This window comes from Lepidochelys kempii, chromosome 3, assembly GCF_965140285.1.
Source record: "Lepidochelys kempii isolate rLepKem1 chromosome 3, rLepKem1.hap1, whole genome shotgun sequence".
Lineage (NCBI taxonomy): Eukaryota > Metazoa > Chordata > Testudines > Cheloniidae > Lepidochelys > Lepidochelys kempii.
The window spans coordinates 120,252,240-120,465,477 of record NC_136382.1 but is presented as its reverse complement, the minus strand read 5'-3'; the positions used below and the strand labels follow the sequence as shown (position 1 = coordinate 120,465,477).

Below are 213,238 nucleotides of genomic sequence, written 5' to 3'. Positions count from 1 at the left end.
TTCCTGATAAACATGTTACCAGTTAGAGCTGAGGAATTAAACACCTTGGGACTGTCATTATAGATCTGCTCAGAGGAAAAAAATGATACCCTCAAAACAGTCCCCAAACAAGCGTAACTATATTTCATGCCTTCTATAAGGCATTGTTCATCTTCTCGCAGGGCAGAGAGCGTCCCTCAGGAAGAAGAATTCTGAAGCCTCAGTTTGACATACATGTATTTTTAGTTTTCATGTCAACACACATTAGCTCTTGCATGCATGGTCTTTCTTCCAGTCCCAACTAAACCCTCCCTATATGTGAATATTTTTACTGAAACATTTTAGAAACCAACGACAGCATTTGCAAACATAGCATATATCATTCATACAGGTTACTGCAAATAAAGATCCTAGTATTCTAGTAAGGGGACATTACGGTATGGCTAGAGGAGGGGACAGGAAATCAGGCTTCTGATTAAGATATGAGTAAGATATTTAGCTCTATGCCATGATTTTTCTATCTGTAAAAGTGGTTATAATAATCTCTGTCTCAGAGCATTGGCATGATATTTAATGTATGTAAAACATATTGTGCTTTTCAACCAAAGTAAAACATAAGGACAAATTAATAGTATAACAAAATATGAATGGCGGGAATCTTCAAAAGAGGCTAGGGGAGTGAGATGCCCAAATACTTTTGAAAATCCCAGCCAATGTTATTAGTGAGACCATAAATCCACACAGATGTTTGTCCTGTCAATAGTGTCATTATAATAAAAGTGATGCCTTAGAAATCCAAGTGTCCCACACCGTCCTGTGTTTGAGTATCAAGGTGTAAAAGACTAGCTGACCTTTCTTCTGTCCTAAGCACCAACACAGCTTTATCAATTCTGTATGGACAGCAGTTAAAGTGTCTTCCAATATATGCTAGAAATATGTCCTTCTAGCTGCAAAAAATAAAAACAAAAAGCTTTAGATGAGGCCAAGAGAACAAGGTGGGTTGAATGTTTTACAGCAGTGTTTTCAAGGGGATGTAGCATCTTATCTTCTGGTGACAAGATGGGGGTTAGAGCTTGGAACTTATTCTGATGAAATTAAAATTGGTTCTTCAAATTAATTGAGACTTCCCTTTTAAGCTCACAGAGCATGCTTGTCCAAACTTTTTGAAGTTACGGGGGCATTACAGATCCAGCACTTGGCCATCTGCTCTGTTTGTGGTTTTGACCACAGAAGGCCTACTTTTAAATGCTAAGCTTTGTATTTAAAGAAATGTGTTCAGTCCTATCTGTTCTTGACATCAAAAATAGTTACTGAAGAAATAAAACCAAAATGCAAAACACTTTCCTACAATGAGATAAAATATAAAGCCAACTGAAGGGATGAGTGTAGTTAAGAACAGGAAGTGGCCAACTAAATCACTGTGCTATCCCTTCTGAATCCCATCTGTCTGTTTTTCACCAAACTCTCTTCCAGCTCCGGAAACAGCTACCTGTAGGGGTCTTGTCATAGAGAGCTTGCTGCATTGTGCCCTTCTTTTGTAAGTTAGTCCAGTATCTTTACAGACATAAGTTATAGCTGTTATGGAAGAAATAGCCCCAGTGGAATAAAGTAGTTAGAAGTTAAAATACTCTCTCCTTTGTAGAAGTCAGACTTGAAAGACACATGTAGCCCATGGAAGAATTTTAACACTACAGCCAGCAGCCACCCTAACTCCTGGAATGTTTGTAAATTTGTTTCACACATTTTCTTTGTTTTTGTTTTCCAGCATAAGCAAAGAGCATCCAGCCTTTTCCATGGCTCAGGAAGATGTTATTTTGGAGCTAAGGTGAATTCTGAGCTTTCCTGGAGCAGTTTGTGCCCTTCCCACTCTAGCTTATTTCTTACTTCTCTGAATTGCCTTCTGCTACTACTGGTTTCAAAAGTCATGTTTACAATGCATGCATAGGAACGCTGCGTCAAGGTAAACTCTCCTAGCATGTGACAGAACTTTTTTCTTCACTTGAAATCTCAACATTTTCATTATGGCATTTTTGGGGATTTCATCTAAAGGAATCTGTGCGCTTTTTCAATATGCAGTCTGTGTAAGACATTCTCTCCCTCCCCCCTCACATTATTTCCATTATTGGGTTTGTTACAAATCCAGTCATTACTTCGCATGCAACTTCCTCTGCAACACCTATTGTTCTTAATTTGGAGCATCATGCTCTGTTTTCCAGAACTTCAATTTCCTTGTAAATATATTATAATCTTTCCTGAATAACTCAGTTGACAGTGGCCTTAAAAATGTCTTACAGATAATGCTCTTTCAGCCATTCTTTCAATACATTTTCTGCTTTGGAGTCTAGAATTTTAACAGGTTGCAGTAACTCTTGTCTAGTCTATTATTTTATTAGTTTGTATCATGGTAGCACCTACAGACCCCAATCTGAGATCAGGGTCTCAGTATGGTAGCCACACACAGTAAGCATTTTGGCCTACCTCTCTGATGTGCAGTGGCACTTTGTCTGTTTCCCTCTCACTGTCTGGATCTTTCTTGGGCTTCTTCCTACACTTGAAGTCTCCTCATAGGCCTTCTCCATGGCATATCCTAGGCTACCCTCTACCAAATGCTGTCCTGCCTCCTTTCCCCAGCTCCCTCCCCACAGGAAGTCCCCATTTGTTCTTTCCCCAGACTATGGCTGCTTAGTAGCTTCCTTCTGGCTCTCTCCCATACTGCTCACAGACTGTTCCTTCTATCTCCTAACAGGGCTACCTCTTAGTCCCATGCTCTTTGGCCTCTTGGTCCTATGTCCTGGAAGATAACCAGGCACACGTAGAACTAAGAGCCTCTAAAAGGTACACACACCTATAATGAAAAGATGTTTCCTGCCCTAAACAATCTAATGCAACCATAACTCATGCTAACAATGGCATGTATACCATGTATGTATGTTCATGAATGTACTATTGCCTTTAAACAAATAGGTTTGGTCCTTTAGCTAAAGCAGTGCTAGAAACTCATGCTTTAGATCCAGGGATCCCAGTCTGAATCCCTGTAGATGATTTGGTGCATAAAAACACAAGAACAGTCATACTAGATCAGACTAATGGTCTACCTAGCCCAGTATCCTGTCTTCCAACAGTGGCCAGTGCCAGATGCTTCAGAGGGAATGAACAGAACACGGCAGTTGTAGAGTGATCCCCTCTGTTGACAGTCCCAGCTTCTGGAAGTCAGAGGTTTAGGGACACCCTGAGAATGGACTTACATCCCTGGCCATCTTGGCTAATAGCCATTTATGGACCTATCCTCCTTGAACTTATCTAATTTCATTCTGAACCCACTTATACTTTTGGCCTTTACAGCATCCTCTGGCAACAAGTTCCACTGGTTGACTGTGCACTGTGTGTGGAAGTACTTCCATTTGTTTGTTTTAAACTTGCTGCCTTTTGATTTAATTGGGTAGTGACCCTTGTGTGATGCTGTATGGAATCTGGGGGACACTTGAGGATATTATATCAATATTGTAAAATTGTAATGAGTTATGCCAGATAGGCCATGTTAGGTATCTGCAAAAATGTTATAATTTTCTAGATATGATAATCTCATTTATGTATTTATATCACCTTTGTATTATGAGTTATAGATATGTATGTATGTCTGTATTTCAAACTTGAGCTATGCTTCTGGGGGACACCCCCAGACAGTTTGGGCGTCAGCTCTGCCTAGCCTGCTTCATGGCCAATTAAGGACCATCAGCTATACAATTGACCCATTGCGAGAAGGCAGATACATCTTATGACTCAGTAAGACAGTCAGGGGCATGCCTATGGACTGAACTTTAAGGCCTCCAAGCCGTGTGCTGCGCAGCTTTTTGTTTGAAACAAAGGAAGCTCCTCTCAACAGCAAAGGTGGGGATAGAATCTATCCAGTTTGTAACATTGCTGTTGAGAGGAGCTAGCTCTTCAGGATGATACAGTTCCTTTATTCTTTTGAGTTGGAGCTTAAGTCTGTCCATTTCTGCCTTAGCTTCTATTCCTGCAATCACATATATGCCAGTCTTTGTTCATGTTCAAAACACAAACGTTCTCTTTCAGCAGCTTCAAGTTTGATTGCTTCTGCTGATGCCTTCTGGTTCGTGGTCACTGATCTTTAACCTTTAAAACTCTCAGTATCAAATTTCAAATGTTAATAGCGTGGGGTTCTGATCCAAAGCTTAATTGACCTGGTTCTGTGGATCCTAGGCCAACTACACCACGGTGACGGTGATCCCAGTGGGGAGCCAGCTACGGTCACTCTAAGCATATGGTCTAACTCTAACCAGTTAACTACGTGTAATCAAATTTATCCCCAAACTGCCATCTTTTAAGTAAATTCTTTTACTGTGAGCTCAGGTGAGGGTAACCCCATAACTTGTGCAGAGAATGTAAAAGTCAATGGTAAAAGCTATTTAGGGTAAATTACAGCTTCCAATATCACTCTTGTTAAAGCAGATCTGGTCACAGAGGAAGATTATTTACGAGATAAGAGTGTGTGAATACTGTAATCCTCTATGAGTTTACTGTAAGTGTGCTTTTAGCCAGAATCCATCTTGAACGGAATGGTGTTAAACATGAAGTTATATGAAGTTAACATGTCTGTTAAAGGGGAATGTTTCTCCAGCTCTTTTCTGTCTGTAAAACAGACAGAAGTAGTCTGTCAGCCTATGACAGTTGAAAATTTATCAGTTGACCCAGAGTTGATTCCGGATACAACTAAAGTCCAGGAAGGAAGTGGTCCTAAATTTGTGTCTGCTAGGGATGATGACATTGTAACTAGGCTGCATCCAGTTAATGTCATAAATAGCTCCCAGAGACCAAGTGATTCTGGTGCTGCTATTTTGCCTGTTGCTAGTGTGTTGCTGGGTAAAGATATGACTACCTTGATTGATCCAGTGGGAGCCAGGGCAAAAGGAAAACAGGAAGGTGATGTTACCCACTGAAACTGTAGCAAGGAAGAGAATACTTCTAATTTTGTGACTATGAAGTCTAGCAATTTACCTGAAAGGAGGTTTTGTGAAAATCCTCCTGATGGGCCAGAGGTGATTCTGGATGTATGTGAAACTCAGAAGGAGTTTGGTGATTTGACTGTTGTGCCAAAGTCAGTTCTGGACATAAATAAAGTTCAGAAAGAACCTAGTGCAGTGCATGATATTGCAGAAGGAAAGGAATTTCTTGGTGAAGTCTTTGAAGTCTGTGAAAAGGAATCGTTTCCATTGACCCTTAATGGGCCATTGTTGATAGTAAACAGACTCTCTTCTGAGGGCATGGCTACACTTGTGAGTTAGAGTGCATTAAAGCAGGCCCGTGAACTCTAACTCACGACACGTCCACACTGGCAAGGCACATAGAGCGCTCTGACTCCGCGGCTAGAGAGCTCCTGGTAATCCACGTCGGCGCGTGGAATAACGTTTAATGCACCCCCACTGGAGTGCCGCAGCGCCAGTGTGGACGCCCTGATCTGTTAATGTGCTCTGATCGGCCTCCAGAAGTGTCCCACAGTGCCTGTTCCAGCCACGCTGGTCATCACTTTGAACTCTACTGCCCTGCCCTCCTGACCAACCATCAGACGCGCCCTTTAAATTTTCTGGGAATTTTGAAAATTCCCTTCCTGTTTGCTCAGCCAGGCATGGAGTGCTCTCAGTGAATCTTTCCAGGTCACCATGCCTCCGCACACCAGGCGATCCCCAGTATGGAGCAATGGCGAGGTGCTGGACCTCATCAGTGTTTCGGGGGAGGAAGCTGTCCAGTCCCAGCTGCACTCCAGCCATAGGAATTACAATACCTTTGGGCAGATATCAAGGGACATGGTGGAAAGGGGCCATGACTGAGATGCACTGTAGTGCAGGGTTAAAGTGAAGGAGCTGCGGAATGCCTACCACAAAGCCCGTCAGGCAAACAGCTGCTCTGGTGCTGCCCCTGCGACCTGTCGTTTTTACAAAGAGCTGGACGAGATACTTGGGGGCAACCCCACCTCCATGCCGAGTACCACCATGGACACCTCAGAGGCCAGTTCAACAAGGCAGGAGGAGGAGGAGGAGGAGGAAAGTGGGAGCGAGGGTGCTGAGGAGGAGTAAGATACCCCGGAATCCCTAGATGCATGTGGCCAGGAGCTGTTCTCAAGCCTGGAGAAAGGGAGCCAGTCGCAGGGGGCGGTGCTTCGGGAAGGACAAACACCAGAGGAGGTTCCCGGTAAGCGACTTTTATTTTGGGAAGGAAGTTATTCGGTGCGGGCTCTTGGGGCGAGGAGGGTTAGGGCCTTGATACGGAATAGGGCATTGACGTGCTCTCTCACATCGTGGTAATTGGCCTCAGTGATCTCCTCAAAGGTCTTATCCAGAACTTGGACAATGCACTTGTGCAGGTTTCTTGGGAGAGCCACTGTGGTCCTTGTCCCAGTCAGGCTAACATGTCCATGCCCCTGTGCCATGAGGGCAGGGGGGACCATTGCTGCACACAGGCAAGCTGCATATAGGCCAGGGCAGAAGCCGCATTGCAGTAGAAGACCCTCCCTTGATTCCCAGGTCACCCTCAGCAGCGAGATCTTTCAGGACGAACTCCTGTGGAAAATGTGGGGATAGCGTTCAGCGTAGGAGCCCCCTGCAGCTGTTGGCTCTCCCCAAGGCACAGAAACCCAGAGGACAGTACAGCCGTAAACAATCAGTCACGCTTGACCCTGTGCTTACTCACCATTTTGGGGCTCCTGTGGGTGATGTGTGCTTGCTTTGGGATGGGAAAATGATGCTATTGTGTAGACTGTGTTTTCCCTTAAGTACGGGGGAAATCATTGCTCTGCCTGGTGTGAACAATGCTGCCTCCATTAAGTGTTGCATTTTGCCTTTACAGATGCAACCTTGAGATCTCAGCCATCCATGTTATCACCGGCCGAAAGACTCCAAAATATTAGAAAGAGGCCACGTAGAAGCAAAGAAGACATGCTGCATGAAGGAATGCAGCAGTCCCTTGATGAGAATCTAAAAGCGCAGCAGTAGAGGGAGAGTGAAAGGAGGATCTGCCAGCAGAATGAGGAGCACTGGCAGAAAAGCACAGAGCTCCGGCAGCAAAGCACAGAGAGGCTGATAAGAATCATGGAGCACCAAGCGGACTCGATCCAGGTGCCCGTAGCCATGCAGGCAGAGCACTACCATGCCCACCCCCTCCCCTGCAGCCCTTGTCCCAAACTCTTTCCCTTGTGCCACCATGTCACCTCCAATCCACTTTCCCCAGCATCCAGATTCTTATTGTCACCAGCTACCTCCAACACCTGTAGCTTCACCACCGAGCCCGGAAAACTACGACCCTTACCCACTGCACTCAACCCCCATCACCATGCATTATAGCCATCCTGAAGTGCAGCACTCATTGCACAGCACTCCAGACAGGAAGGCTGAGTATGATAACAGGACATACGCAAATCTGTGATTGTACCATTCCCCACCCCACCCTACCCCAACCCCTTGCCCTTTCTGGTTTCCCAAGCAGTTGTGTTTCTTTTCAATAAATGGATTTTTTGGCTTTGAAAACATTCTTTATTATTCCATAAAGTAAAAGATACCTTAGCCCAGGAAAGAAACAGGCACTGCAAGTCAGCGTAGCAAACACAGATTCATACTAACATTGGAACCACGGCACTTCACTCCCATGCAGGGCACCAAACATTACTGATGGCTTTCAGCCTCAGATTGCTCCCTCAAGGCATCCCTAATCTGTGCAGCCCTAATAGTCTTGCTCTAATAGTCTTGCTCTCTGGCTGTTCAAATTCAGCCTCCAGGTGTTGAACGTCAGAGTTCCATGCCTGAGTGAATCTTTCACCCTTTCCTTCACAAATGTTGTGGTGGGTTCAGCACCAGATAGAACTGCGGGGATGCCATCAATGGCCAGGTCTAGCTTCCCATACGGAGTGCACCAGCGGCCCTTTAACCGGCCAAAAGCACACTCCACAGTCATTCTGCATCGGCTCAGCCAATTGTTGAACTGCTCCTTGCTGCTGTCAAGGCTCCCTGTTTAGGGTTTCATGAGCCACAGCATTAAAGGGTAAGCGGGGTCTCCAAGGATCAGAATGGGCATTTTGACTTCCCCTACGGTGAAATTCTGGTCCGGTAAAAAAAGTCCTGGCTTGCAGCTTCCTGAACAGGCCAGTGTTCTGAAAGATGTGTACGTCATACACCTTTCCGGGCCAGCCTGCATTAATGTCAATGAAACACCCATGGTGATCCACAAGCGCCTGGAGAACCATAGAAAAATACCCCTTCCGATTAACGTACTCTGAGGCTAGGTGCCAGAATTGGAATATGTGTCCCATCTATCACCCCTCTGCAGTTAGGGAAACCCATTTGTGCAAAGCCAGCCACTATGTCATGCACGTTACCCAGAGTCACGGTTCTTCTGAGCAGGATGTGATTAATGGCCCTGCAAAGTTGCATCAACACGATTCCAATGGTCAACTTTCCCACTCCAAACTGGTTAGTGACTGATCGGTAGCTATATGGAGTTGCTAGTTTCCAGATTACAATAGCCACCCACTTCTCCACCGTCAGGGCAGCTCTCAATCTCGTGTCCTTGCGCCACAGGGTGGGGGCGAGCTCCTCACACAGTCCCATGAAAGTGGCTTTTCTCATCCCAAAGTTCTGCAGCCGCTGCTCATCATCCCAGACTTGCATGACGATGTGATCCCACCACTCAGTGTGGACAGACTGCAGCACTTTCCCTACGGCGCTCTCCGAAGGCTGGTTTAACTCAAAGCACTCTATATCTGCAAGTGTAGCCATGCCCAGAGGAAAGCATTGGTGCCTAGTGGCCAAAATCTTTCAAATGTGTATGGATTCACTGACCTTCCTTTAGAAAGGCCTAGTGTGGATAGCTTTGAAAAGATTTCAGATGAAATAAAATGCGTTGGAGTTTAAACAGCCTTATACGCTTAACCAGCTTGTTGGGGAGAAACTGTTGTTGGAACACGAATGTCTTCATGTTAATTCTTTAAGTAAGCAGTCTGTGACTCAGGTACTGAGGAAAGATTGGGTTACTGGTTTTTTAGAGCAGAACAGCCTTTTAACTGAACCCACAAGGATGCAGGGGCGAGCAGGCAAACTGTCATCTCTAGATATTTTGTATATGACTTGTAGTCTCTTAGTGGACTTGACATCTGGTTCCATGTGGAAGCAGAGGTTGGTAATGGAAGGACAAAAGAACCTTGAGTCTAACATGCTAGTGAAAAGGGATGGTATCTCTTTAAGACAGAGTCCAGCCTTGGAGTTGGTAAAGTTTGAGGATCTGAAAACTAGTAAACAAGCTAGTGTCTGTGCTAATGCAAATTACCTGACTGACTGAGGGGGGAGGAAGACTTGCCTATAGCCATTAGCAAAGAGGAGGGACCCAGCCAGCCAATGGATTCTGTAACACAAAAGAGTTCAGATTTTGACCCTACTGGACAGGGAGGAAGGGAAGGATTAAACCTCGCAAATAAAAGCGACAGGTTAACCCTAAAATACCAAAAACCCAAGGAAGTGGTTAAACTGAAAGCCTATGTTAAGGAAGACCCTGAGGTCAAGAAAAAGCTACAAAGATTCAAAAGGGATATTGAACAAGCTGACCCAAAGAATGGTTTGTCTAAACTAAAGGCTTGGCATGACAAAAATAATTGTAAATGTACATGTGTGATAAAACTGATATTATTGCTAATGATTGTAACTATCTTGTTTCGGATACCAAGAACTGTAAAAATGTACAAAATGTGCAAGCTCTTTTGGAAAAGCCCTTGAACATGTTAAAAGTGGTACATAATAAAAACCCTTATGATTATGCTGTTTGGTTCAACAAGAACACACTGTGTATTAAAAAGCCTAATAATTTTGAGGTTTCACAGCTAATGCATAGACACATTTCTAAAACTTTCCACAGCAGAAAAACTACTACAAGCTTGAACTGCTGTGCACAAAGGGAAACTGCGGTACAACACCTCACAGCCTTCATGGCTGAATACCAGAGTAAGTGCTCTCTAATGAACATCAATGGGTATGTTAAGTCAACACATAGACCAAACCCTGGAATCACTCAAGTGTTTCACAAAGTATGGACTAAGTTTTTGGCTGGGGCCAAAGCATGCATCAATAATTTGGCCTTACAAAGAATTCCATGTAAACACAGCTCATATCAATGTTGGAAGGTCCTGAAGGTGTATCCAGGAGCTCTAATTTCGCCCTTCTACACCAGTCTCATGTTGGGGGTCTGATGCATGGCTAGAAAGGGTTAAACATCCTGTAAAATAAATAACCCTCAAAAGACATGTGGGGAGATAATGTTTGTGTGTTTGTGTATATACATATGTAGGAGTAGGGTTGACAATGTAATCAACAGACCCTGTCTATTGTGTATTCTGATATCATTTAAATGAATTCTAAACACGGGATATCTCGGTATTCATCTCTCTTTGAAATGTACTGTGAATGGTGGAGTAAAAAGCAAATGACCTTATGTTAATTCATATAACTAAGTACCAGTGATGGACCTCCTTCAAACTCGTCCTAATTACCTTTTGTTCCCCGAGGAAATCCCAATTTGTCAAAGAGGACATGAAATTGTATAAAAGATCCTTGGGTCCCAATTCTGTCATCTCAGATCTGCTTAGGCTTCATCAGGGGACGTTTGAGTCGCAAGACTGAGGTCCCAGTTATGAGATTTGGACATTGAACTAGAACCTATAAACCAGGGCTGTCGATTAATCGCAGTTAACTCATGCGATTAACTCAAAAAAAATTAACTGCGATTAAGAAAATTAATCATGATTAATCACAGTTAATAGAATTTATTGAAATTTATTAACTATTTTTGGATGTTTTTCAAATATTTTTTTATTACAAAACAGAATACAAAGTGTACAGTGCTCACTTTATATTAGTATTTATTACAAATATTTGCACTGTAAAAATGATAAATAAAAATAGTATTTTTCAGTTCACCTCATACAAGTACTGTAGTGTGATTTCTTTATTGTGAAAGTGTAACTTACAAATATAGATATTTTGTAACATACTGCACTCAAAAACAAAACAATGTAAAACTTTAGAGCCTACAAGTCAACTCAGTCCTACTTCTTGTTCAGCCAATTGCTAAGACACACAAATCTGTTTAGATTTATGGGAGATAATGCTGACTGCTTCTTATTTACAATGTCACCTGAAAGCAAGAATAGGCATTGCCTGGCACTTTTGTAGCTGGTGTTGCAAGGTAATTTACATGCCAGATATGCTAAACATTCATATGCCCCCTCATGCTTCGGCCACCATTCCAGAAGACATGCTTCCATTTTTGTGACTGAACTCCTTGGGGGAGAATTGTATGTCTCCTGTTCTGTTTTACCTACATTCTGCCATATATTTCATGTTACAGCAGTCTTGGATGATGACGCAGGACAAGTTCGTAACACTTTCACAGCAGATTTAACAAAACTCAAAGAAGGTACCAATGTGAGATTTCTAAGGATCGATACAGCACTCGACTCAAGGTTTAGGAATCTGAAGTGCCTTCCAGAATCTGAGAGGGATGAGGTGTGCAGCATGCTTTCAGATGTCTTAAAAGAGCAATACTTCAATGTGGAAACTACAGAACCCGAACCACCAAAAAAGAAAATCAACCTTCTGCTGGTGGCATCTGACTCAGATGATGAAAATGAACATGCATCAGTCTGCACTGCTTTGGATCGTTATCAAGTAGAACCCATCATCAGCATGGATGCATGTCCTCTGGAATGGTGGTTGAAGCATGAAGGGACATATGAATCTTTAGCGCATCTGGCACGTAAATATCTTGCAATGCCAGCTACAACAGTGCCATGCAAATGCCTGTTCTCACTTTCAGGTGACATAAACAAGACATGGACAGCATTATCTCCTGAAAATTGTAACCAAACTTGTTTGTCTGAGCGACTGGCTGAAATAGGACTGAGTGGACTTGTAGGTTCTAAAGTTTTACATTATTTTATTTTTGAATGCAGGTTTTTTTGTACATAATTCCATATTTGTAAGTTCAACTTTCATTATAAAAAGATTGCATTATAGTACCTATATTAGGTGAACTGAAATATACTATTTCTGTTTTTTCTATACTGTTTTTTACAGTGCAAATATTTGTAATAAAAAATAAATATCAAGTGAACACTGTAAACTTTGTATTCTGTGTTGTAATTGAAATCAATATATTTGACAATTTAGAAAACATCCAAAAATACTTAAATAAATGGTATTCTATTATTGTTTAACAGTGCGATTAATCGCAATTAATTTGTTTAATTGCTTGACAACCTGAGTTTTAATTAATTCTGACCCTCACTCTGCTTGTAGAAACAAAGGTTTTAGAAAGTCATTTATCTTCATTTTTGAAGAAAGTTTCAAACTGCTGAAATTAAACTCTGATAAAAGTACAATGATATCTCTGCCATTTAAACTTGGTTTTTGTAAGAAAACTTCTGTGCTTTTAGAGTTTTTTTTGCATAAGTTTCGGAGGAGTTTTTTTTTTTTTAAATATTCTCTTCTTTTACTGATTCGTAACTGAAACATTTGTCATTTGTGAAAAATAATTCTAAATTTCAGTTTTCAAAAATTGTTCCTTTGCTATAAGCAAATGAAGGTGCAATGTTAAAGAAGACATAAATGAGATAAATACACAAGGAACAATGAAGGGATACAAATATCTAAGTCTTAAATGATTATTTTCCTGTGGTTCCTGTAGTAACAACAACAACAACAACAACATTTATGAAAATGAGATGGAAGAAGAACAGTCTTCTTCAAGAAACAAGCAGGTCACACAAATTTCAGGGAAAGGAAAATGAGCTATAGCGTATTGAGGAAGAAAAAACTATCAAATCTCTAATACAACACAAGTTTCACCCTTGGGCTGTATTAAGTAAAGCACTGGCACTCCTATGAACATTTCCTTTCATATTTCACACAAATCAGGGAAGGTGTGTGGGGATTGGAAGAAAGCCATTGTTATGGCAAAATGAAACAAAAGGGGAAAAAAAAAAAAAAAAAGAGATGAAGCAGTTAATTATAGACTAAATATCTTTAGTTCCAGGAACAGTTTGGAACCTTTCATAGCTGCTTGGGAGAGACTAGGAAGTGAGATAATTCTCAACATGAATTTACAAAGAGTAGGTCTGAACAGATAAAGAACATGTGTCCACTCTAGGAACATGTCCTGTTTAAAAACATTTTAGCAAGGGGATAGCCTAACGTTGACCCTGATGTTTTGAACATGTTAAACCCTGTTTTCATTAGTGTTTAAAAATGTGTTAGTGAAAACACATTAGTTAACATGACCTGTTTTCCTAAGCTAGAGGGGGCCAAAATGGAAAGAGCTCTTTGAAAGAGACTCAGAATACTGATAAGGTAAAACAGTGGATGTGATCTAACTGGGTTATAATCAGGTATTTGATAACCTATTACACAGAGGACTAATCAAAGAGGTCAAAGGACGGGTACTACGACTCAGCTAGAGTCCTGGTTCAGAAGCTGAATAGAGGGAACTATCCTGAGGGAGGCATAACAAACAATAATAAACATATTAAAAATAATAATAAATAGTATGCTACGTGGTACTTCACCATCAGAGATGCACACTACGGTCCTGACCCAAAGCCCTTTGGAGTCAATGGAACGACTCTCCCACTGACTTCAGTGGGCTTTGGATCAGAGAGAGAATTACCACTAGGCATTGGGACTAACACCTGCAGTGAGAGTGGCAGGTCTAAATACAATGGGCTGGCAATCCACCACAACTTTATAGCACCTTCTATATGCAATTCTCAAACACATTACAAACAGTAATATCACAGTACCTCGTGAGGAAGTTGAGTAATATCGTTCCTAATTTACAAACAGGTTAACTCAAGTACAGAGAAATTATGGGCTAGATTGCATAACCCTTACTCACACTGGTGAACACTTACACAGGCTGTCCCATATACATCAATGGGACTTCTCATGTGAGTAAGTGTTCACCAGTATTAGTAAGGATCATGTTCTCTAGCCCATAACTTCACTGTTCCTGAATTAACCTGTCTGTAAATTGGGGAAAATATTACTCAGCTTCCTCTAGCTCTAAGTGACTTGCCACAAGTCCCACAGGAAGTCAATGGCAGAGCCAGCAACTGAACACAAGTCTCCCAGACCTGTGCCTTGCTCACAAGGCCACGAGACCTAGTGCTGAGACCAAATGAAACTGTAGATTGTAGCAAGAGAAGCACAACACAAGACCAGAAAAACGACATCACCTCACAGTTACACAAAAACCATAGACACACAATTGTGGTTCAAGACAATTAGTAGAGGCATAGGCAGGTAGGTGAGCCCAGGACCACAACCCCCAGACAGATCTGGTTTATTCATAAGAAGAATAAAATATCAACATGTGAAACTCCTGAGGCAGGCCAGACTTCGAGGTACACCTTAGCACACACTAAAAGAATGGACGACAAAAGAAATAGCAAAACAAGCCAGCTGCTGAGGTAATACCCAAAGGAAGGGGGAAATGGGGGAGGGGGGGAAAGAGAAATACTAAAGAGTAATTATTCCTAAGAGCTGTGGTAAGGACTTAGGCTGTGATTTAGGAAATTTGGATTCAGTTCCTGGCTCTGCCACAGACTTCCTGGGGCAAGTCAATTAGAGGTAAAGGAAATTGAGTAATATTGTGTGTGACCTTATCAAGTGATTTAATCTCACTGTATCTGTAAAAACGGGTATACTACTACTTCCCTACTTCACAGGAGTTTCATGAGGATAAATTCATTAAATGAGGGCCATATAAATAGATCAGAACAATACGGGATCATATAGTGGATGTAATTCTTCACCCTGGAGCATCCTCATTTCATAACATGGAAAAAAGAGAAAACCTACCCTAAAGCTGCTCATCTACCAATTAAGTGTCCATATATTAACTCCTGAGCATCATCATGACTGAATGAGGAGATCCAAGGCCAAAAGGTCTATGATATAGAGTTCGCTTTGAAAGAAAGGTGCTAATGTTATGCAAGTTTATTTTCTCCTATAGTTCAGAAAACTTTATTGGCTAGTCAACAAGGAAAGTGTGCTGCCCACACTTCTCATGTGCCATGTTCCCCTTGGAATTCAGTGTAAATAATGATAGTCCAAGCTGCATAAACCACTGCATGCTACATGAACTCCATTAGAAGACTCACATGAGTACAGGTAGGTGCAAGTGGCAACGGGGCAGCTGCTGAGGAATACTGACGCCATTGATGGGGATGGCCTTAGATGCTGATGTCCAGACAGATGCAAACTTAGCTACCACAATGATGGCTGCAGTATAAAAACCAACCTGAGAGAAAACCATGGAGCCTCACCTTCCAATGATACCACATCTTGCCAGATCTGCACAGCTAGAGGCCCTGCCTCCCAGAGGGTATAGTCTGGTGGAACTGAAGATCATAGAATCATAGAATATCAGGGTTGGAAGGGACCCCAGAAGGTCATCTAGTCCAACCCCCTGCTCAAAGCAGGACCAATTCCCAGTTAAATCATCCCAGCCAGGACTTTGTCAAGCCTGACCTTAAAAACCTCTAAGGAAGGAGATTCTACCACCTCCCTAGGTAACGCATTCCAGTGTTTCACCACCCTCTTAGTGAAAAAGTTTTTCCTAATATCCGATCTAAACCTCCCCCACTGCAACTTGAGACCATTACTCCTCGTTCTGTCATCTGCTACCATTGAGAACAGTCTAGAGCCATCCTCTTTGGAACCCCCTTTCAGGTAGTTGAAAGCAGCTATCAAATCCCCCCTCATTCTTCTCTTCTGCAGGCTAAACAATCCCAGCTCCCTCAGCCTCTCCTCATAAGTCATGTGTTCCAGTCCCCTAATCATTTTTGTTGCCCTTCGCTGGACCTTCTTGAAGTGTGGGGCCCAAAACTGGACACAGTACTCCAGATGAGGCCTCACCAATGTCGAATACAGGGGAACGATCACGTCCCTCGATCTGCTTGCTATGCCCCTACTTATACATCCCAAAATGCCATTGGCCTTCTTGGCAACAAGGGCACACTGCTGACTCATATCCAGCTTCTCGTCCACTGTCACCCCTAGGTCCTTTTCCGCAGAACTGCTGCCTAGCCATTCGGTCCCTAGTCTGTAGCTGTGCATTGGGTTCTTCCGTCCTAAGTGCAGGACCCTGCACTTATCCTTATTGAACCTCATCAGATTCCTTTTGGCCCAATCCTCCAATTTGTCTAGGTCTTTCTGTATCCTATCCCTCCCCTCCAGCGTATCTACCACTCCTCCCAGTTTAGTATCATCCGCAAATTTGCTGAGAGTGCAATCCACACCATCCTCCAGATCATTTATGAAGATATTGAACAAAACTGGCCCCAGGACCGACCCTTGGGGTACTCCACTTGATACCGGCTGCCAACTAGATATGGAGCCATTGATCACTACCCGTTGAGCCCGACAATCTAGCCAGCTTTCTACCCACCTTGTAGTGCATTCATCCAGCCCATACTTCCTTAACTTGCTGACAAGAATACTGTGGGAGACCGTGTCAAAAGCTTTGCTAAAGTCAAGAAACAATACATCCACTGCTTTCCCTTCATCCACAGAACCAGTAATCTCATCATAAAAGGCGATTAGATTAGTCAGGCATGACCTTCCCTTGGTGAATCCATGCTGGCTGTTCCTGATCACTTTCCTCTCATGCAAGTGCTTCAGGATTGATTCTTTGAGGACCTGCTCCATGATTTTTCCAGGGACTGAAGTGAGGCTGACTGGCCTGTAGTTCCCAGGATCCTCCTTCTTCCCTTTTTTAAAGATTGGCACTACATTAGCCTTTTTCCAGTCATCCGGGACTTCCCCGGTTCGCCACGAGTTTTCAAAGATAATGGCCAATGGCTCTGCAATCACAGCCGCCAATTCCTTCAGCACTCTCGGATGCAACTCGTCCAGCCCCATGGACTTGTGCACGTCCAGCTTTTCTAAATAGTCCCTAACCACTTCTATCTCCACAGAGGGCTGGCCATCTCTTCCCCATTTTGTGATGCCCAGCGCAGCAGTCTGGGAGCTGACCTTGTTAGTGAAAACAGAGACAAAAAAAGCATTGAGTACATTAGCTTTTTCCACATCCTCTGTCACTAGGTTGCCTCCCTTATTCAGTAAGGGGCCCACACATTCCTTGGCTTTCTTCTTGTTGCCAACATACCTGAAGAAACCCTTCTTGTTACTCTTAACATCTCTGGCTAGCTGCAACTCCAGGTGCGATTTGGCCCTCCTGATAACATTCCTACATGCCCGAGCAATATTTTTATACTCTTCCCTGGTCATATGTCCAACCTTCCACTTCTTGTAAGCTTCTTTTTTATGTTTAAGATCCGCTAGGATTTCACCATTAAGCCAAGCTGGTCGCCTGCCATATTTACTATTCTTTCGACTCATCGGGATGGTTTGTCCCTGTAACCTCAACAGGGATTCCTTGAAATACAGCCAGCTCTCCTGGACTCCTTTCCCCTTCAAGTTAGTCCCCCAGGGGATCCTGGCCATCCGTTCCCTGAGGGAGTCGAAGTCTGCTTTCCTGAAGTCCAGGGTCCGTATCCTGCTGCTTACCTTTCTTCCCTGCGTCAGGATCCTGAACTCAACCAACTCATGGTCACTGCCTCCCAGATTCCCATCCACTTTTGCTTCCCCCACTAATTCTACCTGGTTTGTGAGCAGCAGGTCAAGAAAAGCGCCCCCCCTAGTTGGCTCCTCTAGCACTTGCGCCAGGAAATTGTCCCCTACGCTTTCCAAAAACTTCCTGGATTGTCTATGCACCGCTGTATTGCTCTCCCAGCAGATATCAGGAAAATTAAAGTCACCCATGAGAATCAGGGCATGCGATCTAGTAGCTTCCGTGAGCTGCCGGAAGAAAGCCTCATCTACCTCATCCCCCTGGCCCGGTGGTCTATAGCAGACTCCCACCACTACATCACTCTTGTTGCACACACTTCTAAACTTAATCCAGAGACACTCAGGTTTTTCTGCAGTTTCGTACCGGAGCTCTGAGCAGTCATACTGCTCCCTTACATACAGTGCTACTCCCCCACCTTTTCTGCCCTGCCTGTCCTTCCTGAACAGTTTATAACCATCCATGACAGTACTCCAGTCATGTGAGTTATCCCACCAAGTCTCTGTTATTCCGATCACGTCATAGTTCCTTGACATCACCAGGACCTCCAGTTCTCCCTGCTTGTTTCCAAGGCTTTGTGCATTTGCAAGATCTGTTGGCGATTGTCATCTAATGAGATGATTCCTCCCCTTCTTCAAAAGGGAAAGATACAGTCTACAGTAAGAGAGGAGTTAATACCTGTAGTATTGATGAAGGTTATAAATTACAATCCCTAGATTAATTGTAAAGGAGGTAAATAAAATTCAAAATGTAAATTCATCCACTCGGGTAGAATTTAACAGCAACAGAAAACACCTGAACTACAGAGAGCAGTAACAGTGGGAAAAGGAGACCATGGCGCAATAGTAACACCTTAAGCAGCGGACTCTGAATGGATAGGGGACCCAGTTTGAACTGAGAGACTAGGGGCTTTGTCCAGGGGCCCTGCTTTGCTTTGGACTTCCCAGCAGAGATTCTGAATCCTGTGCAGAGCAAACACTACAGGTCTAGACTGGGCTGTAGTGAAGGCAGAGCAACTGCCACCCTTGCAACACTGGACTGGCAATGGAGGAGAAGCTGATTTTTCAGAGCTAACTTTTCCAAAGCCAGACCAGGCAGCAGCCATGCTGATGGAGCTAACCTCATGAAACCAGACCAGCTAGATACAGAGCAGATGTAGGCCTGGTGATACAGACTTCACTGGACTGGAGAAGGAGAGCCACCCAGTGGTGCCCCTTTGACCACTACTGAGTTTATTTGGATTCGTGAGAGTTTATGTGGGTGGGGGATTGTCTGATGGATAAGAGTTCTGGGCTTTAACAATCCAGGTAATTAACAACTGGTCTGTGGGATCAGCCATACCCTGGTACACTTTGGATTTTGTATGTTTCCTGAGTGCTTGTGGTGGAGGAGAAATGCTGCAGTGATGACCAGGCTGTTTAGATTTTTAAGTTCCTACAGGCTGGGAATAGATACTTTTGTTTAGATGGGGGCTTGTACCACATGTTTTATTTAATCTACCAAGGTTCACCTAGATGTATTATTGAACCCAGTCCTGGTCATGACTATTGATTCCTGGCAGAAAAGTTACATTTTGGGGGGTCCCATCTGGGGGACTCAGATGTGCAGGACAAGCTCCCTCTGTCCAGAGGAAGAACATAACCACAAGGATGTGATTTTGTCACCATCCCTGGCTCGAGAGCCTGATTCTGTAGCTGATGCTATAGAGACTTTGCTTTCAGCTGAGAAGATCCCTAGTTCAGTCCCTGCGGTGTCACCCAAGATGGGGGCCATCACATAAGTGCTGATCATGGGGCAGGTATACCCTGTCACTCTTTGGGGTGGAGGAAGGGGTGTTATAGGCCCATGGCGGAGTCCAAAGAACTGTCCTTAGCAGTGTTGTCCAGTGGACTGAGTCAATAGGGCAGCCCTCCTATGCAGGGCTGGGTGCATAGGTGTAGTTTGACTGCTATATTGCGGGGGGGCAAAGCACATGCAAACACACATATGCTCACTGACTCTCTTCTCCCCCTGCCTGGAGTGGAACCTGGGCTGCTGGTGTTTGCGGGGAGGGGTGGGCCAGCTTAACAGGGGAGCCCCAGCTGTGACTGGTGCCTGGCTGCCACTCCCCCCCCCTGCTGGGGCTGCCCAGGGGATGTCCCCTCTGCCCTATCCCACCCCTGCTTCCCTACTGTCTCGTCCCCCAACATCACACCACCTCTTGCCCTCCCTTCCCCCCAACCTCCCCAGGCGCTCACCCTTGCACAGGAAACAGGCAGGCACTAGATCCCAGGAGGTGGCATCCAGCTGCCAAGGCAGAGACCAGGAGAACAGCTTCTCCATTCCACCCCCAAAATGTGCTGGAGTCGGGGGAGGAGCAGCATGGCAAGGACAGAGCCCCCCTTGTCCCCAGACTGGCCAAGCAGAGCAAGCCCTGCAGGGCAGCTTGGCGCTCGCAGAAATCGGGGTTGGGGGAGTGGCACATGTCCCCATGTAACCCCCCCCCACACACACACACACTACCTCACCTCTGTTTTGGTGGGAAATCCCCCCGCCCCGCACCCACCAAACTGTGGCTGGGCGGCCCGAGTCAATATGGCAGCTCTGCTATTCTAGGCTATGTGACCTAGTGGCCACAGTCAATATGACTGCCCTCCTATGCAGGCCTGTGTGGCCTAGTGGTCAGCCACCCACCTGGGCCCTCCATACTCCACGGGTGCCATCCCAGGGTCCTGTCAGCAGCGACTGTATTCACTACTAGGTCAGTGGGGATCCATCCGAAACATGCTGACTTCACTCCAGTTCTACAATCAGAGCAATGTTTACTTCCTACCCTGGTTTCCCGTGCTGTCGTCCACTGGTCTGCTGGACCTCTGGGTAGACCAGTGAAGCTCCTGATGACTCTGTCCCCTCTTGGGCTATCACAGGCAGCCAGGTATCCACTTGGGTCTCAACGTGCCGAGCCTCCTTGGTCTAGTGCTCCAGCAGCTCCTGGGAAGGAACGTGCATCCTCTCTCCTCAGCGGTCAGCCCCAACAGAGCTGGGCTGCTTCCTTTTATATTGAGGCTCCAGTTGCAGCATGTCCAGCAGTGGCGAGGAGGCATGGCTTCCTCATCCCACAATATGGGGCTAACCCCTTCTCGTCCAATGCAGGGCAGGTATACTCCATCACAGTGTTACATATTTTATTTATTTTAAAAAGGGTCCCATAGATATATTATTGAGCCCACCATGGCTACTGTCCTTGACACCTAGGTGAAGGGCAACACCAAAATTTATTATAAAAGGCCAAATTCTGTGACCTGCTTCAGTCCCCTTATGCCACTCACAGTGCAATGGAGTGAAGCAGGGAGTGGCTCCATCTCCATAGCTGGTGAAAGCTTCATCAAGTGGGAGTCACCAGGGGGCGGGGGGGACAGCCTGCAGAGTGCCAGCTTCCATTTTGCCTGCTCTAAAACACAAGGGATGTTTTCAAGCATATATCAATGATTTCTTGACTCGGCTTTTAACATTCCAATTCTGTTCTGTTCTTTATGAGGCTCAAACAAAGCAAGATTATTTGTCAAATAAACACTAATCATTCATTAAGAGAATTTTCTGCCAAGCTGCCTACTCATTCGGCCTTGGCTGTGCTGATGGAACATGGGAGCTTTGATTTATAAAAAGCAGATGATCTTTGGCTAAAAAGAAATTTCCTTCTGTGTTTAAATAGCAAATTCAAGACACAATTAAACTCCACTCATATCCTCTTGAGCCTCAGAAAACAGTGAATTGCCCCTTTGTTTTCTTTTTTATTTCTCAACATTTTATAATTGCTCCTCCCACTTGAAATTAAAAAACTTTAAGCATTTCTCTAGTTATACCTTTGATCCTTCCAAGCCAGGGAGGTGCTGGTTTAAATCCGTTCACCAGCAAACTGCCATTGACACTGCACAAACATTTTTAAACCACACTTTGCCTCAGCATTCTGTGCTCCACATACCGATTCCAGAGACTTAAGCATTAATGCTGTCCTTTCTGCAGCCAAATAACCAGGACCTACCACCATTTCACACATCATACTAGAAACCTTCACAGGGTCTCAGTCTCAGAGAGGCCTTCTTTACATGCAGGGAGTATACTGTGCTGTGCTACTCTACAAACAGGAACAGACAAATGCAAACAAAGGGCCATTTATTTCCTCAGGTACAGCATACAGGAGAAACAATTAACAAAATATTTTTTGCAGTGGTGACGGAAAACAATGTGCTGCATATTACTTCATCATGCGAAATAAACACTATGGTCCAGATCCAAAGTCCTTTGCAATTAATGGAAAGACGCCCATTGACTTCAATGGGCTTTAGATCTGGCCCTATGCCAGGCCATTAGGACAAAACTACCCTGGGCATCTGGATTAACCCCTCCACTGAGAGTGGCAGCTCTAAATACAATGGGCAGGCAGTCACTTGCAGAGGGCTGCAAAATACTGCTATTAGTCTCTACTGCTCCTGCCTCTTGCTCCCTTGCTGTGTGGGGAATGCTAGGGCCTGTACTGAATTCTTGAGTTGTTTTAACATATGTCATTCCACACAACTCAGCAGAGTGCAGCAATTAAACAATATTTGGTTGTATTTTTCCATTGCTCTTTCTCTTTGTTCCCACCTTTCTGTTGAGAGAGATTGTGCCAAATTAACACCACCAATTTCTGCTAGTCTAAAACTCAGGGGAGGTCCTTGATGGCAAAAGCTTCCCTAAGAGATTAGGCTTCACTGACTCAAAACAGCTGCTACCTCACTTCCACCAGTGCAGCCCGTAAGGGTGTGATCAGCACTAAAATTTTATGGTACTCCTTGGAAAGGAGATGTGAATAGGGAATCTGCTGGTTCAATAGCTCTCTCAACACTCTCCCACAGAGTCCTGGTGAGAAATAAGGGCTAGAAGACCCACAGATTTCAGAGCAGCAGCCGTGTTAGTCTGTATCCGCAAAAAGAAAAGGAGGACTTGTGGCTCCTTAGAGACTAACAAATTTATTTGATCATAAGCTTTTGTAAGCTCATGAAAGCTTATGCTCAAATAAATTTGTTAGTCTCTAAGGTGCCACAAGTCCTCCTTTTCTTTTTGAAGACCCACAGCGTGGCAGTAGAAGAACCATTGCCTGCTCTCTATAGAAATAAATCTCCTCTAGGACGTCAGGAGCATGGTTTCTGCAGGGACATAAAATTTGCACCTTCCTTTGCTAGCTTTGCCAGATTGCCTCTGTGTTTTTATTTTTCAATAACTTTTTTTAATGTATTGCGAGATTACAATGTAATTACATTATAAGACATAATAAAGGTCTAAGACACACACACACAAACTACAATGCTAACAAGTCACATGCGCTATTAAACCCTCTTTTCCTATGCATTTCAAGTAACCAACAGTTTATTCAGAAATGAAATTCTTAGGAAGAATCATAAATTATTCTGTGATCAAGAAACAATGGTTCAAATTAATTCCTGATGTAACTTCACAGATTCCCCTCTTACAATGGGGATGAATTTAGCCAAATGTCTTTAAGACTAAACTTCGGGTGTTTTGAAATCAATATTTTAGAGCTTTGGCATCCTATGTTAAATAAAATAATAATGTTTTCTATTCAGTCAGTGTTGCTTTAAAAAGTGTGTTTAGTTTTTGTTTGAATTCTTTTTCTGTTTAAGACATGTATGTAATTATGGATTGTTTTTGCCAAATACTGACTGACAGCATGGGTCTAGACTTACACCTATTATAGGATTGCACCACCAGTTTTTGACAAAAGGGTATTTAATCCTATACTTACAGCAACAATTAAGCCATAGCTAGCCTCTATATTTTCTGTGTGCAACTCCTTCAGCTCACTGACTTCTCAGCTTCAAAATCATTTATGCTCAATGCCAGCTGACTTATTTTCAGAAGCATTCCACTCCAGCTGACATCATCTTTGCCTTGTGAAGGGTCACACCCATATCAACAAATGGTGATTCATTACTGCAGCTTAGAGAAGTTAAATTAGCTACTTAGGAATTCCATGATAATTGGTCTGATATATTATCATGAGTTATTGTGAAATCACTGTTGTCATAGGCAATTTCCTTCCGTATTCTCAAACTATTACCTGACAGCAGTCATTTAATTGGATTTCCTGCTACTCATTGCCAAGATTGGTTTCCTAGATATTTGGTTCTGAGAACATTTATGGGGTTTATGTTGGCTAAATTGCCCAGCATCCATTGAATTATCCTATTCCGCCAAATTTTTCCTCCGTTGTTATAAGTAAATATGATCTGTTCATTCCACTCAGATGTAATACCCATATATAAAAACTACATTAGCAGACCAGTAGGGATGTGACAAACCAAAAGAAAGGTGAAAAATCACAATGAAGGATCACACCTGCCAAAAGGCAATAGACACCAGGGAAATATAAAGGTGATGGCCCATTGTTCTGGGATTTAAAGCACTGATCCTGACCTGTAAAGTTTTACTTATAATATCCAGATTTGTGGCTCTCTTCTGTACCTTCTCCAGTTTTTCAGCATCCTTTTTCAAATGTGAATACCAGAACTCAACAGAGGATTCTAGTATCAGTCTCACCAATGTGATATACAGAGGTAATGTCACCTTCCTTTGCCTACTCACTACTCCCCTACTTAGACAGCTAAGGATCGCATTAGCCCTTTTTGTCACAACATTGCACTGGGAACTTACGTTGAATTCTTTGTCCACTATAGCCCCTAAATCCTTTTCAGAATCGCTGCTTTCCAGGATACAGTCCCCCATTCTGTAAGTCTGGCCTGCATTCTTTATTCCTACAAGTACAATCTTGCACTTGGCTGTATTAAAACACATTTTGTTTGAATGGCCCCAGCTTTTCAAGTGATCCAGATCACTCTGTATGACTGATCCATCTTCATCATTATTTACCACCCCACCGATCTTTGTGTCATCTGCAAATTTTATCAGCAGTGATTTTATATTTACTTCCAGATCACAGATGAAAATGTTATAATGTCACTCATAGAACTGATCCCCATGCAACCCCACTCAATGATTCCTCATTAACAACTGTTTGAGATCTGCTAGCCAGTTCTTAATCTATTAAATGTGTGCTTTATTGATATTGTAAAGTGCTAATCTTTTCATCAGAATGTCATACAGTACTCAGTCAAAAGCCTTACAAAAGTCTAATTGTATTACATTTATGTAATAATCTCTATCAACCAAATGTATTAATAATCCCATCAAAGAATTAAATCAGGCTTGTTAAACTTGTCTGCAATAAAACCATGTTGATCACCTAGAGTAGGAATAAAATTGCTGCCAGTTAAGACTTGTGTTTTACATCTCTTCTGAAAGATGACACGTTGAATAGCAAAATGTTCCTGAATGTGTTAGTACACTGGTTCTCAACCAGGGGTACATGTACCCCTGGGGGTACACAGAGGTCTTCCTGGAGGTACATCAACTCATCTAGATATTTGCCTAGTTTTACAATAGGCTACATAAAAAGCACTAGCAAAGTCAATACAAACTAAAATTTTGTACAATGATTTGTTTAATATGTTCTATATGCTATACACTGAGATGTAAGTACAATATTAATATTCCAATTTATTTTATAAGTAGATGGTAAAAATGAGCAAATAAGCTATTTTCATATTTTCACACAAGCTGATTTCATAAGCAAGTAGTTTTTAAGTGAGATGAAACTTGGGGGTACACAAGACAAATCAGACTCCTGAAAGGGGTGCAGTAGTCTGGAAAGATTGAGAACCACTGTGCTAGTACATTGGGCTCACTACTGACACAACTGCATCACCAGCACCACCTCCTGCAGGAGCTGGGGGGCAGGGGGAGGAAGAGGGGCTGGGGCTTGCTTTCTGAAATATCCTATCTCCAAGCTTGCCCATCTCACAGTCAGCTCTATATTTTGGTTGAGTCAAGACTAACTTTCCTCATGTTATGGAAATGCACAAGTCCCTCCTCTCAATCTTGTTCCTACCAAATTTTGTATTTTAAAATTCAGTTATTTTTTGTATTGAAGAGTAAACCAAAAGCACATGAAAGAAACCAGCTACCTACCTGTCAAAACGGTTGTTCTTTGAGATGTGTTGCTCACGTGCATTCCAATAGGAGTGTGCCTCCTCCACTTGCACATCGTTGGAAGGTTTTTCCCCTAGTGGTGCCTGTCAGGTCAGCTGTGGAGACCCCTGGAGTGGCGCCTTCATGGTGGTGTATATAGGTCCCTGCCGCCCCGCCCCTTGCTCAGTTCCTTTTTGCTGGAATACTCCGATAGAGGGGAGGTGGGTGGGATTTGCAATGGACATGAGCAACACATCTCAAAGAACAACAGTTACGAGAGGTAAGTAACCATTTTTTCTTCTTTGAGTGATTGCTCATGTGCATTCCAATAGGTGACTTCCAAGCAATTTCCCTGGGGGAGGGGTCAGAGCTCACCTGGTTGCTGAATGCAGCACTGCGCTGCCAAAGGCTGCATCGTCCCTTGCCTGTTGGGTGATGGCATAGTGTGACGTGAAGGTGTGGATGGAAGACCATGTTGCTGCCTTGCATATGTCCTGGATAGGGACCGGCACAAGGAATGCTGTGGATGAAGCTTGCGTTCTTGTGGAGTGCGCCATCAGCGGAGGGGCTGGAATTTTAGCCAGGTCATAGCACGTCCTGATACAGGACATGATCCACGATGAAATGCACTGGGACAAGATCGGAAGCCCCTTCGTTCTCTCTGTGATTGCAATAAAGAGCTGTGGTGACTTATGAAATGGCTTTGTGCGCTCAGTGTAGAATACTAGGGCATGCCTGATGTCCAGGGAATGGAACATTTGCTCTCAGTTACTGGCATGTGGCGTAGGGAAAAACACAGGTAAAAATATGTTCTAGTTCACATGAAACTGAGAGACTACCTTTGGTAGAAACGCAGGGTGAGGGTGTAGCTGCACCTTGTCTTTATAAAAGACTGTATAGGGAGGCTCTGAAGTCAACACTCTAAGCTCGGAGACCCTTCCAGCTGAGGTTATGGCCACCAGAAAGGCTACCTTCCAGGAAAGGAAGGACAGAGGGCAGGTTGCCATGGACTCAAAAGGGGGCCTCATGAGCACAGACAGGACCAAGTTGAGGTCCCATGGGGAATAGGCCAATGCACCTGGGGATAAAATCTGTCCAAGCCCTTGAGAAACTGGCCCACCATGGGATTCCGAAGACTGACCTCCCAGCTTTCCCCAGGTGGAAGGCCGAAATGGCAGTCAGGTGTACCCTGAGAGATGATATTGCCAACCCCCACTGCTTGAGGTATAGTAGGTAGTCTAACACAAGCAAAATTGGTGCTTGCTGTGGAGTGCTGCCCCTCTGCAGAGACCAGATGGAAAACTGCTTCCACTTTGCCGGGTACATGGCACAAGTGGAGGGTTTCCTACTTCCCAGCAGACCCTCCCTAACTGAGTCTGAACACTGAAGCTCAAGAGGGTTCAACCAGGGAGTTTCCATGCTGTGAGGTGGAGGGACTCCAGGTTGGGGTGTTGCAGACGGCTGTGGTCCTGTGTGATTAGGGTCAGCCATATAGGAAGCGCCACTGCTCTGTCCAATGAGAGGTTCAACAGCATGGTGAACCAGTGCTGGCAGGGCCACACTGGCACTATGAGGATCAAGGAAGCCCTGTCCCAGTGAGTCTTGAGGAGGACTTTGTGTATGAGAGGGAAGAGCGGGAATGTTTACAGCAGGTGACCCATCCATGAAAGGTGAAAGGCATTCATGATGGAGCCTGGGCTGTGGTTTAGGAAAGAGCAGAACTGCTGGCACTTCCTGTTGCTCCACTTCATGAACAGGTCTATGTGAGGAGAGCCCCACCTCTGGAAAATCAAGAGCATGTTGTCCGACCTGAGGGACCATTTGTGACGGTGAAACGAGTGGCTGAGGCAATCAGCTAGCTCGCTTTGCGCTCCCGGAAGGTGCGATGCCTCTAGGTACATTGAGTGGGCAATGCAAAAGTCCCACAGCTTGAGGGATTCCTAGCACATGGGAGAGGAGCGAGCACCATCCTGTTTGTTTATATAAAACATCGCTGCAGTGTTGTCCGTCAGCACAGACAGACAAGCACCCTGAAGGCGGGCCTGGAATGCTTGGCATGCCAGACAAACCGCCCTCAGCTCCCTTACATTGATGTGCAGTGATAGATCTGTGTGGGACCATAGGCCTTGGGATCTGATATTGCCCACGTGCACTGCCCAACTGAGCGCTGAGGCGTCCTTGTCCAGAGATAGTGTAGGTTGGGGTTTGGCAAAGGGTATTCCCTCACAGACCACTTGTGGCTGCAGCCACCAGTGGAGAGACTCGAGGATGCGAGAGGGGAGGGTAACTATCCTGTTCAGTGGGTCCCTGCTGGGCCTGTGCACCCATGACAACCACACCGGGAGAGGCCGAAGGTGCAACCTGGTGTGCTGGACTATATATGTGCAGGCCGCCATATGTCCCAACAGTTTCATGCAATTTCTGGCCATAGTTGTGGGGAATCGGTGAAGGTTTTCGATAATGTCCCTGAATGTTTGAAAGTGCAGCTCGGACAGGAACACCCTGGCCCGTATGGAGTCCAAGAGTGCGCCTATGAATTCTATTCTCTGCTTCGGGACTAGTGCGGATTTGGGCATGTTCAATATGAGGCCCAGCCTGAGGAAGGTGACCCGGGCCAGAGAGACATGCTCCATAGCCTGAGCTTACGACTTGACCTTCATGAGCCAGTCATCCAGGTATGGGAAAACTTGCACCTGACATTTGCGGAGGAAGGCTGCCATGACCGCCATACACTTCGTGAATACTTGGGGAGCTGCCAAGAGCCCAAACAGGAGCACCCCGAACTGGTAGTGCTGGCCGCTTACCACAAAGCAAAGAAATCATCTGTGGGCCAGGATAATGGAGATATGAAAGTACGTATCTTTCAGGTCGAGGGCGGCGTACCTCTCTGTCCTCCACGAAACTTCACTTTCCTTATGAACGTGTTGAGGTCTCACAGATCCAGGATAGGCTGGAGCCCACCCTTGGCCTTGGGGGATGAGAAAATAGCGGGAGTAGAACCCCTTGCCCCTCAACTACTGAGGAACTTCCTCTATTGCCCCTAGAGCAAGGAGCGATTGCACCTCCTGCAGAGGGAATTGTTCGTGAGAAGGATCCCTGAAAAGGGATGGGGAAGGGAGGTGGGAGAGAACAGAATTGGATAGAATATCCCACATCCACCGTGTTCAGGACCCAGCGATCTGACGTGATCTGGGACCAAGCACAGTAGAAGTGGGACAGTCAATTCACAAAGAGGGGGTAAAGATCTGAGCTCGGTACTGGTGCTCTGTCCTAGGGCACATCTTCAAAAGTTTGGCTTTGGGCCCACAGGCTGTTTGGAAGAACCCAGGCCTTGGCCTGAGGAGGACTGTGACTGGCACCTCCTATTATTCCTGCCCCGTCTCCTGGATGAGTCTTGCCTGGGAGGCCCAGAGTAGAGACGGGACGGGGGCTGAGGCTAAAATGGCTTTCTTTGGAGTGCAGGGGTGTGGATCCCCAAAGAACGTAGAATCACCTGCGAGTCCTGAAGACTGTGCAAGTGAGAGTCCATATTTTGGGTGAACAAGCCAGCACTGTCAAAGGGCAGGTCCTGGACCGTGTTCTGGACCTCAGGTTGTATCCCCGACAGCTGCAGCCAAGCACTGCATCTCATTGTAATGGCAGTGGCCATAGTCCTAGCCGCCAAGTCTGCCGCATCTAACGTGGCCTGGATGGAGGTTCTTGAGACCACCCTGCCCTCTTCGAGAAGTGCATTAAACTCCTTGCACGAGTCAGCCGGAGCAACTCCTGGAATTTTGCTAACATGCTCTAGGAATTGAAAGCATAGCGGCTGAGTACTGCTTGCTGGTTGGCAACTTGAAGCTGGAGGCTCCAGTTTGAGTAGATGTTTCAGCCAAAAAGGTCCAGCTTCTTAGTGTCCCATGACTTTGGGGCGGGACCTGGCTACCCCTTATGGTTTGCCGCATCAACCACAAATCCGGCGTGGAGGGGAGGTCAAACTCTTCCTCCAAATCCTCCCGAGTTGGGGAGTCCACCTGCATCGGACTCAATGGACCTCCGGTCGGAGCCAGAGTTAACGGTGCCGGGTCTTGAGGTCCAGACTGTGGGTGTCCCGCATTGGGACGCACCCCGCTGGAATCCCCTCATGGTTTCTTAAGGGGGGAACGACCGCGGTCCACCTTCTTTTTCTCATGCGGCACTGTGGACTGTGAGCAGTGCCACCTGCTAGAAGTGGCCTTACGAGCCAGGGGATGGTGCCGATGCTCCTTGGAGGAGTCCTTCCTTGGTGCCGGGGCATCCCGCACCAAGGCCAGGGTGCTGCGCACCGATGATGCCGGTGCTGTTTCTGGTGCCAGCTGAGGGCGGAGGGCCGACTCCATCAGGAGGAGCTTTAAATGATAGTCCCACTCTCAGTCCTGGGTCTAAAGCTCCTGAAAATTAGACACTTGTCTGTCTGATGGCCGCCTCCTAGGCACTTGAGACAAGCAGCATGCGGATCACCTCTGGGCATAGGTTTTGCACACCTCTCTCATGCCTTAAACCCCTGCGACCGAGGCATGCCCCGGTGCCTGGGGAAACTAGGGTTGGGGGGAAAGCCCCTCAAAGTAAGCTTAACTAACTAGGAACTACTATACAACTATCGATTAACTATTTACAAATAAGAAAAGGGAACCACTAGGTAGGCACTTGCGAATGCAAGAGACTGAGCTGCTCCAATGACCATCACTGCGGGTAAGAAGGAACTGAGCAGGTGGCAGGTCGCCAGGGACTTACATACACTGCCATGAAAGCTTCACTCCAGGGGTCTCCACAGCTGACCCGATGGGTACCACTAGGGGAAAAAAACCTTCCGATGATCGTGCACACGGCGCGTGCACATGCCTATTGAAATGCACATGAGCAATCACTCGAAGATGAGCAGAAAGTTCTCAATTCTATTCTCAGCGGCATGAATTGCACCTGTGATCAAAGAACAGAATTTGGCTTGAAATGTTGTCTTTTTTTCCCAGGCTCCACCACCTCATCCTAAAATGCAAAAAGTACCTTTGCTGATTATTCATTAAAAGTTTGAAAAAACCCAAACCCTTCCTCTGTTTGCATTTCAGCTCCTAAGTAAGGGTATTAAAAATATGTATAAATCTCTATGTATTTTATCTCACATTGAAACGAATTTTGGTCTGAAATTGCAATCTATTTGTCTGTGTTATCTCAGAAAAAAGGAAGTTCTAAGGGGATGGGCACAATCATTCAGCCTTTAGTCATGGAAGGAGACTTTCTGAAAAACATGAGCTGTCACACATGAATAAAAGTCGTCACATCTGAACCCATGTCACTTGTCTGAAACAAGTCTGACTAATATTCTACTTCAGCACTGATGCATAAACTTTCCATGTTCACCTATGGCTCGATTTTCCATGAGCACAGCTCCTGTTTAAGCACCAAAATAGAATCATAGAATACCAGGGTTGGAAGGGACCTCAGGAGGTCATCTAGTCCAACCCTCTGCTCAAAGCAGGGCCAATCCCCAATTTTTGCCCCCAGATCCCAAATGGCCCCCTCAAGGATTAAACTCACAACCCTGGGTTTAGCAGGCCAATGCTCAGACCACTGAGAAAATAAATGACCAGATTTTCAGAAGAGCTTTACATCCAACATATTGAGCTCTGTTGACAATCTGCCCCAAACAGTGAGTGCTGAGCACTTGAAAATCTGGCCCATTGTGGCTTTTTGTGCCCTATGCAAATATACTGTAGAAGGAGGAAGAGGGAGTCACCATTATATATAGTAGTAATTAACATTATTAGAATATTATTAGTATTAGGCTTAGATTGTGAGCCAGAGATGGGCAAACTACGGCCCCCGGGCCACATCCGGCCGGTGGGACCCTCCTGCCCGGCCCCGAGCTCCTGGCCTGGGAGGCTAGCCCCTGGTCCCTCCCCTGCTGTTCCCCCTCCCCCACAGCCTCAGCTAACTGCACCGGCAGCACAATGCTCTGGGCGTCGGGGCTGCGAGCTCTTGCCGGGCAGCACAGCTGCAGAGCCGCAGCCTGACCCGGCGCTCTGTGCTGCGCGGTGGCGTGGCTGGCTCCAGCCGGGCGGCGCGGCTGCCTGTCCTGGTGCTCTGGGTGGCGCAGCTATAGTGCCACCAGCCACAGGTGCTCCAGGCAGCACGGTAAGGGGGCAAAGGGGGTTGGATAGGGGGCAGGGCGGTCACAGGCTGGGGAACAGGGGGGTTGAATGGGGGCAGGGGGGAAGTCAGGAAGGAGAGGGGAGGTTGGATGGGGCGGCGGGGGGCAGTCAGGGGCAGGGCTGCCGGGGGCGGTCAGAGGACAGGGAGGGGTGGATGAGGCAAGGGTCCTGGGGTGGGGGGCCATCAGGGAACAAGGAACAGGGGGGTTGGACGGGACAGGAGTCCCGGGGCGGCTGTCAGGGCACGAGAAGCGGGGGGGGGGGAATAGGAGGCGGGGGCCAGGCCATACCTTGCTGTTTGTGGAGGCACAACCCTCCACACAATTTCGGAAACCCGATGTGGCCCTCAGGACAAAAAGTTTGCCTGCCCCTATTGTAAGCTCTTTGGGGGCAGGGATTGTCTTTTTGTTCTGTGTTTGTACAGCACTTAGCACAATCGGGTCCTGGTCCATGACTGAGCCTCCTAGGTGCTATGGTAATACAAATAATACAATAAAGAATCTGATGGCCCAACCCTGCTTTCACCGAAGTACATGGGAGTTTTGCCAGTGCAAGAAGACTCAGGTCCACAGACCACAAAAGAATGCAAGATTAGTATCACTTTTTATGTTTCATACAGAGTATTCTTTCCTGACACTCACAAACTATGGGAGAGGACTGTTACAAGGGAAGCTCTCTGTTCTGTGAGGTTTAGAATACTGCTACTTAGCACTTGTATCATCTTGACTTGTTCAAAGCACTTTATAACCACTAAACACTTAATACAGCTACAGGCTCTAACAGCTCTAGCAGCTCTAGCCAAAGCCCAGTCAAGTCAGAAGGAATCTTTCCACTGACTTCAACAAGCTTTGAATCAGACCCTAATGTCTGATGCACCTTTCATCAGCTTCAGTACAGGTGCTGCTGCGTTATAGCTGGTCCTGACAGATTTTACAGAATGTTTTGTCCAAGTTACAGATTGATTTTCAAAAAGCATGTCACTGTTATAATCTTTGCATGTTGAGTGTTATAAAATGCCCCCATCAGAGCATTTAATTATTAGATCAAAATAACAGCAGAATGTAGGAAGTCTGATAGAATGATTCTCTTTCACAGGCCAATGAAAGAAATTTAGTGTCACACGCAAACTGATAAGATGGATGTTATCCTGCATTTGAGAGTCCGTTATCCCACAAAGAAGTCATTTCCTTTTCCGGTGCTGGATACTCAGCCAGGCCTCTGTCACTTACCTGAGAAGCACTTTAAAAAGGGTTGGGCTATTTATTGATTAATAGCAACATCATACTAAAGTTAGGCTAACCTGGTTTCCTGCTTCAGTGCACTAAGCTAATTGCCACAGAGGTCAAAAAGCATTTGTTATCACCATAGCATTGCAGAGTTGGTCATTATGGAGAGGTCAAGTGCATATGGAATTGGACGAGTGCATTATATTTTTGACGCCCTCTGAAATATCAGAGGCCTGATTTGCCACTGCCCTGCATTTTGCGTTGTGGATCCTCCTTTCCTTCCCCCCCACAGATAGGCAGGTGAGGGTAAAGCTTGTGAAGACTACTCCAATGAGTGGGTAACTGTAGTTTCTGTGGAACAACTGTGAAACTGCTTTGAGCTGGATTAGGGTCAGAGGGAGATACAGATTTTTCTGTCCTGGTCCCCGGATGCATCTGTCCAACACCAACACCAACCAGGAATGAGACTTTGTATTTATGTACCACCAGCTTCTCTGTGTATAACACAGCTTTTTCTGTGCCTTTAGTCTGGGCCTGGAGTTAATATCCTCCTCTATTCATTGGAGACTCCAGCGTAAGTAAAGGAGGACCTCAGAACAAATGCTCAGAAGTGCAGGAAATTTGATACACAACTCATTTTGGAAAGTAAAACAATTGGAAAACAATGGTCTTAAGTAAGTCCTCCTTTACTTATCCTGGATTATTTAGGCAGAGGATCCTCTATACAAATATTGCATAAAACATAAAGAAATTGCTAGACCCTATTCTTTGATTTTGAACTCAACCATGCAACTGGATGTCTTTACTAAACAAAAGAAGAAAACAGTCCAAAACCAAAGTACCTTGGCAGAAAAAAGGAGACAGACATAAGCTATTACTCACTTCCTATAATGATGGCCAATGATACAAGGAGCTGTGGCTTGTTTAAGCCATAAACCTTATTGCTGTCTCCTAAAGTTCCACTAGATTTAAATATTAATTTTTGTCATCTGCAAGAGATGCAAAGTTAGAGAAGATTTTTTGCACATCTATGTGGAATTGTAAGGAAAAGATTTATAGCATAGCCATTCACAGCACCTTAAGGTCTACTTGTCTTTCGGGTTGCCAAGTCTCCAGGATTGTCCTGGAGTTTCCAGGAATTAAAGATTAATCTTTAATTAAAGATTATGTCACGTGCTGAAACCTCCATTAATACGTCCAACCAAAACTGGCAACCCTATGTTGTCTTTCCACAGTATACTCCCATATTCAAGAGGATTTATTTGAGCTGTAAAAGTTTGAGTCTAGGTTGAAATTTGGCACCAAATTTTGGGATTCATAACCTACTGGATTCATACGCTAATTTAAAAAATGGACAAGCGTCTATTTGTGGGGCAAAGTAGTGATTCCAAGAAAGGTGTTTTCATCTATCTAGTGACTTAATATTGCAAGGCATTTTTCTTTTTATTGGCTTTCTACCTGCAGTGACCATGACCCTTAGCTGGGGGCCAACAAGTGCACAGCACAGCCCAAAAGGATGGGGGGTAGGGGAGAGAGGGCTTTAATTCTCCTCTCCCCCCATTGACTCGTTGTGTGGCCTTTGCTCTGTCACTTTACCTCCCGGCCTCTGTTTCCCCCTTTGAAAATGAACACAAAGTTGAATGTGACTAGATCAGACAGTTCTCCTTTCAGAAAACTGACACACAGGCAGGTTTGGAAAAAAGAAGGTCTCTCCAGGGCAGCTTGCCATGAACAGAGAGAGAACAAAGTGCAAGGGCCAGACATAGACTTTGACATGTAAAGTGACTGCTACCAGCCTTTAATCTTTGAAAACTATTTTCCTGAGCTGCAGTAGCACAGCTCCTTGTTGCTAACATGAGTAAGAGTGAAAGCTTTTCTTGTTCTCTCCCCTCTCTTTATAAATAAACAAACATTGCTTACTGCAGCTAAACCTGGAATAGGCCTTTTGAAGCGGAGGTGACCTCTGCTTCCAGCATTCACCTTGGGAATGAAGGAGACTCGCCTCGTGACAGAAGAAGAGCAAACAGGTGGAGTCCACTAAGCTAGCACTGCCAAAGTCATGAAGGGAGGTTTAAAGAGGGAAGTGTTCACTCTCCTAAGAGGTGGCACTGTCCTAAGGCTCTTGCTGGGAAGTTTAGATTGGTCCATGCTGTTCCACGCATCAACAAAACCACAGCCGTGAACAGCAACAAGTCAGGAGAAATGGCTAGCGCTTACTTTGTGCCAGGGCTTGCCAGGCTGAGCCTCGGCACCTCTAGGCTTGGCAGTTCATAGCCCCAGCACCCATGGGCTTGCTGCATCAGTTATGAATGTAAAAAAATTGCTTGAGCCCCAACACCTCTTTCATACAAATAAGCACTGGAAATAGTTCTGCCAGGAGAAACCCAAAAAGCAAAACAAAGCAAACACAAAGGCTGGGCCAACATGCTCCAGTGGGAAGAATTTCATCGTAACACCCTAACGTGGTAAAAGCTACACTCTGTGAGCATCAGCAGGGATTGTTCAGAGTGATCGAAACCACCAGAGTACATAGCTCTGAGAGGGGGATGCCAACCAGGCCAGGCATTTCATAACCCAACAAGCAGTATTGCCCATCCCCAAGCCTTCAAAAAACATGTCAGACCCCAAAATCATGAGATTGGCTTAAAAAGCAGATTTTAAAAAAATAATAAAAGCTGGGTTCTTTTTTCTTGCCTTCTGGTTCATGAGCCTTTAGAGTGGTCTCAGGTCATGTTTTCACGCTTTTCTCCACAACCACAAGGGCTAAATATTTTCATTTAAAAAGGAACCAATCAACAAAAAGAACTGAGATTATGTAGTCACTTGACTCCAGGAGCTGAGGCTTTAAAAAGACACCCAAGATCTCAAGACCTACGATAAAATCATGAGAGTTGGCACAACAGCAATATGGCACAGCCAGTGCCCAGATCAAGAGAGGTAGGAATACTGCTGATGGGCACTAATGAAGGATCTGAAATGCACTGTGACTGATATCTTCTAACCCCTATTGATCCTGGATGGATGAGGGCAGGAGATAACAGGCCAATCAGAGTGCTGGCAGATATAGATACACTCAGCTATATTTGGATGCTTGCCATTAGCCAGGGTGCTGCCTAGCAGAAGAGCAACAGGAAATTTGCACTTTGTAGGGACCCATCAATGCGGCACCCTGCAGAAGCAGGAATCAAGCAATCTTACACATTTATTTTAAACCGCACTGGGCCTCAGATTGTTCACATGTGGAGGGGACCGTCTTTGTGCAGGTTTCACCTCTCTTGCACAGAAGGGCACAGCCCGAGTTGCCTGTACAGCACAGTCCTGTCCTCCTCCAGACCAGGGTCCACACTGTGGAGGGAGTGGAGCCTGGGGAGACTGGCCCAGAGGGGAGACACATTTCTTCCTTCACTGTCCCAAAGAGGGTAAGCAGGAAAGACATTACAGCTCAGGGTCCAAGGGCAGCAACCACCATAGAGCTGGATGAGGAGAACATCAGTGCAGAGGCTGAGGGCCTCCATGCAGATGGCTTTTGGTCTGCTAGTTTCTGATTTCATCTGCAGGGAGATGAACTCTGTCTGTTCATCTCCTGTGCAATTAGATAATGTGACATGGGAAGCGGTATCTCTGCAAAATAATCTTTGTAGAGATTTCCTCCCCCAGAATCTCTTCCAAGGCCTTTTTCCCTGGGAGAGAATGATCTGACCTAAGATACCGTTTCAGAGCTTTCTCAGCTTGGGAGAGGGAAAGAGCCTGCTGATATTGTAAGTGGTTACAGTGACTAACGCACCATGTGGAGACCGAAGCCACATAAATAATAGAGACACCTCAAACATGCTTCACTGAACCTCAGGAAAAAGCAAAGAAAAGGTCACAGGATTCCAACTGGGGAAAGAATAAAACTAATTCAGAGCACACTCCTTTAGTGCTTCTCTAGAACTACAATGTCAATCGGGAGAGAAAGCCTTTGACTTGTGTTAAGATCATTCTCCACAGCTGATGTCAAATTCTGCTCTCAGTCAGACACATGAAAATTCAAAGCAATTCCACTCACTCTGGGTGTACACCAGAGTCACTCCAGATTTACATCTATGTAACAGAGAACAGAATTTGACCCCTTTAATTAACCCCCCTTCCCTCAGATAATAACAGAAAAATGACTGACTTTATGCATGACAGCCATGGAACTATCAGCATTCAGTCATTCTGTTTTTGCTTCCCCAGGATTGTTGCTAAGCACAAACAATGCAAGTGATGGCTTGTGGGGGGACCTGCTGTCCTGTGCAGATCTTCTCACTATACCAGTCTAGATCTCCTCTTCAGGCAGCAGGAACTTGTGGTAAGACCCTCCCATCCAGCCATTTGGGGCTCTGTTGTTGCTTAAAGCCCTGCAAACTGTAAGGTGAAAAGATGATGTTCTTAATTTCTATGGCAGAAAGTGATGGACAATTGGCCTGGAAGGAACCCCTAGGCAGCAGTCTCATAGCTCTATTATAAACCCATTTTGGCTATCAACCCTACTTGCCATCTGGGCCCAAGGAAACATGTAAGGATTATTTTAAAGAGGGGCAGAATTCAATAGGGGTAGGAAATCCGTGGGATAATCAGTACCCTCTCTGGTCTTGGTTGGAATCGGCATGGATTCACAGAAACCCAGCCTGACAGCAACAAAATTAGATGATGGTATTAGAGTTAAACAAAGGGCTTGCGTGACAACTGCTGGATTTTTCTATAATTACACACATACCAGAGAGTCTGAACTCAAATGGCAGATCACCGAGACCTGGTAATACATCAGAACTGTAAAGGACTATCCTCAGAGTCTCTCTGGCATCCAAGCATGAGGGTGTTTGATGATTTTGTCAGCAATATCAAGCAGGGAAGAGAGGGTCTCAGTAAATATGAGGGAATATGAGAAATCTTGTCAACTCTGGAGCCTGTCAGACATCTAAGACACATAATCTGCAGATCCAGAGAGACCTGCAGATGTCAGGAGAAGCTGCAGTGGCCTTGTATTATTTCCCTTGTGGGAATTACTGCAGAAGTGTGGAATGTCAAGAAGCAGTAAATGCAGAATGATAACACACACATTTCAAAATGTCCACAACAATCTATTTTTTACTATACATATCTCCTCTCACCCTAATTGGTGGAAGGCAGTGCAGGGGAAGATAATTTAATTCCAAGAAACTCCCTGTCCGCCCTTTGCACCTATCTAGCAACCCTTTATTTCACTCAGCTTTTACATGGACACTGTATCCCTAATACCAGTAAACATCAACACAGAACGATGTCAAACCAAATACATGTTCAGTATGTAGAGATTGCTATTGCTGGTTTACATATTATATATACAAGTGCAGGAAGGAAAAAATGTCATGAGGCAAAAGTCAGATCTGTTACCTCAGTGTCCAAAAGAAAGTAACAAACCAAAACCCAATTTTCTTGAGCCCCATTTATATTTTAAAAAATATGTAAAACCTAAATTTAAAAAATGGCCTATTCATTTATTATGTGGTTTGATGATGTGGGAGGAGATCCCTAACTATTGGAATCTGGGGGCATGGCTACACTTGCAGATGTAGAGCACTGTGAGTTAAACCCGCCTTTGTAGAGCTCAGTAGGGAAAGCGCTGCAGTCTGTCCACACTGACAGCTGCAAGTGCACTGGTGTGGCCATATTTGTGGCACTTGCAGCGGCATTGGGAGCGGTGCATTGTGGGCAGCTATCCCAAAGAGCATCTCTTCCCATTCTCGCACTGTGGCTTGTGGGAAGGGGATGGGGGGCATTCTGGGTCCTGTCCCAACACCCCGTGATGCATTGGTTCGCATTCCAGCAATCCTTGTGCTTCCGTCGACTGCTGGAATCGTGTTGATACAAGTTTGCAGGGCCATTAATCGCATCCTACTCAGAAGAACTGTGACTCTGGGTAACGTGCATGACATTGTGGCTGGCTTTGCACAAATGGGTTTCCCTAACTGCAGAGGGGCAATAGATGGAACACACATTCCATTTCTGGCACCAGCCACCTTGCCTCTGAGTAGGTTAATTGGAAGAGGTATTTCTCTATGGTTCTCCAGGTGCTTGTGGATCACCATGGGTGTTTCATTGACATTAACACAGGCTGGTCCAGAAAGGTGCATCACGCACGCATCTTTCAGAACACTGGCCTGTTCAGGAAGCTGCAAGTCGGGACCTTTTCCCCCAGACCAGAAGATCACTGTAGGGGAAGTCAAAATGCCCATTGTGATCCTTGGAGACCCCGCTTACCCTTTGATGCCGTGGTGTATGAAACCCTACGCAGAGGGGCTTGACAGCAGCAAAGAGCAGTTCAACAACAGGCTGAGCCGGTGCAGAATGACTGTGGAGTGCGCTTTTGGCCGGTTAAAGGGCCACTGCTGCTCTCTGTATGGGAAGCTGGACCTAGTCAATGACAGCATCCCTGAGGCTATATCTGTGTGCTGTACCTACCATAACATTTGTGAAGGGAAGGGAGAATGATTCACTCAGCCATAGAATTCAGAGGTTCAACACCTGGAGGCTGAATTTGAAAAGCCAGAGAGCAGGGCTATTAGAGGGGTCCAGTGTGGGGCTGCAAAGATTAGGGATGCCTTAAGGGAGTAATCTGAGGCTGAAAGCCAACAGTAATGTCTGGTGTGGTGCCCTGCACAGGAGTGAAGTGCGGTAGGAATCTGTGTTTGCTATGTATGATACACTGACTTGCAGTGCCTGTTGCTTTCCTGGGATAAGGTTTATTTTACATGATGCAATAATAAAGAATGTTTTCAAAGCCAAAAAATCAATTTATTGAAAAGAAACACAACACAATTGCTTGGGAAACACAAAGGGGTGGGTAGGGGAATGGTACAATCACAGATTTGCATATGTCCTGTCTGGAGTGCTGTACTTCAGGATGGCTATACTGCATGGTGATGGGGGTTGAGTGCAGTGGGTAAGGGTCAGTTTTCAGGGCTTGGTGGTGAAACCACAGGTGTTGGAGGCAGCTGGTGGCGATAAGAACCCAGATGTTGGGGAAAGTGGGTTGGAGGTGACATGGTGGCACAAGGGAAAGTTTTGGGACAAGGGCTGCAGAGGTGGGTGGGCATGGTAGTCCTCCGCCTGCAAGCGCCTGGCTTGAGTCCACTTGGCGCTCCATGATGCTTATCAGCCGCTCTGTGCTTTGGTGCTGGTGATCCGCATTCTGCTGGTGGACCCTCCTTTCACTCTCCCGCCACTCCTGCACTTTTTTATTTTCATTAATTGAATGCCACATGACTTCATACAGCATGTCCTCTTTGCTTCTACACGGCCTCTTCCTGATTCTTTGCAGCCTCTCAGCCGTTGATAACACGGATGGCTGAGATCTCAAGGTTGCATCTGTAAAGGCAAAATGCAACACTTAACAGAGGCAGCATTGTTCACACCAGATGGAGCAATGATTCCCCCGTAATCAAGGGCAAGCACAGACGTGAGCTGTAGCTCACGAAAGCTTATGCTCAAATAAATGTGTTAGTCTCTAAGGTGCCACAAGTACTCCTTTTCTTTTTGCAAATACAGACTAACATGGCTGCTACTCTGAAACCTGACAATAGCATAGTTTGCCTGTCCCAAAGCGAGCGCACATAACCCATGGGAGCCCCAAAATGATGAATAAGCACAGGGTCAAGCATGACTGATTGATTGTTTCATGGCTGTACTGTCCTCTGGGTTTCTGTGCCTTGGGGAGAGCCAACAGCGGCAGGGGGCCCCTTTACTGAACACTGTCCCCACATTTTCCACAGGAGTTTGTCCTGGATGATATCTCGCTGCTGAGGGTGACCAGGGAAGCAAGAGAGGGTCTTCTACTGCAATGCAGCTTCTGCCCTGGCCTATATGCAGCTTGCCTGTGTGCAGCAATGGTCCCCCTGTGCCTCATGGCACAGTGGCGCGGACGAGTTAGTCTTACTGGGACGAGGACAACAGTGGCTCTCCCAAAAAACCTGCGCAAGTAATTGCCCAACTTCTGGATGAGATCTCTGAAGAGATCACTGAGGCTGATTACAGTGATGTGAGAGAGCACATCAATGCCCTATTCTGCATCTAGGCCCTAACCCTCCTCACCCCAAGAGCCTGCACCGAATAACTTACTTCCCAAAATAAAAGCCACTTACCTGGAACCTCCTCTGGTGTTTGTCCTTCCCCAAGCACCAGCCACCACGACTGGCTACCTTCCTCTTGGCTTGAGAGCAGCTCCTGGTTGCATGCATCTAGGGATTCTGGGGTGTCTTCCTCTGCCGGAGCACCCTAGCTCCCGCTTCGCTGCTCCTCCTCCTCCTCCTCCCGCCTTGTTGAACTGGCCTCTGAGGTGTCCATGGTGGTACTTGGCATGGAGGTGGGGTCACCCCCAAGTATCGCGTCCAGCTCTTTGTAGAAACGGCAGGTTGCAGGGACAGCACCGGAGCGGCTGTTTGCCTCTCAGGCTTTGTGGTAGGCATTCCACAGCTCCTTCACTTTAACCCTGCACTGCAGTGCGTCCCGCTCATGGCCCCTCTCCATCATATCCCTTGATATCTGCCCAAAGACATCATAATTACTAGTGCTGGAGTGCAGCTGGGACTGGACAGCTTCCTCCCCCCCAAACACTGATGAGGTCCAGTGCCTCGTCATTGCTCCATATTGGGCATCACCTGGCGTGTGGAGGCATGGTCACCTGGAAAGATTCGCTGAGAGCACTCCACGCCTGGCTGAGCAAACAGGAAGAGGATTTTCAAAATTCCCAGAGAATTTAAAGGGCAGGTCTGACAGTTGGTCACCTGAGGGCAGGGCAGTAGAGTTCAAAGGGATGACCAGCGTGGCTAGCAAAGGCATTGTGGGACACTTCTGGAGGCTGATCACGGCACAGTAACAGACCAGGGCGTCCACACTGGCACCGCGGCGCTCCAGCAGAGGGCACAGCAAACGTTATTCCACTCGCCGAGGTGGAGTGCCTGCAGCGCTGTAGCCGTGGAGACAGAGCGTTCCTTGCCAGCGTGGATGGGTAGTGAGCTAGGGCGCCCGGGGCTCCTTTATTGCGCTGTAACTCGCAAGCGTAGCCAAATCCTGGGTGTTGCTGACAGTACTCCCACATGTACCTTCTTGTGAGGGAACAGTATAAACAATAATACTGACAAGCTCAAAGGAGACCATGGCTCCAAGAACATACATAGACCAACTCTTCACAAACAAAGCTCTTGCGGTCATACAAATGTGCTTGGTAATAAAAATTATGGAAAAGAAAATGTTCTCTAAAGAGAACCAGTTGCAAACTTTCCCAGAAGATATTCAGTGCCTCTTCAAAACTTGCAGATACTGACTATAACGGATCAGAATATTTTAACTGCAAATTCAAAATTTTAAAGTTTCACAAAGGTTTCAAATGGACATGTTTCATTTTTTAAAAATTGTGCAAAATTTTCACAGAAATAAAAAAGTAAACAGTCATCAAAACTATTGGCACACTGCTGGCTCAGGACTGGGGAAGCACCAGGTGAATCATATGCCACCTTTGCACCAGCTCCAGGAGCTGTGTTCTCCGCCCTGCGTTTCAGGGGGGATCTAGCCTTGTACTTTCACCCTGCTTTCATGTTTCAGTTCTCATATGTGAATTCGGTGTGCAAATATGCACCTATGTAAACTCAATGCAGGCACATTCAGGCCTCCTATTTATAATGTGAGCATGCAAAACAAATCCTGACCTACATGGAGAAGTTCTCTGCCAAGGCCAAATAATAAACTTTCCCATTAAATCAAGCTTTTGGCATCAAAACTGATCTGAATGAAGTACTTTAGAGTAGAATGTGATTACTCAACTAAAACACAGACAACCGGTCTCTAGAAAGACTGAGTATAATTTTATCTTGTTTCTTCTTCCATTTGAAATAAGCAATTATGGGGAACTCATTGGTCCTTGAAAGGTGCTTGACTTACAGCCCTGGAGAATTAAGTCCAATTTTTTCACAGGACAGGTAGAGCACAGGAAGGGTCAATGTAAACTGCCTCATATTGCCCTGTCAAGTATACGATCAAAAAAGTTTGGAAGATTTTATTTCTAGAGATGAAAGGATAGCTCAGGTCTTATGCTCATTCCATCCTTGGCCTCTCTACTTAGATGACAAAGTGGTTTTCAATTAGTAGCAATTGTGGTGGTGGATTTATTATTTTAGTGCCTGGATCTCTCACTCAGGAATGCAGACTTCTTGTGCTGGGTACAAAACACATACAGTAACTCCTCACTTAATGTTGTAGTTATGTTCCTGAAAAATGCGACTTTAAGCGAAACGATGTGAAGCGAATCCAATTTCCCCATAAGAATTAATGTAAATAGGGGGAGTTTGGTTTCAGGGAAATTTTTTTTGCCAGACAAAAGACATTATATTATATAAACTTATAGTTCATCATTTAACAGTGAGGCATTCCCTGGGAAATATCCCACCCTCTTCCACCCCGACTCCACCACCTCAACCAAGCTTTACAATCATCATTGCTGTGTACAGTATTAGTTTGTTTAAAACTTATATATTGTGTGTGTATGCTGACTCCACTCTAAGTACACTGCCCTTTTAAGTAGATCAGCAAGTTGAGACAGCAGCTACTGCCAGCAAGTTCCCTTTGTCCTGAGCCCTGTTGTGTGTCCCCATACTCTATGGAGATGGGGTAAGTGGGGGTAGGGGGACACCCTCACATTAGCAACTCTCCCTCCCCCCGCGCAGCAAGCAGGAGGCTCCCGGGAGCAGTTCCAAGGCAGAGGGCAGGAGCAGCACACAGCAGTGGGGGCAGGGACAGTTGAATGGCTTGGCAATTGATAGCCTTCTGGGGGGCTGCTGCACAGGGAACTTAGGGGAGTGGGGAGCTGATAAGGGCAGGGCCATCCTTACCCATACGCAGAGTATGCAGCTGCATAGGATACCAGGAAATTTGCACCAAATTTCCTGGTGCCCTGTGCAGCTGTGTGCTGCTCCAGCCCCTGCTCCGGCTCTTCCCCAGGGTCCCAGACCCTGCCTCTTCCCTTCCCTGCTCTACCCCAGCCCTGCCCCCACTCTCCTGAGCTCTGCAACAGGACTGGGCCTGCAGTCACTGGCAGCAGGAAGTGCAGCGACCCAGACCCAGCCGCATTGCTGGCGAGTTCTGGGGGGTGGTTCCCTCCTGCCCCCCAAGCCAGCCCTGCCCCATCCCCAGAGGCCTGGGGCCTGCTCCCCTCCCACAGAGGGGCTGCATAGGGCCCCAGAATAGCTAGAGAGGGTCCTGGATAAGGGGGCTGCTGGCTCACCCTGGTTGCAAGCCCCCACCACTATCTCCAACAGGCTGCTCTCTCTGCAAGCAGTGGACAAAGCAGGCAGCTGCCAAACCTTATAAAGGAGCTCTTTTAAAGTTGTGTAATGCATGTTCCCTAATTGATCAGCAAAGTAACACCAAAACAGCGTTATCCAGGACAACTTTAAGTGAGGAGTTACTGTATTAAGAGATAATCTGGCCCCTGTTATATTGAAAGGTGCCCACAGGGGGTCTTGATGAACAACCAACCAGACCCCGTAAGGAGATTTAAACACCCTGGTTCATCTGGCCATTAAAGCTCTGAGGTTCCTTTGTACTGCAGAGCAGCTAGACTAAAGGAGGCGTCATACCCATGTTCATCTTTGAAGGTCACTTGGTGCCAGAGGAGTTCTGATGCGTTTTCCAATATGTAATACTCAGGGATTGAAAAGGAAGATCAAACTATTTTGCTCAGCAACTGATTTTGATGCGAGTTCCAGACAGAGAACTCAAGCAGCTGCTTCTGGGCAAAGGGCAGTGGTGCCTGACTTGAGGTTTCTGCAAGGGGAAGTTGCCTGTATGCAATCTGTTAGCACCTCTGTTTTAATGAACAGGACTTAGCGTAATTTGCTTATTTACAAAACACACACTAGAAAATGCCCAACTCTGCATCACTACCTGTTATGTACTAGCTCAGGGATTCTCACAGTAAATTTTTTGGTGGCCTCAGAGTGCAGCCATCAACTCTTGCTGGTGGCTACACTGACAATTTTTCCTAAAATATTTAATTGACTTTAGGAAAAATCAATAAATTACAATGATTTGGACATGTGTGCATATTTATTTATTTAGGGTTTTTTCAGATTCAGTAATAAAAATAATTTACAGTTGTCTATTCTTTACTGGACATAAACAGAATAGAAACACAAAAGGTGCTTCACATGTTCTTGTCTTTTTTGTTATTTCTTTTGTTTTTTTGGTTGCGCTTTTTTTGCTTCTTCTAAGACTTGCTAGCTGGTAAGTCTTCTGCTGTGAAAAGAGATATTTGCCAATATCACTTTTCACAGCAGACTTACTCAGCCGCCGCAAGCCCTGGGACAGATTAAGCCCTGGATGGGGAGATGGGCAGGGAGGCAGCAGGGCCCAGGGCCAATAGGTGGTGGGTGGGTAGGGGATGGTGAGCCTGGGGCCAGAACCTGAACCAGAACCTGCCACTGCACAGATGGAGCCCGAAGCCCCATAGCTGAAGCCTGCCTCCCCTACTCCCAGGAAAGTGGGGAATTCACTAGCTGCCTGCACCTCCAGTGTGTGTGTCTCCAGAGTGGGGCAGAGCCCAACTGCTGCTGGCAGCCCTGGGAGAAGGGCCACTGCTTTGTGTCCCCCACCCCCTTCACAGCCGAGGAGGCTGTGGCCGCAAGAAAAGGCCCTGGTGGTCGCATGCAGCCACAGTGACCGCATTTGAGAAACACTCTAGCAGACTGTCAAGGGGCCTACCTGCCCTATAGAGCACCTTGCCTAAACATCCCCTTCAGAGGTTCTCAAGAATAATTCAGAGGCTCACAGCCAATAACAAACCAGTTTCCATTAAAGGGGTTTATCAACATAAAATAAACCCAAAGTAAAGCCAAAAACCCATGCCCATTCTCTTCCATCCCCACCTCTGATTGGTCCCTCTTCCCTGAGGTCTGTCTGGCTCAAAGTTTCCCCACTAGGCACAATTTCCATTCCTCCAAGGCTCTGCTCGGTCTCTCCTCACAGCCAGGGGTGAAAGTAACTTAAAAGGACCTGCTGGTACTCCGGAGTCCTGAGGAGGGGGCAGGGCCTCTAATGGAAGAGGCGGGGCCTTTAAATCCCCAGGCCCTTTAAATCAGGATTTAAAGGCCCAGGGCTAGGGCTGCAGTAGCAGCAGCTGGGAGCCCCAGGCCCTTTAAATCACCCCCTGAGCTCCCAGCTGCAGAGGCGGCTGGGAGCCCTGGGGCAATTTAAAGGGCCCAGGGCTGCTGCTACCACAGTGGAGCCCCAGGTCCTTTAAATTGCTGACGGAGCCCCGGGGGTCCAGCAGCAAGGCCTGAGGCTCCGGCTGCCACTACCCTCCAGGGCCCTTTAAATTGTCCCTGGAGCAGCGGCGGCTGGGCTCTGCTGGCTATTTAGAGGGCCTGGGGTGGTAGAGGCAGTGGGAGCCCCAGACCCTTTAAATAGCTGCCAGAGCCCCTCCACCACTATCCCAGGACTTTGGCAGGCTCTGAGGGCTATTTAAAGGGTCTGGGGCTTCTGCTGCCTCTACTGCCCCAGGCCCTTTAAATCGTCCCCGGAGCCCTGGGGTAGCGGCAGCGGGGCTACAGCGGCAATTTAAAGGGCCCAGGGTGGTAGCGGTGGCAGAAGCCTGGGCCCTTTATATCACCACCCGAGCCCCGCCGCCGCTACCCCGGGGCTCTGGCAATTTAAAGGGCCCAGGGCTCCAGCTGCTGCTGGGAACCCCAGGCCCTTTAAATTGCCACCTGGGGAAGCCCCGATACTGAGCACTGGCTCTTGCACGCAGGGGTGGCAAGTTTGTGGAAATTTTGGTGGTGCCCAGAACCTGCCCCTGCCCAAACTCCGCCCCCCCCCAAACTCCACCCCTAACCCTCTCCCCGCTGGCAGCAGCAAGCTCTGGGTAGGGGCCTCCCCCCCCCAGCAGCACACTCATCCACACCACTGACACTGCACGTGCTCCTAGGGCTCCTCTCAAGTCCAGGAATCTCCCTTGCCTCCCCTGTGGTGGGTGCCATGGGGGGGGGGCTGCCCCTCACTGTAGCCTCACTGGGAGTGGGGGAGAGGGGACTGCCCCTTGCCCAGTGTGGGGCAGGAGCAGTGACTGCGGGCAACAGGGGTGGCTGTACTGGTGGAGGGTCCCGCTGGAAAATGAAAGGGTCTGAGGGGGAAGGGCAGGGTGAGGGCAGCCTGCCCTGACAGTAGTGTTGGGGGGGCACTAGGACCATACGGCAGCAGTTTTTGTAGGGAGGCAGCCTGGAGCTGCAGGGGAGAGACAGGGATGCTGTGCTCTGGGACACAGGGAGGCCCACGGGGGCAGCAAGGCAGGGGGGTCCAGGGGACACTCGAGTGGGGGGGCAGCAGGTGGGACCAGGGGGGAGACTCAGCCCCGAACATTGGTGGAGCTGGGCCCCAGGGCCCTCAATATTGCTGGAGCCACGAGCCCATATAACTCACCTCTGCTGCTTGACGGTTTGTCATACCAGGGTGTACAGGCTTACTTTCAGCTCTGCTCCCAGCTCCTCTTTGGCACATCCATTATCAGGCCAGTAGTCTCCCCCTTTGCAGTCAGAGGATTGCAAAGGTCTCTTGTCTAGGCCAGGGCTTCTAGCTCACTCACAGCTCTCCCCCTACAGCTTTACCATCTGCTGTCTCTCCCTTTAGAAGGTCCAGGTGCCTTCCTTAAAACCCAGTTGGGGAGCCAGGCAATTACCCACAGGTGAACTGGATCTTGCTCCCTCTTAAAAAGGCCAGTCACCCTATGATACTGATCCTTTTAATTATGGACTCAGACACATCCAATTTGCCCCCAGGCAGTTCAGTTCTGCAGGGTCAGATGATCCACAGCTGAAATATCTAACTCTACTGATAGCAGCAGACCATGTTAAGCAATAAACTATTTACTGTGCTAAGCCAGTCAATCAAAACTAACACTGTACTGTGGGTACACCAAATCAAGATTGCAATTTATCAGATAAAATATTATACTCCAGATGTCCCCACAGGCGCATATGACAGGATAGAAACCTCACTGTAGTTTCTAATCTCTGTTGACTCAAGTAAAGGCTCACTCCTAATCACCCCCAACTTTTAGGAAGTTTAGGTGCTCAATCTCTACTCAATGGATTGGAGGCCACTTACAGATGTGAAATTAAACCATATAGAAACCTGGGGTATATTTTGTATCTGTTTCCCCCATCTCTCAAAACAGAAACAAGGAGCCTTTTGAGAAAGCTAAAGGACAATAAATTTAAAACTGACAAAAGGATTTTTTTTAATGCAAAGTATAATTAGGCAGTGGAACTTACTGCCACAAGGTATCATTGAAGCCAAGAGTTCTTGCAGGATTCGAAACCAGACTGGACATTTATAGGGATAAACAAGAATGTCCAGAGTTTTAACAGCAGGGAGCGGGGAGACAGGGGAATCACCACACTACCACACCCAGAACCCAAGAACTTTGGAAAGGGATATAAATCTTCATATTTCAAGGCTTATGCCAATCTCTAACTACTGGAGTTAAGAGGAAACTTTCCCTGAGGCAGGTATTCCATAACTGCCTGTTACAGGGTTTCTTGCACCTTTCTCTGAATGATCTGGTGCTAGACCCTGTCACGGACAGGATACTAGAGTAGATTCTGATCCAGTCTGGCATGTCCTAGGTTGCATTTGTAATGAAACCTAAAAGCAGGCACATTTTATATGTCTGGCATTTGCAGAAGTTTCCTGCAGCTCTATTTTCAAGCTGTCTGCACTGATTTTATGTTTTATGAAATGCACTGAGAGATTTCAAATGAAACACTAATTAAAAGTCTCCTGATTACTTTAATCAGAAACTAAAGAAATTAAACTGTCTCCAGAAACCTCTCTATGCAATCTCCAGTGTGCCTGGAGCTAGACCTGATTAAATGAGCCTGCATGATTTATTTGGGCAGTATGAATGCCACCTCCTGGCTCTGAGGGAATTGAATTAGAAGAAATAAATCTTTATACCTGGTTCCCTATGAAAGAGTTGAAGCCATTAGTTGATTACTAGTGGAAGCAAACTTCCAGCCTCACTCAAGTTTCTCTGCATAACCGCAACTTTTCTAGTTTTGTACTGGTAACAGAGAAGGATGTAGAAGGGTAAAGGCTAATTCTTCCTGAAGTGCCATCCTAGATTAATCGAGAAAAGGGCATTAGTTTTTCTTATCTTTTGATAGGAGAATGTGATCAAAATTCATCTTATTCATAAAGCTGATTTCTACAGAGCCGGTGCTTCAGAACCCACTAGAGGTAATAGTTATGGGGACTTAGAAGATTACTCTCAAGAGAGGTTTCAGAGTAGCAGCTGTGTTAGTCTGTATCCACAAAAAGAAAAGGAGTACAACCAAAACACTAACCCAGGAACCTATCCTTGCAACAAAGCCTGTTGCCAACTGTGTCCATATAGCTATTCAGGGGACACCATCATAGGGCCTAATCACATCAGCCAGACTATCAGAGGCTCATTCACCTGCACATCTACCAATGTGATATATGCCATCATGTGCCAGCAATGCCCCTCTGCCATGTACATTGGCCAAACTGGGCAGTCTCTATGTAAAAGAATAAATGGACACAAATCAGATGTCAAGAATTATAACATTCATAAACCAGTCGGAGAACACTTCAGTCTCTTTGGTCACTCGATTACAGATCTAAAAGTGACAATTCTTCAACAAAAAAACTTGAAAAACAGACTCCAACGAGAGACTGCTGAATTGGAATTAATTTGCAAACTGGATACAATTAACTTAGGCTTGAATAAAGACTGGGAGTGGATGGATCATTACACAAAGTAAAACTATTTCCCCATGTTTATTTCCCCGCCCCCCCCGTTCCTCAGACATTCTTGTCAACTGCTGGAAATGGCCCACCTTGATTATCACTACAAAAGGGTTCCCCTCTTCCCCCACCCCCTCCTGCTGGTAATATCTCACCTTTCCTGATCACTCTCGTTACAGTGTGAATGGTAACACCCATTGTTTCATGTTCTCTGTGTATATAAATCTCCTCACTGTATTTTCCACTGAAAGCATCCGATGAAGTGAGCTGTAGCTCACGAAAGCTTATGCTCAAATAAATTTGTTAGTCTTTAAGGTGCCACAAGTACTCCTTTTCTTTTTACTCTCAAGAGAGATTCCATAGTCCATACTGGAGAAGTTTGGGTCTAGACCTCAAGGACAAAGTGTCTCCTCATTACTTCCCTTCTCATTATATATTTGGTAAGGAAAATCTTGGGACTTCAGTAGCACTTTATTACTGCTGGGCAATTGTAGGACTCTTTCAACACTCACTCCTGCCAGCCAACAGTGAATGTAATTGAAAATATCGCTGCCTTAAGCTAATGTTGAGATTTATTTGACCTTTGGCTTGACTCGAAGTAAACGGTTCCTGCGTTTTGGTCTTGTGTTCCAGCCCGACACACGGAAAAAGGTTGGCCCAGATTCTGGGCTGTGCTGAGGCTGCTTTGATCGTAACTAAGCCGCGTGCAGTTGGCTGTTGGAGGATCTCTACACTGAAGAGTGATTCTCCAGTGGCATAATGATGCTGAAGGGTCTCCATTCCCCTTTCTGTGGCTTATTTGCCCCCAGACAATCCTCAGTTGCTGTATCAGACTCTTGAAGACACTGGCAGATAGCATGGTTTAGAACAGCCTAAATGCCTACAGCCCTTATATGTACAAAGGAGCACAGTACACAGCCATCTCAGGCTTGGGGAGTGCAAAGAGGGTTTAAAAGCACTTTTGCACACCCTCCTTCCAGAGTTTTACTGGGTGCTTCTGGGTTGCAGCCAAGGTTCTGGCACTTCAGCTCATTGGTACAAGCAGAAAGGACTAAATTCAAATCTTTCTGAGAATGAGAGTTTCAAGTCCTCATAGCTGATGGCAATTTGCCTCAGGGAACTCCTCAACTGCCATTGAGGAGTAGTTATGAAGAGATTCTCAGCATATTTGAGCTCCTTGTGCACCTCTCAGGACTCTGAAATATATGCGTACAGTGTAGCTGATACAATTTTAGACTTTGCAAGTAGATCTTCTGGGACTAAGAACACAATATCTGTCTGTCCCCATGGATGCTGAAAGAGGAGAGAATGGGACTCAGTTAAATTTTAAAATGATCTGACTTAGCAGCTTCACTTCTTGCATCAGACTCAAAGATACTGATATATTATGGAAAAAGAGTACTTGTGGCACCTTAGAGACTAACCAATTTATTTGAGCATGAGCTTTCGAGAGCTACAGCTCACTTCATCGGATGCATACCGTGGAAACTGCAGCAGACATTATATACACACAGAGATCATACACAGTGGGGTGGGAGGAGGTATTGTTTCATGATCTCTGTGTGTATATAATGTCTGCTGCAGTTTCCACGGTATGCATCCGATGAAGTGAGCTGTAGCTCACGAAAGCTCATGCTCAAATAAACTGGTTAGTCTCTAAGGTGCCACAAGTACTCCTTTTCTTTTTGCAAATACAGACTAACACGGCTGTTACTCTGAAACCTGATATATTATGAAGCCACATTTTATGGAACTGTTGTTGATGCAATTCAGGGGCACTCAAACCTTTTCATAGTGCAGGCCATATCTTAATAGACAGATTGTGTTGGAGACTGCCTCCCCTTCCATTGGGTATTGAATGTGGCAATTAATACCACTGCTTACTTAGAAAAGGAGTAACAGCAAAGCATTTATATATTTATTTATTTAAGTGCGGTGTAGCAGTTGAAAACAAGAAAAAGAGTCAACCACCATGCAAGAAACCAGCTGTCTATGGACAACCAGCATATGGTCTAAGAACGACTGGTGGTCTACAGACTACAGTTTGGAAGCCACTGGAATTCACTCTCCTGACGTTTTAGATATCAGGTGACTGTATCGAATTTAAAGAGTCATGTCCCAGTTAACCACACACTGTAATTCACCAATGAACTGAGGGAATACCTTCCATTTGTGTAGAGTAATGTCACTTCAGGTTAGTGAAGTGAACATTGATTTAATGTAACATTATCAAGTTTTGCTTCTAACAGGATTGTGTAGAACAGAAAAACTTAATTGGGACAGTTTAACTATAACCTCAGATATTAAGGGCAGTGATTTTCCTCTCTTTTGGGACTGTAAACCATTAATAATGATTATTATTTTTATACAAATATACTATATTTGCATATATATGTAACTGTGTAGTATAGTTACAGTGTTTGTGTTGTGTGTAGAGACAAAAAAAAAAAAATCTTTCTTAAACATGGGAGACCAGAACTGCACACAGTATTTCAGATGAGGACACTCAACTAATTGACAGGTTTCCCCCAAATCTGTGAGAAATCTCCATAGATCAGAACATGAATGGAGGACCAGGACATTAACACAGAGGTTCTTTGCTGCAAAGTCCCACTCCTTCCAGTTGCTGCAGAACTCCCCATATTGCCAAGGTGTATACTGCGTGGAGGACAGCAGCATGGAGGATAATGCATACAGCATCAGCCTTATCTTCCATGGGGCAAACCCTGGAAGGCGAGGGGAGAGGAAATGACACAGCAGATACCGTCCACTAAGTATCATGTCCCCCAGAGCTACAGAGCACAAAGGCCTGTGGACTTGGGGAGGGGTTAGGGCTTCTGCAGGACTGGGGGAGGCTGATACTATTTCCCCTCCTGCATGCCCACCTACTCTGGTTTCTTCCAGGTTTGGCTTGCCTTCACATCCATTAGCAGATTGTAAAAGATCAGGCAGTATCAATACAAATCAATTGGCACAGGCCAAGTAATTTTTCAGAGGCAGGTTTATATTTGGACTGGAGAGCGTCCTAAACTCTCCATTATTCACTATTCACCAAAGGAGGAGAATTGTCAGGGCATCTAGAACTTGTATAGAGGTGAGTGTTTTTTAAAAAGTTGTATCTAGATTAACATTAAATAATATAAACAACAAGCACTGTCTGGAAATGACATCCCAGGACCTGTTAACGCTGTCACATTGTCAGAGCAATGTCATTACCATTACTATTCTCTTGAGTCAATAGGTCAGGGATTTACACTAAAATGTGGTAGTCCTTACTGGTTTGGAGCAACAATAGATAGTTGTAGATTCCTCTGCAATATTTGTCAACATGCATTGCCTCTATTATTATTATGATTGTATATAACTAACAATATAAGGCATTCTATAGACCAATAAGAGGAAAAGCTCCCAACCCAAAGAGTTTTCAATTTAATTAGACAGTGTAAAAACAAAGGTAAAGAGAATAAGAAGTAATGCAAAACCAGAGAAAATGAGTCAAGGTAACTGTGCATCTTGCTGGATGAGCAATTTAAAAAAAACCTGAGTTTAATAATTATGATTTTCTGTTGTTCAGGAGGGAGGAGACTGGGAGGTAAAGACAGAGAGGGTGGAGAAAAGTGCTGGGGGTTATAGACCCCTTGGAAGTGATGTACTTTAAGGAAGGACTAAGAGAAGAAGCAAACACAATAGACTGGACCACAGAATGATTTGTCCAGACAAATAGGTGAGAACATGGTGGTGTAAGGTCTCACAAGTGAGGAAAAGGGGCCTGGATTTACTCCTCCATCTTCTAGCTTTGACCTAAAATTGGTTTCTAGTACTGTGTGCAAGTCTTAGAAGACAAAGATGAAGACACTTTGACTGTAGCAGTGGAGGTGACTGACCTTTAAATGCAGGAAACAAATGTGACTGGGGTCAGAAAAGTGACTGTCAAAAAAGAATCTCTGAATACAACAGATCTCCTCTGACTGTGAATTCAGTCATTTTACTTTAGTGACAAAAATAAGATTTTATTACTCTTTACTCCTCTTAGCCCCACAAAGCCAACCCAGCTAAGGGAGAGCTACCTGCATTCTGTTTTTGCTCATGCATCACTAACACAATTACTGATTAAATTAAATTCCACTTACAGAACCTTAGGCCTGATCTACACTAGAAAATTAGGTCGGCATAACTATGTCACTCAGGGTGTGAAAAATCCACACCTCTGAGTGGCATAGTTAAGCCAACCTAAGTCCCTGAGTAGACAGCGCTAGGTCAACAGAAGAATTCTTCTTCTTCTTTAAACCTAGCAACCACCAACTGGGGAGTTGGATTAACTACACTGAAGCATTACAGCAACACAGCTGCAGCTGCGCCACTGTAGCATTTTAAATGTAAACAAGCTCTTAATCTGGGAATGTATATCTCAACAGCACCCCTTAGGCCAGAGATACTAATGTCGACATACACAAGCCAAAAAGGACACAAGAAAAACATTCAGATCACACAGAGATGTTGCAGGATGATAGTTATTAGAAAATTAAAAATAACCTACATCTTTTCATGATCAATATTATTCAGGCATGGTACAACTTGCCATTATAAAACTTGTCCTGATAAAAAATACTGAATACTTTTTTAACAAACTCCTTCAGTTAATGAGATTTGCCTATGTTTGGTCAAGGTTTGTTCATGTCCTCTGACCCACATGGAATTTCTGCCAGGAAAATATCTTGGCAAAAATTCTTTAGAGTCCTGAGACAAACACAAAGCTTTGGTTTCATACAAAGTTAAAGTACATGCACTTAGATTTTTAAAATTCATTGCAAGTTATAAGAGTCATCTTAAAAAGGAAAGATTATTTCATTTTATAGTGCACGTTCTTTACCATTGCTTGCTATAAATATATTAAAATACTTACAGGGCCTATTTGGAGATTCATTTCAAGAGGCTATTTGCCTCAGCATTTTTTTTGCTTGTAGCTACAAAACAGCCAAGTATTATTTTGTAAGAATATGGTAATGCTCATACAGGGTAAGATGAAATCCAGAACAGTGACTAATATTTCCTGTTTTCCTTAACACAGATTCAGCTGATCACTCAGTTTCCCTACAGTCACTGAGAACAGAATTTTTTCCCCCAAAAGACATTTTATATCTATGCTCTGATTACTGACCAGTCCTAGACTCTTCAGTTAGAGCTTGCAGAAAACAAATCTTAGGATACACTTGCTGCATACTTCTGCTGCCATTGAAGTAAATGGAAAAACTCAGGACATTGGAAGAGGAAATACACTAATTGCCTCAAGTTTCTAGGTTTGAATAAACCATTCCTCAGTTAGGTCCCAATACTGCAACTTGTTACACACAGGCTTGGGATCAGAGCCTCCCAATGGTACCCTAAAAAAACCCCAAATGGTTTCCTACCTTTTGTAACTGTTGTTTTTTGAGGTTAACCCACCCTAACCGTTAGACCCCACCCCCGAGCAGCATTTAGTATTTTACATCCCTAATTTGTACTGCTAATTTTGAAGGGGCTCTGTTTTCTGAAAGATAATAAATTTTAGATTAAAAAGATAATAAATTACAAACGTTCTGTGCAGATAGGTGAGAATGACTGCTAGGCATGTTGCTACTTTTTCACCAGGGGGATTATTATAGCAGAGTGCCAGCTCTGATTAACTACAGGCAAGACAAAAGATAACGTAATTGTCTTTCCTGAACAATGGAACCAAGTGTCATTGGATGAAGGTGGTCAACAGGTTCCTGATACTCAGCCCCCTACCATGAAGTGCTCACAAGAGTTTTAGATTCTTATAAGGTTTTTGGTGCCAAACTAGGGCATATGGGGGGATTGAAGCAGGGAGGGGGGAATCTAAGGGGTGTTGAAGCAGTGCTGGGGCGTGGGGACTGGAAGAATGCGGGGAGAGGGGTTTAGGGCTGCGGATTAGGGTGGGCAGATATATAGAGATGCGTGTTAGGATCTGTGCCAGATCTGTCTGTATGCCAGGATCTGGGGTGTCTGAGCCACTCTCCCCGTCCCCACATATATGCTGAGATCTGGGGTGAGGGTGTGAGCCCCTCTCCCTGACCTTCCATGTGTGTACTGGAATCTAAGAGGGCTAGCCAGTATTAGGGAAAAGACCCTGCTGGAGATCGTGGCCATTGTGGGAGCGAAGGGCCCAGATGGGTGTACATCTCTGCCTACATCAGCAAGGAAACACATGACCTGCTATTAAGCTTCTGTCTGTAATATGCATACAGCAGCAGAGTGTGACAGAGAGCAAGGAACTACTTTTAAACTGCTAATCGCTTTCTAAGTGCTAATGCCTTCATAGGACCAGAAGGGGAGGTTTAGCTCACAGTTCAACATTGTGAAATGGACCATGACTATCTTTTCGCACTTGGCCCTGTCAGCAACTCCGCCTTTCAAAAATCTCAAAGCACAACCATAATCGTCACTGCAGGGGGGATGACCAGTTAAGAATCACGTAGCATCCTTTATAATTACCTATTCACAGTTGCACCTCAACTTCAAACCCAGGTGATAACTACAGCTGCCTCAGTTAACATTGTCTTCTACAAATACCATTACTCTTTCTGCTCAAAAACTAGGACATTAATCCATAAAAAACTATGCAATGTAGAGTCAAGATTGCACAGGGGTATCTCGTGTCCTTCCAGAACATCAAGTTCAGCTACATTCAAACCTCTGAAAATGAAATACAGTGATGCCCCCAAACATTTATAACACACATGCTGCCTTTTAGTGCAGTACATTCAGGAAATAGGCATATGACCCCTGTAGGACACAGTCTAACATGAGCTCTTTGCTAAGGCAAAACTTGTGTTAGGTGAGGTGTATGAACAGGAGCTACCTACACCTGGCCTAATCCTCAAACACTTAGCCTAGCCCAGAGACACCACCACATTTGCTAAATTGTACCACCCTTTACAGCACCTGCAACTTTACACAGAGGATGGCATTTAACAACACTTTCCACTTACCTATCATTAAACCCACAGACCACTCTCATATCCCACCTCATGGCTGACAAACCCCATAGAAAGACCCGAGTGCACCATTTGACAAAACCTGCAGAACTTAGCACCAAAATGAGACATACTGGATCTCTCAAGGTACACCTGAACTTATTTCTTTTGCTCACACACACGAGGGGGAGGTAGGAAAGTCAGAGCAAGATAATTGGCTCAGACTCCCCTACTCCACATGGGCAGGGTTCCCTCAGAACTTTTCATACCACAGTGAAAACTCTGCCAAGCTGCTTCAACTAATGCACTCTCCATTCCACAAAGCTAGATCTAACTCAGTGAATGCAAATGGAGGGCATGAAGATAATCCCTAGTGGCTATTGCCAGCTTCAAGGGGTCAGAGGTAAGGTTGTATTGGCATATACCTTAACTGTATTTCCTGGTTTTCAGAGGAGAGGCTTGAGTGAAGCTGAACTCAACCTTTTGGAATGGCAAAAGTTACCACTGGGAAACCTTACCTGTGGGTTAACTAAGTACATTGTGAATTTTACTTCTGTTTCTACAGCAAAGTGAACAGAGTGACCCATATTCTATTCTGGTTTGTGCACCATCAATAGAACAGTTAAGTAAATCCCATCTGTAGACTCTTTACTCATGATTATGCACAAGCCAGAGGAACTAAGCTTGAATTTCAGGTCCTAGGTTAAGTTTGTAAGAATGGTACTTAAGAAAACCTTTTTCCTTACCAAGGGAGCAAATCGCATCTAGAAGAAATTGAGAAGCAAACACAGAACCCCATTATGCCAATGTAACAGCCATTAATGATATGAAATATAAAACATCAGACCTATAGCTACTGTCTTAAAATCATGGGATGAAATCCTGGCTGTATTAAAGTCAATGGCAAACCTCTCTGACTTCAACGGGGCTAGGATTTTACCTGTTCTCCTTTACATATTCCTTTACATACTCCTTTATTCTCATTTATTTCTCAATTAATATGCAGATCAGGGTTGTCCTAATGGGAGTATTTTGGTACTCCTTTCTCTCTCCTCTCATGTGTCCTCTGCTCCAAGTCTGACCTTATTTCTTCCTCTTCTTTTTTCTCTATTTATAGTTGTTTCCACATTATTGATTCACTTTAGTATTGCAATACCTTCGTACTCACCGTCTCCTGAAGCTTCATATTCTGTTTTCTAGGCTTTGCCTCCTTTTACTCTTCTTCGCTTTCTTCCCTGTTCATTCCATCTTTCTGTCTCCAGCCTTCATTTCACTCTTCTCTTCTCCCTCCTTCCTACCCTTGCTTTCTCCTTCCTTTTGCCATTCATTCAGTCTTCTCTCTGCTACATTCACTCTTTTCTCAATCATCCCCTTGGTCCATTGTTTTCCCTCCCTGCTTCACCCCAGAAATAGGCTCCATCTCATCCCTTCATGCCCTTCTGCAAGCTTCTGTTCCTATCCGATGTAGGACAGGAGGGAGAAATGCAACCAAATCAGAGGAAGGCTTTCCACTTGCAACACAGAGTCAGAATTAATCAGATTCCATATTGATTTTGTTTTGTGCGGGCTCAAGATATTGTCGGGTGGGTTCACTGGCAACATGTGACTGGTCTGGTGGTAGTCCTTGAGGTGCACATGTACTCAGTGATCCTGCTGTCAATTGCAAAATCTTAGCTGGCCGAATTCTCCTTCAGGCAGCCAAAGGAGCAACCAAAAGCTGAGACAGAACACAAGATGGACCTTGAAAACTGGGATATTCCGCCTATAGATGGTTTATACCTGCATATGTAGAACCTAAATGTACTTAGGTTCATTCATATTTAAGGCCCAACTATATCTGAAGTTGGAGGAAAGACAGAAATATGTTCTTTCCACTTTTTAAAAAAAATCAGTTGTTCAATAACTGATGTTAAAAACTGACACTCAGTGTGGGTCTTATGGATAAACATATTTCTGTTCAGGATCTAGATCTTGTAGAGGTTGCTCCGTGCCCCCCCCCCCCCATTACTATCACCGTAGTAGTTCCCTCCCACACTAAAAACTAGAAGAATGAGGAACACACTTTCCTACATGCAACATTGAAGTTGTGTTAATTTTAGAGCCTAAATACATTGACAGATCAGAAGTGCAGCTTTCAGTAGCTCCTTGTTACTGGTTACTACTATGCTGCTCCTGCAGTTACTAATGTGGTGTCAAGAACAATTAAGACAATTATTCATTTAAAGCCTCAAATATTGTATAATGCATCTATTGTAAATGCCAAGATTTATGTAGGGAAAAATCTTTGTAGCATCACAAGTTGGTCATCTGCCTTACAAATCATGCTGCATGTAATTCCTGAAGTTTATGAGATCTGAAAATAATTGCAATTTGCCTGACCCATTAATCTACTAAGACCAGCTGCAAAGAATCTAATCTTCTCTCTACACAATTTTTAATGGCTTAATTAACATAGTAATCACTTGGATTTGAAAATATATCTTGCCTGTATTATTAGTAACATGTACAATGCGCAAGTTGATCAAGGATTCACTGATTTACAAAATGCAATCATCTCTGACATTTATTACAATGAGAACAACATTACTGTTTAATCATTAGTAATATAAAATTACTTTAAAAATAGAGAGGTCTTTGAGAAAACAAGAAAAAGGAGCCTTTTAAAAACAGATCTTATTTATGAAGAATTGCATTTCATCGTACACAGTCTTGTACTGTATACCCACCTAGAGGGGAAAAACTATTAAAAAAACAAGGAAAGGGGAAAAAATTTCTGCCAGATTAACCAGCATAGTGAACTTCTACACATTTATAGGTACTTTTAGTAAAAACATACATTTACTTTTCTGTAAACATCAACTTCCATTTAGATTCTGCATTTATACAAATCAGAAGGTACCAGTATGAAGAACATTCAAACTTTTTATAAGATTAATTCAACATAATGTACTAACTGTTTAAGGAAAAGAACAACAAAGGAGAAAGCAAAATATTCAAAGAGAAACAAATACAGCAATGTGACCCTGGATTATCAGGTACCTTGTGCTCTGGTACCTTGTGCTCTGCAATGCAAACAAAATACAATCAAAGCTAAGAATCCTGCAGAACAAGGGATGGTTAGTTATTTTGCTGAACGGTGCCATATGTGTATGTGAATTCCATCTGAGGGAGCTCACATGATGGAAAGCAGTTGCTGCTGGGGAAAAGAAAGACGGAAGAGTTGCCCTACACAGGAATTTCAGTCATTCTGACGATGGAGACACTGATTTTAATCTGTTAATCAAGAACTGTAACTATAGAAACAATTAATTCAGTTCCGGTATTTTCCAGCAGATGTCCTCACAAGTCAATAGTGTCAACCAGAGATACCACCATAACAAAAACTCTGGGGTGGGGAAGGAAAGGAGAATAGATTCAAATTAAGGTGATATGAAAACCTGTAAATAAAAACAAGGTAATGGTAACAATACACTATTTTATTTATCATTCTTAAATACAATCTTGAAAGATTATAAACAAAGGGCAAAAAAAATATGGCATATCACCGGAATCTGAATGAATAAATGGCTCTAAAATGGGTATTCACAGTACTTCAGTTCTGTTGTCAGACTTTCTATTTCCCTCTCCAGCACTGAAAAAGCAAAAGGTTCTAAAAGTGATGGTCTATCATTTTAAACATTGAAATGTGAAGAGCGATCAGTGTGTTTCAGTTGGGGAACAACATAAAACCCTGTACAATATCCCTTTCTCTTACGTAAGAATGTCACTATAAACCATATCACAGACACACAGTTGATGTGTTTCTGCCTCCACTACTTGCTACTGGCAAGGACATACAAATGTTGCCACCAAATGGAGTTTTCTGTAAGCATGGGATGCCTTGGGTATTCCTGTGAAATTGCAAGCAGATGAATTTATAAATAAAGGTGATCCTCAGAGTTAGCTCAATAGCTGTGAAGTTTAAAGACCACAGTAAAATATTTATCTTACTTGTTCTTTCACATAGTGGATAATCAATCCTTGGTACACTGATATCTGTAGAATTAATAAAATATTAAGACCCACTTAGCTACAGATTCACTTATCCAATCAAGTATTGTTTCTGTAAGGTTATACAGTAATTTCCCCTAGTGGCAACTGAATTCAAACAACTTTCCCTTCTACTAACAAAAACAGAAATATTTCACTTACTGTTCAGTACTATGAGCAAAGGATAATTTTTTCCCCCTTTTTTTCACGAGCAAAATTTTAGTGCTTATGTCAGGGAAGGCTGATAACACTAACCAAAGCAAATAAAATGTGACAAGGTGCTATGATTGCTTCATCCCAAACTTGCTCATCCAAAATAGTCTTGAGATGAAACATCCGTTTTTGTTCTCAGCTCTAAAAGAATACAAACAGTGCAGTGGTTTTGTAATAAGCATTCATCATAGGCTAGGTTAAGAACACAAACTTCGGTGTTTCTGAGAGGTGAGAGTACACTGTGTTGGATTATTATAATTATTTGGGTGCCCTCAAATCACTCTGACATTCAATGTGCTTTGAGCACTTAATTCCCTTAGGCTCCTTTGAAAATCCCAGCCATAAGTAATACACTCTCCTTCCCACTACCAGAGCTAGTGCTGTTAGGCTGGTGGAAACTCATGGATATGCACCTCGCTAAGTTTTCTGTCAGCCCCATCTCCATAGTACCTGACTGTCTAGCTGTGGATTGGAATCCAGCACAAAGGGAGTTCTTCTTTGGAAAGGACATACCCAAAAAGAGAGAGAACATCTGAAAAAGAATTTCTGAGCAACCTTGCGAGACTGAATAGGAAAAGAAACTGAGAAGCTATATCCCCTTATGTGAAAGCTTGCAAACATTTTAATGACTCACCATCACTATTAATGATGGAGCATGCATAGACTCATTGCAATTTAGGGCAGGAAGGGACTTCAAAAGGTCATCTAGTCCATCCATAACCAACTGTGAAATGGAACCCAAGAAATCAGTTGATGTTATCAAAGTTTTCCTTCTATATTTTCTATACCTACAACTAGGTGAAAGGTGATATCACCATTTAGAGAAATAAAATTGGTTACAAAACCTCAAAGTCTGAGGGCTCTTGTCAGCATGTCATCTGACATTTCAATAGCATAAATGGCTGTATTCCAAGAGGCTTATTGTGCTCTTTTTTAAAAATATGGCATTTTTTTTTCACTTGACATCCGTGAATGACCATGTTTCAATGCTGCAGGAATGTCATGCTTCTTGATCGATCAAGGAAACATTTTACATAATAGCAATTTGCAGTTAAAATAATATCTTGAGCTTGATGGAAAGACTCTCTGCATTTAATTTATCCTGAGAAGAGATTATTGAGGGTTCTAGAATCTGAAAAATAATTCAGATACAGTAAATTACAACGTTTGAGTTCTCTCAGCTTATGCACAGGGTCCTCTTCAATTGTCCCTGAGTGGAGATATTTTCCACAAACCATAACTCTTATTTTCCTGAATCACAAACTGAAGCATAGAATAACTTTGTAATATAAATATTTCCATTTTAAATAATGGATGAAAATATACAGATGAAAACTTATGACTGGACAGCAGCTACAGTGTATCGCTTGTTTGTTCAGGTTCACTCCATTGACTTTTCTCTTCCTTCTGAAGCCTAACATCCAGGAGTTTAGGTCCTAAGCAGATATTAAGTATCTGTACTTAATACACAGGTTTGCTGTAGAAACACGGTATTACCAAAACAGACAGCCTATACAAAGCTATACATAATACTAAAGCAAAACAATTCATGTTTAGATTTTCCCTGTGGCGGCTGGGCTCATTATGCAAATACATCAAAGTCAAAAACATAACCCCCTGATAGACTAAGTCATCCAAATGGGACTTTTCTTTTCCAGTAAACTGTATAAGGATAACTGTACGCATATTCAAAGAAACAGGATGTAATTTTATTGGATGTCCGCAGGTAATCTTATCACACAAGGGAATGGAAGAATCTGTGGTATGGCACAACACAATACCTTATTCTAAACAATTAAATAGAAGGTTAAATGATATGTAGCATGATAAAAATCAGTAGCCTCCATATTTTAGGCACTACTGATTAATTTAAAATAAAATTTAATAAATTGAAAAAAATAACGTTGTCCATTGGTTAATCTATTGCACCATCTTTAAATGAAACAGCACTTTGAAACTCACAAATAAAAAAGCAGCACTCTCTTTTAATACCAACACCACTGTAACACATACCTTAGCGTGGCATGCAAATCCACATCTGCAGTCATTTTTTGTATTAACAAATGGAATGGTTATTTTCTATTTCAAATATTAGTAGCATAACATGTAAGTGCAGATCATTCTGGCCACAAGTGTGGTAAGCCTTAACAAGTGTGTATTACAAGAGCATAAAATGCATAATGTAACACTTACATCCAAAAACTTATCTTTTTTATATTGTAACATAGGCCATCCTACAGGTAGAATTACAAGTTGCTGGACCCACATCTTCAGTTAACAGGATTACTGACCTTTCCTGGTTTTATTTAAAAAATAGAAGCAGTCACCATCAAAGCAGAACCATTAACAATCCAGTCAAAAGAATGCCATAGTTCCTTTGAAAAAATAATTCGTCCATTTAGCAAACTCCATTACATGGGAAAGTTTTCATTATATAGGCATGTTGGAGTCTTACGGTGGTACTGTAAAGTCTTTCCTGTTGGGTATACATTTGTACAACCACTATGATATGGTACAATATCATCAATAAAAATTGGTCAAACTGAGCTAAGCTTCACAAGACCACGCACTGAGTCTTCATGCAATGAATCTTGGCTAGCTAGGCTCAGGATGTGCATGGTATGGCTGTGTGTTATAGGGCTCCCTGCTGGCAGCATACCAGGAGGTGATGGAGCTTCCTCAGGAGTGAGAAACTGATGACCTTCATGTTCCTCTTTTAACGGTATCATGTCTGTCAAACCGGTTTCTGATGTGAGATTTGGCATGGAGGATGGTGGTGTCGGCTGCCCTAGAGTTAGCGTGGCACAAGGAGGGCCGATAGTGGTCTTTCCTGGTAAAGGTAGCTCTTCACTAGTTATGCTGGGTTCACTCTGTAGTAGTGGTGTGGCAGCAGCCTGTAAAACGAATTTAGTGCTCTGAATGCACTGATCTTGATCACACTGAAGGAGGTCAAAACCCATACAGGGCAAACAAAACAGAAATGGGAGGATGTGGACAGAAGAGGTATGGAAAAAAATGGAATGTGAGAAGAAAGAAGAGAGTCATTAGTATCATTCCAGGGTTAGACTGCTGACAATAGAAGAGCATGCATAACTAAACCAGCTGCATTCTGGGACGAAAGTCAGAGTAGACTATGATAAACATTACAGTGTATGAGAGTCAGGGACTTCAGCTGACTCTAAAGAAGTACTTTCTAAACAACTTTAACTTAGTTGGTTATTACTTATTCTTACTTGAAAATCTTGGAAATGCCTAATGATCAGGTTTTGCTTGGTTCGCTGCATATTTGGACAAAAGTGGCAGCTCAAATGTCACTGACTCCAAAAAGCATTTCAGCAGGCAGCTGGACAATTTTAACACAGCAACTTTTACTCTAGGATGGCTAGGAATTCAGAAAAAATCTTAAGCCATATCGCAAATATCTTTTTGAGTTTTAGAGCACTAGGTTTGTCTCCTTTCTATTTATTTTATCAGGCTTCACGTAACCTGAGAATTACTGGGCTACAGAAGAGCTTTTTCAGGGCAAACATCCCTTTGAATGCAGCCAGTTTTGTAAAAATTCATCTAGTAATACAGTCTCATTGCCCAAGATTTTGCTTCCCAGATTGTTTAAGCTGTTAATATTCTTCAGCCAGGAGATATGTACAAAACAATTATCAACCTGCAGCTTGATCACATGGACTTGATAGAAAAGTTCACTTCCATGGTTTTTTATGCTGCTTATTCATTTGTTTAATCTTGACAGTATGGAGGATCAAAACATAGCTGATTAAACATTTGTTTTCTGGCAAGCATCCAAGATTTTTTAAACATAATCGATCAAATTCACACAGCTGTAACTCCATTTAAGCCAGTAGAATTTCACCAGGAATTAATTTGACCTAAAATCATATTTACAAGGACAGTATTTGCAAAAATTAGTGAGTCAATCCCCAAGGTGGCCGAGTTGTTAACCGCAATACTGTAATATGTCCAACTAACTAAAAATTGAAACATGTTCATGGGCAAACCATTGATTGGCAAAGATATCATCACTTCTTCAAAAAAATCTATACCAAGGCATCAGTTTTGAGGTAACTGCTCTTTAAGGGAGAAGGCTGGAGTCTACAGCCTAGGGGTAACCAAGGAGGCCCTGCCCACCCTAGGATTGAGCTATCTAAACATGAAGAGGCAGCTGAGAGAGACACAGGGGAGCAGAAGCCAGGTATGCTGTAGTTGGTGGTGATTTCTCTGTCTCCAGGACACTGGTCTAATCAGACTCAGATACGTGGTATTATGTCTGAGAGCTCTGAACCAGGGTCCTGAGGTGAGAGTCTTATGAACCATTTGTTGTAATTGCTCCTACCCTTATGCCTTATTAAAGAGAACATGCTATTTTATTAGTGTGTATTGGCTTCTCCTCTGTCTTCCCCTGCTGCTCCCAGGCTGTTAAAGTGAACCTACTATTGCCCCAATCAGGGGAAATTAAGGTGCAGCCCAGCACCCTACTCACACCCTTGAGTGACATAAGTTTTGCCAACATAGGCTGTAGTGTAGGCATATTCTTAATCAATTGCTTGCCACTGCCGTGGTCTTGGGCATTGGTGCACCACTCAGATCCCCCACCAGGCGAAATGGCTCCACAGAAGCTACAATAAAATATAGTGCATAATGACCATAAAATCCCAATACATAGGGCACAAATGATAAGATACTCTAAATGGTTTAGGAGCCTAACTCCCATTTCCTTTTAGTGGGACTTGGGCACTTCTGAAACTTTCACCCACAATGTAGTTTGTACACTCCTTATGCAGTTTCATCTTCCAGAATGATGTATACATTGAGTTTCAAATACATTCTTTTCTTTCATACAATTCTCTTATTCAAGGCTTGGTGGTGAGCATTCAGGCCTGGATCTAGCAAAGCACCGAAGCATGTAAGTCAGGGGTCTCAAACATGCGGCCTGTGGAGTTATTTCCCACGGCCCGCCATAGCTCCCCTGCCCCCCGCTTCCTCCCCTCTGCCTCTGCCCCCTCGAGCGCGCCACGTCCACACTCCTGCGCTTCCCACCACTAAACAGCTGTTTGGCGGTGCTTAGGACTTTCCATGGGGGGAGGAGCAGGAACGTGGCGTGCTCAGGAGAGGAGATGGAGGACAAGCGGGGCTGGGGCAGGGATTTGGGGAAGGGGTTGGAATAGGGCTGGGAGGGAGGGGAGTTGGGGTGCAGACTTTGGGGAAGGGATTGGGATGGGGAAAGGGTGGGAAGAGGCGGGGCAGGGGCAGGGCCTCATGGAAGGGGAGGAGTGGGGGCGGGGCCGGGGGCGCTTTTGTATCTTTGTATGAAAAGGTGTCAGTGATGCGGCCCTTGGGCCAATGTACTAGTCCTCATGTGGCCCTTGTGGTGATTTGAGTTTGAGATCCCTGATGTAAGTAGTCCCATATGACTTTAAAAGCTTAAAGCTGAGCACATACTTCAGTGCTTTGCTGGGAAGGGGCAGGGTGTTCAGCACCTTGCAGGATCAAGTCCTTGATTGGCTATTCATTGTGAAGACCCATTCTTGACTAATAAATGGCTATTTCACTCCATCCCAAGTAATTAACTAAACTATAGCCCCTGCATCAACCTTATTAGGAATGCCCTACAAAAATGGGGTCAGCATTCTAATCCTTCCAAGGAGACGACAAATTCCATCTTCTCTGAGAAGTACTAGTCAAACGCTATAGTCTTACACAACAAAGGCTATAACCACCAGAGCATACTCATAAGAAATAATTTTAGCAGCTGATTTATTGCCTTAGTGATGTTTCAGCATTTATCTTCAAAAGCAGATCATTGCCCAATGTGTTCCAGCACCATAAGTACACAATTTAAATAGCATGAAGGCAATTTACTTAGAGTTATGTAATGGTCTGTATTAAATAATTTTAATTGAATTCTAATTCATTGAATTCTAATTCATTGTAACTGAACCAACATCTCAAAGATACTGAGAAAGAAGCTTGATAAAGCTCCATTAAAAAGGAAACCATACATTTATCAGAGTTTAATGTGTATAAAAGAGCATTCCTCTTTTTCTCCACTTCTATGAGTCCTCCCCTTTTCCACATCTCATTTCCTGACCACTACTCTCTACCTGATACATCCCCAGCACTCCATCCCTTCTCCAAAATAATTTTCAGTAGTTTGGTAAATTCGTGAGCTAAATCCTTAATACTCTAAGAAGCATATCATCTGGACCAACTGACTCATAGTTGTTCATATTTCCCTAGTAATTCCTCCCCTGCCTTTTATCAATTGCTATTACAAGTCCTCTTTTAAAAACACTCCTTCCAACAAGTCTACACACCACCGTCTTCCCTTCGGAGGAGCATTCACAAAAATTATTGGGTGGGAGGGGGGGGAATGAATCTAACAAGATACATGCTGTACTTCACTATTCATTCACACGGTGTTTTGTTGCCTCCTGGAGTTTGCATACTGTCTACTACCCTAGATTTCAAACTCTTCATGGCAGGCACTATGCCTTTTTACATGGTTTGTAAGTCACCTTGCTCATTGTTGGTGCTATATATAAAAGATTATTAAAGAACAACATATTTCTCACTTCTTACTCTGTTAAGATGATTTCCTACCAAATGTGTAGTTATGCCAGTTCATATATACAGTACAATAATTATTAATGATTTATACAGTGTTAACTTGTGATAGCAACACATTACTTGTGTGGTTCAACTAAAGAAAAGAGAACAGCTGGAACAGATCAGTGACAATCTCTAGTGCTTTTTTGTTGTTCAGATGCACCATTTCCTTACACAGCTTCTTTTTAGGTTTACAATATTCTGCATTTCATGAACTGTGATCAAATATGCAACTTTTTATGTAAAATATAACAATAAACAGCTTTCCACAATCTTAAACAGGCAAATCTTGGGACATACTAGGTTTTAAATTTGTTTTGAGAATGGATTATAGCGGGATTTATATTATAAGAGGCATATTCATGAAATGAATCTCTCAAATCTATGGCATTTTTATGCAAGTATAACACTCTTCAATTTGTGATATACACAAGCTATCAAAAAGAGATTTGTCTACGAAGATAATCTGAAGGTGTTCCCTGATTACATGATATGTTTCCTGGGTGACACAAAATACAGGGGGGGAAATGTTAGTAGGAAGTGCCCTCAAAGATATTCCACTGAAGTTTTCAATATTAAAATTTTAGATTAAAAACCCCCCTAAAAAGCCAACAATGGGGTATCAAACTATTTATAGCTCAATTGTTCAAAAAGATTGGAGTTAAGCCCCTTGGCTCCTTTTTCCTCTAGATTCTATCATCTGATTTTGTTTGCTGTACACAGCTTCCCCCTTTTTACTGGAGCAGCTGACTGAGCCTAAAAAATACGGGATCAAGTGCTTGTAAGTACAGAAGTTCGATTGTGTATATTATATAAATATATCTATATGGAAATTTGTCATTTTGATATTTATTTTCACACCAACAGCCACGTACAAACTAGACAATGTGAAAAAGCTAATTCTTTACTTTATTTTACAAATAATTCATACAAAGAAGTGTATGCACACAGGTTTTCTGAAGAAAATTTGATTTTACCCCACACAATATATATTATTAGAGCTCTTGTTCATATTAATATAGCTCTCACACTAATACCACCAGCAGCAATTCTATTAGTTTTAAATGCAAAATTAACTTCATAGCTAAAATTCTCTAATAGCAATATCTTTAAAAATGTTACAATTCTTGAAGTACTTAGGAAAAGGCTGCACAACGGAGTTCTCTAACGAGCTACAAATAAAACACAAATAATAATAAATGGTTAAGAGGAGGATTGGTTGAGCTGAATGATGGAGTTATGACTTAGTGGGCATACCTGAAACCTAGTGAGATGAAACACGTAACTGGCATGTCAGTTTAGATGGGCACAATCTATATGTGAAAGATGGAGGGATGGAAGGTGAAACTGTATATCAATGTACACAATGCCAGCAAGCTATCTTTTGACAGTGAAGGATAGGATGATGATATACTTGGTGAGAATGGAAGGAATTGTGTTTGTGCAGTGTCCAGTGCAGTGGGGCACCAATCCCAACTGGGGCCTTTAGGTGCTATCCTAATAGAAATATTTACTAATACTAATAACTGCAATGATGGAAGGAATGAAAAGCAAAGGAGAAAGTACATTGCTACAGATCACATGGAGAATGAGAATTAAAATTTCATGGATCAAACCTCGAAGTGCTAAAAAACATAAGATAGTCCTTTTATGAATATCCTTACCCAGAGGATAACCTGTTTGTTACTCTTCAGATGTATATGTATGAAAACGATTCCTAGGATTTGTGGAGGGCAGCGTTATGACTCCAGCCAGAGGCTCTACATCTTGCAGAAAGGGAAGAAATGGAGGACTGAGAATAATCGGGAACTTGGCACCAATGACTGTAAACTACCAAGGTACTAAGGAACAGATGCCTACGATGCGATAGCACAAATGTTAGATTTAAAAAAAGGAAGTTAAGGAAATTAAGAAATGGACCAAGCATGATGTAAAGGGTGGAAATATTAAGATTTACCAGTTGGTAACAAGGTGGAGAATCCTAAGAGATACCATTCTTAACAACAAACTACAATTCCTCTGGGAGGTGGCGGGGTGTGTGTGTGTGTGTGTGTGTGTGCGCTCACAGAATGAAAAGTATTAAATGTTGCTTTATAATGGACTGCCAAAAGAACTGAGGGTAAAAATATCCTGTATTAGAAATCAAATCAGAATACAAAGAATCAATTCAGGCTTGTAAGGAAAAGATAAATACAAGAGAAATGCAGATTGACTTAATGGTAGGCACAAGGAGTAAGGGGAATAAGAGCTTTCACAGACCGATAAGAGGAAAAAAGAACTAAATAGAAAGTAGGAATAAATGAGGAGAGGGTCATAGACGATTCCATAATGGCTGAGATACTGCAGTCCTTGCTTAAAAAAAAAAAAGGAAAAAAAAACGATACCAAAAAAACCCAACTCTTTAAACAAGAGAGAGGGTATTTGGACAATTGTGAAGTAATGAAGACCTTGTAAAAATAGGGTATTAAGGAGTTAGCTCATGAATTTACCAAACTACTGAAAATTATTTTGGAAAAGGGATGGGGTGCTAGGGATGTATGAGGCAGAGGGTCGTGATTGGGAAATCAAATGTGGTACCAATCTTCAGAAAAGGATAGTGTGATCCTGGTAATTACCATCTGGTAAATCTAATTTCAGACCCTAGTCAAATAATGGAAATATTGAGAGAAAAAACTTTGTAAACATCTAGAAAATAACCCTCCAGTTTGTGAAGAACAAATTACACCAAACAATCTCTGTCTCAGTGCTTTGAGAGGACTGCAAAATCAGTGAATGAAGAGAATGCAGATGTAATTATCAAGATTGAAGTAAATCATTCAATGGACAGCTACACAAAATCTCAATGGCAAAATTATTGCAAATGCCCTTAAATATAAAAACAGATTGTAAATAGGATGATGGATCACAAATAAGGATAGTTATAAAAGGTACTGTATTGCATTGGAAGGAGGAGTGTAGTGGATTGCCATTGAGATTGGTCTTTGAGTTAAACTTAAAATCTTCAGTGATAAGACCTTGAAGAGGGCAAACACCACATTAAATTCACAAATGATACTGAACAAGAAAATGCTGTGAAAAATGAAGATATAAAACAAAGCATCCTAGAAATATTAAAAGATGGGAGCTGGAATTAAAATGAGATTCTGCCTGGAAAGATGCAAGCCAGTGGGGAAAATATTCTGAAACAGTCAATTTTAATTCAACCTGGAAAGAAATAATGAGGGAGACACAGAAGTCATAGTGTAGAGAATATTAGATGAGTCACCACTGAATCATGGCAGAAACAGGCCAATGAGATTGTGTTCCATAGATAGAATCATTAAATTATAGTATAGCACAGCACAGAAAAGTGATAACTGTTCTCTGTATGGTTTGGTGGGACTGCCCCTGGAATTTTGCATCCACTTAGAATTATAGAATATTAGGGGTGGAAGGGAACTCAGGAGGTCATCTAGTTCAACCCCCTGCTCAAAGCAGGGCCAATCCCCAATTAAATCATCCCAGCCAGGGCTTTGTCAAGCCTGACCTTAAGAACCTCAAAGGAAGGAGATTCAACCACCTCCCTAGGTAACACATTCCAGTGCTTCACCACCCTTTTAGTGAAAAAGTTTTTCCTACTATCTAACCTAAACCTCCCCCACTGCAACTTGAGAACATTACTCCTTGTTTTGTCATCTGCTACCACTGAGAACAGTTTAGATCCATCCTCTTTAGAACCCCCTTTCAGGTAGTTGAAAGCAGCTATCAAATCCCCCCTCATTCTTCTCTTCCGCAGACTAAACAATCCCAATCAGCCTCTCCTCATAACTCATGTGTTCCAGTCCCCTGATCAATTTTGTTGCCCTCTGCTGGACGCTTTCCAATTTTTCCACATCCTTCTTGTAGTGTGGGGCCCAAAACTGGACACAGTACTCCAGATGAGGCCTCACCAATGTCGAATAGAGGGGAATGATCACATCCCTCGATCTGCTAGCAATGCCCCTACTTATGCAGCCCAAAATGCCATGAGCCTTCTTGGCAACAAGGGCACACTGTTGACTCATATCCAGTTCTAGTCCACTGTAACCCCTACATCCTTTTCTGCAGAACTGCTGCCGAGCCATTCAGTCCCTAGTCTGTAGCGGTGCATAGGATTCTTCCATCCTAAGTGCAGGACTCTGCACTTGTCCTTGTTGAACCTCATCAGATTTCTTTTGGCCCAATCCTCTAATTTGTCTAGGTCCTTCTGTATCTTATCCCTACCCTCCAGTGTATCTACCACTCCTCCCAGTTTAGTGTCATCTGCAAATTTGCTGAGGGTGCAGTACACGTAATCCTCCAGATCATTAATGAAGATACTGAACAAAACCGGCCCCAGGATGGACCCTTGGGGCACTCTGCTTGATACAGGCTGCCAACTAGACATTGAGCCATTGATCACTACCCATTGAGCCAGACAATCTAGCCAACTTGCTATCTACCTTATAGTCCATTCATCCAGACCATACTTCTTTAACTTGCTGGCAAGAATACTGTGGGAGACCGTATCAAAAGTTTTGCTAAAGTGAAGGAATAACACATCCACTGCTTTCCTCTTTCTCGTCATGGAAAGCAATTAGATTAGTCAGGCATGACTTGCCCTTGGTGAATCCATGCTGATTGTTCCTGATCACTTTCCTCTCCTCTAAGTGCTTCAGAATTGATTCCTTGAGGACCTGCTCCATGATTTTTCCAGGGACTGAGGTGAGGCTGACTGGCCTGTAGTTCCCTGGATCCTCCTCCTTCCCTTTTTTAAAGATGGGCACTACTTTAGACTTTTTTCCAGTTGTCCGGGACCTCCCCCGGTCACCATGAGTTTTCAAAGATAATGGCCAATGGCTCTGCAATCACATCCGCCAACTCCTTTAGATTCATAGATACTAAGGTCAGAAAGGACCATTATGATCATCTAGTCCAACCTCCTGCACAACGCAGGCCACAGAATCTCACCCACTCCTGAGAAAAACCTCTCACCTATATCTGAGCCACTGAAGTCCTCAAATCATGGTTTAAAGACTTCAAGGAGCAGAGAATCCTCCAGCAAGTGACCTGTGCCCCATGCTACCGAGGAAGGCGAAAAACCTCCAGGGCCTCTTCCAATCTGCCCCGGAGGAAAATTCCTTCCTGACCCCAAATATGGCCATCAGCTAAACCCTGAGCATATGGGCAAGATTCACCAGCAGGAAAGAATTCTCTGTAGTAACTCAGATCCCACCCCATCTAACATCCCATCACAGGCCATTGGCGCATCCGGCCCCATGGACTTGTGCTCGTCTAGCTTTTCTAAATAGTCCCGAACCACTTCTTTCTCCACAGAGGGCTGGTCACCTCCTCCCCATGCTGTGCTGCCCAGTGCAGTAGTCTGGGACCTGACCTTGTTCGTGAAGACAGAGGCAAAAAAAAGCATTGAGTACATTAGCTTTTTCCACATCCTCTGTCACTAGATTGCCTCCCTCTTTCAGTAAGGGGCCCACACTTTCCTTGACTTTCTTCTTGTTGCTAACATACCTGAAGAAACCCTTCTTGTTACTCTTAACATCTCTTGCTAGCTGCAACTCCAGGTGTAGTTTGGCCTTCCTGATTTCACTCCTGCATGCCTGAGCAATATTTTTATACTCCTCCCTGGTAATCTGTCCAATCTTCCACTTCTTGTAAGCTTCTTTTTTGTGTTTAAGATCACTTCTGAGAACATGACCAACAACAAGAAGGTGAGACAGACCAGTGGAAAAAATGGCAAGTGGATAGGAGGGCTTGACTTATGTGGAAAGATTTATGGCCTGATTCTACAAAGACTAACTCAACTGCTTAACTTTATATGCTATGATTGGTCCTACTGAGTTCAGTGGTACTCAGGGTACATAAAGTTAAGCCCACAGGAAGTCTTTGAAGGATTGGGGCATAAGAGAGCAAAATGTGCAGCTAAATGCGACTAAAGAGGATCATAAAGAAAACCTGCCCATAAATGTTCAAGAACAGAGAAGAATATTTTGGGTCAATGGGTTAATTAGAATTAATGCCCTGAAATTAAGACAAATTTAGAGTGATATTGGGACAATGAGCTATACTAGATCCAGGTTTCCACCAAATAGTCTCTTAAAAATGGCACTGGTAATTACTGTAGAATAGCACAATGATCTAGGGCTGCATGTAAATGGGCTGAGCCCTTACCATGTCCTCACTTGAGCTCACAGATGCAGGGCTAGTCCCCAAACATGACCTCCAGTCCTAGGATAGGGCTTTTTTCAAAAAAATAAACTAACAACTCCACCACAAGCATATGGCTTAGCCTAAGCTTCTTCTCTCAGCTTGGTTGTCCCTCCAGGACCATCTGGCCGTAGCTCTGTGGAGAGCAGCTCTCTCATATTTAAGATATAGCCATGTCTTTGGTGGTCTCTCCAAAGGGTCTTTCTCTAGATAGTCTCTCTGCTGCATAGCCTTTGCCAGTAAGGACAGTTGGTGCCAAAAATCCGGTGCAATGAAATCTGTACCCTCCCAGGCAGACTTTCCATGTATTTCTCCAATGTTATCAAATTTGCTAATTCTATTAATATCTGTGTCTTGAGCAGGGCTGGATTAACGCAGGGGCTTTAGGGGCTACAGCACAGGGCCTTGGGCTAAGGGACCCCTGCAAAAATAAATCCATAATTATATACAATTCAGTGGTCACCAACCCGTCGATCGCGGCACCTCTGTCAGTCAATTGCGATCTCCGGGCTGCTAAAAGTCCATCAGCGCAGCAGGGAAGTGGCTGTCTGCTGGCTCCCAGAAGTGGTTGGCTGCTGGCATGTCTCTGTAGCCCCTGACGGGGTGTGTGTGTGTGTGGCTGCCCCCTCCCCAGCACCACCCCCACAGAAACCGGCCAATGGGAGCAGTGGGGGCGGCACTTGCTGTGCTATGCTGCAGATGGCATAGGCCTTCACCACCCCCAAAAAAATCTCCTCTAGCTGTCATTAGTGGTAACTATAGTATTAGCAAAAAGAAAAGGAGTATTTGTGGCACCTTAGAGACTAACAAATTTATTTGAGCACAAGCTTTTGTGAGCTACAGCTCACCATTAGCAGTTATCCTACAACAAAAATGAGAACTAGAGGGAAGGTCAGTTACAGATGGAGAAGGTCTCGTTCTATGTGCTGTTCAGCAGTACTTACACAACAGTAAAAACATCACAGAAATTCACGATAAATTGATGCTTCCATAGTGAGGTTGAGGTCATGCCCTATCTACTTAGCAACTGCTGCTAGGTAAGCAAGCTGTCACTGCCTTGTAGCAAAAGCAGCCTGTAAGACAACTGCAAAAATATACTCTAGGAATTATTTTGGGGAAGTCCTACAGCTTGTATTATACAGGAGGTCAGACTAGCTGATCACAGTGTTCCCTTTTGGCCTTGGAATCTATGAAAAAACCAAAGAGTGGATATTTGAGGGTTCTGGGGGGGCTTGTATCTAGGAGAAAGATAGGACTTGGCAGATAGCTGAAGACAGGCTGCTGGAATCCTAACTGGAAATGGAAAAGCTGGTAAGGACTCAGAGCTAGCAGCAAGGCTAACTGAATGTGACAGGAAGGGAAGAGACTTGTAGCATGGCAGAGTCCAAAGTCCAGGATATGAATGAGGACGATTTTTTAATGGAGGTTAAAGATGGAACGGGACTATCACAGAATCGTAGAAATGTAGGACTAGAAGGGACAATGACAGGTTATCTAGTTCAGTCCCTTGCACTGTCAAGTAAGCCAGATTCACCTGAGGAGGAGCCTGAGGTCGCAAGTAGGGTCCATTGGAAGGTAGGAAAGCATGCAACTGAGAGCAAGGAATGTGAGGGAAGATTGGAAAAGGAGTTGTGAGCAGCAACAAAGATATGCTCTGTCACTAGACTATCAGACTGGCTACAGAAAGGAAGTTAAGAACCCTCTTCTGAACTATGTTAAGTATAAAAAATGAACAATTTTGGATAGGTAAGAGATATGACCTTGTGCTAAAGACCAACAAAAATCAGGGGAGATTTTTGAAGGTTCAAACGTTGCTTAGGCACTTAACTCCCACTGGAAGCCAATTGAGGGCTGGCACCTTTCTCCCATTTGTGTATTTGAAAATCTGCCCATAACTTATATACAATGTGTGGAGGTGTGCGTCTTTGGCCTATAAGTTCTAGGACTGGCAGGTACAGCATCTTGAGAGACAAGATGTCAGAGACTCTTACAAATATTTCTATATGTGAACACATGTCCTATTCAATCTTCCAAGTGTCCCCTGTGAAGTCATTTTCAGGCATGAAGGCTGGACAGTTGTCATAAAGGGTTCAAAGTGACTATGCTCTCTTCTGTGGCTGATCTTCATCCAAGGGTTTTCCCACCTCAGGTCCACTGAAATTCATTCCATCACAAGGCAAGTCTTAGAGCATTTGATGATCTAATTCCAGTACCTAAAGCTATAATACTGTGTGCCTATATACATCACTCTTTATCCAGCAGCATGCACTGGTCTGACTCAATTCCCCCTTTACATTTGATCATCTCAGTACATTTCATGATCAATGTTGCAAGAGCTTTCCACTTTTCCAGAGATACGAAAACTGCAGAGTCAGTCTGTTGACAGGCTATTTGATCATGAATATCTGGTAGGTGATGAGTATTCTGTTCTTATAAAGCCTGTGTGTCACAGTGACTTCACCAGCTTCAGAGGTCCCAGATGCACAAATATGACTGTATTAGTGAATTTAATTAGGTACATGCTTTGAAGCATATAAACTATAGTATGGGCATATCTATGTTGTAGAACAGGGGTTCTCAAACTTCATTGCACCATGACCCCCTTCTAACAACAAAAATTACTACATGACCCCAGAATGGGAGACTGAAGCCTGAGCCCAAAGGCTTCAGCTCCAGGCAGTGAGTGGGCTTTGGCTTCAGCCTGGGCAGTGGGACTCGGGCTTCAGCCTTGGGCAGTGGGTCTTGGACTTCAGCTTCGGCCCTGGGTCTCAGAAAGTCTAAGCCAGCCCTAGCGACCCCATTAAAATGGGGTCCCAACCCACAGATTGAGAACTGCTGTTGTAGAGAGTTGTAACAGAACTTGATGCTGAAAGCAAAGGCTAAATGTATATGGACTGGGATGATCAAAGAGATCTGCTGGAAGAGACTCCATGTTATGTCTGTATACTTGTTCCAAAGTGACAGAACAACATGACAAAGACCTACTGTGACTAATTTGTCTCTGTATATAAGAATCCTGACAGAGTCCAAGGAAGTTTAGCTGAGGGTGTCCTGAAATATTTCAATATATTTCCAGAATTTGAGTTTGAGGTAAGATTCTTGAGTAGAACTTGCACTGAGACCTAGCATGGCCTGCCTTGTAGGTATCTGACAAAAAGCTTAAGATAAATGCCATGATTGTACTTGAAGTCACTTAGGTACTTCTTGTTAAAAATTATAAAAAAATATTAAAATTTATTTTAAAAAATTAACATTATAAAGAAAACTGACAACCATTCCACTAAATCCTTGCAGCAATAAATGGAAACAATTCTAAAATCTTATAGCAGAATCTTTATAAAACTTTAAGTGATTGTAAAGCTCACAAAGTCATGAGAAGTGTATTCTTTCTTCAGTCAAAAATCAAGACTGAAATTATGCTAGAAGACTGTGGTGCGAATTGATCTCCCTCTCTCCCTCCCTCCCTCCAAGGAAATAAAAAGTGCATTGAGTCATACGTTTAATGAATCTTTGACATATCTTCACAATCTACATAGTGGAAGAACAAGAGATCAGAAGTGGGCATCTTTGCTACTTATTCTCTTCTTCTTGGCACTGGAAGTCATGCTTTTCTGATGTGAGGTCCTTTGCCATCAAGGGGCACAACAGGAACCATTGGCACATTTTTGGAAGATATTTAAAGTTTTGAATATGGTACTGAGGTTGCCTGTTGTTCATTAGAAGTTCAAAGTCCCACTCCTTTTTCTCAAAATGCACCCCCCATCTTAAACATATCCTCTTGTTAACCTGTCCTGTATAAATATGTATCAATCTAGACAAATCTGCACTGAACAGGCAAAGGAAGAGAGTATGTGAGAAGAATACAATACCAAATGATACTCTGTTCTGCAAAACTGATGAATCCACGACAACTGAACAGTCCAGTTCAAAACAAGGCAGGTATCAACAGGATATGTTAAAGTGACACTGTATATTCAATCGCCAATAGATTTCAAGTGTAGGGGAAAAAAAGCCACTTATTTTTCTATTGTCCATGAGTAAAAACTATCATTATTGTATAGATATAGATAAAAACCTTGATTTCTTACTGCATAAACCTACTGCAGTATAGTTAATAATGAATAATTCCACCTATCAGAGTGGCAGCTGTATCCAGTTAGTTTATTACTTGATTAGTTCACATGAAAGCGGAGAAGGGAAACATTCACAGGGATCTTGATGAACAACACTATGGGATGGTTCCTACCATGTTGCTTTGAGACTGCGTTGCCCCATACATTGTAATGCCATTTGATGGTGCTGCTGGCTGTGGTGTATCTGGCTGTATAAATCCTCTTCTGTCAATTAGACTACAGAATAATAATAAAAAAAACCCACACAAGATTGTTAGAAAGATTATGATTAATAATTCTCCACCCCCAATAAAAATAGATTTCAATATTACATTATTTGTGCAAAATTTTAACACACAAACGTAAAAACAGAGGGAACAGTGTGAGAGAAACACAAAATGAACAGTCTGGTGAAGAACTTGAACAAAGAGCTGTTTGCTGGAATTCTGAAAGTAGTGTGATCACGCTGTGTATTACAGGCTGACTTTGGTTTTGCCAGCTAATATCTATGTACAAGACTATGTACACTTCTAAATAAACTAGACTTACAGCTCGTCTACACTGCCCCACAGTTTGGACTACAGGAGCGTGAACAGCAGGGCGCACCAAAGTGCTGTGCTGCAACTCCTCTGTGTGGATGGTGTGGGTGCAAACTAAAAGGAATACAATGTACAAGCAAAGGAGTAATTACATTATTCTGTTTTCTGAAAACAATTAACTGCTTGGAGTTCCTCACTTCCAACAGCTAGAAATACTGCAATGAAAGATCAAAGAACCACTAAACAAGTTTATTTATGTTACAGGTGTATGAACCTGTACTTAAACTGTTTTACTAGATCTAATTGCTGACTCAGCCATAAAACAGAGTCAGCAACTTACTTGCATCCGTGATCTAAAAAGATCAGTTTCACTAAATAGTACAATGAAGATCTGTTTCAGTTGAGCAAACTGAAGTAAGATAACAAAAGTCAAACTTTCAGTAAGTCTGTGGTCTCATCCTATACAAAAACATTACTTTTAGTAACCCTTACCTTGGAGAGATGGGCCCGCACAGCGCTGCACAACAATTAGTAAAGATGTTGCCATAACTGTATGGATTGTAATTCTCTTTACCTCTTTTATTTGACCAAGATCCTTTAATCTGAAGAGACATGAATATAAAATATCAGATACTATGTCACATACAATTGCTGGGGCAAATTAGGGGTAATCACAGTAACAACAAATATAATAATCATTATTTATGATTTGGGGAAGAAAAGAGGAAAAGAATGTTTAAAAGCATGTCTGTACTAACCCCACAGTCCTGAAAGGGCTTTGGGAGAATCTCCATGACGCAACCACATAGAGGCTACATCCACTGTTTCAATTTCAGAATATGTAGGTTGGAGTAATGGCTACTAAGCAAACCTATAGCCCACACATGGGTGAGAGAATGAATTCCATGTCCCCTGTTGTCTATGTAGTTCCCTGAATACGGACTGAATAATTCAGGCTTTTCATGGGAAGGAGGTGAGTTAGTAAATTCCTTAGTAAGTCTGAGGAAGAGTCCTTGCTTTTCTGCCTTGAAAAATAAAGAATAGGCATGCTGCACTGTCATAATTCCCTGTTATCTGAGGGTTTTCCATGGAAAGCGTTTTATTTAACAACATGGAAGACAATTAGCTCTGTCTATATAGCCAAAGTTGACCCCAGTTCAAAAACAGATCAGGACTGGTATTTCATCTCACCTGTTTTATTTCACAAGTATGATGCACATTCTTCAATTTATTACTGAAAAATGCTCTGCCCTGCATCTTTACGCTTTGTATTTTGTAAAATACACAATTATAACTTAGCCCTTAGCCAATGACCAAAATATATTTGACACACACAAAAATACTAGGTTTGGGGTTATCACACAATTATGAAAAAAGCTACAAAAATAGATAAAAATAAAAAGTAAATTTGGAGTAATTCCTTCAAAAAGCTTACGTCAGTATATTTGGATTAAATGGCAAAACTGAACAATGCTCTCTTATACCATCTGTTAGTTAGCTTTAGTCTTCCCTTTAGTCTCAATAATTCTTAATAATCTGGTTAGGAGAGACATGAAGTATCTGTCTTCACAGTTAGTTAAATGAACTGTTGTGACACTGGAACTGATGGACCCATCCTCCATGTAGAACAGAGACTGTAAAAGTGGATGACCTCTGAACTAATGATTTCTTCTCTGTTGGGAGAACCTGCCCTCAATTGCCAGAGCACTCAAACAAAATTTAGTTTAAATGGCAGAAAGTCAAAGACAGACAAGACACATGATGGAACTTGTTTTCAAAACCAGACTGGTTGATATTTTCTGAAACTTTTTTCAAGTCTAAATTGTTTTTGAATTACAGATCATGTAGGATTCTAGTGGAAAACATTGGGAAAAGGGTGCTATAGACAGCTGGATACTTCCCCACTGCACTGAAATGTATAAAATACAGAGACTTTTTGAAGGACTGGCTTTCACTTGCATTTTGTTCTTTTTGTTTGTTTGTTTCTTCTTCTGTGTTTCTCATTTTCTGTTCCCAGAAACTGGTCTAATGGGTCTTATTGAACCTTGGTTATAACTAGGGCTGTCAAGCGATTAAAAAAATTAATTGTGATTAATCGCACTGTGAAACAACAATAGAATACCATTTATTTTAAATATTTTTGGATGTTTATTACATTTTCAAATATATTAATTTCAATTACAACACAGAATACAAAGTGTACCGTGCTCTCTTGGTATTTATTTTTTATTACAAATATTTGCACGGTAAAAAAACAAAATGTATTTTTCAGTTCATCTCATACAAGTACTGTAGTGTAATCTCTTTATCATGAAAGTTGAACTTAAAAATGTAGAATTATGTACAAAAAAACTGCATTCAAAAATAAAACAGTGTTAAACTTTAGAGCCTACAAGTCCACTCAGTCCTACTTCTTGGTCAGCCAATCACTCAGACAAACAAGGTTGGTTACAATTTGCAGGAGATAATGCTGCCTGGTTCTTGTTTACAATGTCACCTGAAAGTGAGAACAGGCATTCGCATGGCACTGTTGTAGCTGGCGTTGCAAGATATTTATGCGCAAAAGATTCATATGTCCCTTCATGCTTCAACCACCATTCCAGAGCACATGCTTCCATGCTGATGATGGGTTCTGCTTGATAACGATCCAAAGCAGTGTGGGCTGACACATGTTCATTTTCATCATCTGAGTCAGATGCCACCAGCAGAAGGTTGATTTTGTTTTTTGGTGGTTCGGGTTCTGTAGTTTCTGCATCAGTGTGTTGCTCTTTTAAGACTTCTAAAAGCATGCTCCACACCTTGTCCCTCTCAGATTTTGGACGGCACTTCAGATTCTTAAACCTTGGGTTGAGCAGTGTAGCTGTTTTTAGAAATCTCACACAGGTACCTTCTTTGCGTTTTGTCAAATTTGCAGTGAAAGTGTTCTTAAAATGAACATGTGCTGGGTCATCATCCGAGACTGCTACAACATGAAATATATGCAGAATGCAGGTAAAACAGAGCAGGAGACATACAATTCTCCCCCCAAGGAGTACAGCCACAAATTTAATTAAAAAGAACAGGAGTACTTGTGGCACCTTAGAGACTAACGAATTTATCAGAGCATAAGCTTTCGTGGGCTACAGCCCACTTCATCGGATGCATAGAATGGAATATATAGAAAGAAGATATATGTATACATACAGAGAAGTTGGATATATATTTTCTTACTATATGTTCCATTCTATGCATCCGATAAAGTGGGCTGTAGCCCACGAAAGCTTATGCTCTAATAAATTTGTTAGTGTCTAAGGTGCCATAAGTCCTCCTGTTCTTTTTGTGGATACAGACTAACACGGCTGCTACTCTAAACCTAACAAATTTAATTGACGCATTATTTTTTTAATGAACATCATCAGCATGGAAGCATGTCCTCTGGAATGGTGGCTGAAGCATGAAGGGGCATATGAATGTTTGGCATATCTGGAATGTAAATACCTTGCAACGCGGGCTACAAAAGTGCCATGCGAACGCCTGTTCTCACTTTCAGGTGACATTGTAAATAAGAAGCAGGCAGTATCTCCCGTCAATGTAAACAAACTTGTTTGTCTTAGCGATTGGAAGAATAAGAAGGGCTGAATGGACTTGTAGGCTCTAAAGTTTTACATTGTTTTGTTTTTGAATGCAGTTATGTTACAAAAAAAATCTATATTTGTAAGTTACACTTTCATGATAAAGAGATTGCATTACAGTACTTGTATGAGGTGAATTGAAAAATACTGATTTGTTATTTTTACAGTGCAAATATTTGTAATAAAAATAATAATATAAAGTGATCACTGAGCACTTTGTATTCTGTGTTGTAATTGAAATCAACATTGAAAATATAGAAAAACATCCAAAAGTATTTATTAAATTTCAACTGGTATTCTATTGTTATTAAGTGCGATGAATCGCAATTAATTTTTTAATCACGATTAATGTTTTTGAGTTAATTGCGTGAGTTAACTGCGATCAACAATTCTAGTTATAACCCAATCAATATTTTCCCATCTAATGTCAAAAAGGATTAAAACTACCCTGCAAGTTTAAGGAGGATGTTTATCATCACATATAGTTATTAAGAAGCAAAGCTTCATACTACGAGAAAGAATTCTGAAGTTTTTAGAACTAGGGGTAGAATGCACTAAACACCTAATGAATCTCTAAAACCGTGGTCACTGCATCACTGTTACCAGGTCATGGTGCCCTATCACCTCCTTCCTCACCAAGACACGCATACCAATATGCAGATAGTTTTTTTGGGGGGGGAAGGGAGGCGGGGAAACTCAGTAAGATCTACAGAAAGGAAACTGAAAATACAGACAATGAAAGTTAACAATCTTTTAATATTTACTAAATGAAAACAGGTATGCAATTACACCATGAAGTCAAGAACTTACATCTTCATTTGTTGTTTGATTGGAGCTGATCAAATATGTATGAAAACCTGAGAGACCAACAATAGACCAAACGGAAAAAAAACACACGACAGCTTCCAGCACAGTGATTAAAAGTCAAGGAAGTACAAATTTGTATGAAATCTAATAATAATTAATAATAGCACTCACATAGTGATTTGTGTCTTTAAAGTACTGAACTTTGAATTCTGTACAAACATATGCTGAGTAATCTTCACAACACGCGTATTAGGAAAGTATGTAAGTAAATGGAAGTACAGTTTCACTTAGACAGACAGACAGACAGAGAGCTTCATTCCATGACTTTACTCAAAACCACACAATGAGTCAGTGACAAAGATGAGATTAGAACTGTGTTTACATAGCACCTAGCACAAGGGGTGGTGGCCCATGATTAGGGCTTCTAGGAGCTACAATAATTCAAATAAATAAGAACAGTTTAGAAGTTTCAGGCTTCCAGTCACACATAAAATCTATTAGACCAGTGAGACTCAGAATGAGACTTGCAAGCAGCTCTTTAATGTGCCTCCTGAGGCTCTTTGCAGCACACGATATTAAAACACTGTGATTTAATTATTAACCAATCAGAATACTTTTACTATGTTATTAACCAAGTGTAGTTGATAAAATAATATTTGGTCAGTCATTTCTTGTGGGAATAATATATATAAACTAAATATTTCCTCATCATACTGTTTCAATATGAATATATAGTATTATAGTAAATGAAACAATTAATTCACACTTGTGTAGCTTTTTTGGGTAATGTGGATTGCTAATTTGGCTCCTGAACCACTGAGGTCTGAGTATCACTGTAGTAGACCATGCTGTCTGTCCTCTGTAACTGAAGCAGAGATACTGATTATACATGTCCTACAAAATCATAATGACAATGTATTAGCCCAGGTATGCTACAAATTCCACTTGCTCTCCATTACCATCATGATTACATTCACTGCTCTGTTACAAACACACACACACACTTGCCATAAGCAAGTGACTGTGGAATTTGCAAGGCCTGTTTACAATTTTTACCTTTGTGAATTTTCCTACTGGAAACAATGCACTGAAAAGCACCAAAAACCTTTTATTCATTACTACAGAATGAACATAAGCAAGATATTTCACCATTCAGTCAACTGTGCCTCAATATTATTTTTAAGTTTTGATCTTATCAATTTTTCCTCTTTTTCTTTCCAACCTACCTTCCCTCTCTTCCTTCTGCAGAGGCCTTTTTACCTTAACTACAACCCCCAAAAATCAGTAACTAGCCTTTTTTAGGGCCAACATCTATGTTACTATTAAATTGGTCAACATTGGGTGCTGTGCAGTGCAGCTTACAATATCCTTTAACTCTGACTAAAAGACATAATCTCAATGTCAAGGTATCATACTTTGCTCCTAAACCTTGTTTATCTCAGTAAGACAGCAAGCTACTACAACCAAAAGACCACGTCTATCCTTTCAATTGCTATTTATTTCAGTTTATGTACAATAGCTAGGAACTTGGAACTCTCATCCTACTCTATATTAATATATTTATGTTTGATAGTCTATATATACCAAAGAACAAAAAAAGCATTGTCTCCTACCAAAATATATAATAAATTAATAAGGAATATGGCAATTGGAAAAGAACATGATGACAATCTATATAAGTCATTTTCCAAAACAACTGTTTCTCAAAATATTTCACAAACAGGCCACAAAATGCACCACTCACATCCTCATCAATACCTGTCTACACAAGAGAAAGAGAAATATGCATGACCCCTTAGTACTATGAAAATAAAGAAGCCAGAAAAAGCAATACCAGGAATGCCCTGGTCTTTTACCGTTTAAAAATTACAGCAAACATATTCAGGGTATTATTTAACAGTCAAGCACCATAACATTGCTGTGATCCAATAAACATGGGAACTATACATTACACAACTGCATAAAAACCTCTTAAAATATTGCTAAATTTGCAAAGTCATTATAATGCCCATTAGCCACTGGTAACAACTTTGCTCTAACACAACTTAGTTTAAATGGCAGAAACTGTCAAAGCCAAGCAGAAATGGAAATGAGCCAACAATTCATTAGTTTTGCTTAGGGTATAAAACATTTATATGTCACTCTTTAGAACTATCTCTTGCAGAAACAGGATGGATAGAAGAACCATGATGAATTTCTGAGCAGCAGGTTTGCTACTTTTCTTCCTCTCCCTCAGGGGTGATTTGAAAGGTCACAGATGAGCAGGAAAGGAGCTTGCACTGGGGACCAAGCCGTAGACATAGCAGCAGGCAGCCTATGAACTAGGACAAGAAGGCTTAGGCACAGAGAGCCTGGCAGGAGTTTGGCAGCAGCAGGATACAGACAGAAGAACCTGCAAACAGGAGGCAGAAGTCAACCCCCTAAAGTTGACTGCTGCAGGACAGCGTGGTAGAGCTCTTAAGTGAAACTGCTGATGACACAAATGAACATTGTCCAGTGGGATCTACTGATCAATATTTAAACTGTCCTCTGAGACAGGCTGGACTAGAAAAGACACCCCAGATATCAGGTCTGAGGAAGACCAGTTACCCTCCTACCCTTATAGTTGACTGCCCCCTTAGGACAGAGGTAAGAAAAAAGGTTTATCTTTTATTTCAACTAAGAACTAAGCCATTGTACCTAAGATATCAGAGGGATAGCCATGTTAGTCTGTATCCACAAAAACACAACCTATCCTGGAAAACAATCCCTCACTCTCACAGAACTTGGAAGGCAGGCCAGTCCTCGCTTACAGACAGCCCCCAACCTGAAGCAAATACTCACCAGCAACTACACACCACACCACAGAAACACTAGGAACCAATCCCTGTAACAAACTCTGTTGCCTACTCTGTCCCCATATCTACATATCTACTCTAGCAATACCATCAGAGGACCCAACTGCATCAGCCACACCATCAGGGGCTCATTCATCTGCACATCTACTAATGTGACATATGCCATCATGGGAGATGGGGCATTGCTGGCACATGTACACTGGCCAAACCGGACAGTCTCTAAGTAAAAGCATAAATGGACACAAATCAGACATCAGGAATGGTAACATACAAAAGCCAGTAGGAGAACACTTCAATCTCCCTGGACATTCAATAACAGATTTAAAAGTAGCCATCCTTCAACAAAAGAATTTCAAAAACAGACTTCAAAAAGAAACTGCTAAGCTACAATTCATTTGCAAATTTAATACCAATAATTTGGGCTTGATTAGGGACTGGGAGTGGCTGCCTCACTACAAAAGCAATTTTTCCTCTCTTGTTATTGACACCTCCCCATCAATTTTTGGGATTGGACCACATCCACCCTGACTGAATTGGGCTTGTCAACACTGGTTTTTCACTTGAAAGGTAACTCCCTTCTCTTCATGTGCCAATATATTTATGCCTGTATCTGTAATTTTCACTCCATGCATCTGAAGAAGTAGGTTTTTACCCATGAAATCTTATGCCTAAATAAATCTGTTAGTTTTTAAGGTACCACCGGACTCCTTAATGTTTTTGTACCTAAGATATTTTCAACCAATATTTTCTTTCTGCCAGCCCTCGTGAATAATCCTTTCCTGTTAACCATGTATGCGAGCACTTTTCAGGAAGCAACCAGGTGCTAGAGTCTATAGGGTCAGTGGCTAAATGCACATAAGCACTCCCTTCCAAGACCATTTTATACCTGGTGATTTATCAAGTGTATGGAAAATTTTGGAGCACTGCATCCCGCAGAGCAACCTATTGGGATGGGACTAATTATAGATCATTCCCCTATTAACAGGGCACTGTTAGTGATACTTAATTAAGCAAACTGCTTTACAGGATCTCATATTGTGGATATTCTTGTAGAAGCTTTTCTAAGGTTATCACCATGCAGTTTGAGAAACTTAAATACATGGATGAATTTATGCTCACAGCACCTGAGCGAGGCAGGGAAGCATTAGGTCATTCTGATAGGCTACACTATCTGCACCTGTGAGGGCTCCCGAGGGAGGGAAAGAGACCTACTGTTCTGGGCATACTCCGTTAGCTCCTCACTTCATGCTTTTTAAGCAGGAGTGAACTGCTGAGCCTTGGGCTGGAGGACTCACTGAGTGTGAGCTTCCATAATAGGTTTTTTGATTCAAGGTAAGTGTTTTGGAATTTGTCCCTTTACATTTATAGTAAAAGGAATAAAGTTAATTCACTTAAGTCAGAGGTGCTTAGATAAAAATGTAGGAATTGTGAGGAAAACAAAGGCATAGTACAAAAGATGTACCCTCAGTTTAGTATGTAGGGAGCTATGTATTTAACTCCCTGTTCATCAAGATGTGCAAATAAAATTGAAGCTCATTAGTTATTAAAAAGATAATTGATTTATACATAGTTGTTGAATACACAGCAACAAGGCTCAGCTATGGAGTACAGTAATATGGTCTACTACAACTAGAGACCCGTAAAACTCGGTTTGTCACATAGCATTGTTAGTGAGGCATCGGCTGAAAAGCAAGGCTCTCTCTTCACAAATTGTCTTGCTGCAAAACAAAATTCCCAGTACTGTTGATGCAATTTCATTTTGTATTGTGAGGAATTGCAACCAACCCAATAAACTGTCCAACATGTCACATTCTAAAGGAGCTGCTTCTACAAAATGCTCTATTGAGCCTCTCAAACTGGCATGACTTTGAATGCAAATTATGAATAAAAAGCCTATTGTTCCTGTACAAGGATCCACAAGTGTGGGATCAATTACCTTTTGATTTAAGAACAATTGAAAGCTTTTTCCATTTTGAGAGAACTGAAAGACTAATCCACTATTAGAAGTGATTTGTCATTCTTTTATGTGGAAGTTATTGTTGTGCTATTCAGGATAGATTGCTTGTTTGTGCTTCCTAAAAACTGTGGCCTTGCTTAAAAAGGAGGTTATGGCTCAATGATTCTACATCACAAACACACAAATCAATGAACACATCAGAAGTTATGTCTACAGAATTTAGCAAACTTGACGTTTTAGAAATATACAGGTGACAACACTCAGGGGTGAAATCTTGTTACTTCTGCCCTTTACATATTTCTTTAGCAAAAATTGTAATTTTGCCAATTAATAAGCGGACGTTTTTCCACAAAACCATCCCAGGTGGTGCGTGTGGTGTGTTGGTTTTTTGTTTTTAATAGGCAAAACCGCCATTTTTGTGTACTTCTGGGCAAAAATCTAGTTTTGTGCATAAGAGCAAGTGTTCTAAGGCAAAACAGTAAAAGGGTTTTGCTTTTGCAGAGCCCGTGTAAGGAATGATTTTTGCACTGGCTTTGTGAGTGATGCAAATAGTTTCACATATCTATATATCAGCCATCCACACATATTAGTGGGGAGTTGGAAGAGCTATAGTCCCACAGGAATTTAAGTAGGAAGTCAAGTAGAAGTTATGGCAGCTCCCCAGCCTTTTCCGTCTGTTAGCTCAGAGTGGTTTTCAAACTTTTTGTATTAGTGACCCTTTTCATACAGCAAACCTCTGAGCGTGAGCCCCCCTTATAAATTAACAATGCTGGGGGTAATTTAATTCAATGGGGGCTCGGGGCTGCCAGCACCACAGAACTGACAGCTCGTGACCCCCACGTAATCACCTTGTGATCCCCTGAGGGTCACAACCCCCAGTTTGAGAAGCCCTGTGTTAGCTGTTCTCAACTGGGAGCAGAAGTCATAGAATCATGGAAGATTAGGGTTGGAAGAGACCTTAGGAGGTTATCTAGTGAGTCCAACCCCTGCTCAAAGCAGGACCAACACCAACTAAATCATCCCAGTCAGGGCTTTGTCAAGCCTGGCCTTAAAAACCTCTAAGGATGGAGATTCCACCACCTTCCTAGGTAACCCATTCCAGTGCTTCACCACCCTCGCAGTGAAATAGCGTTTCCTAATATCCAACCTACACCTCCCCCACTGCAACTTGAGACCACTGCTCCTTGTTCTGTCATCTGCCACCACTGAGAACAGCTGAGCTCCATCCTCTTTGGAACCCCCGCTCAGGTAGTTGAAGGCTGCTATCACGTTCCCCCTCACTCTTCTCTTCTGCAGACTAAACAAGCCCAGTTCCCTCAGCCTCTCCTCGTAAGTCACATGCCCCAGCCCCCTGACCATTTTCATTGCTGTCCGCTAGACTCTCTCCAATTTGTCCACATCCTTTCTGTAGTGGGAGGTCCAAAACTGGACACAAAACTGCAGATGTGGCCTCACCAGTGCCGAATAGAGGGGAATAATCACTTCCCTCAATCTGCTGGCAATGCTCCTACTAATGCGGCCCAATAAGCCGTTAGCCTCCTTGGCAACAAGGGCACACTGTTTACACATATCAGCTTCTTATCCACTGTAATCCCCAGGTCCTTTTCTGTAGAACTGCTACTTAGCCAGTCAGTCCCCAGCCTGTAGCAGTGCATGGGATTCCTGACCTTGCGGAACTTGATCAGACTTCTTTTGGCCCAATCCTCCAATTTGTCTAGGTCACTCTGGACCCTATCCCTACCCTCCAGTGTATCTACCTCTCCCCCAAGCTTAGTGTCATCTGAGAACTTGCTGAGGGTGCAATCCATCCCATCATCCAGATAGTTAATAAAGATGTTCAACAAAACCGGCCCCAGGACCGACCCCTGGGGCACTCCGCTTGATACCGGCTGCCAAATAGACATTGAGCCGTTGATCACTACCCATTAAGCCAGATATCTAGCCAGATTTCTATCCACCTTATAGTCCATTCATCCAATCCATACTTTTTTAACTTGCTGGCAAGAATACTGTGCAAGACCATATCAAAAGCTTTGCTAAAGTCAAGATATATCACGTCCACTGCTTTCCCCATATCCACAGAGCCAGTTATCTCATCATAGAAGGCAATTAGATTAGTCAGGCATGACTTGCCCTTGGTGAATCCCTGTTGACTGTTCCTGATCACCTTCCTCTCCTCCAAGTGCTTCAAAATGGTTTCCTTGAGGACCTGCTCCATGATTTTTCCAGGGACTGAGGTGAGGCTGTAGTTCCCTGGGTTCTCCTTCTTCCCTTTTTTAAAGATGGGCACTATATTTGCCTTTTTCCAATCATCCAGGACCTCCCCCAATTGCCACGAGTTTTCAAAGATAATGCCAATGGCTCTGCAATCACATCAGCCAATTTGCCTCAGCACCCTCGAATGCATTAGATCTGGACCCATGGAGTTGTGCATGTCCAGCTTTTCTAAATAGTCCTTAACCTGTTCTTTCACCACTGAGGGCTGCTCACCTCCTCCCCATACTGTGTTGCCCAGGACAGCAGTCTGGGAGCTGACCTTGTCTGTGAAGACAGAGGCAAAAAAAGCATTGAGTACTTCAGCTTTTTCCACATCATCTGTTCACTAGGTTGCGTCCCCCATTCATTAAGGGTCCTACACTTTCCCTGACCTTTTTCTTGTTGCTAACATACCTGTAGAAACCCTTCTTGTTACCCTTCACATCCCTTACTAGCTGCAACTCCAGTTGTGTTTTGGCCTTCCTGATTACACCCCTGCATGCTCGAGAAATATTTTTATACTCCTCCCTAGCCATCTGTCCACGTTTCCACTTCTTGGAAGCTTCCTTTTTGTGTTTAAGCTCACCGAAGATTTCACTGTTAAGCCAAACTGGTCACCTGCCATATTTGTTATTCTTCCTGTGCCCTCAATAAGGCTTCTTTAAAATACAGCCAGCTTTCCTGGACTCCTTTCCCCCTCATATTAGCCTTCCATGGGATCCTGTCCATCAGAAAAGCAGACTTTGACACCCTGAGGGAACTGAAGTCCAGGGTCTGTATTTTGCTACTTTCCTTTCTTCCTTTTGTGAGGATCCTGAACCCAACCATCTCATGGTCACTGCTGCCCAGGTTGCCACACACTTCTACTTCCCCTTCCAATTCTTCCCTGTTTGTAAGCAGCACATCAAGAGGAGAACAGCCCCTGGTTGGTTCTTCCAGTAATTGCACCAGGAAGTTGTCCCCAACACTCCACAAAAACTTCCTGGGTTGTCTGTGCACTGCTGTATTGTCCTCCCAGCAGATGTCAGGGTGAATGAAGTCCCGCAATAGAACCAGGGCCTGTGTTCTGTAAACTTCAGTTAATTGTCGGAAGAAAGCCTCGTCTACCTCATCCTCCTGGTCTATAGCACATGTCCACCACAACATCACCCTTGTTGCTCTCGCTTCTAAACTTAACCCAAAGACTCTCACCAGGCTTTTCTTCAGTTTCATGCTGGAGTCCTATTCCACTCACAGCTGAGAACTTATGAAAAAGGCAAGAAGCTGTTGGAACATATTAAAATAGCACAGTGACACTGAGGGCATGTCTACACGGACCTTGCAGTTCAGACAAAAGGAGTGGGAACAGCAGTCCACACAAGTGCTGTGCTGCAACTCCCCTGTGGGATGCTGCACGTTCAAACTTCAAGGTCCTGAGTTTGCACTAATGCAGTCCTCTTTAAAGAGGACTGCATTAGTGCAAACTCAGGACCTTTAAATTCATGTACGCAGTGTCCACAAAGGGGAATTACAGCACAGCACTTCAGTGCACATTGCTATTTGCACCCTCATAGTCCAAACTGCAGGGCTGTGTAGACATGCCTTGAGCTACAGTTAGTGGGGGATAGTGGGAGCAGGTGAGGGAATCTAACAAACAACTAGCTACTTGAATTAATGATACCTAGGACAGATTTTACTGTGTCCTAAAGGACTGACAAAGTTATCAGCATAAGTATACTTTGGAAATACTGGATTGTTTGGTGCCACTTAATATTTTTGCTTTTGTATTTTATAATTGACTTTTTCTATCCCACCAAAGTCAACAAATTCCAAATAAATATTTTCCTCTCATGAGAGTGGATGTATTACCCAGCAAATGCGTACAATTATCTCTTGAAATGTGTGTGTGACTTCAATAAATGTTAAATGGACATTACATACATTTACCTAGAATAGACTATACCCCCAAAAGATGCAAAATAATAAAAAAAAAAAGACCTCTTCTCTTCTCTACGTGCAACACTAAATGAGAAATGATGTAGCAATACTAGAGCAACTGGTGAAACCTTTCTTGAGAAAGTCTCAATTCCATGCATCCAACAACAGCAAAAATACCCCAAAAAACAACCCGGATACATTTATCATATAATTTCTTCCTTAATATTTATGTAACAAAATCTACAGCACATTTTAATGAAAGGATATCTTGCTGGACTGTCCTTGAGGGCATTTAAGAATCCTGTTTGCTGTGATCCTGTGGAAACAAAAACCAAATTTTACAAATGAGTTAGAATTTTCAGTATAGGCTGCTTTCATCATAGATCACATCCACAGATCAAAAACAATAGGCACCTGAAGATCAGTTGCATAATTGTATTTTGAAAGTAGTATCAACAAAAAAGTGGCAGAGTTATAATCAGATCTAACATCTAACATCTGCATCGGTATTTCTCAGTAATACCAGACTGATGTCTGCACCGTTTTGCATTAATAAGATTTCTAATTATCCCTCAGTTCTTTTCTATCCTAATATGGAAAAGAAAAGATTGTTAGCTACTTTTTGACTTGGAAATCCTATAAGATATACACCTGCTATGGCCCAGATTTTCCGCTGCCCCTAGCTTACTCTGGGTGCAGCCAGGCAAGTATGTGCAAATGAGCCAAATACAGATCTCTGATCCTTGGGCCAGTTCTACACCACCTCCTGACCCCTCTCTAAATTAGGGCATCTTGAGAGCTACTCCAATTTATGCTGGCTGGCTATGGCCACCAGGGCAACATCCACTAGCTGGGAAGAGCCAGAGAACAGCATGCTCCAGGCAGACTCCTTACACCAGGGTTCCAGGAAGGATGGTGTAGGAGATTGCTATGCCAGCTCCATGCTCACTGGGGATTCCCCACATTGGGAAGATATGTCCACTTTCCAGTCCCTATGCACTGAACTGATGCCCAGGGGCTGAAGAGGGCTGAACAGACTGGCCCTTACTGCTGCACATATTATAAATAACTTTGCATTCTACTGTATCATTTAACCATTATTCATTTAATACATTTTAAATATTTTCCCTTTGAAGAAAATTCTCCCTCCTTAGCCAAAGAGGATCTGATGGGGGGAAAAAATCTTGATGATGACTATCTTTTTTTAGGAGACACCATTTCCATGGGCCAGACTAGTGGTTTACAGTGGTCGCTATCAAAAAAAAGGAAAAATGACTTGCCTTATATTTTCCATTCTTGACTTTTTCCCCCAGTATTCTCACACTTGGGTCTTAGTTTCACAGCACAACTTCTCCCAGGTTTCAGGCCCTTAAGGACACCAGTAGCAGGTAGGTGTGTGAACAACACTCTCTGTTGGTGGTCATACACCTCTAGTCACTTCCTGACTTACCACAAAGTGAAGGCTCCTCAAACCAAATAAGTCAATCACAAAAACAAAATGGCTGAAAGATTAATGCCTAAAAAAAAAAAGTTGAATGAATACGAAGATAAAGTCTATATTGAAAAGGTTTTCCTCTCTGAAACTGAGTGGATATATGTGGTTGAGCAAGAATCCTGCAAGATGATGACTTCAGAGAAGCAGAATTACTAAGTAAGTAATTTTCTCTTCTCCAAAGATACTATCTGTATAGAATTCTCACTCCTGGAAAGAAAACAGCGCAAGTGGATGTCAGAAAGAAAAAGAGCATCATTAAATAATTACAGCAGGCAGAAAGAACAAAGCCAAAGATGCTAATGTATGTTTTCTTTTTAAAAGTATACTTAAGGGTAAGACAGCGTCCCTCCAAAAGAGGGTGCAAAAATGACAGCCTGTAGGATGAATAAAAAAGACAAAACAAGCTTCACAAATTTGGCCAACTCAAGGGACATGCCCCCAAAGTTACAAAACTGCTAGAAAGTTGGACTGCACGGGAGGTTCTGCTGGATTGAGAGACTGAGGCAAGACTGCTTCTGTGCTTTGTAAATGTATGGAATAAGGACCATTTGACTACTTTGCATATGCCCATAATGAAATCTTTCATGAGGTAGGCAGGGAAGGCTGGGGAAAATATTGTCAAGATAAGTTAGCTCATTAAGGTGGAACTCCATAACTACCTTGCAAAAGCATCTCAGATGAGTCCACAGCTCTTTATTCTTTTAAGATTTTGGTAAAGAGTGATCAGTCACAAGAACTTGAAGTTAGCTCACTGTGAGATAGTCACTAACACTAGGAAAATAACCTTCCACATCAGAAACTTGAACTCACAGGTACTGAGTGGCTCAAAAAGAGCTTTCCAGGAGCACATTAATATTTCATAACACCAACAGCTTTTTAAATAAAGGTTTCAAAAGAATCAGTCCACCAAGAACCATACAACAAATGGCTGAAGAGACACCTTTGACTAGCTCATGATGGGTTGCTAATAAACGAACTCAAATGGAGTTAATCTTTAAGTTAGATTCATACAGGAGAAGAAGGTAATCAAGCAGTTTTTGAAAACCTATATAACTTTCAATATTAAGTCCTTCTCTTAGACAGGTTCCACAAGGGTAAGAGAACTCAAATCATTGGCTCGAAAACTCTAATCCTACTGTGCTCTTGCCAGCAATCAAGCCGTCACACACAGAGCTCATGTGTAAAGTGTCATGATTCTGAGAGATCAGTCACGGCTAGGACTCTGATCCTGGTGGAACCTGCTTTGGCCATCTGCAAAAGATCTGAGAACCTGACTGTGATAGTATGAAGCTACTAGGATCAAGTATTTATCTCATCTGGATTTGGCCAGAATTGTGGAGAGGCACACAGGAACCTCCTTCCTCAGTGGATGGAAAAATAAGTATCTTTTGTTAATGTAATGCCTTCTCAGTGTCCCGAGTAAAAGATGAGTGGTTTCTCATTGGGGTGAATGATGAAGAGAACAACATCTAGTGTAACACTGTCACGAAAGATCTGATTCAGTACTTCCTGATCCAGGAGACCACTTATGAGGCTCTAAAATATCTACTAAGGAATTTCTTACAGAGCCCTCTCTCTCATTGGAAGGGCTTCCAGAGAGACAACCTTATGCTTGCTTGTTTATATAAAACATAATAGCCTGATTTGCCATTTGAATCAGAATCATCATGAAAGATATCAAGTCTCTAAAGATCTTCATCAAATTCAGAACCCCCCCTTGCTGGTCGAACACTGATGTGCAGTTGTTGCTCTTGGAGAGTTTAAGTTCCTGCATACGGTCCCCATCCCTGGGGAAAAACATCAGAGGTCACTGCTATTTGGATCAGATGATTTTGGATTCTGGAGTATCAGGTAGGCCTGGAGGTCTCTGGATCTAATGTAAAATGGTGATGCTTGGATTCACTGGACTCTCAGAGTACACTAGAGATAGTTTTTTGTGCAGATATACCATAGATTTTACAGCTACAGTTGTGGCCATGAAACTCAACAATTGTAGCATGGCCAAACTGTCACCTGTTATTCCTTGCATATCCTTTCTGGAAAACTGGCATTGTCTTGGATATTGTCCTTGGATAGGAAGGTTTTTTTCTGAGCTGTTGAGTGGTCTGCCTTGCTGCCAAAGGGATGAGGTAGTGGAGAAACAGCCTGAAAGGGAAACAGAGGGAAGTATCTTTGAAGCTGAATCAATTCCAAATCACTGCACAAAGACCAAAGTCTCAAGGAAATGAACTGAAGATTTGAAAACACCAAAGCACAGAGGCACTTAAGCGAAGCACTCAATGCCAAATACAAAGACAGGGATTAGGGAACTGAGATTCCTGGAGACTTCTCCTCTATGAGCACTTATTGGCAAGCAGCAGCTAAACAATTGCAGGATTACCCCCCCATCCCACCAAAAAAAAAAAAAAAAAAAAGAAGACACAAAGAATACCTGAAGCAGGATAGGCACCAAGGGAGCTCAAGAGTTGCGGCTGCAGTTAGATACAACTTTTGCAGAGAGCTCTTTCGAAGACTGCAGTCAAGAAATGACTAGATACACCCAAAAGCTGAGGTTAAAGAACCTGGGTAGCAATCAATCAGCAGCGTGGAGGTTACCTGGGGACCAAACAAGCTTTCGGGAGGTTTTGCTGTCTCATGCTAGGGTAATGAGACCCCACAGCAAGAATCCTGCACAGATGGTATCTTTACAGAAGTCAGCATTTAATGTTTACAGCCCAATATTTGCAACATCTATAGTGTGTTATGTGCTGTTCAAGCATATAGTGTGAAACCCTCTGCCCCCAATTTTAATGTAATTACCACCACTGTAGTAAATATTGATTTTTTTTTCAATAGCGACCACTGTAAAGTGATGGTCAATTGGTAAATTCAACTGCCATGTTGGAGATCAAATACTTGAGTGATTTCAGTGTGCAAAAAAAGAACCCCATCTGCAGGAAGGAAAGGGGAATCAACTCGTAACTGCAGAGGATTTATACTCTCAGATAAGTCAGATTTTAAAATATATTAAATATATTAAAAATGGCAAACCAGAATAAGAGCATGGATAAAAATATTCCTCGTAGACATACTTTTCCTAAATATGTGTGCGCACACATGCGTAATAAAAGCCTCACAGGTTTAAATAGTAACAGTAAAAATAGTTCCAATAATTCATTTTTCCTTCTTTTGGAGTATGAATGCTATTCTTCTAATGACAATATTCCAAGTAAAATTAATTTAGAGCGGACGGAGCTGGTGGAAAGGACATTACTATGGCCACAGGGTTCCCCACATTTCAAACTGCTGCTGGTTCTAGTTTGTTGCACATTTGAAGGGATCTTAAATATTGTACATTTTTAGGAATCTTGTGAAAATGCTTCCGTTCTTCCTTTAAAAAGCACATGCTACGGCTTTTGTTTTTTGTTTTTAGAAAGGAAAACAGCTTCATTTTTGTAGGGGTCAAATAATTTAAAAAAATCATACATTGGCAGATTTTTCTGTAGAACCATTTCTGTGCGCACTGTGATTAACAAACTAGCTGCATAATGTGTTAGACCAAAAGCTGGAATTAACTATTATAAAGAAAACTAACAAGAAAAAGGCCCAATTTTGAAAATGGCCTCAAAAAAGCAGCTGTTCAAGGGTGGCTATTCTTATCTACCACAGTTGAGAAATACCAACAGTTTTTAAAATTCCTAATAAAAATGTACTGGAGTTTGAAAGACTTTTTCAATCATGAGAAGTTGAGATATATATTGGGATTAGTAGGATTTATCAACTGTGAAAAAAACCCACAGAATTACTTCCAAACACAATCCAGCATACAAATATAAAAACCAGTATCAAACCCATGATTATATATTTTACACTATCTTATCACATACACCCTATAATACACAGGGATGTTTCAACAATGGCTATGCATTCAAGATTGTCTATGTCTAAGAAAACTATCTGTTAAAAATGCAGGATAGAGGGAGATGTACTTTATCCTGGGCACAAAGCATATGAGCTATTCCTCAAAGGAACTGCCCACTAGATGACAGAAAGAATATTAAAAATTGCATTAAGGCTAGGCTCTACTATAGGAAGCCTGGCATAGGAATTCAGATTGCCATAACACAGCGTATCACTGGTGGCTCTCAAGCTTCAGAGAAAGGGTAGAAAAACAAACCCAAAACCCTAGATGATCAAAAGATTAAATTAAAAATAAAAACTCAAGCAAATGGCTACATACATAATCTGATTTCACCAGCATACTTACGAAGGATGATGTGGGTGATAACGAATGCAAATATAAAGACTGTCAGAAAGGACAGAGATAAAATAAACATATAAAAAAATCGGTAGTTTCTTTTCCCCACACAGTTGCCTACCCAGGGACAATGGTGATCAAACCGTTCTGAAATGAGAGGTAGAAAAAAATGGAATATAATTAATAAAGTGCTACTTTACTTCAGAAAAGCCCTCTAAATAGTGTAGAACAAATCATGATTTAATTGGTATTTGCAAACGGGTCAGAGAACTTCTTAGGACCCCCCCACCCCCCAGTATTTTAATGCAATGTTACAATTAAGAAATTAATGCACAACAGAGGTGGTGGTCTGTTAAATTACATAAATTTATGCTTTAGTACAACTGGAGAAATAAGCATACACATTTCCACTATCACATATAGAGTACCAGTTTAATTATCTGGATTTGGTCTCCAATATATTCATTTTTACTCAGAACTATAGTCCTCTATCACTATAATTTTGTGCCACATGTCCAGATTATACATTTGAGATTTCCCTGTGTCCATTACCACCCCACACCCATCAATTACGGAGCAGAAAATATTTTCCCTTCTTTTGTTATTCAGTTCATATCTTCCATCTCAGATCTGCTATTTTTCAGTTAGAACCAAAACTTCTACACCAAACAACTTCCATGGCAAAACAATTGAAATACAGTGTGGTGGAAAAGGGTTATTCTTAAGGGTTCACTTTTCTCAATTTTTTTCTTAGCTTTTTTAGCTATTGTGTTTTAAATCCTTTATTTTATTTTTTGAGAAATAATCCAGGGACACCAGGCGCGCTACAGCTGACGAGAGAAAGAGCTCTCCTGTTGGCTTAATAACTCCACCTCCATAAGAGGTGGTAACTACATTGGACGGGGAAGCTCTCCCACGGACATAGTGCTGTCTAAGGTCAGTATAACTACATTGCTCAGGAGTGTGGATTTTTCACATCCCCTTAGCATTGTAGTTATGGTGGAGTAAGTATGTAGTATAGACCAAGCCTAGACTGTTTAGAATAAGTAGTTAACACACATTTAATGGACCATTTGAGATGAAGTGGCCCATTAACACCCCTCCAGTCAAAGGGGGGAAAGCAGTGTGTGTATGGGTAGGGGGCAAAAGGCAGCTATGGGAATTATAGATTGTAGTAATAAGCCACCCATCCAATGTCTTTATTTAGTCCATGATTTTTAGTGTCTAGCAAAGTTATGAATTTAAGCTCCCAGGCTCATCTTTTGAAAGTGTTGTGCAGGTTCCTTTGAGGATGAGGACTGATAAGTCAGATACAATGTGATCGCTTTGTGTTATCATAACACAGGTGATACAGTGTTTTTGTCTTTTATCATTTTCCTGTGAGAGTTCATTCCAGTGATTGTCTGGTTTCACCCACATAGTTGTTATTGGGGGATTTAGCACACTGGACATGGGGAGGCTGGGCCTCCTCAAACAGCCAGGCATGGCCCTGCCCACACCCTGCCCCGAGGGCCCTGCTTCAACGGATCCGGTGGGCTCCAGGGGCTGGGGCCGTGCTGCCCGCATTCCTGGGGCTGGGGAGGCTATAGCAGCACCACCACATGCTCTCCCTCTAGGCCCTCCGGGGCTGGGGGAGTGGGGGAGACTGCAGCGTCGCCACCGTGCGCTCTCCCTCCCCATGCTCTGGGGAGGGGCGCTTTGGGCACTAGCCAGCCTGTGGCAGGGGCTGGTGGCCACGGTGGGGGGGGGAGGGGCGGGAAGGTCTGGATTCCAGGGCATACGGAAGGGGCGGGGCTGGGGGCTAGCCTCCCCCAGCTAGAGGTTCACGAGCCGCCCTGGGCACTGGATGAGGTACACCACATGTTGTGATAGCCATGTGTAGGACCCATGGATCTTAAAAGGTTTGTTGTGAGGGGTGCTGATCATTGTAGCAGTAGAGATATGTCTGCAGGTTTTGCATCGGTTGTTCTGGCAGAGGCTGGTGCCGCTTTGAGTTAGTGTGTCCAAGTCTGTGAGGAACCTTCTTCTGATTATGAGCTTGGAGAGACTGGGGGTTTGTTTGAAGATGAGAATTGGGGGGTTCAGGAAAGATTTCTTTCAGAGTGGGGTCCCCATCAAGTATAGGTTGTAGTGGTTTGAGGATACCCTGTATGGGTTCTGTGTGGGGTGGTAGGTGACAACTAAGGGTATGCATTAGAAGGGGATTTATTTCTGCATTGAAGCAGGGTCTCTTGTTGTATTAAGGTGGCTTGTTCCATGATATGATCTACTTCTCTGGTGGAGTGTCCTAGTTTAGTGAAGGTGGTTTTGAATGTGTTAATGTATAATCCTGTAATTTCTCCTTGGAGCATATACGGTGATATCTGAGTGCTTGGCTACGGATAACAGATTTCTTGTTGTGTTTGGGGTGATTACTGGATTTATGAAGGTAGGTGTAGTTACCTGTGGGTTTCTTGGACACAGTTGTCTGTAGGGTTCCATTGCTGAAGCTAACTGGTGTGTCTAGGAATTTGATGCTAGTGTGGGAGTGTTCCAGAGACAGTTTAATGGACAGGTGTGGTTGCTGTGGTGGAAATCTACCAGGGTAGGCTTCCCTGCCTCTCCTCTTCTTTTCCCAAATGGGCCACTTCACTTGAATGGTACCTTGAATATGCGTTAATTACTTACTCTAAACAGAAAAGGAGTACTTGTGGCACCTTAGAGACTAACCAATTTATTTGAGCATGAGCTTTGATTTATTTATTTATTGATGCATCCGATGAAGTGAGCTGTAGCTCACGAAAGCTCATGCTCAAATAAATTGGTTAGTCTCTAAGGTGCCACAAGTACTCCTTTTCTTTTTGCGAATACAGACTAACACAGCTGTGAAACCTGTCATTACGCTAAACAACATTCCACTTTCTATTTAGCTGTGACATTCTGAGTATGTTTCCCAGACCTGAAGAAGAGCTCTGTGTAAGCTTGTCTCTCTCTATAACAGAAGTTGGTCTAATGAAAGATATTACCTCACCCACCTTGTCTTTCTAAAATTTTAAATTGTAACAGAGTCCAAGATCAGAAAATAACACAGATGCTTTTATGCCTCCTCCCATTCTCAGTCTAAGTCCTATTCAAAGCCTGTTTTGTTTTTCCTAACTTTTAGGTCTCCATTGATGTATGCTAACTATTTGTAGTCAGACAGGAAAGGCATGCAATAAATCTGAAAGTCCTCAAATTCTATGCAAAAAAAAAAAAAAAAAAAGCACATCTGTCCAAACACACCAGTTTGTTTTTATTGCGTCTTTATGGTTAAGACCTACATGAGAGGATTTTCTTAAAGAATGTATTTAGGATTATCTTGATTTAAAAATTTAAACAGCATGCACTACAGACTTCTGAGTTTACTATATTTATTAGCTTTTTCAAGGTTTTGCGTGACAGTTGTTTGGGCCACATAGTTCTGCTAGATATCTATTTCAAATTCCTGTATGGCTATTTAAGGTAAAGTTACTGACCCTTCTTGGGAATGAGAAAAATTCAGAATTAGCATCTTCAGTCTTATCAAGCTACTAATAAATATTTCAGGAGCTTAAAACATTGGGTGCTATTAACTTCTCTGCTGTAGTGGAACACACAGTGGTTCCCTGAAGTGATTAGAAATTCCATTAGAATACTGGTGCTTCAAAGTGATGGGCACTGTGCATGGGTAAGCACTTTATAGTGCACTTTGCCTCACATAACTGGTACATAATGCAGTACTTGGGCAGTTAACACCACAGAGAAAAATATTATTGTAAAATACGGCATGGAAATTATCACAATTCAGGGTGCAATCCAGACCAGTGAGGTGTTGTCACCATCTGTCCTGCAACCTTGGGTGCCTCACAATCCTTTGCTGCTGTAGCTCCCAAACTCAGCTGCTCTGGCTTTGCTGGTGCTCATATTTACGCCTTGCTACTTCTATTTCCCTTACCTGAAATGAAATAAACTGAAAATAACAAATGGTAACCTTTCTTTTGACTATTCCTGGCCACCATACTTGAGACTCACTTAAAATTGTTACACCAGTGCTTAGATTGTAAACAGCATGCTATGTATAAATCCTGTTTTGACTATGCCACTATCACCTTCTATGGTGCAATCCAGACCAGTGAGGGGTTGTATCACTAACTGCCCTTCAATCTTGAGTGCCTCACAATGTTTTGCTGCTGTAGCTCACAACCTGGGCCGCTAACAAACAGATAAACAGCATGCAGGTCACACTCTGAGTATCTGTGTATAGCTGCAGCCTGCCAGCAACACTCCAGTCAACACTTTGGCTTTCACCAGCCTTGATTACCACTTGCAGGGTGACCCTGACACACTCCCAGTCCTGGATTTTCCCCAAAAACATGTATTCTGAACTGTTCAGCCCTCTCCTAGACAGTTCAGATATTAAGTCTGTTGCCCCTCTAAGGGATCAATATTCAACAGTTTGCTACTTTAGAGTTACCAAACAATTCAGCTTAAACACAACACTGGATTAGGTTTGATTAAAGAATAAGACACAATTAACTAGAGGGAGATAGATTTGAAGTGAGAAGAAGACATTAAGTCAGAAATGGTTACCAGAGAAATAAAGATAATATGCTGTCTGGTACTAAAACTTAAACTAGATTTGGTTCAAGGTAAAATCCTTACCACATGTTCCCACCAACACAGCTAACCAAATTCTCAAGTCGGCATCTGCCCTCAAATTCCAAAGGGCTGGTTTCTTTGTCCATCTTAGGTAAAAAAGCAAGCGAGCAAGATAGAAAGAGCAAGATCCTGGGGTGTTTTTACCTCTCACTTTTATAGTCCATTTCCTCTTTGAAGTGATTCTTCTGAGCATTGCTCCTTAAAGTTTATTCAAACAGTAAAGGTGGCGCCGTGGAGTCTGGGGATGAAGGTGCCCTCATGCTCTTTCTTCTCCCCTGTGTATGCTGAAATGCAGATTTGCCTTGTCTCCCTCTTGCTGTCTGAAAACCTTGTTTACTACTTATATATAAAATGGGGTAAGCACACATTCCTTTGTTTAAGACAGAGCTGCTTACCCACTCCTGCTTAACGTGGGCTACATGGGTTTGAACATGTGCTATCAATATCATATGGGGGAATTCATAATTTTATGTATAATGTAGCTACATACACTTCACTGATATTACTGACCAGCGAGTTATTAGTTTTCAAATTATCCCTCACAAGGGATATTTTGTATTAAGGATTATTAAAATAGTGTGTAGGGTGTGAATACAGGGGTGCATTTGGTCACAGATACACAAAACATTTTAGGGGCACGATCCTAAGCAAAAGGTTACAAAAAGTGGCTTTCTGTTAAAAAAAGGAAATTCCATGCAGCATCTCTGGAGAATGCCTTTTTTAAATACCCTCATTCTCTTGTATATTGATATGCTGTGGAATCAACTCCTCTTAATGGTATAAAGTTCCAGTTTCTAGCCTTGAAGTCATAAAATATCAAATCTTAAACCTCTCATTGGTTCAGGCAGAACACTACATTTTGTACCTCAGATCTGTATCATGTAATAGGCAGATGTTAAAATGTGCAAATGAGAGCTAGTTTATATATTGGTAAATTATAAGAAGTGAATAAATTGGGTCCCATCCCTTCTCATAGGAAGTAGTTAGAGACATAATGATATGTGACATCACAACAGGCTATATAGGCTAGAAATCTGAGGGACTGTTCCACACATCTTTCAGTTAAGTATGTGTATTTGTTTATCTGTAGGGTTACCCTTATCCCCCAGTGATATAACAGAGGATTCAATTGTCCTGGCACTTGAGCAAACACCATATAGTTACAAATAATTGAAACAGCAACATCTTATTGAACAGTGGTAACGTGTTTTCCTCTTGAGATTTGTCTCCTTCCATCCCCCATCTTTGTTGTATTTTACATACTTCTTAGCTTTTTGATTTCACTCTCCTCTCCATCACAGCTTTCTAGGCTTCAACAGAGTGCTGGCTGAAGGGTCTATTTAGCTGAATGTTCACTAATTTGTATGGCCCAATTTAATCTCCTTTCAGCCAGTGATCAAAAACATAGCCAGCTAAGTGCTAGCTGAAAATTTTGTCTCAGTGTCCTATTCATCTTTTCCATATAGGGTGGCAGGTAAAGGAGTAGGACGGGTTCTCAAACTGTGGGTCAGGAGGCGACCCTGTTTTAATGGAGTCACCAGGGCTGGCATTAGACTTGCTGGGCCCCAGGGCTGAAGCAGAAGCCGAAGAACTTCAGCCCTGAGTGGTGGGGCTCAGGCTTCAGCTTCAGCCCTGGGTGGCGGGGCTCAGTTTACAGGCCACCCCTCCAGGGGCTGAAGCTCTTGGGTTTCAGCTTTGCACACACCCCTCCCCTGTACCCCCGCCTGTGGCTGACGCCCTTGGTCTTTGGCCCCCCTGCCTGGGACATTGGGGCTGGCACAGGCGTCGGTCCCCCCCTTCTGGGGTCATGTAGTAATTTTTTTTTTTTGTCAGAAGAGGGTTGCGGTGCTATGAAGTTTGAAAACCACTGGAGTAGTAGATACCATCGAAGTTTATAGTTAGCAGTATTTATGATACATGGTCTAGACAGCAGGAGTCAAATAACTGTTGGTGGTTTTTACTGGTAATAGTAGTGGGGTCTCAGCCCTGCAACAGAAGGGAGAGGTAGACAAGCTGCCTTCCACAGAACCTACCCATCACTTAGAAATGCCAGGAGTTCTCATCTCTTTGTTTGATACTGACTGGTATTACTGCAGAATGTGCATTAGGGGCCCCTTGCTTTGAACTTCAGGACATTTATGGTATTAATGAATAAAAAGAGGGAACAGCAATACTTGCAACACGAACAGACAACCCAAACTTCTTGCACCATTAAGAACCTTCGAGTTTAGACTTGCTTCATCTATAATGTAATAAGCTGTGGCTTAATAAACTCTAATGAACAAATGAGTTCATATAATTTGAATTGTCCCCTCAACATTTTAGTAGGCTGGAATTGAATGATGCCATATTTGGAAGAGTAAACTCTGCCTGACATTTTTGCCTGGGTTAGAAAACTGGCAACGAAATGAAGTTCTTTTTCTCCTCAGTAAAATGTGCAAAGTAATAAGATACCATTTCAATTTTTATAATGCCTTTCCTTCCCACATAAGCTTTCTCTACAACTAGGTCAGACTGTCACAAAAAAAAGAATTTGTGGTTATCCATGGAAGGTCAAAAAGATGCAATTTCCCAAGGTTGAGAGATCTCAATTCATGCTGAGAAATAGTTCTTGCCTTGAAAGAAAATGTGTCCTTTATTGGTTTCCTTTTTAGCCTTGCTCCCTGTGACAAAGTGGGAATATTTTGTAATACTTTTATGAGGCCTGTTTGTGCCTCAGTTTCACCTATCAACAGCATTGTTACCCAGTGGGTGGAAGGGGATTGTTTGCTCTCAGGGCAAGCTGAGACACATAGATGGCTGGGCCTTAATCTCCATATCAATGGAGCATCTGAGAAGACCATGGCAAATCCAAGAGCCAAGAGACGGACACCTAGCAACCCATGACCCAGAGGGATATGGACTTCTCTGACTCTCCTTAGGGAAGCTGAAGATGCATTAATCCCTGAAGAGTGTAATATCTCTATCAGGAGACTGTCTCATTTGGATTTACTGAACGAACCTCATGGTGTGAAAAATGACTGCTGAAGGCCCAGAGGTCCAGTCTAAGGAGGTGGTGAAGCCATGCAGCTGACCCTGGAGGAAAAGCGTGATGCCTAGTGGGTCTGGCACGTAGGGGTTCCTCCTAGAGACTGTTCCAAAGCTAGGTCCATAGCACTCATCCTGTGGATTCATGACATTCCTTGCATGCCCTTTACACAAAGAAATTTGCTCTTGTTTAGCGGGATCAGCAAGCTGTCAAAATTGTGAATTAAAAAGATACTTACTTTATAAATTGCAGGATTTCTGCTCCCTCCCTCCCAACACCAAAAGTTAGTCAATACTGCACTAATAACTATAGCTCCTTGGGTAAAGCGACTATATCATAACAGTACAACACTCATGACCAAGAGTCTCAAAATATTGTTTGGTATAACAACGTATATGCAATGTACAGGTAATTTTATGATCACTTTCCAAATAAAACAAGTTTTTTGTAACTCCTTAACTACTTTTTCTTAATCACAGTGAATACCAAGAGAAGTAGCTTTGCTCATGTGTAGCAATTGCTCAGCGTCTGAAAAAATAGTGACATTTCAGAAGGTGGGAATAAGAACTTTAGTGACTATGTTGGTATTTTGTAATGGAAAATGCCACAATACTTAAAGGACCGAATTCAGAGAGAATGCATAATACACATTAAATGATGCATCTCTAAGTGGCTTTTCACTGATGTACATGAGTCTATGCTGATGCATCTTGAATGCTGGGGAATCAGAAGATGTAAAGCTAAAAGCAGGAATTGCCATTTTAAACTTTGCTATTTCTTACACCTTTGCGTTAGGTGCTTTCCTGCTACACTTCTCTCTTTTGGCTCCTTAGAATGTAAGTTACAGCAACTTGGTTTTCCTCATACATAGTGGGTGAATTCAGAGGTGACGTGCAAGATAAATATGTATTTAGTACATGTATTAGGAGAGCAAATATTTGGGAGAATGAGTCTAAGTAATGCACACTCTGAATTCTTTTCCAGGTTTCTTCTAGACTTGCCTCTGTATTTAGCCCAACATCTCTTTCCAGGCCCTAGGACAGTTACTTTTGAACAGTCACTTTCAAGAACAATTATTATTTTATTTGAGAATTCTAGCAGTTACTGTAGGGTAAAAAGGATAATGTTTCCTATTTTAATATGAAACTTTAAAGGCATGTTATATTTAGTGCCTAAACAGGCTGACTGTGCCCTTTTTCAAGTAATTATTTAAAAATATATCATACAGCTCAGAAACAAAGAGCTTCTCTATTTAAAAGATCACCATATAGTATAGACTCTTTAAACCCGAAATATTAAGCTTCCATTTCTAAGCACTATATCCCGACAGGCATGTAAGGCAATCCTAGACCCCCTTGAAGCCGTAAAGTATTTTCCTCTGTCAAAATGTTTGATGAGAAACATATCTAATATATAAAAAAAAATTTTTTGACATTTTCTGACATGAATCATTTGAAGGCAAGGTTGGTCTTTTAGTTGATAGAATTCCTCTCTGGATTTGTTGTAAGACTTGAGAAGCATTCACTAGTATTTAAAAGTTGCCTTCTTTCCCCTTCCTTGAAGGACTAGCTAGATGCAAATATCACTTTGTATAAAGGTTAACTTGAAGGGATGGGCAAGAAAGTAACAAAAAGATTCTGTAGGATACAATATGTAGCTATCTTGTCCGCGTCACTTTCTAAGTGCTTTCTAATGAACACAAAATTCACTTTCTACTTTTTTCCTTCTAAAATTTCAAATGGAAAAGATACAAAACTAATCCACTAACTGAATATTTAATATGACCTATTCATCCCTTAACAGCATACAGGCAAGTGCACTAAAAATTGCTCTTGGGATTCTGCAGAATTAACAACTCCCTTTTCAGCTTCATTAGCTAAAACTATGGCTAGGATTACACTGCTCTGCAGTTCATATTGGGGTGTGTTTGTGAGAATGGCAGTGCACAACAAAATGCTGCACTGTAACTTCCCTGTGTGGATGCTGTGGGCATGAACTAAAAGGTTCCTACTTTGCATTAATGTGGTTCTCATCACACATCCACAAGGTGGATAAAAAATTAATGTTTTTTGGGGGGGGAGAAAGGAATTGTTTTAAATTTAAATCAGATTTTATTTTATTTAAATTATAAGAAGTTTCTTTTTAAAAATAAACCTGTTCATTTCATTAAAATGAAATCTGAATTTAATACAAAATATGTTAAGGCCTAAACTTATCACTTAAAACACTTACATAAAAAAAATATGCTACACCTATGAGCCTCTATAAAAAAGTTGAGTTAAAAACTGCTTTTCTATATAAAGAAAGAATCGGGGGAAAACATCTAACTTTTGATGTAGGTCAGGTACTGTATTACGGACTTGATCCTATAGGAGACCCAAGATCTCTGCTAGAGACTGGCAAAGTCATCATGTACACTGGGACCCAGTTTCTGACTCTAGGAGACACCATGATGTGTCTCATCATGATCATCCACTGAGCCCACCTAGATGGTCTCATACTCCTATTTTTACAGCTTCATCCTACCTGAGCTCTGATTGGCTTGGTTCTCAAATTACGAATATTTATGACTCTACCCACCATGGAAATTTACTCTCCACCTAATAGAAAAACCACTGAGCTGCCCAGTAACTATCACTCCTTGCTTCTGGATGGTTCTGAGCACTTTAATAAATGGCCTTGTTCTATCTCCTTGCAGGCGTACACAGAGGTACAAACAGAAATCCATTAACTTGTCAGCTGCCTCCCTCTAAACAAATGAAATACTGCAGTGCAAAAGTGGGTTACACAAGTAGTAGTCTTGGATGGTTAGTTCTTTTGTCTGTCTGGGGGGAGTAGTGGAGGAGGGTTGGCACCGGGGAGTTATGGAGCAGAGTGTGCAACCAGAAAGGAGCAATGCTGGTGTCACAGCAGGACACTGGGAACAAGGGACAACATTCTTCAGAGTGCAGCCTCTAGTGTCGATGTCAACACCGTGGAACTGGAGGAGGGGGGAAAAGGCCATATCTGCAGGTCATAAAAGAGACCCATTGGGGAATATTTTCAAGAAATTCCTGTACCTATGGGTAAAAAAAGGAACACCTGCCAAATGTAAAACAGTGCAACAAAGAGATGGAAGGCCTGGTTGTCAGAATTAAACAACACTATGAAAAAATGCTCCTCAGACGGCAATGACTTTGAAGATGATGATGTGGACATGTCTGAACAATCTAGATCAGCTGGTTAGTAAACTTGTTTTTGCACCATTCTTATGGACCACCTACCATGTCTTACTATGCTAGTGAATGATAACTCAGATTGTCATAAATTTGTGTTTTTGGTGGATTAAGTTACTTATTAATTTCAAGATGGTTGTGGGAGTATTTATCAATTTATTTTTACTGTTACTGCTGGACTTCTGAAATGATTTTTTTATTGCTCAGTATAATCAAAAATCCTAGTTGAAGATTTCCTGTTTAAAAGAAAAAAATTAGACATTTATGAATTTTAAACATTTTTTCCCCCAAAACTATTTGATAGGTTGCTAGAGATAAATAGATGTAAATAATCCTTATAATTTATTATTTTTCCTATAAAACTGGGTTTAGAATAAATTCTCATTTAAACAGTGAAACAAATAGCTTCAGTAGGATAAATCTTTCGTTTACAATTGGATTTTTTTAAAAAGCAGTGCACTAAGTAATATTCAGTGAGAGCGACTATTTTCACCATTTTGTTTAAAGGCCTGGCTTAGATGTAAGGGGTTATGAACGTCCATCCTCTGCAATGACTACAGCTTCAGAGTTATCTGCTGGTAGCACCAGCAGTGCTGCAACTAAACATATGTCAGACAGTAATTACCCATATACCCCCTTCCTCCCCAAAATAAATAAATAAAAACCAAGAAAACCCACAAGTCTTTCTTCATCCTGTAAAACCATGGATGAGATTGTAATCAGGACCAGCAAATTCCAGCAAGACTCCATAGATGAAAAGAACACATCTCTTTTGTCTTGTTCAGAACAAACATTTCATTGACATGGTTCACCATCATCATGACCACACCACACTTCACCCTGCAGAGCAGACATTGCTGGAAGGTTGCTAGATACAGTATATAAGAAGGAAACTGAACAGTATGCAAAATACATTGACAGGAAATTCATCAATCTGAGTCTGAATGGGTATATAATTATTCAGTAATATATGCTTATGACACAACAGAAGATGGGGTTGTCTATCTTACAGAAACAACTGATTCATCAGGAAATGCCCATACAGCAGAATACTTAAAAGCAGCAGCAGTAAAAGCTACAACAAATTTTGAACAAAAATTCAAGTCAGAAATTTTGTCACAGACAATGCTGCAAATATGTGAAGAAATATAGAAGATCATAATGAAGGGATTCTGAAACTTACAACATCTGGGTGCAGTGCTCATTTGATGCATCTTTTAGCCAAAGACTTCAGTAAAACTCCAGGAATAAAGGAAAATGTGGAAATTACAAAATACTTCTGTAACAATTGCTTCAGCATCACTGAAAAGAGGAGGAAGACCCAAACTAATTCTCCCCCAAGATGTATAATGGAATTCAGTGGCTGACTGTTTTGAACTACTTATTAAGAACTAGCTTATTTTGAGGATATGTGAAGAAAATCATGACAAAGAAGATGGAACTATCACAGCCATAGTAGTCAACATGGGACTAAAGAGAAATACAGAAGATAAGTTCAGGATATTTCCATAGCCTTGGACAAACTGCGGAAAGATTGTTGCTGTATTGCTGATGCTGTTGAAATCTGCACAGAACTTCAAGAGACATTGAAGAAAGACTTACTCCACAACAAAGTTAAATTGCAGGCAGTAAAGAAACATCTAATAATCACCCATCAATCTTGCCAGACATAATAAATTTCAGGGCTGGCAGAAAAGCACTCAAGCACTACATGTTTGCTGACGATATTTTAAAGAAAGTCACACCACTGAACCAGAGTTTATTTAAGTCCCTAAAACAGCTTTTTGAGAGCAATGGTCTTTTCCGCAGGCACAGAAAGAATATTTTCTTCATTTGGACTATCTAATTCAAAATTGAGAAACTGATTGGGAGTTGAAAAGGCAGGAAAACTTCTCTCTTCCAGTTTATAAATAAAAAGGAGGAGGGAGGGGACCATTATCTCATTTTTAAGAGACTTAGGCAAGTAGGAACTTTAGTTTCAGTCACTTTCACTTAGGCATATTTGAAAATTTTCCCAGGATGACCTGAAATAATTAATTTAATTCACTGACTACAGTTAATCCCTCTGTTCCTTTAACAACTCATTTAGTTGTAAATGTGAAACATGTTTTGAGAAGAGAAATTTACATATCCAAAACATTTGAGGTTGTTTTGTTTAATAAAAAGACATTTTATATGCTGTTTTGTGTGTTTAAATTTCAGTTCCCATTCTAATGCAGCTTGACACAAAAGCAGAAAGTTAATTATCTAGTAAATAAGCAATATATCATTCACCATTTTCTAACATACTAAAAATGTACACTTACCAAGAATCTGAAAATATTAAGCTTTATATTTTCTTAAATAAATGTATCGTGTACCCTTCTAGGTAGCCAAAAGATGTACCAAATCTAGTGTAAAGGCTCCATTTAGCTGTAAATCAACATGTTTTAATGGTTATATCAACAAGTGAGAATGCACCTTTCTTTAGAAAATAACGGAAGTACAAATGGAAAAGTTGATTTAAATTGATTATTTAAATTGAGGCTTTCGTCTCAGTGATTTAAATCAATCCACTTTAGAACTAGGAACTTTTTAGTTCACACTCACAGCATCCATACAGGGTCACTATACTGCACCACTTTGGTGAGCGCGGATATTCATATCCCTGTAGTCTGAACTGCAGGGCAGTGTAGACAAGCACTTAGTTATAACCAACAGCTCAGCTTGCATTGATCAAAGTTACTATGGATAGTTGCAGTATGACAGAGGAAACAAGATCCATTGTCTTGGATGTCAAACTGGCTAATTATTTTGAGATCTAAGACATCTGCACACACTTTGTAATATTTACAACTATGGCTCTTTGTAGGATTATGATGTCAATGTATGACTACATCTATTCAGGATTACAGACTTTGTACTTTGCATGGAAATTTGTACTTGTCGCTTTTGTTTCCTCTTGAAACATCAATAAAAGTAGTAAAATAAAAAAAACCCTAAATAAATACTCTTTGTAAGTGCTTCTTAAATACAGAATTTGTCTATTTTCTCCAGGATCCTAATGAGATTGATGTACACAAAGGAAAATAAACACAATAGTGCTGGATTAAATCCTGTCTAATAATGTTACAAGTCTTTATAATTTAGACTATTTTAACCACAATCTTTGTATCCGATCCTTCATACCTTACTCCTGTGAGCTATTCTTATCTCATGTCATTTGTCCCATTGACTTCAGAGTGACTATGCACATGAAGAATATTTACTCACATGAGTAAGACTGACTAGACTAGATCCTTAACTGGTAACATTCACCTAAGAAATACTGAACCTTATACAACTTAAGTACATAATGTACACTAGTATGAAATTCATTGTCTTTACAAAAGAATAATAAAGATTTTGTCATGAAATCAGTGTGAAAACCAATAACAAAAAGTGACTGCTAATTAAATTGCTCTGGATGTGGACACAGATTTGCAACATCTGTGGGGGACAACAGATAATGGATCTTTAAAGCCACCGAGTTTAGGCATCTCAGTATGTTTACTACGGTTGAAAAGAAAATAATTCAGCCTTTTGGCCTCTAGAGTAGATTCAGTGAATAAATAAAGTAATAATTTCATTTATAAACCACCCCCTGCAAAAGCGTTCAGGGTGCTGAACATTCATTAAATTTTTTTTTTGTAGGTGCCAAAGATAAGTATCTGTGATACCCTCTGCATGACTAAACAAGTCTATGCAAAGCCTTAAAAAGTGATGTGACCTAAACCAGCAAAGTAATTGTGAAAAATGGAATTCTATTAATGAGAATATATTTGGGTGTTTTGCATGACTACAAGAAGAAGTAATTCAGAAAGAGCAACAACGGGGATGCTCGGTAGATATTTTAAAACTAGGAGCAACTTAGATGCCAGTCGATGTGCCATCCCACAGATATAAGCCACATACACAAGTAATGTAATAAGATCACTTGTGGAGTAAACGGTCCACAAAGTAAACAGTCCATCTTTAATAGATAATGGCAGAAAGTTACCTTATAGAATAATGCTTTTTTGCACAAATGATATTTTAAAAATCAAATCTAGATGAAGATGTTTAATTTTATCAATAAAAATATTTATCAATTTATTGGGGAAACATCCAGCCATTGCTCTGGGTAGTTTCATAGTCATGAAATGTCAGCATATATAAAATACAATATAATAATTACATTGCACACTTCCCACACTACTGCTTCTAACAAATATCTGCAATTAATAACCAAAATCCCTTTATCTGCCAGTACATTAAGGGTAAAATTTTCAAAGGCACAAATGGCAATTAGGAGCCCAGCCCACATTGGCAGTCAGCAGGAGTTCAAAAGCTGCTAGGTGCCTAAGGCCTGTGCCTTTGAAAATCTCCCCATTATACATACCATTGCAAGTCCAAATATGCGTTTGTGCATTACCTAATACAACTTCCAACTACAACATGCACCATAGCCAAAATTCAAATGACGAGGTGGAGAAGCAGGGGCTGGGAGGGAGAAAATGGAAGTCTAGAGAAACGGGGTATTACTGCAACACACCTTGCAGCCATTTCTAACAATGAAGGGTTTATTCCCCTTCATTCCTTACAAAATGCAATTTCTAAAGTCCTTGTGTATGGGGAGATTTTGGCAAACCAGTAAAGTGCCTGAATCCACTATTGCTTATTGCTAAAAGCAGCCAAGTCAGCAGACCGTAAAGTGGCCATGCAGCAGCCTCAGCTTGACCCAGGGAGGAGGGAAGGGGGTTTGGGGTGCCACAGAAAAGGCAGCTTGACCCCACATTCTTCAAAGAATTGTGTTGAAGCTGCTGATCCATGCATTTTAGAAGAGCAGGATGTGCCCTCAGGAATGTGTTTAACAGGGTCTCAAGGCTGCAAACTCTGGGAAAAAACCTCACCTGGTTAACCAATAATCAGAAGAAAACCTCTTGCTTGACCATTGAAACTGCTTGCTTAACAAGTTTCCTTTAGGGGACATGTCATTGAGTTACTAATGTATAAAATAAGGGGGAAAAGTTTGAGGTTGTGGGACTCTTCGGGACTGGACTTTCCCACTGGATGCATCTTGTGTTCCCCACCAGCAGACAGGCTGCTGCTGTGCCACTTGAGAGCCACACTCAGCTTCGGTAATTATCAAGGGTTGGGGGTGTTTTACTAACCTGTGGCGGATGTGTGTAAGTGCTTGAGACGAAGTAAAATTTAACTTTAAGTGAAAGCACTCTTGTGTTGTCTTGTTTGTGCCAGCCATCTATCAGTCGGACGGTTGTGTCTCCCCTGATTTATTTCCTGACACTACCTCGCACAGAGTAAACGTTACCAGGAGCTTTGGGTTGAAAGAACCCCGGGTAACACTTGTTGCCTATCGATATGATCACCTCACTTCTTTTAATCCCTCCACTGTCTCCCCAACAGCAACGTATCAAATGTAAGCATTTGATCACCAACCCCAAAGCTCAATAAAATACTTATCCCTTCCTAATTATTTTCTCATCAAGTTTTCTGTTACCTTCCACACACACCCTTCACTCCACCAACTTTCTTAACCATGTCCACGTATTTGTGAGCCTCTCCCACAATCACCCTTGTACTTTCTTCTACATGGTCTCCTCTGTACATAGTATCGCCTCCCTGAGTTAATCTATAAGAACATTATACTTTTAAACCCCTCTTAAAGACAATCTTCTGATGCTGCTTACAGTGAATCTTACTAATTTGTATAAAAATCCCTTTTTGTTGCTCCTCTTCCCTAACCAACTCCTTGTTTTTGTCAGTCTTTCCCTAGATTGCAAGTTCTTTGACCACCCTCTCTACATGTCTAGAAAGTGTTTAGCTACAGTGGATACCACCATAAACAAAATCATTAATAAAAGGTAGTCAGCCAGACTCATCTGTGCATCTGGTAGCTTGCATTTTCTTTTTGGGGGTTTCAAAATACCCCAAAAGACAATATACCTTAGTTGGTATACAAAAGGAAGGCAGCTGATGTCCAGGTGAAGCCCAGAATGAACAGCTGGCCATTTCATTTTCTGCCAAAAAGAGCAGAGCTGGGTCGACTGAACAGCAAACCCTTAAGAAAACCGAAAACGTGCTTAAGAGTACTCAGTGACTTGGCCCTCAAAACTAAGTGCAAAACTTACTTTCTTCAACTTGGCACTAGCACAGCTGTAACTACAATGAGCAAAGATAAAGAGAGAAAAAGGAAGATTAGGAAAAAGAGCTGAAGAGGAGCTAGAGAAGGAAATTAAACAAAACACATACATAGCCCCAACTGTCTTAGGGAAGTAATTGAGGAAAATTATACCACTAACCTATTGAGATTTTGATTTTCACTTGGGAGGCACTCAGACACTAGAGTAGAGGGCCTGTGATGAGGTGAATCAGATGGGTTAAGGGGCTGCTTTGGCTTGGAGAAGCCCTGCCCCACAGCACCTGCAAGTCATGTCAGCAATGGAGGAGGAAGCTCCACTCAGTGGGCAGCCCTAGGAATGGAGCAGGCTCTCGAGCTTCCCAGCTCCCATAAAAATAGCTGGTAGCTAGCGGAGCCTCTGTCCTCACAGTAAGGGAACACAGACCCTGCCCGAAAAAAGGGGAAAGGGACCAAATCCCATAACTCGTGCTGGACACCCAGTGAAATCTGGAGTGGACTCTGGCCCATCCTGGGCTGGGCCCCTCTGAAAAGGGGCTGAACTGAAACTGACTACAGGTTGCCCCTTTCATCCTTTTGTTTTATCTGTTTTGCTGATCTTGGATTGATCAATTGTTTCACTTGGAACTCCAAAAAGGGCAGAAATCACCAGAAAGCCTTGGCTGGAGGGCTGAAAGCTAGCCATTGCTAGACTGACACAGAGCGCCCCTGTTGAAAGGACTGGACTTGTGTGTGTGTGTGTCTTTCCATGCAGCAGCTGATGGGGACAGATCCCTGAAAGACCCATTATAAGGATGTTGCTAGTCATATCCTAAATTTTTTGGCTCCTGAAAAGGAGAGTTCTCAATTATGATCTAGTGTTAACTAGCCAAAGTCTCCCCTTTAAAAAAAAAACCCACCTTTTCTGCATAGTCCAACTACAGTCGAAAAGCGGGACCATTGATTTATAGCTGACTATAGCACTGCAGAAGGACCTACTTTTATTTTTATTTGTACGCCCCATTTGTCTTTCCCGTTAATGATGTAAACAAACATTTTTCAACTAATGGTCCATTAAAGGTGATGTTAGAGTATTAATGCATAGTGAAACAGAATCAAGTAACGTACACAAGTGTCAGCTATACTGGACCGTAAAGCTTTATACAAATTATTCTAACTCCCAAACAGCCACAGCATACGAACATTTTAAAAGCTTTATACTACTACTACTGATCAACCTGTTCTAAATAACTCGTACTTTCAGTGCAGGAAGCTGATGCCATCTGGCAAACTTGACACACCCACTACAAGAAGAACCTGTGAGAGGTTTCTACAGAAAATATTTCTGATACCCATCCCTTATTTTTTAATCAATCAGTTATGTGCTGTGACTATTTTAACAAGTCACTCCCAGTTTTCTTTTCTTGCGCCTGGAACAGTGGTGTATAACCAGGGAAACTATTTAAACAAAAACATTTCACGTGAACCCCACCATTTGGCCAATTGTTGGAAATGTTTATACATTGTATTTTTAAAAGAATGATTTGTTGAAATAAGGTCCAATCCAGAAAGAACTCATCTATTGAAGTAATTTTATAATTGCCTGGGATAAGTTTTCTATGGCAGGAATGATTTAAGCAGAAAGGGAGAGTCTATTGAGGAGAGGCTGAGGGAACTAAGATTATTTAGTCTGCAGAAGAGAAGAGTGAGGGGGGATTTGATAGCAGCCTTCAACTATCTGAAGGGGGGTTCCAAAGAGGATGGAGCTAGGCTGTTCTCGGGGATGGCAGATGACAGAACAAGGAGCAATGGTCTCAAGTTTCAGTGGGGGAGGTCTAGGTTGGATATTAAGAAAAACTATTTCACTACGAGGGTGGTGAAGCACTGGAATGGGCTACCTAGGGAGGTGGTGGAATCTCCATCCTGAGAGGTTTTTGAGGCCCGGCTTAACAAAGCCCTGACTGGGATGATTTAGTTGGGGTTGGTCCTGCTTTGAGAAGGGGGTTGGACTAGATGACCTCCTGAGGTCTGTTCCAAACCCTAATCTTCTATGATTCTATTAGCAGGAAAAATCACTCAGAACTTTCCCTCTAACACACTCCTGTTTTTGACTGTAATCAATTCTAATTTGAAAATCAGAGAAACATTCCTATTTGTCCTACGGTCAATAAAAGCTGGCTTTTATAAAAAGAGATTTTAGCTTAAAATTGACCTCTGTTTATTTAAGAATTCCAATTTTAATATAGAAGAAAAACTTTTCCTGATTAGTAGATAGAATTTTTACCATAACATCTAACAGATTGATTTATTTACCAAAGAAACTGCCTGTAGGTATCCATTCATTATATGAAGACCAAAGGCTACCTTTCCACACTCAGCTTATAATTCACTATATGGATATTCTCTAAATGTGAATGTATAATTCTTCCAGTGATTGATATATACTGAAAAGGATCACTGCTACATGCTGCAATTGCATTTCTGAGCTGGAGACATCTGCATTATTTTCTTGACTGCACAAGGTTCAGGATCACCAGTGTGTTAATCAGCCACATTAAACCCCAAATGTATTCTAATTACACTGCAAAACTACACCGGTTTGAATAGTGGTTAAAAATCAAAAGTAGTCAACCACACTTACTTACCCTTCAAGAAACTATGTACAGAAGAGCATCAAAACATTATTTCAAAAAAAGAAAAGGAGTACTTGTGGCACCTTAGAGACTAACCAATTTATTTGAGCATAAGCTTTCGTGAGCTACAGCTCACTTCATCGATGAAGTGAGCTGTAGCTCACGAAAGCTTATGCTCAAATAAATTGGTTAGTCTCTAAGGTGCCACAAGTACTCCTTTTCTTTTTGCGAATACAGACTAACATGGCTGCTACTCTAAAACCTAATGTTATTTCAGTTTACTATTTTAAAATATAATCAGGGCCTGACATTGCCATTGGCAAGCGAATGCTAAGTAGGAAATTTTCTCTGAGTGAAGACTTAACCATCAAATTTCTGTGGATACTAAAGCAAAATTAAGTTTCTAGCCATTACCTTAGAGGAGACAAATTTCCAAACGTAAACTGAGTGTGAATGATATTGTGTTGTCATCTTGAGTCTGCAGATAGGCTGGAACTGTGAAGATGTGAACTGTCTACAGATCATATCCTGGCTGCAGAGCATAGCACAAGCCAATTACTTTGGAATTGCAACAGGAAAAGAAACTCCTCACCCTCATTACAGTTTAGCCAAGACAGCAGAGCTGCCCTGTGGCAACTACTCCAGACTCAAGGCTGAACACACTGTGATGCTTGTACCTGTGACATAAGCAGACTAACTGTAGCAGATGACCACCCTATTCCATCCCTACACACTCCTGTTGTGTTGGATGCAGGGAGTTCCCTGAAGATCTTGGCTCTCTAGCACAAAGGAAGGGCAAATACTCTACATGGGCTCCCCAAAAATTGCTGCATCCCCTGTGCTGTGGAACGCAAGTGGTTCTCTCTCAATGAGTGGCAAAGAAAGGACCAGGATTTGCCTTCAAAGGAGGTGTGGGTCACCAACCCTCATTTTCATGGGGGGTTAACGCCAAGGTACTGTTTTTTTCCCCTCCCACCAGTGATGCAAATCCCTAGTGTAGTTGCACTGCCCAGTGTAAGAAGTGACCTGCATCACTCTAGTTTACCCCAGGTTCAAAACTAGAGCAGGGGTTCCAAAACTTGGTCTGTGTCTTGTTCAGGGTAAGCCCCTGATGGGCCGTGAGACGCTTTGTTTACCTGAGCGTCCGCAGGTATGGCTCCTCGCAGCTCCCAGTGTCCACGGTTCACCATTCCCGGCCAATGGGAGCTGTAGGAAGTGGTGGCCCGTGGTACTTGCGGACGCTCAGGTAAACAAAGTGTCTCACGGCCTGCCAGGGGCTTACCCTGAACAAGCTGTGAACCAAGTTTGGGAACCCCTGAACTAGAGTGAGAAGCACTCGATGCAAGTAATTTTTACATTCTTCTAGTGCATTTGAACTAGGGGCATGCACTGGTGCAGCAACACCAGTGTAACTATACCAGTGTGAAATGTAATCTCACTTATGCCTCATCTACACTTAAAATGTATATCAACACAGCTATGGTGCTCAGAGGTCCAAAACCCCCATTGTCGACACAGCTACACTGACGGAAGAATGCTTCAGTTGATCTAGCTACTGCTACTCAGGGAGGTGGATGCTATAGTGACAGGAAAAAACCCTTCCATCGCTGAGGTGTCTACACTACAGCACTATAGTGGCATAGCTACAGAAATGTGGCTATGCTGCAGTGCAGAAAAGCCCTTAGTCTGTCTGCAATGGGATTTTAGCCTCCAGTTTAGCTCTACCAGAGCAAACCTCAAGTGTAGATGTAATTTACACTAGTACAATGTGAATTGCACTGGTATAGTTTACCTCAGATGAGACCATGTCTTTAAACTAGAGGTTTGCACTGGTGCAACTACAATGGTAGCTAAATAGCAGTGTAGATGAGCCCTAATTCCCCCCCCACAAAACTGCTACATGGTTGAAACTTCCAGGAGGCTATATCTACCCTCCTCCAAAATCCTCACATTAGCTGGTAGGAAGCAGGATAATTGTGTTAGCTAGTGACCTTCTGGATGATTTTATAACCATGTGAGGCTGGTCTCTTTAAGCAAACCACCATATGTATTCATAGGAAGACTATCCTGCCCTCTAAAAGCACTTTAATGAAAAAATGACAAAAACTGAACATGTATGTTTTCTTTATACTCACCTACGCAGTTATCACAAAGGCTGCAATGTGAGGCACGAGGTGGGCGGAAAATCTTGCAAGTGAAACAGTATTTCAGTTTCACTGTCTGTCCATTGATGATTACTTCTTTTGTTCTGGGAGGTGGACGGTATCCTCCTGAACTGGAGCCATTTGCAATATCTAACAGGGAAATGATTAAACATTAGAACAATAATTTATATTCTCTTGCCAGATATGCGATAGGCACATTACTGTCATTTTAAATCCAGTTTCTTTAACATTTACATATATTTTTGTAGATTTAGAAAGCTTAAAAACAGTTTTTCTCTCTCCCAGACTCTGAATATCGAGGCTAATAACTCAAAATACAATGCATCACAAAAAATGGAAAAAAAACCCCACACAGCTAATTGTTAAAAAAAAAAAAAAAATCTAGCCACCACAGCTTCTGTACCACAAAAACCAAAATCCCACACTCTTCAGCCTAGCCAGCACCTTTAATATTTACTTCATGTACAATATCTAAGACTGAGTAACACAAAAATCTGTTCAAGCACAGACTCCATTTCGCTGGCTCCTCAAAAATAGGCTTGCTCTTCGTGGAGTTTCTTGTGATGTGTACATTTGTTCACTAAGAACTGGACTAACCACTAACTCATTTAACAGAGGTGACTAAAGTCATTTTCAACTGGGGAAAGAGCTCAAGGATTTTTTAGTTCACATCTATAAATGAAAAATGGCCCTCTTGCAAAATGCTGTAATCACTTTAAAAGGGAGGTTTTGCTTTTAGAAACGTTTTAAAGTCTTTAATTATTAAGACAAAGAAATGCAGCATTCAGGCTGAATTTAATGCCCAAACTAGACATTTATACAATACACACCAACATTCTACCTATCATTAGAGCACTTGGCATATATGGCAAACAAGATCACTCATTGTTCTGAGACCCTTAAATACCATGGTAAAATGGAGTACATTCAGGAGAGTATTTCACTCATCTTGCTTTTTGAGAGTTTAAAATCAAACACGTAGTGATATTTTAATACAGCTGTTGTAGCTTAAAATCTGTTTACAAAGAAGTCTCTGCTTGCCATCTGGCAAAGTGATAGTTGAGTTTATTTAGGACAAGAACATTTATTACTCCAGAAGCTAGAGCACTGGCTAGGTTAATAATTTTTAAGGATCGATTTTGTATTTTAAATGCTTCTGAAGTGCAGATATATGCTGAGAAGCGCATGTGGTTAAGATGGTGCCTTCTTACTCAAAGAACTGCCCTCATTGATTAAAATCTGATTACTTTAGTGACAAAATGTAAGTTTTACTGTCAGCCAAGCAGAACCAAAAGAGCTATGGTAGAGTGAAACAGATTATTTTCTGACTCTTGCATCATAAACAGAATTGTTTTAATTAAATTTCAGTGTCAGGGCCACATGTGCAGCTATGTTTTCTTCAAATGATGCCTGCAGTTACAACTTGGATGAGCATAGAAAGGTCTAGGACTACCCTGAAGTATGAAACAGTAATACTATTACAGTTGCAAACATGCTATTCATCTAATAAATACAGTTACAAATATTTATAATATAAACAGGGTCCTGACAAACTTATGTTTCAGCACCCACTTCTGAAAGAACACAGAAATTGTATGTTAAGATAGTTACTATATATATCTGCATCTTTAGGTAAAAGGTTTATGAATATACTGAGCAAGTATCTTTAATTTTCAGATTTAAAAACTATTTTTTTCAGTGTAATTCATAATCTCCTGCCTTAATTTTTTAAAAAACTATTACAACAGTAAAAGCCTGTTAGAATCTTATGAATATATATATTTACAACCTTCACACAACCTTGAAGTTTTTTGTTTGAAAACTGATAGCTCTCATTGAGCTGAATTTGTCATAGTTCAAGCGTAAGAGACTATTCACAAAACAGATAAAGCCTCTTTAACAGCTCCTGATAATTACTAGATTTAATATTATAGCAACATGCTCCTGAGATACTAGGAGTATGTCTACAGTGCAACATAAACCCAGGGTTTGAATTCAGGCTTAAGTCTACCTCCACTTTCTTTCTGTCTAAACACAAATCATGCTAACCCAAGACTCAGACCCAGAGTCCTCAGGCTATATGGGTTTACATAACGTATATATGATATGATTAGCATGATCGATGAGGAAGGAAACAATCTTTGGATTCCTTTTTATTTAGAACAGGGGTCTCAAACTCAATTTACCTGAGGCCAGTGCCAGTCCTCAAATCCTCCCAGCTGGCCAATAATGTCACTGAAGATGGTGTTGAGAAAAGAAAACTTTTATATTGTATTTTTTATTTTGAATTTCTTAGAAATAATAAAACTGTCATACAACTTTATACAATTCTTTGCATGCCAGAGAGTTTTCAGTGTTTGCCAGATACCTGGCAATGCTTCAGTTCTGTCAGTTCATTGATGTTTGACCTCAGCAGCTGAGCAGTTGAAACCTTCAGGATTGCAGCAAGGTGGCATCAGATAGTTGTGTTCAGTATTTTGACTTGTTTATATACATTGTGGAAAAAAGTGACGCTGCCTCCATGGCTGACTTTGCCCAGCAACTAGTGATGGTATCTCCATCCCTTTCCTCCAGCCAATGGGAGCTGCGGTGGGCTGCGCATGCAGCAGACATTGCTGGCAGCATGGCTGCATGTGTCTCTCCTCCGTGGGCCGCAGATGGCCCACGGGCCAGGACTTTGAGACCCCTGATTTAGAACTAAGCTAAGCTAACATTGTGGCAGGCAGCAAGAAAACATTCATACATACAGCATTATATTTAGCGCTTTACAGGTACCATGAGTGATTCCAGCCCCAAATTTAAAATGAAAAAAGGTGAGGGTTGAGGGGTTTTTTGGTCTTTGTTAGGTATGAACTTTTTAAAAATTAAAAAGGGAATATTTTACACATTTGCTATACAAAGACATCATTTATCATACGCTGCAGCATCAATAACCATGAAAAGCTTTACCACACAGCAATAAAAGTAATATGCTTAAGACCAAAAGAGATTATTTACAGGATATTTATTTATATATCTCCATTATAGACACACACACGTAATATGTTTTGTTATAAAAAGATACTGTATCATTTATTTTTATTGCTAAAATTGAGACAGTTAAGCACACTTACCATACTTTGAATGACGTTACCACAAATATGCTAGCACTAGCCTTTAATCATAAAAAAAAAAAAAAAAATCAAATTCATCCTTAGTGGAACTCCACTGACCTTAATGTAGTTATAATCAGGGATGAGTTTGACCTTAGGTGTCAATGACAGACTAAGACTGTGGTCAAAAACGTCTGTATTTGTCAGCCCTAATTAGGCTCCAATTCAGCAAGATATTTAAGCAAGTACCTAAATTCAAGCATGTTAATAGTCCTATTGACTTTAACTAGATAACTCGCATGCTCAAAATTAGGCACGTAATTAAGTCCATCACTTAAGAGGGGCTTTAATACATAGGCCTTTCTAGAATACCTTATTAATTTATTCTACCGATTAATTTTGGAGGATTGCATTTCCAAACATGGTTTTAGTCATACCTGGCTGACAATGCTGAATGTGATTTTCTGCAATGACTGCTAAGTAATGGTCAGCAAAACATGATGTTTTTTTTTAAAAAAAAAAAAGATTTGCTTACAGCTATACCAAACAGCCACCATATTAAACAGTTAAGCACAGGTCTAGTAAAACCATACTTGATATCAGTTTTGATCATGTTTTTTCTACCACAGTTCAAGCCATAGTATGGATAGAACCTTCAGTAAGTAGATCAGCTTACACCCAGAAGCAGGAGTTGATCATCCCCATTACTTTCATTTACACAGCTTTGAATATTATCAGCTCTGTAAAATTATCCAGACCCTTTTTCTTTCTTTCCTATATACATTCATAGTATGGGTCTTCATGTGCCCAGGTATATGGCCACATCCTACTTACCTCCATATACATAAAACATAAGCACTAAACATGTAATATCTAGAAAATATATGGCTTGTGTTCGTATTATTTTACCAAGCTGGATACAATATAGATGTGAAATTTCCTTCCCTTTCTTTTCAGAGGCTTTTAATCTTTTCCAAAATGAAACTTATATTTGGGGAAAATGTACATTAAGAGTCAAATCCTGATCCCAGTGAGGGCCAAGTCACAGGAGTTTTGCCATTACGTTTCAAAGGGACAACAATTTGGCCCTAAAACAATACATTGATAAAGCAATAATTTGTTTTTTTTTCCAGCTGCAGTAAAGGCCTAGTGTCAGCAAAATTCTTCATGAATGAACTCTGACATCTGTAAGAGCACAAAAATAAATATTAAAAAGATCTTACCACAACAAGGAAGGTCCTCTTTTTGTGTAACCATCTAAGTCCATGCTGCACACTTAATTATAAACACTGGGCTACATGGAGGAAAAGTCAGTATCTAGACAACCAGGAACTTAAAACTTGAGAATGCCATTCTCAAGGGAGAACAGCAGAACTTCTCACTCTACAAAAACACTGGGAATGTGATTTAAAAAAAACCCCCGTAAAGTAGTGCTGTTCACTGCAATCCACTTGTAACTCTTGATCTGTTATTGACAGGGCTGGATTAACCTTTTGTAGGCCTCGCACCTAACATATTTGTGGGCTCCCATAGAGGCAATGGAGCATGATGCAGGGACGTCAGTCCCCATAGCGACGGGCCAGCCCAGTGTGAGGGCACTATTTACAAACTGGCAGTTGCCAGACGCACAGTGCCCCACCCGGCCCTGTGCTGCCAGCATGCCCCTTCCCCTCAGAGGGGGGCGGGGGGCGCCATGCCACAGCACACCACCCAGCCCCCCCACCCAATACTGAACCCCCCCCGATTCCCTATGGCCAGAGCCCCCCTGTGGCCCCTGCCCAAAAATGCACACCACCATCCCTGCCCACCGCCCCACCACAACTGCCTGGCACTGCCCACTGAACCCCCACTCCCTAGTGTCCCAACACACAGATCTTCCCCACCACCTCACAGCCCAGCACACCCCAGAGACCCACTCCCCACCCCCTGCCTCCTGGCAGCACTCACCAGCTCTGCTGGGAGGTAACTGTATCTGCCGGGCTGAGCCAGCAGCACACCCAGAGCTGGTCCCGGGGCCAGGAATCACTGCGGCCCCTTGGGTGGTGGTGCGATCAGCAGGCCAGTGCTGGCTGGGCTCTCTCAAGACGCACTTGCCTGGAGGGGCCAAGGCAAACCCCCCACCCTCACCCCCACCCCAATTGGTAAGACTGGCCAGGCTTCTGCACCAGTCCCAGGCAGCTCAGCTCTGGGGAGACAGGTGGGGGAAGCAGAGATGGAGGTACACTGTGGTCCAGCCAGGGAGCAGAGAGGAGCAGGGCAGTGGGGCCACGGGGTGGAGAGGATCCTTCAGCCTGAGGCACAAGTGATGGGCGGTGAGGAGCTAGTGTGCTGGCGGAGTCTCAGGATGCAGTGCAAGCGGAGCAGGCCGGGGCCCCTTCTAAGCATGGGCCCAGCTCCATGGAGCTGCTGGCGCCATTGTAAACCCAGCACTGATTTTTGAGCTAAAGACTACACTGACTTTCAGAAGAGGACTTACTGTCCCAATTTAGAAAAAAAGATTACAAGAGTAACTTTCCATAATCCTTTTTGAACTCTAGAACTCTGTTAAACATGAAGCTGCTATTTTCTCTTTCTGTCATGAGATTCTGGTTTACTGAGAGGAGAAAAGGAAAGACTGGAGGTGAGAGTGCTCTGGAAGATCTGCCTGGCAAGGAACAGTGTCCTATTTATCTCAAAATTTTCATAAAATTAGCCATACTGTATCAGACAACTAGCCTATTAAGTTGGTACCCTACTTCTGGAACGGAAGCAGAACACAACCAAGTTGTACTCTCAAAACAATATTTGCTTGGCCAATTGTACAGTACTCTAAAAGGTTGTTGGCGGGGGGGGGGGGGATTTCCTTAAAAACACTGGAGTAATTCAGATTATATTCTTTAAGTGTGTGTAAGAAATGGGGGTGGGGGGAGGGGAGTGAAGAAACCCGAATTGGTACAGTAGTACTTATACATCAATGAGACTTAGTGACGGATTACAGCTGCGGCTTAACATTGAGTTCTTAGGGCTTTTGGACATGCTTGAAAGCAGCAGCAAAATAGAACAGGTTTGAAGCAACCTGGCCTAAGAGATGAATTTGGGAGGATGTGTGTAAGATTTGAAGAGATCCATGTAAGAAATCAGTGTGAAGATAAGAAATACAAAGCATTTCCCTTTCTTTTCTTCACTGTAGATATGCCCTTTATAGTTGGAGAAGAAAAATGCAATAACCATCTCTTTAGAAATTTATTTGCAGCACCAGTGCTATGCAGAGAGATTAACATTCATGAGGAACAGTTAATCTCTCCTACACATATTGGACAAACCCAGACTCGGGGGATCTCCTCTTGATAAATTCATTCCTCTTACCTCAGTTATCTTTTCCTATGCGGCTTTAATTAAAAAAAAAAGTGCAGTTGCACTATATTTTTTTCTAATTGCCAAAAATAGGCTGAAGAGTATTCCAAATGAAATTTAATGCAAGACTGATAAAGTAGTATCAAGGTTTACATTTTAATTGCACAGAAGATAGGAAATTCCAAGTTATAATTCTCACAGCAGCAGTTGCCTCTTTGCATGTACCAGGGAATGTGGAGTTAAGATAGGTCTGGGGAGCGGGAAGGAGAGGGAGATATGAGGAGAGTGGGACAGAGATTTTGGGGTGGGAAGATGGGGGCAGAAGGGTTTCTAACTACTAAAGCACATTCTCCTCCGGAAGCTGGAAAGGAATCCTGGATTCCTGAGTCTCTGCATTCTTTGCTAGTGGTTTTTCATAATTATTTGCTGATAGCAAAGTGTGCGTCTAATCCCCCCTTAAGTGCCTGATTCATATAGAGGACAACCACCTACTACTGCTACTAGTTATTCCATTAGCTCAAGTGTCAGACATCTGTGATGTCTATCTAAAGGTCCAAAGCCTGCTCATGACCCATGCTGGGAGTTAATATGGTTCCACATGATGGAATTTCTGTTGGATTTGTTTGCTTTTACTTAAAAACTTAGCAAATTACATAAAGAACATTAAGGTTGCAGAGTCAAGCACCCAAAAGTTAGGAAATGCCAAATCTAAGGTTGCCTATGTAACCTTAATTTGACCCTTATGATTCAGTAGTAGAGATGTTGTTTTAACTCTGTACTTGGTGCTGGTACGACTGCTTCTAGAATACTGTGTCCAGTTCTTGATGTCCACAATTCAAGAAGGATGTTGATAAAATTAGAAAGTGTTCACAGAAGAGCCACAAGAATGATTAAAGGATTAGACAGCATGCCTCATAGCGATAGACTCAGAGAGCTCAATCTCTTTAGTTTAACAAGGAAAAGGGATGATTTGATTACAGTAAGTACCTAGATAGTGAACAATTTTTTTCATATTGGACTCTTCAATCTAGCGGAGAAAGATATAACATGATCCAAGAGCTAGAAGTTAAAGCTAGACAAATTCAGACTTGAAATAAGGCATAAATTTGTTTAACCGTGAGGATGATAAATCATTGGACCAATTAACCCAGGTTTTTGGTGGATTCTCCATCACTGGCCATTTTTAAACCAAGAATGGGGGGGAGAGATAGCTCAGTGGTTTGAGCATTGGCTTGCTAAACCCAGGGTTGAGAGTTCAATCCTTGAGGGGGCCATTAAGGGATCTGGGGCAATAAGAAGGAATGGTATTTGGTCGTACTGTGAAGGCAGGGGACTGGACTCGATGACCTTTCAAGGTCCCTTCCAGTTCTATGAGATAGGTATATCTCCATATTAAATGGATGTTTTTCTAAAAGTTATGCTATAGGAATTTTTTTCAGGAAAGTGCTATGGCCTGTTCTATACAAGTGGTCATATTAGATTATCACAACAGGCCCTACTGGTCTTGAAATATATTAATCTACATGATCAACTACTATTTTTTCAGCCTGACACAAATGCCTGACATGCATTTTCAACCAGAACAGAATTTGGGAAAGTTTTAAGCAACTGAAAACAGGGTCTCAATGGATAATTTCAGGCAACCTTAATAATAGGCAGCACTAGTAGTGCTGCCTATAATGCTGTCTGCCTTCCACCCCCACAGCTTTTAGGATTTTTTTTTTTTTTAGTCATTCAGTACAGATTTATTCCTTGTATTCTTTCTGAATTTACATCTTGTTTCCAGAGAATGGAAATGAAAATGAGAAAGCTAAGATACTCTCTTCACCAATTAGCCAGGATTTTAAAGTAAACACTGCATCCTTCGGTAGGGGCCAATAGCTCCTTCCATTGACATCCAAAGGCTGTTTATGCTCCTGCCACTTTCTGTGTAGACAATCGCATTACATAAACATCTCTTAAAAATCGACTATTATCACAGTCATCTGAAAACCATGGGTACACTTAAAAGTTCCACATATGAGTGCTGGGTGCCAAAACTGGAGAGCTAATTTGTTGTTCTGAAATTAGTGTACTAACTTCAGATAGCTATCAGTGCACCTGTTCATCTATCTTGCCAAACAGCAAGATTCTAGTGATTTGGGGGTCAGGGGGGAATCATCACAGCAAGATAGTTCCTCTAATTGCCATCATGATTCACATTTGTAATATTTCAGATAATCAACAGTATTATCTTTATGTATAGTTGCTAAAAAGTTATTTCTTTTTTACTTTAAAAAATAACTAAAAACAAAACTTTAACGTAAAAGAGTAATAGATTATACAGGTTTCTGGTTTGGAATAAAGTCCTCCAAAAATTCATGGTTATTATTACTGGTGTATAACTAACGATCTAGTAAATTTCATTAGCACTTTTATTAACAGAATTATAATTTTATTTTTGCCAAAAGGCAAAATCAGAATCAGACACAAGAGACTGAAGAGACCTTTGGTAAGGAGGGTGGACTGTAGAATCTTTTAGGATTATTCTCAATTATTTTATCTTCTTTCATTTTATTCTCTCTTGCATTTGTTTTCAAATAGAGATCGGAGAGTCTCCTCATTGCTGGGGGAGGATTTATTTTCTGGGTGCACTGAATTTTCAAAAACTGTCCCAGGAATCACTATATCATTATAGGAATCACTTAGCTTTTTAGATTATCTCTTTTCAGAAATCAATATTTACAGTTGTTACCAATTTGCCTCAACCAATTTAACTAACTGATGCACATTTTCAGTTTCCAAAAATAATTTAAACTGTATCAAATACAAATAAAGGAGTCATTCACCAAACTCCCTCCCACTGACAGTAGTAAAAATCCAATCAATCCACTTGTTGAAATTTCAATGTGATATATGCCATCATGGCAGAGAGGCATTGCTGGCACATGTACATTGGTCAAACTGGACAGTCTCTACGTAAAAGAATCAATGGACACAAATCAGATGTCAAGAATAATAACATTCATAAACCAGTCGGAGAACACTTCAAACTCTCTGGTCACTTGATTACAGACCTAAAGGTAGCAATATTACAACAAAAAGACTTCAAAAACAGACTCCAACGAGAGACTGCTGAATTGGAATTAATTTGCAAACTAGATACAATTAACTTAGGCCTGAATAGAGACTGGGAGTGGATGGGTCATTACACAAAGTAAAACTATTTCCCCATGTTTATTTCCCCCCCTCCCCACTGTTCCTCAGACGTTCTTGTTAACTGCTGTCAATGGCCCACCTTGATTATCACTACAAAAGGTCCGTCCCCCCCCCCCGGCTCACCTGCTGGTATTAGCTCATCTTAAGTGATCACTCTCCTTACAGTGTGTATGATAACACCCATTGTTTCATGTTCTCTGTATATATAGATCTCCCCACTGTATTTTCCACTGAATGCATCCGATGAAGTGAGCTGTAGCTCACGAAAGCTCATGCTCAAATAAATTTGTTAGTCTCTAAGGTGCCACAAGTATTCCTTTTCTTTTTACTTGTTGGACCGTATCCCAAAGGAGACTTTCTCTGGGATAACCTGTAACTTACTTTCAATATGTTTGTGCAAATACAGGGCTAAGGAAAGAAGGTAGATTAACATTTCTGGAGACAGTATATCTACAGAGCAAGTACAGAACAAGCTGCAGCGATGCAGCAGTCCACACACTGACCTACTAACACGCTTCGGCCTTTACCTGAAGAGACCTCCTCCTTGACAGACACATCAGTGTCTATATCCGTTCAAAGTCTCTTTGCTAAAGTGGTCAACAACGGGACCAATTAGCATCAAATATGATGGTGATTCTTCTGATATGGATTCTTGTCTAGAGGGAACTGGATTGAGACCAAACTCATTTCACGAAAAACAAACCTACAATTGCCAGGTGGTAACTTTTTTATTGAAATATTCATGCTTTCCCAGTAATTTTCATATAGGAATCCTAATGGTTAAACAGCCTTAACATTCTTAAATCTCTTTACTCTTTAATAAAGTCATACAGATATGTTGCACACTTTCAGAAATAAGTATAATAGTCTAATTACACCATTTGGGAAGTATTTGGAACTGTGTATTTTTCATAGGAGAAGATGATAAAAAGAAGGCTTGGCAACGGAGGATTTGCTGTGTTTGATGGTTGTAGGGGTGGTGGGAAGGGAAGTGGGAGTTATGGAAGCCACTGGAAGAGTTAAATAGTTGGTGATAGGAGGTTAGATTCAGACAAACACTCCATTGCGGAGAATATACATTTCTGTGTCATATATTCATCCAAAGTACCTTATCACTTCTTGGATTAAAAGTACTCATCCTCAGTACTCTAAGGATTCAATAAATATATTTTCGTTTAAATTATATTATAATTAAAATATTTCTCCTACTACCTTCAGCTCCAGCACTAAAATAGGCAAAGAAAGTTCACCTTTTCCCAAATATCGTAATAAAATTGAAGCAATACTACTTTACAAAACCCTTAGACTCAATTGAACTCAACATAACATTGAATAGTCATGTCAATCCTTTACTTCTGTAACTAGCACTACCTCAAGAGGGCTTTTTGTGGAATACCAGAATATTTTTATTGTTCGTTTACACAATAATTACGACAACTTCACAGGAGAAGAACATAAGAATGGCCATACTGGGTCAGACCAAAGGTCCATCTAGCCCAGTATCCTGTCTTCTGACAGTGGCCAGTGCCAGGTGCCCCAGAGGGAATGAACAGAACAGGTAATCATCAAGTGATCCATCCCCTGTTGCTCATTCGCAGCTTCTGGCAAACAGAGGCTAGGGACACCATCCCTGCCCAGCCTGACTAATAGCCTTTGATGGACCTATCCTCCATGCATCTATCTAGGTTTTTTTTTTTTAACTCTGTTATAGTCTTGACCTTCACAACATCCTCTAGCAAAGAGTTCCACAGATTGACTGTGTGTTGTATGAAGAAATACTTCCTTTTGTTTGTTTTAAACCTGCTGCCTATTAATTTCATTTGGTGACCCCTAGTTCTTGTGTTATGAAAAGCTGTAAACACTTCCTTATTTACTTTCTCCACACCAGTCATGATTTTGTAGATCTCATATCTCCCCTTAGTCATCTCTTTTCCAAGCTGAAAAGTCCCAGTCATATTAATCTCCTCATATGGCAGCCATTCTATACCCCAAATAATTTTTGTTGCCCTTTTCTGAACCTTTTCCAATTCCAATATAAAAGGGGCAGTCCCTTATTTTTCAGCTATACTGTATAGTAATCAATTTACCTGTCTGAATTCCATCTTCTCATAAGTTTCCACAGTCCACTCCAAATAATTTTGTTTTAAAGAAAGCGTCATAGCTTTTTCCTGAGCTTTTCATAAACACATCTCAGACTATTTTTCTACTATTAAAAAACAAAACAACTGTCCCAGCAACTGTCTTAAATTTCAGCACATTATGTACTCAGTTTTTGATTTTGAAAAAATGTCTTCAGTTATATCACTGGCAAAAAACTGAAAAACAAACTCTTAAACAGCCTGCTCAAAAGTCTTCTGGTATTTTCCCCAACAACATAAATTTAAACTCTGGCATCTGTTTTCTAGATCTTTGTATTTTATGAAAATTAGAAACTCCTTCATTTATAACTCCCAGTCCTTGTTTATACAATGCACTATTCTCTTCAGTTACACTAATTTCTCAGCATGAATAAGTTTCATATTAATTTCTTAAGACATTCTGACTGAAGTGAGGATTCAGCCTGCCTCTAATTCATATAGATTTTGCTTCTCTTCAGCCTGTGCTTACATTCTGCGCTAGGCCTTTCTTCTTTTAGGTTACCCAAAATGCCACAGCCAACAGAAAGTTAATAAAAAATATTTTGGGAGTGACATGCTTGGGTCACCTGGCATTTTCCTGCCTTTTCTCCTATTTACTCTCCGCCCACTTTGGTTCTAGCTTGCAGCAATGCTCCTGTCAGCCAAGGTTGGCTGGATAGAACTCCCCTTCTGCCACATCAGTGAATGCTCACTGATGCTCAGAGCAGCAGTGAAAGGGAGGGATACAGCATAAAAGCATCATGAGGAGCTGAGACCTGAATTCTGGTATATCAACACAACATGGTGTTATTACACTGCTCAGCCAGAACTAGAAAATGTAATACAGCTATATACTTCAGAGTTCCAAGAATGCCTAAGGGAAATAATTCTCCCCACAACCAGAGCTGCTGTATGACCATGCATCCCACACTGCCCCTGCACCCGTCCCAAATGGGGAGTACAATGCTGGAGGAAGAAGGGCTTGTGGATCCAGCAAGTTGCAAACCCACTGATTTGATGTTAATACTCTGATGCCACTGTGTGGCGAGGTACACAGAAATCCCCTGTGGAGTACAGCTCTCTGGCATGTAGGGAAGGCAGAGCACCACATAGCCCCCCTGCATCCCATCCCCCAATGCCGCACAGTGAAACCACACTAGTTCTGCTGTGGACCCTCTATATCTGCTGAAGGGGGACAGGAGTTTACCAATAACACAACAGTGACCAGTAAATTGATTACTATATTTCTATAGTAATACAGAAATACAATTTTATCTGTAGAATAAACACAAGCCAATGACAAACTTGTGTCTCCTTCTATAAAACACAGTTTTCTTCCAACTGCAACTGTTCTGAAACTGAGCCCTTCAATCAAAACTTGTGTTAGGATTTCATCATACTGCAACCTCAAGATTCAAATGCTGCAAAAAAGGCAACCATTACAATTTAAAGGGCTATTCTATGGTTCTATATGATATTAAAAATGAACTGGTGATCTTAAATCTCTGCCAAAGCCTTTGAAAAGGCATTCTAAAGTAATGTATGTAAAAGGTGATAAAAATATCATTTTCTGACCCACAAAATCCACCATGTGGGAAAACTTGTAGGTTTCATCATTTATTTTTGTACTTTCATAACTGTCACTGGAGAAAGAAAAGTCAACTATGGCATCAAAAGAGGAACAGAGGAAGAGGTCATAATTTGTATCAGATAGAAGACTCCTATATTCACAGCCTCACAGTTTTACTGCCGCTTAACATACTTAATTGTAATTGTTTGTGTCTTTTCTGTTCTTACAAGAGTGTAGCTTTCGCTGAAAACTGACTATTGAAGTTGCATTGCGGGGTTTCATGTATGTTTCCCAAGGAATTCTGTTTCAAATTAACAGTATTGGGAGGTTGTTTTTTTGTTGTTCTTTTTTTGCTTTCGTAAAAAGATTTTTGATTCAGCAACTCTGCAAGGGCTTTGACAGCCAAGTACCATATCTTTTGGTTATGACATTTGCAATTATAAAAACTCTGCAATTAGGACTTAGTAAATAATTGTCTTGATGTAGGAGCCATATCAGAATCTAGCTCACTCTTCCATAGTTGTGTTGGCTCTGCATGAATAAAAAATAATAAAAGTTTAACTGTTGTCATAGATGTGCAACCTTCCATGGACTCTGTCTTTCTATGTGCTTGTATGCTGCCTAACACAAATCAGTACAGCCCTGTGCGGATACAAAATTTGTATCCGCATCCAAACTGCGATCCACAAACATGGTCCATGAATATAAAACAACTATCTGCAGATTTGCGGGGCTCTACAAATCAGTCCCTGTTCCTAGTTGGGGTCCTTCGGCAGACAATATAAACAAACATATCAATGTCATACTTAGATGTGACCCAACATAAGGTATGTTGCCTAAGAAGGTGCAGAATTTAAGAGTTTAAGAAGTATTGCATGCCTGTGTCACTTTTCTTCCCATAAACACTTTTAGAAGTATATACCAGTAAGTATTTTTTTATGCACTAGGGAACCTTCCATCATATATAGAGAAAAGGCCAGTAACAAATCAAAGCAGTAAGCTATCATTCTTCATGCTCACCACTGTGGTCAGCAACTTCTGACTGAAGAATTCCTCAGACTCTTTTCTAGGAGAGTCAATACTATTTGTGGGAGTTAAAATATTATTTCAGAGTGATTACTGCTGAGATGGGGGTTTGTCCTCCACAAGCTGAGCAGCATTCTGCCTCCGCACAGTACATACACACTTGGAAGAAAAGCGAAGGGACAATGACAGACCTTCTGTGTTACCTATTTGTCTTTCCAGGTCTGCTGCTTCATCTGGTGTTGCACGTGGGAGGACTCCAGGATCACTGAAACTAGTACGCAGCAAGGTCCCCATCACGAAAAAGAACAGAATCCCACCTATTGCAGGAATAGCAGGTGTAATCTTCTCTGACAAATATGGACAACTACAAGGGAGAGAGGAAAAAGAAATAATTGTTATACTACTAATGTCAAATAGTGCAATACATGTTCTCAGAAACTATTAAGTCACTTGCCATTAAAGATCTATCCAGGTTAAGAATTTATATTCTATTAAGTCTATATTGCTTTGTAGTGGAATGCTACCCATACTTTTAATAAAGCTGAAAGATGGCTTTAAAAAGCCACACCTATCACTGTTACCTAGTACTAGTTTAATATAATAAAGATTCAAAAAGCATAACAACCACCGCATTGTTAAGTAATATTCCCTCTAGTATAAGAAAAACACAGGTTTTGTTGCAGACTATTATTAGTTCTTATACTGTATCTTAGCATAAACTTTGTTTTACAGTTTGATGACAATCAGCTGCGAGGACAAAACTGAGAAAATTTTACACGTAAAACAATGGGAAATTTTTTAAAAGTGAGGAGGTAACACATGGTAAGAAATTCAATGAATTCTATAACATGAATTAAACTCCACTGTTAGAGGAAATGCACAAGGACGTACATAAATGGCACATGCTTCCTTTATCCCCCTGGGGAGGTATCAGTGTTATGAAAATAGAATGTGGTGCCTCAAACTTTTGTTTCTCTCTCATTCCATTCTTTGTAATTTATTCTGTAAGCTTGTTTATTTGCTTTAAAAATAAAAGGAGTGCAATAATAGTGCAACACATATGGAAATGAACAACCAAGGTGGTCCACGGCAATGACAGCCCTTTTTCAGAACAGTAGAGTGTTTATTGTTACCAGATTTAAAAAATGATTACTGGGCTGCAAGGCTATAAAGCACACAGAATTTTTTTTTTTAAATTATTCCACTCAGAAAAATCATCATAGATGGAAGCACTGGAACCTAATTTAACTCACAATCATGGCTGTAACTGAAAAGAGAGAAACTATTATCAGTTGTACTTAGATACTGTACAGTATAAAACTCTGGCTAATCTCAGAATAACACTAGGTATTGCTGGATCATTCCGGTATATGCATGGATTTATATAATCCAAGAAGTCTGTGTTATAGAACAGGGAAAGTCAAAATCCCAGCCCATTTGATGTATTTATATTCACAATCTAAGCTTTAGTTTAAACCAACAATAAACTGAAAAGTATATTTCTAGCCCAGGTCCTGGTTGACAATATAACCTTCCAGATCTGAACCAAGTCTAACCAACATTGCCTTCCCTAGTCTACAGATGATCGGAAACAATGACTAAGGGTAGGTCTGCAATGCAATCGGGAAATGCAGTGTAAGCATACCAGAACTAGCTCTGATTGAGCTAGCTTGCTAAAAATAGCAGAGCAGCCACAGTGTCATGGGCTTTCCAGCTAGCTTGATCAAAGTTAACTTGGATATGCCTACATGTGCTGCAACCAACCCCCAGCACCCAATTAACCTCACTGGGATACTAACTGCCAGGCTAAACAATGACAACATTAAATATTTCCATGGCTGATCATTTTAGCAGAGGGAATGGGGAAACAGTAGAAATAATAATTAAAAGTTCAGTTACTGTATAAAGACCATATTTTACCCTGTGAAAAGCTCCTATTGACACTGGTGAGAGTTCAGCTGTGGATGGACAACAATATATAGTCCTACATTTTTACTCTAGCCCATGGCACATAATTCTATTAACAATGGAATATGGCCCCTTGAAACACAAGAATTGGACACTGCTGTTATAGTAGCATGTTGGGGAAGGAAAGTTAAAGTACAGACAAAAAAATGGACTTATATCAGAAAAGCCAGTCAAAACCAAAAACCTACAAGAATCTTTTATACAAATCTGAAACTATTATAGTGGTCAATGTATGTCTTGTATGTGCAGAACTATTAAAAATCAACCCACTGCATTGGACTCTGAAGCAACATTGCAAGTCAGCTCTAAGGATACATTTTGAAGTGAATTATTGGGAACATAAGACCTTACTAATACAATAATAATCAATATTAAATAAAGCACATACATTATTTTTGGTTGCATTATTCATAGTAGACCCCAAAGAAATGGGAACTATAAGTCTGTGGATCACATAAGTGCTGGAAGGTAACTTGAGATATACCTGTGAAATTGTAATAAGCTATAAAAATTTAGGGCAAATGCCAAAGCAGCACTGCTGACAATGTTTAGATACATTCTTCATCTAGAATCACCATTCATTGTAGGAAGGATACTGTAAGCATCCATTTTTAATGGTCACCATAACCATAAAATATATAATCATTTGCTATGTGCTAACATTAGCATTCCATGATATTGATGAAAAAAATCCAACTTTCCACATCAAAAGATTAAAAGACCAAGGAGGCAATACACTGTACGACAAATGAGAAAGTTAACAAAAATATTAAAATCTCTTCATAAATATCTAGCTGAAACACAATCGAACTCCGAAGAAAATCAGACCCATCAAAATTTGAAGATATTGTTTCACTCCTTACAAGAGAATGGGCTTGTCTAAACTTAAAACTAGGTCTGTCGAACGATTAAAAAAAATAATCGCAATTAATCACGTGATTAAAAACAGGCATAATTAATCACAATTTTAATTAATACAATATTGGTTAAACAACAGAATACCAATTTAAATTTTAAATATTTGATGCTTTTCTACATTTTCAAATATACTGATTTCAATTACAACATAGAATACAAAGTATACAGTGCTCATTTTATTTATTACAAATATTTGCACTGTAAAAAAAGTTAAAAGAAATAGTATTTTTCAATTCACCTCATACAAGTACTGTAATGCAATCTCTTTATCGTGAAAGTACATCTTGCAAAAGTAGAATTTTTTTTTTTTTTTTTACTTGAGAGAAATTAATTTGTTAATACTTGTAAGACATTCTGAAGATTCAAAGCACTACAAAAATGCTACTTAGTAACAACATGGAACCAACTGCTCTGATGTTCTATGAAAGGAACACCATCAATTTAAAAAATCATTTCCACCTGAGAATTTGATCCCTATTAGCTCAATTAACATGATCTCCTGTATAAAACAAGTCATAGAATTTTACCCATTTACCCGCATACTAAGCCCAATAACATGTCTGACTACAGCATACCTTCCAGGAAGCCCAAGTAATTCCTCAAAATTACTGTAAATGAATTTTCATGTTTTTCCCCACTGTGTTTACTGCCTGCACTTGACAGAACTTGGTGGAGTCAGTTTCACTTCCTGTCTCATTTTGTAGCTGTGCCAGATAGGGCAACTTCCTCCAATATGTCTGGGAGACCATATCATATTAAGGGCATGAATGGTTTATACATCACTGCAGGCCAGGGATTATGTGCACTCCACAGGGTTAACACAGCAGCTCCAGGAAGTGAAAATAGTAAGGGATTATTAAGGCAAATTATTCAGGTTATAACACCTCCACAGAGGACCAACTCCTAGGAAAGCTCACATATTCTGGTTCAAACTGGATTCTCCAGAGACCAGAAAAACAGCCCAAGCTTAAACTTACTTAAGGATTTTGTTCTGATTCCTGAAGACTAAAAACTGATATCAACTTGTAACCACAAGGAAAACACAATCGTGGGTTTGAAGGACTGACACCGTCACGTGAGGGTGACAACTGGTAAGCTTTTTAGCATGCACGTAGGTTCTTTTATTATTTTTATATGCTTTCTCTGAAATGTTCTCACCTTCAGAATAAATGTGTTTGCTTAGAAAGAGCTGTCTGGTAACTTGTAACTGCTAGCAATGCACTGTCCATAGCCCTTGAAAAGCCAAGCATAGGCAGTACTTTTTAGGCAGACTGGCTTGCTGGGGACAGTCTGCACTGGGTGGATCAATCAGCTGTGCAGCCTCAAAACCCCCAGTCATAAAGGAGTGAGACACTGATCTCCACCCAAGAGAGGTGACAGGTGGAAGCCAGAAACATTTAAGTGGGTGTCTTTGTAGGATCACAGAGGGGAAAAATACAGAGGCATTTACCTTGTAATTGTGACACTAGCATGATGATAATCACAGATCGCACACTGCTTTAGAGGAAGAACTCTTATGCATACTCTGCCCTCGGTTTTGTAAGAGGGTGTTGTTCTTCCCTAACAGAAGTGGCAAAGCTGACACTGAAGAAGAAGCAGGCAGACACATGCACAGAGAGGAAGAAAATAAAAGACCTACGTTTGTCTAGTATGATTATTTGCAGCCTGCCCAGGTGACAGTTTTAAACAGCAAAAGGATCAGGAAAAAAATCCCCACACAAACAAAAACTTTGTGCTTTTTTTTTTTTTTTTTTTTTTAAATAAGGGAATTTTTAAAAGCCATTCTAGGACATACAATTTCAATGAGGTTTCGTAAAAAAATTATATATTTGAAATTAATCAATTTTTAAAAATTCAAAACTGATAATGACCCTTTAAATGCATTTGTTCTGCTATGCAAAGCTCAACGTATATTAAAAACAGTTTAGTTGTTTTTAGAACTGGTCAAATATTACCAAACATTTCCACAGTCGTTCAAATTTTTGAATCCACTTTGCTTTAGCTTCACTTGCATTCCATGGTGTGTTCACTTTCCTCAGACATTTTAGCTAGAGCTGTACTAGTAAGTGATTTTTTATATTTTTGGTAGTTGTGAAAAAATTGGTTTCCAGTCAACCTGAAACCAAGATTTTTTGGAATGTTCAGTGAATTAAAAAGTCAGAAAAGTCTCATTTTGGGTCAAACTCGTTTAATTCAACCTAGAATTCACAATTTTGGGCATTTTAACCAATTTTTAAATAAAAGCAAAGGGAATTTGCAAATGAGGGGCTTGATCACAAAACAGAAAAGAAAGGAGATGTTGGCAGTATGCACTCCCCGCTCCCACACTCAACAGCCCAGTGATTAGGGCATTCACCTGGGACATGAAAGGGAGACCAAGGTTTGAATCCTCCACTCTTGACTTGACCCCAGGTGAGTGCCCTAACCACTGGGCAATTGGATTATGGGCACAATCACCATTACCATTTTGTGAATGATGCTTAAGTCCCCTTATCAATGTAGCCCGAAAAATTACTATGTTTAGTTTGAAAATGTCAAAATGGCTCATTTCAACATTTCCAAAAAATTTTTTTTGACCAAAACAATTCGACTAAATCAACATGAATTCACTAAATGTTTCAGACAACCCAAATCCGCATTTTTGGTGAAAGTTTCGGCCAAAAAATTTCACCCAGCTCCAATTCTGGCAAATGTGTTTCTTTGCAAGTATAAGTTTGTGTTCACAGGCACATATTTTTAAAGTAAATTTTGGAGAATATTCCCTGAAAGCAAATTTTGAGCTTTTAAAACAAAATATTCCCAACAGAATGGCAGTGGCAGTTCTTCCTAAAAAAAAATAAAATAAAAAAAGTCATCTATGTCATGACACTGACAGCATGGGAACCCAATGAAAGACAAATCTCTATCCTACAGCACTAGTATAGGAAGCATTAAACAAAAATTTAAATTCATTTCCCTATAACACCTATTCGATGGCCTATGGGAAGCGAGCTGGAGGCCTCAGCCGATCTCCAGAAATCACAAAACAACTGTCACTAATTGGCAGCTTGGTGACAGAGAAGAAAGATTAATGGACCATACTTGGAAGTATCATTGATAGACTCCTTTCAACACTCTTACAGTTACATTAGCGGTCTTCAGTTTCAGAGATTGCACCATAGCTGAATCTGTATCTCCTCAAACAAAAGAATCCAAAGAGTAAGGGCAGAGTGAAATTTTACAGCTATATTTTTCTATAAAATAGTCTGCTTTTCTCACATTTTTAGAAGCTGTGTTTGAAGGTTAACATGAGTGTGGGAGGACTGGTCTGTCATTGCTGGATAAAAATAGAACATACTGGTGTTGGACAGAGAATTATCAAGCACTGTCCCCTGAACTAAGTATGCCTAAGGAACGATAAAATGTCTCTTCTTAACACCCAATAACACTTTTAATTGCATAACCATGCTTGGACAAGGGTGCTGAGTTTTGGAGAAAAGTAAGGACATGTAAGAAGAGCAGTGAAGAAAGCACAGCAAGAACCCTACAGCCTTTGAGCTCTTTACTAGAAAAGGGATGAAGAAAGAAGCAGATTGCAAACCTTCACCAGAAAGATCAAGGCATTTCTGAACAGACCTCACTGACAGTTGTTGTTATGGTCTGGTAGGGAGATGCAGCAAATGACAAATCCAATATTTACTCTGCAGCCTTAGCTGTGCAGCTATAAAACACAATAGACAAATACAGCCACTTCCTAAAGACCAAACAACAAAGTAAGGCTTTCGTACCTCTGAGGGACTGGAGGAATCCAATCTTGATCTCCATCAGCTAATTGGAGGGTGGGGAATTTAAAAAAAAAAACCCTACAACTGAAGAATCTGGATTTTATGTAAGATGTATGACAGAGAAATCAGAGGTGTAGCCTCACATCGAATCTTTTTTTTAAAAACCCATAAAAAAAATACTGTGACCTACATACGTGGTGCATCTGAAGTAGAATACTTTCTTACTTGCTTTTCATTCTTAAATTTCTGTTACGAGAGGAAAAAAAGATATATTTTACAAAAGACAGTAATAGTTTAATAAATAGGGAGGAATTTAAACAGTGATAAAAATTATGAATTGTTCTCTTTGATCTACATTACCATCAGACTTATCTTTAGTTCCATAGATACATGTTAAATATCTGCAACAACTATAGGGGCAAAGTGCCGTGTAATGGTAAGAGAAGGAGACACACTCCTGTGTTCTACTTCTAGCTGTCACTGCTTCACTGTCTGAACGAGATCTGTTGCTTAATCCAGTGGTTCTCAAACTTCTTAACTCCTTAACTTGCTCCCACTTTTGTCACACACCTACCCTCCCCCCCCCCTCCATTCTCTAAAGCCTGTTGTTTCCCAGGGCTAGATTGGCAGACAGAGTCCATATCAGTTACTGCTTTGACATATTATTTCCTCTTCAAATAAATGTTTTTCACAGCATGAATTTTCATTCAGCTATGTTCTCCACCAAGCATTTATTTTAATTGATGGTGAATCTGATTTACCAAAAAAAAAAAAAAAAAAAAAAGGGAAAAACTGAGATGCAAAGAAAGAACATCCAAAGTTAGACCATGATTCTGCAACCAAATCCACTTGATTTCAGTGGAGCTTGACAACAATGGATAAAAGGTCTGCACTACCAGAGCCGACTTGCAGGATCAGGGCCTAATATGGTAAGTGAACAAGACAGTTATTTTCACTAATTTTATTTGAAAAAAAATATATATTTATATTATGGTAGCATACCAAGCCCCCAATCAGACGTGGGACCCAATTGGTGCAGGGTTCTGTACAAACACAGAAACAAGATTGGATGTGGACATAACATCCAAGCAAGTTAATATGGGAAAGTACTGGCACAACTTTATTACACGTACTGCAGGGTTTTTTTGGTTTGTAATTGGGGTTAGAAATAGGGAGGCTAGAACTAAGAAAAGGGAAGAAGGGGAAGAGGAACAGGCAGAGGTTGTCTTCTGTCTAGCCATCAGCAAGCTATATTTTGTAGGCATCATGGCATTGGGGGAGTCTTAAGGAGGGATTTGAAAGAGTATACATTAGCAGTAGTTGAGATTTTGTCAGGGAATCTCCCCCCTCCCCCTGCATGCATAAAGAGAAGCACAGGAGCGTTTACAGGAGAAGCCGACTGGCAAAGTAAAGTACACTAATACAAAAAAATTTCACTTACACCAAAAATCACACCATATTCAGATTGCTTCCAGTCCCAAGAGACCACCCCAGATCTTACACCATAGACAACACATGTAGCCAATCCTGTAATAAACTATCTAAAGGTTTATTAATTAGGAAAAAGGAATAAGTAATTTACAGGATAAAGCAAGCAAACATACACACAAATGAGTTACCATCTAGATCCTAGAAGTGACAGAGTTGTAGTGATCTGTCAATTCAAAGCGTCTTTCAGGGTGAACCCAGGAGGTAACCCCTGGGGATCTCTGGCTTCTGTTGTTTCTCTGGCTCTAAGAGAGTTCAAGCAGCAAAGAGATAAAATAGTTGATGTAAAGATTTTCCATTACCCAGCACTCAAAGCGATGGGATGAGGCCTTCTCCACGTACTTTTCCATGGGTGGAAGGGACAATTAACACAGTTTTTGTCTTTTAATGACTCACTTAAATATTGACAGTCCTCCTGGATGAATTGGGGGGACGATTCCCTGCCTGGGTTCACAAGCTCAGAGCAAATGTTTTCAAAGTTATAAAGCAAAATTTACATATTTTCTTATAGCATGGACTAGACATTATATCTGAAATTACAAGCATTTCAGAGTCTTAACGCTAAATACCTTCTTAGAAGACTAATACCTATTCTGAGCAAAACTAACAGAGCTGAATTAGTCTGGTCTCCAGCGATAAGTTTGTCAGTTCTTAGCTAATGCCTGCAGACTTGGCAAGAGCTGGCATTTGGTCTGTCAGGATCACAGGCACAATGCAATATTTGTATGTGTACAACTAGCACTACAAAATTCCCAACAGCCCCCCAAAAGTTCATGGTCAAAGCATAGTTGAGCACAGCACATTAATGTGGCTGGCATTAGAGTGCTCTTTCAAGGCCTCTGTCAACTGTACAGCATCACATTGACCTCTTGTAATGGCTCTTGAAGGTCCATAGACAGCTACTACACCTCTGCCCTGGCAGCATCTTTGCCTCACAAATACCATGCAGGACACGGGATATTTTTCTCACTGAGATCCAATCTAGTAAGTAAACACCACCAGAGTCCCTTCAAGCAATGAAAGCACATTCAATTGTCATTCTGCAGCTGCTGAGTCAATAGTTGAATCTTTCCTTGGTGTGTCAAGATGGCCAGCATACAGCTTTATAAACCAGAAGAGCAAGGAGTAGACTGGGGCCCGCAGAATCACTGTTGGTATTTCAATATCGCCAATGGTAATCAGCTGGTCAGGAAACAATGTCCCCAATTGCAGCTTTCTGAACAGTCCTGTGTTCTTAAAGATGCAAATGTCATGCACCTTCCCTGAGCAGCCCATACTGATGTCCGTGAAGTGACGTGGGTGATCCACTAATGCTTGCATAACATAGAAAAGTAGCAGTTTTCTATTTGTGTACTCTGTGGCAAGGTAGCCCAGTGCCAAAATAGGGATGTGTGTGCCGTCTACTGCTCCACCGCAGTTCAGAAACCCCACTGCTGCAGACCTATCCACTTCATCCTTCACATTGCCGAGAGTCACAGTTCTGCATAGCAGGAGATTATTAATGGCCTTACAGATCTGTATGACAACAGCCCCTACTGCGGATTTTCCAACTACAAAATGATTTCCCACTGAACAGCACCAATTCAGCATTGCACGTTTCCACTATGACTGCCACTCAATTCTCCACTATCAATGCAGCTCTTATTCTGGTGCCCCTGTTCTGGTGCAAAGTTCAACACACAGATCCAGGAACGTGGCCTGTCGCATCCGAAAGTTTAGCAAGCCATTGCTTATTGTCCCAAACCTGCACTACAATGCAATCAAACCAGTCAATGCTCATTTCTCAGGCCAGAAGCAGGGCTCCACTGTCTACAGCTGCTCATTGAACAGCACCAACAACCTTGCATTAGTTTTCATTATGATCCTCAACAAACTCTCCTTGACGATATCTTCATGTCCCCCATGTTATGTATGGTTCTTCCTTATGGTCTTCGAATGCCAGAGGATTGAGAGTCCTTTATTTGCAGAGCTCTGTAGGCGCCATGTTTCTGTCAGCACAGTGAAAAGTTCCACACAGATTTGTGGTATTTTAAAAAGCAGGAAAAAAATTTGGGGATTTGTTTCATATCAAGAGATGGAGAAAGTTCTATGATGGGAACTTGACCACTTGCCCCTAGTCATCCCTACATGACTCACTTCTATCCCAAAATACATTGTGAAAGTTTCCCAAAAGGCATTGTGCCATGCAGTGGCACATAGCACACCGGAATACCTACCCCTGGTGCATCTCACTTACATTGACATGCACTCCTGGTGAGTATACACACCACCAGCGCAAACAGCCACATATGCACGCACATGAGTGATATACTAACTCTGGCAGCTGTAAACCAACGTAACTTGTGTTAACCAAAGTTTGTAGTGTAGAAGATCAGCTAGACACCCAATCAGCCTCTCCTCTACACACTCGCGCCAGCCTCCCCACCCCTTCCAGGAGTGATGTGTACCTTAACTATTCATTTTCTGGATTTCAGAAGTTCAAATCTGTGTTACTTTCAGTTCCCTCACTCCAGATCCCAGCTCTCATGAGAGGGGCTCAGACACTCCAGGAGGAGCAGGGTCCCCTAAACCCCAGTGCGCACACAGCAGGAAAGGAGAGGGGTTCAGAATCCTGCAAAAGGACAGGGCTCCCCCAGATGCCAGCACACATACAGAAAGGGAGAATTCAGGGCTGAGAACCCCTCCCCCTCAAATTCCCAACTTCCTCTGCTACCGCCTATCTTCTCCCCTCCCACTCCGCCTTTTACCTCCCCATAATACCGCTATGCCTCGCTGCAGACCCAAGCCCCTTTTCCCGTTACTACCTACTCTTGCATTGCTAAATAAACCCTAGTCTCCCAGCGAGCATTTGCTTGTGCAGTTTATTTATTTATTTATTTTCAAAATATAAATAGTTGCAGGGCCTTCTGAATATTCTGCTGTACTCAGATTACATTTCTCCACAATGGAGAGAAAGTAAAAAGACAAAACAAAACAAAAACACAACACAACACACAAAACTTCTGACAGAGACAGGTTTTTCCTAAATGTTCACAGTTCATTCTCAGATTTCTGCCCAGGGTAGGTTTCAAAACACCAAAGCTGCTAGAATCTGTGAATGTAATGAATTTTTTCCTCCCTGGAGACTCTCTCAGGAACCCCTTGCTCAAATGAGCCCACATTTGGATCATTAATCCTACCCTATACATCCATGAGGTACAGCAAATTTCAAGACAATTTGTGTAAGCGCACAAATACTAGAGCACTAAGAAGAGTCATCCTTTTAACAGGAAGGACTTCTCAACCTTACCTAGAGGACAGACACCGCTTCATTGTAATACTGTAAAAAAAAAACGTAAGGGAAAATGGAGAGGAGGGGGACTACATATTCCTCATCAGCATAGCAGGCTCAGAGTGATGTAAAGTGGCTCACTCAATTCAGCGAGATGTTCTCGACTGAAAAACAACACTCAGTGGAGATGAATACAGCAGCCTGAAACAGTAGCTCCAAGACATGCGAACAATCCCACCATTCATTGTCAGTGGATGTTAGAAGGATAACAAATCCTTTTACCTCCTCCATTTGTGCATGCTCAGTGTAATCTATTAGGTGTGAGAATAGGTATGTAAGCCTTAAGCTGTTTGGCATATGCCTAATTGGAGAAGCAAACTCTTCTTTAATAAATTAATTTGATTCCCCCAAAGGGCTGGTGGGTACCATGCACTCTGTTGGGGGTAACTCAAGATTTGGTACCCTGATTTGATCTTTATTGGGGCTGTTGATTAATTGCAGTTAACTCACACGATTAACTCAAAAAAATTAATCGCGATTAATCGCAGTTTTAATTGTACTTTAAATAGAATACCAATTGTAATTTATTAAATATTTTGGATGTTTTTTACATTTTCATATATATTGTATTCTGTGTTGTAACTGAAATCAAAATGCATATTACTTTTTATTACAAATATTTGCACTGTAAAAATGATAAACAAAAGAAACAGTATTTTTCAATTCACCTCATTCAAGTACTGTAGTGCAATCTCTTTGCCGTGAAAGTGCAACTTACAAATGTAGATTTTTTTGTTACATAACTGCACTCAGAAACAAAGTTCACTCAGTCCTACTTTTTATTCAGCCAATTGCTAAGACAAACAAGTTTGTTTATATTTACAGAAGATAATTCTGCCCTCTTCTTATTTATGTCACTTAAAAGTGAGAACAAGCATTTGCATGGCACTTTTGTAGCTAGCATTGCAAGGATTTACGTGCCAGATATGCTAAACATTCGTATGCCCCTTCATGCTTCGGCCACCATTCCAGAGGACATGCTTCCATACTGATGATGCTCGTTAAAAAAAATGCATTAATTAAATTTGTGACTGAACTCCTTGGGGAAGAATTGTGTGTTCCCTGCTCTGTTTTACCCACATTCTGCCATATATTTCATGTTACAGCAGTCTTAGATGATGACCCACCACATGCTGTTCATTTTAAGAACACTTTCACTGCAGATTTCATGAAACACAAAGAAGGTACCAATGTGAGATTTCTAAAGATAGCTACAGCACTCGACCCAAGGTTTAAGAATCCCAAGTGCCTTCCAAAATCTGAGAGGGACGAGGTGTGGAGCATGCTTTTAGAAGCCTTAAAAGAGCAAGACTCCGATGCTGAAACTACAGAACCCAAACCACCAAAAAAGAAAATCAACCTTCTTCTGGTGGCATCTGACTCAAATAATCATAGAACTGGAAGTGACCCCATAGGTCATCTAGTCCAGTTCCCTGCACTCATGGCAGGACTGCGTATTATCTACGCCATCCCTGACAGGTGTTTGTCCAACCTGCTCTTAAAAATCCCCAATGATGGAGATTCCACAACCTCCCTAAGCAATTCATTCCAGTGCTTAACCACTCTGACAGTTAGGAAGTTTTTTCCTAATGTCCAACCTAAACCGCCCTTGCTGCAATTTAAGCCCATTGCTTCTTGTCCTATCCTCAGAGGTTAAGAACAACAATTTTTCTCCCTCCTCCTTGTAACAAACAACCTTTTTTGTACTTGAAAACTGTTATGTCCCCTCTCAGTCTTCTCCTCTCCAGACTAAACAAACCCAATTTTTTCAATCTTCCCTCATAGATCATGTTTTTTAGACCTTTAATCATTTTTGTTGCTCTTCTCTGGACTTTCTCCAATTTGTCCACATCTTTCCTGAAATGTGGTGCCCAGAACTGGACACAATACTCCAATTGAGGCCTAATCTCCTTTTTTGTTTACAATACTCCTGCTAATACATCCCAGAATGATGTTTGCTTTTTTGCAACAGTGTTACACTGTTGACTCATAATGAAAATGAACATATGTCGGTTCACACTGCTTTGGATTATTATCGAGGAGAACCAGTCATCAGCTTGGATGCATGTCCCCTTGAATTGTGGTTGAAGTTGAAGCATGAAGGGACATATGAATCTTTAGAGCATCTGGCACATACATATCTTGCAACGCCAGCTACAACAGTGTCATGAGAACGCCTGTTCTCACTTTCAGGTGGCACTGTAAATAAGAAGAGGGCAGCATTATTTCCTGCAAATGTAAACAAACTTGTTTGTCTGACTGATTGGCTGAACAAGAAGTAGGGCTAAGTGGACTTGCCGGCTCTAAAATTTTACATTGTTTTATTTTTGAATGAAGTTTTTTTTTGTACATAATTCTACATTTGTAAGTTCAACTTCCATGACAGAGATTTCACTACAATACTTGAATTAGGTGAACTGAAAAATACTATTTCTTTTGTTTTTTTACTGTGCAAATACTTGTAACCAAAAATATAAAGTGAGCATTGTACACATTGTATTCTGTGTTGTAACTGAAATCAATATATTTGAAAATGTAGAAATATTTAAATAAATGGTATTCTATTATTGTTTAACAGTGCGATAAATAACGATTTATTTTTTAATTATGCGATTAATCACTATTCATTTTTTTTAAAAATCGCTCGACAGGCCTAATCTTTATCTGTGAGGGGAAAAATAGCTGCTAGAATGTGTCAACTTTAGGAAGAGTTCCTCCCGCCCTTCTCCCTGCAGGATGTACCTCGGGAACCCCTGCATCAAACAGCCCTAAATCTGGAGCACTGACCATCCATTGTGCCCCCATGACACACCACAAATTTCAAGGCAATCTGATCAACCATATGGACTTCAGAGTGCTTAGAACTGTTGAGCTCTAGATAGAAAGCTGGTGTTAATCCTAACTATAGTGTAACTTTTACTGTGCTAAAATTATAATTGTAGCATTATTGCATGGTCACACTACAGGGCACAATTGAGATTTTTGTGATGCCTTAACAATGCATACCATTCCCTAACATGTTAGGATTTCTTTTAAGTTTAACCTTAACTCTGAATTTTCAGAGTTTGTAAAGTTTGATTTTGGGAAATACTCAACCTTAACCCCAGTTTAATATAATTTTTATCTGGGAACGGACATATACTATTCTGTACAAGAATGTCCTACCACTATTCAATACCTTTTAAAAGTCATTACACAAAGGAACATAGGGGACTGCTAAATGAACCCTTGGACCGTATACATTAGAAGGAAAAAATTATTCCTTAAATGCAAAAATTTAAGGAAGCAGATTTCTTAAATCCAGTAGTGTAGGTCATTAACTAAACATCATTTTGAGGAGCAAGGTTCAAATCTATTTAAATAGCTTGATGACTAGCTTTCAAGAATGTGTGAAAACTTGGCAGAGACTGAGACAAACAGCAATTACCAAAAAGCAAGAGAGGCTGCAGGGCCTCTCCCTATCAGACCACCCAGCATACAACAAACCCCATAATAAGAATGGCTAAATTCAGCTGTTATGAAAATCCACTGGAGTTACAGAAGAGATGGATTTGGACCTAGGAATTTAAAAGAATGTTAGGCAGCAATGTTGAACATAACAGCAAGATAACCCCAAACTCCTCCATAATAATTCAACTATGATCATGCACATTCTCTGAGGTTCACTGCAAAGATGTGCTACAATCAAGAAACAGCGTGGTATGACTCTCCTCTTCTATTGCTACATGAATTAACTCTAACGATCAAATGACAAAGCTGAAAGTAGTGGATAGATATGGTAAATAATGCAAATCTCTCTGAAAAATAGCTGCTGTTATTACAGCTCCAAAACTAGCAAGCACATTTTATAATATTTTTAAATCAAAGGAGAATTTTTAAAACATCAATATATAAAATCACCTATTTTAGAAGATAAATGGGAAATTTTTCATTAATTTTATATCAGGAACCTCGGTCCTACCAAATCATCAGCTTCTTTAAAAAATCCAAACAGATATGGCATATCTTTGACAAACAAAAGGCTTTCAAAATTACTCCCTCACAAACAGCAAGACAATCATAAAGGCTTTTCAAGTTCAAGTCCTGTTTACGGACTAATTTCTGCGCATTTTGAAATTATAAATACTTTTATTCTTTTTCTTTCCATATTGTACAAATAAAGCTGTTCTCACACTATTAGCTGATTAACAAATTTCTGTCTCTCTCTCTCACACACACAGACCCAATTTGTACTGTTTCAAATAGTTCACACAGAAGGTTAAGATGAAGTTCTAACTGTAGACACACAACAGCACTACTTAGGTAATCCTAAGTAGTTATAAACACAATAAAACTGAGAAGACAAAAAATCCCACAATTTGGGGAAATACTGAATACCCCTAGCTCTATCCCCTGATGAGTTTTTATTTTTATAAATAAGAATTTCCAAGTCGAATTCTCCATTGCTTGCACCTTATGAAGTTTTACACCTAAGCAAAGTAAGTGCACAGTCTTGTGCAGAAAGTCTTCCTTCTGATTTGGTAGTGTTTTGTACCCACGCTACAGACACATCAGTAACTTCACAGGATACAAGTGCAGAATCAGGCCCTGCAACAGGCCCTCTTGGTGGTAAGGGAGAGGCTCACAAGAGGATCATCTTCTAACAAAGCGCCCTGTGGAATGAATGAATGGTGAACCAGAGGGATTACTACAGAGTGAAGAGTTCTACAAGAGGGGCTCAGTAACCCTACTCCCAATTATTTCTAGGTCACTAATTCCCATGACATTTTGTTTTCTGGAATTTTGCACATCAAAAGTCTATTACCTAAAACTTTCAAAACAACCTTTACTCAAAAATCCTGGGAAAACATCACTAACAGGGCCCATTACAATATAAAGGTATGTGCGTGAAGCCCCACTGAAATAAATGATATTTTGCACTCAATCTGTCCTGGGTATACTGCTACACACATGAGAAGCAATAAACATATTAAACTTGTCTTTTGAAGAGATAAGCTTTGAATCTAAATCACTTCCTGCAGCTGCTTCAATTAAAAAAAGAACTGAAGGATCTCATCCACATTGTACATTAGTAACTTTTTATTGTTAAAAATTAAGCACTAAGGGCTGTTTACTCTTTCCCAACTGCGATGTATCGAGCGGAGCAAAGAATAAAATGGGGCTTTACTCCCTTCCTCCTAAAAGGAGCAGAGTAAAAACAGTGACAACTCAGTCACATGCTCCCCTTTCCCCAGAGACTTAGAAAGCGTTTGCTGCAACTTCATACGGTTAGGCTCCACAGGTGTTGAGAAAGTTATGCCAGCCGCACTCAAGCCATGTTTTAATTGCCTCCTAGACAGACTACTGCAACTTCTCTACGTAGGGCCTAGCATAATCACCACAAGTAGAAGGTGCCGCTGGTGAAGTATGTTGCAGGCTGCCTCATTAATAACTAAGGCTGACATGAATGAATCATGTTACAGTACTGCCAGCCCTAACTATTAAAATAATCATGAGACCGGCTTAAACGTGAAATTAAAAAAAAAAATTGGGTCTTTAGTCGTCTTCTAGGTTTTGAGCCTTGTCTACATTTAAAAGCTTAACAGGTGTAACTATGGTGGTGAGTGGTGTATTTTAGGTGAATTTATGTTTCGGTTTTTAAAAACCAAAGTAGCACTAACTATGGTGGTGAGTGGTGTATTTTAGGTGAATTTATGTTTCGGTTTTTAAAAACCAAAGTAGCACTAGCACCTTTTTCTTTTAAATGGCAGCTTAGGTTCGGCTGTCAGCCACAAGACTCCAGGAGCGGAGGTTTTTAAGCAAACACCAAATACTGCAAGATGCACAACCCTAGAAGAGTTGACAACAGTGCAAAAATGAACTCCATGGCTTCTTGTTTATTTCAGGACTAGTTTCAGTGTCTTGATCCTAATTTACAAAGTTCTTATTAGTGTGGGACCTAGATAGCTCAGGACTCTCTTGGTTGGCATAGAGCCTGAAGATGACAAATTAACTTAACCACAAAATGGAATCTAACCTCGGGGAGTTGTGTTGTTGCCTAGGTTCCCCCCAAGCTACATCACCACCAGCTAACAATTCCAAAGGTATTACACTGCTTCTTAAGTATTAGGAGTGCTTTTAAATTCCAGGCTAGAGAGCAGAGCATCCTCAGAAGGATCCCCTCTACCCCCCAGAAAAGGAATTCCTTGCCATAGGAGGGCCAGATCATGTCCAAGCCTAACTTGGCTCATATAAAAAACATTAAACAAAAAACCCAACTCAACTTTTGATAAAGTCTTTCCCCATCTCACCTTCTTCAACCTCTAGTTCCTGGCAGCACGTTCTCCATGAGGTTCTCTTGACTTCAAAATTCACTCCCCACGTTGGTCTATAATTGGCCAAGTGTGTTGACTTATGGGCATGCTGCAAAGTTCACTTCCTTCAGGTTTGGGGAGGGCCAAAATGGCTGGAGAGATTTTAACAGTACATTTGAATTTTAATATTTTTGCTGACTGAACAGTGGTATGAATGTGTCCGGACAAAGAGGGAAAGAAAGGAAGAAAGTGCTCCTATTTTAGTTTTGCAATAATTTTTAGCTGTATTTTTTAATTAACACAAGGCCACTGAAAGCTCAGGATAGGAGTTCTCTGTATGCACATTTAAATCCAAATAAGCAAATATTTTTCAAGTTGTGTTAGCAGAAGGAAGTGACATTTCAGTTATTGGCTTTATCAAGATGTCTAATATTCTGATAATACAGCATGAACAGGAATGATCATCTTGAAAAAGGCTGCTGACTGAAATTATAATTGCCCCTACTAACAGACACTTGCTTATTCCAGTAATAATTGTTTGCACTATATACTATCTAAATTGCCCTATTCAAATAGAGGTCATACTCGCAAGCATTGTCTTGTGGACAAAACTATTCTGAGATATATCTATTACAGAAATTCAGTATTTCTTTATAATGGAAGAAAAAAGTTAAATCTTGAATGGAAAGTCTCCTTATTAATGGTTAAAAGTTTAGAATATCAAAAAAGAAGAAAACAATATGGCATCTATATAACTGTTTAATTTTCGCTCATGAACAGCATGTTCTGCAAACTGATGTAATTTAAGTAACTTCCCAGAGATTTACATAAGAGTGGTCAGTTTAAGTGATCTGTGCAGATCAGTTAAATATTTTGCCTGATATTTTACATACAGGACCTGAAGGGAAGGAAGGAACAAACAAGAAAAAGCAAATAAGAAATGCTTATTCAACCAACTCTTTACACAAACATTGTTTCAGCAAGAAAGGAATTTACATTAAAAACCGAGTGAGTTCAGTAAAATACTTTAAAAGCTGTTTCATATACAATTTTGGCTTCTAATATTTCATTATAATTCCCAGCCCTTACACAGTGGAGTTATTACTATAATTTTGTTCAGCAATTACCATAATACACAAAATATGGTGTAAACTGAATAATATTTTATGTAGTGATGAATAATGGAATATTACAGCTCTCTTTCCTAGAAAGTGTAATTTACTTCTTCAATTTAACAGTTCTCTAGTTTTGTCAACTAGAAAGTGTCACAAGAAGGTGAAACAAAGCAAGTAAAGCCGTTATCCTATTTATCTTTATTGTAACTTTAAACACTTTTAAAAAAACATTTTGAATTATGTAATCTGTTACTGTATGTATAGTTCCATTAAAAAAAAAATCGCACTAAAGAGACACTTTTCCTGTCACTATTTATATGGACATTTGCCAGCTGATTTTGCAAGAGGTATAATGTGATCTCTTCTACCCCTCAGGCAATCCTGTCATGGAAACCAAAGCAAAACTCTGTTACTGCACTGTTCCCAGAATATTTTCTCTGGAATTACAGCAAGAGATTCTTGGTATGTGACTTTTCAATATCACTCAGGTTCTGGTGTCCTCTTAATATAAGATGGGGAAATAACTCTCCTAATATGCTCTCAGACCCATAAATACACTTCAATTCTTGCCTGAAATTCAGAAGTTTCTTAAAACAGGAAACTGATAACATATGCACAAAACTATAAAGGGAAGTCTCATGTACACATACTCCCACACACTGCTACCACCACCATGGAAGCCAACGTAAACCTGGACCACAAGAACATACCAACCACAAACTAGAAAGATCACTATCTGACAGATTTGTACCAAAAGAAGAAAAGGATAGCATTACAGAACGTAAATCATATCATATCCTATTGCCAGCGACTCCCAAACTTCATGCGATGGAGCATCCCTTAAAATGGATTAGAGGATGTGTATCCTACCCAATCACATTCCCTTATGTGATACCCCAGCACAACTGCTGCCATTTTTTGGTACATTCTTTTTCCCCTGTTCTTACCTGCCTGTAGCATCTACTCCCTGGAAATGGAAAGCAGGCTTTTTCCAAGGACCCACTTGCTGCGTTCTCCAGAGCAACAGGAACACATCTGAACAGGGGAGAAATTTTCCGAACTATGAAACTTCCTGCAATCTCCACTTTTCTCTTCTGCTTGTGCTCTGGTTGGCCAACTCTGTCCTGCCACACACCCTTTTCTTGAAAAGCCTGCCTCCTTCAGGTTTGGGAAACAATATACTATCTTCACAGACACAAGCTACACCATACAAAGATTACAAACGTAGCATTTTTACTTGAAATGTATCCCAACGTGAAGCCCAAGACCGTCAAAGATTCAGCTCTCCACTATTAACAGCTTTTCTATACATAAAAATGTCACTACTTGAGAGTCTGATATCCTAGAGCCTTGCAGGGTTAGAAGTGTGAGGTTTATCCCACTGGCAAGGCGAAGGCCCAAGCATCTCAGCAGGAGCCAGCTCCTGCTCCTAACATTAGAAGGTTTCAAGATAAAAAAAATTTAGCCAAAATTTGAGAGATAAAACAATTGTTCATCTTTGGAAGTGATTCACATTTCTCTCCTTCTGAGGCATATACAGTTGACCTCATGGTAATTATGTACCTGGGCTTTGCAGGCGGAAAACCATAAGTTACCTAAATAAAACATTTAACTCTCTAAAACATCTCAAAATAATTTTTATGTAATATATATTCTGTACTTGTCACATGGTAGTGTGGCATTATGGTTTTATTAATACTGGTCCAGGTGGATCTGCATAAAATGCACTTGTGGCTTCATCACTCATGGCAAAAGTAAAAAGGCCATCCTAAACTTTTACCAAACTACACCATGTATTCCACGGTTTACACATACACATTTATATGTATGCATTTTTTGAGCCACAGGGAGAGGGGAGGGAAGTGTATGAGAGGGGGATGTATGAAAATGGATACATTAACCCAGTCCGGGAGAATAAAGGACTATAGCCACAAAATGGGGTTCAGTATATGTAGCAGCAGCACAGCTTCCCATTGCACTACACCACTATGCCTTAACCCTTACCTAGAGGGAAAGGATTTGAAATACGTAAAAACTTGACTCTGAAATTCAGATGTATTTTTTTCAGTACTCTGCCTTCTCTGATAAAACAGAGCAGAGGGTAAGAATGGATGGATTAAATCATGAAAGAACCCCAACAAACAAAACAGCTGCACGTCGAATTTTTGGACTACCACACTTGACATTGTGAACTTAAAGATTATGTACACCATTCCCTACAAGAGTAATTCTGTTGCCCTCTGACATATTACAACAAAGATTCATTTTGTGTATCCATTACATAATGCTGTATGACAGTTTCTGACTAGCACTTAGAAGATCAAAACATTGAAGGGTTCACTGGCACTGAAAGCCCACCAATTGATTCAGAATTTAATTCCGAATAGTTTGCTAATCAAAATCCAAAAGCAGTACCAAATATGTACTTGAACTTCTTTTTTGATAAAGTGAATAGTGAGAAGTTACACTTGGTGTTCTGATGAAGTTATCTTTAAGGTAGTGAACTAAATTATCGTCATTCTGTTGCTGTGATTGTTTCCATTTTCCGCATGTTAGACTTTGTTTTGTGACAGTCACTTCCATACTATCTTGATGGTCGATGCTATTTTGTAACCACCAGGCAGAAGGTTCTAACAAGATTTGGCTGGCAGGACCAAAAAAAAAAAAAAAAAAAAAAATTGAAGACATCAAAATGTACACACAGAAGGCATGGCATGGCCCTCAACTGTATTCTACAATCTTGATACAGATTCAACATTTCACATTTTGTATATTAAATAGCTCTTAATCCTTTATCCCTGAAGTCCAAAAATTGCCTAAACATTGCATTTTATTGTGTGTTGTAAATAAAGTTCCACCCCACCCCCATGAGCTAAACAGTTTACTATCAACTTGTTTAATATTGAAGAATCTGTGGGGGAAAAAAATTAACAGTGGCCAGGGTTGTAAAAGGGGCAGCTGGCAAGTTTATGTATTTAGAAAACAAAAAACCCCACAGAAATAACAAGGTAGATGGCAACCATTACAGTACAAAGTTGTCAGGGTATTGTTGCATTCCTTTCCCCAATCCTTCAACTGTTTGTCTGACCTCCCCATTCAACTTCCTGTGCGTGCACGAAAGGTTGCTGGAATGCATAGACATCAGGCCTTTTGTTAGTGTCTAAAACCTGAGATGTGGGTTCTCAGCAACTGTTGGAATCAGGCCCCTTAGACTAACGAGGGTGAGAAAACCTGGATTTGTGCTGGAAATGGCCCAACTTGATTATCATACACATTGTAAGGAGAGTGATCACTTTAGATAAGCTATTACCAGCAGGAGAGTGGGATGGGAGGAGGTAGTGTTTCATGGTCTCTGTGTATATAATGTCTTCTGCAGTTTCCACAGTATGCATCCGATGAAGTGAGCTGTAGCTCACGAAAGCTTATGCTCAAATAAATTGGTTAGTCTCTAAGGTGCCACAAGTACTCCTTTTCTTTCTGCGAATACAGACTAACACGGCTGTTACTCTGAAACCTTTTAAATTATACTGTCACTTGGCAGCCATTATATTTATGCAGCACCTAGTGCAATAGGGTTCTGGTCCATGATGAGAATCCCTAAATGCTATAATAATATTGAAACATTTATATTGGGTCCAGAGTTTTTAATCCACAACCTCATAATGTAAACAACTGTTCAGCAAGAACATGCACAAAAATCTATTCAGGGTTAAAAAAAAATCAAAGATTTTACAAGTTCATCTTCCCTCCAAATACCAACCAACCACCCACTACTACAACCACTCCAGTAGTTTAATCCCACAACGTGACCTCTCAAAATGTCTATAACCTAGCTGGAATATTACAGAAACACACGACAGTGGTCACTATTACATGGCACCTGTAACTGAAAAAATTGTGCTCCCTCTACTGGCTCTGAAGCAAGTTTGCTAATGAACACCACTCTCTAACCTGTGCTGTCATCCCCAATGTTGGCACACAAAGGAGGAAATGAACAGAAAAGCTATCTTAATTGAAGCTCTATAAAAACAGAAAAAGACGGTCAGTGTTTAAACAGAGGCAAAAAAGAAAGTTGTTCTCAGGAGAGTGTAAGAGTGACCCATGAACAATGGCAAGTAAAATAAATACTTTAAGATGCAACTTGATACTGTTTTTATAAGTAAAATTCAGATAAAAACTTAAGGGCTCAGTTCTTTTCTCTACCAGTCTGCCTACACTGTCGTTTATCTTAGAAAATCAGGCACTTCACTTGCTGACTTGACAAGAACCCCCTAGGTACCCATCAGGTACTGCAGAGCAAGACTAAAGCCTGAAGTCTATAAAAACACAAAACTGATAAAGCTGGACTTACTACCTAGAGCAAAACTGTAGATAGAAGGATGAGAAGTACCACCCTTACTGGAGAAAGCACAACATAAATAAAACGCAAATATAGCGCCAAGCAATAGAGAAACATCCATCTTTATGGGGGGGGGGGGGGAGAAATGAGAGAAAGAACGTCTCCACCAGTTGGTAGGAAAATAGTTATCAGAATATGACTGGTATGGGAATTTGTTTTAACAGGAAAAAAAATATAGAAAAATATTCCTTAAAAAGTAATGGCTAATGTACTGTCCTGTGCAATCTGCATTAGTGGTCACTTACATTTTGTACTTGACCATTTGGTTAACTACTACTACATCATTTTCCAAATCTAGAGATAGTCAACCTTCTCTAGTCTGCACTTATGCCTTGTATCTCAGCCAACTCTCCCTAGTGGCTCCGAAGTTGTGCCAACATGCCCACTTCCTCAGCCTTCCTATGGTTAGGAAAGAATCCCTTGCGATCTTTGAAGAGGGTTATTGCACAAACCTCTGACTTCTAAACTGTTTCTATAACACACAATATTTAATTCCGCTTTTTGACTGCTTTGATGAACAGCGAACTTTAGTTTTGACTCAAGTCCTTCCATTGTATATGTGAAATAGTTTATTTCATAGCTTCATGTGAGTAAATTCCAGAAAGGCATACTGGGAGGATCCCTTCAGAAAGATTTTAAAAAAATAGATTCCAAGGTCAGAAGGGATCACTATGATCTAGTCTGAACTTCTGTATAACACAGGCCACACAAATCCCCCAAAATAATTCCATTTGAAATAGAGCCTATCTTTTAAAAATACATCAAAAGCTGATTTTCAAATGGTCAGCAGATGGCAAACACACCCATGATCTTTGGTAAACTGTTCTAATAGTTAATTACCTTCACTGTTAAAAATTTATACCTTTTTTCCCAGTCTGAGTTTGTCTAGCTTCAACTTCCAACCACTGGATCTTTTTACACCTCTGTCTGATAGAATGAAGAGCCCACTATCAAGTATTTGTTCCCCATGTAGGTAGTTTATCAATCAAGCTTGTTATCTCAATAACAACAACAAAAAAGATATCAAGGTAGTTTGACCAGACCTGTTTTCCATCAACCCATGTTGATTGGCATGATATTATCTTCCTTCGATTCTTTATTAATGGAGTCCCATATCAACTGCTCCATTATTTTGCCCATAAACAGCGTCAGACTGACAGAACTATAATTACCTGGATCATCCTCTTTACACTTTTCAAATATTGTGTTATAGTAACAGGTTAGAGGTCAGAGTACTGTGTGTAATAATCCTCTCTACAGATTGCAAGGGATTCTTTCCTAACCATAGAAAGGCTGAGGAAGGGGGCTTGTCGCTGGTAAGGACTGGCTGAGCTACAAGGAGTTAACACAGACTAGAGAGGGTTGACTGTCTTTTTAAAAATATTGGTGGAACATTAGCTTTCTTCCAGTCTTCTGGAACTTTCACAGGGTTCCAAAATTCATTGAAAATCAACAGTAACAGTCCAGCAGGCAACTCAGCCAGTTTTTTTAAAACTCTTGGATGCAAGTTAGCTGGATCTGATTATTTTAAAATGTGATTTTTTTCTTTAGGAAGGATTTAAATTTGGAGGTGCAGGCTTAAAATAAAAAGGGCAGAGTGGCCCAGTAGATTGGACTGTGACTCAGGAGATGTGGGGTTCTATCCCTCACTCTACCAGTGATTTGTGTGTGACCCTGGTGAAACCACTTCACCCCTATGTGTCTGTTTGCACCCCCTACCCTTTGTCTGTTAGATATTTAGAGTACAAACTCTTCTAGGCAGCAAATAGAACTGTTAGCATGCATAGTACGGTTTTTGGCACAATCAATCAACCCCCAATTATGATCATTTGTATTACCATAGTGCCAAGGAGCCCTACTCATAAACCAGGACCCACTGTGCTGTACAAACACAGAATGAATCAGTTGGGATCTTTAGATACTGCTGTAACAAATTATAAGTAACTAGATACATAGCAGTAGAGGAAAGCTCCAAGTCAAGGCTTTCACAATATAATAGAAAAAATAAAAGCCTCGAGGACTTAAAATAACATTGTATTTCACTCCGGTAATCATCAGACTTCACATACAAATAAATATGGTTACAAAAAATAAAAGTGTAAGAAAGAATACATGAAACTAGAAATCACTAGGCATCTCTTTTTAGGCATTTCTCCCCCAACCCTTAAAAGTCTCAGTCAGGTTTTCTGAAATGGTATTGAGTCAGGTTTGCACAAGCACTTAGATAGCTTTCAATAGCCATTAATGGAAACCTTATGCTGAGAAACATTTTGAGCAACAGTTTGATTTCCATGTGTACACAGGGCTTATCAAACATTTTAGCCAACATCTGAGGAAATTAACTTTCAAATTCAGATAAAATAGCCTTTTACGAGAGTTATTAAAAATGGGAATGAAAATGAAAGACACTCTGAAGTGTTCAAGTTCTGTAATAAACAGGTTTCAGAGTAGCAGCTGTGTTAGTCTGTATTCGCAAAAAGAAAAGGAGTACTTGTGGCACCTTAGAGACTAACACATTTATTTGAGCATAAGCTTTCGTGAGCTACAGCCCACTCCATCGGATGCATTCCACAAAGCTTGTGCTCAAATAAATGTGTTAGTCTCTAAGGTGCCACAAGTACTCCTTTTCTTTTTGTAATAAACAAGTCATTTCAATGGCAGTTTCATGAAGACTAACTAGTTTTATCAGTGAGCAACTATAGGATCCATGGCTCAAAGAAATCATAGTAGTCAAGCATAACATTTGTCTATACAGAAAGATTTACTGAGTATTTGCACAAAGAAAAGTAGCAGTGTTCTAAAGAGAGAGAGGTGCAATTAAAGAAAAAGTAGTAACAGGATTTATATTTTTTTTTCATGTATCAATATTGTTTGTATTTCAGTGCATCTTGCTGTCACCAAAAGAAAACAAAACACACACAAATCTGCTGCCCATACTAAATATTTAAGCATTCTTTTCCACACAATATGTTAGCAGCACTGTGCCAGCCTAACTGTAATCTTTTGTAAATCTATGCATAAAAAACAATCAGGTTTGGTCTCCTGAGATTTAGGAAGACAGAAGGTGGAATTCACCCCCACCCCCTTCATGTCAGATCATGACAATCCACTGGGCCAATTCAGGAGTGGCCTTGATGGATCCTGAGGAAGTACTATCCTACTGGAGCACAAGGCTGGTGACAGAAGCAACATCTCAAGGATTTTGGGTGTGAATCAAAGTGGAGAGATAATCAAGCCGCCAATAGTAACATGCAGGATTTTCCATCATACAAGGCAATCCTCAGAAATCTTTATTATGAGCAATTCCACAGTTAAAGTTGCTAGACACTCTCCAATATAATGGAATTTTGGCCATCCTCTAACTTTCTGAAAGGCTCATTTACAACTGGAATTTCTTAAATAGGTGTGGTCTCTTGTCTGCAATATGTTTTTAATTTGATGCTAAGTGAGCAAAGCATTTTGAGGTTATGAAGGCTTGTGAAAAACACAAACCTAGATCTTTTGGGAGGAGTTTGTTTTCCTTTTTTGTTTGAGGGGAAGACGGGGGATTCCTTCTTTTTAAAGTCTCAACTTTTTAATAACATCCTTAACAACTGGTTGATTATTATCCTTTGGCAATATCTGCAACCACCCTCAATTAAAGATTTGACGAAGGAACTACAAGCCATGCCTGAGATGGGAAAACCCACCTATAGGTTTAGAGGAAAGAGCAAAGGTGTTCATTTAATCTGGGGCTTGTTACTGAATTAACTAAGGCTTTGACTGTGCAACAGAATCCATCCAGAAAATCTTATGTCACACAGAATAAAGAAATAATCACTTGGAGAATTCTAACCTAATATTGAACCTGCAAATGCAAAATTATCTAATCAGAAAAGATTTTAAAAAGGCAGAAGTTACCAAATCACAAGCATATAAATTATATAGCAATATTAGTGTGCATTACGCTTCAGACAACTCAGATAAAGGGGTAAAAATACTTTAAAAGCACCTACATGACTTAGGAGCCTAGGTCCCAAGTCACTTAGGTTCTTTTGAAAATTCTACTTGTAGTCTCCACCTAGAATTTCACAGCCTAAAAGAAATTTCTATAAGTTGTAATTTTCCTTCTTCTCTTCCGGCCCAGTACGTTAATATTACAAAAGCAGTTCAGCCAGCTTCTATAAACACACCTACGTCTCCAACTGGCCAGAGTTCTTTCTGAAGACTAACTTATAGTGAAAAAGGGAGATATTCAGAATTAGAGTAGCTCAAAAGCCAAGCAGTCAAAACTGAAATCCTTATGTCCAGTTCATCTTTTAAAAACATGGATTATTGAATGTTGACCTGGGTCACCAACAGATATCTGAACTAGATTTTCAAACCCAATTCTCTTTACTTTTCTGTTCTTTATACTGTTATTGATCTTATGTAACAGTAGTCTCTGACTCCAAGATAATGAAAAAGCACATCCGTGCTACAAAGGAATCTTGCATTTTTCTCCTACATCAAACAACATCCACTGCTAGAAGTTTTTGTTCATTAGAAGTTGAAAAATTCTTGGATAGTATAACGCTTTAGCTAGTGCTCCCAGTCATTAGAAACTATTTCCCACCCACTGTATAACAAGCCCTGACTATTAATTAGGGTTGCCAGGCATCCAGATTTCAACCAGAAAGCCCAGTTGAAAAGGGACCCTGGCGACTGACCCCAGCATCGCTGACCAAACCATTAAAAGACTGGTTGGCCACCACAGTGGGGCGGGCAGGGTGCCTGCCCGACTCCACGTGGCTCCTGGCGTGTCCCTCTGGTTCCTAGGAACAGGGCGGTCATGGGGGCTCCACGTGTTGACCTCTACTCCGAGCACCAGCACCGCAACTCCCATTGGCCGGGATCCGCAGCCAACAGGAGCTGTGGGGTAGTGTCAGCAGGCAGCGGCAGCGCACAGAGCCCCCTGGCCGTGTGCCTCCACCTAGGAGCTGGGGAACCGTATCAGCCACTTTCCGGGAAATGCCTGAGGTAAGCACTGCCCAACCCCCCCCCCACCGCACCTGATCCCCCTGGCTCAGCTTTGAGTCCCCTCCTGCACCCCAACTCCCTCCCGCTCCTCAACCCCCTGCTCCAGCTTGGAACCTCTTCCAGCACTCCAACCCCTGCCCCAGTCCTGAGCCTCCCTCCTGCACACCAAACCATTCATCCCTGGCTCTACTCCAGAGCCTGCACCTCTAGCCAGAGCCCTCATCCCCTCCTGCACCCCAACCCCTTGACCCAGCCCGGTGAAAATGAGCAAGTGAGCGAGCGTTGGGGACAGCGAGTGACAGAGGGAAGGGGGATGGAGTGAGCAGGGACAGGGCCTCGGAGAAGGAGCAGGGAAGGAGTGGGGCAAGAGTGTTCTGTTATCTGCAAATAGAAAGTCGGCAACCCTTCTCTTAATACATATCATACTTTCTGTATATGATAGCTAGCATCACTTCTACCTGAAGTAAATTATGGACTTAGACTCCATGACCTAAAACTTTAATGCAAAGCCAAACTATTTTGAACTTCTTTTAAACCCTGAACATTGGCATTAAATGGTTTTCTTCAAGATAGAAGCAAGTCACCATATGTAAACTAACCACCCAGAAAGCTTCTTCAATCTAGTCAGGTTGATATCCATAATTAGAATTACCTAAATTACTGCACAAACGCCTTTCAGATTTTTTTAAAAATTAGTCACTGAAGGAATTACAAGATTTTGGAATTCTAATTTTACTTTGACATTTTGGACTTGGATCTCTATTCTGTAGTAGAAAAAATTTAACATAACCAATCTAGAATCTTGAACAACAAATATCCGTGCAAGCAAGGTATTTTATTGATCTTATCAGTGTGTTGATGATTTCTTATCTGAATGTTCAATTCAAAAATTAGGGATAAATGAGGCTGCATAGGTAAAGTTTTGGGAAGTCTGTAGACAAGTTATTTTTTATGTTGTGATAGTGCCCATTCAGGTCTTACTGTGCCCTTTCTTGCCACAGTACTAGAAAATAAGTTTAACAGCAGCATGGGCTAGCTATGAAGTTCCTGAAAGGGTACAATAGAAACTCAGGAGGACATGGAATTAATCATAGGTCTCAGCCTGCAAGTTGAACCTTCATCAGTGCAACCTCTAAGGTGCCACAGAGCTGCCATTCCACCTTCTGCACAGGAAGAGGTTAACTGTGCAATAGCAGTGAGGAATGGGCGATGAAGCTTGCATCTCAACATGCTGTGGAGTTTACTGGCTATCCAAATTGAGAAACCTCTGTAGAAACTGATTGTTGGGTGGTGCTCTCCACTTTATAGTCTTCTCCACAGTTCAGTTTTAACGGTCCAAGTCCTAAGTAGGAACTCAATCACCAACGTCTAAGTGCCTTGGATGTTACTTTTTGCTTCTGAGGGTGTCAGACATGGAATTGGGTTTGACTGTGACTGGTAGCCACTAAGATTGTTGCCCACTGTATGTGAGTACAGGACCCCTAGGAATGGTGATGCCTCTGGTGCAAGCTCTAGCTATAAAACTACAAACAGGAGGACCCTGACTATATCAACCTGAAACAAATCTAACTTCCTCCTCTTTCCTTCTGGCTAGTTTACAGTTGTCTTAGCTTGCATTTGAGAAACTATTGGATTCTTCTAGAAGGGCAGCCTCCAGCCAGCAAGGGAGCTGATCCATCTGCTGGAGAGAGAAACAACTAAGGAGGCTGAGTGAGTGAGGCCCCTTAGATATAGACGGATGTCATAATTCAAGAGTTCAAGTGATCTGTCTCTGGCAGGGAATGGAAAGTAGTAGAATTTTTTTTTTAAAGAAAGCATTGGGAATGCAGTGTTGAATGTTTCACTTTCTTTCCTTTGAGCATCTTCAATAAAAGCAAATCTTGAGTGACAGAAAAATACATTTCCCTATCTTCCCTTCAGCTCCTTTTGACTAGGCAATCATTGCTAAAGTCCTGAACGGGGAAAAGATACAAAAGCAGTATTGTGAATTATGAATATCCTACAAAACTGTATGTCCTTGCCTAGCCTCAAGCTGCAAATAATAAAAAAAAAAAAGTTCCATGAACAAATGCAAACACTGAAGTCATAGAATGGCCTTTGTTGCTGAGCTTCTATTTTTTCCCTAGCAATCCTGTTAATTTTCTGCATTCCACCATTGGAATTTTATTAAATGACGTGGTATTCAGTAAACTCGGTCACCAATAAAAAAGTGGCCAACAGTGAATGTCTTGCCTGTAGTGACAAAGTGTGTAAAAACATACTTCATAAAAACAAATTTAAATATTCCACATAATGCCTCAGTTTACTAAAACAAAGCATTTACAAAATCTCATTTATTTTTCTTTTTTGCATCCCTGTATGGACAATGGAATTGTACTGGTCAATTACGACTTTAGACTAAAAACCAAGTTGCACAAGTTTAACTAAAGGTCTGATTTTAAACCCAATTAAATGATCCAAACCCCCATGTGGATAATATTAATCAGATTTAAATCTGTTTTCAACACTAAGTTGATATTTTAGTGACTTGGGTAAAATTTCCAGAAGCAGAGAACTGAGACTTAGGCTCCTAAGGGTATGTCCACACTGAAAACACCACCACGAGTCTCAGAGCATGAGTCAGCTGACAAGCTCAGGCTTTGGGGCTAAAAATAGCAATGTAGATATTCCTGCTGGAATATCCTGTTCAGATTCTGAGACCCATGCCCCCCGGCCAGGTTTAGAATCAAAGCTCCAACAGGAATGTCTACACTGCTATTTTAAGCCCTGTAGTGCAAGCCTGAGTCAGCTGATTGGGTCTGAGACTTGCTGATGCAGGGTTTGTTTTTCACACTGTAGACGTACCTTAAGTGCCCAAGTGACTTTTGAAAATGGGAGTCAGGTTCCTAAATCTCTTTGGCACTTTTGAAAATTTTACCCCAGAGCTAAATTGTTAGAAACCAAGTTCCAGTTTTACATCTAATTAAGACTGCCCACACCAGGCTTTGCACTGGCTTAACTAAATTGCTTTTTAAGATACTTTAAAGTTAAACTGGTACAGCTTTGAATATAAACACCTGTGTTTCCAGAATTTCACTTTCCACTTCCTGTGCACTAGCACATTACTATAGTGTTTGTGTTGCAAATGTAGCAGAGTAATATGTGTTTCTTTTAAACAGTTTGTACCAATTTTTAAAAACTACAGAAACATTTATAGGATTCTGAATTTACAGGCAAGGGGCTGACCCTCATGTTAAGTATGATCAGCTTCACAGAAATAAGATATTCCAGAGAAAGGATGGAAAGGATGAACAGAGACAACACTTGGTGAAGTCCAATTTTTTGTTCAACTGCAGAAGACCAGAGGATAAAAAGGTGGTGGTACTCTTTCATTAAGACAAACTGGGATTAGAGAGGAACGATAGGACAGCAGCTCCAGAAAACATCATAGAACAGAGGGGAAGAAAACATCTGTGGCATTTGGTACGTATTTTCAGAGCTGACTGAGAGGTAGCTATGGAATGGTGATATATATACAGAGTTCTAATGATGGATCCGGTAAAAAAGTGCTGGAGAGAGTTAGAGACAGATGTCTTTGCTATATTACAAGTTTCCAGGTTCTGCATGGTATTTCTTCTATCTGACATGCTATGTTCATTGTGTCATCATTCTCTCATATCCTATAATTTGTTTCTGTTTCTTCTTTGGTTAGGTTCCTTTCTGAGCTCTTACAACATAAAAACAACAAAAACTAGCTCTTATACAGCATTTTTTTAACTATAGACCTGAAAGTGCTTTGCAAAGGACGTAAATACAAGGTTTAAAACAGGGTTTAAAAGAGAACTGGATAAATTCATGGCAGTTTAGTCCATTAATGGCTATTACCCAGGATGGGTAAGGAATGGTGTTCCTAGCCTTTGTTTGTCAGATGGTGGAGATGGATGGCAAGAGAGAGATCACTTGATCATTACCTGGTTCACTCCCTCTGGGGCACCTGGCATTGACCACTGTCAGTAGACAGGAAACTAGGCTAGATGGACCTTTGGTCTGACCCAGTATGGCCATTCTTATGTTCTTAAATATTATCCCCATTTTCCAGATGTGGAAACCAAGACACAGGGAGGGAAGTGAGTTTCCCAAAGTCACCCAGCCGGAAAGTGGCACAGGTTTCCCTAAGTCCAGTACTCTATCCTCAAGGCCACACTGCCTCCCTAGAAATAAATGTAGACTATGTTATGGCATTATGTGTATGGCTTCATATTACAGATGTATTCTTTTTTCCAATTTAATTGCAATTGTTAATGCATTTTTTCTTCTTACAAGAAAAAAGTGTCATTTACTTATGCATCTTTCTGCAAGTGGTTAGGATTGATTCAAGATTTAATGTCACCACTGAGGGAAGACACTGATTACTTTGGGAAGCAAAAGTAGCAGACTGGAGTCAGGCAGGTGGACTGCAGGATAGGAAAGAAGAAAATCCTATATGATCAGCACTAGAAATAACAACTATTTGATGAGTGTATCTGATTCTGGTGATTTAGGGCAATATTTTCAAAAGCACCAAAGTGATTTAGAAGACTAAGTCCCAAGTGACTTAGGCACTTAGAAGCCTAACTTCCACTTTCAATGAGACTTAGGGTCCTAAGTGTCTGTATCACTTTTTAAAATTTTACCCTTCATTTTAAATATTTCCTGTAACAATTTTCTATTTAAGATTTCTCACTAGGAACAGAAACCTAAAAGACCATCTCCAAGGAGTAAATTTAAGTTTAGACATAAAAATTAAGGAATTTGTACAACACTCTGAAAATAGGAAGTAGCATAACTGTTACAGGTAAATCCTGCTAGACATCCTGTTGCATATGTAGGTTTACAAGGCCTCAGAATATATTGGATACAATATTATTAAGCTCAACCACTCAGGCAATAATATTAGCATATTCTTTATATTGAACATGTAGTAACCAAAAGCAAATCTTCCTGCTAAGTCAGGAGGAATGGCTTGTCACAAATCCAGCTCATTCCCATAGAGGGGGTGCTGGAGATGCTGTATAACCCTAAAGCAGCTGACATTTATTTTTTTATCTCAGATTTGCATTTCATCAGATTTGCAACTTGATTACATGTGCTTATTTATATGCAAATAGGTTCAGTTTGTTTACAAATCCTTGCACTTGCTGAGCACGGGGACCAGCATCACATCATGCTGATACATTACTTTGGAAGATGAGGTCTCTTCTCTACTCTATTTTAAAGAATAGAGACATTGAACAGCAGCTCTGTATTCAAGAGATGTGACTATGGATACAGAGAAACAGAGAAATGTAACCTGTTAATGTTTCTTTTCCCCCTCCTGTTTCAAGTGTCTCCCAATATTACTGAGGGTATTTTCCTTGCTTTGTTAGTGGGAGACACCCCAGTCCCCTCAGTCAACAGCAAACAGTTAACACCCTATTTCCTGAAGAAGTGAAGCACTCTAAAAGCTTCAACAGTAATAAAGACTAGAGTTAGAACTTCATAAACAATCATGACATTGACATACAATAACTAGCAAAATCATTAAAAACAGCTTTGTTTGTTTTTTATATTTAGAGAGAACATGCAAGGACAAAGGTCTTGTAGACTAGAGAGCTAAGGACAAGGTTGAGAGCCAAGTAGCTTTAAGTTCTATTCCCTTTATCTGTCCTTAAAAATATGTAAGCATTCTGATACTATAGTGATGGACACAGAATGAGAACTTAATAGTATGCATATATAACACACCCAAAATAAAGGTGGGACAACGAGGTAACACTAAAAACAGGTAAGTCAAATCTATTGCCCTCCTATCCTATTTTTACATGTCTACCAGGCCAACTGGGTGTATTAATTACAGTTAAATTTCAGGATGTGGGAACAATTAGATTCAAGCCATTAACCCATGAAGGTTAAAGAACCTGGGTTAAATATTACTAAAAAACAGTAGAGACAGCAACACCCCTTCTACTGAATGCTGTGTTAGTTGATCACTGTATATTAATTTTTTATAGTAGCCTGGGGAAAGTGTATGTAGAAGCCCATAAGGCTGCTTGGCAGTTCTCCTTGTATGATGCATCCCCCCTCCACTGAGTAGAATAATGCTGATCTGGTTCAGTGAGTTATTAAATTTGTAGCAAGGTGGCCCTGGACCCTACTTGGAGCTTTTTGGAGTTGAAATCCCTCCAGCTGCACAGGGTTACCCACACAAAGTCCTTTTATATTATCTTTGCCTACAGGATCAGGAATTTAACCATAGTTGCTTTTAATAAAAAAAACATTAATAATGACATTGTATTTAATTTGTCTTATATTTTAAAATTTCAAATATATACACACAGATCTTAGCAAAGGGAACTATACACAACTAAACCATTTAATTTATAGGAAACTAATGCTAAGCATAGATCAACAGATATGGATGATAAGAGAAGATTACTTTAGCCAACTGCCAAACAGAACATGATTTTGTCATCGCTGTATTAATCAGCAACTCAGGTGGAAAATGATGGTAAAGCTTTAACTGAAAGCTTATCAGTCAGGATTTCTACAGCTTGTTAATAATTCATATGGAGGATTTAGAAATTACAGTAGGCAGACTGAAAGGTTTTATGCAAAACAAGGAGGTGGAGAAACTCGGCTTCGATACGAAGTAGCATTTTAAATCACTGAACCACAGAGCAGTTGAAATGTAGGCTGCCGCTCTCTGGTCACCCCGTTCTGAAGGCAGTGCCCCCACCAGCAGCAGCCCAGAAGTAGGGGAGGCATCATACGCTATTGCTGGTGCCAATACCATACCATGATACCTGTGCTGCTGCTGGCGCTGCCCTCAGAGCTGGGCTCCCATCCAGCAGCCGTGGAGCTTCCTGCAGCTGGGGGAAGTTCCCGGAAGTGGGTCTGACTCAGCCCCAGGAGCGCTCAGGCAGGGAAAGAAGTCCCATCCCTGCCCAGCCTGGCTGGGAGCCTGGTGCATGGTGGGAGCCCCCGGCCAAGGTGCCCTAGCCCTGCCCCTCCCCAGCTTTGGGCCCAGGGGCTAAAGGGGCCTTGGCCTGGCTGTGTGGAAGGGGTGGGTGTTATCACAGTGTCCTGGGTGGTCACCCACCCATAAGGCCAGCCCTGCCCCTCAAAAGCGATGCCTCCCCCATACTATGCCAACTTTACTTCTGCACTGCTGCTGGCAGTGGCGTTGCCTTCAGAGCTTGGCACCTGGCCAGAAGCCACCACTCTCCAGCTGCCCAACACTGAAGTGACAGATATGATATCTGCTTCAGAACTCACTCTCCCAAACCAAGGGCTAATAATTTTACAAGAACTAGCTGGTCTAGCAATCTATATTCCAGTTCTATCCACCCCCCTGCCCCCCAACATTCTACAGCCCAGTCTACACTACAAAGTTAGGTTGATATAAGTAGCCTTGCATGGACCTATTTGTGCACTTATCTACACTCAAACTTGTCTCCAGCTAAGGTAAGCCACAAGTGCTGTTTCATGGATGCAGTAAAACCACCTCCCCGAACAGCGTGGAGTCGTGGTCAACTTACTGAGGTTGACCAAGTGAGAATGATCTGTGTGGACCCTAGCGGTTCTCCAACATATGTCCTACAATGCCACATTTCCTGTGAAAGTGGCTGTTTTGGTCACAATTGTGAACTCCACTGCCCAGGGGTCATGGAGCCTGGAAGCCACAAATTCGCCTTAAAAACCTCCTGTGTATTTTTTAAGTGCCTTTTTCTGATTGCCCAGAATGGCACGAACACAGTGCTCCCTTGTTGCATGCAACCCAACCAACCATACAAGCTCCAAACACCAGATGTGCTCCTGCCTGGAGTAGCCAGGAAATACTATATCCCCTGGACCTGTGAGAAGAGGCTGTGCAGGCACAGCTACAGACCAGTTGTAGAAAATGCAAAGATTGCATGGAGGATGCAGGCAAAGGGGTACCACAGGGATCAACAGCAGTGCCATGTGGAAGACAGGGAATTTCCCCAGACATACCACAAGGCCAGGGACATAACAAATCAATCTGGTGCTAACCCACAGATGTGCTGCTTTTACAAGCCATATGCCACACTTGATGGAGACCCCACAGACAACCATGGATAACTCTGAGGAACTGACAAACACACCATGGTCTGATTTGGGGGGAGGGGAGGGAAAGACATGCCAAGGTGCTCCAGCCATGCCACAAGCCAGGACCTGTTCAAGACTCCACCATAGTCTAGCCAGTCCCACCAGACAAGCACAGATGAGCCCAATGAAGGGGAAGGTACCTCAGGTAGACAAGCTTAAATTTAAAGATGGCACCCAGCCCTTCCCCAAGTTAACAAAACATGGGTACAAACTTTCCATTGTTTTACTCATATGAGGTGGGGCAATCATTTAACAAACGGAGGTAGAGTTTGCATGTGCTTTTAATTCCCCTGTTGGGTTAGATGAAGGTGGGCAGGGGTGTCAGGGACATGCAGAGCAGTTTGTTCATGTATGTAGGGACATCCTTTATAACCTCCTGAGGGATCTCAATGAAACTTTCACCACTTCTCTATAAGCAGCTCTCCCAATAATCCAAAATGCAACGATAACCACCTTGTAGTATGTTACATTAGGAACTAAAGCACTACATAACAAAAGCAGGAACAAATAGCATTTGGTTGCACCACTGTGCTTAAAACAAAAAAGAGGAAAGATCATCCTGAGGGTAGAGAGCTAGTTATCTAGACTTTCTGTGCCTCAGTTCTTCATCTGTAAAATGGGGATAATAAGTTCCCTACCTCACAAGTGTTCTGAGGAAAAATACAATAAAGATTGTGAGGTGTCTGGCTACCCCCGGTTATGAGGGCCATGTAAGTACCTTAGATGGAAATATGATAAAACACTTCTCACCATCTAAAAGCCTGGGAAACAACTGAAATTTTATTATAGCCACACATTTAAAAATTCAAGTCCGCATTTAAGAATGTCATTGGTGGCAGACTCTCCCTTACCCCCAAGCATACGTCAACATAAAGGTCTCAGTTTTCTTTCTACACAGCGTGATCCTTTGGGAGCCCAGTATAAAAGAGTATGGGCCAATTTCTGTCATGCTTTAAAACTAGAATTAAGGATAATAACTTTTTATACAATTATCCTTTTAAAAAGTTAAATCAGTATTGAAACTATCTCCATAGGTAGGGTCAACTTCAGCTATTTCGTGTATATTGCATAATATACCATTATGGTGCATCTTTTGCCTATATGCATGGTCTCTCATGCCCAGGACATCCAATCTCTGAAAGGCCACTATTTCATATAGCAAATGACATAGGATGTGGACATGGACACTGATATCCAGAAAAGACAGCTTAAGAAAACTTTTAACCTTAAAAAACACAACTCACTTTGTTTTTCCACATGGTTTGAAGTGGTCTTTACTGTGCGTTTATTTCCAAATTGCTGTACTGAGTAAAATGGATTCAAGAATTTTTGGGGAAAAGATTTTTTCCTCCAGTTATGTGCTTTCATCAAACTCTTAAAATACAGTTACTTTTCCGGAAAGATATATTATATGCACCTAATACATTAGTGTAAGAAAAACCGATCATATGCTGGAAGTAATTCTTTTTTAAGATGCCAGTGTTGCATTGGAAACACTATGGTTCCTTCCCACAACTGAGGAGTGGGAAGGACAACCCTCCTTGTGGTTCCTTATTCCCTCCGCCTCCCCATAGGACACCATATGGTACCCACATGATCCATCTAAGGGCTGGGCAAGACTTATTTTGGACCTACTCAAAGTTGATTGGTAATAGGCTGGAAGGTTTGCTATTTCCAAGTATTCTGTTGTGAAGTCCACCTCAGATCCAGGGGCTATGCATCAGTGTAATCATTATGTAGGCACTAAGCTTTCATCAACCACTGTACACTCATTACTCCATTAACTTGTACAGACGACAGAAAAGTTGCCTGAAAAAAGTCCATTGAACACCACTATTTCTTCAATAGGAATCACTTCAACTTTAAATTATAGCTGATTGGAACATTTTCATCTTGGTATAAACAAACACCCCTGCTCCACACCCATGAGTGGTAAAGGTAATAGGCCCCAGGTTCAAGTCCAAAGCAGACGAAGACGAGAGTAATCAGGGATGAAAAACTCCGCTCTGAATCAGGAACAGCAGAACTTGACTCTGGGTTTGTAGTGTGACACATACACCTATATCCTGACCATTTCAGTTTTGCAAAAGCATTTGAAAGCATTTTTATTCCAATATGAAATTAAAATAAATTTCCAAAGCTTTAAAGTTATCACAAAATGTAATGGTCATTCTTTGGTCAGCTCTGCTTGAAATCACTTTTCCCCTATTTTGCAATTCCATATATTTTTACATTTTTTAAAAAGCCATCCCTTTAACTTAGAGAATATCAACTTACTTTTATTCCTAATACCAATTCTTTTAGAAAAAGTTATTTTTTCTGTTACTTTCATCATCAAAAAAGACCAGGAAGCTCAGTCTTGAAAAAAGACTCACTCTTTATACTATTTGCTCTCTTTGAAAGCACAAACATTTTTCAGAGAGCTTCCATTTACTCTTAAATTCTCCCCAAGTACGAACATCAAGAAGCAATGCAAAACTGGATTTTTTGTACCCTATGAATTATTTGTGCCCAGAATGTCCCTAAAATCTGCTTTCTGCTTCTTCATTAGCAACAGAATGTATATTCATGGGACAATGCACAAGGCTAGAAACTTGGAAGATACTAAAAATAATTAGTTTAGGGAAAGTGAGTGATAATTTCTGAAGAGTAGCCAAGTAATATAAGAATTGCACCATATATCTTTATCAGGAAAAGCAGGAGACACTGAAAGTGACAAAGGGGAAGAGCTCTGCTACTGGAGATAACACAAAAAAGAAGCTGCTGAAAACCATCTTTGCTAATCTGAATATTCCAGGTGTATAGCCTTGCAAAATACACAGTGGAACAAGGCCCTTTCTAATAGAACTAGTATTTGTTCCAATAAAGGGAGAATTATTAACAGCAAATTTAGAAATCTTACATTACTGTAGCTAAAGTACATTGTCACTTTTAACTTAGGCTAAGAAAAATAGGATCAAGATAAGTAAAGTATCAAGAGCAGCAGGGAGACGTTTGTGTGTATATCATATTCTTCAATGCACCATCCCCAACCACAACATAGGAAATGGGTGTTTAGTACTTTCCTCTCGCCCCTTTCACGGTGACAGGACAGAAAGCTTATTTGTTCATGTGCATAAAGCTGACCCACACTTCTGCCAAGGGCTGCAAGACACAGTAGGGGCTCCTTTCTAAACCTTCATGCTTTCTGGTGGGGAGGGAAGTAGTTATTTGTAGAATTATGAAAATTTCACAAATCTTTTCCCATGACCCTTTTTTGACATTCAAACTGTAATGAATCACTCCCACAATGGACTGCTAATTCAGGAAGGAAATTTCATGTCCCTTTCCCTTAACAGCAGATAAATTATAGAGATTGCAAATAGATTAAATTAACCAGTCAAGGACAAACACATTGGCACAATAATCATTTGTTTTTGATCATTTTCTTTTATGAAACCTAATTCAATTTAGCTTGCCATCTTTATCCATGTACATAACAAAAATAAGATGGAAATAATGCCCAAAAAGTAATTGTTTATGGAACCTTATAAAGGAAGTCTGCAAAAAGTTCTAAAGTCACTGATGTGTTCTAAGGCAGGAGCTTTAGTCAGTTTGTGGAAAATAAATTCTGAAAGACAAATTGAGGATTTAGCCTTTGGTTCCTGGATATAAACAGTTACACACACAAAAACTACATTTAAAAAACATTATAAACCTTACAAAGTGAAGCATTTAAAAAGTTAGGAAATGCAAGAATTAAGGTTGCCTGTGCAACTTTTATTCTCTCCTCCAGCCCCCTTGTGAAAAAACATCATGAGACAGTCTTTAATCACATACTATTTTTCCCCCAAAGGCCTCCCACCTCATTGCACATGATGGACCTCCTCCGGGGATGAATCAAAGTTGTACAGTAGAGGAGATTGTTGCCTGTATGACCCCTGTTCATTTGTTGCAGAAGCTAGGTGAGTAGTGAATGAGGCAGAGGGCTGCGAAAAAGAAGAAGGATGATCTCATGGTTAAAGCCATTGCACGCGGTCCTTGAGAAATGGATTCTATCCCTGCCTCTGCCACAGAGCTCCTCCTATGCCAGAGGTAGGCAAACTGCGGCCCATGGGACTGCCCTGCCCAGCCCCTGACATGAAGGCCATGCTCCTACCAAACTGCACCAAAGCAAAGGGACTCTAGAGTATTCCAAGCAAATGTCTCAAGAATTTAACATGGGCAAAATGCAACTTTCCCTTAGCCTTGTTTTTGGAAATGGCCAAACCTTTTTGGCTGAAAATTTTCAAAAATATTCAGCCTGAGGCAGACATGTAACATGGGAAATTTCAGCGCAAAGTTATAAGCAAATGATGAGTCTTATATTGGGATAACAGGAGATGCTACCAATCCAGTTTACAAGCTTTACACTAGGTAGAAATATCACTACAATTTTAAATTAGCTGTACTGTTTGTAGACATTTAATTTCTTCACCTTCCTAACTGTACTTTTTGGAAAATAAACACATTACACGAAAAAGGACAAGAATGGATGCACCTCCACTTCTTTTCTACAATGTACTGCGAGTTCAAGTATTGGGCAAGTTTCAAATCCAGAAAGGGAAGTAAAATTAAAAGGGTGATGGAAATTTCCAAGGAGAGAGTGAAAAGTTAAAGAACTACAGACAATGTTCTAAATAATCAGGTTAAGAGATATTAAAAAAGCTTGCAAAAGGCAACTAAACAGCTGTAACTTTAAGAGCACACAGTCCTTTTAAAACTGGTCATTTAGAGCACTTGCCCCATACAGTAGTTTCACAACTAAACATTTTTGACTTAAGGTAAAAACATGACAGATGTGTGTGATTAAACTTAAACAGAGTTCAAACATGTTATATGCCCATTTTCATTTTCTACAGTTCTTAATGGCAGTGCAGTAGAAGAGTCCTTTGGCAGAATGCACCTTAGCCAACACCTCTCAAAGTTCCTGTTGGGTGTGAAAACAAGCTGCACCGAGGGAAGATGGTGGCTACTGCCAGCCTAGTGAGAGCCATTTAGAAAGAGGATATTCTTGCTTAAGGCACTCTTGGCCTCACTCCTATTGAGGAGAGCATATGCTTTTGAATGAGGGTAATTCTTCACGGGATTCTCTGCAGTAGAACATTCTTCTTCAGAACAAAATTTTTTCTTCAGCACGGGCTGAAGACAAATGGCAAAAAAATTACTTAATACCAAAAAATTCTTCAAATGTAGTTAATGCATGAAACCAATGTTTTTTAACTGTATAGTAAATTTGAAGAGTCTGTATTTATAAGATCATATAGGACAAACATGGTCTGAGAGTGTTAAATTTCTTAAAAGATCGTTATTTTAATTCAAACTGATGGATTTATTTGTAAATTCTCAGAAAATTCATTTGATGTTCAAAGAATAAGTGCTGTAATTTTGGGGAAGACATGTTGTGTTGTTCATACATAAGCAGAGTGACTGTATCCCTGATTTCAAGTGCAAAACTTAATTAAACCTTAACTATGGAACCACATCCACAGCTTCCATAAAAACGGAAAGAGCTATTATTGAGGATTTAAACAATAGTTTTGTTGGAAACTTAATGTAAATATGGCATAGAATTTGAATGAAGAGTAATAACCTTAAACTGAAGGGACAACCTAAAAGGTTGAAACAATATTTTCCTCTCCATGCCCATTCAACCCGAAGCCTCTTTGGGCAACCTGAGCAATGAAGATGCCCAGTTGCAAGTGTTTTTTGTGACATGAGCTTTTGCCAACGAGCAACTAGACTGAGATCACTACCTGAAAGCCCAAAAAGGGTAAGATGATTTTTGTATGAAGCTGTTTTAACCAGTACAGCAGTGTAAAGAGCTCTAAATCCAATTCTCACTTTGAACTCATCCAGTCACCTGAACTTTTCTTGAACTTGAAATTTTTCGTGTGCTATGAGTCAGTAAAGAATTTTTTAAGAAAACCTTCTGACATACTTAAACTGTAAAGAACTCCTAAAAAACAATCACCATACTATGAAATTAGGTCGATTTTATAGAAGTCGATTTTTCGGAAGTGGTTTTATACAGTCGATTGCATGCGTCGCCACTAAGTGCATTTAGTCGGCAGACTGCGTCCACAGTACCATGGCTAGCACAGACTTTCAGAGCGGTGCACTGTGGGTAGCTATCCCACAGTTCCCGCAGTCTCCATTGCCCATTGGAATTCTGGGTTGAGCTCCCAATGCCTGATGGGGCAAAAACATTGTCGCGGGTGGTTTTGGGTACATGTCAGTCGCCCCTCCCTCTCTCCCTCCCTCCAGGAAAGGCCTTTTTAGACTTTAGGTGCATCATATTGCTGTCCCTTGTCACTGGTGAAGAAGTCTTGAAGGCGCACATTCCACATGAAACAGCTCCAGGGCTCCTGCTCTTTTGCCTTGGCCACACAGCAGCAGCTCCTGGATGCCTTCGCATCAATGGTGAACGGCTCCACTGTTTCCGCTGCAACTCTGCAGCAAATGGTGCAGTAGGACTGCTGGCCGTCCTCATCAATGGTGTTTTGCTCGCTCCACCGCTTCCGCTGCAACTCTGCTATCCTGATCTCCTGCGAGCTGGAGTCTTCTGCCTCAGGCTGCTCTTCCAGCTGGCAGCACCGTGCAGTTTCACCTACCCCAGCCTACCCCTTGCTTCCATGGCTTATGAAACCTGGACAGTAGTAAGGAGCAATACAGCTATAGGCTGAGCAAGTGCAGAATGGTGATAGAATGTGCCTTTGGACGTTTAAAAGCGCACTGGCATTGTTGGTCAGACCCCAGCACAACCAACATTCTCATTGTTATTGATGCTTGCTGTGTGCTCCATAATATCTGTGAGAGTAAGGGGGGGGGGACGTTTATGGCGTGGTGGGAGGTTGAGGAAAATCGCCTGGCGTCCAATTTTGAGCAGCCAGACATTGATTAGAAGAGCACAGCAAGGCAAACTGTGTATTACAAGAGACTTTGAAAACTAGTTTCATGACTGGCCAGGCTACGGTGTGACAGTTGTGTGTGTTTCTCCTTGATGCAAACCCGCCCCCTTTGTTGATTTTAATTCCCTGTAAGCCAGCCACCCTCCCACCTTCAAAATCAAGTAACTATTGTTTTGCATCCATGCATTCTTTATTAATTAAAAAATTGAGATAACGGACAAGGAAACTGCCAGTGGTTTTGGGTATGTGTCATCAGTGACCATTCCCTCGCTCCCTCCCTCCGTGAAAGCAATGGCAGACAATCATTTCTCGTCCTTTTTCCTGGATTGCCCACACATATGCCATAGCACTGCAAGCGGGAGCCCGCTCCGCTCACCACTGCAGTTGTAAGCATTGTAAACACCTCACATTTGCCCTTGGAGATTTTGGCATATATACTGGCATTACATCTTTTGGAACGGAGTTCTGATAGCACGGATTAGTCTCCCCATACAGCAGTCAGATCCAGTTCCCCCCTCTTTTGGGGGACTGCATGGTCACCTGTGCTGATGAGCTCACCATGCTGGCCAAACAGGAAATGAAATTCAAAAGCTCCCGAGGCTTTTCCTGTGTACCTGACTAGTGCATCTGAGTTGAAAGTGCTGTCCAGAGTGGTCACAATGGAGCACTCTGGGATATCTCCCAGAGGCCAATACTATTGAATTGTGTCTACACTACCCCAAATTCGACCCAGTGATGTCAATTTTAGCGCTAATCCCTTTGTTGGGGAGGAGTACCAAAATCGATTTTAAGAGCCCTTTAAGCTGACAAAAATAGCTTCGTCATGTGGATGGGTGCAGGGTTAAATCAACCTAATGCTGCTAAATTCGACCTAAACTCGTAGTGTAGACCAGGGCAAGGGGATTTAGAATCTTTAGCTTTAAATATTAAGAGTAATATTCCTGAAAATTAGACTGTTTTCTCTAAATGATTCCTTGGAGTCAAGAAAAAAAATTGCAGTCCATGATAGGGCATTTAACAAGGCATAATAGCAAACTCTCTGCTTGTAAATTTCAGAGAAACTGTATTTTGTTAAAGTAATCTTAATAAATAATCCTCTCCAACTGGAGAAAAGAGATTAAAGATAGAATCCTTCTAATCAAAGACATTCATATTAATTGATTTCACATTCTAGTTACATGAAAAAGCCGAAGATATTACTGGTAGTCCTTGGCTAATCAAAAAGATACTAAAACGAAAAATGTAAGTCACTAAATTTCTTCCTACCCTTGATGAAAATCTACTTCAAGGGCTGAAATTTTGCTTCCAAGGGAAAAGAAAACACAAAAGAAAATAAATTTACTCATCAGAAAACATATTCCATGAATGTAGGTTAGCTGCTCAATTCAACAAATTCACCAAAAGCTGAAGTGCAGTGAATGGGAATTCTATGCTTTTAGTCTTTAATAGCAGCTATGTGGACACATTCAGATAGCTTTAAAAAAATAAAAAACAAGACAAAGGGGGGAAAAAAGGGGTATGGACATAGTGTATTGCTCATATGCACCCAGTTAACCAAGGGAATGACAGTACGAGTCTTATAGTAGATTGCAAAAGTTTGGTCTGAAAGGTAGCTGAAATACACTCAGATTTAACTCTGGCTATGGATTTGTCTACATGAACACTTACCTTGCAGCAAGCTCAGGTATAAAGTTACCACGCTCTAGGCTGTCATGCATTAAGTGTCCATATGGACCGTGCTGCCATGCATTTGCAACTCCATAGTTTCTCTGAGTAGATTAAAGCTCAACAGGGAACTTTTAGGGCACAGCAGCAGGATCCACACAGATACTTCATATGTGGTAGGCTCCTACAGGGTAGATTTACATCACAGTTTGCTGCAAACTAAGTGTTCATGTAGACAAGTTATGTCTACACAGCAACTGAGAGAGATAATTTCCAGCTGGGGCAGACATACATGCTAACTCTGCTCAAACAAGAATGCTAAAAATTGCAGTGTGGTCACAGCACAAACTCAGGCTAGTCACCCATGTACCTAGGATCTCAAACAGGGTTGTACTCTGGCAGCCAGACCAAGCCGCCACCACAGCCACAATGCTATTTTTAGAATGCTAACCTGGGCAGAGCTAGTGCATATATATTTAACTCCAGATGCACTGGAGATGTACCATCTGAGGAAAGAATATATTAAAAAGAAAAATATCAAAATGATGAGGTGAACTAAAGTCTCATGACTACTATTTGCACTTCATTTGTTCGTTAGAAAAAGGTCAAAGGACAGCTCACACGGCTATATTTTGGGACATGAGAAATAGTTCTGTGCCTTAAATGGCTTCAAGGGCAGTTAATTGAAACACCCTGAAGTATTATCCTTTGTTTATTATTATAGTCATTCATTGCAAGATTTTTTAAATGGCTTCTGCTCACTAAAAATGTTTTCTGGGTATTTTCAACCAACTTTGCGGGGGAGGGGGTTCTCCCTCTGTTTAAGTTTTATATGTAAATGCTAGACACCTAAAAGAATTCCCAGACAAAAACCAAATTAAGATGGAATTACAACAGTGCAAACACCAGTAGTTTAGGGTAGTATACATTGTGGAGATGTTGCAATATGAATACCAAATGTTAAGTCCAGAAAAATGTATAATTAACATTAAACTTAAAAGCAATGTTAAGGAATGGAAATGCAGTTATGGCAGGCACTTCAGTGACACCATGTAATAACCACAGGATTATGACCAAGGTATTTTAGTTTCATGGCCCCACACTAAGTTATACTAGTTTATTAAATACCTTACTTTTTCTTCTCTCCCCCCGCCACCTCAGAGTCACAGCAGGGAAAACAGCAAGACATCCCCATTTCCGCTCCTTCCTGAATACACTACATTCATGTGACAAGTCTGTATCTCTATGTTCACTTTTGTGACTTTTCCTTTTAATTTCCATTTACCTAGTTTCCTTGTTTTTGTGTCGTTCCCCTTTCTGAAGTTAAATGCTAAAGCAGTGGGTTTCTTTGGTATTTCTTTTCCCTCCCCCCTTCCCCCCAAGATGTTACATTTAATTACATTTCTATTGCTGAGAGGTTCAGCTATATTTACCTCTTGGACCAGATCCTGTGCTCCGCTTAGGACTAAATCAAAAATTACCTCTCTTGTGACTTTCACTAATAGTTGCTTCAAGAAGCAGCCATTAATCATGTCTAGAAATAGTATCTCTGCATCCTGTCCTGAGGTGACATGTACCCGGTCAGTATGGGGATAGTTGAAATCCCCTATTAGTACAGGATTTTAAAGTTTTTGTAGCTTCTCTCATCTCCCTCATCTTTTCACAATCACTGACATTATCCTGGTCAGGTGGTCAGTAGCACATTCCTACTGCTATACTCATTCATGCATGGAGTTTCTATCTGTAGAGATTGAGCACTATAGAGAAATTCTGTCCCCCAGAAAGCATGCACAAAAACAGAATCTTGGGGAAGTCTTGGGGAGCGTGTCACAGAAAATGTGCCTTGTGTAAGTCTCTGGTGTCTAGTAGCACCTTTCTCTATGGCATTGATAGCAATGCAAGAGTAGTGTCATCCTCCTCATAGGAACTACAAAGAAACTCCACTGAACAGTGCAAGGTGGCAGCTTCATTACGCCATGGAACTCCAAAATTCTGGAGCGTTTTTTCTGCAAAGTATGCAGTTAATTCATCTTTTGAGCAAGTATGAGACAGTAGCTTCTGCACTATAACATTGGAGATAGACTTGGAGTCGGTGATTTTTGTACTGGACAGGTGCAATACCATGGAGTCTCTTTTTGGTAATATTTTTGATTCCTCTGCAAGGTAGATTTCATCTCAGATCCAGTATTCTCTGTAGTCTCATAATGAAGTGTTCAGCCAAATCTCAGCATGTTCACAGTTTTGTCGACAGCTTGTACCTCAGCCATACCATCTATGATTGCTACAAGGTCACATGCTATTATTATTTCTGGTTCAGTATCAGCTGTGGATTCCCTGAAACTCCCACAATACTGCAGGACAAAATGCTTCTCTGAAAAAAAAATGTAACTGCAAACAGAGTCCTCATAATACTGTTGACATCAGCACTTTCTTCCACTTTTGATAGCGCTATGTCTTTTATATCTTTTAAGGGTAACCTCTGCAATTCATTTCTGCAGATATGATTGCTAAAAATTACATCCATGTTCCACAGTTCATCTTCAATAAGTGCTTAGCAAAAAGTCTCTTAAAGCATTTGTTCATCTTCAATCCTGTTCAGAGCACATATTTCTCTGTACTTGCTTCTGCTGTGACCGTTGCCACTGCATTCCCAGCCATTAGAGTCTGCACTGCAATTTATCGACTCCAGTTGAGTAGCACAGTTTGCAGGAGTAAAATCGGTGCATCTGTGGTTTTTACCTTTTGACACAATACACTATACTAATTCTTGGTGTAGCACTTTGTATATCGCACCAAGTCATATGCATGGGTGTCTTTGGAGTTAAATACCCCATCTTAACTTTACTTTCCATCAACATTCTTGCTAAAAATGACTGCTTCGTACAGCTTCTCACTTGTCTTACGTGTTGAAATTATGCTTAATGGATGCCATTGGGCTTCCAGCTTACTGCAGAAGAAATGGGTCGTCTTCTCACAACCCATTTCACAGGACCAAGTATTAAGTGAGTCTTGCCCAAAGTGGGAATTTGTCCCAGCATCTTCAATTTTTTTCTGACGTTTGATGCACTGTCTCCAACCTTGCCAAATTCAGTTTACTGGTGCTCTTCTCATAGGATGGAAGGTGCCACCAAGCATTGTTTTAAGCAGATCCTCCACAGTGATACTCTCCAAAGTTTCAGCTACTAGCTAGTACTCTTAATCCTACCATCGATCAATAAAAATGCTCAAGATCTAAGTAAAAACAAAAGATTTTGTAATACAATCTCAGACTTTAAAGTCAGAAGATACCATTGTGATCATCTAGTCTGACCTCCTGCACACTGCAGGCCACAGAACCTCACCTGCTCCTGAAATAGACCCCTAACCTCTTATGCAATATATGTTATGAAACTATGTGCATACCATTTGCAGACAAATTCCATTAATTTCTGGCTGGAAGCCAGTGACTCATTACAACTCTTGTGGCAAAATAAAGCTGATAATCCATACCAGTGAATCACTTCTTTGCTGATACACTACTACTTTTTACATAAATCTAACATTAGAAAAATCAATCAGGTATCATGTTTTGAGAATTAACTGATAACAGTAATATCAGTTGAGGGCCACAATTTAACTCTGAGGGCTGTGCCTGTGTTGATATATATTAAAAACTATTTTTAAAACTTCATCTCAAATTTATCTCTACAAAATTATTCTAGGCTTGTCATGTTTGGGACCATTGTGTTTGCAAAAGAAAGTTTTTAATGATAACCATCTCAGCACATTTCAGATGACACTAAATTATCAAAATTTCCACCAATCAGAGGATCCGGAGTTGGGATCGGGCCAGAGGGGAAGGGGTGGAGAGTGAGTCCCCCCTGCCATGTCACAGAGGGGGACACCATTGAAATTATGATTCTGTAGATTTTTTACGAATGAAATGACGCCTCCTTTATCTTTCTATCATCTTCCCCATGGAATTACAGATACTCTCAGAAAGCCATGCTTTAAAAATACATTTCTCTCAAATCATACTCATTAATACCTCAGAACCATGAGTTTCAGTGTCACCATATACGCACACACGGGATAACACACTAGCATTTATGATGAAAATAATTAAGAGGATCTGAACTTTGCCAAATGGATCATAAATATTTTTGCTGAAAATGAATTCTCCAGTTAGTCTGCCACTAATTTTTTTAGTGCAATTTAAATATAATAACAAAATTTTGCACGATGTTGCTTAACTGCCAATGAAATCAGATTTCCATTATATTATCAAGTTTAGCCTGCCCTTATTTGGCTTCCTGCTAAGTTAACAACATGGTAGTCAGGAAGTGGAGTCCCTCAATCACAAGCACATTACCTTACAGCAGGGGTCTCAAAGTCCTGGCCCACGGGCCATCTGCGACCCGAGAACCTCCCCACTGCAGCCCGCGGAGAAAAGAGGCATGCAGACACACTGCCAGCAATGTCGGCTGCAGGCACCACCCCCCGCAGCTCCCATTGGCTGGGGGAGAGGGACAGAGATACCATCACTAGTCGCTAGGCAGAGTCAGCCACAGAGGCAGCATCATTAGTTGCTGGTCACTTTTTTCCACAAGTAATATAAACAAGTCAAAATACTAAACATCTATCTGATGCACACCTTGCTGCAATCGTGAAGGTTTCAACTGCTCAGTCACTGAGGCAAAACATCAAACTGACAGAACTGAAGTGTTGCCAGGTGTCTGGCAAACACTAAAAACTCTCTGGCAGGCAAAGAATTGTATAAAGTTGTATGACAGTTTTATTATTTCTAAGAAATTCAAAAAAAAACCAATGTAAACATTTTCTTTTCTGACCACCATCCTCAGTGACATTATTGGTCCACTGGCAGGATTTGAGGACTGGTACTGGCCCTAAGGTAAAATTGAGTTTGAGACCCCTGCCTTAGAGTCAAAACAAGAAATCATACAAGGCAGATAATATACTGTTTCTAGTTATCTTACACCCCTATAAAAAAGGGAAAGCAGTTAGTAGTAGAAATCCTAAGTGATATCTATGGTGGTATGATGAGCTACAATATTTATGATCTCTAGATAGCAAAATGAATTATGGATGACCACTGAATTTCTTAGCCAATGAAAATGTGCAATTAGAAAGATTTCTAATCTATTATTTCTACTCATTTAACAAACCTAAATGTTCACAACCAAAATCTAATAAAAAGTCCCATTGAAATTAAGGATATATTAAAAACTTAAGATCACAAGTGCAAAAAAAAGTTTCTCAAGTTACATTTAAGATTGATAAAAACTAATACTTCTATTTTACTTGAGTGCCACAAAAAATTTTATAGAAGCAAGTGGGGGGATACAAACTTACGAATTAAAAGAATCTTAAATCTTCATTATTTTTGCTGCCCCAATCATGTTTTCGCCTCTTTTGCTTCCCGAAGAGAAAAAACTCATTGTCTAAACAAATATTTGCATAGGAAGAAGGAAAAAAGTGACACCACATGATGACACATCCATGGTGATAGTGCTATCTTAAAAGCATGAGTTGCAAAAATATATCCATTGGAAAAGCACAACCACCCCATTCCATGGCCCCAGGCTGGGATTATAAAAATAGTCTAAGGGAGTTTAAGGCTCGAAATCCCATTTAAATTCAAGGGGATTTGAGGTCCTAATTGCCCTAGATACCTTTGAAAATCCTAACCTTAATAGTTTTATTATTCCATCTGCCTTGATTCTGATGTAAAAAGGTACAGATTACTAAAGAAATACACATACTAATATTGGATGGCTTACTTAAAAATTAAATACTACCTTCTATATATTTTCTCCTTTCCTGGAAGCATCCAGTACCATAAGATAAAAGAGCACACACCCACGGGGAAAAAATTGGTGGGTGCTCTGCACCCACCGGCAGCCAAGCTCCCTGCCCCAGCTCACCTCCGCTTCCTCCCGTCAGCACACCGCGTCCCCACTTCTCCTCCCAGTGCTTGCCGCCGCGAAACAGCTGTTTCGCAGCGTAACAAGTTAGGGGAGGAAGGGAGGAGGAGCGGGAACATGGTGTGCTCAGGGGAGGAGGCGGGGAAGAGGTGGTGCTGGGGCGGGGATTTGGGGAAGGGGTTGGAATGGGAGCAGGGCAAGGACGGAGTCTGGGCAGGGCAAGGTCGAGCACCCACCAGCACCACGAGAAGTTGGCGCCTATGATAATGTTAAACAACTGTGGACCCTATTTTATCAAGGTCTTCTCATTAAAACACAAAGCAACAAAAGATTACAAGCTTTAAAAGATTACAAGCTCTTTAAAAGCACTGTTCATTTGTTAGAATCCAGGTCAAATTCACTAAATTTATTTTATATGTTGAAAAACAGCATTGATTATTCTCTGCCAATGCTGCAAGTTAGAAATGCCATTTATAAATAAATGAAAAGTTTCATTAGTTTCACAGTAAACAAAGAACCAGATAAAAATAAATTATTTTTTCTAGGATGTTTTAAAATCTTAAAATAGTAACAACCGACTGTATAGCAAATACAAGGCTTCAGATTTTAAATATTAGCAACATAACAATGTACGCATTTTTCTTTGAGTACAGTAAATCTTTTGATCAGTAAGTTGTACTAAAGTAATTTAGTCAAAACGCTTCCGACAACTGCCTTTTGTTTTTTAAAAAGGTTAATATGGAACATATAGAGCAGAATAAACTGCCACCTCAGAAAAATGTGGTGCTTTCAGAATCAGGGTGGACGTGCACCAAATGAAGTAAATAAAAAGCAAAAAGTTAGCAGCTCTCAGGATCCTGGCCAAAAATGTGTCTGAATACTCAAATCTTGTATGTAATGGACTTGAATTTCCATTATTTATTAATAAATTCTATTATAGATTCATAGATTCCAAGGCCAGAAGGGACAACTCTGATTATCCAGTCGGATCTCCTATATAAGGCAGGCCAGAGAACTTCTCCAAAAATAATTCCTAGAGCATAATTTTTAAAAAAACATCCAATATTGATTACAAAATTTTCAGTGATGGAAAATCCACCACAATTCTTGGTAAATTGTTCAGTTACCATCACTGTTAAATTACCATCACTGTTAAAAATTTATACCTTATTTCCAGTCTGATTTTGTCCAGCTTCAACTTCCAGCCGTTGGATCATGTTACACCTTTCCTTCTAGATTGAAGAGCTCATTGTTAAATATTTGTTCATGGAAATACCTTATAAATCTATTAAGACAGTTTCTGATGGAATTGAAATTGACTTGTTAGCATTCATGTGATGTCATGAGTAAACAACGTGGCAGTTGTTGTATTATATCTTTTTACAAAGAATAGGAATTGCAATTATAAAAGACCCTGCCACTCCCCAACCCCCAAAAAGATATTACAAAACTTAAACATAACAAAAAACCCTCACCAACAATTTTTGTTGTTGCTTGAATACAGAATAAGAAAAAAGTAAACCACTGCACGTTGCTTTTAAGAGTGGTCCCTAGCCCTACCGTGTAGAGTCAAATTATGCAATGTTGCTGGTTTTCATACACTAAAACCAAGTACTTCAAAGGTTTCCCAAGCAAGGAATAAATAAATATTGATGACTGTATTTTCAATCTAAAGTAACCAAAGACATAACTCTGTCAATATTAAGTGACATGCAGGAAGCCAGTTTTCCTACTGAACCACAATTTGCACAGTGATACTGTGTGCCTCATAATACTGGGATAAATTTAAGCCATAGATCAGATTTGAAACAACTGAGTTAGCCAGGATAAATCAAGTACCACTGGTCTTGTGCATTTTTTCTTTGAATAAAACCTAAATGTGTATGGGTCTGAACATGCTGATGTGGTTCAGAGCATGAGTCTTGATCGGATTTAAATCTTGTATTACAAAAAGCTGATACATATATCCACACATATACATAGACACACACAGAGGTTTCTGTAATACAAGATTTATACACAGGATATATCGGAGGGGTAGCCGTGTTAGTCTGTATCCACAAAAAGAATGAGGAGTCCGGTGGCAGCTTAAAGACTAACAGATTTATTTGGACAAAAGCTCTCGTGGGTAAAAAACCCACTTCTTCAGATGCTTTTCTTCAGACACTTCAGATATTTTTTTACCCACGAAAACTTATGCCCAAATAAAACTGTTAGTCTATTAGATGCCACTGGACACCTCATTGTTTTTTTGACATAGCGTATATGTATCTCACCAGACAGACAGACTTTTTAAATTTATGAATAGTTTGTTGATTTTTGTCTGCTCTGGTTTGAAGGTATTAAGAGAAATGTATCTCTTTAGGAAAGAGATTGTATGAAGCATATTGGCGGTGACACTTAAAACTTCATTAGAAAGGCTAAGAATATGCATGATTTCACTTTTTGAAATTTGAAATAAGTTATATATTCTTTAATTACTGAAGAGAATCTCTCCTGTTCAAAGTGCCTTTAATATTTGAAAAGTATTTTCCTTTTTCTATTCTATTAAAGTCTATGAACAACTTCTCCCGACTTCATAGAAGATTAAGGCATTATATAGCTCCTTCTGTGGCAAGAGTCATGACGTTACAAATGGAGGTGAACAGCAGATAGCTCCCGGAAAACAAAAGTCAATATAATGCTCTGGGAGTAGGCATAAGGTAAACAAACGAAATGTAATCATGACTTTATTAGATAGCTTTGATTCAAGCAACCTGAATAAGAAATCCTTTCATAAAGTAACCAGAGTTTTACATTTGTTTTCTTTTTTTGTAAAACTATCAGTGTGGCAGACTGGCAAGAATAGTTGTACACTAATATTTATGAGTATGGAATGTATTTCTTTAAACTGCAGCAATAAACTGTAATGTACACCTTTTCTCCCTTATTCTTGGGGGATGGTTTTTAGAGAATGATGAGCAGTAGTGTTGTGGGATTCTAACAGAGATTATGTTGGGCAGTAAATATAATAAATTAAAGTTAAGCCATATGATTTTTGGGTAACTGACAGGTCTGTTTATTAGTGCATTTTAAAAAGTTTGTCAAGGGTACTCAAAACATTGAATGAACAATCTTATTGTAGAATATCAAAATCCAAGTAAAACATCAAATATAATCCTTGGAAAAAACAAAAACCCAGATCAAACTATGGCTGTATACTGAATACAAAACTCATTAGTACACTAAAACTATATGGCAATTACAGTTCTCTGACAAAATCCTAAAATTTTCACTACGTTTGTCATCGAGTTGCTCCAACTAGGATTTAAATTATTCTCCAAACCTGTAGTATTTAGCTCCAAAATACTCCTGAAATTGAAAAGATGTGTTAACTTCTATTTTCTGCCTTGATATCTCCACCCCAATACAGTCTACTCTTTCAAATCAATTCCATACCATACTGTCAATCTGTTATACACACTTTCTTCACCTGCCTTTAAAAAGCATACTTTTAACTCATTCCAAAAAAAAATATCTATATATATATATCAGTGTGTTAATTTGACGTTTTCCATCAGTCACTCTCACTCTAAGGATAATGACATTAGCCTGGTAATACTTGCTTAAATATTCTAAAAGCCCATAAAGGGTAGTATATCATGTCTGATTTTTAGTGCTGAATACGTTAGATCAGGCTGAACTCCCAAACACTTTTTAATGTCATTACTAAGCACCTGCAAATCAGTTTTTTAAAACATATTAAATTGTTGACTGTTTTTAAAGAGCTGAAAATCAAAAACAAAACTCCAATCTCCAGTTGTAATTCCCACATATTCGCCTCATCTCCTGTAGCTCTGTCTACTCTCCTGCTCCTGCCATTCTCCAGAAATGGTTAACATTTTACAATTGATGTGGGGGCAGAATTCAGGTTGGACAGAATGAAAATCGGGTTGGCAGTTTTTAGGATAGCTTTAAAGCAAGTGTGGTAATAGGTTTTTTCCTCATTATTTGTATTATGGTAGCTCCTAGAGGCCCCAATGAGATCAGGGCTGTAAAAACAGTAACATGAGAGTAGTCCTGCCCTCAAAAAGTTTACAATCTAAACAGACAAAACACAAAAAGAGTGGGAGAGGAAACAGACACAGAGGTGAAGTAACTTGTGGAAGGTCACAAGGCTTGGAATGGAAACCAGATTTCCTGAGTCCCAGGCTATCACTCTACCCCTTAGAAAACACTGCTTGTCATCCACATCCTTAACCATCTTTCTTGGTTTCTTCTCTTTATTTGTAGTGCTTACTCCCAGTTCTTTGCAAGGATTAAGTACTCTTTAGACCAGTAGTTCTCAACATATTTACCATTGTGTGCTGCATATGCAGCTCTCTCTGTGTTATGTGGGCCGCTTCCACACAATACTTTTTTATATATACACAAAGGCATGAACCAACACCCATGTTGCAGATCTGCAGATGTCCTGGATTGGTACCTGAGCAACGAACACTGATGATGAAGCCCGGGCTCTTGTGGAATGAGTGGTCACGATGGCCAGAGGCAGAACCTTCGCCTGCTCACAAAAAGCTTGGATGCAGACTGTTATCCAGGACAAGATTCTCTGATATGACATGGGTAGCCCTCTCATCCTTTTCTGCTTCAGCTACAAAGAGTTTCGTGAACTTGAGGAAGAGCTCAGTTCTCTCAATATAGAAGGTGAGGGCCACCTAACGTCCAATGTATGAAGCTGACATTCCTCAGTGGTCTTGTGAGGTTTTGAAAAGATGACAGGAAGAAAAATGTCCTGGTTGCTATGGAATTGTGACACCACCTCCGGTAGGAAGGCCAGACTGGGGCAGAGCTGGACCTCGTCTTTAAAGAACACCATAAGGGCTTTGATTTGAGAGACCCTTCTGGCCAAGGTGATCACCATTAGGAAGGTTACCTTCCAAGGAAGCAGCATGATGCTAACTCTATTCTCTGAGCTGGGACCAGGGTTGACTTCCGCTGGTTTATCAATAGATCCAGCACATGGAAGGTGGCCCATATTTGTGCTAAAGCTGTGCTACACCTGAGCCTGTTACTGAACTTTGATCAGCCAGTCGTCAAGGTACAGGTAGACTTGCACTCAACGCCTGAGGAAGGCTGCTACCACCATCATACATTTTGTGAAGACCCGTGGGGCTGCTGATAGGCTGAAGGGAAGACTGCTGAACCTCATGAGGAAGGCCAGACAATTGAAGCCATGAACAGCACCTCATGGTGACTACTAACACTATAGTACTGGCCGCTGAGTCAGCCATATCCAGAGTCACCTGAAGGGAGGTCCTGGCCACAGTCCGGCCCTCCTATAAGATTGCTGTAAATTCCTGCCTCAATTCCTGTAAGACTGAGTCTTTAAATTTGGATAGAGAGTTCCAGAGTACATAGTTGGAGACTGCCCGCCAAATAAACTTTCTATCTGAACAAGTCCAGTCTCTTAGCTTCTTTATTTTTGGGGGGCAGCACTCAACTGCCCCCATCTGTCCTGCTCATTTGCTGCTGACACTACCAAGGATCTGAGAGGAGAGGGGGGTGTGAGTAAAGGTAGTTGTACCCGCTTGCCAGGATTTAGTATGTCTTTGCCTCTTTGAGGTGGAGGGCAGAAAGGTAAGGCCACTCTGGAGGGAGCAGCAACAGCCAGGCTGTCCATCAAGACATTTTCCTTTACTGCATTTAAAATTACCCTTCTGAGCAGGTGCCTTCCTCACCTGCTCTAAAATAAGTTGACACACAGAGAGTGAAATAATCAAATTATTAAGAAAATAATTATACGATAAAGGCAAGCTCAAATCATCTCCCTAGGCTTGGCCATTCCCAGGGTACCTACATCAGGACTGCCCAGCTCACAGCTTAGGCCCTCCCCTCAAGTGAGCTGCCCCCAAATCCATTATATGCAGCAGGAGTAATAACCTACCTGCAAGAATCAGTCAGCAGAATCCACTTAACCCTTTTCCAGCAGGACCACCACCAAACAGGTGGTATTTTCAGTGAAACAGTAGCAGCCTGTTCACTAGGTTACAAACACTGTATTAAAGTTATGTCAGTTTTAATATTCTGACCACAGTAATGTTTCACTTAGCTTGGACAATGAAAACAGATTTGTCAGATTCACTTGCAAAATTCTCATGCTCTAAGACAATGTTGCAAGGTCTGAGTTGAGACATTTTCTATTGATCTTAACTTTGCAAAAGCTTGGTATTTAAACAACCGAAATTTGGGATCAAATTTGACCCGGCAGCGTCTGTTTAAATCATACAAAAAGGGAAAAAACTATGAATTATCTTCCACGGTATTTCAACCTCTTTCATAATTTAAAGACCTGTGAGAGGGAAGTCTTGCTTCTTACACTCATTGCTCCCCATTATTAAACTGACATTTTTTTCCAATAGATACAATAAAATGCTCCTTTAAAATTTTTTTTTAATTTAGATACCATTTTAAGAGAGCAATTACGCTAATGCCTATAAGAAGGTGTCAGACTGACAGCTTCTGAACACAAAACTGAAGTAATCTTTTTCATCCCACAGAATATTAACCATATAGGCAGCTGCACTGCAAACTTGCCAACACTGTCCAACTAACATGTCTCACTGATCTCAAAGGATTAACTCCAATAAAAAACATCTATGCCCATTAAATATTTGACCTTTGCACCACATTAGAATGAATGTGTGTTAAAGCTCATTTTAGAAGCCTAAGACTATTTCAACTTTCAAATACCTGATCAGCAGATGTTGCTTGAATTAATCTACTATGCATAAGACTTAGAAAGTAGTAAACTCATGTTCCCCATCTCATAAATAACAAGAGGATTATTTCCTCATGACACTAACAATCAAGAAAAATAAGAGGTTACGACAATTGTTAAGGAAAAGTTAAGGAAAATATGCTTTTAAGTCTATTCATGGTAAAAAAAAAATAAGGTTATTTTCATATGATGTGTAAGACATCTTTGGACTACTGCTTAGAAACTTTAACTATTAGTTAACAAAGTTTTCTGTCATGTACTAATAGAAAAGTGCATGTGTTGGGAAGGGTGTGTTTACTTTTCAATCAAGTTGGAAGCTAGCCCATAACAGTTGTACATTCAGGGATCAAAGTGCATCAGTTGCTATTTTAAGGTCAGACTTTATTTTCTGGTTTTCCCATTCACAGCCAACTTCCTGACCCTGAAAACTCAACCAGGAGTCACAGTCAAGGGAAATGGTAGAATTTATTATGCCCCACCCTAACTCAAGCTTCATATTCCTTCTCCCAAACGCACTACCACCTCCCATCCTACCCCACACACAAACTTTGATTTACTATAGGATTGGGAGAGAGACTCAGGCAGTTTCCCGGATACTTTAATACAAATTGACGTTGAAAAAAATGCATACTGCTGCTAGACCTCAAGAGGAACAAAGAGTCTGTGTGTTAAGGACAAACAATTCTTTGATTTTATTTTGAAGATGAGTGCACACTATGGTCACCAGTCCAGAACTATCTGTTGAGCCACAGAGAGAACCTTTGGAATTTGCCTCTTAAAAAGGGATCAGCCCCAAGTTATTAGACTGAAAGTGACTTCTCAGCCAAAGTGCAGGATTGTGCAATTCCTAATTCATAACTCCTTCCCTTTTCCCTACTCAGCAGGCAATTCCTTATGCTCAAATTAGTTGTAAGTGTCCAATTTACAAAATAATTTTAAAGGTTAATTCTCTAACGTACTGCATATATGGAATTCTCTAGTCTAAAGACACGTCTACAATGCAAAAAGACACCCGATGGCAGTGAGTCTCAGAGCCTGGGTCTACGGATTCGGGCTTGCACTACCGGGCTAAAAATAGTAGCATGGACATTCCTGCTCAGGCTGGAGCCCAGGCTCTAAGACCCAGTGAGAAGTGTGGGGCTTAGAGCATGGGCTCCAGTTAGGGTGACCAGATAGCAAGTGTGAAAAACCGGGACAGGGGGTGGGGGTAATAGGTGCCTATATAAGAGAAAACCCCAAATATCGGGACTGTCCCTATAAAATCTGGACATCTGGTCACCCTTGCTGCAGTCCACATAGAAACACCTACACTGCTATTTCTAGCCCCATAGCCTGAGCCCTGCAAGCCTGACCTGGGCTCCGAGACTTGCTGCCATGGGTTTTGGGTGGTTTTTTTTGCATAGTGTAGATGTACTGGCTCCTGCACTCAAACATTCAGTTTGCTGGCAACAAATACTACCTAGATTCCCCCACCCACTTTTAGCTGAAGTCACAGATCATAGAATCACAGAATATCAGGGTTGGACGGGACCTCAGGAGGTCATCTAGTCCAACCCCCTGCTCAAAGCAGGACCAATCCCCAATTAAATCATCCCAAGATGTACATGATAGTAGTAGAAAAATACCAAAAAGCAAGAGTATATGGGGTACAAGACTGCTGGTAAAAGGCTTTAAAAAAATTTTTTTAACACTTTCAAAACATTCTAGACACCACAGCCCTGCTGACCTATAAGAAGGGAAGAGAGTGGGAAAAGGCAGTAAGAGAAAGGATGAGGGGGAAGGAGAGGCTAAAAATATATTTTATATATATATATATATATATATATATATTTTTATAAAAGGGCTGGGTGCAGGGGAAATTGACTGACACAGCTGTAGCTGAATAACTCGGCATGTGGAACCTATCCTAGAATAAAGACTTCATTCTAGAATAATCATTTCCAGTCAGATAAATGCAGCTCTGCAGGGTTTAAAAGTAAGTTGGGTTCATTCTTCAGCTGCAAGTGGCCAAATAAACACACTCCTGTCATTATGTGTAACCAGTGTGACACTAGAACTGGAATACATTTTTTAAGAAATGTCAGTTGAGTGTAGACAATAGCTTTCATTGACTTTGGGTGGGGAGGAGGAGGAGAATGTTAGAATTCACTGAGACCAACTGGGAATGGATACACACTTTACACAGTCTATTCCAATCTTTTACATAATATGCTTTCATACAATGGATATTTTATGTCCTGGTCTTGACAAGTAACGATAAAAAGTTTACTTGACTGGTTCTACACCCAAAGTTTGCTTAGCCTTGGGGAAAGTTCAAATCAATAGTAAACACAGCCATAAGTTATTCTCCATCACTGTAGTGCAAATTCACAATCCTTCTGTTATCTTCAGAAACCAAAACAAAGCAAATACCCTACCTCTGGTTTATTACAGAGCTGCAGTGGTGATGCTAAACTTATGGAGAAGTCACTGTCATTCTAATTCCCTCTTTTCTTCAAGTGCTTTTAAATCTATGAAATAATTTCACATTAGGAAATTTTTATTCTAATTTCTAATGCCATATTAGAACACTTCTTTTCTAGTTTAGCTCCATCTACTGTAGGGCTTTTGCAGGCATAGTTATGCCGTTAAAAAAATTCAGACCCCTTAATCACCATGACTATGCCAGTAACAATTCTTAAATGGAGACCTGCCTTCAATAATCTTTTCTTCCCCGAATGTACTGCCATGTCAGCAATTGAATGTTAGAAATCAATCACCAACACACATATTTAAGGATTTAGCAATTCTTCTTAGCAATTCGCATTTCATAAGTTATCTATCTTCATTTTTTAAAAAACATTTACCTGAACTGCATCTGTTGCTTAAATAAAATGTAAGCAATGGAATCATTTTGTTTGCTTGAAAAAAGCAGACTGTACTATTGATCAAGAGGACTAATGATGTTTAATGTGTATTCAAAACTCCTAAACAGCAATGAACAATTTTTCAACTGACTAACTTGCTAAAATGGTAGTGTAGCTCCAAGTAGATGTGTTCCTCACTCTTGAATGGCTAAAAGAATTAGCTCATCTACTATGTTTTAAATTCATTACAAAAAATACACTTATGCAATATTTTGCTTAAGAATTTAAACCACACAATTCACAAGTTGCAGCTGTTGTGAAAAATCAACTTTTCTACAGCCAAACTTTTCTGAGTTTAAATTCCCAGTGTTGCATTAGAGTTGTACTTTGTATCAAGCTTTTTTTTTTTTAATTAAAAAAGAATGACTGCATACAGCAAATATACTAACAGCACTTACTGCAATGTGAGATTTAAATTGGGGAGAAAGTAAAACAAAAAAGCAGCTGTGATCTCATTAGTTAAGCTCATTATGCAAGATCTCATTAGCTACCGTGACACAATAATGTGCATCAACATTACAGTCACTAATCAAAAAGAAAAGGAGCGGGGACATGGAAGCTAAATCACTGTTATATTACAGCAAACCAATCTCATAATTAAAACTTCAGAAAATAATTCAGTAAGTATTGTAATTCCACAGTTTTCCAAAGCTATGGGGCTGATTTTAAGAAATGCTTAGTACTATGGTGACCAGACAACAAGTGTGAAAAATCAGGACAGGGGCTGCGGGGTAATAGGTGCCTATATAAGACAAAGCCCTGAACACGAGGACTGTCCTATAAAATCGGAACATCTGGTCATCCTACTTAGTACCCACAGACCACCAATGGGAGTTTCACGTGGTTCAAAAAATTTTAGAATTAGGCCAAAGGCTAAATTAGAGAGGCAGTAACCTATACCCAAGTTAAAAAAATTGCAACCAGCTTAAGGTACAAAGCCTGGTTTTAGCTTCCTCCCACAACTTTGCCTTGTAAAAGGGTTTGGTCTAAAAAGCTGTGCATTTACTTTGAAGACAGAGCGTTGGTGCAAAATGAAGAAAAAAAGTGTGCCAAACATTTGAGTTTCACATCATTAAAAGATATCTAGTGCAAAAATTCAAAACAAGGTAAGCTTGGGTGGGGGCGGGGGGAGGGTTGCAATTATGCAGAATTGTTAGTAACTTTTGTTAAGGTTAATTATGAGCCTCATCCTGGCTCCCATGAGCGTTAATAGGACTTTTGCTACCAACTTCGGTGACAGAACATTGTGCACAAGCATCTTTTTATTTTCTGGATGCAACTCAGAAAGATTATAAATATTTCTATAGCTGCCAACTAATAGTGTTTCTTTAAAGTAAGAGTTTTATCAGATCAAAAATCAAACACTTCCATACCTGTTACACTAAAACGACCTTAGGTTATTACCCTTTAAAAAAAATCTAACATTTTTCCATCACTGCTTTGCATGTCACTCGGCTTGGACAATTGCAATAGATTTTCAGTTTAATTTTTGTTAATAGTCAACTTCAGCTTTATACAATAGTTGAAGTTTCAATGTTTGGATTGCAAGTATTCAAATCTAAACAATAACTTTTCATGGGAAGTTTCCAAACATTAGTATTATGTTTTGCAAGTTTTTATTTTGTTTTATAAATACATGACCCAAATGAGAGGCCTAAACCACTATATATATATATATATATAAAATTTATTTTTAGGGCAGACGAGTAGTTACATTCAATTACCTGATGTGCCCAATTAAAAGCTCAACTTCTTTCTGCTGTTTCTAGTAGAGCTAGAAATTCACTTTTTTAAAACTACGTCAACACAACTCAGGAATAAGGTTATGTGGAGTACAAAGCATCATTTTTGTCTAGGTCCTATGTAAACTAATTTCCTTCTCCTTTCATAGTGAAGTAGATTTAAAACAAAAAAAACCCCCAAGCACGCTTAATGATAAAGAAACTATTTATATGAAGAATGAAAACCTCAAATCTGATGAATTAAGAACGCCATTTCACTAGGCAGAAACGTCAAAGAATTACAGAGACAATAATCTTAAAGTTTTGGATTTGAAGGTGCACAAAACCACTACCGAAAGACTATCCAGAGTTAGACATAAAATTTTTGCAAGGGATATTAAACCTCAAGCTTCAGGGCTCAAGACAATCTCTACATTACCACAGATCAGGATGGGACCTGATGTGGGAGACAGATTATCCCACATATGCCTACTTGTAGGGTTCTTACTCTTTCCTCTGAAGCTTCTGTTTCTGACAGCAGCCAGCATTGGGATACTGGACTAGATGGACTCAGGTCTGACCCAATATGGCAATTCTCATGTTTTCCAGTAATAGAATTATTAGAAAAGTGAGTTACTATACTATAGTAGACATTTTGAATGCTACATATAGTTTTGGAGAACCAGTGGTTTCACATGGAGATTTTATTGTCTGGGACTTAATTTTTAATAAAGTTAATCTTATGCAAAAAAAAAAAAAAAAAAAAACCAAACAACAACAAAAACTTGGTAATTTATTTAGGCAATAAGAAGTTTCATTTATTCCCTGAAATCATAAGAATGATCCAAAAAAATGCAGTTGTACATTTCTCTCTCTAGCATTGGTGTGGAAGTGCCAAAGGTTACTTATGCAGCAGAGAAAACTGAGTTCTGGTGGTCTCCAGTTAACTATTTCAGACAAACATTTGGTTGGAATAATTCAGTCTCTTCACCAGTAAGGAGACATTTTTCATGACAAAAGCCATCTAGATTCCCATTAAAATGGACAGATATAGAACGAAGACCAGAAAAAGAGAGGGATGGCTCTAGGCAAAAGAGACTTCCAAGTACATTTTCACATTTTACTCTGAAGATTTTTGTACACAAGTTGCCCAAGGCCACACTGATATCTCTCTCAAGGTTCTTAAATAGGTGCCCATCACCATAGTATCTGATGATGTCATCATGCATCAACTCCCAGAAATACAGAGCTAGGATTTTTTCCCCTAAAGAATATTTTAAAAAAATCCTTATAACCATTATATTAAAGTTGGAGAGGAGGAGGCTGAACAGAACAGAAATGCAGTTATAGGAGGGAAAACAGAAACAGAGGCTAAAGCTAGGAGGATGATTTAAATATGCACCCCTCCAACTAACAACCTATTTACTCTTTTACACTAATTTGAGGACTACCATATAAATGGAGCCCATTTTAACAAATGTTACAATGAGAACTGTTCAATATTCCCAATTTTATAGAAATTGAGTTAAAAGCAAACCTGGGTCTCATCTTCTTCCTCCTGTTTTCCCCAGAACCATCAGAACAAAAAAAGTTCCCATTTAGCCCATGATAATCTCTAGGGTGCATGCTTGCAGAAATGAAGGGAACAAATGTATTCATTTACCTACTCTCTCATAATCAAGGAAAGTCCCCCAAAAAGAAAACTTACACTAAGTATACTTAGTGCCTCAAAAATATACAGAACTCATTGATAGTTACCATTTTTCAACTTGGGTAATTTGAAGTGGGGATGGTGAAGAAGATGAAGACATTGTTAGGTATGTCAGTAGATGGGCATCATCCACAAGGAAAATATCTAATACTTGTTGCAATCTGACATAGTCTAAGTACAGAAAGTGTAGTTCAGAAAGTTTTTTTTTGTTTTGCTTTTTAAATAAAGCCCAGGAATAAGTTCTCTCTGACATGGATGCTTTAAGGATAATTTAGAGAAGTGAATTCCACCACAGGCAGGGATATTACTTTTACTCTACCTTCAATTTGATGGAAGAATTTTAACAAGGAGTTCTGAGCTCCCCTCCAGTACATCATAGCATTTGATTATGTTGCTATGCATTACTAATGCAGTGTTGGAATTTCTAGTTATACAGGGGGTATTTCCATGACATTAATTTAACTATTAATTCCTTTATTAAAACCATTTGGCCTTTGGAATTTATACAATTGCTCTAAAAATGCCTAAGTAATTAGCAATGTACTACATCCAACAGTAACAAAACATTTATAACCATATGATCAAGATACTTACAAACACGCTAAACCCAGGGGTGCTTAGAACCATATTGGTCAGGCAGGTATTAGCAACGAATGTTTGAAGAGTTTACTTTTTTATATCCTTTAACAAACAAGTGATGTCACTGCCAATTACCAACTTCAGCTAAAAACCAAATTTGAGACAATTCACCCTTATTTCCTGTCTTAATCCAGATAAGATTTACAATTTACTTCCTTCCCAAGGCCTTTCCTCCCCGTCTCCTCACCCCGCCTTGCTTACCAGCAGAACAGTGGGAAGGATTGCACTTGTTTCTTTTAAGCCAGTTTGTCTTTTTACTATAGCACTTCATTTTATTAGTTATTTTTGAACTATCCTTCCCCACACTACAAATAATAATATTAATTATTATTCTCACTACCTTCTTTTATTTGCTGACTGGGGCCTTTTCCTTACTAGCCACAAGCCATAAAGCAAATATATTGTTATCCTAAGCTAATTCTTTTACGTTCATAATTACCCCTACAAGCAGCTACTACATTTCACATGTGTCAGTGAAGTAATTCCTTCAATTTGTGTATCCTAATGCTTACTCTAAAATACCTCTTGGTACCTTCAGGATGAGAAATGCTACATGCAGTATGTTACCACCAGTCTTAACAGTTAAACTCACCACAGGTAACGTTTGCTACTAAATAAGATGTGATTTAGTGATCTCCACACAGTCATTAATACTAAGATTGATGTAATTGATAATATTACTGCTGCACCATTGCTCCTCTGGGATTCTTCGTATTTCAGTCAGTGGGAGTTCCAGTTAACAGTTCAGAACTATGAAATGTATCCCTGAAAGAATTATAATATTATATTAGCCTCATCAGGTTGTTGGAATATTCCATACAGGGATAAATATATATATTTTAAACACTTATTTGACATCTTTTCTAACACTTCATTTTTGACCACATTGTCACTTTAATATCTTTAGATCATGTACTAGAAGAAGACAAGAAGCAGTTATTTAAATTCCAGGAAAGGAGAGAATGCATGTTGCTGACACAATAGGTCAGTCAAAGTAGCCTGTACAGTATGATACCCTTCCAACAAAGTAATCATTTAGGTTTATTCTACGCTTTGATGTGTTTTCCATCTTCAATTAAATAAATGTATGTATAATAGAGGTAGTTTTATCATCAATTTGTGCTTTGAAGCTTACGTTATTGCTATTTAGATCAATTAAACTTTCATTTTTATGCATTTTTCAGTGCACCTCTCCGATATAAATTCCAGATTTTTTAAAATCACAATACTAGAAGTGTGCTAAAACACCAATAAAAAGAGAAAGGCACAGATTTGTAAAGGTAGTTAGGCATTGCTTTGCTCAGTGACACAAGGCCTACGTGACTTAAGCTCCTAAATCTCATTTTCAAAAGCAATTTAGGAGCCTAAGAGACAAGATGGGTTAGGTAATACCTTTTATTTGACCAACTGAAGTTGGTGAGACACACAAAATTTCAAGCTACACAGAGCTTTTAAGAAGACATGAAGAGCTTAAGTTATTTCTGAAAATGAAACTTAGGCCCTGCAACACCAAAAAAATCTGAACTAAACGTCTGCACCAACCAACTTAGTCTAGTTTAATATTTTGTCCTATATTACAGCTAGTATGCTAATTTATCTAATCAAATAGGCACGAAAATACTACATTTTTGTGCATGGATTGCCTGGAAATGAAAAATGTAAGCAAGTTACGCATTTTAAAAAAAAATAAAGAGAAGGCTAAAGTTATCTGATAATACAACATCAATTCACTGATTGCTACACTATCTCCCTGATTAGCATAAAACATCATTTTTAAAGCAATGGTTGATTACACAGTGAAATCACGTAGCTTGCTAATACGAGTGTTGATTCGTCAAGGTTTTGCTGCAGTGAGTGGCAAAGTCATATCATTTCAGTATAGTGTGTTTACTACTACTTTCACTGTACAATCTCTAAATTCTATACAAAAAGGTATAAATCAGGAAAAGTTCTCTAGTAACAGTGGTACTCAAAGTAAGAAGGCACAGAACAGGTCACCAACTGTTACTATACCAATTAGAAGGTAAAGGGCTTGTCAACACATACAAGTTGCATCCACTTAAGTGAAAATTTGTGTTTTATATCAAACTAGTTAAACCAGTACAACCCATGTGGACACACTAAATCAATTTATAACTGTTTTCCAAATTGAAGTGTACCCACAATGACATAGGAACTGGTTTAATTAGATTGATACAAACACTATATTTTAGTTCAAAAAATGTAATTTGAGCACGTTTAGACAAGGCTTAACATGCACATAAGTTTAAAACAAAGACGCTATTTTCTAATGTGATGGAGGTTGAATTGCATATCTTACTCTCCTGTGATTGAACAAGTGCATGTACAAAGTAGATAGGTTTATTCTTCCCTGGATGTGTACATGTAATTAATTCAAGCCAAAAGGTGTTAAACTGCACTAATAAGTTGCAATGATACACCAATTTAGTTAGAGATGTGCAACCCCTTTTACTGCATCGGCAAGGCAGCATAGGAAAATTTGCACTAATATTGCTCAGGTTATATCTATTCTGAGATTACGATACTTCATTTTCCATGATTGTCAAGCCAATACCTTTTCATGAGCACTGATTAATTTTAGAAATACATATAGATGTAGTAGAGCAAAGGAAAAAATAAAGCGTGCGAAGTCCATTTATCAGACAGAATGAATGAGCATAGGAAAGGCTGCAGGATCAGGAACCAATCGCTTGAATCAATACCTGTGTAAGGTTTTACAGAGAAATAAAAAGAACAAGCGATTCTGGGTGCCACCTTGCCACTTGAAGATATTGAGCACCATCTTCTGAAAACCAGACACCTTTAAAGTGTCAAGCTGGGCATCCAAAATCACTTTTGAAAGTCTGGGCCAACATTCTTTGGGCCCCAAAGAATTTACAAACTAGGGCCCCAATCTTGAAAACTGCTGCATGCAAGCAAATCCTTCAACCTGCATGAATCTCCTGAAAACAATAGGAATTTGCATGGACACAAACATCCATTTGCACAGAACCACTTCCAGGATTGGGACCCAAGGTTGCGTGCAGTATCATGTTATATCCAAACAGAAGCGCAGGGAAAAGGCAGCTTACAAGAAGATGACCACATGTCTACCTCAGTTTGTTATGTGTGCTCCTTGAGGTTTTTTAGTTTGTGGTTTTCTAAGTATTTTAGTTGCTTAAAAACTAAATCTGTTTATAATTTTTGTATATGCATATTTGGGCCTATTGAAGAGAGGAAAGTGAAATGAGAGAAAGAAGAGATGTCATAGGAGCAAATCGGAGATGGAAGCGAATAGGAGATGAAAACAGGATGCAAGGGCAAATGAGGGAGGGAAAAGCATGACAAGGGAAGCAGGTCAGAAAGATAGTTGGACAGCAATGATAGCAAACCATAACAGTCCAAATGAAAAAAATTGATTGTTTGAGAGAATGACAGAAAAATCTATTGCTCTTTTGGAAAGGGAGCAAAAGCGAATCAATGAGGAAGAAAGCCTGTTCCAGATAATGGGGGTAGTATGTACAAAATGAGGAGGAGAGAAAAAGAAATCGGGTACTATAGCACATGAAAAGGAATGTAGGAAGTCAAGGGAATGAGGGACAAACATCCACGTTAAGGTCATATAGGTTCCCAGGAATAAGCTACCAAAAACAACAAAAAACCTCTTCCCCCGTTTCCCTTCAACTTGGGTACAGAAGTTGAACAATTTAAACAATTAGCCCCAATCTTTCAGGTCAAGAGCAAAGTTATCTTCCTTCTTCTGTAGCAAAAAGAAAAAGCAATTTGAAGACTGGCAAGTAATGGTTCCCTTCCTATACTTTGTTCAGATGTATGTACCCAAGTCTGTATACAATTCCTATTAACACTAATAGAATTCATGCACACAGAAGGGATAATATAAATCCTGTTCCTAAACTGCTATATTTCTATCGACATAATCTGTTTGTATACACAATCTAAAATTATTGGTGTCTTTGGGAAACTGATTTGGTTAAAGTTACTGTTAGTTTGTGCTCTTAATTAATGCTGTTCTCAAGTAACATAAACAAGTATTTCTTAAAAGGAAAGGATAATCACTTGCAGCAAGTTCAAGCGAGAAAAACTTACCCTCAATTTAGAAACTATTCCAAAACACTTTTCAATAGGGAATCACTTTCTAAAATATCTTCCTCTTTGTATAGCCCAAATAAACCCACAAATATACCGAGCAATTAGCTACACAAGCCAATATTAAATGATGCTTTAGATGGTGACTTGACAATTCCACTGCATGCATTTTTCTGCATAAAAACAAAATCTGCCACACAACAGTGACATTATTAGGGAGAACATTTTTGCTGCTCTCCTCTTGAAGCAAGTAGTTTTTTAAATTCATTGAACTAAATTTTGTTGACAATTTGTTAAGCATTCAGTTTAAAGGGGAAGAGTGCAAGAATTACTCAGAAACAGTATGTGCACACACAGATATGCTATGCAGCCACAAAAGTCACAAAGCTATTTCCTAGTTTCAAAATGTCCAGTAGCATTAGCACTTAAATAACAACTAGATGAAGTTTAGATAATTTTAAATTTAATCTTCAGTGCAGTTTACATACAGTAACACTAACATAGCACTCACGCTCAGAGATACAATTTAAATAACTTTACTGGACTTCTAATATAAATTCAGGATAGTGATGAAAAGCTAACAGCTGTTCCTAACTTAACTGTTTTCAATTGTGCAACCAAGCAGAATATTTCAACACAAAATGTTTCCTTGGAAGGTCGAATTTAAGTGAAAGTTACAACTTCCTGTCAAGCCATTATCTGTAATTTACTTTAAAATATTTCAATTTAAAATGTAACAACTTGTACCCTGAACTTCCAAGCTTCTTTCTGTGGTACCAATATGTTCATGCAAGTCCTACTGAAGTCGATGGGTATGTCTACACTTCACACTAAGCCCGAGCTCTGACTCGGGTTTGAGCCCATATCCCCCCTTCCATCCACACACAAATCAGCCTGACTCAGGTCAGCAAGTACTCAGGACCCAGGTCCTAGGACCCTGGTAGGAGGATGGGTCAAACTCTGTCATTTTGCACTGTGGACACAGCTCAAGCCATTGACCTGAGTCCAAAAGGTCTGAGTATGGACATATCAGTATGGCTGTGAGACCCAGGACCAGCAACGGCGAGCCCAGGTTTACAATATAGTGTGGACACCCAAGCACAGGCTTAGAAAAAACAAGTCCACAAGCCAAGTCCTACTGACCCAGGTTCACAAGGCAGCATAGACATACTCAGTGAGGCTCCACAAAGACTCAAGAATCTGCCCATATGGGCCTAACTGGGTACATCTATACTGCCAAAAAAAAAAAAAAAAAACCCCACACACAACACTCCACACACCACAACAGCAAGTCTCAGAGCTCGGGTCAACTACCACACTCACATTAGGGGGCTAAAAACATCAGCATAGACATTCTCACTCAAGCCAGAGCCTGGGCTCTGGGGCTCTCCACCCTCACCGGATATCAAAGCCTGGGCTCCAGCCCAACCGGGAATGTCTATTCTTAGCCTTGTGGTGCAAGCCCTGTGAGCCTGCCGCAGTTGACCCAGGCTCCAAGACTCACTGCCAGGGCTTTTTTCCCTTGCAGTCCAGATGTATCCACTGACACCTTCAACAAAGTCAGTTACTAATCAAACGTACTGAAAGGAAACATTCATAATATCTGCTTAAAACTAGAAGAGGAAACATATGTAATAAATATAATTGGTGGACAGATTACCATCATTGACCATGTTAGCTCAAATAGTCACTGAGGTTCAACAAGTTTCACAGAGTCTACAGTAAGATTTACAGTAAGCAGTTCCCTCTGGAAAGTAATATCTTCAATGTATTCCAGGTGACATATTTAAAAACAAACAAAAGCTTTTAGAGTTCAGTACATATAAGTTCAGCAGGTAATCAGAACGTATCTTCCTAAATACTACCAATAAATTAGGATTTCTGCATTTAGCTGGTCCAATCCAGAGACTATTAATACCACTACTTAGCTTCCTGAAGATGGTAAGCATCAATATGCACTGTATGACTGGACTACTTTACAAGCTTCAGAATATGATTTTTAGAAATAACAGCTAAGTTTACATAAAAAGAAATGGTTCTTATGGAGCTAGAAGGCCAGAAACTTGTGCCTGTTTCTGGAAGAGATTTGTTACCACAGACCAAAAATTCATGTACACACAGTTTTTGCACCAGTACTGGTTTGAAACCAATACAACTAAGCAGCACAACCCCCAGGTGTGTAGTTAAATCAGTATAACTTATAATGATGTAGCATTTTCCCAGACATGTAGAAAAATAAGTTATACTGATATAACTGTGTTCACTTTAAAGGGGTTATACTGACTTAATTATTCCAGTAAAAAGAGAATCACATCCCTAATTGAAATAGGGAAATTGGTATAAAAACTGTGTGTAGACCAGGCCCAAGTGTGCAATTCTCCACTGTCCTGCATCTTGTACAGTCCATTTCACCATTGCAAACAGTGGAAAATTTAGTACCTTCTGATCTGATAATATTTTACACTTTGCCCTGCATATAGCTAGGCATTATCATTGCAATGGAGAATTAGTCTCTAAAAACTGATGTTAAAGCAGTTTACAAAAATCTTAGTAAAACAAGATATCATAAACCAGAGATGGAGCTCCCTCAGACACTGATACAGAACAAGAAGAAAATGTACCCAGCTAGATGGTGATAGAATACTGAACAACATCTGAAATTGTCACTGAAACATTGGTGGCTCTACAGGCACAAACATCATTTGGACCTTTTAAACACAGAGGACAGATAGTCTAACAGTTATTACAGCTAACTTCATAAGAGTTTAAAAAAAAGTAATCCTAAATAGTCCAGTGAAAAGGAAGGTTACCTTTCAGTGCTCAACTATGAGAAAGTGGATGGCATTTTTGCATCTGTCAATTCTCATTCTTGAGAAACTGATAGACAAGCACCTACATCAGCGCCTCCACATCCTAACTCCTGCTATTATGCATTCTTATTACTATATACAGAAACACCAGAATAATTACATTTTGAAAGCAACTACAGTACAACATTGATTATCTAACCCCAAGAACCAAGAACCTTCTTTAACTAAAACAGGGTTGTGTCACTTGATGTCTAGCACATTGAATTTCCTCTCAATTATACAAACCTGTATCATCTCAATTCATTCAAATGTCCTCAATGACACCCGAATGAATTCAACTGCACTGTATCTAGTTTTCTTCCAGGAAATTTAATACATGCAGTAAGACAGTAGGAGGGAACGAAAGCTTTATTGTCACTTACTCAAATGCAAAGAAGAGTCCACTGGTGACCAAGATGAGAACCAGAGTCAGGTAGAAGACTCCAGTCTGCCGGGCCATCATGATCCTTCCGTTGCAAAAGAATTTGTTTCTTCCAGGGAAAACCTCCCATTTTCTCTTGGGAGCTGCTTTCTTTTTCTTATGGGGAGACTCCATGGGAGATGAAGAGCTGTGTGTGCTGATCTGACTGTACTCACAGTCTTTCATGGGCCCACTACCACCTCCAGGAGTCATCAAGGGAGTGTAATGAGGGAAACACCCCCAAAACAAAGATATTCTTCTGACCAAGATAATCCTCCCCACTAGCCCCAATTTTTTTTTTTTTAAAAAGGCAAGTTTGTTACCAGAACAGTGGTAAATGTATCACGCAAGCCCGATTAACTCTTGAGAAACCAAAGCTGTCATATTAGAAATGCCTGGGAGGTATTCCTTCCCACCCCACCAAAATTACGAACTCATTTAAAATAGTCTTTTATGGTTATAAGAGCAATTTGTCACAAAACAGGAACCAGAAAAAAATTACAAAACAGATTGGTTGACCACAAAACTTAAAAAGTGTTCATCTTTAATGGAGTGGTTGTTCTTTTCTCAAAAGAGCACACCCTCAGATTTATCTGGGGATCAACATTTTAGGTAAAAAGAGGTTCAGCAGTTGAGTCTCTCCCATTCAGAGATATTTGTTATAATACTCCTCCAGACAGCAGGTTTTACCACGAAAAGAAAAATGTATATTCCAAAGAGAAAATCATCCCCACCCCCTCAAAGAGACACCACACAAGGCAAGCACAAACAAACCCAGCTGCAACTCCAGCTTTGGAGAAACACACTGTAGAGGGATTTCTTCCTCCTAATCCAATGCAAAGTGGCTGCTTTGCTGCTGTTTCTTCTTGTTCGTCTGGGGAGGTGAATTTTGATCGTTGCTCTGAGGAAGTGAACGTTTATTTTCTATTTTCTCCCTCCATAAAACTAAAAAATGTTCGAGCAGGGAGGAAGCAGAGTCAAGTCAGTGCCTATCCTTGGCAGAAATGGACACCCTTGGAGCCAGTCCTCATCCTTTTCATACACATATAAAAAGAGAAGTTCCTCCTCCTCCTCCTCCTCCTCCTCACCCCTGTCTTTTGGGCAGTGGGCGGTGTCAGCGTCTGGAGGTGTGTGGGTGGCTGTTTTCAAACCCAAGTTCTTCTAGACAACAGGTCCCCACCGCTTGCTCACGCCGCTGCTCCGGATCAATCCCGCATGGCAGCCGGTTTTCTGCCACCCCCCGAAAAGAGGACTCACTGCGTGTAGCATGCGTCTCTCCGCCCAGGACTCTGCCTCCCCATCGTCTTCTCCACACAGAGCGTCACCTCCCTGCCACCTTCTCCCACCGCCTCCGAGGCGGACACGGCTCAGTCAGACGCTGTGGGGACACGGGCTCCTTCCCGCAGGGCAGAGGGGCTGGCGGGTCCCACCCCGCATCCTGACACCTCCGCGCCCAGAGGCGGGCTCGGGCTCACACCGCCCAGCGAACGACGCCCCGCCGCTGCCGCGGCTCGTTGCCAAGCCCAGGTGCGAGGAGCCCTGCGGCACAGCGCAGCGCGGGGACCGCTCCCCTTCCCTTCCTCCGGCTCTGCCCTTAGCCGGGCTTGGCCCCAGCAGCCAGACCAAGCAGCAGCAGCAGCCACCTCTTCATCTTCGGCGGCGGCGGGGGTCACAACGGCTGCCGGTGCCCAGGGGGCACCAAACCCCTCCCCAGGCGCTCGCCCGGCCCCCGCTGCTGCCCTCGAGCCGGGGCTGGGCTCGGCCAGGTACTCGCTCCTCGCCCGGCAGCTGCTGCAGGTCCCGCCCCCGTTCTCCCGCCGGCTCCGTCTGCGGCCCCCGGAGCACTCCCTCGCACCGACGCCCGGCAGCCCGCAGCGTCTCCAGCCAGCCCCAGGCAGCAGCTGCCGGCTGCCAGCCGCAGGGGCCAATCCGCTGCCGAGAGCCGAGAGAGGAAGGGACCCGCCGCCAATGCCTGGTCTGAGCTGAAGGGAAGGGCCCCGGACCGCTGGGAACTGTAGTCCCGCTCCCGCCCCCACCCCTCCGCGCAGCACGACACAGGGAGGGAAGCGGGGGCGGAGAAGGCAGGACTACAACTCCCAGCATGCCGTGCTGCTCGCCTCTGGCGAGTCTGAGTGAGCCGCTGTGTGGGCTGAGGTGGGGGGAACACAATGACCTCTCCTGATTTGTAACTTGTAAAACAATAAAAGTCTTCTAACCTGAGCCTTGATGGGATCTTCCCACCCAGCCACGCCTTGTGTCCCGTCTCTAATCACCAGTCACATTCTGTTTCCAGTCTGAACTCTGCCCCTCTTCCTGGTTCCCTCCGCCTCCTCCATTTACTTGGCCTGTTGCTATTGCTATTATTTAATCTTTGTATTAGGATAACGCACAGAGAACCCAACTACAGTTGAAGACCCATTGTGCTAGGCACTATACACGCAAGTAAAAACAGCTATTAACTCTATCCTCTTTCCTTGCACTTTCTCACCTTAGGCATTAGTTACTCCCTATCCTTGGAAGAAACACTGACCAGTGCCCAAAACCCTCAAGCTATGGCTAAAGAAGGAGACAGAAGATGCTGTTCCCTATGTTCTTCCTCTCCACAAATGTTGTTTCCCAGCTGTCACTAAGCACTGTGGCTTGCTGGCATTCCTTGTTAGGCTGGCAGTAAGAGTTTACTCAGCTAATTTGACCATTATAAAGGACCACATAATCCCTTTACATTGGCCTGTCTTCACTAGGCACTGAAACCGCCCACTGCCCAAAAGCAAGTTGGACCCTAAATGAATAGGGCTTCCAAAAAACCTGATCATCTCACCATCTTCATGCATTAACCAGCATGACTGTGGTGTGCAAGACATTTCTTTTGCAAACTTGATGACATCCCTCATCAGCACATAGTAATCGCAGCAGTAACATCATCATCCCCCGCATCTGCCTCAGTTGTCAATGCTCTGCATGTTACTTTGCAATTCCAGACATAGCTGCATTATTATTGTTCTAAACCTCCATCAAGAACTGCCAGTACTTCTCTTACTTTCTCCCTTATCTCAGCATAAGCATATGCAAGCATACACATGGAGGCAACATTTCTTGTGTTGTACTGACAGGCATTTTTATTCTTCATCAGGCCTTTATTAGCGCACTGCTGGAGAGTTGTCTTGACTGCTTTGATAACGTTAATGATCGTATTGTGTGTAACTGCATGTAATCTCTTTGGAAAGTTGTATAATATCACAGGCACAATGGAAAGAACAGCTAATGTATGTACAGATTTCATTGTTAGCTATATCTCTGCATGCAGGGCTCGGAAATAGCTAGTACGTGCCCATACACCATACTGGTGCCTCTCTCAAGCTGCTGTCTTATTCTACAGAATCTCAGCTTTCTTTTTTTTTTTCTTAAATGACCTCTTAAACTGTTATGGTTGTGAAGAAAATATCAAACACATAAAACAAGTGTAACTACCTAAGAGCCACCCAAGTATGCAGAGAGTCTGTAACAATAGCCCATTTATCTCAGTGAGGTGTTAATTCAGATGCCCAGCTAAGATCATTTAAGATGTCAACATTGTGCAGATCTGTGATCATCCCTCTCCTTTCTTACGTGAGGAATAAAATAATAATCTACTACAAGTGATGTATCACTTTGGATTCACAAGTGTGTGGTATTTCAAGATACTACTACTTATGTTTTTAACTCAGTTGAAAAGGAACTTATCCCAAGTTGCCTTGCAGAGCCTATGGGCCTATTCAAGCCCTGCTAAGGAGAGGAACCAAGTTCGAGGAGCCAAGTTCAAGAGCTCAGAGAACACACACACACTCAGTGGAGTTAGAGAACACACACAATCATATTTAAACAACAGCAAAATACACTGTGTGCAATGTCTCATTTTGATCATTTCAGTTGATGGAGCTTATTTTGTGGGTGGAGCTTGAAAGAGTGCTACCAACTTTCTTTTTCCAATCTAATCTATGTGCATGCCACTCTTCACACTGTAATATCCTTTTGCAAACACTGTAGGACCTGTCTAAATTCTACTCAAAAAGTTTACCTTCAATCTAGCATTTGAGAATTCTCCTCAAAAAGTGATTTGTACAGTTCATATTCCAGATAACTTAACATTTTTGGAAGCATTTGTCTTTTTTTTTTGACACTGTTAATTAAAATTGGTGCAAAGCATTGTATTGATTAAACCTCAAATATTAATAATTAAATTAACCAGAGCAGATAGGAAGGACCTATTCTTTTTTTATAGAACATTGCATGTTCATGTGTTACAATACTTTTTTAAAATTTCTATCTCACTTTTCACACAGGTTGATGCCATGTGACAGGTAAGCCGGTAGCACAGACACATTACTTAGTTTACAAAAATTGTACTATTGGAAAAATACTAGTGTCACTGGCGATGACTATATATTACCCCATCCGGAGTGCAGAGGTATCACAAAGGCAGATCTTTGAAACAAAGGGGAAACTAATTTCCCTAGGTGACAAGTCTCCTCACCTATAAATATTTACCTATTATCACATCTCAACACTTTCAAATTACCTGAGTATATGTTTCATATATACCAACCAGACTATATAGGTGGGTAAACACTAGTTGACAAGTTGTGCCCCATGGACCCAAGGTGTTACTTGTATACCTCACACAGTGTGTTGCAGGACAACTATTTTTTCATTCCAATCGACACACCAGAAGTTATGGGTTAAGCACAGAATTTAAAGGCTTATTGGAATTGGAAGAGAGGAGGAAGAGGGGCTAGGACCATTGCCTATATTCTCACATTACTCAGGCACATTGTCCAATTTCTTTTAACTGAATATTGAAAAACCCATCAGAATGAAACCATCTCCTTCATCATGGACTTTGACAGAACACCTTCAGGACCTGATTCGTGAAGTGTGACTGAACACCACATATACACAAGTATGCCAGTTTACATGTTAACAGTGCATATGATGTGAACTGTTCTCCACAATGTGTGTTTTTCCTCACCATTTTTTTTTTACTTTTTTTTTTTACTTCCTCCAGCACTGGCAGTTCTGCCTTTGAACCTCCACTCTCCTGACTCTTTCTCAATATCTTATTGGTAGCGGTAGTAGCACCACCAACATTTCCCTTTTTTTTTTTGGTCATAAGTACAATACAATAAATTTAACTAGTTACAGAAAGCTTTTGAGTGTTTCCCACGCCCTTCATTTTTGCAAAAGCAAGTTCTCTAGTAATTTTTTCTGCATCACAGTTCCACCACAATACTACACACTCTCCTGTCTCTATGACAGACTCATTAAGAAAGTGGGAAAACTTTTCTTTAGCAATCTCTGGAGGCTAACACTGAGTTTTATTTATTACTTGTAATAATCATATCACATGGTTGTTCTTTCAGTTTTGAATAATCAGAAACAGATTGGACTTAAACTTTAAAGGTCTAAAATGGCTTGATTTAGAACTAGCAGAAATTTAAGGCAAAATAACTGTAGTGTTTTAACCTATAATTTTGGCTTCTCTTATTATGGATCCACTGCTGTGAAGAGAAGTCAGAGCCCATGAATAATTCCATATAGTCCAGCAGAATGAAAGCAGAATTCCATTTTGACAGCAAGAAGAAAAGAAGACAATGACCAATAACAACCCTGCAACTGCAAGTTTTCTGAAACAACCATGTTCCCCCACCCAAAGTTTATTCTAAAGCTGAGGAGACACAGAACTAGAACAATTATTACAGTTTCAGTTGAAGAAACAAACATAACCATTGTGTTGATGTGATGTTTTAACCCAATTTAACTTTCTCTCTTGTCCCAACTTGAAGGAAGGAAAACACAATCTCCCAGTAAAACAAGCCCATATAGAATTCCAGCTAAGCATAGAGAGGAGACAAAAAGGTAGATCCATACTAGGAGAAACCAAAATTACAAATTTCAGAGTAGCAGCCGTGTTAGTCTGTATTCACAAAAAGAAAAGGAGTACTTGTGGCACCTTAGAGATTAACTCACAGAGACCTTCCTACCAAGACTACAAAAAGAAGGATTCTGGGTGGACTCCTGAAGGTCGAAACAACAGACTGGACTTCTACATAGAGTGCTTCCGCCGACATGCACAGGCTGAAATTGTGGAAAAGCAGCATCACTTGCCCCATAATCTCAGCCGTGCAGAACACAATGCCATCCACAGCCTCAGAAACAACTCTGACATCATAATCAAAAAGGCTGACAAAGGAGGTGCTGTCGTCATCATGAATAGGTCGGAATAAATAAATTTGTTAGTCTCTAAGGTGCCACAAGTACTCCTTTTCTTTTTGCAAAATTACAAAGGCTATCAGTCCTCATTCTTGGGTGGCATAACTATTTGGAGTCAGGAAAGAATTCTCCCCAACCCTTTATAGTATATTAGTATAGTACCACTCAAATAGTCACATGAATTATATTTTATTTTCATCTTCCTATGAACCATCTAGCGTGGGACATTGCTAGAAGCAGGACATCAGTCTCGATGCTTGTTTGATCTGTCCCCCAGAGAAACTCCTAAATATTTCACAAAGATCAGCTATCCATTTTATTGATTTGTAGATTATAATGGATTCATACTACTCCATCCTGACCCCAGTTCACCAAGCTGTCACTGTTTCCTCATTGACGTCCCTCTTAAAACCCCTGTTTTTCCACAATGCCCACAAGAATTGTATTTATCACTTTAGAGGAAAAAAAGCAAGCATTAGGTCATCCCCTGATTTAGTTTTCCAAGTACCTCCTGCAGTGTTAAGTGTTTGTCTTTTAGACTGTGAACTCTTTGGTACTGAGACTGGCTTTATTTTTGTATGCAGTACAGTGCCAAGCACATGACCAATACTGAAATATACATAATACACACCTACAGTAAATTATATTAAAAGAACCCTATCAATAGTATTTTTAATTAGTCAATTAAGTGTTTTGATAGAGCATTCTTTAAATAGTATGTCCATATTTAAAAGAAAATACTCTTATACAGGTTTTTTTAGTTTTCCTGCTAACGTTTCAAAGATTCTTTTGGGAGGGCCCAAGAACACCACCAAATGCATTCAGGCTCACCTCTCCTACAACCTCTTTCTCTTTCTGTATATATATCCCCTGCTACCTCTTCTTCACTTGTTTGTGTATTACTGGTAAACAGCCTCTTGCAGTGCCTGGGGAACTGTGAACACAAGCTCCTGAGAGGGGTGTGTGAGAGTGATGACATCATGCTAGTAAAAGAGAGTCAAGCTCATTTAATGGAAATTCCTCTTTTTAATTA

General features: G+C 41.1%; 1 protein-coding gene across 9 annotated transcripts; it reads right to left on the bottom strand.

Annotated features, from left to right (window-relative positions):
• Window positions 1-39,947: 39,947 nt before the first annotated feature.
• Window positions 39,948-207,937, bottom strand: ZDHHC14 (zDHHC palmitoyltransferase 14). 9 transcript variants are annotated; one of them, XR_012158100.2, is made up of 10 exons: window positions 205,922-207,937; window positions 134,121-134,293; window positions 119,564-119,722; window positions 97,770-97,907; window positions 92,296-92,344; window positions 83,065-83,167; window positions 79,136-79,245; window positions 78,239-78,341; window positions 41,263-41,662; window positions 39,948-40,489 (listed from the first exon to the last, which is right to left on the bottom strand). XR_012158100.2 is itself a non-coding variant. In XM_073337756.2 (9 exons), the coding sequence occupies exons 1-9, from the start codon at window positions 206,170-206,172 to the stop codon at window positions 63,690-63,692; spliced, it is 1,488 nt and encodes a 495-aa protein (XP_073193857.1). In that variant the 5' UTR covers window positions 206,173-207,936; the 3' UTR covers window positions 59,456-63,689. The 9 variants fall into 9 exon arrangements, 8 of the variants coding, with proteins under 8 accessions (XP_073193857.1, XP_073193859.1, XP_073193858.1 ...); XM_073337756.2 differs by lacking the exons at window positions 39,948-40,489; window positions 41,263-41,662 and adding an exon at window positions 59,456-64,091 and having other exon boundaries at window positions 205,922-207,936; XM_073337758.2 differs by lacking the exons at window positions 39,948-40,489; window positions 41,263-41,662 and adding an exon at window positions 59,456-64,046 and having other exon boundaries at window positions 205,922-207,936.
• Between the last annotated feature and the right edge of the window lie 5,301 nt (window positions 207,938-213,238).

Coding starts and splice junctions, on each gene's coding strand:
- ZDHHC14 (XM_073337756.2), bottom strand. CDS start 206,172: ATGACTCCTGGAGGTGGTAGTGGGCCCATGAAAGACTGTGAGTACAGT. Junction 134,294..205,921: donor GGACTCTTCTTTGCATTTGA/GTAAGTGACAAT, acceptor TCTCCCTTGTAG/TTGTCCATATTTGTCAGAGA. Junction 79,246..83,064: donor ATCAAACAACAAATGAAGAT/GTAAGTTCTTGA, acceptor ATGTCTCTTCAG/ATTAAAGGATCTTGGTCAAA.